At 39.6% G+C, this 288,358-nt stretch overlaps 3 protein-coding genes, 1 long non-coding RNA gene and 1 pseudogene across 19 annotated transcripts; 2 read left to right on the top strand and 3 right to left on the bottom strand.

The window, feature by feature from the left end:
- The first annotated feature begins 48 nt into the window (after nucleotides 1-48).
- RNF11 (ring finger protein 11) lies at nucleotides 49-39,367 on the top strand. The gene is made up of 3 exons (XM_058717414.1): nucleotides 49-484; nucleotides 35,422-35,591; nucleotides 37,099-39,367. Exons 1-3 carry the CDS (start codon nucleotides 362-364, stop codon nucleotides 37,268-37,270), a joined length of 465 nt encoding a protein of 154 aa, XP_058573397.1. The 5' UTR covers nucleotides 49-361; the 3' UTR covers nucleotides 37,271-39,367.
- A 6,343-nt stretch (nucleotides 39,368-45,710) lies between these two features.
- Nucleotides 45,711-99,910, bottom strand: TTC39A (tetratricopeptide repeat domain 39A). 13 transcript variants are annotated; one of them, XM_058696087.1, is made up of 18 exons: nucleotides 99,538-99,906; nucleotides 78,001-78,108; nucleotides 69,257-69,388; nucleotides 68,367-68,443; nucleotides 67,134-67,201; nucleotides 65,409-65,473; nucleotides 63,294-63,393; nucleotides 61,919-61,984; nucleotides 59,921-60,029; nucleotides 59,333-59,400; nucleotides 59,190-59,249; nucleotides 58,148-58,309; nucleotides 53,472-53,563; nucleotides 51,191-51,311; nucleotides 49,010-49,181; nucleotides 48,492-48,606; nucleotides 47,280-47,396; nucleotides 45,711-46,746 (listed from the first exon to the last, which is right to left on the bottom strand). In XM_058696087.1, exons 1-18 carry the CDS (start codon nucleotides 99,813-99,815, stop codon nucleotides 46,623-46,625), a joined length of 2,034 nt encoding a protein of 677 aa, XP_058552070.1. In that variant the 5' UTR covers nucleotides 99,816-99,906; the 3' UTR covers nucleotides 45,711-46,622. The 13 variants fall into 13 exon arrangements, with proteins under 13 accessions (XP_058552070.1, XP_058552078.1, XP_058552085.1 ...); XM_058696095.1 differs by having other exon boundaries at nucleotides 78,001-78,105; nucleotides 99,538-99,905; XM_058696102.1 differs by having other exon boundaries at nucleotides 49,010-49,121; nucleotides 99,538-99,901.
- A 9,599-nt stretch (nucleotides 99,911-109,509) lies between these two features.
- On the bottom strand, nucleotides 109,510-267,917 carry EPS15 (epidermal growth factor receptor pathway substrate 15). 3 transcript variants are annotated; one of them, XM_058696039.1, is made up of 25 exons: nucleotides 267,758-267,914; nucleotides 225,954-225,995; nucleotides 222,800-222,889; nucleotides 221,865-221,912; nucleotides 218,798-218,893; nucleotides 216,235-216,300; nucleotides 214,974-215,099; nucleotides 212,478-212,537; nucleotides 198,395-198,595; nucleotides 197,330-197,475; nucleotides 195,365-195,521; nucleotides 191,025-191,110; nucleotides 174,160-174,232; nucleotides 162,090-162,251; nucleotides 161,481-161,678; nucleotides 154,490-154,693; nucleotides 152,548-152,664; nucleotides 152,233-152,323; nucleotides 149,323-149,358; nucleotides 148,291-148,427; nucleotides 142,967-143,036; nucleotides 120,142-120,218; nucleotides 117,762-117,924; nucleotides 113,490-113,683; nucleotides 109,510-111,139 (listed from the first exon to the last, which is right to left on the bottom strand). In XM_058696039.1, exons 1-25 carry the CDS (start codon nucleotides 267,788-267,790, stop codon nucleotides 110,993-110,995), a joined length of 2,820 nt encoding a protein of 939 aa, XP_058552022.1. In that variant the 5' UTR covers nucleotides 267,791-267,914; the 3' UTR covers nucleotides 109,510-110,992. The 3 variants fall into 3 exon arrangements, with proteins under 3 accessions (XP_058552022.1, XP_058552023.1, XP_058552026.1); XM_058696040.1 differs by having other exon boundaries at nucleotides 198,506-198,595; nucleotides 267,758-267,913; XM_058696043.1 differs by lacking the exon at nucleotides 113,490-113,683 and having other exon boundaries at nucleotides 110,999-111,139; nucleotides 267,758-267,917.
- Nucleotides 178,131-189,909, bottom strand: LOC131492565 (calmodulin-like; annotated as a pseudogene).
- On the top strand, nucleotides 236,773-241,650 carry LOC131492569 (uncharacterized). Of its 2 annotated transcripts, none has more exons than XR_009252143.1 (2): nucleotides 236,773-237,225; nucleotides 240,758-241,650. It is a non-coding gene; the product is annotated as an uncharacterized LOC131492569 (long non-coding RNA). The 2 variants fall into 2 exon arrangements; XR_009252142.1 differs by having other exon boundaries at nucleotides 240,751-241,650.
- Nucleotides 267,918-288,358: the final 20,441 nt, after the last annotated feature.

The following is a 288,358-nucleotide window of genomic DNA, read 5'->3' as shown; positions in this document are numbered from 1 at the left end:
GCCGCGCCCCCCCCCTCCTGACCTGGATTAGGCCCAGCAGCTCCGTGGCCGCCGCCGCCCCGCGGGGGGGCGGGGTGGGGAAGTGCTTCGTCTCCCCGCCCCCCCCCCCCCCCCCATTGCCGCCTCGCAGGAGGCAACCGCCGCGACCCCAGCGGAGCCCGCGGCCCAGCCTTGAGCCCCCACTCCCGGGGGCTGGCATGAGCGGCCCTTCGGCGGCACCGGGGGGCGGGGGAGCCGCCGCCGCCTGAGCCCCGGCCTGCCGTCCGACCCCACCTCGCTGACCGAGGCTGACCGCGGAGCGTGCGAACGACCCCGCCACTGCTTTCTTCCTCCCCTAGATCACACATCTTAGCTCCGGAAGATGGGGAACTGCCTCAAATCCCCCACGTCGGATGACATCTCCCTGCTTCACGAGTCTCAGTCCGACCGGGCTAGTTTTGGCGAGGGAACGGAGCCGGATCAGGAGCCGCCGCCGCCATATCAGGTAGGGGAGGGTGTGTGTTGGGGAGGAGGGGGTGCGTGGAGTAGAGGCAGCTCCGGGCAGAGATTGAGGGGACTTCGGGTCTGTCACTGCTCCTGGTCTTGGCAACGCCTGGCTTGAGGGGCGTCGACCCTCTTAGGCCAGGATCTGAGGGTGACTACTCCCTACTCCCAGTTGGGGGGGATCCTTCACCTCCCCTCAGGTACGGTGTGGGGATGGTACTCTCTGTCCTTGAGTTCTGGGATCCGAGTATGTGATCCCCTTGGCCAGTGACTGGCGGTTCGCTTGTGAATTTGGGAATGCCATTCTCCTTTTATGTTTAAATCGTGGAGTCTGAGCTGTGAGGTTTGGGGATGATTTCCTCATCGCAGCGCCAGCTGGACTATGTGTTCTGGATAGGTGGTTGCCCCCCACCCCATTTATATTATGTTGTATGTTCATCCTCTCCTCCCTCCTCTTTCCCCTGTGTGTTTGTTAATTGGATCTGGTAGGTGTTCATTTCTCCTACAAGAGAAAAGATCTTAAAGTGGTTTTATTCCCAGCAACGTTAAGAGTTACTTGTTTATATATACGTATTTTTAATCCCTCCTCCTTTTGCTCCACCCCTATGACACACCTTGTAAACGCGCTGGTTCAATAAAACTTGATTATCTTGAACTTTGGAAACCTCTAAACTTGACTTAAATGCCTTCTGTTAATCCCTTTGTGTCCAAGTCTTGCTCCTGAATGGTTTCATTGCTTTTTGTAGAGCAATCAGCAGTCCCATCTGTTTACACAATTAATGAAAAGCTAAGACCTCTTGAACTCAAAATAGATATGTAGATGTTATAGTCCATAATATATATAAAAACCTTTCCTCTACTTTTCACTTTTAAATGAAATTGTTAAAAACTTTTTTTCCAGAGGGCCTTGGATAGTTAAGTGGCTTAATTTTTTTTCTTGAAGGAGATTTAGTTTTCTAACTGGGCAGTCTCCTTTGTTGTTTCATGTGGTGACATCATTATCTAGTGTTGTTCTTTTTTCATTCCTGTGTAAACCAGTGTCTCATCACACCAGAAAAACCTGATCACATATGCTGGTTTTCCAAATAAAACCCACAGGGGCCTTTCATATACACCAGTAAAGTCCAGTCTTAAAATTGTGACTTATCTGTCACTTTTCTGTATTCCAGGCCTACCAAATACACCATCCTGTTCACCTCTCTCTCTGCCTTTGCTCCTGTTGCTCCCTTTGCTAGGATCCCTTCCCCCAAGGTCGGCCAGGTGAACATCTAATCCTCTTTAAGGACTCAGCTCTCCTGTTACCTCTGTCCAGTCTCTGCATTCCCCTCCCTTCCTCTGTGAATCCATCACTCCCTTGTTTCCCTCTTTCAGACCCCCTATTCCATAAGCAGCACATACAACACTTGGGTGTTAATATCCTTGTTTAGTACATGAATGTTTCATCCTAAAGGCATTTCCCTCCTTACCTAGTGTAAATTGCATGCAGGTGGGGACCCTGCATCTGTTATTTCCCCAGCATCTGGTTCATAATACTCAGTAGTTTGAGGTAAGTGAAGACTATAAGCCCTTGAGAACAAGGACTGTGTCCTCGATGCTTTGTGAAATTACTGGCACTTAAGAAGCACTTATGTTGAATGAATTAACGAATTTGAATTCAGTACTGTGTGTTTTATAAGTTCATACACCTGTTTCTTCCAAACATTGTCACAGGGAAGTCTTAATCTTTGTGATTCTTTAAAGATTTCACTCCTCATTTCCCTCAAATACTATAGGACAGTATGCTTATTTCAGTCTCATGAGCAAATTTTTTTGAGGTATGATTTTTATTTCAAAATCTCTTTCCATGGTCCCTAATCCCTTTCCAGACAAATTTACTGTCTTGACTTAACTGCCCTTTTTCTCATCCTTATCATAATACAGTGTTATGGATAACTTCTGTGGAATTTATGGGAATTGTATTTGCCTTTTCCAGGAGGAATAGATGATAATGAGAAGTTTTTTGGTGTCATGAAGGAACATTTTTTGAAACATGTTATTTGTGACTGGGAATTTTTGTGGTTGCCCTTTCCTGAAGTGAATGACGCACATACTGATAAGCCAGTTTGGTATCAATTGAAAGAAAATAATTTCTTTAAAAGATGGGAGCATAAAAAAAACTTGTAGAAAAAACTTTTTCCCCCTCCCAAAGGAAATAAGATTTTTAGTAATGATTTATTTAGATGATCTAAGAAACACAAGTCCAAGGGCAATGATTTATATATTCAGTAGACAGAAGTAACATTTTTTTCTTCAAAAATAGTATATAATTAACAGAGCTACAGGAGTTATCAGCTTATTTCTTTAAAGAATAGTCTCAGGGACACCTGGGTGGCTCAGCTGGTTAAGTGTCCAGACTCTTAATTTCAGCTCAGGTCACCTCATGGTTTATGGGATCAAGCCCCACCTTGGACTCTGCACTGAAAGTGCAGAGCCTACTTGGGATTCTCTCTCTGCCCCTTGGGCGTGACCTCTCTCTCTCTCTCAAAATAAACATTAAAAAAAAGGTCTTAGCTGCAGTAGGATTTTTTAAAATTCAGAAAGGCAATAGCTGGTTGTAAGGGAACACACTTAGTATTTTTCTGTAGTTGGTAGTTTAAGAGATGTCCTTTGTGTTTGTAGTGCATGAGATTCATGTATGCCAAGAACTTTATATACTAAACTTCTCAGTTCCACTTATTTCCTATTAGCAGTATCTGATTTATTTTATTTATGTTTAAAAAGTAAATACTATACCATTATGATAAGTTTATAGGAAGTACCTGTTTCTTTCCTGGATTTGTTTAGTATCCTCCTAACTGGTCTCCCTGCATTCACCTTTGTCTTCCCTATAGTCTGTTCTTAACCCAGCAGCCAGAGTGATTCTGGTAAAACAGATCTTGTCACTCAGCTCAACCTTCTGTGGATCACCATTTCATTCACAGTAAAAGCCAAATTCCGTAGTGTCCCATAAACCCTACATAATCTTTATACCCCCACATATATCTCTTGACGCCTCTCTTACTATTCCTCCCCTGCTGGCTTCTCTTTTACCTTCTCTGGCCTGCTTGTTTCTAGGATACTCCAAGACGTGTGTATTCCTTGGTTGTTTTTATGCCTGGAGTACTCTTCCCCAGGTATTACTGTGGCTGACTCCCTCACTTCCTTCAAGTCTTTACTTAAATGACACCTTCATAAACCCTCTCTGAACACCTTAAGTTAAAATTACAACCTACCCCAACACCCTGGAATTCTCCCTTACCCTGTTCTATTTTTTTCCCCATAGTGTTTATCACTCTCTAACACACTGTCTTAACTATGTGTATTGCTCATTATCTGTCTTCTCCCACTAGGGCTAAGCTTCTTAAGGAAAGTAACAGTAACTGGCATACATTAGGCCCTCAATTATTGGTTGAATGAGTGGATTTTTTTTTTAATTTATTCATTTTTTGAGAGATAGAGCGTGAGTGGGGGAGGGGCAGAGAGAGAGGGAGACACAGAATCCAAAGCAAACTCCAGGTTGTGAACTGACAGCACAGAGCCCAACGCAAGGCTTGAACTCAATGAGATCAGTCGGCTTAACCTACTGAACCACCCAGGCGCCCAGAATGGATTTGTTTTAAATGAATTAATATATTTTGAGGCCAATGCAGTTTAATGTCTTGTAGGAATTATGCATATTCCTAGTGCCTTCATTCTTTTATTATGGATCATTTTCAAGCAATCCTAAAAATAAAATTTCAGTAATATTAAATATAGGAATTGGTTTAAAATAATTATAAAATTATTTAGGGGTTTTTTTCACTGTATTCTATAACAAAATGTTTTTTTATGAGAAACTATTTGAATTCTTGTCCTTAAAGAAATGGGAGGGAAGAAGTTAGAGCTTTTCTTGAATTATAAGGTAAAAACAAAGAAATTGGGCACACCCTATACCCTCTCCTTCCTGAATCTTTAAAAAGAATACAAAGGAAATCTGCCAATCAAAGACAGTCTTAGAACGGTTGTGAGAGGGAAGATAAATCATGAAAGGCTGGAGTATGAAGGTCCATAAGAGGAAAGGTCAGCTGGTAGCCCAATACTGAAAGGTATAGATGAACAGGTTTAAGACCTCCCTCCATTTATCATATGATAATTCAGGAGTAGTACTTTGTTAAAAAGCTTAATATTCATAGAGCAACAACAAAAGCTGCTTTACAGTATTTCTATCTTAATACTGTGTATGTATTTATATAAATATAAAGATTGGTACATCAGTTTTGCAGTGGTTAGTTTGGGATTTACTGATCTCATCATCCTGTTGTATACTTTAATTCATTTGGGATTTTAATATCAGAAGAAAATACATTATTGTTAATACAGCAGTGAGTGCAATTGTAGCTCTGAATTTGGAGTCAGATGGATCGGAGTTCCAAGCCTGATTGTCACTTACGTGTAAAATAAGTTAACAGATTATATTGTGTTTTAAGGAACTTCTTTCATGAATAACAACATTTTGGATATTTCATTTTTTTTTAATATTTATTTTTGAGAGAGAGAGAGTGAGCGAGTCTGAGTGGGGGAGGGGCAGACAGAGGGAGACACAGAATCCAAAGCAAGCTCCAGGCTCTGAACTGTCAGCACAGAGCCTGATATGGGGCTCCAACCCATGAACTATGAGATCATGACATGAGCTGAAATCGGACACTCAACCGACTGAGCCACCCAGGTGCCCCAACATTTTGGATATTTCAAATTGTGACTGAATAAAGCTTTCTTCAAGGTACTTAAAAAAAAAACAAAAGGCTTAGATTTGTTTGGAACTCATTAAAAGTAACCCATCTCCTTTAAAAATCTAGAATATAATAAAATACTGCATTTTTAAGTATTAAAATTAATACCTTGTAATAATACCTGTAATAAAATTAATACCTTGTTTTTCTGATAACAATATGAAGTTAAATTTAGGTATTTGAAGATTTTTTTGTGTATTACATTTTCTCTGACTCTGGTAGAAATTACCTCAATCTGTATTTCACACATCTTCATCTTATTATTTAAGTTAAAAAAAAATTACTTTGTGTGATATTTTATCCCTCCCCTCTTAAAGTTTTCTTTTCCTTAAAGTGCAGATCAGTTCCAATCTCTTTGACAAAGCCTTCCCTGACCATTTTTGTTTGTAGTATTTTTGTTCATAATATTTATCTGGAAATCATGTATTGCTTGATTAGTTCTTAGTGCTTTAACAATGATTATTTTTCCAAATTAGTTACTTTAAAAATGAGAATGATGTGTTAAGATTTTAAAAATTTCTCAGTGGAGTGGAATGGCATTCTACACATTGTAGATACCTAGTGCCTAACTTAGAACTGTGCCTTTTCCCTTTTATACTGTCAGCATCATGATTGAAGTCCTCTAATGGTCTCCTCTCTTCCCCATTCATTTCATTCTTCAATGCTTGATAAACCTATCTAGATCAGATCCCTTTCCTCTTAATCCATAATGATTCTTCATGACTTACTACTGAAGATCTCTGTATTAGCAATCAAAGTCATGATCTGGCTCCTAACATACTTTTCCAGCTTTTTGTGTTCTTGTATACAACTTCTACTTGAGTCAGCCTGAAAAGTTTGCTATATTCTGTGTATGCGTTCTGCTTTCTTGCTGTCGCTCTTCGGTTCCCATTGCCCAGAATTCTCTTCCTTAATTGTTCCTGGTATAAATTCTAGTTTTCAGGGTCCAGCTCAAATGCCATGAATCCTTTTCTGATTTCCCCAATTTGAATAACATCTTACTCTGAACTCTTTTAGTACTTTACCACTATTAGGACACTTTACCCTTCCTATTTGATTTTATTCATAACAGTGTCATACCTCTTCTGTGAGACTACAACTCTGATTCATCTTTGCATTCCTAGAGCTGTGCTTTTCACATAGCAGGCACTCAAATACTTGAATAAATGTGAAAATCAGTTACTGGATTTTTCTGTTAAGTGGGAAGTTTTATGGTTGTTTGCTTCTATATGAATTGTTCCAGAATCCTGTGCCTTTGGCCTTTGTACTTTAAAGGATTCTGCTGTTTGTGTCTACCACATTATCTGTTTGATCTGTATACATTTTTGTTCTGTCACTTCTAATTTATAGAGTATATGAACTTTTTCATTTGAGATTGGTTTGTGTTCTGGTGGTTTAGCTTGCCTTGGTTTGTTTTTTTTGTTTTGTTTTGTTTTTAAAGATACTGCTTATTTGTTACCATTGTTGCAAGCGTTTTATTTATTTGTTTATGCCTGAAACCCATTCTGGGTGTTCTTTAATTAAGGCTGATTCTTTGCCATTAAGAACGTACCTACCTTTAAGAGTAGGACAGTTTACATGTCACAGTTCAATTCTAGAGCTAATTATAGGGTAACTTGAGAAGATAGGGGTAATGAGTTACTTATCCATAAGATCTGAGAAGTTGACTTCCTTAAAATACTGAGTTAATACTTTCTAGAAACATCCATATTTTGTAAAATTTCAATTTATTAAAATCTTAGTATAATACTTTAGGTAGAATGAGAGTCTTCTTTTTAAAGATCTTAATTTTATTTGGCTTCTAAATAGAAAAAGTGTCACAGAATGACTAGTATAAGTTCTCCCTTCAACTTGTGCCACTTTTTCTCTTTTGTCTTCTGTCTTTACTATGTCTTAGCCAAGTTAAATTCTGTAAATGAGGAGAGGAATGAAAGGAAGATAATTGTAAATACAATTAGAATTAGATGTTATATTTGTCATCTTGCCTCCAGCCATTTCTGAATATAATTATCTTCTGTGTATAACCTTCCTTCAAGCAAAGAGTTAGGGATGATCTTTTTCTGTCCTGTATTCAAATAGGCTATTAAATAGGCTGTAACAAATTTTTAGAAGTTGATTCCTTTCCAGTAACTTTTAATACTGAATATAACAAATATTTATGATAGTTAACATGCTCAGAATTCAGGATCTTTGCAATTGGTATATAAATGAAGTGGTAGAGATAATAAAGACTAAGAGTGGAAATATGAGTGAAAGAGAAGGCAAAACTGGCTAATAGCTAAAGTGTGTGTTTTTAATGGCAAAAGAGATTGCTACATGCAATTGAAAAGTAAAGTGATAACGGAGAACTAAATATATTCTGCTCTTGGATAATCTGGCTGACCTTTTGATTCTGATATTCAACTTGGCTTTATGATATGTTCCTTTTGAGTCTTAGAGTTCCTTATTTTAACTGATCAGGAATACTTTGAGTTCAATTTAATATGAATGCATATATACGTATCTTTTAATTAAATAGCCAACATGGAGTGTGCTCCCAGAGGCCAGTTGAGTAATTATCTTGTTACTTAACCCAGAGAGCATATCTTAAAGTAACTAAGGGATATGAAATTGTGGGAACGAAGAAAGCAATCCTGCAGATATATTTGTTTCTAAATTTATTAAAACTTTTCTGAATTCTTACAAAACTGAATGGTTTTAAAAAGAGTGAAACTTGTATAACTGGCCCAGCTAGCTAAAATTACATGTAATGGGGGCCCATGGGTGTCTCAGTCGGTTAAGTGACTTTGGCTTAGGTCATGATCTCGTGGTTCGAGAGTTTGAGCTCTGTGTGGGGCTCTGTGCTAACAGCTCAGAGCCTGGAGCCTGCTTTGGATTCTGTCTCCCTCTCTACCCCTCCCCCACTGGTACTCTGTCTCTCTCTCTCTCTCTCTCTCTCTCTCTCTCTCTCTCTCTCTCAAAAATAAACATTAAAAACATTTCTTTTAATTCCATGTAATTTTGTATAAAAATTTCTTTAAAAATTTTTTTTTATTTTTGGAGTGGGAGCAGAGAGGGAGGCTCCATGCTGTAAGCACGGGGCTCAAACTCACAAACCATGACCTCATGACCTGAGCTGAAATCAAAAGTTGATGCTTAACCAATTGAACCACCCAGGCACCCCAACAATTTAATTCTTATATTTGTGGGGGGAAAACCATTTTATCATAAACTGAGTAAGTAAGGCTTTAAAGATAAAAACCAGGACACTCCATAACAGTCTTTTTTTTTTTTTTTTTTTATCAGTCAGCAAGTTTATGTTACGCCCAAGGGGAAAGGAAAATGAGCCCTTTACCCCTAAGGAGCTACCATTTTATTTTAGTTAAGGGGATGAGATTAATGGATGTACAGGAAGCATTTGTTAGTCTGATGAAACAGTATATACTGAATGAAGTATTAAATTGATGTAGACTTTGGAAGTTGGGGGATCAATTTTGTGATACAGCAGTGAATCACAAATTTACTTTTTAGCTTCTGAAGATTTCAGGTGAAGTCTTACATGAACATTGGTGTAAGAAATGGAATAAAAACAAAAGAGTTGCCCTGAATAAAATATGAGTGGGGGATCTTGGAGCCAAAAGAGTAATCAGTAGGTGGTGAACATGAATTTAGAGAGAGTTGTATAATTGTGTTACATTAAAGTAATAATATACGTGTGTAAATAAATTTTTTTATTTATTATGTACACTGAAGAGTATATCTTTAACAGTATATAACTAATAGTATCTTAAGCATATAGCCCGGTGAATTTTTGCATGTTATAACCACCGCCAAGATACATAGCCTGTTTCTAACCCGAGAAGTCTCCCTCATACCTCCTCCAACAGTCAATATCCCTTTGCCAAAGACAACCACTATTTTTTTAAGTTTATTTATTTTGAGAGAGTTATCTTTAACATAACTAATAGTATCTTAAACTGTATAGTCCAGTGAACTTCTACATGTTATAACCACCATCAAGATATATAGCCTGTTTCTAATCCCAAAAGATTATACTCATATTTCCTCCAACAGTCAGTACCCCTTTGCCAAAGATAACTGCTATTTTTTCTTTTAAAGCTTATTTATTTTGAGGCAGTGTATGAGCAGGGGAGAGGCAGAGAATGGGAATGAGAATCCCAAGCAAACCCTGCAGTGTCAGCACAGAGCCTGATGCGGGGCTCCAACTCATGAACTGTGAGATCATGACCTGAGCCAAAATTAAGAGTTAGATGCTTAACCAACTGAGCCACCCAGGCGCCTGATAGCTGCTGTTCTGACCTTATCACCATATTCGTTTTGCCTAGTTTTGAACTTAAATAAAATAATAGTTCATTCAACATTCAATATATGAATAACATAAAATTCATTTATGTTATTTATGTAGCAGTAGTTTATAATTTTCAATGCTGTATTCAGCTGTATAAATCTACATTTTTTCAATCCATTCTATTGATGTATATTTGGGTTCTGTTAGCTTTTGACTATATAAATCTGCTGTGAACATTCTTTTTATGTACATAATGTACATACTATTTTATTTTGGGTATATAGTCTTTCCCACAGCATTTCATTACAGAATTTTTAAAAAATAAAGAAGTTGACAGAATTGTTTGAACACGCATATTCCTATGACTTAGATTCTGTGCATTTTGCTATTTGTTTTAACGCATATCCATCTCACCTATCAATCCATCTTATTTGTCGATGCATTTCAAAATAAATCGATAAGTAGTTTTCCAAAGTGGCTTATCAATTTACACTCCTATCAGCTATGTATGAGAGTTCTGTTTGCTCTACATCCTTACCAGCACCTGGTAGTATCAGTCTGTTTTATTTTAGACATTTTGTTAAGTGTGTAGAAGTCTTTTCATTGTGGTTTTAACTTGCATTTCCCCAGTGAGAAATGCATACCAATATGCTTACTAGTATGTGGTCTTTTTCGCTGGCCTTTTTCACTTAGCATAGTTTTCAGGATTCATCTGTGTTGTAGCATGTATTAGGACTTCATTCCTTTTTATTGTGAAATATTCCATTGTATGAATCTACCACATTTTGTTTAGCCATTGTTCAATTAATGAACATTTGGGTTTCCACTTCTTGGCTGTTAGAACACTGCTATGGACATTTGTGTAAAAGTTTAAAAAAAATTTTTTAACATTTATTCGTTTTTGAAAGGCAGAGAGAGACAGAGTGCAGATGGGGGGAGGGGCAGACAGAGAGGGAGATACAGAAACAGAAGCAGGATCCAGGCTCCGAGCTATCAGCACAGAGCCTAATGCAGGGCTCAAACTCACGGACCGCGAGATCATGACCTGAGCCGAAGTCAGCCACTTACCCGACTGAGCCACCCAGGCGCCCCTGTGTAAAAGTTTTAAATAAATGTGTTTTCATTTCTCCTCTTTATACACCTGTTAGTGGAATTGCTGTGTCATGATTCCATGTTTAACCTTTTCAGGAACTACCAGACCATTTCCAAAGTACTTTTACCATTTTATATTCCCACCAGCCGTGCACAAGAGTTCCAATTTTTGCACATAGTTGCCAAAGCGTATTGTCTGCTTTTATTGTAGCCATCTTAGTGGCTATAAAGGGGTATCTCATTGTGGTTTTGATTGCATTTCCCTGAAGGCTAATAATGTTGAGCATGTTGGGGTACTTGGGTGGCCCAGTTGGTTGAGTGTCCAGCTTGATTTCTGCTCACATCGGTGAGATTGAGCCCTGCATTGGGCTTTGCACAGGGCATGAAGTCTGCTTAAGATTCTCTGTCTCCCTTTGCCCCTCTTCCCTGCTTGTACACTCACTCTCTCTAGAAAAAAAAAAAAAATGTTGAGCATCTTTTTATGTGCTTGTTGGCATTTGTATATCTTCTTTGGAGAAGTATTCAAATTCTTTGGCTATTTTCATTCTTTAATTTTATTATTTTTTTTGGAAAGAATGCAAGTGGGGGAGAGGGAGCAAGGAGGGGGAGAGAGAGAGAATATCTTAAGTGGGGCTTGATCCCACCACCCTGGGACCATGACCCAAGCTGAAATCAAGAGCCAGATGCTCCACCAACTGAGCCATCCAGGCACACCCCCTTTGCCTATTTTTAATCAGGTTGTCTTTATTATTGAGTTGCTTGCAAGAGTTTTTTATATATTCCAGTCCCTTGTAAGATATATGATTTGCAAAAAAGTTTTCTACCATTTTGTTGGTTTTTTCACTTTCTCAGTGGTGTTATTTGAAGCACAAAAGTTAATAATTTTTTTGAAGTCCAATTTATTTTTTCTTTTGCCATTTGAATTTTTGATGTTGTGTCTAAGAAGTTTGGCCGAACCAACAGTCAAAAAGATTTACTCTTTTGTTATATTTTCAGTTCTCACATTTTAGGTATAGATTCATTTTGAGTTAATTTTTCTGAATGGAAGGACCAAATTTATTCTTTTGCAAGTGACTGTCCTGTTACAGCACCATTTGTTGAAAAGAGTATTCATCCCCTGTTGTCTTGTCATTCCTGCCTCTAATCAATCGTCATAAATACAGGGGTTTATTTCTGGACTCTTCAGTTATGTTCCATTGATTTTTATATCTATCCTTAGTGCTAATACTACACTAACTGTAATATGTTTTGAATTCAGAAGTGTGAATTTTCCAACTTTATTCTTATCATTCAACATTGTTTTGGCTATTCTTAGTCCCTTTTAATTCCATATGAATTTTAGGATCAGCTGTCAATTTCTGTAAAGAAGCCAGCTGGGATTTTGATAGGGCCACTTGAACTTTTTTTTAAGTGAATGTACACTGAAACATAATTTTCATCCAAAGTCCATAGTTTATATTAAAGTTCACTCTTTGTGTACATTGAGTTTGAACAAGGGTATAATGACATAGATCCACCATTAGAGCATCATTCATAACAGTTTCCCTACCTAAAAAAATCCTCTAGACTTCACCTATTCATCCCTCCCTCCTTCTGATCCCTGACATCTACTGAGCCTTTTACTTTCACCATAGTTTTGCCTTTTCTAGGATGTCATATAGTTAGAATCATAGAGGATGGGGCCTTTCCAGATTGTCTTCTTTCATTTAGTAATATAAAATTAAAATTCCTCCATGTCTATCCATGGCTTAAGAACTCATTTCTTTTTAGCACTGAATGGTATTCTGTTTTCTTGATGTACCACAGTTTATCCTTTTACCTACTAAAGGACATCTTGATTACTTCCAAATAGTACTTATGAATGAATACAGCTGCTATGAACATCCACATGTACATTTTTGGGTGGACATAAGTTTTCAACTCCTTTAGGTAAATACCATGGAACACAGTTGCTAGATTGTATGTGGTTAAGAGTATGTTTGTTTTTGTAGGAAACTGCCAAACTGTCTTATAGTGGCTGTGCCACATTGTATTCCCACCAGCAGTGAGTGAGATTTTCTGTTGCTCCACATTTGATACTGTCAGTGTTTTGGATTTTACCATTCTAATAGGTTTTGTTTGTTTTAATTTGCAATTCTCAGTGCTTCTCAGTGTCATCCCCTTTACCCTTAGGTGGGACAGGATGGCAAGAGGAAGATGAGGTTGGATACTTCCCTTCCTCCATGTGGTAGGCTAGAACCAGTTGGATTTGAGTATTTCCATTTGATCAGATAGGTTAGGCTCTGATAAAACTTTCGCAGGTTGACTCTGGCAAAAGTTTCTCCAGAGTGCAGGCCGTGTTAAGAATAATGCTCTGGTGTATATCAGAAGATCTTTTCCCTCCCCCTATTAGATGCATGAGGGGATTTTTCTCTGATATTTACTGTGGACCTGGTAGAGCTCTTGAAGATAAAGAGGTGGGGGCACCCCTGGAGTTTCTAACTAAGACTTGGGCACGCTAAACCTCTAGCAGTCTGTCAGTTACAATTCAAGTTTTCCTACCCTAGCACTGGTCTGCTTATGGATTTCTGCTCTGGTAAGTTTTGATTTTCTGTATACACTTGTCTGTCTCTCTAATTTTTGGGTCAGCAGTTTTCCCTGTGACCTCACTTCTCTGACAGATACAAGAAGAGTTGTTGGTTTTTCAGTTTGTTCAGTTTCTTTTGTTAGGATGGAGTGGTAGTTTGTAAGCACCTTACATGCCAGACCAGAAACTAGAAATTCTTAATTTCCATGATAATTCTATAAAAGTGAATATTATCCCATCTTACAGATAAAGAAACAGCTTTAGCAGTAGAGCCAGGCATCTATGAGATAGGAATTTTATTTTTTTTTATTTTTTATTAAAAAATTTTTTTTAACGTGTATTCATTTTTGAGAGTGACACAGAGCTTGAGTGGGGAGGGGCAGAGCGAGAGGGAGACAAAGCATCTGAAACAGGCTCCAGGCTCCAAACTGTCAGCAGAGAGCCCAACGTGGGGCTCGAACCCATGAACCATGAGATCATTACCTGAGCTGACGTCAGGCGCTTAACCGATTGAGCCACCCAGGCACCCTGAGATGGGAATTTTAGACAGTAGAAGTAATTGTACATCATGACAAAGGAAAATAGATGTAATATGCCAGATTTGGCTCAAAGGCCATGGGAACATGGGAGTCCGTTTCCAGTAGAGTTAACCTGTCAGGAGAATGGGATATTGGAATGAAGTGGCTTTCACAAGGATAATTGAAGTAATAGGGTTCCTTTAAAATGGAGTGGGTCTTCTAAAAATATTTCATAAAGGTAGGTTTCATATAGCACAACAATGTTCTGCTAAATTGACAAAAATACCCCTGTGCTTAACATCTGTTTTGTCATTTGAGGATAAGCAGCCCTGCCAGCTCAGTGTAATATTGAAGGTAGCAGTGTGTGTTTTGGTGTTTCTGTGTCTTTTCTGTCAGTGATTCTCCTTTCTAACTTTTCTCAACCACATCAATATAAGAAATGGCATATTCATCACTGGTTGATATTAAGGCACCAGGTCCTGTCTATTAATTAATGCTAATTGCAGCATAGTGTGGATGTGTTTTATTTAGTGTTACCTTCTTGTCTCATGTGTCCTGGTTTCTTCTTTTTCATTGTGATATTTTTTAAATGTGGAAGTAGTAGAATTAAGGGAGCTAAGAGGGCTCTGAAGCCATAGGAACTAATAAGTAGTCAGTTCAGGGTAATAGTAATAGAGGAGCAAGGAGGTCCAGAAAACAAGTCTAAAAAAGAAATGAGTGGGGCGCCTGGGTGGCTCAGTCGGTTGAGCGTCCGGCTTTGGCTCAGGTCATGATCTCATGGTCTGTAGAGTTCGAGCCCCGCGTCGGGCTCTGTGCTGCCAGCTCAGAGCCTGGAGCCTGCTTCGGATTCTGTGTCCCCCTCTCTCTCTGCCCCTCCCCCGCTCATGCTCTGCCTCTCTCTGTCTCAGAAATAAACATTAAAAAAAAAAAAAAATGAGGTAGTAAAGTCACACAGAATGTAATGGATTCAGTTGTAGAAAGTACAATTGCAATTAGATTAAAGTGAGATTTACCAGTTTAAACAGGGATTTATTTTGGATAGATAAGTCTTGGGTAGAAAACTTCCTAGAATTACACATTTTAACAATTTTGTCAAGATTTTTTGTTCTAGTATAGTACCTTTGGTAACAATGTCTTACTCTCAACTGGGTCCTTTTTCAAACTTCACACCCCTCCCTTTTCATTGTTACTCCTTCCACATAAATCACCGAAATACTGACTTCTGAGCAGATTTCCATCTCATCTTACTGATTCAAAATTATTAAAAAGATTAGTTTATTATACTCAGGAAGTAGTAACAGTATCTTCAGAGTCTTGAATTAATTATGTAGGACTGTTTGCATTATTTGATGAAACCTATTCTACTTTTAATTCTTGTACCTGCTTTTTATCATTTTTTTCCCTCATTTTCTATTCCCACTATCAGATGGTTCTTCATCTCATGTTAATGCATCTGCCCTTGCTGTGCCTCTCATTCTGTGTATTGGAAAACCAGATAATCAGGCTTGTCATAGTATTTCCTAGCAGCTGCCAATAGAGATTCCAAAGGCAGTACTGATGACTAAAGCAGCATTTTTATTTGTTAATAAAGTATTTGGGGATTTGGATACATGGCACCTTTTTATTTTTTTATTTAGAAAATTTTTTTCAATGTTTATTTTTGAAGGATAGAGACACAGAGAGTGAGCAGGGGAGGGGCAGAGAGAGGAGATACAGAACTGGAAGCAAGCTCCAGGCTCTGAGCTGTCAGCACAGAGCCCAATGTAGGGCTCGAACTCATGGACTGTGAGATCATGACCTGACCCGAAGTTGGACACTTAACTGACTGAGCCACCCAGGCACCCCAATTTATATTTTAAATGTTTATTTAAACACTGCTTTTGTGAGTGGGGGAAGGACAGAGAGATAGGGAGAGAGAGAATCCCAAGCAGACATTATGTTGTCAGTGCAGAGCCCAATGTGCGACTCAATCCCAGGAACTATGAGATCATGACCTGAGCCAAAATCGAAAGTCGGACACTTAACTGACTGAGCCACCCAGGTGCCCCCATGGCACCTTTGTTTACAAAAAAAATTATTTTACAGTTTCCATGGCTCAAATTTATTTAAGTAAATAAACTCAATTTTAGCATGAATTCCACATACATATGAGACTAGAACAATTAAAAAAAAAAAGGAACCTTAAATACTGAGGTAAGCTTAAAAGTGTTTCATTTTTCACATATGCCTTCTTCTCTCCCCAGCTGTTTTTCATTATCTGGAATTTTCTCTCCCTGTATTTTATTTCTTGATGCTTTTTATTTATCCCTTAAAACATGTTTTAATTAGCTGGGACTTGTTACAACATCTAAATTATTAAGCTCAATGTAATCTTTAAGTTGATGAATACTTACCTTTGGTCCACAGATACCTATAAGGTCATGGATAGAACTGCAGTTTCCTTGGTAATACAGGTTCCAAGGTAAAACATAACTTTTTCTTGCTAATCTTACATATTCATTCAAAAAAACTGAGAAATGGTCCATAACTTTCCAGATTGCCAAAGGTTTCTGTGCCACAAAGACCGTTAAGAATCCCTGAGAGGCCGTCTCTAGTTGCAGGTCATGAGTTCATATCACTGCTGCCAGAAACCACAAAGCCTTTGGGGTTTGAGCCACAGAGTTCTGATAGGTGTGTGGTACAGGAATTCAGTTAAATTTTGTTGTTGCAACACTGTTAGGTAAATTTTCAGACCTCATTTATGAAATGAGGCCATTTAAATGGCTGAAATTCTGAAATTTGTTGAGAAAATTAACTTGAAGTATCAATTCTTAAGTCATAGATGAAAAATGTATCACAAGGAAAATGGCAGCATAATCTCAAAGTATAACAAGACTATGGGCTTTCAAACATTTTTTTTTTTGGCACCTCACAATAAAAAGTATATTTTATTCCATACTTTGGTTTATAAAAACAGAGACAGGTTTCATAAAACAATATTGATCCTTGCTATATATTCTGTGTATTCTATTTCATTTTCTTAAAAGTCCTCGGACCTCTAACACTGATTTTACAACTCACGGTAGATTAGGACCTGCTGTTCAGAAAACATTCCAAGATGTAGAGCCAAAAAGATAAGATTGTGAAATACATTAAAATATTTTGTATGTTTGGCATCTCAAACAAGATCTCTTAGGAAATCAAACTTGCCTGTTGTAAAACAGCATTTTAGAGAAGTGGGTACATGTTTATTATACCCTGGGAGTAGTCATTAAGCTGCTTATGCCATGCCATTTATATTTATTATCTTAAGGATATCTTAGGGACTTTAGAGTAATGGAAAGCTAGCCACTAAATAATTTTAAATGGAGTTATGGGTGAGGTGATTATGTAAATTAGATTTGCATTTGAAAGATGTCTGAGAATAGGAAGGGGGTAGTAGACAAGGGAAGACTAGGAAGCCACTGCATTAGCTAATATTGTTGCCTAGGGTGTTGGCAGTAGGGATGAAGAGTTATGAATGAATTGTGTTGATATTTAAGAAACAATTTAGTAACGGATTATATGAAAAGAATGTATCCAAGAGGTCAGCTATAGAAACATCAAGAACGGGTTACTTTGGGAGAAGACTGGTTGCAAAGGGGTGTGGGAATAGGACAATAATGGGATGTAAAATTGAAGGTGGAAGAGTTTGTTTTAATGAGAAACATTTGATCATGTTTAGGGGCACCTGGGTGGCTGGCTCAGTCGGTTAAGCATTGGGCTCTGTGTTGACAGCTGTGCCTGCAGCCTGCATCAGATTCTGTGTCTCTCCCTCTCTCTGCCCCTCCCATGCTCATGCTCTGTCTCTCTCTGTCTCTCAATAATAAATAAGCGTTTAAAAAAAAAAGACTTGATCATGTTTATAAGCTGATAGGAAGGATCCAGTGAAAAGAAGAGGCTGAATAGGAAAAGCAGCAAAAATCTACAGTATAAGTTTTCTCAAAGGTGGAAACAGAATCCACCTAAAGGTAACAGGATTGACCTGTTTTTATGATTAAAATTTATAATTATTGTTTTAATAGTTGATACATTCATGTAGTCATTCCATAAGCATATAGATGAAACATCTTATTTCTCTTTTGTAGCCACTCAGTTCCGTATCCCATAGGCAACTAATGTTAATGTTTTTGTGGATCCAAGAGATTTTATACACATACAAGCAAATACAGATAGTCCTTCATGACCCCTTTACACAAAAAGCCCACTATACACACAATTCTGCACCTTGCCTTTTTTCACCTGTCACCTGTCAGTATACGAAAAGCTTTATTCTTCCATAGGGCTGAATAGTATTAATTGTACGTAATGTTATTTAACCAGTTCCCTATTTGATGGACATTTAGGTTGTTATTGTACTTTTTTTATTTAAAAATTTTTTAATGTTTATTTTTGAGATTGAATGTGAATGGGGGAGGGGCAGAGAGAGAGAGAGAGGGAGACACAATCCAAAACAGGGTCCAGGCCCCAAGCTGTCAGCCTAGAGCTCAGCCCGGGGCTTGAACCCACCAACTGTGAGATCATGACTTGAGCTGAAGTTGGATGCTTAACTGACTGAGCCACCCAGGTACCTCTAGGTTGTTATTGTACTTTTGATAGTGCCTCTACTTTAACAAGATGGAAGACTTTTAACTGGAAATAGGTGCACACGTGTGCAGGGGTGTAGGTTTGACTCTGGGACATCTAAAGGGGCCTGAATGATCTGATTGTAAAGAGTGAGGTGGTCCATTTTGGGACCATTAGATAGAAATGGAATATTTAGGGTCAAGAGTTGATATGTGGAGATTTTTACTTGGTCAAATGAACAGGAATTCACTTAAGGAAATCTGATCTGGTCCATGAAGGTGAGGAGTCACTGGACCAGAGTTGGAAACAGCAGCCAGGAAAATTCCTGAAACTGCATAATTTGTCAATTGAAAGTCACTTTCAGAAGTCACCTTTTAATAGAGAAGTAGGACTACTTTTGGTAGCCTCAAATTGGAACTCTCTATTCAAAGTTAAATGGATCTAGCCCATCTGGAGAGCAAAAACTGTTTTGGGTTTAGAAGCTGTAAGAAGACATTACTGCCGAATCTGAAGTATTTCAGTTTTCATTTATAATTTATAATATATATAATATTTATACATCATCAGTTATATAACTTGTAATTTTATATATATATCAGTTATATAACTTGTAATGTTTATCTTAAATAGAAACATTGACTAAACCTAACTTAACAGTTTGTTTGCAGAGTGACTGAAGGCACCTTCAAAGTGGTTATAATTTTTTCATCAGCTTCAGTATGTGTGTGATACCACTTGCACTGGTAGATACCATGGACCAAGTGTAAGAAAAACATTTAACAGTACAAAGTCATAGCTGTGCTAGAGACAGAGAGCAAACAGGGGAGGGGCAGAGAGAGAGGGAGACACAGAATCCAAAACAGGCTCCAGGCTCTGAGCTGTCAGCACAGAGCCTGACATGGGGCTTGAACCCACGAACCACGAGATCATGACCTGAGCCAAAGTTGGACGCCCAACCTGCTGAGCCATCTAGGTGCCCCCCCCCCCACCATGTAAGTGTTTCTTAACCCTTTATTTGTTTAATAACTCTTGAGAAGTTGTAAACCACAAATCCTCTTTGTAGAAAGATGCACAGAATTTTGCATGCAATTTCAAGGAATTTAATAACCTCTGTTATGTTATATCAAATTTCTGTTCTACGTTCTTTCGTTGCCTTCTTCAATATATATTGTCTACCACTGCCAAAATAATAGCCTTTATGTTATACTCTTGCTTGATTCCTCAGTGCCTGCAGTTTAATATAAAGGCCAAATATTTAAGAATGTTTATCCTCTACTTTTGGAAATTTGAATAGATGTGACAAGGTCACACAGCTCTTTTAGAACACCAGACTGAGCCAGATTTTCTTGACTTATGGTACACAGCATGTTCTGTAATTGCATTTCATTACATAATTCTAAACCAAGAGTGGCTTATGTACTTTAAAAAGATATCTTGAAGTTTGTTAATCGTTTTTCTTTTGTAGTTTTATACTTTAAATGTAAAAAACAAAGTTAATTTCCACTGATTTGTAGTATACCTTTTGCATTCAAAATTGCATCGTTGAAACCAAATGCTGTTTAGCTAATAGTCATACCGTGCGTTCACGGAACTCTCAAAAGACATTGGAATTTACATATATATATATATCATATATATATATATATGATATATATGATATATATGTGATATATATATCATTCATATATATGATATATATGATATATTTGATATATATAACATATATAATATATGTGATATATAATATATATTTGATATGATATATAGTATATATCATATATATGTAAGTAAATCTATATGATTGATTTACTATTTATATCTTAAAAATGAAGTAAATACAGTCTACAACTGATGATGAACCTTGAATACATTATGCTAAGTGAAAGAAGCCAGACACAAAAAGTCACATTCTGTGATTCCATTTATATGAAATATCTGGAATTGGCAAGTCCACAGAAACAGATGGTGGCCAGAGGCTGGGGAGAAAGGGGAATGGATGGTAACCTACCTAATGGGTACAAAGTTTTTATTTGTGAGTGATTAAAGTATTTTTGAAGTAGATAGAAGTAGTGGTTGCACAACATTGTGAATGTACCAAAGACTACTGAATGTTCTCTTTAAGTTGGTTAATTTTATGTTCTGTGAATTCATCTCAATTTTTAAAAAGTAGATTTAGGCTCAAAAAAAAGAATTAGACTCATCGGTGTATACCATATTCTTAGCAGAATTAAATGTACCTTGTGAGTTGTCTCTATGTTGCCTTCATTGTCTTTTCAGCTTACAAATTAGAATTTCTAACTTTTAAAATTAGCTATTTACTTAGTGATACCAACTTTTTTTACTTTTTTACTTAGCTATTAGTGATACCAAGTTTTTTTTCTTCTTATAATTGCAAATTAAATAGAATTACGTAGAAATAAAAATTAACTCATATTTTCAATACTGTAATGCAACCATAGTTAACATTTCAATGGGCATGTCTTTATGATTTTTTTCAAATATAATTATTTTGAAATGTATACATAATAGCACTTAAATATTTTTGCATCCTTTTACTTTTTTACAAATTTTTAAAAAAATGTTTATTTTTTGGGAGACAGACAAAGTGGGAGAGGGGCAGAGAGAGAGGGAGACAGAATCCAAAGCAGGCTCCAAGCTCTGAGCTGTCAGCACAGAGCCCGACACAGGGCTCGAACCCACAAAGCGCGGCATCATGACCTGGGCTGAAGTCGGACACTCAACTGACTGAGCCACCCAGGCACCCCTGCATTCTTTTACTTTTAATGTCAGTTTATAAGCATTTTTCATGTTGCCACAGTCTTCAGAACTCTAATTTTTAAAATCCATTAATTATTCTGTTGTCTGTATTATTCACCTGCATATTTACGTTATTGATATTCCAGGGTGAATTTCTTGATTCCTGATGGTGGTAAATGTAGAGGAGATGGTGGGGTGTGTTTCTCATGTCAAAATTGTAAAAAAAAAAAAAAAAAAGTGTGCTGTCAGCTTCAGTTGGAAAATAATTTGTAAATAGCTGGTCATCTCTGTTTACATAGCTGGATAACCTTGCTGAGAACAACTTCACATTTGGTTTCTAAGATTAATCTAGTAATCCTAACCTCTGTTTATTTATATTTGTACTATTGAGGTCAGGTTAGGAATCTTTGTTTTTTTGTTTTTTTGAGGTGCATTACTAAGAGGACTTAAGCACCCTGTATTCTATGTTCTGCTAATCTCCCATTTCTCTTACTAGTTAACTTTCCTGATGACCTGATCCATGGAATTGAGCTTGAGGAAGAATCTAAAGATTAAACCTAATTTTTCATTTTCAGACTTGTAGGAGCTGACATTTGGGACAATCTCAGTAGTCTAATGGACAAATACCAGCATCTCACTATGTATTCCATATAGTCTCAGCATTGAGATACAGGACATTCTATCTGTGTCTAAAAAGGATCATTGTAAGAAAACTGTAAGTTTTCTTCTTTCTTATGTTAGGGTGTGTTACATGAAACAACATATGAACAATTAGAAAGCAGGCATTAGGGATACTTGTATATTAGGGATATATGCTATCGAATAATGGCATTAGAAAGTAGGAACTACGGGTGGGGGGCACAGAGGCAGGGGCGCCTGAGTGGTTCAGTTGGTTGAGTGTCCGACTTTGGCTCAGGTCATGATCTCATAGTTTGTGGGTTCGAGCCCCACGTCGGGCTCTGTGCTGACAGCTTGGAGCCTGGAGCCTGCTTTGGATTTTATGTCTCCCTCTCTCTCTACCCATCCCTCACTAGTACTCTCTCTCAAAAATAAAAACGTTAAAAAATAATTTAAGAAAGTAGGAACCACCTATGTAGAAGCTGCAGCAACTGACCTGACTAGAGGATGTAGAAAGTCTGTATTTGGTCAGACTAATTTTAGGCATCCTTGAAGCACCCTGGTTCTTTCATATAAAAAGTCCTGTACAATTTGTATACTCCTCTCACCTGTACCCCAGAGTATTTCACTAGGCTTCTAGGAAAAATCTCATGTAAAAATGTGAGCATTTTCAAAACAGTCTTCAGCAAATGGTGCTGGGTCACCTGCATTACCACACGGAATGTATTTGGACCCCTTTATCACACAGTATACAAATAATAACTCAGTTGTTCGTATACTTAAATATAGAGCTAAATCTACACAAGCTGTAGAAAATATAGGGACAAGTCCTCATGACCTTGGTTTAAGCAAAGCCTTCTTAGATATGATATCAAAAAGCACCAGTGACCCAAAAAATACGTAAGGGAACATCAGAATTTAAAACTTGCATGTCAAAGGACACCATCAGGAAAGTGAAAGACAACCCATGGAATGCAAGAAAGTATTTGCAAATCCTTTATCTGATAAGAGACTGATGACCATGATATGTAAAGAACTTGTACATCTCAGTAGAGACAACCCAGTTTCAAAAAAGGTAAAGGATATGCATAGACATTTCTACAAAGAAGGTAATGCAGATGGCCAGTCAGCATGTGAAAAGATGCTTAATAATCATTTGCTCTCAGGGAAATAAGAATCAAAACCACTAAGATGGCTATAAAAAAAACAAGGATTTGGTAATGGTGTGGGGTAAGATTGTAACTCTCATGCACTGCTGGTGGGAATTTGAAAATGGTACAAGTACTTTGTTGTTTTTAAGTTTTTAACTTTAATTCCAGTGTAAGTACAAGTACTTTGGGAAGGAGTGTAGCAGTTCCTTAAAAGATGGAACATAGTTATGTGGTCTAGCAGTTCTCCTAGGTGTATACCCAAGACACATGGAAACACATCCACACAGAAACTTGTTCACAAATGCTCATAGCAGTGTATTCATAGTAGCCAAACAGTGGAAACAACCCGGATGCCCATGAGTTGCTAAATACATTATATAACTGGTGATGTGTATATGCAATGAAATATTAGTCAGCAATTAAAAAGGAATGAGGTTCTGATACATGTACAACGTGGGTAAATTTTTAAAACATGCTAAATTTTAGGCCTCCAAAGACCACGTTAGTTTGATTTCATTTATATGAAATGCCCAGAACAGGCAAATCTCTAGAGATACAAAGCAGATTAGTGGTTGCCTAGGGCTGGGGAATTTGGGGGAAAAGGATAAATGACTGCTAAAAGGTATGAGGTTTCTTTGGGGGATGATGAAAATGTTCTGAAATTATGATGATGGTCACATAACTCTTTAAACATAATAAGACCAATGAATTGTATATTTTAAAATGGATTAATTTTATCTTATGAATTAGAGCTCACTAATTGTTATATTAAGTATAGGCTTTTTACTTTAGTGGTACTATATTTCCTCAGTGTGGGGAGGTACTTTTTAAAACTTTTCAATGCTTTTTGGGGGTGCTTTGGTGGCTCAAACAGAGTGTATGGCTCTTGATCTCAGGGTTGTGAGTTTGAACCTCATGTTCAGTGTAGAGATTTGTTAAATAAACTTTAAATACATTAAAAAAAAACCTTTTCAGTGCTTTCTGAAATCAAATGTATATTTTAATTGATGTGTGTACATTTAATGGACTGGTCTTCCATATAGCCTCAAACTGTTAGAATCCAAGAAATACACCTTTTAAACTATTTTGCAAAATTCTTACAACCGAAGTTTAGCAATCTTTGGAGGAAATTAATTTTTATTGGTGATATTAGCCCTGGTCCTTCAAAAAATAACTTTAAAAAAAGAAGGGTGAGGGTATCTGTTAGGGAACTTATTGCAGTAAATGTAATACCAGACTTCCTGAGCTCCAAGGCCAACTTTTGGCTGTTACAGACACATTCTTTTTGGAATTAGTACCTTTTTTTTAAAGCTTCCATCTTTTAACTCTTTAAAGGCTGTGCATATTCTGCCTCTAGTTGGTTTTGCAAAGAATTCTTGGGCTTATTACTCTTAGCTTTCAAGGATTCCAGTATTTTTTGGCTGCAGCAAAGACATGGTTCCAACACTAACTCATGCACTAAGTCAGAGGAATATCTCTTAGCCCACAACTACCCTGGAAATCTGTCCTACTGGTAAATAATTCTCTGTCAATAATTGGGTGCTACTTCCCCTCTGGAAACCATCTTGCTTGATGAGAGTCTAATTTAGGAAAGAAAATGGTGGTAAGTGCTTAAGAGACTCTTACTTTAGACAAAATTAACTTAGAGGATCATTTAAAAAAATTTTTTTTCAACGTTTTTAATTTATTTTTGGGACAGAGAGAGACAGAGCATGAACGGGGGAGGGGCAGAGAGAGAGGGAGACACAGAATCGGAAACAGGCTCCAGGCTCCGAGCCATCTGCCCAGAGCCTGACGCGGGGCTCGAACTCACGGACCGCGAGATCGTGACCTGGCTGAAGTCGGACGCTTAACCGACTGCGCCACCCAGGTGCCCCTAGAGGATCATTTTAATGATACACATGGATTGGAAGCAGAAAGCTGTCAAGGAACCAAGGCAGCCACTCTCCCATTTCTCTTACCCAGGGGTTTAAGGATTTTTTTATTTGTGGGCTCTCCTAATGTCTACTTCACTCGGCATCTCTAATCTGTTTTGAATACTGTCTGTTTCCTCATAACCCCAATTTATACATGCCTCTTAATTTGCTACTCGATGACCTTTTCAGGTCAGTTGATTCAGTTTTCCAATTCTAAGAGAAAAAAAGAATCTGATTGGTTCACGCTCTCTTCACCATTCAGGAGGTGCTGCAAGTCATCAAAACTGTTGGCTAGCCTATAGGCCTTTGGAATGTATGCCTGTCCCAGAAGCTGCCAGGTCATGGGCAGTTTAGAGATAGTAGGAGCTGTGGGTGAGGTAGCTGTATTACTCACTTGTTTACTATTTCCGGATCCCTCTACTATAGGGGATTTAGGTTTCAGAAGAGCAGAGACCTTACTTGGTCATAGCTGTATCTCCTTTACCTAAAGCAGCATCTGAAATGTGGTTGGGTGTTCAAGAAGTATTTTAATTGGTGCCTGGGCTCAAAATGTGACCTTGATTTCAGTTGTCTTGAGCTTTAGATGAATAAGCTTGTCTAATGACTTGCTAATGCAGGGTACCGGTAGTGATAATGCCTACCAGTACCCTAATTAGGATATTGTAATTAACCCTGTACAGTAAGTGCTCAGTGAATATTATACAGTGAATGAAAGAAGTCAATCTTTTCGTTTAAAAATAAGCAAACAAATGCCAAACCACCTCCATGGAAGCAGTGTTCTTCCTTGCAGATCATTAGTTTGTATACTTTCTCAGTAAATATAACTTCATCATTTGTCAGTATCATAGATGGGATGCTGGCTCTTTCCCCCTCTCTATAAAATTGTTACCCTTCTATGGTTCAGGAATTACATTAATGCTAATCTTTGGGGTTTTTGTTTGTTTGGCTGGTTGCTTGTTTGGTTTGGTCAAGATTAATTGAACATCAGAGTTAGAATATGCATTGAGACCATCAATTCCAAATCCTCCATTTTATGGCCTTAAATTTCAGCCTGGCAAAATTCAGAGAAAACATTCCCAGTAGGAGACTGCAGCTGGGGAGGGGGTGGTGCCAGCAGCAGCTTGTGAGGCTATAAGGAGAAAATCAGAAGAGCTGACTCTTACTTCCTACTGGAGCAAAGGATACAGCTTTTGGTGACAAGCTGCATTCTTTAGCAGTGACTTTATTTTTCCTTTACCACAAACCAGACTTGTACTATTTCCAGCCTCAGCACATTATTTAGGCACTTACCCACTGCATTGTTTTAGTTTCTGAAAACTCAATTCCCTAAATTGAGTCCAACTTTTAATGCACTGCATTTCAAATAGACATGTTTACACTTTGATATATTTCTTTCTTGGCTTGTACACTCCCTAAGATTAGTGCCCTTTATATTTTTCTGCCTTCATCATTTTATAGATGCTTCATTATATATTAACAAACAACTGGAATGCTTCAGAGATTTTTCTCATCAGAAGGTCAAACCTTGCTTTTTTATGTGACCAGCTCTGTGTTTTCTCTTTGCTCTGTCTCAGCATATTTTGTAATCCTTTGTTCTTTTTCTGTTCTACCCCCTTCTGTGATGCTGCATTTCTTTTCCTAACACACTTTAATTTTAAATTCTTTTTCTTTATGGCAAATGCTTTTTTTTGGCTCTCATTTTGTTTTTGTTTTGCATGAAGGCGTAGAGAATTAAAGTATTAAGGAGAAAAATAGTGTTTAAATTTATTTGAAATATATTTGCTTCTTATTGTGAATTCCCCCTTTATCAAATGTTAAGCTCACAGGGAAAGTACACATGTGTCTCCTAACAACATTGAGAGAATGGTAGTTATAGACATTTATGTAGATGATAGAGATAAAGGGAAGGGAAAGTCAGAGGAATTAGGAAGGGTAGTGATGTTGTTATAGGAAGGCCCAAATTTGAGTCCCTATGTTAGTAGGTACTTTATTTATATTTTCTTAAGTTATTCCTTGAAAAACTCTTTTAAGATAGGTATTCTATTCATTTTTTTCTGAGGAGGAATCTTAGGCTTGGAGGTATTGAATAACTTGCCTAGAGTTGCATACCTGATAAATGCCAGAGCCGAGATTAAATGAGATGTCTAATCTCTTTCCACTGTGCTTCTCTATCAATAACCTATAGTAGGCATATAAATACTGAGTATGAGAAGGATTGTGAAAGTAGAAAGAGATCATTAGTTTGGTTTCGAACGTATTCAAGTTCCCATGAGATAGGTAGGTAGAAATTTGAAAGGGGCAACAAACTGGGTATTGTTACTTGGAGAAGGAATGTTGGTTATAATTCGTATTGAGTTTTCTTTCTGGTTTTATTGTTGCTTAATCCAAATCATTAGACATTTTTTCGTAGCATGTTTACAAAATCCTGGTATGAATATATGACATGGATTACAGGAACATCAGTGCTTTGATATAAAATATTCAGTTTTCCAATAAAGTCTGTTGAATCCCTACTATGTGTCAGATGCTGTGCTGAGTAAATAGTATATATTGGTAAACAAAATAGACACATTCCCTGCCCTTATCAAGCTTATATTCTAGTGATGAGGAAATAAAAATAATACACAGATAATCACGTACATTTTTAATTTTTAGCCTAAGCACAAAATACCTCATTAAGGCACCAGCATTTATGTTAATTAGCAGTTTAGTGATTGAGATTTTAATAAACTGATTCATAGTAGTTATTTCTGTAGTAAGTGACTTTATACATTGGAAATGATTTTGTGAACATATTTCGGGAGGCATTCAAAATCATTGAGGGTTCACATTTCAGGAAGTGGTGAAGTAGGTACTATTATCAGTCATTCTTAGAGAATATACTTAGCAAAACAAAAACAACTCTAATCCCAATATTATGGCATATACACCAACTTTATTAAGTATTAAACACTTGGCTTTGGTGGTGGGGAGCACCTGGGTGGCTTGGTCGGGTAAGTGCCCAACTCTTGATTTCAGTTCAGGTCATGATCTCACAGTTCCTGATATCGAACCCTGTCAGGCTCCGCACAGATAGCATAGAGCCTGCTTGGGATTCTCTCTATCAAAATAAACTTAAAAGAAGCACAATTGGCTAGGGGTTCCAGGAAATGTAAAGAAGCACTAAAATGAAAAAAAAAAAAAAACACTAGAGTAAATTAATGGGTGACTTTAGCTATTAGTATGTAAGATTTTTTTAATAGACCTTTCATCTGCTGGTTCAGTGAGGAGCAAAAACAATTCCTGTTGTGGATCTTATAGTCTGGTGGGAAAGACAGATACTCAAATTATAACAAAATGTAAAATTACAACTTTGACAAATGCTGTGAAGAAATGTTACTTGGTGTATAAAAGCCTCTAATAGAGGAGAATGGTTAGTTAGGTTTCTGAGAAAGTAGTTGGATTGAGCTCTGAAGGAAGAAGAGGCATTATTTACGCAGTGTGGTGATGGAGGAGAGTATTTTTTTTTTTTTAATGTTTGTTTATTTTGAGGGAGAACATGCAAGGGAAGGGCAGAGGGAGAGAATCCTAGGCTGGCTCTGCTCTGTCAGTGCAGATCCTGACACGGGGCTTGAATTGTGAACCATGGGATCATGGCCTCAGCTGAAATCAAGAGTCAGATGCTTAACCAACTGAGTCACCCAGGTGCTCCGGAGGAGAATATTTCATGTAGAGTACAGCAGGTACTATGACGCTGTAGAGATGAGATCATGGCATTTCAGAGGAGCTGAAGGAAAACCAGTGGGGCTAGAAAGCAGTGAGTTGTTAGATGAGGATGGAGGGCCAGCTAGGTAACCAGAATATGTAGGGCTTTGGAAATCTTTTAAGGACTTTGGCCTCCATCCTAAAAGCTATTAAATGTGAAGGGGTTTTAGGTATGTGTGAGGAGGGCATAGGGTTAAATTGGATCTCTGTAACTTCTGGATAGAGAACAAATTCAAGTTTTGCTAGCTAATACTGTACACCAGGGACAAAATGGGAGCTTAGGGTATTGGCAATAGATATGAAAAGACATAAACAGATTCTATCAGTATTTCAGTAGACAACTCACTAGAACTTGGTGATGTACTGTATATGGAAGAGTAATGGAGAGGGAGGTACGAAGGATGCCTCTGTCTTACAGAACTAGAACGATGTCATTTACTGACATAGGGCAACCTAAAAAGAGGACCAGATTTTGGAGGGAGTTCGTTTTGGACATGTTGAATTTGAGGTACTTTGAGCACATTGAGTTGAACTGTTAAGTAGGGACTGGAATTTAAAAGGGAGATTTAGACTAGAATATAAATTTATGAATCATTTGTATCAAGGTGGTAATTTCCATTGTCAACATGGACTTAGTTATTAGGTGAAGACTATAGGACAGAAGAAGAGGCCAGGACAAAACCAGTCACATTTGTGATTCCAAATACAGTCACGTTCTAAGATGCTGGGGATTAGGACTTCATCATTAGAATTTTATAGGAGACACAGTTCAGCCCAAAACAACATCTCCATCTCCCATCCAAGTAGTAACCAGGCCCGGCCCTGCTTCGCTTCCGATATCAGACAAGATCGGATTCAGGGTGGTATGGCCGTAGACAACAACATCTCTATCTCAAAAGTGTTTATCTTTATGATAAATAATGTTCAAAATAATAGTTCCCTTGGTCTTTTTAAATTTGAGAAAAGGAATAAAATGCAAGTACTGTGTAACCACCATTGTCAAAATGCACCTTTTTTCCTAAAGGAGAATTTCTTTTTTTCTTTTCCCCACAAAGGAGAATTTCTAATGAACATGGCCAAATAAACTTTGAAAACAAGAGTCAATGTGGGGAACTCCCCATCACTCTAAAAGCATTTATCTAGATTATTCGTCAGTTGCATAGGAGGACTCACAGAATATAGTTGGAGGACAGAATATAGAGGAGGACTTAGAATATAGTTGTAATCATAGCTCTGATTTATTATGGCAAAAGAATACAAGTCAAAGTCATCAAAGGAAAAGAGGTGTGTAAGTCCATAGGAAACAGTCAGAAGCTTCCAAAAGAATCCTCTCGTAATACAGTCACACAATACACTTAATTTCCCCAGCACTGAATTTTGCTAGTATGTGTGAAGGGTTGTCTACCAGGAGAACCTGAAATTCTGAGTAGGCACCCACTGCCTACTACATACCAAGATTCCAGACTCCCAGGAGGGAAGCAGGTGTTCAGTGTAAATCATACTGTTTACGCAAGGAGTTTAGATACAGTGAGCCATCAATTAGGGAATGGTGAGAACTGCCCCAGAATACAAATCTTTTTAAGTTGCTGTTTTGGGGGCTCCTGGGTGGCTCAGTCGGTTGAGCATATGACCTCGCACTCTGGGAGCTCGAGCCCCACGTCGGGCTCTGTGCTGACAGCTGGGAGCCTGGAGCCTGCTTCAGATTCTGGGTCTCCCTCTCTCTGCCTCTCCCCCACTCATTCTCTGTCTGTCTCTCTCTGTCAAAAATAAGCATTAAAAAAAAAACAAAACATTTTGCCAACTAGAAAATACCATCGGATCCTAGTCAGTAAGCAGTAACTCATACATCAAGCCATTTTAACAACTATAATGGGATTAAAATTAGGTGTATGTGTTAAGAAGGGTGAGGCCATAGCATCTTTAAAATACCAGCAGTTCTTAGTCATTTCCTTTTCTCTGTAGCTTTCTGAAGAGTTGTATGTAAATTGAAATCAGAATGTTGAATCATTTTAAATATCTCAATGGTGCTTATTAGAGAGTTCCATTTGTTTAACAAAAAATAACAAAGAAAATACATTCATAATATGAATAATTAAAAGATAGGGTTTTAATTTAGTTTCTTCATAGAGCTTTCCTTTTCTGTTCTTTCTTTGTTCTCCGTACACATGTGAACCAGAAGACCAAGGAAATCTAGCCTCTTAAAAAGTACATGCTTAGAAATTACTAGTTCTAAAACAACTTAGAACAATTTAAAACAATTCTTTTTTGTTCGTAGTAGTAGGTACGTGCAAGGATTTTGGAGACCATTATTACCCATAGTCTTATACCAGTTGTCCTAGTGTGACTTCATATGTGTCATCTTGTGCCAAATTAGATGGATTGGGACTGAGAGTTAGGAGTGTAGCCTCACCTGGATGGAAATGGTAATCCAAGGGTAAAAAACTGAGCTGGCAGGGGTCACAACAGAGGTCAAAGAATTTCTTGTATTCAGGGACAGGCTGGAAAGCCAGGACCAAAGCCAGGGGCAATAACAGTTAGCTTAAAGTCTGCAAACCAGAGTCATTTGGTGATGGGGAGAAAACAAATGGTTAGAATAACTTAGAAATGTTGACATTTACAAAGCTCTTTGATGTTATCTTATGATTGCATCATCACCTTCTAACGTGGTGCTGTTACCTTGATTATTCAAAGGTTTTAAGGGACGATTAAAGATATTAACAGTCACCACAGTAAGTAAGAGTCCAGTCTTATGATTTAATTTTTCAGACTAAAAATTCCTTATTTTTAGATAGCAGCGTATGAAAAAATGTTCTGTTGATTTGTGTGATTCTGCAAACATGCCCCAGGTAGGGGGGTGGAATTGGGGATCCTCATCCTTCCCAGGTCACATTTCATCCCAGCCCCATTCCACCATAGTAGCTCAGTTTCAAATATTCTAATTATAAATAAGAGTACTCTGAACAAGATAGTTATATGGCTCATAAAACCCATTGGATTAGTATGCCATGTTACCTTTTTAGAACAGGTAGTTTAAGAAAGTGACACCAGAGAAAAGATATCCCAAAGTGAGAACAAGGAGAAACTGTCCACTAGGTAGCAGAATTTGACATCCCAGCCTTATGGGAAGAACTACCTGAAACAGCCCTCAGGAGTGTCAGACAAAGGACAGACAGGAAGGTATGATCAGACTTAGGAGTTTATTTTTCTATCAGTAATAGAACCTATACAGGCATAGTTTCAAAGATGGATTTGATATTGTTTGAAATTCTTAAAATTTAGAAGTTACAAAAATTATAAAACCTTTATCATAGATGAAAAACCTTTATAGAACCATTTATTAGATATGCCTTTTTTTTGTGGCTTTCTTAAAATGTCATTTCAGTGTACTGTTCTTCAAAGTAATGTGAATAGTAATGTAAATAGACACAAGCCAAATCATTTAACTTGCAGAATCTCCTTGCTGTCTGGCAACCAGGAATGGTACAGTGGAAATTAATGACTTAAAAAGGAGACCAAAAAAAAAAGGGAGACCTGAATTCTAATTCTGTTATTGTTAGTAATTATGTGACTGTATGCCAGTTTAGACCCATAAAATGAGAGTTGGTCTTAGTTGAATTTTTAGGTTCCTTTTTGAAAACTTTTACTTAGCTCTGCCATAATCCAATCCATTTCTTCTTTTTTAAAAAATTAAATTTTGGGGGTGCCTGGATGGCTCAGTCAGTTGAGCATCCGATTTCAGCTCAGGTCATGAACTCCCACTCATGGGTCTGAGCCCCAGCTCTGTGCTGACATCTCAGAGCCTGGAGCCTGCTTTGAATTCTGTGTCTCCCTCTCTCTCTCTCTGCCCCTCCCCTGCTCGTCCTTTGTCTCTCAAAAATAAAACATTAAAAAAAAAACCTTTTTTTTTTTTTAATGTTTACTTTTGAGAGAGAAAGAGCATGAGCGAGGGAAGAGGCAGAAAGAGAGAGAGAGAGACACAGAATCCAAAGCAGGCTCCAGGCTCTGAGCAGTCAGCACAGAGCCTGATGCAGGACTTGAACCCACTAACTGAAATCATGACCTGAGCCTAAGTCAGACGCTTGACCAACTAAGCCACCCAGGCGCCCCCACAACAACAACAAAAAAAAACAATTTTTTTAAAAATTAAATTTTACTTCAGCTTTGTTGAGGTATAATTGACATGTAAAATTGTAAATCCAATCCATTTCTTAAAATACTGGAATGTTGTTCCATAGTCATAATAGTAGAGCTACAGTGATAATAGCTAACATTCAGTTAGCTTTTTTATGTATCTTACTGTGCCAGGAATAATACTTGGAATTCCTATTGTATTCTTACAGTGATCCTAGTACTTTACACATGAAGACACTAAGGCTCAGAGAGGTTTAAAAAATATGGTCAAGCCTTTTCTTATAGCTAGTAAGTGGCAGAGCTTTTTCACATTGAACCATGAAACTTTTATGCTATTTTAAGTTTGCCTACGAGGTAAAAAACCTTGAAAGGGTGAGTATTTAAACCAAAGATGCAACAGTCATATTTATGAGCAGTAATAACCACAGGGTCTTAAGTTTTATATTCACCATAAAGCCTGATCAGTTATTTTTCTAGTGCATAAACTGTGAATTTAATATACATGTTGCATGTAACAGATTCTGAATTTGGGCTATAGACTGAAAATTTTTTGTGTATGTGCAAAGCTCATTTAAAAGGCAATACGCATTTAGGGGTGCCTGGGTGACTCAGTTGATTAAGTGTCTGACTCTTGATTTCAGCTCAGGTCATGATCTCATGGTTCATGGGATCGAGCCCTGCTCTCAATGCAGAGCCTGCTTGGGATTCCCTCTCTCCCTCTCTTTGCCCGTTCCTTCCTCCGCTCGTGCGTGTGCCCTCGCTCTCAAAATAAACATTAAAAAAAAAAAAAATATGCATTTAAAAAAATGTCTTTAAAGCAAAAATTGCCTGTGCTCGTAGTGCTGTAGATATACAGGGCTGAAAGAAAGCTTTCGAGCTGTGCTAGAGAAATGCAGTCAGCTTGGTACTTACTGGGAAAGCTGGAAGAATGGACAGTCTCTTTTTTTCACTTGATGACTGCACTGGTTAATTGACATTTTACTGTAATCTGTATAATCTTCCTATTTCTCTTATAGGTAGACAACACCTGTGTAATTAAGCTGGGCTAGAGACAGACTCTAGGTGGTAGGGAGGAGGATTGGGGAAGGCTTCATGTCAATAACCTTCTGGGCAAGGCATAATTTGGACCACTGGACTGCAGGGAAAGGTAAGGGGAATAGCAAGAGCAAAGGCAGTAAAGTGGAAATGCATGGAACTTACAGGAAACAGCTAGTTTGCCTGCAACAATAGATGATAGTTCTTTGAATGCACTATTAATAGTTATAATACCTACCATTTGAGTTCCTGCCATTTCAAGGCTGACCATTCCTCATTTTAAGCCTTATAGCAACCCTGTATTGTAGAATCTAATCCAGATGGGTTAAATAGCTTAAACGTGGTTACTCTGTTAAGTGGCATAGAGACAGAGTGTGAGAGGGGGGAGTGGCAGAGAGAGAAGTAAACACAGAATCCAAAGCAGGCTCCAAGTTCTGAGTTGTCAGCACAAAGCCCAACACGGTGCTCGAACTCACGGAACGTGAGATCATGAACTGAGCCGAAGTTGGACGCTTAACCAACTTAGCCACCCAGGCACCCCTGAGTTTTGAGATTCTTAATTAAACATTTGTTCTGAATCTCAGAGAAAAGAATATTTAAAGTCTAATGTTGAACTGCCTTTGATAAATTCTAACTACTCTCAGAAAAGGGGCCTTATACGAATAAGGCCAGTTTAAAAGGACAAAGTGGTATGTTAGGAGACACTGGAAAAGTCTTTTTCCTTGAATCAAATATTCAATATTGGAGCCTAATTTATATGTATCTGAGACTTTCCACTAAAATTTCTTTTTTATTTCCACTAAAGTTTCTGTTTGGAAAGGATATTTATACTTGAGCCCTTAGAAAGTTTCTCATTATGAGTGCTCTCAATTATTTTATTTTCAACCAGAAATGCCATTAGTTCAAAGCAGTCTCAATTGATGCTAGTTCTGGATAATTATGGAGATCATTTCACAGAATTTTTTTAAGCTTAACACAGATTAAGCAGTTATTCCTGGAGGCATAATCTCGCAGTTGCAAATATTGGTGACCTGGTAAACAAGTGCTTAAATTATAGAGATGAGGAGTGATCCTAAAGGATGAATGGAGGTAACATTTTCTAAAGTGAATTGGTAGTTGTGATTTGACGTAAAATTTCCCATGAAACCTCCATACATGGATTGGAAGTTGTCTGTCTATTCAGTAGAGATGTTCTCTGGAAAACCATTTTAGGTGGCTCAGAAATGGTGCCAGCCACAATGAAATCATTAAGTCACAGATGCACCATCTTCCTCATATTTCATTGAGGTCTCTTCTCAAATGTCGAATCAGAGAGGTTTGTTGTGAGCATCCTGTCTAAAGTAGCATCCCCTGGGGCACCTAGGTGGCTCAGTCGGTTGAGAGTCCAACTCTTGATTTCACCTCAGGTCATGCTCCTATGGTTTGTGAGTTCGAGCCCCACGTGGGGTTCTGCACTGACACCTCGGAGCCTGCCTGGGATTCTCTGTCTCCCTCTACCCCCTCCCACTTGTACTTTCTATAAAATAAAAGTAAAAAAATAAAATAATTAAAAATTAAATATAATAATTGGTCAGATATGCTATTAAGTAAAGGCAGGGTGAAATAATCTCATACGACTGCACACTAGCCCAGCATACCTCTCCCCAAGGTCCCCTCCCACCCACTAAGCCAAAAAAAAATAAGAAATGGAAAACATTACCCCAGAAAACAGTGTTTAAAAAATAATCATTTTCTCCTTTTTTTAAATTTAGGAACAAGTTCCAGTTCCGGTCTACCATCCAACACCTAGCCAGACTCGCCTAGCAACTCAGCTGACCGAAGAGGAACAAATTAGGATAGCTCAAAGAATAGGCCTTATACAACATCTGCCTAAAGGAGTTTATGACCCTGGAAGGGATGGATCAGAAAAAAAGATCCGGGAGTAAGTTTTAATTTATACATGTTTCAGAGTTCTAGCTCCAGAGATTTGCTTTTGAAAAATATTCTCCTACATTTTATTTTTTTTTCTCCTACATTTTAGAAGATGAATATTTAATTAGTTCATGCAAGAGACTATTAAGATACAGCAATTAAAGGGGCGCCTGGGTGGCTCAGTCAGTTCAGCATCCAGCTCTGGCTCAGGTCGTGATCTCACGGTCAGTGAGTTCGAGCCCCGCATCAGGCTTTGTGTTGACAGCTTAGAGCCTGGAGCCTGCTTCAGATTCTGTGTCTCCCTCTCTCTCTGCTCCTCCCCACACATGCCCTGTCTCTCTCTGTCTCAAAAGTAAACATTAAAAAATTAAAAAAAAGGATACAGCAATTAAGAAGAATTTTCATTAAAAAAAAAAAATAGCTGTGAAATGGTGTGAATTCTGACCATGTTATATGTTGTCCCTGTCCATGTATCACTTAAAAATGATTCACCTGTGTAAGTGTGCTGGTGGCCTTGTCTGCTGGGAAAGCAGTTTGGCAATATGTCAAAGACTTTCTCAGGTCTATACCCTTTGAGACAGTTAATTCTAAAGCTCTATCCTAAAATGTGTAACTCACTCCAACTCTTAGCACTTTATACACAAGATATTCACCATGGTTTTATTTAGAGTAGAAGTATAGCTAAGTAAATTGTTTTATAGGAATACATTGGTAGATTATGCAGCCACTAAGATGGTTAAGGAGTTTTAGTGATAATTTGGAAAATCTTACACCTATTCTTAATTCGTGGAATAATTTTATTATGCCTGATGAGTTGAATATAAAATTTTACTTCTGGGAAGTTTTTGTCCTCAGAGCTCAAGACATAATTTAATTTACTATGTTGATGCTTGGCTCTTTGAGCCATAGCACTGTTTAGTACTAGTACCTAAGATAATAAACTGTCTAGAATACAGACTTCTGAAATATTACAGTATTGGGTTGCTTCTTAAACCTGTAGAAAAATGCAGTGAACTTGAAACTAGGGTTAATGAAGAGATCTTTAACTATAACAGTCCAGTAAGTAGGCTGAATTTAGTGGTGGTTTTTACATATAGTTATTAAAATGAAAACTATCTTACTCTTGGGCTTACACTAAAAGCTGAGTTCAGGTACACAAATTTGATCTGATGGCTTCCTACCTTGAAGCATCACATTCTTCTTCGGGTGTCTTCTATAATATGTAGCTGCTTTATAAATGCAGTTCTAGGAATGGATTTGATCCCCATGTGGTCCATTCCTCTTTGCTCTGTTAGGTCTCAAACTCGGCACATTTCCAGGGGATCAAAGTAAGAGATTGTTGATGGAATAATGCTTATTAGGAAAAAATTCAGTTTGCATGCTCAGGTGGTAGGATTACAGGCAAGCCATTTTCATCTGTTCAGTTTAACACTGTCTTTGTAATGAGATTTTAAAGAGTATTTTAGATGACTTCTCTAAACATGCTTTTTCTGATTTCTCTCCCTGACCCCCAACAGGTGTGTGATCTGTATGATGGACTTTGTGTATGGGGACCCAATTCGATTTCTGCCGTGCATGCACATCTATCACCTGGACTGTATAGATGACTGGTTGATGAGATCCTTCACGTGCCCCTCTTGCATGGAGCCAGTTGATGCAGCACTGCTTTCATCCTATGAGACTAATTGAGCCAGGGTCTCTCGTCTGACTTTAAGTGAACCATCATTTTTGGTGGTTTTGATCTTTTGTCACTGAGCCCAAAGAGCCAGGGATTAGGAATTAAGATCATGCACAAAAGTTTCCTAAAAATTCCTGAATGGCTGCAGATGTTGGGGAAAAAATACGTGATATTTTAGAAACTTAGGGGGAAAAGTAGGATGGTATTTTTATGTAAAGCCTTGACCCAGTGTTTAAAAATATAATTGTACTTAGATCTTGTTATTGCTCCAGTACATAGGAATTGTGTAAAGTGTTACAGCAGCTGTATATGTTTAAATTGTGTGTGTTGAAGATTAGGAAAAAGATAGTGGTTGTTTTTCCTACATGAAATAATTTTCTTTTTCCCCCCACCAAAATTCTTTTCTGAAGTTGCTGGCATTTGGGTCAAGGTTTTATTAAAAGCTACATTTTATAACACTGGCACAAAAAAAAGTAGTTTTAAGCTTGTTTGCACAGTTCTTTTTTTCCATTGGAAATGGAATTCATTGCCTTAGGTCTTTTTAAATAGTGTATTATTATCGTTGGGGCTGGCTCTATGCTTGAAAACCAGTTTATTTATAACCTGTTATAAGTGCTATATCTGTTTGCAGTTAGGAAATGCAGAATTCAAAGTGATCTCCTAGCTTGTAAGCAAACTGAGATGCACTATCCCTTTTCTATAAAAAATGAGTTATGTCAAGAAACCAACTCTAGTAAAGTGGGGTTTACTATTACCCTTTCCTATGTGTTTTATCTAATTATTTTGGTTGTTAATATGGTAATAATTAAAAGTCAAGGTAAATTTTAAATATTAAGATTTCTGATTTATTGAGCTTGACTTATGCCACCACGCTTATGTAAAATGAAAGTGGCACCATGGTGAAACTGAAAAAAGTTGCTCAGTTGTAACCGTTTTGATTTATTCTTTCTTGTGACCTCTTTCCCTTATTGTCTTGAACCATAGCAAAAGGATACTGCATCTCTTAATAATTGTAGTGCTGAGGTTATTGAAGTTATATAAAACACATCTCAGTCTCTGTTTTTTGGAAAGGACAGTCCTGCTAGCTGACTGACAAGTCTAAGTCTAAGCAGGGAGAATTAAGATAAATGTATTTCATGTTTTGCACACAAATGCAAAATTTGTATAACCACGTGACTTCATAGTTGTGGTCTCAAAGAAGGAATTTTTCCTTTATCTTTTTCTTGCAGTTAATGTAAGAGCACTCTGAATCTCTAAGCTTCTGAAGTGTTAGAGGTAGAGATGGTCTAGTAAAGATGTAGTTTGTAATGTTTTATCCATTTAGCATGTGTTTATTTTTCCTTATGTACTCAAAGGTGACATTTGTTCAGCTCAGTGATATTATAGTTAAGAATCATTCATTAGCAAAAGGAGAAGCAATCTCAGTCTAACAAATCAGAAATGTTTATTTTATATTGAGTTGACTATTTGACTCTAACACTTTTCTACATACAAAACACAAGTATCTTGAGGGTTCTCCATTATTGCATTGTAGAGGAATTCAGTATGTCATAAAACCTTCTTAAAGATTTGACACTAGACTGTAGTATACATATGTTGGTTAATTTTCTTATGAGCCCCATGATGGAAAGACTTAAAGATGAGATTGAGAAAAACTGAGAGAAATTAGATTATCAGGTTCTTTTAAATTGTTACATGTATCTTGCTTAAGTTTTTGTTTATTAATTTATATCCACCCAATTACATAAAGCAAATTTGGAGGAAACACCTGAAGTTGTGCAATATTTTCAGTGATATATTACTTTTTTTATCCTGTGTTTTCTACTTAAACATGTCTGTGTCATCAAGTATTACAGTCAGACTTTCCTTTTTTTCTACATTGTTAAAAATGGTAAGTGAACTTTAAAAATATCATCTAATATGTTTCTGTTAGTTTTTATTACAAGGCTTCTTTCACAGAAGTTTGGCAGTAATATTGAAGGAACTAGTATTGAGCTGAAAATTTTAAGGTACTTTGTATTCTTTAATTTTGATCTCCATACATCATGTTAAGAACTATCAATTTTGGCTTTTACTAAAGTTAAATAAAGTTATAATACAGTTGTAAAGGGCTAGAGTTGATTACATTAGAATATTATTCAAATTATCTAATCTTTCTTTAAAACAGTGTATAAATTTAAAACAATGTACACATTCATAAATTTAATCTCTAGGTCTATATACTTTTTGGGAAGTATTTTTTATGGTGTGGCATTTAATACCATCTGATCATAACTTAAGCTTGATAGCTTCCAATTTTCTATAGCTAGAAATAATAGGTACAGCATTTAGATTTAGGCAAGATGTGTCCAGGGTTGGCTATAGGATTTGAAATATCTGAAAAGCCTGATCAGGAAAAAGTAAGATTCTTACCCTTTTAAGTGTAAACACAACAAGTTGTATTACTTTCAAATACTTGTGTAGTTGGGTAAACAAAAACTTTTTCAATTCTGAGTGTTCTTTATAGGAAATTTCTTAAACCAGGAGAAGATTCCCCTTACTGTTCGTGTCTCCTGTGTGATATAAACCAGTATGATTTTACAGAATACAGTGAGCATCGAGGTGACAAGTTCTTTGCGTACCACAAATCTCATAAGGAAGCATGCATTTTACAAAAGGAATAACAATAGTCAAGAGCAGACCTGTGTATACTCCCGAGACTGAAATGGTAAATAGTAAAGAAGGTAAGTTTCTTTGGCATAATTTAGAAATGTAGGCAGTTTGGTTACCTCTGCTTACAAAGGCATTATAGCAGTTTCCCATAGCCAATTGGTTACACTTGCATGTAAGGGCACAGTGGCCACTGTAGTAACCCCAGCTAATTTGGTGAGCCTTTAATTTTGAAATTAGTGGACATGAGAGAAGTTGGATTGGTTACTATCTTCAAATATTTTTAAAGTTACTCACTGAATATAAAGATCATCTGCTCCTTTTTCTGGGTGAGAGAAAGAAGATTATAACCCCCTCTTTCTGTACCCTCTGTGCAGCTCCCTTACTCTAATCTTACACTCTTCAAAAAGCCACAGACCTGGTTGAGGATGTCCCCCTCATGGGAAGCGTGGGTATAAGAGCCATTAGCACCCAGAGCTGTCTTCCTGACAGCATTTATATTAACCCTTTGAGGACTTAGCTAAATTCCTTCTAATTTCTTCCCTTTTGGTCTTAGTTCTAAATTTTTTGCCATTGAGGTCTCAATTCCATCAATTTCATACCTCTTTTATTCATGAAGGCTACTTGATGTTCCTGCTTCCTTCAGAAATGAATCAATAAACTATAGGCTAGCCTGCCTGTTAGGAGATTGGATCTACCCATTCATCTCTTTATTTATTTATTTATTTATTTTAAGGTTTTTTTTTTTTTTTTTTTTTTTTTAATTTTTTTTTTCAACGTTTTTTATTTTTATTTTTGGGACAGAGAGAGACAGAGCATGAACGGGGGAGGGGCAGAGAGAGAGGGAGACACAGAATCGGAAACAGGCTCCAGGCTCCGAGCCATCAGCCCAGAGCCTGACACGGGGCTCGAACTCACGGACCGCGAGATCGTGACCTGGCTGAAGTCGGACGCTTAACCGACTGCGCCACCCAGGCGCCCCTCCATTCATCTCTTTAAACACATTTTTTTCCTTGAAGACATACACAAATCTAGTTGCCTAATAAATGCTTGTTTAAAATATAGAGTAAAATGTCCAATTAGGAGATTTTCATTGTTGCTTTGAATATAGTGATTGACCTACTATTAGATGTGATTTTCCTGAGAGCCATTAAAAATGGTCTCTGAAATGATTTTTTCTTAGTTCTGTATATGTCAAAACACGTGGGGTGCCTGGGTGGCTTAGTTGGTTGAGTATCCAGCTCTTGATTTTGGCTCACATCATGACCTCACAATTGGTGAGATAGAGCCCATGTTGAACTCTGCTGGCAGAGGGGAGCCTGTTTGGGATTCTCTCTCTCCCTTTCTCCCTCTCCTCTGCTCTCTCAAGCATTTAAAAATTTAAAAAAAATGTATTTGCCTATGGTCAGGCATTGGTGTAATGCTCACAACTCAGATTTAGGGCTTTTGTTAGTAGTAATTCAAGCGAAACATAAGGAAAGGATTTAATGGAATAACTGTAAATGATTGTATAACAAACATCTCAAAATAGTACTTTTTCTAAGTGGTTTGAAAGCCTAGAGTAAGTTGATTTTATGTATTTAGGGGAAGTTAGTTGGACTGTTTATTAGCTCTGCACAAAGTATTTTTACTAGAGAAAAATGATTTTTTTTTAAAGATCCTACAACACATTAAGGCTTGTATTAAAATGATATATAGATGTTAGTAAATGAATGAGGCACATATATTTTGGCAATATTAATTTAAATATACTTCGTAAATTGTTAGAATTCTGAGAGCCTATGGATCTAATAAAAACATCCCACCAAAAAATTTAAAAAAAAATTAGCCCACTTAATTGTACCCAGTCCTTTTATAAATTATATAGTGGTAGTTTTAAAAATAACAGCACAACTGGGTACTCACTGATTATTCAGAAGTTGATTGTCCAGATAGTAACCATACTTTGCTTTTCTGTTTGTCCTTTGGCTATTTTCCTTGCTTTTTAGCAAGTAGATAATCCACGAATCCCTTCACACCCATTTCCTGATCCATAAAATTGTTGATAGGTGCTTCACCAAAATTGTACAAAAGGGATTTGGATTTATCTGCTTAATTGTCCACATTGTTTTTTGCTTTATCACTCTGAGCAATAGGCATTAGTTCAGGAGCCATCTGATTAATGTTGCTGATAGACTAAAACCATTTATTGTTTTCATAAAGTCTTTAAGGCAACTTTAAGAGAGATACTAACTTTCCTTTACATTTTTTTTTTCTTGAGAGAAGTTTTTGTCCACTGGAAGATTTAGTCATCTTTGGATGCTTCCACAAAGTTTGTTTTTCTCTGCATATGAACGAAACAGCATTATGAGTAAGGTATAGACTTTAAGCATCTGAAACTGATTGTGATCAAAGGAGGAACAGGACCTGTTTGGTTTGGACCCCTTCTGTAACATCAGGGCTTGTAGGCTCCAGATTTCTTGGCCTTGAGAAAAAGTTGAAAAGGTAACTGAGGGTTTGTCTTAAGAGTCTGGTCCTAGTGGTGAACCGTGAGATTTGGTTGATTTTGAAAAAGTAATGAACCCCATTTCTCAATCGGCCTCATAGTACTTAATCTAGGCCTTCCAAAAGCAAGTTTTAGGCATTGTGTAAATTCGGAAACCTGGATTATGCTATCAGAAAGACATAGGAAAAAGAAACCATTGAGATTGGCCTCTGGCACTGTCCATTCTAGAGGTGTAGTAATAGGCTACATTCTGCCAGTTCCAGAACCATGTCACATAGACAAAATGCTCCATGTGTTCAAGCCAAGGATTCTGGTGTTTGAGCTATTATCCAGTACTTTTTCCACCCTTAATAGTGGCCCAGGGGCCAATATAAGTCAGACCCAGCTTTAAACTGATAATTTTACAGTTTGACCAGCAGTTCAGCAAAGGATGGGCTTTAGAATTCAACTGCCTGGCTTTAGATCTTTCTATTGTATAATACCTGTGTGATTGTGGGCAAGCTATTTAATCTGTATCTCAATTTTCCCATCTGTAAAATGGCAGTAATAGCCCCTTATCATAGGGTGGTTATGAGGATCAGATACACGTAAAGTGCTTAGACTAGCAACTGGTAAATAGCGAGCACTTGATATTAGCTGTTATTCTTCCCAGAGCATATGGTATCTGGTGTTCTGACCAGTTTGCTAATGATGTGAGGAAAACAAAACCCAATCCAGTGAATTGTGAGGTATTGCCTGTGGTTTGTCTGATTAAACTTGAATGTCAACTTTTAGAAGTCCATAGCAACCTTCAATAACTGTCTTCCCAAAGGAAGGGCTCTACTGTATTTTGTCACTTAACAGTTGGCTTTATACAGTAGAAGCAATTCATAGATTGCTCATTTAGAAATGAATTCTCAAGGCCTAGATTTCAAAAGAGCTTTGCTAACCTAAACAGAAAGGCGTTTTCCAACCTTGGAAAGCTGCATCTGAGAGGTGTGTGTGTGAGAGAAGTTCCCTTTTTTGCCTGGTATCCAGGTACCTCTCATTTACAGTGAATTAGTATGATGGTGCTAAGGATATAGACAGTTGTTGAAAAGGCACACTATTAACGCTTTAAATTTAAAGCAAAGGAAAAGACTTGTCTACTTACCATGATCTAAGAAACTTAGGAGTAACTCCAGAGAACTCTCTGGATGTTTTTTTGATTCTAGCACTCAGCAGGCCGAGGCTTTCTGAAAACCTCCTGGGTGCTATTCTTCAGTTGCTGGGACTCTTCCACCTGGGCCTCAGCCAAGTCTTGGGTTGGCATTGGCCTTTTAAGGGTCCTGGCTTTGCTGTCAGGTTATGACTTTTTGCTGTGAATGACGAAAGCTGTCTTGGAAACATTCCCATTCGGACTTGAGAGATAAGGATTAAGGAATCCTGCCAACACATGGGAGAGCTGATAGGGACCAGCATACTGCTGGAAGCCACTTTGCCAGTCCAAGGGCCTATGACCAGTGAGAGGCAGAGGTAGACTTTCCATTCCCAGGGGCCTGTTTAGATCATATTAAACAGTTACTACTTCCTAACAATGGAGTTCCTTTGTGTAACAGGATTTAGGTTTTCCCAAAATAAAGATTATTTGCTCTCCAAGTGTGCTGGGCTATTACAGAGGTCTTTGATTGAGAAAGCCAGTCATTCCTGGTTAAGTTGCTTGGGGATACAAGGCTTTGGCAAAGGATGGGGAGGTATATATCTTGCCTCATTTTGGAGATGAAAAGCCAGAAATGTACTTGACCAGAGTACTGTTGACAGCAGGAAAGAGCCTTAATCTAGTGCAAATTACTAATTATTAGAGGATCCATGACTTCCCAAGGTCACTCTGAAAATTGGTAGCAATCCAGGGACTAGAATTGAGGTCTCCTTCTCGGCCAGAATTCTCCACCTGATGTCTGCCTCTCCAGGGCAGATGTGCTGGAAAGCTGCACTACTTAGAGAAACACCAACCAGAAATGGCTCAAGACAGAATGAGATGCCCAGGACAGAATTTTCACCTTCAAAGCCTCTGTACAAGGATATGGTATTAGACACCTGATGTTTTCACCCTACTTCCCAAACATGTTTTTAATAGACTATCTCAAGCCGCAGGGGGCATAAGGGAGACAAAACCCACTGATTTCACTTACTAGTCAGACTGCAGCCGTGGCAACAGAGATAAGGTGATGTAGGCTAATTAATGAAGCTCAGCAGGAAATCAGTAATAACATTGACAAGAAAAATATCCTGGCATAATTTTTAAAAAAAATAAAAGTGCCTAAAATGAAAAGTTTTTGTTTTGTTTTTAACTGCAGTTTTTGCCAACTGTGCTTGGTATTCTGTGACCAGTGCTGTTTACTTTTTATACAGTAGTGTTAGTGTTCTAATATGTGAGGGAACCACAAAAGGCCACCCTCATTCAGTAGCCTGGTTGTAGTCACCCCTCTCACACTACCCTAACAACCTAGAAATAGGCTGATCTCCCAGAATCCAGGCTGTGGAGGAGAGAGAACCTACAAAGGACTTGCTCTTGGTGTAGAGCATTCTTGTGTCTAGTTCTAACAAAAAGAGAGTTTTCTTTCATGACATTTCTGCTTTGACAGTACTAAGTGCTGCAAGATGATCTTGAATGAGGGTTTTCTGCTTTGTTTTTCTAATGACAATCTGCTTTGCTTAAAACCTAGGACTTCATTCGTATTAGTCACAGAAGACTGGTTGGCTGTATGTTAACCTGCCCCTGGCAAGTGTTAAGTGTTTACTAAAAATCCAGCAATGCTGGAAGATTGGAAAAGCTCTGTGGTTTCTCCCTTACAGAAATTGCATTCATCATGTATTTGAGGAGTCACGTTTCACAGATGAATATTTTTACTGTGTACATGATTTTTCCCTCCAGGGAAATGGTTAAGTTGAAGTATGCTGTCATTAGCTTGTGAATAGTAAAACTTGGTGTTGGTCACTAAACTTGAATTCTCCCTGTAACAGTCCCAGAGTTTGAAAATTCAGATGCTTTTAGGGGCCAGAAGGGTAATATAAGTGTTTAAAGCAGTCCCTACTCAGTTCCAACTGATTGTTGCCTTATTTTCTTATAGGGATGAGCCCAGTGTTGCTAGATTGGATTTTCTTTTTAAATAAGAGGCCAGAAACCAGATTTTTAGTGAAATCTCCCCATTCTTAAATGTTAATAACTTACTCTAAAACATTTTAGACATGTTGTCTAAATAAGACAGACCTGGGCCACATGGCTTCTGATCGGGACTTTCTGCCTTGCCCAAGAATTCAAGCAACATATTTTACTGAAATAGATGTTGCATGATCTCTTAAGTTGTGTAAGTTTTATTAAATATCTTTTTTTCTCTTACTAAAAAAATCTAAAACATATACAACAGGCCAAGAATAACCATTCTAAGAAAAATGCTGTCAGTAAATAAATGTACCTTGGAGTGAAATACAGAAGATTTTTGTTTCGTAAATTATTCCCAGTTGTTTCAGTTTGGCATACAGTGAGGATGCAGACTTGTGTCTGAGAACCTCCCCCCAACAGAAGGGCCACACAGCTCCCCTTCCATCCCCCCGGGAAACCCCTATTTCTTACTGGTGAATATTAATATATTTTTTTCCTACAGATGGACTCACATGTCTTTTTAGTGAGACAACTTTCATTTTTTTTAATTGGAGAGTTACTGAGGGAATGAAAATGAAGTGTAAGACGTAAGGTAGAGGGTGTCTGTATGCAACGTCTATGCCCACCCCTCAGAAGCCTTGAAGCTTTTGAGGTACAGACCCTCCGAAGGGTCCTTTCAGCCCTGGAAGCTGAGACCTTGCTGAATTTTGAAAAGCAATTTGGTCCTGGACATCATAGATTTACCTCCAGATTAGAATGGGTTAAAACAGATTTACAGGTGGTTGGTTACTTTTTTTTTAAGCCAACTGTGATATCATTACTGTATTTCTAACATGTAAACTCTTCATACATTCTCTTAAACATCACAGTGAAAAACAAGTACCCGTATGTGTGATAGGGCAGGCAGAGGGCTCCACCTGCTCTGTCCTTGGTAAAGGCTCTTGGCCACACTGGTGAAAATGCCGACTTCTCTTCTGCATGAATACAAATGTTGTGCCATCCCACTGGAGCACCGGTGGACCCCGAAGGCAGGGCAGGGGGAGGGGATCTTTTTGAAATGTTTCCAGCTCTGTCCAGCTGTCTTCCAGCCTGGGAATGCTGCATAAAACTATAAAGACACTGATGAGACCATGGATCTGTTGCCATTCTCTAGGGAAGACTTGGCTTGGAGTATGGCTGCCTGGATTCTAAAATGTGTCCTTGACTCCATGGAGTAATTCTTGTAGTTTTGCCTGGAAGAGACCAGAGAATCAAACATAAAGGGCTGCTCGAGGAAGTACTTTTCCTTCAATCTGAACTATAGGAACCTACTAGGCCAAGGAAGATTTTTAGAAGCTTAAATCCTGGTCTGTCTAAAAGAGTTGGGCCTTGCCCAGTAGGGATTAACAGAAAGGATGGGTAGTCCCTCACCCTCTGGAACCAGTCTTATTCCTGTTGAGTCCCCAAGCTTGAGGGAATGATTTGAAGAAGTAAATCCATGAGGCTGGAAGGCAGGAGACCTGGGTGTGACCAGGTAGTTGTGCTGTGACCCTGGGTAATTCACTCCCTACTTCTGGGATTCCAATTCTCACTGGCAGATAATGAGGGAATTGCCTTCTACACCAGGTGAGAGCTGGGTACCCAGGGACACAGGCCTGGCTTCTGGACTGCCATAATGCCCTTGCCAGCACCCTCTCTTCCTGTGTCCTGTGCTCCTCTGCCACCAACCAGGGTGAAGCTCCTGAGGGGGTAGGAAGACCAAAGCTATTCAAGCCTCCAGCCTTACTTGGCAGTTTCCAAGAGTTTGACAGCCTCTTCGTTTCTGCCTTGCTCCATGAATAGCAGGGCCAGCTCCAGCAGGGCATTTGGGATCAAGTAGTGGTCATACTTAATCTTCTTTTCACTGTGGGACAGAGGAGGACATGTCTTATAGGCTCTGCCCTTGAGACATCCTATAGGTTCTTGAGCCTTCCCCCAGAGGGAGGATCTAATCCATGCCCTCAAGTGGGGTTCCTGATAATGAATTCTGGTTGGAGAAGGTTTCCCTTCATAGCCACAGAAAGGCTTAAGATTCACTGCAGAGGCTTCCAGTCCTCTGCACCTAGAGCCCCCAATTCCCTAACAACTTCTGGCTCATGCCATGTATTGCCCATGCCTGCCTCTGTCCCCAATGCCCTTTGTCCAGGTTAAATGATTTACTAAATTGGGAAGTCTATGGTCTCCATTCCGGCCCTTCTGACTCACTCTCTTTGGTCTGCCAGAGATATCCTTTTGAAGCCCAAATCTGCCCTGCCCAGTCACCTTCCTGGATCTTTTCTGTCTACAGGATTAAGTTCAGCCATGTAAGCAAAACATCCAGGACTTTCTCAGTCTAGTCCCCCTTATTTCATCTGTACCTTTTCCCTCTATAACTTCACCGAGGCAGCAGAGGACCTAATCACTGTCACCCCAACCTCAGGTATTTTTCCTGTGTCCAGGCTTTTTTTGCAGAATGCTGTACCTACTCTACTTAAAACTCCTGCCTTTCTTTCTCTGCCTGATGGAACTTCCCAGTTAAAATGGCATCCCTGAAAAGCCTTTCTTGGTATCTTACTTTACGTATAGGTCCCTCCTCAGGGCACCTGCTGTCCTCTCTGCTTTCCTGTAATAGCCCTGGTCATACCAGATTGAGTTGCCTATAGCTGTCTATCTGTAACATTTGTGCTCCTCAAAGGTGGAATTGAATTACAAACTCCAGGAGGCACCATTCACCTGAAACTTTTGTGTGGATGCACCCCTGTAGTTGGGCAATCTGGTGGCCCTAGGGGATGAGGTCTGAATGATCTCTGCCCAGCAAGGATCCTGGCGTAGAAGAGACACTCGTAAAAGTGTAGTGAATGGGGGTAGGCTAGGGTCAAGCACTGGAATGCATGTGAGGAAGGAGAAACCCAATTCTACCCAGGAGATGTGGGCCCAGCAGTAGGCCATCTGGAGTGGGAGCAGCCTCAGAAGCACTTACTTGGAAGAAATGCTCCTGAAGTTCTCCTCAGCCTCCTGAACACGGCCGAGGTATTTCAGACAGAGGCCTTTCAGCAACTTCACCAAGCATTCATCATCCACTGAGTACTCATTCTCTGAGAACAGGGGAGTGAGGGAAGACAGGCTTGTTTATTTCTGCAACAGTTCCTGCATGGAGCCCCTACTCTGCTGGGCCTTGGGGACAGAGAGTTAACTCACACATGGTCCCTGTCCTCAGCAAGCTCACATCTGGGAAGTAAAGACAGATACTGAGACAATGACCGTACAGTGAGATTAGGATTGACTGAAGGAGGCCCAGGGGTTGTGGGAGCCCAGAGGAGGCCTTGACCCTACCTGGGGGACAAGGGACAGCTCAGAGAAACTGCCACTGAAGCTCAGTCTAGAAAGGCAAAGGTTCATTACCTGGGTAGAGGAGGAAGGACATTTTTGGTAGAGGGAAACTTTAAAGACCTGTGGTCTGACTCAGCCTAGCAAATTCAAGGGCTTGAGGGTAGTCACCTGGGCCCTTTTCCAGCGTCTCTTCAGCTTTGGTGATAATCTCAAGTATCCCATCTGTGAGTTCAGGCTGCTTCCCAATCACAGCGTAGCCATTCCAAATGTACATCATTTCCTGAGGGTAGGGGAGCAAGTCAGTCAGGTTTCCTCCCCAGTGGAGCCTTGGTTTCCCCAGCTGTAAAATGGGCAGCTCAGATTAAAAGCCCTTATAGTTTTAATCTTTTATGCCAAGTCTCAGCCCAGCCTATGTAGTTGTGGACTTGAAGGGATCATGGCAGGGAGCCTCATCACTTTTTGGGATCTCACCTTACACCAGTGTGGATTTAAGATGGGCCCATATCCTTGATGTTCTGCTCACAGCTGCACATAGGTTTCAATTACTCCTCTGTTCATGGCTTCCCTGGGTGTTCAGCTCTTCCCCAAACCTCTCTGTCAAAACTCTTTCCCCATACTTTGAGGACCAGGCCTTGACCCACACTCTCCAGGAAGTCCTCCCTGTTCCAGCTGGCAGGATAAATATTGGAGGAACCATATTTACTTAAGCACTTCAGGATTTCCAATAGCTCTTAAGACTGTGTCACCTTCTCTTTTCCCCCAAGGCACTGGGCTTGAGTTACCCTCATAAATACTATGAAACACATCTGGATTCCTTTCTTTGCCTCAACTCTCAGGAAGCTCAGAATACTAAATTAAATATTCATTTATAGTAAATGTGTTAGCATTTCCTAAACTATGAAACCAGGGAATAGATGTGGAAGTGATTTGTATACAAAAAGTTCTATAAAGATGTTATTATGTTTCTTGTTATACTCCAGGGATGGAATTTAAGTTTAGAACCAGTATTCCTCAAAAGGTTTATATGGTCCCAAGTTAGCAAATATTCCATTAAAAAAAGAGGCCTGTGGCCAGTTAGGGAAAAAATCATCTTCATGCTTATTCTTGAAGACTTACAACATATTATTACATAAAGGCTCCAAAAGGTATATACAGCAAATAAACTTTTTTAGACTGTCTTGAATACATTTAATACACAAAACTATTTTAGGCATAAATAAACATTTTGCAGATTACAGTTTGGGAAATTCTAAATTTTTGGTATAGTTGCTTCCCCATTCCTTTCCTTCCCATACCCCCCCATATGATAGTTTTATTATGCATTTCAAACTATAAGCAGTTTCAAAATTTGTTTAAAGATATCCAGGATATAGAAGTTCTGTATTAATATTCAGTTTTTTTTATTTATAAAGTACTTAACACATTTTATCAGCTAATTCTCTTAACTGCTCTATGAAATGGGCAAGGTATATATTTTACATTAAGGGAAAGGGAACCCTATCCAAGGTCACACTGTTAGTGAATAGTGGAGCCAGGACCAGAAAAAAGCAGTGCCCTTTCTACTTTTCGGGTTACCTTAGTATTTAAACAACACTCTTAACAAGCTGGAAACTTCTGATGCCAGCTCAGATCATGCATGGAATTAGCATCATACAACACTGGTTCAGAATATGGGCTCTGGAACCATTCTAGATTTAAATTCTAATTCCCAACTCACTAGCTGTGTGACCTGGACAAGTTATTTTTATATTTATATCTATTTATTAGACATCTTTCTATTTATCTATTAGGCATTATTATTCCCATTTCTAAAATGAGGATAACACCAGCACCTACTCTGAGTTGTTCTAAGGACCAAATGAGGCAAGGGGTGTAAAGAGCCTTGATCACACAGCAAGTGCCCAATAATACTGTCAGCTATTGTTATTTCAGAGGCGAACAGAACACGGTCCCAGGCCTCAAAAGCTTGGTCCAGTGAGGGGGACAGTGTAAACAATTATAATCATGTGACAAGACTGAAACAGACTGGGTGGGAACAGAAACAGCTGAGTGATGCCCCTGCCTGGGCACAGGGGTGTGAGCCTGCTCTTTCATCTTGAGGCATCTGAAGCCTGCTCACCTGTTTCCCTAGCCCCACCAGACCAGTACTTTCTCAGGCAGGGGATGGCTCAGACTCATTTGTATGCTTCCCTAACAGTCTCAGATAAACTGAAATCCTTTCCAGGCCCCTGAGGTATGAAGGTCTTGCTTCCTCATCCACTTCCCCCTTGTCATAGCTGTATCTCTGGCTCTCAGATAATCCCCACGATCCCAAACAAGTGCAGAGACAGTCAAGACCTTCCTACTTACCAGAGCAGGGATTGGCAACGAGATTGGTTTGGGAGAGAGGTAGCGTCTGGACTTCCGGATGGCAAACTTCTCTGTAGGTAGAGATTTCCCAGCAATCTTGAGCTTCAAGCCTGGCACTGCTCTGTGAAAGAGATGAGGAGGGTGAGAAAAAACTAAGGACCGAGATCCTCAACCTGCCCAGCCTCTGCTTCGCTCCTCTCTGGGCTTTGGTTCCCCAAGTTTATAGGATAGTGTTGGACTCAGCCTGTGGCTATGGCCTGCCCACTTCCTGAGGCTAGGCAAGGGGCCTCCTCCACATCAGCTGGCAGACATGAGAATGTCAGCAAACTCCCCAGGCCTGCTTTGCTAGTTGTCTCACCACTCCCAGGCCTCATTTCCAGAACGCCAGAGAAGCCTGACCCCAGTTTCACAGGGAAGACTAATACCCAGAGAACGGGAAGGACCTGCCCAAGACCACACAGCTCAAACCTTTAATTAAGTCCTGCCACGTGAGTTGTGGCCTCAGCTGTTTCCAAAGGCAGAATAAAATGTGTGCAGCTGGGCAAGCCTCCACATGGGGGGGCTGGGGGAAACCTCACCCATTCAGCTCCATCCCACACTCCTGATTTGTGCCACAGGCACTGGGCGTGGCTGTGACCCTCAGGCTTCAGCCATCCAGGCCCAGGAAACAGCTGGATCTAGTTGTGACTTCCCTGCCAAACACCTCCCCTGCTTATTCACTATGGAACCTCTCTGGGCCCCAGTTTTCTCGTCTCTAATTGGAGATAATGATATGAAGGGGAGTAGAATTTGTTACCCCAGAATATGCCTGTGTGACATAAGGATTATTTTAGGCTGATTAAGAGACAGCAGATATAGGAAAAGCTCTGAAAACCGAGTAGAAATTTCTCTTTTGTAAGAGACATTTTTTTTTTTTAATTTTAATGTTTATTTTTGAGAGAAAGCACATGCATGAGTGAGTGGGGGGAGGAGCAAAGAAGAGGGAGACACTATCTGAAGCAGGTTCTAGGATCTGAGCTGTCAGCACAGAGCCAGGCATGGGGCTGGGCTCAAACTCACAAACCGTAAGATCATGACCTGAGCTGAAGTCGGACACTTGGATGTTCAACCTAGTGAGCCATCCAGGGGCCCGAGACAATAACATTTATAAGGGAGACCTCCATTTGTAGGGGCATCTCCTCTGTACCTGGAAGAGGAGGAAAAGCCCTAGAAACTCTTAAAGGAGGCAGAGACTTAAATCTGCATAACAACCTTATCCCTCCTTTACTGTGCTTTGCCTGGAAACCTCCCATAACTGGCTCCCTGTCTCCAACATCTTTTATCTTTAGCTGGAGATGGTTTGGGTGATTTCAGTTACTGTTTTTCCAGAAAAACTGGGTCTCTCCATGTGTATAGGAGGTATACATGTTATTAAACTCTGGTTTATTTTTCTCTTGTTAATCTTTTATTAATGGGGGGCGGGGGGGGCGGTGGTCTCAGCCAGTCTCTAGCTAAGAACCTAAAAAAGTAGAGGGTAAAAAAATGATCCTTCCTCCCCACAGATACTTAACCTCACAGGCTTTCTGGAAGAGTTATGAGATTGAGAAGTGGAGGCACTGGATAAATGATAAACACCCTACGACTGTGACAACAGTAGCTGAAAGCTCAGGTTACCACAACTTCCAGGTCTGCAAATTAGGGTCAACCCTCACCCATGGCCAGAGGAAGGCCCTAGGCTCCATCCTCAGCCTGCTGAGGCTGAGCCCTGCTCTAGACACTTCGCAGAAGGCAAACAGCAATACAGACTAAGAAAAACAGCCAACATTTAGTGGCTCCAGACCTTACACCAAGGTCTTAAATATAGTCTCTATTTCATTCACAAAACAACTCTGCAAGGCAGAAGTTGTTATTCCCATTTTATAGCTGCTGAAATGGTTCACAGTGACAGCTAAGAAATGGCAGAGGGTGGATTTCATCCTGTTTGACCTCTTTGGACAGCAGTGTCCACATCTGTCCCATTGACCAGAAGAAAGAGACTCAGTGGAAAAGATGTTGACAAACCACTTTCATGAACTGGGGGGAAAGGCCTCCGAACAGATTCAAAGAGCTGGAACAAGCAGCAGCAGGAGATGGTGGTTATGGAAGGGAATGGGGCACATGGGGGAATCCTGAGTGAGGGTCAGGGAGCCCAGAGCCAGGGGAATTAAGAAGCCCACCACCACCCTCCCTAGTGCCTACAGCTCAGGGCAGCTGTGGGCAGATGTGGCTGAGGCGTAGGATAGAGTGCGTTGGTAGGACCCACCTAAACAACTCCACTTCATCATCCCCGAACGGCTTGTAATCCTCCTTCCCAAACATGCTGAGGTAGGCGGCCTTCATGTAGATGTAGGTGGCCTGTGCAAGGCAGAGCAACAGGTGTGAGCAGCCGGCCTTCCAGTCAGCCCCAGATTGGCACAGATACCTCATTCAGACCTCACTAGGCCAGCACAGTAGCCAAGCCCCAGGGGAGAAACTGAGGGTAAGGAAGCTGAAGTACCTTGAGGACTCGAGCTGGGAGCTAAGTCCAGGAAAGGCCCATGTCTACTTAAAGTAGCTGCCCTCCCTCTGAAGCAGTGGAGAGAAGGACTCAAGCAACTAGTGGATGTGCAGGGCAGGGCAGTGCTGAGGCAAGGATAGATATACAAAGAGGACAGTAAGAGCTTTGGGGAAGCAATTACTTTAGATTGGACCCCTGAGAACCATGGGAAGATTCACAGAGATCTGAAAAAGGACCTTTCAGGCAAGGGCAACAGCCTCAGCAAAGCCAGGGAGGGGCAGAGATGTGTAGTAAGAAGCATAAATCATAGCATAAATAGCATAAATCATAGAATGTGTAAAAGAGATGTGAGGCTGCAAGAGTGTGTCAGGGGTCGGCTCAGGGTCCCTGCCTTTCTGTGTGCCAGGCACTGTACATACACCACCCTACAGGATTCAAAAGACCATGTTAGAAAGGAATCCGCACCTTGCCTCTGCTTCCTGGGACTGCAGAACTTATGGGGGGGGGGGGGGGGGCGCAGCAGCAGAGCTGGAAATGACACTAAGTGTGTGTGGCTTTAAGGGCCTTGCCCACTGGATCCACAGCCAACCCAGACAGGGAAGATGCAGTTGTGCAGAGACCCCTATCCCCACCTCCAGATACATCCCTTCCCCAGAAGTCCAACACCAGAGGAACCTGGTTCTGTACTGCCCTCCAGTGGCCAAGCCTTGAACCTCAGCTCCTGCTAGCTGGGGCTGTTGAGGAAGTACCTGCGGGTGGTCTACAAAGAAGTGTAGGGGGTGGAGAAGGAAAGGGAGCAGAAGATCCTGGAGTCTAGTCTCAGGAGAAGGCAGAAAGCAGCCCCCACCAGGGGCACCTCCCAGGCTGAAGCCAGGGTTACTCCCAGTTGCACTCTGCCCTCCACACTTTCATCCACCCTTCAAAAAATGAGGAAAAGCTGGTCTTTGAGGGGGTATGGGAAGAATCTACCCCCTCTGAAACTGTTGCCCATCCTGTCTTTAACCTGGTGTCATCCCTACCTTCTCCCTCTCTGCCCTGGAACTGAGTCACCAAGTCATGATGATCTTACCTCCTATAGCTCTTGAATCCCACTTACTGCAACCAGCCTCCACCTTGGGTCCCTGCTCCAGGCCACCAGGGATGTCTTTCTACTGCCCTTGTCCATACGGTCTCCTAACCCATCTCCTTGCTCCCACCCCTGTCCCTGCAAGCCATGTCCACCCCATTGCCACTCTGATATTTTAAAGTCAGATCATGTCAGTCCCTCTTTGAAATCTTCATATCCCATCATGCTTAGGATAAAATCCAGACTCCCTGTCAATGGACTATGAGCCCTCACCCTGTCTTCCTCAGTTTCCTCTCCAACTTTATCTCCTGTTGTTTCCCCCTCACACACATCACTAGCCACAATGGCCCTGGGGCTGTTTCCAGAACATATCAAACACACTCAGCTTCCCACTCCCTCACGCTTGCATTTTCAGTGTCCTTGGCCTGGAATGCTCCTCATTAAGATACCCACATAGCTTTCTCCTGCACTTCATTCTGGTGTCTTCTCAGACAGGCCTTGCCTGATTTTTCTTTACTACACATACCAGCCTGACATATTACACTGCACATCTATTTGTATGTTTCTTGTCCCTCTTCCCACTAGAATATGAGCCTTGAGATGGAGGGGTCTTTGCTCTGTTCACTGCTGGATGTCTTCGACCTGGCACATGGGGTGCCAGCAACTGCAGGAGGGATTTCTTAGAGCACAGATCCAAGCCACACACATCAGGGGCTCCCCCACTGTTAGACTAAAGGCCTAACAGCCACTTAAGGCCCTCTGCTTGTCTGGCTCCTCTTGTGCCATTCCTTCCCCATCAGTCCTGTGCCATCTCTCTGCCTGGGAAGCCACTCTCTCTTCGCACCAGGCTCAGTCGCGGGCTTCCTCCAAGAGCCTTCTCCTACCCCTCAGCCACCCAAAACAGCTTACCCTCACTGAATCACCAGAAGTTACGATGGATAAAGTAACCTAGAGTTCTGAGACCCACAGACATCCAAGTTATCAAAGGATGCTATGCAGCCACACTGCCGCCTCGCCTCCTGGGAGTCCTGTCTCCCAGGCTTATCTGACTGCCCAGTGACTCCACACATTTATTTTGCTGCATTACTCTACCAGGGTCTGTGTAAACAGACAGTACTTGTCCTCAAGAAGCTTACAGCCAGTGGCCTGGGGGAGATTCCTCTGCAGCCCCCTGCACTCCCACCCACAAACCCCTTCACCTGGTGACACAGAACCTCTTGGCAGCACCCTAGCTCCTGAGCCTCTGTCCTTGCTGTTCTCTTGGCTCCACTTCCTCCACTCTGCCACCCTAATTCCTCCTCCTCTGTCCTCTTGGCTGGGCTACCCAGGGCTGCCTGTGAGTTCCCCTTGGATTCCCCCACTATAGCCCTAAGCACACCACTGTCGCAGAGCACAGGAGTGAAGCCTCCACAGGGATGACTTGGCACAGTTCAGGCAGAGGAATGCAGAGCAGAGGGGCTGGTGCATATGGCAGTGACCATTAGCTTAAGTACCTAAAGCTGGAAGTTGGTGGACTCTGATGGCCAAATGCTGCAGATTAGGAATGAATGAGGCCCCGAACTCGAGGCGCTACAACCCCCACTCCCAGAAAACACTTCTGAGGGAAGCACTGGAGAGGGAAGGGGACCAACCACCTCAAAGTCACACAGCAGGCTGGAGATGGAGCTGACTCATGTCCAGATTTCCTGACACCTGGGAGGCTGGCGCGCTCTCTGCTCCTCACAGCAGCTGTGAGGCTACCCCAGGCCTCTTCCCTGTGTAGGTGAACCCAGCTGCCTGCCTTCCACCATAGGAAGGCTTCTAGGTCACTTCAGTTCAACAAGGTTCCTTCCCTGATGTTGTTTTTCTCATTGGGAGTGGGAGGTGAAGAGGAATGAATGTCAGGCCCACAAAGGCTGGGTCTGAGAGTACACCTTCAACAGCAGGGTGGTCTCAAGGCAGGAGGGGCCTCCTCCGTGGGACTTAAGGAACAAGGGAAAAGCAAAGGCCTCTGAATCACACAGAACTATCTTCAAATCCAGTGTCTGTCACCAATAGCTGTGTGGGCCAGGAAAGTCACATACCCTCTCTTGGCCTCCAGGTCCCTTGTGCGTCCAATGCAGATAACTTCTACCTCAGTGGGTGTAGTGTGGAGGAAATGGCAAATGCTGGGCACACAGAGCTCAGTGAAAACCTGCTCCCTCCTCCAGCTCTGCCTGCCCCGGACCTAGAGAATTTCCTTTCAGCTTGGTCTCCAGGCAGGGGTACTGAAAAGGGACTTCCATGCAGAGGTGGGGAGGGATGAGAGACAGGGATTTAAGGTCACTGAGACACATATTCTATATATTTGCCAATACCAGATTGGACGCTCTCTGATGATCTCTATGATTCTGACTCTTGGTTCAGAATTCTGTGCTATCGTTACTATGATGGTAATATCTAGTACTTATTTTACCACTTACACTAATGTAAGTTTTCACCTATGGTAGACATCTATCTGCTTTGCTTTACTTTGCCTTCATGGTATCTTTTTAATGCTTCCCCCCAAACCAACACTTTTTATAGGGACGTCACCTCATTTTTTTCCGGAGAACCACCCTTCTACTCTTGATCCATGAGGAGTCTTCCCACCCCTGTTTCCAGGCACTGAAATGTGATCTATGCTAGACCCAAGAGCCTCTGTTGTGGGACTATGGTTGAAACTGAAGGGAAGATGTTGAGTTAGGAGCAGGCAGTCCTTGGCCACCCTGCCTATCACATGGAGAGAACCTGCCTGCATAGCAAAGATGTCACAGAGCAGAGGACAGCCACAGATGGAAAAATGCCAAGCTGAAAGGACATAATTTGAATTCCTGGATCCAGCTGTACCTGAAATCAGATGTGCCTAGAATGTTTAGTTCTATGAACCAAAGAACCTTTTGTGTTTTTTACCTGCATAGTCCAATACAGTGGCTACTAAACCCACGTGACATTTTAAATTTAAATTTGAACTAATTAAAATTAAATAAAATTGAAAACATCCAGTTTCCCAGTTGCACTAGCACACTGCAGGTGCTCAGTGTGCCCATGTGGCTGGTGGCTACCACAGTGGACAGAGCAGAAATAGAACATTTCCATCATAATAGAACGTTCTGTTGGACAGCACTCACCTAGACAGTGTGAGCCATGCTTCTGTCCCTTATGACTAAAACTGTTGACTGATGCTTTGTAATTCTAAACTTTATCTGGTCCTCATGGTCTTTAGTTCCTTCCAACCTATTAGAATTTATGGTTCTATTTAAAATTCCAGCTGATTTTCAGGTTTCAGTTAAGGGTGTGGCTCTTATGGTCTGGAGTCTTATGGCCAGGCTGTGTTGGCCCAGTCCCCCAATGACCCCAACACTTGGTGTCAGCCCACCTTAGACCAGGAGTTCTCCTTGCTGAGCAGGTCGGCATAGAAGTAGGCCATCTTCCACTGGCCCTTGTAGGTGAAGCACCACATCAGCTCCCAGTAGCACATGTGGTGGAACTGCTTCCAGTGCTGCTGGGCCTCACAGCACTCCTCGAACCGCTGGATGGCCTGTGGGCACCTGCTGGTCAGCCTCATGGCCCCACCACCCCACCACATCGCATAGAAGACCCAGCCTTTTCCACAGGTCTAGTCTAGCCCTGTGCCAGGCTTAGGGAGGGAGGGCAGGCCGCAGCACTGGGGAGATGGGACAATTCTGGGCTCCAGTCCTGGTTCTACCCACTAAGTCTCACTTCCTGCCCAACTCTGGGACTCTAGTCTTTCAGCACAAAATGAAAGGATGGGATAGAGCTATAATGGAAGGATAGGAGACAGTGGAAAGTTATTAATATTAAAGCAGCATAATAATGTCTACGCCTCAGAGCAGACTCCAAAGTTTCCAGTAGCTCTCATGAAAGGAACTGGACCTAGGGCATCTGTCCTTCTGCTTGAGGAATCAGATCCAGGGCCAGCTGGAGACCCCAGAACGCCACACTGTAACAGTCCATCCTGGGTATTCTGCCAGACCCATGACCCTCCCCCTCTAATCCCTTCATTGGCTCCATCCCACCTATGGAGTCCAGACTCCTTAGCCAGGCCACCAAGGTGCCAATCTCACACCCTGGCACCACTACTGTGCCATTCACAGTGCCCATCATCATGCCCTGAGTAGGCCTTCCCACCACTCTGCCTCACTCAAGGACCTCCCTCTGCAGGGAGCTGCAGTCTTACAGCTCCTTGCCAGATCCTACTCACCACAAATGCCACCTCCTCCCTCATCTTCCTAGACTGTCTGATTCAGAATTGCTTCTCCTACCCTGCTGTCTTGTTGGTTCTCCCTTGGAGCACTCCTCCCAGTCTGCCCTGTCTCTAGTGTGTCTGTGTCTGTCTGCTTACTGGTCTGGGAGACCCCAAGGAGTCACCAGCACTGGCCCAGACCCCCATTACTCACTGTGTCAACATTGCCTTTAATGGCTTCAATCCGCCCCGCAAAGAACAGGAAGATGGCGCCCTGCAATGACACGCACGTGGGTCTGTGTGGGTCCACAAGGCACACATTGGCTGGGGGTGTTGCAGCAGGAAGCAGGGGCTCACCTTAGGATATCGCTTCAGGTAGGGGTTCAGGAGCTTCTCTGCCTCCTCAATGTTCACATTCCCAGTACCTAAAGGAGGTGAAGGGACAACACACATCACCACCACCGGCTCTTGTAATCCCTCCAGCAACCCACTAGGAGCTTCTCAGGGCCTCTATTTCCCTCTCTGTGAAATGGGGATGATAATTCTTCTACCTCCAGGATGATGTGAGCATTAAATAAGATGATACAGATATCATCCTGGGACATCACAAGATTCAATAACAAAGAGCCATGCCTGCCAAGGTGGTGCCCAGAACCCCAAGGACCTAACTACAGTGCCCTCACACCCTGCACAAGGTGGGCATGGCCATCCCCATTTCACAGATGAGAAAAATGAAGTTGGAACCTGGTCACATTGTGAGGAAGTGAGTGGTCAGCAAGCCAGGCCCGAAGACAGCTGATGCGGCTCTGTTGATTCTGGTGTCAGCGCCCCATCCCCAGTCTTGTGGACCCAAGCAGGGTCTGCAATCCCTTGCCATCTCATCCCCTGCCCTTAGAGCCAACCAAATCCCAGAAGCCCCAGCTTTTGCCCAGGAGGCGCACCTACCGAGCACAAAGGTGAGGAAGGTGTGGTAGCAGAGCAGCAGCATGACACAGAGCACAGCACGGAAGCTGTGCCCGGATGCGCCCTCCTCCAGCTGCAGCAGCCCGTAGTCCTGAGGGAAGAGACCGACAGGCTGAGGCCAGCCCCAGCGTGGGCAGGGGCCTGGGAGGTGGCTGGACAGCCTTGAGAGCAGTGCTGCTGGAACGGGGGTGGGGGGGGGGGGTAGTGGGAGGGGACAGCGCTGGACTCCAGACACATCTGGAATCCTGATGGCCAGGCCTCCTCTAGGGGCCTCAGCAGCCTTCCTGGGGGGCAGGGGACACTGCTGCCAAGGCCAGGGCAGAGGCCTGGGTCTAGGTGTTCCCTATTTCTGCAACAGCCCCTTCCCCGTTCCTGCCTTTGTTCACCTGCTTGCCCCCATGGTGGGTACTGAGCCCCTGAGCAGCCCCTGGTGGGGGAGGAGGAGGAGGCCAGATTCCATTTAGGCAAATAATCCTAACCACAGTCTCAGGGCATAGATGGGGCCAAGATGACTGCAGTCTGGGAAGGCTTCCTGGACAAGAAGACTCTAGAGCCTGGCTGGGGAAGAGGAGAAGCCAGATTCCACTTGTATCCCTTCCTGTAGTCTCTGCCCATCCTGTCTGTTCTCCAGGGTGTTCTTGTTCTTTCTAATACACAAATCTGACTTACCTCACCCTTACCTCAAACCCTCCAAAGCTTCCTTGCCTTTAGGATAAGACAAAGCCAGAGCTGGTGCCTGAGGGCCCTCACACTCTGACACCACCTCCCTCTCCTCCTGGCCAGGCAGGCCACATTATCCCACCTCTTGGCCTTTCTCATCCTCTTCCCTCCTGTCATCATCCTGAAATCCTTCTCGTGACCCAATGGCCTTCTTAAGAAAAGAAAACTAAAAGGGACCTTCAGAGCCTCTGGCTGCTGTTTCCCCGGACCAGGGCCATGGACCACAGATGGCAACCAAGATTTTAAAGGTCTCCAGACAGACATGAGGCATGGAGTCCCAAGTAAGGGTCTTCCCCTCTCAATTCTCTGTCTTCATGGCATCAGGGAGAAAGCCTCAGTCCCGTGCTGGTGTGCGTTCAACATCCCTGTCGGTCTAAAAACCTCTTCTCACAGGAAAACAGCCTCTACAGATCATACAACCTGCTTTTGCAAGATTGCTTGGCCCTCACCATATCTATGATTATGTTCTTATCGTGCCAAATAATGTGGGTTTTCTATGTAGTAATGTTTCCTTTAGATAAACTTACATAAAAAATATGAACCATTTTTGGGAAGAATAATACATAAATAATAATACAGAGGTCTGCAGACATGGCAAAAATCAGGAAAGGTCAGAGGAAGTTCAAGTTGAGAGGCAGTGATCAGTCAAAAAAAAAAAAAAAGTCCCTTGTTACACCCAAAAAAGGCCCAGAGGAGGTTGGCTTTTGCTCTAAATCACAAGGAGAAGGAGATGAGGCTGGAATGACCCAAGGCTCCTAACTTCCAGGCCGTTGTTCCTTCTGCCACATGGGGCCTGCTCCACCAGGGAGCTCCCCCTGATCTGCTACCTAGTACTTAGACTCCTGCCCTTAGCAGAGCCTCTGGGTGCTTCAGTCCTCTGGTTTCTGCCCTCAAGGTCTGCAGGGCTTCCCTCAGGCATTTCCCACACAAGAAAATGGTCCCAAGGGAAAGAACCTGCTTAAGGTCTTCCAAAGGGAGGAGGACCAGGATCCTGACACCGGTCAGGCTGAGAACATGATTCCAGACCACTGCACGAAGCTGCCCTTCATACCCACCCTTACCCTAGAGCCTCTTCACCCTGTGTGAGGCCAGGCAGGTATCACTGGCCCCATCTGATTGGAAAGGAGACTGAAGCTCAGAAAGGCCTGGGCCTTGTCCAGGGCCACATACTGAGGGGTGCTGTGCACACAGATCCTGTAGCCCCTCAGCCTCACCCTGTTCAGCTGAGCCACTCAGAGGTCCCAGAAGTCAGGTGGTTACCTTGTTTCCTGAAAACCCCACAAACTCCAGCAGCCGCAGGATCCTGGTAGGAAGCATGGACAGCGTCTGCAGGAACAGAGGCAGGTGGGCCTGTGGAGGGGCTGGAGCTGTCCCTCCTACTCCCCAAGCCCCCAGAGTCCTGGGGGTAATCCTGGGGGAGTAGAACCTATCTCCAGAATGCCCACAAGAAAGCCCCAGGTTTCCCATAAAGCCAACTTCCCTAGATAGAGAAGCACTACAGTGTGACAATTAGAAGCAGACTGTGTCTAAATCCTAATCTCACCATGCCCACTGGGTCACCCTGGGCTAGCTACATATCCCCTCTATGACTCAGTTTCCTCATCTGGGAATAATAATGCCCCCTACCTCCTCGGGGTCCTGTGAAGATGGATCAAATTAATATATGTAAAGCATATAATGGAGCCTGCACATAATAGTTAGCCATTATTGTTGTTACAAAGAATCCCTGCTCTGCACCAGGGCTCCATCATTGCATTTGATCCTCAGAACAGTCCTGCAAAGAAAGATTACTGCCCCTTTTGACAGATGGAAAAATAGAGGCATGGATAAGTGACAGGACATGTCTAAGGCCCCACAGCTCATCAGAGGGGAAGCCAGTTCTTAAACCCAGGACAGTCCAGCTGTAACATGCTAAAGCATCCAATGAACTCTGCCGTTTGTACTTCTCAGCACTTGGGCCAAGATCCCCGTTCTCATTTTACATACAAGGAAACTGGAACCCAGAGTGGGGCAGGGACACCCCACCACCCAAGGCCTGCTCTTGGAACAGGCTTTGCCTAGAGGGGAGAGAGCCATCCCCTGCCACACACACTTCTGGACAGGTCTGTGGACACCCAGGGCCAAGAGTCTAAATTTTCAATGAGCAACTCCTCCTCCCAGGAGTAGGCTCAGAGCCTCTCTCACATTCCTTCTGCCTAGGATGCCCTTCCCCACCTATAGATCCTTCAAGACCCAGCTCAGATACTCCTTGCTCCTTGAAACCTTCCCCAGCTCCTCCAGGAAGGGGTCTTGGCTCTGTCCCTGCAGGTTGCCTGCTGCTTCCAGGCCTGTCTCCCTCCCCACTACTGGTCAATGTTTAACCACCAGCTCTCCAGGATGGAAAAGGCCCTGATTTATTGTGTTTGTCTTTTTCTGGTCCTATAAATACTGCCACCATGGTGCATTTCAAGCTTTCAACTTGACTTGGGAAGAAATGCACAGAGAGACTCTGAAGCACCTCCACCCCACCTCCATCCCAGCTCTGAGCTCCCCATGACATTGGCAATGCATCTGCTTTATCACTAGGTCCCAGGATCAGCTCAGCGCCCAGCACGGTAGGCCAGCAGAGACCACGTGAAGGTGAATTCCCACTCACCAGGTTGAAGGCTCCCACGCCAAGCTTCACCCCTCCTTCAAAATGCCTGTGGTTCTCTCCCTTACAGTATTGTGAGGACTGCACGAGGCTGTCCAGCTCCCTGTGGAGACAGGCAAAGTCCTTTTCAACCACATAACAGCGGCTAGGTCCCATTCCAGCTGGGACTAAGGTTGTCCCCCACTCCCAGCTGATCTCAGAACTCCCTGGTGGTAGACTGATAACAGTTCTGGCAATCAGAGAGCTGACATTCAAGGAATTTCTGACCCCATCTGCCTAATAACATAGTCCTTGCCCCTGAGCGTCAGCTTTATCAGCCCCAGCACACTTGCCTTGTCCAGCATCTAAGCATTTTCACATGCTCTTCATTCTGTCTAGAACAATTTCTCAACTTTGGCACTACTGACATTTTAGGCTGGATAAATTCTTTCTTCAGGTAAGGAGGGGGCTATCTGTATATCATAGGATGTTTGGCAGCATCCTTGGCCTCCACCCACTAGATGCCAGACACAACCTCCCCCCAGGTTGTCACAACCAAAACGTCTCTGAATATTGCCAAATGTCCCAGTGAAGAGCCACTGGGCTAACTATAACACCCCCTCCTTCAGGAAGTCTACCTGGGGTCTCTTGGTTGAAATCCACCCTTCTTTTTCCTGGTCATCAATTGCACAGAGTCCATATCCCAGCCCGTCTTGGGCGGGACAGAAGCTTTAAAGATGTGCCTGCCTCTTTCCCAGGCCATGAGCATCTTGAAGCCTTTCAATCATCACACACTGACTGAGGGCTCCCTGTGTCAGGCACTGGACGACAGCTAGAAGCAAAGCCACCAAGTGGCTGCCGTCACAACTCTCCCACTCTAGGGAACAGATCCTCCCCCACCCCCACCATCAAGTCACTGTGGGGATGCAGGGGGGCTTCAAAGGAGAAGACTCCTGGGGTTTTACCCAGTCTGGGGTTCAGGGAAGGTTTCCCTGAGAAGCCGACACTTGAGCTGAAACCCTAGGGATGGGATGGTTAGCCTGGCACAGAAAGAGTGTTCCTAGCAGAGATACAAGCATGTCCAAAATCCCTGAAGTAGGAATGAGCTCAGCATGTCTGAAAAACTGAGGGAAGGCACAAATGTTTGAGGCAGAGTGGGGTGGAAGCTATTGCTAGGAGGGCTAGAGGAGCTCCCGGAATGACTCGGGACTTTATCCTAAAAGCAAGAGGAGTGTCGGGAACTGGTAAGGGGGTGACCTGACAAGGTTTGTGCTTTGGAAACATCGCTTTGGTAGCTGAAGAGACTGGAGGGGGCAGAGCACAATTCCAGCACAGACCCACAAGGCCATGCAGTGTCCATATACTACATGGTGTGTTATATCCCAGTGGTACCTTGAAATCACACTCACAATCTCTCTCCAGGGAAACAGTCACATTAGATGGAGAAAATAAAGATGATAAGTAGTCTCAAGTCAATTCAACTTTTAATAGAAAGTGAGTTTTAATGCCAAACTTGGGGGAAGAAACTGGGCTTTCAAAGCTTTTTTTTTTTTTTTTTTTTTAATTTTAGAATTAGAGACAAGAATTGTGGTGCCATGTTGAGTAGAAGTGTTCTGGACTGAGTCTTATTTCTTTCATCCCTAGACAAAGCCTGTGCTTGGCCCAGTGCTGAGATGGCATGGAAATGATCTGGCCCTCAGGGAGCTCCCAGCTTGGGGAGGCTGTGTGTGTGGACACCATCCCTGTGTACTAGAGGGGTCCAAGGAAGGCTTCATGGGGAAGGTGGCATTTGGATTGGGCCTTAGTGGATACACAGGGGTTCTGCTGCTGTTCTCAAAATTACTGTTCCTGTGTCTGTCTCCTAGCCTCTACCTCATCAAGCTATTTGTGCAGAATCTGTCTTATTTTCCCCCAGGGTCAGGCATAGACTCAGGGGAACCAAATGAACAGATATACCCAGGAAACCACGTAAATAATATTCTGGAAAACTGAGGTCCCGAGGGTGAAGAAATCTGCCTGAGGTTACATGGCATTCTAGGCATCCAGCATCCAGCCAGTGCTACCTCCCACAAAGCAGCCTAAGAGGCACAGGGTAGTAGATGCTGTGGCCCCAGGCTCCCCCAGACCAGCCCCACTCACTTGTAGGTCTGGTAGCTGTTTCGAACTTTGATGCCGCCCTTGATGAAGCTCACCATGTTCTCATCCTGCAGGAGGGAGAGACGCTAAGAGTCAGGCTGGATGGGTAGCCACAGGCTTGAGAGGGATCATACAAGGCTCTGGGCCCGGCCTGCCCCACCTTGGGCCCAGCTCTATGAGGGGTTCTGGGCGGCACTCAGAGGTTAGCCAATCCAGTCCTCTGTAACCCCTGGGACTTGAGATGAGGATCTGCTTGCCAAACAAGACCTCTAAAATGTCCAGGGCCTGGAGGCGGCACTCCCGGTGGTTAACAGTGCCTCCTCCAGGTAGAGGAGTTGTGGGAGAGCAAGAAGGACACTCAGTTTTGGGCTATTTGTGTTTTCTACAACAAGCATCTATTTGTCACATTTGTAATTTAAAGCACTAATACCTACAGCCCACTTGTAGTTCCACTCCTGGGAGTACATGAGTATGCCCTAGAGAAACGAACAAACATGGGCTACAGGAGTTACCTTCAAGAATGTTCACTGCACTACTTCTTCACAGAGTACAGAACCAGAAACAACCCCAATGCCCTTCAGCAGGAGACTGGATGAACAAACTGCTATACCCATAGTAGGGAATATTATACAACTACGTAAGGTTGGGTAAAGAAAGCAAGTCCCACACAGCTTGAGGCCTTAAGAAGCTTGAAGCTAACTAAAATGTAACAGTATGCTCCTCACACATGAATAGGAAGCTGAGAAAACGGTTTTTTAAAAAATAGGTTGGGGGATAATAAAACTCTAGCCAATGGTTTCCCCATGAAGGAAGCAGGGGACAGGGTGGGTAGAAGACTCGCCAGCAGTATTCTGTTCTCTAATTGGGTGGGGGAATTCATGGGTGTTTATTATGTGTAATAATAGAATAAAAAAGGCCATACACAATGCAATTATTAACAGTGATCCTAATGAAGAATTAGGATTATCTAATTCTAATTATGTGAGGTACAAAAAGGGAGGACAGCTAACAAAAGTAAACAGTACCCCAATAAAATTCTTATGTGCCTGTATACCCCAACACACGTATTTACATGATGATTGTTATGTTATAACCCAGATTTTCTGGTGAAATCATGAAGTGATGGTTCTCATAATTACCACTGTGTGGTGAGGAGCACAGGCTCCAAGTCAACCAGACCTGTATTCAAATCCCAGCTCTGCCATTTGCTAATCACGTGACTCTGTGAAAGTGGCTACTCCCCTCTAATCCTCCCCTTTACAAGCCTATGGTGAAGATTTAACAATATATGTACATTTATGTAAAAACAACATGCAATGTGTGTAAGGTATGTAAAAACTACATACGTATAACATACACATAAAGCCCGGTATGTCGTAGAATCAAGTTTGATTCATTCAAGCTTGTTTGTTGAATGAATCAAGTACAAAGCAGGCTTTGTGCTAATGCTGGTCACCCCACGTGACCCTCAGCAGGAAAACAGCAGTCGTGAGGTGGAAGCACATCCTAGTAGTGGACGGAAACATGTGTGCTGAGTGTGGAGAGGGTAAAGCCCATCACCTCTGTCACTGAGCCTGGCTAGGGTTGGGAGTGTTGGGGTGATCGAGCCTCAGTCTTCTCCAGAACCATAAGGAGGCGGACTGTGGCTGCTTATAGACCCTCTGGCTTGGATTTGGTGACTGATCTTCTGAAATCCCCAGGCTGCTTGTACAAGAAGAGGGTTCCTACCTGTAGAAAGGTCAGAGCTGCTCTCTGCAGCAGGCACTCTGCATAGCAGACTTCAGCATGGATTTCCTCTGCGGGGAGAAAACCAGCCCTGAGGCCTCCTGGGACTCTCAGCAGGCAGCACAGGCCAAATCCTCCCCACTCTGGGAGGTGGTCTGGTTCCTTCACAGCTATCAGCACTGTCTAGAATTTTCTCACTCCTTGCACTTGCCTTCCACCTGGTTCCCCCATCCCACCATCCAGAATGTCAACATAGGGCCCTAGGCCTTGTTCTCTTGTTCTCCACGCATCACAGTGCCAGGCAAGGAGAAGGTGCTGGGTTGAACAGATAAACAAAGAAGATCCTAATCCAGGGAAGCCCACAGGCTGTAGGAGTAATGGAAGGAGAACTCACACAGCCCAGGGAGTCAGGAGAGACTTCCAGAAGAAAGGACATTTGAATTGAAAAGGAATGGAAAGGCGAGGCAAGAAGAGCTTTCTAGGCAGAGGCCTGGGAGAACCAAAAAACTCTGATGTTTGGGGACAGCCAAGCCACAGAAGGTCGAAATGGGGTTAAGGTAGGGAGAGACTTAGGGGACAGGTAAAGATGAGGGGCAGAGGTCTGACTGCAAAGGGCCTTATACATGGGAGGGGGCTACAGATTTGGCCCTGTGGGTATCAGGGAGCTATGGAAGGCAAGAAGGAGGAATGGTCTCGTCGGGTTCATTGTCTTGCGTTAAAAACTTCAAGGGCTCTTGAGGCTAGAGAACACCATTTGCTCCTGCACTGAAGAGCCCTACCTTGCTCCAGCTGGCTGCTGCTACTTCCGCGACTGCTGCATGGGGTCGCTGCACACAGGCTCTGGCAGCCTAGACCATCTCTCCCACTGCCTTCAGCTATCTGATCCCAGTGCAGGCTCCAAAACCATATTCCCCTCCAGGGCACTTGTGATCGCTATGATCATCAGGCCAGTAAACCTAACCAGACACACAATTCTAAGCCCACCCTAGCCTGAAAAGCAAAGCTAATGACCTCGTGATGGCATTTTCTCTCCCCAGCTTCCAGGTCCTCAGCAGGTAATGCCATCAGGTAAGTGAGCCTCCCCTGCTCCCCAGCTCACCTGAGAGCAACTTCTCAAAAGGGCCCAGCCCACTCTGTGAAACTGGGAGATTAACCGCCCCTTTCCCCACCCATTCCTGGGCTGGGGACAGGGCTGCCTGGGGTCAGCGGGGTTGAGAGGACATTGAGATGCCACACCTTCCGTGAATTGGTCCATAGTGGGGCGATGCACCAGGTTGCTAAAGGAATCTGTTACAGAGGACTTCTTCCGGTGCCTGAAGAGGAAAAAGGGGCCTCAAGTCATTCAGTGAGGGTGAGCCAGGGGCCCAGGTGGGCTCAGATGCATCTCCCACCCTTCCCATGGACTCCATACACACTGAACTGGCAACTCTCCCAAGTCCAGGCTTTCTCACACTCTTGTTTCTGTTGTTACCCCTTCTTGGAGCCCCCTCCCCTCCTTCCTCTGCCCTGGCCAGTTTCCAGTCAACCTTTCAGGAAGCAGCTTCGGCATAACCTCCTCCAGGAAGCCTTTCCTGCTCCTCTGACAAGAACCCTACAGCCCCTGACCAGGCAGTTCAGGTGTCAGAGGTGGCCAGTGCCCACCCAGCACAGGGCCTGGCCCAGGGGTGTGCCTAGTGAAAGACGATTCCAGCTGTGCATAAACACTGAGGGTCCATTTGTTCATTCATTCACTCAAGTGGTTTATGTGTACTGAATACCAATTATGCACCAGGCCCTGTGACCCGTGTCTTCATTCAGTCCCCACAACAGCCCTACCTTCATACCTATTTTACATATGAAGAAAGTTGAGTCCAGAGAGAGACTTGCCCAAGATCAAAGAGTTACCACTTGACATAGCCAGAATTCATCTCCTTAAAATCAGGCCTGGCCCCTGGAAGCTTAGAGACTGGCTCAGATCATAAGACTCCTGAGGCAGAGCTGACAGGGACAGCTCCTAGCGCTTGGGGACACATCCTCTTAGCCAAAAGGAGCAGCATTAATAGTGGCATTTAGGCACTGGGATAGGCCAAGAAGACAGAAGGACAGACCTCATGACCCCTCGTCCCTGCCCGCCCCATGGCCCGGACCTCTGACACAGCGTCTGCGCCTCCTTCATCATGTTGCCAGCAAGCAGGATGTCCTGAGGGTCAAAAGTCATCATGGCCTGCATCTCCAGGATGGTGGCATATGTCAGCGAGTGGTACATGCTCTCCTTGGTTCTGCCAGAGAGAAGGGACATGAGAGCGCCAACCCCCAGACCTCCAGAGGTAGCTGGCCTGTGCCGATCACCGCCATAAACTACCCACCCAGCATGGCAGGGAAACAGAGATTCAGAGAGCGGAAGAGACTGTCCCAAGGTCTGACCCTCCCATTGCTGCTCAAAAGGCCTCAGATCCCAGCTCCTCTCCTTCCTGCTAGTGGCACCAAATGACTTTCCAACTCTGAGCCTGTTTCTCATCCATTCTGTAGGAATGGCAGCAGCAAGAATGTTGTGTGGACTAAAGTAGGACTTCAGCAACCTGTTGGCCTGAGACCGTATGCCCAGTGCCCAGGGCCTGCCTCTCACCTTCTGCCACACCTCCTAGAGCAGAGCCCAAGTCCCTTCTATCCTCAAGCTCCCCTTCCCCACCCTGCCCCCTGAGCTTGCCCTATCCTTGTTCCCTGGGCCTTATTGGCCTCATCCCCTCCTGCCTTTCCCCATCCCATCATCTGACCATGTGGCTTTCTGCTTAAGTTCTCCCATGGCTTTCATGTCCCATGATATAATGCCTGGGCCCAAGGCTCCACACCACACAGGTTCTGCTGACCTCTCCAGCCCAGCCCTCTTGTCACTTCTGTTTCTGCCCCATGACCTGCCCTCCCTGACTCATCTATCAAGGCTCTCAACTGCCTCCAAGGCCACTGGGCATCCAAGGCTCCCTCCTTGGGGCGCATGTGTCTATAATGAAGCACAGGTCATACTGAATTTATATCAGCAGAGGCTTAGCTCTCTCCTCAGACTGAACTGTGGGCACCTCAAGGACAGAGCTTGTATGGAACTCATCTCTGTCCTCAGTACCAGCGCCACAGGCCCTTTGTGAGCAGCCTCAGGAAGCCTTCTCCTCCTGCCATCTTGCTTCTTCACAGCCCAGACCTCTCAACAGAAAAGCATATGGCAGGGGCTTTTAGTCTAACACATGGAAAGAAAAGCAGGAAGGGAGGGACAAGAAAAATGCCAGTTTCCCTCTGCACTTGGGGAAGTTACAAAGTGTCTCAGCCTTGATTTATACTTCTGCAAAATGGGGACAATAATTCTGGCCTGCCCAGGTCCCTATGGGATTGGCAGGGGATCACTCTTGCTCGTCACATGGTAGGAGCTACAGCAGTTTTCACTCCTTCCCTACACATCCCCTCATTAATTATTTACAAAACTCCTCAGTGCCAGGCTTATGCTGGGAACTTCAGGGGAAAGAGATGACTGTTCTATTGTAAAATCACATGACTTCACCCCTTTTCATACCTTTCTCATTCATAAAACTGTAAAATTAAAAACGCTTTGTAAATTAAGTGTAAATTCCGGGTGACCTCTCTGCCCAGGTAATATTATCCTGGGGAGCCAAAGGTTTTTAAAGGAAACCAAAGGCTGGCCCACCCCTCACCAGCCCTGGCAGCTGTCCCAGGTCTTTGCTAGAACTCCTTAATCTGAAGGCAGTGGCTTGTGGAAAAGAGGCCACAGCCTGAAGTGGAGACAGAACTCAGGCTTCAGCGTCCCTGAGACACAGGCTGGAATCTGGGCTTTGCCAGTTACCAGTTGTGTGATCCTGGTGAATCTTATAAACTCTCTGAGCCTCAAGTTTCTCCTCTGTAAAATGGATACAATAATCATTCGCTCCCAGGGCTCTGGGTTGCTTAAAAAGGACACCCAGGCCAGAGCCACATCATTGATGCTCAATAAACGTGAGTCTGCCAGGGTCAAGGGTCACTGCCCTAGAGAGAAACTCTCTCCTTCAGCAGACATTTCCCTGGCAGTACCCAGACCCACCCCTCCAGATAATCCCCTCCCACCCCAGGACTCTTGAGTTCTCAAGCCCCTGCCCCTCTCTTCCTCTTTCCACACCAGTGAGACCTGGGACTTAGCCCTAAGCACCCAGTCTGATACTGGGTCCAGAAGGAGGGGCAGCCCCACGTGGGCAGCTGGCAGGCAAAGTGGAATTTCTAGTCTGAGGCCAAGTGCCCAATATGCACCTGCAGCTAGGAATCCTGGCTCTTCCCCAGCCTACCACTGGAAGGCCCTCAACTGCGTTCTGGACTAGGACTTGTGGTACAGGCATACATGGAAGGTACTGAAGGTTTGGTTCCAGACCACTGCAATAAAGTGAAGTCAAATAAATTTTTTTGTTTCCCTGTGCACATAAAAGTTTAATTAAGTATGTAACAGCATTATGTCTAAAAAAAAATACAAAACTTAATTAAAAAATACTTTATTGCTGGGTTATTGGGTGGCTCAGTCAGTTTAGTGTCCAGCTTCAGCTCAGGTCATGATCTCACAGTTCATGAGTTCGAGCCCCATGTCGGGCCCTCTGCTGTCAGCACAAAGCCCGCTTTAGATCCTCTCTTCCCCTTCTATCTCTGCCCCTTCCCCGCTCTCTCAAAAATTAAAAAATAAATAAAAAATACTTTACTGCTAAAAAAATGTTAATCATTATTAACATTTCATTGAGCTGTAATAGTTTTGCTGGTGAAGGATCTTGCCCTGATGTTCATTGCTTCTGACTGATGAGGGTGGTGGTTGCAGAAGGATGGGTTGGCTGTGGCAATTTCTTTAAATAAGACACGGGGTGCCTGGGTGGCTCAGTCAGTTAAGCATCTGACTTCAGCTCAGGTCATGATCTCATGGTTCGTGGGTTTGATCTCCACACTGGGCTCTGTGCTGACAGCTCCAAGCCTGGAGCCTGCTTCAGATTCTATGTCTCCTTGTCTCTGTCCCTCCCCCACTCATACTCTGTCTCTCTCAAAAAAATAAATAAATAAAACATTAAAAAAAAAGACGACAATGAAGTTTTGCTGCACTGGTGGACGCTTGATTTCACAATTTCACAATTTCTCTGCACATGTGATGCTGTTTGATAGCATTTTACCCACAGCAGAACTTCTTTCAAAATTGGAGTCAATCTTCTCAAACCCTGCTGTTTTATCAACTAAGTTTATGCAATATTCTAAATCCTTTGTTGTAATTTCAACAATCTTTACCAGGAATAGATTCAATCTCAAGAAATCAAGATCTTTCTTTGCTCATCCACAAGATGCAACTCCTCATCCGTTCACGTTTTATCATGAGATTGCAGCACCTCAATCACATCTTCAGGCTCCACTTTTTTTTTTTTTAATTTTTTTTTTAATGTTTATTTATTTTTGAGACAGAGAGACAGAGCATGAATGGGGGAGGGGCAGACAGAGAGAGAGACACACAGAATCGGAAGCAGGCTCCAGGCTCTGAGCCATCAGCCCAGAGCCCGACGCGGGGCTCGAACTCACGAACCGCGAGATCGTGACCTGAGCTGAAGTCGGACGCTTAACCGACTGAGCCACCCAGGTGCCCCCAGGCTCCACTTTTAATTCAAGTTCTCTTGCTCTTTCTGCCACATGTGCAGTTAACTTCCTCCCCTCAAGTCTTAAACCCCCCAAAGTCATCCATGAGGGTTGGAATCAACTTCTTTCAAACTCCTGCTCATGTTGATATTTTGACCTCTTCTCATGAATCACAAAGTTCTTAATGGCATCTAGCATGGTGAATCCTTTCTAGAGGTTTGCAACTTACTTTGCCAAGATCCATCGGAGGAATCACTACCTATGGCAGCTCTAGCGTTATGAAATAGATTTCTTATGTGGTGAGACCTGAAAGTTGAAATGACTCCTTGAACCATGGGCCACAGAATGGATACTGAGTTAGCAGGCATGAAAACAACATTAATCTCATTGTACATCTCCATCAGAACTCTTGGGTGATGAGGTGCATTGTAAATGATCAGTAGTATTTTGAAAGAAATCTTTTTTTTCTGAGCAGGTCTCAACAATGGGGATAAAATATTCAGTAAACCATGTTGGAAACAGACATCTGTCATCTAGGCTTTGTTCTTCAATTTAAAGAGCACAGGAAAACTAGATTTAGCATAATTCCTAAAGGCCCTAGGATTCAGAATGGTGAAGGAGCACTAGCTTCAACTTAGAGTCACCAGCTGCATTAGCCCCTTACAAGAGCCAGCCTGTCCTTTGAAGCCAGGTCCTGACTTCTCCTCTCTAGCTATGAAAGTCCCAGATGGCATCTTCTTCCAGTATAAGGCTGTCCCATCTACACTGAAAATCTGTTGTTTAGTGTAGCCACCTTCATTAATGGTCTCAGGAGAGCTCCTGGGTGACCTGCTGCAGCTTCTACATCCTGTCACTTCACCTTGCACTATCATGTCATGGAGACAGCTTCTTTCCTTAAACCTCACAAACCCACCTCTGCTAGCTTCCAACTTTTCTTCTTCAGCTTCCTCACCTCTCTCAGCCTTCACAGAACTGAAGAGAGTTAGGGCCTTACTTTGGATTAGGTTTTGGCTTAAGGGAATGTTGTGGCTGATTTGATCTTCTATCCAGACCACTCAGACTTTCTCCATATCAGCAATGTGGTCAGCAATCACTTTGTTATCATTCTGTATATTCACTAAAGAGCACTTTTAATTTCATTCAAGAACTTTTCCTTTGCTTTCATAACGTGGCTGTTTGGTGCAAGAGGCCTCCCTTTTGATCTGTCCTGGCTTTCAACACATCTTCCTTACTAAGCCTAGTCATTTCTAGCTTTTGATTTAAAGAAGGGACATGCAACTCTTCCTCTTACTTGAATACTCAGAGGCCATTGTAGGATTATTAATTGGCATAATTTCAATGTGGTATGCCTTTACAGAGGTAGGACAACTCCCCAAACCTCAGACACCCCAAGTTTAGTTTATAATCCAAAGTTCTTGTTTGCTTACAAAATCCTGACCCCTGAAAATAAGAGTCCCTCACCTCTGAGCTAAACCCAAATCTGGGACATGATGCCCATTGGGGTCCCACTTTCTGGGCCCAGACCAGCTGTCAAACTGGAGAGGGAACTGGAAGAGCCATCAGAAGAGCACAGTGTTGGGACCTGGGGACTCCTTGGCCATGTGGAGATCAGCTAAGCCTTGGGGCCTCCAGCTCTTCCCTCCTCTACCAAAGACAAAGTAAAATAAAGCTACTCAAAGAAGTGACAAACACAGAAAACAAATGCCCAGGCTGGGGAGGAGTGGGTGGTGGGGCTGGAGCTTGATGAGCCCATTACTCTCTGAGGGCAAAGTATGAATAACAATTAAATGAGACACTGCATGCACAATGAGGAACAGTGAATGAAACTGGACCCCAACATTTTTTGACGCTTCAATGGCTACAAATGGAGAGGAAAGGTCATTTTTTAGCAAGAATTATTTCCCCTAGGGGCGCCTGGGTGGCTCAGTGTCGGTTGTGTCCAACTCTTGGTTTTGGCTCAGGTCATGATCTCACGTTTCATGAGTTTAAGCCCCTGTCGGGCTCTGTGCTGACAGTGTGGAGCCTACCTAGGATTCTCTCCCTCTCTCTCTTCCCCTCCCTGACTTGCTCTGTCTCTCAAAATAAATAAATAATTAAAAAAAATTATTTCCCCTAGACCAATGGTTCTTAATAAAAATGGGGAGATATTTTTCCTGTCCTCCTCACCCCAAGCCTCCATCCCAACCTCTAGCATCTGCCAAATTTCTCAAAACATGTTTTGGTTGTCACAAGGTGGGTGTGGGTGAGAAGTGTGTTAATAACATCTACTGTTTGGGAACAACACTCTTAAACTGAAAAAGAAAGAAAAGATTCTTTTCTGGAATGGGACAAGAGCTAAGATAAAGAGTAGCTTCACTACCTTAAGTGTGAAGTTAAAAGATACCCTCATGGAAAAACTGGTTTTCTCCATGGTGCCTCCTTCAGGGCAAGCATTTCCTCTCTGAGGCCTGAATTGTAGGGCCTGAGGTGTAGGACTCCTGAGGTGAGGGAGTGAATGCCCTACTGAGGTGAGAGAGGATGAGGCAGCCCCTCAACATGCAGTGGCTATGGGGAGGGGGTGTAGAACATGTGGGGGAAGGTCGGCAAGGAAGGTGGCAGGGAAGAGCCTGCTTAGGGACAGGTAATGACCAGAAGGGAAGTGGAGCTGGGAGTCTTCCAAAATACTGGGAGGGGAACCTAGATGTTCAGGGATAGAGCAAGACAGAGCTTGGCCTGCCTCAGACTGTGGCCACACTCTTGCTGCAGACCCAACCCCTACCCCACCTCAAGCCCAGATCCCCTCAGAGGGTGGGGATGAGGTGCGGGGACTGCTGCGGAGGGATCATTATAAGACTCATGATCATCACATGCTGGAATCCCCACTGCCCCCAGAAACTGGGCCATTAACTCCAAACAGGATAACAATGGGTCAGTCAAGTCTACAGAAATAGAACAGGTCAGGCTTGTGAACTCAGGGGAAGCAGTCCCTGAGTCAGCATTTGCCTTCCCTCAGAACTTGAGGGAACCAGATGTGGCAGAGGACAACCACAACCTAGAGCTGAAAAGAAGGCGTTAGGCAAGTAGGCAGCACACGTGATTAGCCCCCGGGCCCCTCACCCCTACCCCAATCCCAGAATTCAGGCAGCCAGGGGTACTCTGACCAGGTTTCGGAACAGCTTCTCTGGAGAAGCTGACATCTTGGGGCCAGGTCATCCAAAAGCCAATCCCAGCAATTACAAGGTCAAGGAGCCAGGTGCTTCCCTTCTGGTCATTACCTGTCCCTCCTCCCTGCCACCTTCCTTGCCCACCTCCCCCAGTATCCAAAAGCCAATCCCACCAATTACAAGGCTAATAACTGGCTCTTAAATATGACCAGACAGTCAGGGACCATCAGGCATTTGAGGAAAGCCCCCACCAGAAGATTCTCCCATTACATAGAAAAAGGGAACCTGGAAAAAATGGAGATTATACAGGAAAATAATAAAGCATTTAAAAGAGAAACATATTCTGTGATAAAAATAACAACAAATACTTACTAGAGTGCTCACTATATGCCAGACCCTGTCCTAAGGACTCTCATACTCCAAATATAGATATAAAGAACAGAATGCACCCAGAAACCAAGAATAAGATGTTGTAGGGAAAAAAAGAACATTCAGAAAACAATGAGTCTGAGGAAATTAATCATACGATCTCAGAAAAAAAGAAAATAGAAGGATCTCTTCTAACTCAATAGAAGGATTTAATGATAAGGTTGAGGAAATCACCCCCAAACTAAGAGAAAACAAAAAGAGAAAGAAATGCAAAACTGAGCAGAAGGTAGGAGGCTTAGAAGAGGACTAGCCCAGGAAGTCCAATATTTGACTTAAAGAAAGCCTGAGAAAGGGAGACAGAACATGGAGGGGTTGTGCTAGACAATGTCCTAGAACCAAAAGGCAGTCTCCAAATTATTTTTAAAAATACCTACATTTCAGCACATTATCATGAAATTTCAGATTTGCAAGGACAAAAGAGACAATTCTAAACATTTCTGGGGAAGGAAAAATGATCACGTGCAAAGTTAGAAAAAATTAGGGTTCCTGTGGCTATAGTAGATGCTAGAAAACAGGGATGCAATGCCTTCAAAATTCTGAGGGGGGAGAATTATATTCATGTAACTCCTTCCTAGGAAGTTTCTAAAGCATATGCTCTGATAAAATGAGGGAGGGTACCAGAGAAAAAGCCAGGTCAAAGAAACAAGAGAGAAGTAAAGAAGTAAATAAGAGAGAAGTTCCAGGAGATGGCTGGGAGATGCCCAGTAGACACAACTATCCTCCAGGGGACAGGTTTCCAGGAAAAACGTTATAAAGAGTTCAGGATAAATGTACAGTAAATTAGGCCAATGAAAAGACAAGGCAGGGGTACCTGAATGTCTCAGCCAGTGGAGCATATGACTCTTGATCTCAGGGTTGTGAGTTTGAGCCCCACATAGGGTGTAGAGATTATTTAAAAATAAAAATAAAAAATCTTAAAAAGAAAGACAATTAACTCCAAAAAAGAAATGTAATCTTACAATGTATGACTCATCTCTGTGATGAGCATTAGTTACCTAATTATAATAATGTAAATACTATAAATTTTTCCAGACACTGTAATATAAAGATAAGAGAAAGGATGAGGGAAGGGGAAGGGAGGTAGAGCAGGGGTGTAAGAAAGCTAAATTCTTGTCTACCAATAAATGTTTAAAAGTAAAAGGTAAAAAAATTAAAAACGAAAAGGAAAAAAAGAATTTTATGGAGTATAAATTCTTAATGTTTTTAAAAAGTAGAAAAAAGTGATAAAGAGCAATATAAGCATATTATTTAGAAATAAGGCAGCAAACACTAGAAGAAATGGCTAAAAGACTTGAGTAAAAGCAACTCAAATCTTGGGTATTCAGGGGAAAAATGAAGAAAAGCAGCTGTGTTACAGCTGATAGGGGAAAAACCCCGAGTGGATTCAGTGGGAACAAGAAATCAAACTGGGAAAGGCCATAAGAACCCAAAAGTAAGGAAGTCACAGTGACCTTGGGGAGGACTGGACTGCTCAGGGCTGTAGAATGGGGAGCCCGAGCCCCTATTTTTATGGGACTCCCAGGGGTCATGGTGACCCAGAGGGCTGAAGAGATTCAGTTACATGGGGTTCCTCTTACATAAGACCTCTGGTTCTCCATGACCAGACACTACACGTAGGCTCCCGTGTATGTGCACATGGGTGTGCACACACACACACCCGCCCCCACCCCCAATCTGGGCTTAAGCCTCACCTGGGCTTGAGGTAGCTGAGTGCTTCTGAGAACTGATTGGTGAGGAAGAGGTCCAGGGCAGTCATACACTGGTCCAGGGCCTCATGGAGGCTGCTCACAGGAGTCCTGCTGGGAGAGACACGGAAGTGACCAAGAGCCCTCAACCCCTGTCCAGGCTAGAACAAAGCCCCACAGGGCCCATGCAACCTCCCTGCCAGCCTTGGATGCCTGTCAAAAGCTCCTCCAGGGGAGGAGACACAAAGACACAAAGACAATTTGGACATACCTCTAAGTGTTCCTAAAGGTGGGAGAAAAGAAGAATGGGGGTGTCATCTGAGATCTGGTGGAGGGGTTTGGGGAGGAGCAGAGGATGGAGAGCAAGGAAGCCTCAGGAACAAATTTATCTTACCCCTCACAAGGTTAAAGGGAGTCTTTATGGCCCTTCTGACCCATCAGGCTTTTTTGCCCCGCCCCCCAGGGGGGCACAGCCCACCCTCTAAATCCCACTTCAGTCCTTTTCCTCTTCCTCCTTCTCCAGGACTTCTCCTGCCCATCTTGAGCCTGCACTCTAGAACTCCAGAGACACTGTCACAATGGGCTGTGGTGTGTAGGCCTCTCAAAGGCCACCTTCCCTGTACCTGACCTACTTCCAGCCCTTACATTTCTCTATAGCTTTTATCACTCTCTGACATACACATATATATTTCTTTCTTTCTTTCTTTTTTATTTTATTTTATTTTGTCTGTCTCCCTCCACTAAAAATAAGCTTCCTGAGGGCAGGATTCCTTCTTCTATTCAGTGCTGTATCCCCAGAATCTAGCATCTGGTACAAAGTGGGCTTTTGATAAGTATCTGTTAAGTGAATGAAAACTGATTGAATGAAGAGTCTCAGGCTGGAACAAATCCCTGAGCTGTCTGGGTCTCGGCTTCCCCAACTGAAAAATGAGAGATTAAACTATGAAATCCCCAGAGTCCTATCTTGAGGATGTCTCTTCTCAAGGAGTCTCTTCTGAGTGAGAGAAGGTTCCAAAAGGGACCTTGATGACCTCACTGAAAGGAGATCCTTTCCCCCCAAAGTTAGTTAAGAGAGTCCCTTTCCACCTGGCAAACATCTACACATAACTTTCCCAGTTCTAATGTCTCTTCCTCTCTGATGCAGATCTTCCTGGCAAGATGAAACAAATTGAAACATGTACCTTGTTCAAAATTGAACTCTTGTTCATTCTCTCAAGCCTGTTCTCCCCCAGTGTTTGCCATCTTAATAAATGACATCCCTCTACCCCGTTTCTCAGGCCAGAAATATGACAGTCAGCCTTGATACGTCTACCCCATCACTAAGCCCTATCAGCTCTGCCTCTGGAAAATCTCTTAGCCCAGCCTCTTCTGTGCCCAGTGAAGGCCACCAGCACCTTCACCCAGGGCTGATGGAAGACTGGCCCTTCCACTCTCACTCCTCCTGCCCCTGTTCTCTCTCCGTTAAATCGTTCTGCTCAGTATTTCAGGTCTCTCAACTCTCTTCTTTGCAATCTCTTTGAATCTGTTACAGTCTAAGTGATTTCTTCAGATCTTTCATTTCACTAATTCTCTATAAGGCATGTGTGATTTGCTATTTTTCCTGTCTACTGAGTTTCTAATTTCAATGATTATATTTTACATTTCCAGAAATTCCACTTGCTTCCTTTTCAAATCTGCTTGGTCGTTTTGGGCAGTATTTTGTTCCCTGCTTATTATTTCAAGTCCATCTTGACTCCTTTACTTGTTTTAAAAACATTTATATTCTAGATCTCATAATTCTAGCATCTTTAGACTCTCAGTGAAACAAATTCTGTTGTTTCTTGCTTTTGGTGTCTACTACTCACAATGACTTGTTTCCTTGTGTGTTTTGTAATTTAACCATGAGTTCCTATTTGGCTGATCCCAAAGGGATCTTAGGAGAAGGATCTATTCCTCCAGAGAGGATTTTCATTTACTTTGGCCAGATTCCCTGGGCTACTACCATCCTATGATACTTAAGTTACTTTTTTAGGTTAGTATTTCTAGGACCACAAAAGGAAAAGGTTTTCAAACCCAAAATTTGTGTGAGGGCAGATTAAAATTTATAAGTTTCTAGGGAGCCTTTTTTCTCCACTAGACCTGTCGTCCCTCTTTATGAAAGGGTGTCTACCTCTTTCTGGTCAATATTCCTATTTGCTGGGGGGACAGCTCTTTGGAGGTCCCAGATTCATGTGGTGGTATAAGGGGGACAAGTTTCAACTCCTCACACTATCACTGGGCTGGTCCATCCCTTGAATGGTCATTAAAACTCCAGGCTCTACCAACTTCAGCTCAGGTCATGATCTCGCAGTCCAGGAGTTCAAGCCCCACATCTGGCTCTGTGCTAACAGCTCAGAGCCTGGAGCCTGCTTTGTATTCTGTGTCTCCCTCTCTCTCTGCCCCTCCCCACTCGTGCCCTGTATCTTCCTCTCTCAAAAGAAATACACGTTAATTTTTCTTTTTAATTAAAAACAAAAACAAAAACGAAGTCCTTCAGGTTTTAGATTTCTGGAATTTATAAATACCTTCACATTGCTATGGCTTCATCTCATTTATCAGCATGATTTCAGCTTTTTATTCTTGGCTTGAGAAGATTTGTTACTTTGTGGAAACTCAGGAATGTATTTTAAAGCATGTTTGGAGTAACCCATCCAGCCTCTAGGTAGTTTTTATAAGGGAGAATATTGGAAGCATTATTGCCTCTAACCCATCCCTCTCATAACAGCCAAAGTTCTCTTTTTAAAACCTGAATATGACCATGTCACTTCTGAACTTGAAATCCTTCACTGGCTTCCCATTCTCTTAGGTAAAGACCAAGTTTCTTTCCATGGCCAAAAAGGCCCCATCAGAAACAGCCCCTGCCCCTCTCTTCATGAGAAGGGCACAGTGTCTTCCTTTGTGCCCAGGGCTTAGTCTAGCGACTGGTGTTCAGTCTGCCTATTCTGTGAGCACTTACTGCCCTGGGTGTTTAACTGGCATTCTCTCCTTGAGTCTTCACAAAGCCTGTGAAGTAGGATTATTATCCCCACGGTAGATGAGGCACTGAGGAGAGGTGACTAGGCCAAGATCACATGCCCAAGCATGGGTCCTAAACAATTTTCTGCCTGAGCCAGTGCCCTTCAGCTCAGCCCCAGGAAGACAAGTCTGTTGTCCTGGCTTATGACTATCTCTAAACAATTCCAGAGCCAAGAGCCTACCTCCCATTTCTGTATAAACACCACCACCACTACCACCACCGCATCCGCCTCCCATCAAGAAAGAGGTTCTGGGGGCACCTGGGTGGCTCAGTCCGTTAAGCATCCGACTTCAGCTCAGGTCATGATCTCGCAGTTCATGAGTTCAAGCCCCACGTCAGGCTCTGTGCTGACAGCTCGAAGCCTGGAGCCTGCTTTGGATTCTGTGTCTCCCTCTCTCTCTGCCCCTCCCACACTCATGCTCTGTCTCTGTCTCTCTCTCTCTCTCTCTCTCTCTCTCTCTCTCTCTCTCTGCTCTCAAAAATAAATAAACATTAAAAAATTTTTAAAAAAGAAAAAAAGAAAGAGGTTCTGCCTGCTTGGTCCACATGGAGAGAAAGATGCACAGACAGATGGACATAGAGCACAGAGGTGAATTCCCTCCCTTGGCAACCCTAGCACCTCTTCTGCTGAACTGTAGTGAGGTGATTCTGAGGTGACTCTCCAGACTGGGAGCTGCTTTGGGGTGGCCCTGGGGCTGATTTTCACCTTCCTTTTCTCCCACAAATACCCTCTAATCTCTGGTTCTGGCCCAGCCCTGGCCCTGCCCTTGAAGACTTCACGGTCTAGCAGAGAGACAGAGGCAGACAGAGGCATTGACAGCCAGAATCATCAAGGCTGCATCATGGGAATCACTGAAGGCTAAGGACGCCCAGAAGTGGAAGGGGAGCACTCAACAGAAGCTTTCTGGAAAAGATGGCACTAAACTGAGGACAAGATGGAGAAAGAAGTCCATGAAAGGGAAAAAGCCGAGCAAGGAGCTAGAGTCATGATACCACAGTGACAAGGAAGCACAAGCTATAGGGGCAAGGTGGCAAGACAGGCTCTAGAAAGCCTCCTCTGGAGGGGTGAGGCAGGGGTGTCCTGGCTGGCTGGGGAGCTCAGGAAGGCTGGGGACACTGACCCCATTTGACTTAATGACTGCATTAATTCACCACCACTCAGAATATCACTCCAAGTTCTCAATCCTCCCACCAGCCCAGAGGCAGGCAAGCTTATCTGCATTTGACAGATAAGGAGATAAAGACAGTGAGGGCAGGGGCCTAGTCTCCTCCACCCAGGAACCTAGGAGAAGGCAGAAATGCTTTCCATAAAAACAAACTGGCCAAAAACATTTTTCTTCCCCTGACTGTGACTGAGGTCCCCACCTCTCTGCAGGCTGTCCCCATGTCTTCAAGACCTCTATGCTCCAAGTCACCTTGCCAAGCCCAGATTAACACATTACTGAGCTTCTGAGGGGTTGATGGTGGCCTTTCCACTGTGCCTTGGAGAACCTGAGGCATGGAGGTGGGGAGGGGGGCACTGAGCTAGATGGAGCATAGAGCAGGGCTGGTAACCAATGCCAGGAGCTTTGGCATCACAGGGGAGGGATGTTTGAGGCCGGAGTGAGAAGGGAGGTGGAGTAGGGGAAGGGGTGTCAGACAGCCTGAAGTCACCCCATTCTCCCTTTTTTTAGCAGATTTAAAAAAAAAATTTTTTTTATTTTTTATTTATTTATTTTTGAGACAGAGAGAGACATAGCATGAGCAGGGGAGGGGCAGAGAGAGAGGGAGACACAGAATCTGAAGCAGGCTCCAGGCTCTGAGCTGTCAGCACAGAGCCCGACGCGGGGCTCAAACTCACAGACCGTGAGATCATGACCTGAGCCGAAGTCAGACGCTTAACCGACTGAGCCACCCAGGCACCCCACCCCATTCTCCCTTTGCCTCCCCCTCCCCACTTTAGTCTGCCTGGAAGCTGCTACCCTGACATCTGATGGGCAGAGCTGGATGGAGCAGAGGAACCTCTCATTCCCCACGGGGGCAGTAGAGGCAGTGCAAGGAAGTCACTTAGGGAGCAGAATGGAACCACAGCTGGCTTTTCCTCCCTGCTTCACCATTCAAGGGGAACTGTGGCTGAGGGGAGCAGGGGGATGATCTGTGCGCGGGGACCTATCGCTTCCAAAGTGACCTTTCTTCTTTTAAATTTTTTTAGAGAGCACCAGCTGGGTGGGGAGCCGGAGGAAAGGGGCAGAGAGAGAGAGAGAGAGAGAGAGAGAGAGAGAGAGAGAATGAATCTCAAGCAAGCTCCATGCTTAGCGCAAAGCCTGACACAGGGCCCAGGCCTCAATCCCACCACTGTGGGATCATGACCTGGGCTGAAATCAAGAGTCAGATGCTCAACCGACTGAGCCACCCAGGTGCCCCCCAAAGTGACCTTTCCAAATTGCATATATGATTGTGACTCTCCTTCCAGAGAGTCCCCTTATCTGTGAATAAAATTGAGCATGATGTGGCATGGAGGGATGTGATGTGGCCTAGTACAGTGTGGCCTTCAAGAGTATTGAAAGTGGATAACCCTGGTCTCAAACTATAGCTCAGCAGTTACTTGTTGGAAAAAGTTAGGAAGGTTCTTTAACCTCTATAAGCCTCAGTTTTTTCATCAATAAAGTGAGAGTGGCAGTACCCACCTCCTAGTGTTGTTGAGAAGAACAACTAAGACAATGTAAAGCACAATAAGAAGTATTCAGGAAATGTTAGATGTTGTTACTTTTTTTCTACGGTTATGTATTTCCATCATGTCTGGAGCAACATTACTTTTATTATTTTTTTTAATGTCCATTTATTTACTTTTGAGTGAGTGAGAGAGAGAGAGAGAGAGAGAGAGAGAGAGATAGTAAGCAGGGGAGAGGTAGAGAGAGAGGGAGAGAAAAATCCCAAGCAGGCTCCATGCTGTCAGCAAAAGCCCAACACAGGGCTCCATCTCACGAACTGGGAGATCATAACCCAAGCCGTAACCAAGAGTCGAGCACTTAACTGACTGAGCCACCCAGGCACCTCTGCAGCAGCACTACTTTTATAATGAAACCAAATAACTTCAAAATACTGAATGTCCATATCCTATAACCCAGCAATTCCACTCCTGTGGGACAACCGAAAAGATAACTCACGTGTGTACAAAGGACAACCCTATAAGAATATTAACTGTTTGAATAGCAAGATGCTGGGAACTACCTCAATGTCCATAAAGAAGGCCGATAAATAAATGGGGGACTCTACATCGGGTGGTATGCCATACATCAGGGAAAGTGGGGACGAGAGCTGCAAGGATCAAGAAGGCTACATCTCAGAAACCTGAAGCTGAGTGAGAAAAAGCAAGCTGTAGAATGATTCATGCTGTATTTATATAAAAATTTTAAAGTCAGAACAGGCTACATTTTTTTTAGATTTATACACACTCAGCAAAAGAATAAAAACATAGAATGACAAAACCAATAATACTGTAACAGTGTTGTAGGGTGACAAATGGTAGCTACACTTGTGGTGAGCACAACATAATATAGAGTTGAATCACTATGCTGTTCACCTGAAACTAACGTAACACAGTGTGTCAACTATACTCAAATATAAAACATTTTTTAAAAATAAAAAAATGGAAGTAACAAAACCAAAATTCAGGACGGTGGGAGAAGGAAGAGGGGATGGTCCACAGGGTCTTCAACAGTCTCTGGTATAATTTATTTCTTAACAAGAAGAATATTAAATAAATGGGCATGATGTTAACATTTAAAAAGTTGGATGACAAGGGCATGGAGTTCATTTTATTATTTGTTATATTTTTCTGAAGGCTTAAAAATATTTCATAACTTCTGAAGTGGTGGAGATTTAAAGTTCAGTTTGTTTACCACTGACCCTCATATACTGGGTTGGGCCCAGAGCAGGCCTCAGGAGTGTTTGTTGAGTGACTAAATGAGTGCCTATGGTGTAGGTGGAACTGCTTTGCCTCTGCTCTGCTCAGACCCCACCAAGATGGAACTGACCAGGGACAGGGGCAGACAGACCTGTGTGGCCTCAAAGAAGATTGGGACCTGGAGAGCATGCAGTGGAGGCAGGTATGGTTCAGTATGAGGAAGATCCACTAGTGCTAGGAGACTGAGCTTGCTGCCCTGGAGGCCCACGGAGGGGCCAGAGGAGCCTGGAGTTGTAGAGTGGACTCAGGCAGGGATATAAGTGTGCAAGGAAGAGGATGAATGTGGCTTCTAGCCTGGGAGTTCAGGATTCTTTGATAGGTACCCTGTTCCATGCCCGCCTTCTCTCCTGGAAGCTTCTTTTCGGGGCCCAGTAGGATGGTGCTTAGTCAGGGCTGGGCAGAAGGGACCTAACCAGACTCCAGATTTACAGACTTCAACTCAGAGCAGGAAGAGAGCAGCCAGGCCTGGACTCCCTGTATTTTCCAAAGGAGGGACCAGAAGTCTAGGGAGGATACAGAACGTGGCCAAAATCATACAATAAACATGGTCAAACATGGCAAAACTCACCAGGCAACCGTCCCCCAGGCTGGGAGGGGGGTGTCCCCCAGTGACCCAACTTCTAAGCCTTCACCCAGGATGCACACACAGGCCCTATGGAGGCCTGCAGCTGCAGCTGGCACCAGCCTCACCTTCCTGTTCATGTGTTAGTCCTGAGGCCCTTGGCAAATATTGTCCCTGGTGGTGAGGCTCCAGGTAGGGCAGGCACCTCCCAGCTCACCTGAGCCAGATCTCCACCCAGCAACCTCCTAGCAGTCAGGGCTTCCCGCAGACGCCCCCTACCCATCCAGGCCCAGGAAGGGGAGAGCTGCTCCACATCTCCCAGCACCTAACATCTATCACTGCTAACAGGGGCAGTGCAGGGATTCTACACAGTTCCTCAGTGGGGTGGGGATGAGCAGGAGAGCCATATTGAAAGTGACAACACCCACCTTTACCACCCCAGTTCCTGCTGCACCCAGTGGGCACAGCTGATTCATATCTTAGCTTTTCAATTCCTTCAAATACCCCAGAAGATGAAACAGTATGGCATGCAGGTGGGGGCTCTGGAATCAGAGAGAGCTGGGTTCAAATCCCAGGTACACCCTTCACCTCCCGGGTGAAGGGATGCAGGTCACCCAAGAGTTATGCCTCAGTTTCTTCATCTGTAACGGAGATGATAATAACAGAGCCCACCCGCAGGTGTAAACGCCACGAGGGGAGGGAGACGGCTCTGACGTGGCCGTTACTACAGCCAGCTTCGTGCGAAAGTTGGGACCCAGAGCTGAGTGATCGCCCCTGGGTCCCCGGCGTTTCCACTCTCCTCGCGCGAGCGTCCGCAGCCCTCTCCCACTCCCCGGCTCCCGGACGCCGGGCGCGACGCCTGGCAGGGGTGAGGGGCTGGAAGCCGCAGTGCGGGCGGTGGGCCGGTGGCAGGGGGAATGCCCGGCCCGCGCCCGTCCCCCAACCACCCACCCCACCCCGGGGCCGCTCCCACCGCGCACTTACCCCGCCGGCAGGGCGTCCGCGGCGCCGGCCGAGCTCATGGCGGAAGGGGGCAGGCAGCGTGCCCCCGCCGGACGCCAGCCGCGCGGCCCAGGTGCTGCCGCCGGAACCCCAGGGCGGGCGCTGTGCGGCCCAGCCGCAGACGCGGCGGCCGGGGAGGGGCGCGCCGGGGGCGGAGAAGGCGGCGGGGCCGGGCCGGGACTCGGTCTGCCCGCCCGCGCAGTGGGGCCACGGCAGCCGCCCGTCTGTGGCCGACTGGACGGTGGGGCTGGGCGGGGGGCGGCCTCGGAATGCGACCCCCGCCCTCAGCTCTCACAGGTGAGAGGCCCGGGCACCCCAGGTCCGCCGGGCCCATGCCGTGTGCCCTCAGTGCGCAGCCCCAGGGGCCGAAGCTCGCTCCTGCCTCACACAGCCCCACCTATCTGTGGCCAGAAAGTTCGTAGGCCCGAGGTCCACCTCCCGGCCGCTCTCCCCTCCCCCACAGCTCCCGCCTCGCTGCGGCCCCCACCTGAGCCCTTCGTCATCCTACTGCATTGGTGGGGGGCATTCACGCCAGGAAACACGCGGCCTCCGGAGTCAGGCTTAGGTTTTAGCACTCCCTTTTGCCCGCTGCATGACTGTGCGTGCGGCAGCGGACAAGAAGATGGAAAATAGCGTGGTTTAACACTCACTAGTCAGTAGTTCACACTCGCCTTCTCAAATAGTCCCTATAGCTGCCATTTTACAGACAGAAGTTGAGGCACAGAGTTTATGTGACTTGCTCAAGTCAATTCACCTAATAAGTGGCTAGTTGTGATTGGAGCCTGGCCCTCCTGACTCCAAGGTGGACACACTCTTGCCTTTTTTCCCCCTTGGTGCCCTCCCCTCTGGGTCCCCAACCCGTATATGGGATCATCCATAACACTCCTCAAATTCTGTGTGCTTAGCCCTGAGGCATATGTCTAGGGCCAAGGTTGAAGCCCACCTGGCCTTCTGACAGAAAGAGCCACTGGCCCATGAAGAGTTAACCAGCCACCACTTCCAGGCCCCAGATGCTCTTAACCATGACTCATCAGAGCACGTGGCTGCCATTAGAACTGTCCCTTCACAAAGGCAGGGGACAGGAGGAGGAGGGACTCCAGGCCCCTGGATCAACCCTTAGCTCCAGGATGTCAGAAGAGGAAGCAGGAGGAGCCTGTAGAAGCAGCCATAGTAGGAAGATGGCTCAGACTAGGTTCAGGGAGAGCCAGGCAGATTGGGCCTTGCGGCAGAGGGAAGAGATTAAGGAGATTACTGTTAAATCTAGACGGGCTTCCTGGAAAGGTGGTGAATTCTTATCCTGCCCATATGTGAGCAGAGGCTAGATGTTCACTTTCAAGGATCATTCTACCTCTCTGATTCTCAGGCACAGGCACAGAAAAGGTAATTAAATACAAGAAACAGACTATAATGACATCCATAGACTGGAGGGGTGGGGTGAGGGTTTCTTGGAGAAGGTGGGCACAGAGTTGAGCCTTCAAGTTTATATTGTTTATACACAATAAAGTCGTGGAAAGGGTGTACCAGATGGAAGAACAGCATGGGTGAAAGCAGGGAGGTGGGCAAAGGCACACAGATGTCAGCTGGAGTTTGTGAAGCTTGTGAGAAGACCAGCAATGTGCATGAAGAGGAGACTCAGTAAAGAGGCTGGGGCACCCTATCACACATCATGTCCTTTCAAGTCTCTGGGCACGTGTACACGCTCTTCCCTCTGCCTGGGACACACCTTCCTCCCTTGTTACTTATTATTCATTCATTTAATCAGGGTTAGATCCAGAAACTTACAATTGGAAGCCTTCTTTAAAAAAAAAAAAAAAAAAGAATACAAATTTACCAACATACAACTTCCAGGGTCCTGTGAGAGCCCTGGAAAGGGCCGAGTGAGGGGTTCTGAAGCTTTGTGCTATATTAGCTACAGGTATATCTTTGTTGTATTTGACCAACATTTATTAAGGGCCTGACATATGCCAAAACTTCTGGCCCTGCAGGTTTCAGTTCAGGCACTACATCTAGCTGGGTCAGGGGCTTCCTAGGCACACACTGCCCCAACCCCCTCTGACCCGCCCTCATCACCCTGGGCTGACACCATCTGTGTGTGAGAGTGGTAGAGTGAGGTTTGTATGTGACTGTCTCTGCCATCAGACTGGGAGCTTTTGGAGGGTCGAATCTGGTCGGACATCTCTGTATCAGTGTCTGATTAATCACCAAATACCAACACTAGGCCTAGCACTTTACCATTTCCCTCTGAGGTAATTATAATAATGACTGATGTTCACCAAAAGCTTATTACATGACACACATGTTAAGTGTATAACATGGATTATCTCATTTAATCCTTTTAACCATCTCTCTGAGCCTCAGTTTCCTCATCAGTAAAATGGAAATACTGCCTGCGTCAAAGGGTGGTTGTGAGGATTAAGAATTCATGTATCTAAAATCCCCAGCACGGTGCCTGATGTGTAACAGTTACATACAGTGCTCTGATGGTGGTGATGGTGAGGTGGATGCCATTATTCTTAACCTTTTACAGATGAAAACTGAAGCTCAGCAAGATAAGCAGCAATGCTGCCTTTGGAGCTGGAGCTGTCCCCACACAACAGCGGCAGTGATGCTAGAGCCACTCACCTCATGAGTCAGAGCAGCAAAGTGGACCACCCCTCAGGAGGGCTCCACCCAGGCAGCTCCCAGCCCCCAGGAGCTCTGGGCCCAGCCGGAAGCCTGAGCAGCCTAGGAGTCATCATTATTTCTGCCTCCCAACCCAGGTGACTTGCCCATCCCCACCTGGAGCTGACAGCCAAGCTGTGGGGACCAGGAGAGTAACCTGAGTCCCTTCCTTCCTTGCTGGGAGAGTTTCCTAGTGCTTTGTGCATGCAAGCCGCCAGGCCTGCTTCCTCTCTTATTTTCTCCCTAACGTGCAAGAAAAATCACTGGGCTCACCACACCTGATGGCCCTGAGAACCATCTCTCAGCTTAAGAAGGGCCCCAATAAATATCTGTTTCATGAGACCTCCTCAGGATGCTCCAAAAAGCTCCACAGGAGCTTTATCTCCCATCCCACAGATGAGAAAACTGAGGCTTGGACCAAGTGTGATTTGGAATCAGGTCTTGACTCTTTATCCTGTAGGAAAAGTATGTGGAAATGGGAGGGGGTATCATAGAAATAAGGCTGTTAGCATGTGAACAGTGATGCCATTGTTGTAGAAACAGCTTAGTTGTGAAATCTGCTCTGCCTCTCTCTCTCTCTCTGACCCTCAGTCTCCCCATCTGTAAACCTGAGATAACAGTGCCAGCCTTTCAGGGATGCTGTGAGGCTTACTGAACATTCCTTGGGTTGACCCTTGGCACCTTCCCCTTCATCCCCCCTTCTCAATCCCTTCCTCCAGGCCTTTCCCTGGCATGAAGCACCTGTCCACTAGCTGTCTCTACCAATCCAGAACTAGCCAGTGAGACTTCAGAGCTACACCCCCCCCAACCCGGCGGGCTAGTGACTGTAAATCGGGTTTTCTTAAAGTGAATGGGCCCCACCCAACAGATTACAGGCTTGGGCAGGTTAATAATTCACAATCAACAGGCCCATCAAGAAAGGGCCCTTGAACAGGGCTGTGACAGTCACAGTTCTGAAATATTCCTTGGCAGGGACTCTTAGGGAGGACCTAGGCCTACATGTTGGGCCAGCCTCCTCCCTCTCCATGAACTCTGACTCCCGCTAGCTTGGGAGTAACCTCGGGCAAGTTACTACCCCACTCTAGCCCTTAGGTTCCTTTTCTCCCCATATAAAGGGGAGAGAAGGATGGACCAGGAGCTCAAAGCCCTTCCTTGCTCTGATGATCTTGGTTCTGGGATCTGAGCTCTTCTACCAAAATCTGGTCTCCAGGAGCTGCTGAAAGTGGATCTAAGGAAGGAGTCACTCATGAGGGACCAAGAACTGTTTTGATTAAAAAAAAAAAAGAGGCAGAACTCTAATGAGGTGTTTCAGGCATTGACTGGCATCCTGTCGGGGGTTAGAAGTTAGACTGCAGAGCCAGGAAGATCTGGCTGGATTCCTGGCCCCACCATGTCCTAGCTGTCCAGCCCCAAGAAAATGACTGTATGAGCTTGAGGCAGGGCAGGGAGTGATTCAGAGAGCAGGTGAGCACCCCAGCTCTGACACCCTGGATCAGTGACTTCAGCCCTGAAAGGGGGATGATGACAGCACCAACCTCATGGGCTGCTGCAAGGACTGAATGACGTAACACACATAAAACACTTGGAACAGGGCCTTATTATTGATCTTTGAGTTTTAGTTTCCTAACCTATAAAGCAGGGATAACAGGATTGCTGTGAACATGAAATGAGCAAATGGACCCAAAAGAGCTTTGGAACCATATAAGGCTGTCCAGAGAAGAGGGATTTCTTCTAAGATGTGTACACAGGCCTGGCCAGGACCACAAGGACATCCAATTGGACACGTACTACATACCTTCACGGCAAATGTGCTACCTCACACACTGCCAAAGGGAGCAGAAACTGGCAACATCTTTCAGAAGGGCAACTGGAATTTTGAATGAAAACCTTAGAAAGATGATACAGTAACACCTAGGTAACAAATGTGTCTTTTTTGTTTGTTTGTTTGAATTTTATTTATTTAAGGGCGCCTGGGTGGCTCAGTTGGTTAAGCGTCTGACTTAGGCTCAAGTCATGATCTCACGGCTCGTGAGTTTGAGCCCCACATCGGGCTCTATGCTGACAGCTCTGAGCCTGGAGCCTGCTTCAGATTCTGTGTCTCCCTCTCTGTCTGCCCATCCCCCGCTTGTGCTGTCTCTGTCTCTCTCAAAAATAAATAAACATTAAAAAAAATTTTTAAGTTTGTTTATTTTGAGAGAGAGAGAGAAAGTGTGTGAGCATGCAAAAGCTGGGGAGGGGCAAAGTGAGGGAGAGAATCCCAAGCAGGCTCCCCACCCTGGGCCCAGAGCCTGACATGGGGCTAGATCCTAAGAACAATGAGATCATGACCTGAGCCAAAATCAAGAGTCAAGTGTTCAACTGACTGAGCCACCCAGGTGTCCCAGACAACAAACGTGTCTTAAGAAATAGTCATGGATATAAAGATTTCTGGTACAAAGATGTTCATCATAGTGTTTTCTATAATAAGGACACAACTGGAAATAACCTAAATGCCCATCAATAAGGAATTAATTCAGTGAATTATAGTGAATTTGTAAGGTGAAATATTCTGCAGATATTTAAATTATGTTTATAGAGAATTTCCTTTTTTTTAAGTTAATTTACTTTTGAGAGCAAGAGAGAGAAAGAGAGAGGGAGAGAGAGGAAAGAGCACGCACACATGGGGGAGGGGCAGAGAGAGAATCCCAAGCTGGCTCCACCCTGTGGGGCTCAAACCCACGAACCAGGAGATCATGACCTGAGCTGAAATCAAGAGTCATATGCCCAACTGGCTGAGCCACCCAGGTGCCCCATTTATAGAGAATTTCTTTGTCTGGATTACTACATTGTCTCCCAGGTAGTTTCTCTGCTCCTTCCCTGGTCTGCATATTATCTTTTCCACATAGCATCAGACCCATTTGATCTGATCATGTCACTTGTTTGTTCAAAACCCTGCAGTGGCTCCCCATGGTGTTCAGTGCAAAAGCTAAAGTCTTCACATGGCCCGAAGCCCTGAATGACCTGCACCCCCATATCTCTCTCTGACATCATCTCCCTTTACTCTCTCTTCATATTCAGCCACTCTGGCCTCCTTGCTTTTTTCTAAATATGCCAGGCATGCTCTCACCTCAGGCCCTTTGCACTTGCTATTCATTCTGCTCTTCCTGCAGATATTCATATAATTACTCCCCCACCTGCTTCAGATCTCAGTTCAAATGTCACCTTCTCCATGAGGCCTTCCCTGACCATTCTATTTAATGTAACCTTTGCCCTCATGGTCCCTATTCCTTTACCCTGCATGATTTTTTCCATAGCACTTGTTATCTGACATCCTGAATATTTTGCTTATTCATTTATTTTCTGTCTCTCCCCATTAAATTCTATACTCCACAAGGGCAGGGCTGGTATTTTTCTTTTTTTCATTTTGGTTCTCTAATATATTTCCAGTGCCCAAAACAGTGCCTGGCACACAGATGCTCAGTAATTATTGCCTGAATATGTTTTCTGGAAGGTGGGAAAATATTTAAAAAGCAGAATACAAAATTAGTACTAAAGAAAAAAAAACCCGGTGTGTATGCATTTGAGAAAGCACACAGAGGCTCTATTTCCTCATCTATTAAAATTGCAGACAACAAGACCTCCCTGGTCAGAGTTGAGGTGAATGGAAGGTGATGATGCATGTCAAATCAGGGCACAGCCAAGCACAGATCTCACTGTTATTAGATCACTGAGGCAGCAGGGTGGCAGGGGATGGGGATGTTGTAGAGGTAGGGGCCTAGTTCAGAGGGTGCAGGGGAGAGAAGCTGGGGTTGGAGGGAGCAGTAGTAAGTGAGGGAGAAAGGAGAGGGTAGTGCTGGGCACTGAGCCTGTGGAAAGATCATCCCTTTTTTTTTTTTTAAGTTTATTTATTTATTTTGAGAGAGCATGTGTGAGCAGAGAGGGGCAGAGAGACAGGGAGGGAGAGAATCCCAAGCAGGCTCTGCACTAACAGTGCAGGGCTCAATCTCACAACTGTGAGATCAAGTTCTGAGCCAAAATCAAGGAACGCTTGGAATGCTTACCTAACTGAGTCCCCCCCCCACCCCCCAGGTGCCCTGAGAGGTCATCTTTCTTTGGCCTGTCTTGTGCTCAGGGACAGTGCTTTTTTGTGCCCTTCAGTCACCTACGTATAAAGGAAGTATCCGACCATCCATCTACTTGGAAAGGCAGCAGAGTTACCTTCAATCTGAGACTTAGATACTCTATCTGGGGGAGGGTGTTTATTAGTTGGAGATGGATTCTTGCAGTGATGGGTCTTGCCAGGGCAGACTCTGCGAGGGAGTAGAGGGACACCTGAGGCTGTGGGAGGGAATAAGCAGGGACAAACTTCATTCCATGAGGAAAAAAGGGAGTCAAAAGGTATGGAGCATCTGGCACAGGGCTACCTGGATGGGGTACCTGATGTCCCACTCACTGTCATAAGTCCTAATATAATTGTCCTACTGGGGGACATGGGACAAATCCAGCCACTTAGTAGGGTGGGGGAAAGATTTTACCTAAAAGCAATAGATTTCTTCTTTGCTGTTCATCTGAAGAGGGCTGATATTGGGAAAGGAAAAGAAGGCCTGGGAATCTTGGCTTAAGAGAGAAATTTCCTCCTCTCTCCTGGGAAGGAAGATGTGGGAAAACATATACTGCACCATCACAGAAGTAGAAGTTCTATAGTCAGGATCCTATCAGGATGGTTGAGGGACTTGATGAGGGGCCACAGAATCATAAAAGTCCTCTGTTACTGATTCTCTGAAGTGTTTTTTTTTTTTTTTGAGAGAGACAGAGAGAGAGCGTGCGCGCATGCATGAGTCAGAGAGGAGCACAGGGATAGAGATAGAATCTTAAGCAGGTTGTATACCCAGTGCAGAGCCTGATGCAGGGCTTGATCTCACGAACCATGAAATCATGACCTGGGTCAAAATCAAGAGTTGGTCGCTTAACCGAATGAGCCACCCAGGTGCCCACCCCCCTCCCCCCCCGCCCCACCATAAGGTGCTTTAAAAAGTTGCAGCCTTATATATACAATGGAATACTACTTGGCAATGAGAAAGAATGAAATCCTGCCATTTGTAGCAACGTGGATGGAACTGGAGGGTATTATGCTAAGTGAAATAAGTCAGAGAAAGACAGATATCATGTTTTCACTCATATGTGGAACTTGAGAAATTTAACAGAAGACCATGGAGGAAGGGAAGGGGAAAAAATAGTTACAAACAGAAAGGGAGGGAGGCAAACCATAAGAGACTCTTAAAAAGAGAGAATAAACTGAGGGTTAATGGGGGGACAGTGGGGGAGAGGGGAAAATGGGATGGGTGATGGGCATTGAGAAGGGCACTTGTTGGGATGAGCACTGGGTGTTGTATGTAAGTGATAAATCATGGGAATCTACCCCCAGAACCAAGAGCACACTGTACACACTGTGTGTTAGCCAACTTGACAATAAATTATATATATATTTTAAATTAAAAAAAAAGTTACAGCCTGGTTTTAGGTCAAGCTGGAGAGGAATCGGGAAGGGTGTGTCCCACCCTTGGGATGGGGTGATACAGTGAAGAGCCTCAGGGACCATTGCTCTATAAGTCCCCCCACCCCTCCTGGGCCAGTGTGGTGGTAGTAGTCAGGCTGAGAATGGGGCTGGGGTTGGCAAAGTCACAACTGCAGGAGAGTGGTGGGTGGCACAGGCCCCCAGAGGGTGCTACAAGGGACTAGTTCCCAGCTCTTAGGCTGTCTTAGGCTGAGCTGGAAGACTCTCAGAGCGATGGGCAGGGGTGCTCTAGGGAAATCATATTTTGGATACTTCATGAAACTATGACTTTATTTTAAAGGCCTGCTCACTGGCCACATTTACCTTACAACACTGAGCCCCCCTAACTTGTTTTTAGGGAACTACTTCTCCTTCCCTCCTTTCTAGCCCCATTGGCCGAATGGTAGAGCCTCTTATTTGATTCCACCTCTCAGGGCACAGTGATTAGCTGAAGGAATGGCCAACTGGAATATTTCCCTGAGCTTTTTCAAACTAGACTGGTGGAGAAGCCCCTTCTAGCTGAGGGACTAATGACAACAATCAGTAACACTCCTTGGTTACACTGTCTATGTGTTAGGCACTGTTCTCAGTGCTTTACATAAGTTAATTCACACAATCCTCATAACCACCCTGTGATGCAAGTCCTAACATCACCCTCGTTTTACAGATGAGGAAGGTGAAATACAGAGAAGTTAAATAACCTGCCCAAAGTTACACTGTCAGAAAGTCCCAGAGTCAGGATCCAAAATCAGCCTGTGTGGCTCCAGGGTGCTTTTCACTGCTTTGTCTTACTGTCCCAAGCCTTAAGCTTGGAAGCTGCTGGTAGCCATGCCTTGCACAGAATGGAGAAGTACAAGAGAATGACTTACAAGAGAATGGAGCTGACCGCAGAGAGAAACTGAATTGAGAAGCAGAAATTTTCAGAAGGACAAGCAACTCAAATCACAGATTTGGAGATAAATCAGGAATTGGCACGCTGGCAGAGCTAACACTGCAACCTACATAATCTATTTCCAATTGACCTCAAGACAGGACCAAAAATGTCCCAAGTCAGAATCCTTGATAAAAAGGGACAAAGGTTACCTGGAGTTTCCCATGGTATCCTCACCAGAGATTGAGGATTTGAGGGCTGCAAACCCTCTCACACCCTGTGCAGCTGTCCTTGACAACAGAAGGTAGGTGGGAACCTTGGGACCAGAAACTTCAATAGTGTAGAACCCTGGAGTTTTAAATCTTGAGTCTCACAGTTCACCTGTGAATTATCACCCGAGCCTTAACTCACAGAATCTGAGAATCGTAGAGGTGGACACTCAGCACTGGTCTCCAGTCCAGATCCTGTCCTGAGGAAGGGCCCCCAAAGCTGCTCCAAGAATCCAGTCACCAAATTCGAAACTGCCTGCCTGGAGGCATCTGACAGCTCCTGGAGCTCAGGGCTCAAACTGACAGCAGGAATTCTGTTGATGGCAGTCCCAGGAAGCTCCAGCCTCTTTGGCTGGGCCCCTCCATTCTCAGAGGGGCCCCTCCCTCCCACAGCATTGCTGCAATGCTGCTACTTAATCACTCTCTCAAAAGCAATCTGCCTGCTACACTTTCCCCTTTGCTCCCAGTGCTGCCTCCTACAGGAGCAGTCTTGAGTGTGGCAGGTTACTGGTATGGCTAAGAAAGGGCCCTGTTTGTAGTGCCAGCAGTTGGCGGTCCCCACTGTAAGATGTATGGGCACCATTTCTCTTTCCTAACACTTCCTGGCTACCCAATTCTAGTGCCTGGAATCCTACCATTGGCTACCAAACCTTTCAGAATCTCCTCTGTTCCCTAGTTCCCTCATACGAAGGCTAAGAAGGAAGTGAACTCACATTTACCGAACACCAAATATGCCCCAGTGGCTGTCTGTTAGGTCTTTAACCAATGGGACTTCATTAGGTCTTCCCACCACTCAGTGAGTAGCTATGATTTTATAGGTGAGTAAACTTAAGTAGGCACAGACCAAGTAATTGAATCAAGGCCATAGAGCTAGTAAGTGGCAGCCTAGGGGCTGGGCACCCTCCAACCTCTTCACCCTTTGGCCAGGCTGTGGGAGACCAGACAGCGTGGTGGATGAGGAGTGAGGGTAGGGAAGTCACAGCTGGGAGAATGGAAACCTGGTCTTGTGCCTCAGGAATGAGACTTTGTGGGGACAGCTAGGAGTATTCTCTGGATATCTGTGTCCAGCAAGTTCCACCTGAAGTATAAAGGCACATGTGTTCAGGCCCTCCTATATACTCCCTCACCCAGGCCCAAGGAGGGATGCAGAGGCCTCTACTTGGCCAGTCTCCCTTCCCCCTCCCATCATTAGTGATTCTGAGTGTTACCTCCCAGTCTGTCTATTCACCACTTAGCAGTTCTTCCTCCTTAGCTTCTTTCCCCTCACCACCCTGCATTCTCCTAATCCGCACCCCAGAATCCACCCTGGATCATCATGCCAGCCTCCCCTCTGGTCTCCCTACCTCCCTCCACACTGTGACATCAGCAGCATGCACACATTTGAAACTCAGAAGGTTCCTGGTGCCTACAGGACAGAGCAGAACCCGATTCTCACAGGCAGGGCAAGCTTTGGGCAAGAAATTCATCTGGACATAGCCATTGTTCCCTATCCCAACCAGGAGATCTCACCGTCCTTGGAAATTATTCCCTCATGTCCTCATCAAAACTGAAGCACACTCTAAGACCCTGTCCTCTGTACCGGGGAGACAGAAAAGGGTGACACGGACTCAGTGTTGAAATGGTCTGTCCCTCAACAAATCCTTTCTCCCTGGAGTAGCAGGGTTACCTTTTTTTTTCCTTTCTTTTATTTATTTTGAGAGAGAGAGAGAGAGCGCGAGCGCACGAGCAAACGAGGGAGGGGCAGAAAGAGAGGAAGAGAGAGAGAATCCCAACCCAGTTCTGCACTGTCAGCATGGAGCAGGGTCATCTTTAAATATATAAATCCTCTCCCTGATGCCCTCTAGTGGCTTCCCAACACACAATGAAATCCAAACTCCTTGCCTTGTTCTGGAGCAGCCTGCCTCCTGGATCCCATCAGACACTGATCCTCAAGGACTCCCTTTCTGCTCCCCAGACACAAATCACACTTTGACATGAGCTACCCTCACTGCTGGGAATGCTCTGGAAATGATATATTTTATTGTCCATCACATGGCCCTATTTTAAGCTTTATACAACATTGTTTATTTGGTTACTTGTCTTTTCCACTAGAACATGGTCTCCTGAGATCAGGGAGTTGTGTCTCTGTAGTAATGCCATATCCACAGCACCTAGTACAATGCCCAGAGCATGGTACATGCCCAAAGTTGTTTGTTAAATGAGAATGAGAGAACTGAATGAGAACCATGAGAAGGAAGCATAGAAGCTGAAAGCCTCTGAGTCTGACTCAAGATTGGGGTCAGAAAGGCTCTCTAAAAGAGGTCACCCTAAGTTGAGTCCTAATGGGCTGAATGTCAGGAGCAGAGGATGGCATTCCAGGCAGAGGCAACCTGGAGAAGCCTAGAAGAGTGCAGTCAGTGTTGCTGGACCAGAGTGAGCACTGGGGAGTTACGGGCCTAGGCAGGTCACCACCTCTCTTAAGAGCCTTGAACTTTAACCTCTAAGTGATAGAGAGCCATGGAAGTTTAGAAAAATGACATGGTCTGTCTGTGCTTTAGAAAAGTTCAGTCTGAAGGGTGCATGGAAAGAAGACTGGAGGAACTGGGAAAGTTAGGGGATGTTGCAATAGTCCAAAGGGGAATGAATAGCTTTGAGAGACAACAGAGAGAAAATCAACAGGACTTGGAGACGGGTGGAGATGAGGGAGGGAGTTGAAAGGGATGACTTCCAGGTTCCGGGCTTGGGCAACTGGGTGGATGACTATGCCATTCACTGAGATGGGAAGAGGAACAGGTTTAGGGGTGAAGATGTGAAGTGTGATTTGGGGCTTGCAGAGTTTGAGGTTCTCATAGGACAGTCAGATGGAGGCACTGGGAGAGCAGCTGGATTGCTCTTCTCCAGGGAGTAGGAGGGTGAATTTTAAGTATGCAAAGGGAAGAAATTGGGGGGAGGGGGTGTCAAAGCTCAGAAAAGAGAGGACTGTCCCCTCTCCTCTTTCTTAAGGGAACACATCTGGAGACACCAACTCATCCAGGAGGTGGGGACAGCTAGGTAAGTGGAGGTGACACACAGGAAACAATGACACATCCCCGAAGGGCTGACCTTGGAGGAGCTGTGGGGGCACCTAATTCCACCATTGACCAGCACTGGCACCCAAGATTTCCCCCGACACTGCTGCCCCCAGATAGGAACAACTCAGGGTGGGGGTAGATGCTGTGCCTGCTCTCACCTGTCGGGACACACAGGGTGCCCATGGCTCCCCTCTCGCAACGCTCTGGAGGACCAGGTGCGTGAGCCGTACCGCTGAGGGGAGACTCGGCAGCCCAAACCTGACTCCCAGCCCTCCCGAGGGCCAGCCCACCTGAGCACCCTCGCAGGTGGCGCGCAGACTGCGGCACCGGAAGCGGGGCTCGGGTGCGGCCGGAGTGGGGGGTGGGGGCGCATCACTAGTCCCCCGGTTCAGCTCCAGCCCGGCTGGGGGCCACGACACGCGAGCAGCGGGCACGTGAGGGTGTGAGAGGCGCTGGGCTGCCCCTCCCTGGCCCTCCGGCCGTTACCCCGCGCCCAGCAGCCAGCGCGTTGCGGTCTCCAGTTGTACCCCCACAGCCGTCCCTCCCGTCGGCTGCCGCCCGCCGCCCCTCTGTCCCAGGCGCGCCTCCCGCCGAGTCCCCGCCCCTGCCTACTACCTGCGGTCGTTCTTCCCAGAGGCCGCCCCCTTCCAGGCGGTCAGAAAGGCCATGGACGCGGGCCGGATTCGGACCGCGGCGCGGGCGGCCCCTCGTGGCGGCGTGGGCCGTAGCGGCAGCTCCAGCGGCGGCACCTGGACCCGGCGGGCGGGGCCGGACCGGCGGCTCCTCCCCGCCGCGGCCCAGCGCCTCCCAGTCCCGCAAGGACGTCGGTGCTCCCTGAGCGGACCTGGGGTCCCAGGGCAAGCCCACTCTCGTCCAGAGCCGTCGAGACCCATCGTTAGTCACAAGGAGAAACTGAGGCCCAGGGCCACATAGAGGGCCAGTGACAGCACTAGAACATAATATACACCAGACCTCTCCAATCCCAGTCTAAAGCCAGTCCACTGAACCGAGGGGCGATGATGTCACCAACGCCTTTCCCTTCTGCTTAAGTACAGAAGTCTGCATTGCCAGGGCTCTACGTGAATGGGGTGGGCGGGTTGGGACTGTAGGAGTGGCAGGTAGGGGAGCAGGGAGGTAGGTAGGAGCTGCCTGGCCTGGGAGTGGAGGCTGCTGGCAAGCAAGGCACTGGGACAGGAGGCTGTGCACAGACTTCTGCTTCCCAGAGCCCCCGTGGGAGGTGTGGGAAAGACAAGGAGCCACAGCCTGTCTCCAGTACAAACTTTCTTTGAAACCGCGTATTTTGTCTTTGGTTATGCGCATTTAAAATTTTCACTTTTAAAGTAAGCTCTACACCCAAAGTGGGGCTTGAACTCATCACTCTGGGATCAAAAGTGGCATGCTGTACTGCGCCAGCGAGGGGCCTGCAAAATTTTCCCTTTATCCAGTAGATGAATCTGCTCTGGAGCAAGGTGAGCCCCTGACCGTGCAGTCCAGCAGGCTTCCACAGGAGACTCAGCTAAGGACTAGGAGCAGGGTGTCTTGAGGAGGATCACTATAAGTCCAGCATGAAGGATGGATTCAAAGGTCCCTGGAGACTTTCCTGTGGAGAGGATGGAGGTTGAAAACAGGATGGGGCAGGGTGGCTGAGGGACCATTTCTGTCTCCCTTTGGCCTGGGTTTGTATTGCAGGCACTTGTGCAACACAAATCATGTATCTACTAAATGGTGACTGATTCTGACAAGTCTGAGCCCTTCTCTAATGTGCCAAGCCCTAAGCCAGGTGTTTTTACACAAGTTCTCATTTAATTTCATCTTATTAAATACTTACTCCCATTTTACAGTTGATTAAACTGGGGTTCAGAGGGGAAAATGGACTTCCCTGAAACTAAGCTGTGGAGCTAGGTCTTACATCCAGGTCTGTCTGCTTTATCTGCTGCTGGCCCCCCAACCCCACCTGTGGTTGCACGTGGGCTGGGCAATGGAGTGGGAGACCTGGGCAGAGGGCAGAAGCCTCAAGGATTATCAGGGCAGTTTCTCTCAATCTTCCTTGGTAGAAGAGGAAACATGACCTTTCCCCCTTTCTCTGAGAATTCATGTCATGGTCTTGGCAGATCAACAAGGGCCAGAGAATGCTGCCTATCTGACCACAAAGCTAGAGCTTCCGGATCTTGAAATTCCAGTTACATCCACCTAGAGGCCCAAATCCCTCAGCCCACAGGGCCTTGCCCAGTTTGGCAGCATTGGGAATTACAGATGGCCAACTTCCTTCTGGGCTCACAAGGATGAATATCACAAGGCCTCAAAAGCCTGGCCTCCTATAATAGGCCCAGAGCCCAGTCAAATTCCATTTGGAATTAAAGTCCCACCCAGCCTCTGTGCCCACAGGCAATATTACTTCCTCCAGGAAGCCCACCTGTATCTCCTCAGTGGAGGAACCTCTCCTTTTTGGAGGTTACATTTGTACCTGTCTCTTTCACAGCATTTAGCACTACGTATTTTTTAATCCTTATGTTAGTTATCAATGACCAGTTTTACTCTTCAGATTTCTAGCTGAAAATACAGACAATATCTCACCTCTGTGTGTTCCATGGATGCTGGCACCACTGCTACACTAGTAGGTGCTCAGAGCAGAGTAAATGAAGAAGGAACTAATATTTATAGTTTCTACCCTGTGGAAGGCACTATGCTGAGGGCCTTTACATACCCTACCTCCAACTCAGACAACTCTGTTTTGACAATATTTGAGTCTGAAGTTAAGAAATGTTCCTGAGATCAAGTCAAGGAGCTAGGATTCAATCCCAGTGGACTCAAACTTCAAGGCTTGTTTCCTGTTCTTCCTCTTCACCTTTTCCTTCCTCTTCCTCTTTGCCACCACCATCATCATCTTCTTCATCGTCGTCATCATCACCATCAGTTGTCTAGAACTATCTGAGGCATTATTCTAAACTTTTCAGATGTACCAGCTCATTTTATCCTTAGAACAACCCTATCAAGTATTTCCTTATACAATCCCAATTTTTACAGTTGAGAAAATGAGGCAGAGTAATAAGTAATCTGCTCAAAGTCAAAAAGGCTAATCAGGTGGCAGAGTGAGGATTTAACCCAAGCAGTCACCCTTGAGTCTATATCTTAACCCCCAGCCCCAGTCGGCCTGCCATACAAGCTCTTAGAATGCACTCGGCATTTGTGAATCACTTTCCCAAAGCTTATCTGATTTTGAATCTCATAACAACCCCAAGGTAGAGCAGGTTTTATTCCTTCTCTTGCTCTGGAGCCAGAATGCCTGAGTTAGAATTTTGGCTTCACCACTTGACAGCTGAGTATCGCTTCAGGAAAGTTACTTAACCTCTCTCTCTGCTTCAGTTTTCTCATCTGAAATGGGGACTGTGTAAAATGGGGATAGGAAAAGCACCTAGCACAAGGCTTGTTGTGAGGACTAAATGAGTTAATGCAAACAAAACAGAGTAGTGCCAAACACGTAGTGTGTGTTATGTTCACCTCCTACTATGTAACAGTTTTATTCACAATCCATGAAGAATGAAGTGTTCTGTGTCAATAAACTGTTCAGTTATACTGAAGTTTATTCCCTTTAATTTAACCATGGTTACACATTTTTCCTAAAGTGTATCATTACCTTTTCTGTCTTCCTAAACACAGACATGACAGCTCTTAGTGAATATCTGCCATGTCAAAGGAATAAAGACTTCATATCCATCATCTTTAATCCTCACAGAAACTCACAGAAACCGTTATCTGAGAGGTTAAGAAGTATACCCACAGTCACACAGAAAATGATAAGGCCAGAATTTAGACTCATGTTCATAAGACTCAGAGATCTGGATTCTTTCTACAAGGCCAGGAACCTTCTCAGAAAGCTGTGATGAATCAGGGTTTTCTTTGAGAACATCAGTTCTGTTTAGGGCCCAGGTTTACTGTGTTTGATCTTTGTTACCACTTAGGTCCAAAGGGCTGCCTTTAAGGCCAGGCATACAAAAGGCAGCCTGGTAGTGGAAAAGCAGGTCTCAGAACCAAGGCACCTGGGCTGGAACCTGGCATGGTCTCTACTAGACTGGGTTGGGCTGGGGCAGGGAGGGTGGTCATTGCTAAGTTATTTCCATCTTTCTATAAACTCAAGTTTTCTTTCTGTTAGAAGTGTTTTGAGGATTAAATAGGGTTATATATGTTAAGAGCCTTAGTGCTAGACTCAGAGAAGCTCCTCAATAGCTATCAGCTACTTTTCCTTATTCCTTTTCCTTTCCACAAAATAACTCAGTTCTCTCAAGTTGGGACTCCAGAGCAAACAGGAGAGGCTGAAACTAAGCCCTTACGTCTTGGGCAGCTGAATACAGTCTATATATACTTACTGGGGTGGGGAAGAAAAACAGGTGGGGTCTTTCTGCAAAGACACACCTTCCCCTCCATGAGATAATCTGTATTATTAACCTGAATACATAACATTAGTACCTACTTACCTTTCTTATTTGAAGAGAGATGTTAAAAAATCAGTGATAAACATTTTATCTTGTGACCCAGTGCATATTCAATAACAAATTCTATTTCACCATTTTAAAAATGATGCTCTTTAACATGCTGAAAAATTTACAAATGAAGTAGAAGATTTGCTTCAAAATAACATGAGAGGAAAAAAATAACTTGAGAGGCAAGTGGACAGGAATATAGATAAAATTAGATCGGATATGAATTGGTAACTATTGAAAGTGATTATTGGTACTATACTATTCTTTACATTTTTTTTCCATGCTGCTTGATTCACTAAACTGATTTCACAACCCAACTAATGTATCACCTGTTGCTTGCAAAACACCAAGTTTGAGAGTATAAAATTAAGCACATTTCAAAAGGATCCCATTACTCCATAATCTGATTGCAGGTACCTTTATTTCCTTCAAGCAGCACTTTCTCAAGATTTGTTTAAGGGGGAAAAAACAGCTTACATGTTCAAGCCATTAGTGATCAAATACCAATCAGAAATTAAGGTTATGAAGAAAAAGCCTCCTAAGGAGTTAGGATTTTAACCTGAGCATGATGAGAATCAGCATCATGCTTTATTGTAGGAGTGGTAGGGGCAGATTTTGGATTTTGATTCTACAGGAATCTGACTGCAGCATAGAGGATGGTTTGGAAACAGAAAAGAGAACAACAGAGATTAGTGGCAAGGAGATTAGGTTTTGGCAAAGTCTACAAGAAAGATGATGAAGGTCTGAACTGGGGCAGTGGAGATCCAACTGCGGATGGAGAGGATAGATTTGAGAAATATTTAAAAGGCAGAATGGTTAGGGCATGTTGATGGCTTGGAGGAGGATGGGTCAGGGAGAAGGCCTGGCATATATACACACAATAAATAATATAATCAATGAAAATGTGTAATCAAAGCCTGAGGGAGATGCTTCACTAAGAACTCAAATTGGGGAAAGTCAGCCTCAGGAGGAGTTAAGCTATAGAGTCCACATACAATGGATGAAAGCAAAGATATGCAAAGTCAACTCAAAGAGAGACTAGCTATAGCTACTCAACCAGCCAAACCAGACTGTAACCTGATTAAACATATTAATCTAAAAAATGTGTTCATCAGATGGCCCAGGCAGCCCTGGGTGCAGAGAGAGAGGAGCTTCAGAGGCAGGAGGCATCTTGGCACCACCAGCAAGAGGGGAGTCTTGTTCAACCAATTGTGGGTGTTCTAAACCCTATGGCAACTTTTGCTGAAAACTGACATTCTGGTCTCTACAGTAGTCCCTGTGAACTTGCTTAATGGGAGCTCTGTTTTACTGATGAAAATCAAGTTTCTAAACTTGAAGGGCAGACCTTGGGCCACGCTGAATTCACTAATTAATAAATGCTGCTTAAGAGGTCTCCTGGGAGACTGCCAGGATTTCTCAGTCAACAGAGCCCTAACGTCAATAAGTACGGCCTTGTGAGAGCTATACTTTTTAAAAGTTTCTAGTCACCATTTGTTTTTACCAATGCTAGAAGTAGAATACTTCCTCTGGGAAGACTTCCCCGATCATCTGGGCTAGAACTATTCTCTCCTTCTTCTGGGTGTCCCAGCATTCCTATTATAATCCTCAGTGTGTAATGTTGTGGAATTAATCAAGAGAAGATGTTTATCCCTCCTATTGTATCACCACTGATGGCAAGGCCCTCATAAGACTCTTCTATGTCCCTAGCCCAGCACAGCACTTGGAACACAATACACCTTAGCAAAAGGTGAATGGAATGACTGATTTTCTCACTGTACGTTTCCAACACTCAGACATTTAGGGATTTCTGCCAGTAAGAGGTACACTATAGATCTATGCATCGGAAATGTCTTAATATAAGGTTTTTTCAGCAGAACAGAGTGATTGAGGATGGATTCTGGAGTCAGACTGCCTGGATTAGAATCCTAGCTTGGGCACTTTTTAGTTCTGGATCTTAGGCAAGTTATTTAACCTTTTTGTACCTCATCTTTAAACTAGAAATAACAGTACCGAACTTAAAGGACTGTTATGGAGAATAAAAGGAATCATTATATATAAAGTGCTTCAAATAGTACTGGCAAATAGTTAAGTGTTGTTAGCTTCCAATAATTTTTTTAAATAACTCTATCCACAAAAAAGAATGGAAGTGCTTTACACTATGAAACAGAATCCATAAGTATAGAATGACAAGGTGCAACAGCATGGCAAACTAAATTAGTAGATTTAATAAAACTTGCAGAATAGAGGCTTGGAAGTTAGCCTCTACTCCAGTGGTTCTCAGAGTTAGGTTCCCTGGGCCAGCAACTTTAACATCATCTGGGAACTTGTTAGAAATTCAAATTCTTGGGTCCAACTCTAGACCTATTGAAATCAGAAAAACTCAGATAGGGTTGCAATCTGTATTTTAATAAGCCCTCCAGGTGATCCTGGTGCTTGCAAAGTTTGTGAACCACTCCTTTCACTCAACATATACATCTAATCAGCCTTGAAGGCCTGCTAATTCTCCTAAATTAATTGGTCCCCATCTCTCAGGCCTCAGCCATAGCCACATTTTAGCTCCTTACCATCTCACCTGAATGATGCCAGCAACCTTGACCTGCTCTTCTTGCCTTGCCTGATTTCCCCGTAAAGCAATCCTCCAAGTCACCACCAATAAGATCTTTCTTACATACAAACACAAATACTTCACTCTTTGCCCACAGACGTAAACTCTAGCCACAGCGAATTACTTTGATACCTGCTACTTGCTAGCACACTATACCATGTCCTACCCCTTTGTCTTTTTCTTTCTTTCTTGAGAGCGAGAGAGAGCGAAAGGGCAAGAGAGGTAAAGAGCATGTGCATGCAAGCAGGGGAGCAAGGCAGAGGGAGACAGGGAGAGAATGTTAAGCAGGCTCCATGCTCAGCGCAGAGCCTGACACTGGGCTCAATCCCACAACCCTGGGATCATGACCTGAGCCAAAATCAAGAGTTGGATTGAGCCACGCAGGTGCCCTCATTTTGTCTTTTATATGTAGTCATCGCCTCTGCCCAGAATGCTTCATCCCTTTGTGCAGCAAATTCTTCAAAAACTACTCTTTGCCTACCATTTTATGCATTTTTCAGAGCTTTGCAAGTACTGATAAATTACTTTTCATTGTTGCTACCTTTGCGATTTTAAAATTTGTATTTCTTTAATAAAAGCAACATTGACCATCTCCCCTATGTACTTATTTATCACTTATGGTAATATTAACAACTAACAATGGTTGAGTGCCTTCATGGGTCAGAAACTATTCTAAATCTTTGTAAGGATTAAGTATGAGAATGAATTGGAAAATGTCTTTGAGATGCCATGTGCTATGTAGTAGGTCTATTTCATTAATCAAGAGCAGATATTACATGGATTATTCTATTTATGATATTTCTCCTCTGGCTTCTCACCTTTAAAAGAAATAGCAAGTAGTGGTTAAAACTCTGGTGCCAGATTCCTGAGTTCAAAGTGGCCAACTCTGCCACTTACTAGGTACACAACCATGGCTTAGTGGGGCATCTCTTCTATACAATGGGGACAATAATAATTATTATTATGTTTACATTACAGAGTTACTGTTATTGTGAGGATTAAATGAACTAATATATGTAAAACACTAAGGATTCAGCCTGGAGATTAATATGTTATTTGTTGTTATTATTTTATCATGTCCTGTTCTTGGTATTTCCTAGAAGCAAACTTTTTCACACAAAGACAAAGCATGGTAAAGCGGAAAGAGTATCATGTTTTAGAATTAGAGAGACCAGAGTTCAAATCCTGGCAAATCTACTTGTTTTAATTTTTTTGAGCCTCAGTTTACCCATTTCAAATAGAGGATGATAATAGTATTACTTAGGGCTGTTGTAAAATTAAACAAGAAAACACAGATAAAATGCTTAGTATAGTGCTTCACACTCAACATGTATTCAATAACCAATGGCTTTTTCTTTCCTTTTTTTTTTTTTTTTATAATCAGTTTATTATAAAAGAGACATGGAAATTATTTATATGATGAAAGATTCCAGAACTTCAGTGGAATGGGCAGCTTCACCTGAAAATCATTTCAATAATGACATATTTCAGTCTACATACTTTCCGAGAATGTCACCATCTTTAAATAAGAAGTAATCCTTATCATCTAGAACTGCTCTGGTGCCTCCATTATTCTGGAAGAACTTTCTCTCCAACTTTTACAACTGTTGAAATCTCTCCACCTTTAGAGCACGATCCAATAGTTACTACTGTTGCCTGCAATACTTTTCTTTTAGATTTTTCTGGAAGCATGATGCCTCCCCTTTGGTTACAGTTTCGGCTACACACCTTTCAACTAAAACTTGGTCAAAGAAGGGCACCTGGATGGCTCAGTAGGTTAAGTGTCCAATTCTTGATTTTGGTTCCGGTCACGATCTTATGGTCATGAGGGTTGTGAGATCGAACCCCACGTCAGGCTCTGTGCTGGGTGTGGAGACTACTTAAGATTCTTTTTCCCTCTCCCTCTGTCCTCCCCCCACATGCGTGCTCTCGCGTGCTCTCTCTCTCTCTCTTAAAAACAAAACAAAAAAAACAAACAAAAAAAAACCCCCAAAAACCTTGGTCAAAGAGGGAAAGAAACTTTCTAAATGCCTGTCCTGCCATACTCCACTCTCACACTGCCATCACAAGGAGACCAATAGCTACTTTCACTACCAATAATAACATGGCTGACTTTAATTAAAGTAAGTAACATTAAAAATCTGCCAAAGTGAAATCCTTCAGAAAAATCCTATGAGTCAAGTATTACAATATTCATTTAGATAACGAAAATGAGGCTCAGGGAGGCTAAGTAAGTTTCTCAAAGATATCTTTCTCCAAACTGGCAGACTAGGGATTCAATCCCAGGACTGCATGAATTTTTTATGTCATGGTGCCCTCCTAGGGTCCAGGTCACAAATCCTCATTCAACAAATATACACAAAGCCATGTATGTTTCAGGCACTGTCCCTATGCATACACATTTCCTATCTTTCTTTCACAAAAACAGGACATGATAACTAAAAATAGTAGTTGATATTTATTGAGTATTTACTCTATACCAGGTACCGCGTCAAGCACTTTACACATATTAATCAGTGCTGACTGTATACCTACCCCTCCTTGGACACAGCATGGACATAACAGAGAACTGCAAAACTCCATTTCAAATAGGATATATGGATAGTATGCTTTATTATTACTTAAAGTTTATTGTTCTCATAATTACAGGCTACAGTTTGGAAGTTTGAAACATAAGAGAAAAGTCTATAGAGAGCCCAAATAAATTTGAACAAGTATGTGGAAGATGGTTAAAACTTTGTAAGTAGTGCCACTTAGCTCTCAGGAATACTTATCTGTCCTTTTAAAGCACAGGCTCTGCAGCCAGAGTCAACGACATAAAATGTAATCACAAATGACTCTAAGACATTCATTTCCTACGAGTGAGCATGGAGCAAGATATATATATATATATATATATATATATATATATATATATATATGTATATATATATATATATACACACACACACATACATATGTATATAATATATATACATACTTTAATATTATATTGGCCCACTGAGTATACATATTTTAACAAAAGATAAGAATCTATGTAATCCAGTTAAACAAACATAAGGTTAGGGTACATTTATTACATCAAAAGTTGGTATTTATAAGTTACAGATATTTAATATTTTCCAGAGTGGCTTTTTAATTAAAAAAAATATTTTAAAAGCATTTCAAACATCTGTTCATTTTCCCAGTGCAAAAGAAGGTTATTCAAGTCAACTTACCTTTTTCCTGAAGTTTAAGGGGAAGGAAAAAAACCCCCAAAACCACTACCTAACAACTCCCAACACTACCCTCTCAATCAACTTTTGTAGTATATCCTTAGGTCACTGGATTAGTTTATCAAAATTAAAGACTTACGATTATGAGTCAGCCCTTGCTTCATATGTATAACTTCTATGCTGAAATGTTTCAATTTATAAAAGTATAAAAAAGCAGTGCAAGAATGTGGTTTAAGTTTGTTTTAAATTGTGTGTGGAGAGGAAAAAAAAGCACCATTTCAAGATAAAATGAATTGGATATTTTGGAATTTATTCATAGGCTAGGCAATAAGTTACTCTGATTAACACAGATCAATACCACCTTGACTTGGTGACCACAGAGATTTTTAGTTTGTAGGTGCATTTTTCATCTTGGTATTCAATACATTATCTAAGTCAATTACTGATGTTAAAAGAAAACTAAGGTTATTCTACAATTTACAGCCTACACCACAGTCTATTTCAAATTCAGCTTGTCTGCTAGGTCAGTTTTACAGGAGACAGGCTTTTAACACATGAAGAGCTTTGACAATTTGGTAGGTCTCTTCTCTCCCAATTAAAAAAAAAAAGATTTTTTTTGCTAGCCTGCCAACTTTATAGGTTAAAAAACAAACAAACAAACAAACAAACAAACAAACAAACAAACAAACCCAGGAAGAGAATTAACTATTTTAAACCACAAAGATGGACAAAAAACAATAATATGATTTAATACATGTCACTTGTCATTTGTATTCAGTGGAAGTTTTTACAGTTCAAGTAAGTGAGCCTTCATTAAAGGAAACAAAAATATATGTATACAAAAATTTAAAGTACCTTCCAGTTCTAGCTTGCTAAAGATTCTTCTGCAAAGTACAAAAATAAACCTACCATGAACTAAGGAGGACAGTGCCATACCAATGGCAGAATGGCTGCCATGTTAAGATTTTTGCTTACCTTATACTGATGAGGATACTTTAAGTGATATGGTTTTCTCCACTATCTAGTACTTAAAATTATGGAGAGGTAATCTGTTCATCTAAAATTCTTTAAGTCCAGAGAAATTTTTTTAAAAGTATATTTCACACATGAGGCTTTAACATTTTTATTTAGGACAAGATTGAATCTGAAGCTGTAATGGTTCAATCTAAAGCATTCCTTTTTCAATAGTGGAGTCAATTTATGCAAAATATTTTTCCTTGTCTATAAAAAACAAAGTGAACGGTATTAATTATAAGGAAATACAAACATATACTTTAAACTAGCCAATTTTCACTATCATAAAAGAAATAGGATGTTCTTTCCCTTCCCCTCCCTCAACCATTCAAATCAGAGAAGAGTACTGCAAACTTTAAGAACCCCACTGGCTATCATCAGAGTAACTACAGAACAAGGGTAGCACAGGGATGAAACTATTTCTGTATATTCCAGAAGGCAGAAGCTTGGGTACTCTAGCTTTACAAGTAAAAGCACAGGCAGGCAAAAGCTCACAGTAAATGCACACCAGAATAGGGGTGTAGGTGAAGTTTTCTGACTGGGTTACTGCTTTTATAGGTGGAAAGAAAAAAAAAAAGACAAATCTGAAATGGAGTAAGAAACAAAAACAAAAAACCAAAACAAACTTTTGTCACATTTACAGGAATCGCAAACCTTTTGTATTCCCATGCTCATAGGTAGTTTTCATACACACTGTAAAGAGCTTCAGTATTCAGGAAGAAGAATACTGTATGGTTGACAAAGGACAGGAGAATTCTTCATGCTTCTGATATCTCAGATTTGCTGAGTGCAATAGCCAGTTCTAAGTCTTCCTGCTCTTGCTGATTCAATCGGGCAAGCCTCTGCTCTTCCTCTCTCTCACTTTCCCTCTTGGCCCATTCGATCATATCTTCTTCAGAGGGATACTGCCATTTAAAAGATGGATAAACAAGTTAATGAGTAAAACAAACAAAAAGAAGGAAAACAGTTGTTACAAAGGACATTAAATACTTGTTTCACCTGCAAGGACTCTGGGAATAGTCTTATTTGCTACCTGTTAATTTTTTTTTCCCTGAAAACACACTTAGTTTTACCAGTTATTAAATGTGGTTTAATTTTAAAAATTATTACAGTCTACTGATAGAAAGTCTATAAAACTAAATATTAAAACACTTTTAAAAAGTAGAAATGCTTAAGGTGAATTAGGACATTTACAAACAGGCAGGCTAGCCTTTTAATGTAATGCAAAACACTAACTACTTCAACCTCAGGGAGCATCCTCACATGATCAATCATTTCAACTTAATCCCACTGATGATTTCCTACCTTACCCTCGCTCTCATGTACAGAAAAACTATGTAGCAAGAATATGCTGATTTTGCTATACATAAAAAAAGAATACTGGGTATACTAAACAAGAAGTGGACCAAATTATTTTTTTAATGCATTGTAAAGATTTTTGCAGGCACTGAGAACTTTTTGACTCAGTCTAAATAAAACTATACACTTAAAATTAATAAACCTTAAACCTTAACATCAGTCAGGGAAATATTTTTATCTACCCAAAACAGCAACACTGACAGATACAAAATAAAAAAGTTTTCCTTGGTTTGAAGTCTTGTCATACAAAGGAATACCATAACATGATGAAATTAAAGAAATTGTCAGGCTTTTTGAAGATGGTAGCTTTTTCCCTAGTGAGTTAGAGGGAGTTTGAAACTTAACAATACTTAACAAATCTTTCATAATGAAAAAAGGCAGGCATTTTTATTATGAGTTGCATTATATTATACTATATTGAAATTCTGAAGTATAAAATAAGCATAATGCCTCTACTATTGTTCAAGACTTATTCCAATAAGATTCTGACTTGCTGAAATCATATTTAAGATATTAAATACCACAGCCAGAAGGTATTTTATAATAAGCAGATTACAATTTCCTAAAGAGAGCAATTTCTGGATTCTCTGCTTGAAACAACTCAAATTCTATGTAACAAAGTTAAGTCAGTATAATTCTGACACTCCATTTTCTAGTATTCAAAATATTGATTCTTATTCTGCTCCTTCACATTCAGAAGAAGCCACTGGACTTCTTCTATGACTATGGAGTACATAGTCAAAAGCTGGAAAAAAAAGAAAGAAAGAATGAAAGGTGGCTTAGTCTAATTTTGTCTGCATGCAGATTCCTGGCTACCTCCTTTCCAACTAGAAAGAGCTACAAGGATACATTGCCTGGTTGAATGACCCAATGCTATACTGAGGGAGACATGAGACAGACTGTGGCCAGGGTTACCCAGATCTTCTATTTCCAAATACATCTCAAGGGGCTAAGGTGGTAAGTAGAGGAAAATTCCTTTATTATAGAAGAGGCACTATGAAAGTCATTGTCTAAAAAAAATCTAGGGAAATGAAGCTTCTGTTACCTACACGAAGAGTCTTATTTAAAAAAAGCTTTGTTTTTATGTAAATAATGATGGAATATATATCACTGCTTTGTCCCTCCAGAGTGACACCTCCATAGTTGGTTACTCCATTTCTGTGATCTTATAGCCCTTATCTATGGGTTATCACAGCATCTTTCCATTGTTTTTAATGGTCTGCCTATTTCAGTCAGCTCTGGGAGAATGCAGAGTAAATATGGAATATATGGAATTTCTAATGGTGAATTAGAGCCCTCCAAGTAATTAAAGATTGTTTAGCTTGACAATTGTATTTATTTCATAAAACCAACATGTACATTTTAAAAATACTATCTTATAAAAAACAGAGTTTCGCCTTCTATTCAAAGAATCCTTGGCCTTATCCTCTCATATAGTAGTTGCTGACAGGTCTCCAGAAATCATGAAAACTTTATACACAAACACACATACACAGTTACAAATACATAAGCTCATTATTGCCATTATTCATCCAGCGGGCAGACAGCAAATGACTCTCTAATGGCCCATCATCCATTACAATTTGCAAAATAATAACTGTCAAGATTTCATTTATATGTTTACTAAGACTAATAAGAGAAGGGTTTGCAAAACAACTGGTATATATCACCAGAACTAAGACTACTAAAATCATTTGTGCAATGGAACAATGTTAGAACCATCAAAACAGAATCAAACAGAAATTTTGGTTGGGAGAGGAATATAGATCATTTTTTGTATGTTGGTAAATTTAGTTGAAATGATGCAAATTTGGCAGACTCCAAAGTAATCTTTGAAAACCTTTTAAACTGTAAATGGAAATATTTTCCCCCAACCAGCCCATTCACAGTACTTACAGCACTGAAGTTAGCAAAATTGCTTGGGTCAGCCTCTTTATTGGTAGTGGTAGCAGTGGTAGTAGTAGAAGTGAATGAATCACAAAACATATCAGGATCTTTTTCTTTAGGGCTATCATTGTCTGGGAAAGGCTGAAATGGATCATTCAGTTTAAAAGGATCAGAAGAATCCAATTTGTTGATGGGTCTTTTCCCTGGATCAAAATCATTACAATTAACTCAACATGCAAAAATGGCAAACAAACACAGAAGAACATGAACATAGAGAGCATTAAAGAACTGGGGGTGGGGGAAGGGAGGTGAGTGCCTAAAGCACATTTTTTAGTATGGTCTTTAATGACCACACCAAAGGTCAGTCCTCAACTCTTTAACACACAACCTCTCAAATACATTCCAGCTCTATGTTGCTAAATGAAGAAACAGCAAAGGGGAAAGGAATGGGCCAGGAATCATTTCTGCCCAGAGAGTAAACCCTGTCTTCCCCAAAGTAGCATGTTCCCAAGAAGAGAGAGGAAAGGATGAAACAGGAAGAGATGACAAAAAATAAAGACAGAAATGGTCTTTGCCGTTATAACCTCAGCCTGATAGAGCAGGAGTAAGGGCAAATGACCTCTGAAAAATGACTATAACCCAGCAATTGCACTACTAGGTATTTATCCAAAGGATACAGGTGTGCTGTTTTGAAGGGATTCATGGACCCCAATGTTTATAGCAGCACTATCAACAATAGCCAAACTATGGAAAGAGCCCAAATGTCCATCAATGGATGAATGGATAAAGATGCGGTATATATATAATGGAGTACAACTTGGCAATCAAAAAGAATGAAATCTTGCCATTTGCAACTACATGGATGGAATTGGAGGGTATTATGCTAAGCAAAATTAGTCAGAGGAAGACAAATATCATATGACTTCATTCATATGAGGAATTTAAGAGACAAAACAGGTGATCATAAGGGAAGGGGAACAAAAATAATATAAAAACAGGGAGGGGGACAAAGCATAAGAGACTCATAAATACGGAGAACAAACAGAGGGTTACTGGAGGGGGTGTGGGAGGGGGGAAGAGGGGCATTAAGGAATCTACTCCTGAAATCATTGTTGCACTATACACTAACTATTTTGGATGTAAATTAAAAAAATAAAAGTAAAAGTAAAAATGAAATAAAATAAAATAGAAGACTATATTCTTCTGATTTTTCTCTCGATCAATCTATCTATCTAATACCTGGGAACATGATTAAAACTTACCTTGGAGTACCCCACCTCCTTTTTGCCACCTACGATATTTCAAATTGAAGAATGAAGAGAATGTTTTGAAGCCCAGGGCCTAAACTTTTGTGGTTGCTGATAAACTAATTTTTGATCAAACCACAGTGTTCTGCTGTCGCTCAACTCATCACCATTTTCAAACAAGTTCTCTAATTTTAAAGTCTTAACTTAGTACTTCTTGAAGGAAAATGACACATACAGGTGTTAAATATTTTCAAATACATATTTTTCCTAAAATTTGTTAAGCTGCTAATAGCAATCATAACAGAGTCTTTTCATCACTGTAGCAGCTTACAAAAGATGTTCATATCCATCCTTCTAACAATCCTGTGAAGGTAAGCAAAATTGGAGTTTTTGCCACCATCTAACAGCTCAGACAGCTGAGGCTCAGACATATGAAATTACACACTCAAGGGGCACCTAGGTGGCTCAGTCGGTTAAGCGTCCAACTTTGGTTCAGGTCATGATCTCGCGGTTTGTGAGTTCCAGCCCCGCGTTGGGCTCTGTGCTGACAGCTCAGAGCCTGGAACCTGCTTCAGATTCTGTGTCTCCCTCTCTCTGCCCCTCCCCCACTCACACTCTGTCTCTCTCTCTCTCCTTCAAAAATAAATAAACATTTAAAAAAATTTTTTTAAAAGAAATTACACACTCAAGATCACAGAGCTAGTCTGAGGACACTCAGATTTAGCACCCAGATCTTTAAGCTCCCAGTCTCTTTAAGCTCTCTCCAACAAACCATCCTTTTTTCCTTGACACTTCTATAGTGATGTATACTCATTTTGCTGAAAATCCTTAGATTATATATTATTTTACTTAGGATTTAAAAAAATAACTTCTCTATTGGCATCATACAGGTATAAAACTTAAATAAGGGGCGACTGGGTGGCTCAGTTGGTTGAGCATCCGACTTTGGCTCAGGTCATGATCTCACAGTTTGTGAGTTCCAGCCCCACGTCAGGCTCTGCGCTGACCGCTCAGAGCCTGGAGCCTGCTTCGAATTCTGTGTGTCTCTCTCTCTGCTCCTCCCCTGCTCATACTCTGTCTCTCTAAAATAAATAAATGTTAAAAATTTAAAAAACCCAAAAAACAAAAAAACTTAAGCTAATTGACTCATTTTTTTTTCTTAATTTTAAGTCCATTATAGTTAACATAAAGTATCATATTAGTTTCAGGTGTACAGTGTAGTGATTCAACAATTCTAATATATTACTCAGTGCTCATCACTGTAACTCTTAATCTCCTGCACCTATTTCACACATCCCCCACCCACCTGCCCTCTGGTAATGATCTGTTTATTCTCTACAGTTAAGAGTCTCTTTCTTGGTTTGTCTCTTTTTTTTTTCTTTATTCATCTGTTTTGTTTCTTAAATTCCACATATGAGTGAAATCATATGGTATTTGTCTTTCTCTGATTTACTTCACTTAGCATTATACTCTCTAGATCCATCCATGTTGTTGCAAATGGCAAGATTTCATTCTTTTTTATGGCTGAGTAATATCCCACTATATATATATATACTGCATCTTCTTTATCCAATCATCAGTTGATGGACATCTGGGCTCTTCCATATCCTGGCTATTGTAAATGATGCTGCTATAAAGTAGGGATGGATAAATCTTTTCAAATTAGTGTTTTCATATTCTTTGGGTAAATACCCAGTAGTGGAAATACTGGATCACATGGTATTTCTATATTTAATTTTTTGAGTAACGTCCATGCTATTTTTGACAATGGCCACACCAGCTTGCATTCCCACCAACAGTACACAAAGGTTCCTTTTTCTCCACAACCTCATCAAGACTTGTTTCTCCACAACCTCATCAACACTTGTTTCTAGTGTTTTTGATTTTAGTAATTCTGACAAGTGTGAGGTGACATCATGTAGTTTTGACTTGCACTTCCCTGACAAAGAGTGATGCTGAGCATCTTGTCATATGTCTGTTGGCCATGTGAATGTCTTCTTTGGAGAAATGTCTGTCCATGTCTTCTGCCCATTTTTCAATGGGATTATTTGTTGACTTATTTGTTTTTTAATATACTCTTGACAATCTTACCTTCTAGAAATATATAATATAGGCTCTTTTTCCTTAAAAGATAGAAATCATTTAATTTGTTTACCTGATTTTTCAACAGATAATTGAGTATTAACAATTGTACATGCAATTTTTTAAGTCAAAAAAGAAAAAAATAATCTGCCCAAGAAATACCACAGGGAGGTTATTATGAAAGGCAAGCATAAAAATCTGTAACTACTGTGGCTAAAAATTTGCCAAGGAGTGATACGTGATTAAAATAACCACGTACCAGATAGGTCTTCTCACATAACAGCCTAGCAGCACTATGTCTACTCAGGGATTGCCTTTTTAGCCACTTCTTGTGAACTATCTTCGTTAAAAACAAAACAAAACTAAAAACTAAAAACATTAAGAATTTATTCCTGGACCAAAAAAATTACTTTCAGAAAACAAAGGAATCTCTTATTAAGTGAGGTAAGATAATACTTTGCTTCAAGAAAAATACATTCTTTTAAATTGCTATGTTGCTGAATTCTGGATACCAAAAGGCAATATATTGTCACATCAAAGGATTTACGGAAACTTTTGCATTGGGCAGGAAAAGAAGGGGCCTTCAACTTAATCTTCTCTTACAGAAATTAATTTAATTAAAGTACCAAAGTGAAAAAACTGTTGGGTAAATGGTAATCAATGAGTTTCCAAAAAGCAAGCCATTTCACTGATAACTGTCCTTTCCATTTACTGCCACTCTAAAATGATTTAAAAAGAAATGAGCTCTTGCCAGAAAAGTGGTTCATGTTACCCATGCTAGCCTCTTAGGCACATGTCTGTAATTCTGTACGGAGGTCAGAACAGTTTCTGTCATGTTTTTTGACTTGTTTTGTTTAAAGCCCTTTATCTAAGTCTATGAGGCCCACACCAATATTTTTCAGAAGGAGAAAAAGCATCTCAGTTGACTTAAGAAAGATACCAACTCTCATACCAGGTGGTGGTGGGCAGGGTCTTGTTGGAGTTCCAGTCTTTGGTGGCAGTGCTGGGGGTACATCTTCACTTTTGACTGATGTTTCCTCAAGCACATTTTTTTTAATGACCGCATTATTGACAGAGCTTGATGTGGCTGAACCAAAAGGATCTTCATTGTTGACCTTTGTTTGAAAAGAAATGTTATACATGGTTATATAAATTATACCAACCAAATTATATACGGTCATGTAACATTTAGAAGAATGATCTTCATTATTATGCAGCTTTATTTATTTCAATTCGGAGAGCACTGACATGTTAACCTTTGCATTCAGGGCCAAAAGGGAAAAACTTTTAAAAAACTGTTTTATATGAGTAGTGATTATAACATCACTACTTATTAAAAGCAACATATCATACCAAAACAAGCCAACTCTGGATTAAAAGTCTTTCAAGCTTGGGGAACCTGGGTAGCTCAGTCGGTTAAGCGCTGGACTTCAGCTCAGGTCATGATCTCTTGGCTCATGAGTTCAAGACCCCACATTAGGCTCTGTGCTGATGGCTTGGAGCCTGGAGCCTGCTTCGGATCCTGTGTCTCCCTCTCTCTCTGCCCCTCCCCTGCTCACACTCTGTCTCTCTCTCTCTCTCTCTTAAAAATAAACATTAAAAGAATTTTTTTAAGTTTTTCAAGCTTCAGGAAATACAATACCACCTGAGGTCCATTTTAAAGGGACTATATGTTTTTCCTCAAGTGAATATTTGATCCAAATGATAAAGAAAAAAAATACTGATTCCACACTTCCCAATGTAATTAAATATAGGAAAGATTTAATACTAATGCCAAAGAAAATAGCATCTTGAAAAACATTAAAAACAACTTGAAAGTTAATTTTTAAAAGCAAACTGATCCCATGGAATGACAAGTCTTAACGTGCCTTTCTAATACTGGGAGTAATGAAAGATTCACTTTTCTATAATGAATCAAACATGATGGGTTTAGATCATATTTAGGCCAGTATTTTTCTACAGTACTACTTAAAATGTGGGCTGTACGTAATTCTGTGTTGTGGGGACCCACTGTGCTGTAGAATGTTTAACAGCACCCCTAGTCTCTATCCACTAGATATGACTAGTCCCCCTCCCCAGTTGTGACAACCAGTAATGTCTCTAGACAATGCCAAATAACTGAGGGTTGGGGGGGGTGGGGGAATAACATCCAGCTGAGAACCGATGATCTAGACAATTTTACATATACTCTAATTTTACTCTTTTGGTCTGAATCAATCCTAGAGCTACACTGGAAAATAGGTAGTGGACATACAGAGCTGGACTATGTGTATTAAATGTCTTAATACTAACCCTAACAGCCTCAGAACATAAAATGAAGTAACCAATGCAGAGAGGATAGAATGATGCCCAGATTTTACAGCTATTGACCCAGATAGTCAACAGGGGGGAAATGTAGTTCAACTGGAAGAAATATGTTTAATTTTCTTTAATGCTTACTTATTTTTGAGAGAGACAGAGAGAGAGAGAGAGAGACAGAGCGTGAGCAGGGGAGGGTCAGAAAGAGAGAGGGAGACACAGAATCCAAAGCAGCCTCCAGGCTCTGAGCTGTCAGCACAGAGCCCAACACGGGGCTTGAACTCATGAACTGTGATATCATGACCTGAACCGAAGTCGGACGCTTAACTGACTGAGCCACCCAGGTGCCTCTTCAACTGGAAGAAATATGTTTAAAAAGGCAGAAGACTTGGGGTGCCTGGGTGGCTCAGTAGGTTAAACAGCCCTAATTTGGGCTCTGCATTGGCAATGTGGAGGCTGCTTGGGATCCTCTCTCTCTCTCTCTCTGCCCCACCAGCCTCACTCTCTCTCAAAAATAAATTACTTTTAAAAAAAAGACAGAAAACTCTTAAAATGAAGCTGTTGAGCTAAACTGTCAGTAGAAAATTATAATTACCTGTACCATCACCACCATCTTTCTGTATTGAAATATGTCTACTTTAATTATATCTTATCATTTTTTTTTTTTTCAAAAAATTTTTCATGTTTATTTTTAACAGTCAGAGAGACAGAGCATGAGTGGGGTAGGGGCAGAGAGAGACAGAGATACAGAATCTGAAGCAGGCTTCAGGCTCTGAGCTGTCAGCACAGAGCCTGATGCAGGGCTCGAACCCATGAATCATGACATCATGACCTGAGCCAAAGTCAGATGCTCAACCAACTGAGCCACCCAGGCGCCCCATCTTATCTATCATTTCTATCTGAAAACAACATTTACAGTAACTTGCTGAAATCAAGTTGCAATGTCTGTGAGGGCTACATAACTGAAAGGAAGGATTGTTCCACTGGTAGAAACACAGTATATTTTACTTTCCCACTTAATCATTGCAGATTACCTTTGATAATGTGCTGAAGTCAGCAAATCCATCTTCAAATGATTCATTTCCAAAAACAGAAGCAAAGGGATCTGTGGCTAAAATGAATAAAGAAAATCAATCCAATAGGACAGAAATACATCAGAATTTCATGCCCTCTTTTGGTTGGTACAAACATTCAGACAGATGAAAAATACCTAATCCTAAATATCAGTTCCTGAATTTGTGACTTAAGTTCACAAAGATAGTGAACAAATTGATACCTCCCCTGACACACATACATTATTACATTCTTTTGTATAAATCAAGCCATGAATTATTTCAGATCAAAAGCAAGAAAACTAATTCTAGGTTTAAGGCTTTGGAATATGTCAAATCATATAGTTCCCATGCACTTAAACTATTTCTAATAAAGCCATCAAGAAATTAAAAAAAGCCAGGTCCCATTAATTTCACATTTCACACTCATCCTTCATGGCACATTTTAAATGCTGCCTCATCCACAAAGCCTGGGATAACCTAGGTGTCTCTAATTCCCACAGCAAGAAGTGATTTCTTCCTTCTTTGTGGCAGTGACTGCATTCTAGTTTGTATTATGGTTATCTGTGATTGATATGTCACCATTATTAGATTGTAAAGTCTTTAAAAAAAGTGAATACAGCTTATCCAATGAAAAATGAATGGTCAAAAACATTTCTTGAATATCAAGTCCAAGAAAATACAGTTCTTACCCCCCAAAATCTTGCAGTCTAACAAGGAGTCTAACAAGAACATGTTGTAGGCTTCTTCTAGGAGAAGAAGCCATTACATTTGAGATAGGTCTTTTAAACAAGGAATATATGGAGGTGGGAAAGAGAAAGACATTCCAGGCAGAAGGAACATGAATTGCAAACATAATTATTTAACCTGCTCCCAGGCATGAGAAGTTTTCTGTTCGATCACAGTGCACTGTTAAATGGATTAACATTTCAGCAGGAATAAACTGATCTACTCTGAACTATGTTTCATCTATTCAGGCATAATGACTACCAATAAAGTCAAAGAATGTTTATAGGAATTGTTACTTGATATAGGAAAACAGAAACAAAGGAAGGCAAAGAGAAGTACAAGAGACAGGGTAAGACAGAGCAAACAGGCACTGAAAAACTTCCCTTATTCTTCCTTAAATCTTCATCTTTACATCAAATTGGTTTTAAAACAAAAGTGTGTGATGAATCACTGGATTCTACACCTGAAACCACTATTGCACTGTATGTTAACTATAATTTAAATATAAAATTGAAAAGAAAAAAAAATAAAAGTATGCCCACATAGCCATTTAAATGTGTAAAGTGTGCCTTTACCTCTAAAAATCAGTATACCATGGACATAAACTGAAGAGGGACAGAAAGGCATATATTACTTTTGGTTGCTTTGTTACCAAGACAGTCATGAGGTGGAGGAAGCAGGTAAAGGGGGTGGGAAGAAGCATAAATAAAATCAGTCCTTTAGAAATATAACAACAACTCTGATCTTAAAGAAGAAAAAAATCCAGAGTTACAGGAAATTCTACACGTTAGCCATAAAAGATATTTTTTTATAACTACACAGCCTGGGGACCAGCCTAGTCATGGCTGTTGTTTTAGGCTTTCCCTTCTTTTTCCTTCTCCGCCTGTTATTGCTGATACCACAGCAACTGAGGCACAACCAGGGTACAGATGTTCTCCTGACTGGTAGAATGGTAATGAGGGAGAAGGAGTTGGCTCATTTCCTTGGAGGGACTAGAAAACCTGCTTCATGCTTGTTTTCTGCCACAGCTCTTACAAGAAGTCATGACACACATGGCAACAGTGTTGAGTTAGGTCAAGTTTGACTGAAATACTGTGAAGTGCACATTGTGAAAGACATTAATAAAACACATGACATTTGTGTATAAAGAATATGCTAAATATAGTTTACTGGAGTTTTTCTACACTTTCTTCATCAGAATAAACGACCTATTCAGCATTGGTCCAAACACTGGGGAATGTATCCTGGATGAATGACAAAGCACTTTTGCCCAAAGTTGGGGATTAAGACTTTGGCAAGAATTTTCTAAGATACTGATCATGGCTGATGTGAAGTAGAGGCCTGTCTAGAAACTGGAAGGACTCACTGAGTATGAACTTATCCAGACCATGTAACAAGACACAGTCCCACAAACTGAAATCATGACCTGAGCTGAAATCAAGAGTCAGATGCTTAAACAACTGAGCCACCCAGGTGCCCTAAGGGAAACTAGGTTTTTAAAAAATGTTTATTTATTTATTAAATAATAAATTATTAATAAATAACAAAGAAGGAGCACACGTGTGGGGGAAGGGCAGTGAGAGAGTAAAAGAACTTGTAAAAAACTTGTAAAAGAACTTTTGCAAGCCAAAATAAAGTATATGTAGAAACTGAGTAACCTGCATTTGCTTTAGTATTCTTTCAGTCTGCAATGTGTCTATTCACAAGGATAAATGATAAAAAGACCCCAGTGTGAGGCAAAATATTCAAAATATCTGATGTCCTTCTATCTCTATTGTAATCACTAAATTTAAAAAAATATTTTTAATGTTTTCTTTTGAGAGACAGAGAGAGACAGAGCGTGAGCTGGCAAGGGGCAGAGAGAGAGGGAGACACAGACTCCAAAGCAGACTCCAGGTTCTGAGATGTCAGCACAGAGCCCAAGGTGGGGCTTGAACCCATGAACACAAGATCATGATGTGAGCTGAACTCAGACGCTCAAGCTACTGAGCCACCCAGGTGCCCCTGCAATCACCAAATTTTAGAAGTAGGAGTAATTTATCATTTAATTTTTAAGAACAAAAGTTTATCTTTAGGTTTATAATTATTTTGAAAGCTTACATTTTTCCTGTTCTATGGGATTAATCTTTTTTTCCTGGCTAACCTCTAAACTTCTTGGTGAAAAATAGCAGGGATATAGGGGTGAGAATAAAGAAGGCAAACATTGTGACCTTGAGTGTATAATGCCACCTCTAAGAGTCTCAGTGGTTTCCAGATGTTAGGATTTTGTGAATAAGTAAACTAAGTAAATACATTAAAAACAAACATACATACATAAAGTCGGGGGAGGGGACAGATATCTGCTCAACAAAAATAACTAAAAGAGTACATTTTTCATTTCACAAACAAAAGGGTTTTAAAAACCAAAAAGAAGAGAAAACAATCTTGGACTAAAAGATTCCTTTCCAGGAAAAGACAGCTGGCAACAATTCTTATTCTCTCTCTCTCTCTCTCTCTCTCGTCCCTATTTCACTTGGAACTATCAAAGAGTATATTACAAGTAACATTAATCAGTAACATTAGCCAGGATTTGGAAATCATTAAACGAAAAAGTAGTAGTAGCAATAGCAGTAGCAGCAGTAGTAGTAGTAACGGTAGCTACCATTTACTATGATAGGTACCACAATAAATACCTTAACATACATCATCTCATTTAATCTACCCAACAAACCCATTAAGTAGAACTATTAACCTCATTTTATTGTTTAGGAAATGGAGACTAAGAAAACCTAAAGAATTAGCAACTTTTTAAAATTTTATTTATTTATTCTGAGAGAGAGAGAGAGAGAACAAGTGAGAGAGAGCACATGGGAGGGGCAGAGAGAGAGAATGAGAGAGAGAATCCCAAGCAGGCTCTGCACTATCAGCACAGAGCCCGATGCGGGGCTCAAACCCATGAACTGGGAGATCATGACCTGAGCTGAAACCAACAGTTGGACACTTAACCAACTGAGCCACCCAGGCGCCCCAGCAATTTTATCTGAATAAGTCCAGGCAGTTGGACTCAGGCACTCATGTCCTAATCATGACAACCCCTCTCTAAACTGTTTACACTTCCATTCAATTCAAAATCTTATGCCAGTGTAGCAGATTTGAGACAAATCATTTATTTATTGCTTCTGCAGTTAATTGATAAGACTCTGCTATGTCCCAGAAGCTCTGGGATGGGAGTGTAGGGATACAACATAGGATGACTCCCAGGTCTCTGCTTGGGCAACTGAGTAGATGGTAATGCTATTAACAGAGATGTGATATCCAGAAGATGTTTTTTTTTTTTTTTTTTTTTTTTTTAAATTTTTTTTTTTTTTCAACGTTTTTTATTTTTATTTTTGGGACAGAGAGAGACAGAGCATGAACGGGGGAGGGGCAGAGAGAGAGGGAGACACAGAATCGGAAACAGGCTCCAGGCTCCGAGCCATCAGCCCAGAGCCTGACGCGGGGCTCGAACTCACGGACCGCGAGATCGTGACCTGGCTGAAGTCGGACGCTTAACCGACTGCGCCACCCAGGCGCCCCTCCAGAAGATGTTTAGTACTGTTTTATATTTCATAGGGTGAACAACTTTACTTTCAGACATACACCTGTGACACATTAAGTAAAAGACCATTAAATATATATACATATAATAAAAATATAATATAGGTAATATAGTAAACATCATTTTAAAGAATATAAGTAATAAATAAATTTTAAAAAATTACATACACATGTATGTGTGGAGAACAGGGCTAGCAACTTAGGTTTGTGGTTAGTAACATGATCAAATGTTAAGAAAGATCTCTCTCTCAAGTTAAAAACATACAAGTGCCTGGGTGGCTCAGTTAGTTGAGCATCTGACTCTTGGTTTTGGCTCAGGTCATGATCCCAGAGTCGTGGGATTGAGCCTGTGTCAGGCTCCCCACTGAGCATGCAGCCTGCTTAAAATTCTCTCTCTCCCCAATACAAATAAAAACCATAATGAGATACTACCTCACACCTGTCAAAATGGCTAAAATTAACAACTCAGGCAACAACAGATGTTGGCGAGGATGCAGAGAAAGAGGAACCCTTTTGCACTGCTAGTGGAAATGCAAACTGGTGTGACCACTCTGGAAAACGGTATGGAGGTTCCTCAAAAAATTAAAAATAGAACTACAGCAATTGGACTACTAGGTATTTATCCAAAGGATACAGCAGTACTGTTTTGAAGGGGCACATGCACCTCAATGTTTATAGCAGTGCTATTGACCATAGCCAACGTATGGAAGGAGCCCAAATGTCCATCAATTGATGAATGGATAAAGAAGATGCGGTACGTATGTGTATACACACACACACACACACACACACGCAAACACACACACACACACGCAAACACACACACACACACGCAAACACACACACAAACAACAGAGTACTACTTGGTAATCACAAAGAATGAAATCTTGCCATTTGTAACACTGAATGGAACTAGAGTGTATTGTGCTAAGCAAAATCAGTCAGAGAAAGACAAATATCAGATGACTTCACTCATATGTGGAATTTAAGATACAAAACAGGTGAACATAAGGGAATGGAAGCAAAAATAATAGAAAAACAGGGAGGGGGACAAAACATAAGAGACTCTTAAATACAGAGAACAAACTGAGAGTTGCCGGAGGGGTTGTGGGTGGGGGGATGGGCTAAATGGGCAAGGGACACTTAAGAGGATACTTGTTGGGATGAGCACTGGGTGTTATATGTAGGGGATGAATCACTGAGTCTACTCCTGAAATCATCATTGCACTATATGCTAACTAACTTGGCTGTAAATTAAAAAAAAAAAAAAAGATTCTCTCTCCCCGCCTACCCCTCTCCCCCACTCATACTCTCTCTTAAAAACAAACAAGCAAACAAAAACAGGTTAAAGACTATACTAGCAGTGACACAGATGACAGATTATCAAGTAAAAAAAGAACAGAAGCAATTTAAGATCACACTCCAACTGAAACAAAGTAAGAATATCAAGCAAAGCTGAGCATAAGAGGAACAATCAGGGTCCATTTGGGGGTAAAATAACAGGATTTGGCAATTTATTGAAGGTGAGGAATGACAGAGAAGTCTAAGATGATTGGCTAACTGTATCATTAGCACAGAAAGTAAAAATACTAATACTTTGAAGGAGAGAGTATTTAGAAAAGATGATCATTTCAACTTTTAAGCTTGACACCTAAGGGGAAATATCCAGCAGGTAACTTGAAGGCACTGAAGGCTCAGGAGAGAGTTCAACACTAGAAGGCTAAATAGGTCATCAGGAAACAGGCTGTAGCTGAAGGCACAGAATTGGACATCCCCACCACAAGAAGTGTGTATTTTGAGAAGAACAAAAGCACCAGGCTAATACAGAACTAAAAAGATAACCTCTACTCTTAAGCTTTTTCTCCAGAACACTGAGATTATTCTCTTGCTCCTGTTTTGAACAAAAGGAGACATCTGTCCCAGATACCTCCTGGGAACAAGTTGTCTTGAGGGAACAGAGACCAGAGCAACAGGAAATCTCTCAGTTCATATTAGATCAGAAGTTCTCAAAGTGTGGACCCCAGAGGTCCCTAAGACCTGTTTAGGAAGAGCTATAAAGTGAAAACTATTTTCAGAATATTAAGATGTTATTTATATTTCTTAATGTGCTGATATTTACAACAATGTTGCAAAACCAATGGTAGATAGAACTGCTGATGCCTTACTGGGAATCAAGGCAGCAGCACCAAACTGTACTATTTGATAACCATTGTATTTTTCTCCATCACAAACTTGCAGGGAGGAGAAAAATAAAGGGCAGTTGCACTTACTGTCCTGGATAACCAATACAAATTATTAGTTTTAATAAATTGTGATCCCAAGGCACACATCTTCTTGTAATTCTGAGTAACAAAATGGGAAATACACACAAAGCACCTCTGCTGAGTAGCAAGTATGATGGCTATCTGGAGGAAAAGCACTTGCATGATGGTGTGAGAAACAGGTTGAACTAGCTGCTTTTTCATGGAATGTCCTTTTTACTTGAAAGAAATAACAGATAAACAATGATTATTCAGATTTGGGTATTTGGCAACATTTCTTCCAAAATAAACAGTGAATCTGTCACTTTAAGGAAAGCAACTGATAGTATTTGTTGCAGATGATAAAAATTCAAGTAAAAATCAGTATCTTGGAAAGTTGTATTTGCCCCAAATCTTAGTATTATACCAATACTTAAAGACTCTGATAAGATGGATGGTAATACTAATAAATTTAACTTTAATTAAAAAAAATTTTAAGGTTATTTATTTTAAGAGAGAGAGAGAAAGAGAGTGTGAGCAAGGGAGAGGCAGAGAGAGACAGACAGAGAGAGAGACAGAGACAGAGACAGAGAGAGAGAATCCCAAGTAGGCTTCACGTCGCCAGTGCGGAGCCCAACATGGGCTTGATCCCATGAACCGTGAGATCATGACATGAGCTGAAGTCCAGAGTAAGACACTTAACTGACTAAACCATCTAGGTGCCCCAATAAATGTAATTTAAAAATATTTATACTGAAATGTGTCAGCATTTGTAAGATATGCATAACTCAGTGAACCAAGATTTCCCAAATGATCAATGCAAGTTACAAAATCATATATAGGTAAAAGATTCATTCAAAGTACAAGACAGACCAATGGATTTTAATGTAACAGAGTATAAAAGGTACTCAATACAACCCTCTTCCCGGGGCTCGGCCGGAAAGGGGGCCGCCCCCTCACCCATCACACAAGGCACATTCGTGGGGAACCTGGTGCTAAACTATTCCTCGACGACCTGCTTGCTTCTGGGTCGGGGTTTCATACGTAGCGGAGCAGCTCCCTCGCTGCAATCTACTGAATGTCAATCCTCGACACAAGGGTTTGTAAAAAAAAGGAAAAAAAAAAAAAAGAAAAAAAAAAGAAAGGTCCTCAATACAGTTTCATGTACAATACTACAACTAACTTTGAAGAAACTAAAATATGTTGAAATGTAGTATAATAACAAAAAAGAATATCCACAATTATCATTAAAAAGGTTGTTGAAATATTCCTCCTTTTTCCAACTACGTATCTGTGTGAGGCCGGATCTTTTTCATTTCACATACTTGAAGCAAAACAATACAGTGCAGCAGACTGCAGAAGTAGATATGAGAATCCAGCTGTCTTCTGTTAAGGCAGACATTTAAAGAGTTTCACAAAAATGTATGAACAATGCTACTCTTATAATTTTTTTTTTGGTTTGAAGTTATTTTTCATTTTTAAAAAATTTTTTAACATTTTATTTATTTTTGAGAGACACATACAGAGAGAGAACGGGAGTGGGGGAGAGGCAGAAAGCGCGGGAGACACAGAATCTGAAGCAGGCTCCAAACTGAGCTGTTAGCACAGAGCCTGATATGGGGCTCGAACGCACAAACTGTGAGATCATGATCTGAGCCACCTTGGCGCCCCTGAAGTTATTTTTCTTAAATATTTTATTTATGTTAATATGTAATGGGTTTATTATCATGTTTTTAAAAGAAATTAAAAACTTTTTAAATTCTCAGTTTTAATTTCTAATATGGTTAGTACTTCAGTCTCTAATATGGTTAGTACTGATAGATATAACCAATATAAACAAAAGCTCTTTAAGGGCCTTCATTTATTTTTTAAAAAGCTACTTGGGGAGGTTGGAAGATGGCCGCATAGGAGGACGCTGGGCTCACTGCGCGTCCTGCTGATCACTTAGATTCCACCTACACCTGCCTAAATAACCCAGAAAACCGCCAGAGGAGTAGCAGAACGGAGTCTCCGGAGCCAAGCGCAGACGAGAGGCCCACGGAAGAAGGTAGGAAGGGCGGCGAGGCGGTGCGCGCTCCACGGACTGGCGGGAGGGAGCCGGGGTGGAGGGGCGGCTCGCCAGCCAAGCAGAGCCCCCGAGTCTGGCTGGCAAAAGCGGAGGGGCCTGACGGACTGTGTTCCGACAGCCAGCGCGACTTAGCTTTCGGGAGGTCATAAGTTAACAGCTCTGCTCAGAAAGTGGGAAGGCTGGAGGACAAAGGGAGGGAGAGCTGCTGAGCCCCCGGATGACAGAGCTCAGTTTGGTGGGGAAAAAAGGCGCTCGCGAGCGCCATCTCCCTTGCCCATCCCCCAGCCAAAATCCCAAAGAGAACCAGTTCCTGCCAGGGAACTTGCTCGCTCCGTGCAAACACCCAACTCTGTGCTTCTGTGGAGCCAAACCTCCGGCAGCGGATCTGACTCCCTCCCGCTGCCACAGGGCCCCTCCTGAAGTGGATCACCTAAGGAGAAGCGAGCTAAGCCTGCCCCTCCCGCCCCTGTGCACCTTGCCTACCCACCCCAGCTAATACGCCAGCTCCCCAGCACCACAAGCCTGGCAGTGTCCAAGTAGCCCAGATAGCCACGCCATCCCAGAGTGAATCCTGCCCCTAGGGGAGGGGAAGAGAAGGCACACACCAAGTCTGACTGTGGCCCCAGTGGTAGGCTGGGGGCAGACATCAGGTCTGACTGCGGCCCCGCCCACCAACTCCAGTTATACACCACAGCACAGGGGAAGTGCCCTGCAGGTCCTCACCACTCCAGGGACTATCCAAAATGACCAAACGGAAGAATTCCCCTCAGAAGAATCTCCAGGAAATAACAACAGCTAATGAACTGATCAAAAAGGATTTAAATAATATAACAGAAAGTGAATTTAGAATAACAGTCATAAAATTAACCGCTGGGCTTGAAAACAGTATAGAGGACAGCAGAGAATCTCTTGCTACAGAGATCAAGGGACTAAGGAACAGTCACGAGGAGCTGAAAAGCGCTTTAAACGAAATGCAAAACAAAATGGAAACGACGACAGCTCGGATTGAAGAGGCAGAGGAGAGAATAGGTGAACTAGAAGATAAAGTTATGGAAAAAGAGGAAGCTGAGAGAAAGAGAGATTAAAAAATCCAGGAGTATGAGGGGAAAATTAGAGAACTAAGTGATACACTAAAAAGAAATAATATACGCATAATTGGTATCCCAGAGGAGGAAGAGAGAGGGAAAGGTGCTGAAGGGGTACTTGAAGAAATTATAGCTGAGAACTTCCCTGAACTGGGGAAGGAAAAAGGCATTGAAATCCAAGAGGCACAGAGAACTCCCTTCAGACGTAACTTGAATCGATCTTCTGCACGACATATCATAGTGAAACTGGCAAAATACAAGGATAAAGAGAAAATTCTGAAAGCAGCAAGGGATAAACGTGCCCTCACATATAAAGGGAGACCTATAAGACTCGTGACTGATCTCTCTTTTGAAACTTGGCAGGCCAGAAAGGCTTGGCATGATATCTTCAGTGTGCTAAAAAGAAAAAATATGCAGCTGAGAATCCTTTATCCAGCAAGTCTGTCATTTAGAATAGAAGGAGAGATAAAGGTCTTCCCAAACAAACAAAAACTGAAGGAATCTGTCACCACTAAACCAGCCCTACAAGAGATCCTAAGGGGGATCCTGTGAGACAAAGTACCAGAGACATCACTGCAAGCATAAAACATACAGACATCACAATGACTCTAAACCCGTATCTTTCCATAATAACACTGAATGTAAATGGATTAAATGCGCCAACCAAAAGACATAGGGTATCAGAGTGGATAAAAAAACAAGACGCATCTATTTGCTGTCTACAAGAGACTCATTTTAGATCTGAGGACACCTTCAGATTGAGAGTGAGGGGATGGAGAACTATTTATCATGCTACTGGAAGCCAAAAGAAAGCTGGAGTAGCCATACTTATATCAGACAAACTAGACTTTAAATTAAAGGCTGTAACAAGAGATGAAGAAGGGCATTATATAATGATTACAGGGTCTATCCATCAGGAAGAGCTAACAATTATAAATGTCTATGCGCCGAATACCGGAGCCCCCAAATATATAAAACAATTACTCATAAACATAAGCAACCTTATTGATAAGAATGTGGTCATTGCAGGGGACTTTAACACCCCACTTACAGAAATGGATAGATCATCTAGACACACGGTCAATAAAGAAACAAGGGCCCTGAATGATACATTGGATCAGATGGACTTGACAGATATATTTAGAACTCTGCATCCCAAAGCAACAGAATATACTTTCTTCTCGAGTGCACATGGAACATTCTCCAAGATAGATCATATACTGGGTCACAAAACAGCCCTTCATAAGTTTACAAGAATTGAAATTATACCATGCATACTTTCAGACCACAATGCTATGAAGCTTGAAATCAACCACAGGAAAAAGTCTGGAAAACCTCCAAAAGCATGGAGGTTAAAGAACACCCTACTAACGAATGAGTGGGTCAACCAGGCAATTAGAGAAGAAATTAAAAAATATATGGAAACAGGGGCGCCTGGGTGGCGCAGTCGGTTAAGCGTCCGACTTCAGCCAGGTCACGATCTCGTGGTCCGTGAGTTCGAGCCCCGCGTCAGGCTCTGGGCTGATGGCTCGGAGCCTGGAGCCTGTTTCCGATTCTGTGTCTCCCTCTCTCTCTGCCCCTCCCCCGTTCATGCTCTGTCTCTCTCTGTCCCAAAAATAAATAAAAAACACTGAAAAAAAAAATTAAAAAAAAATATATGGAAACAAACGAAAATGAAAATACAACAATCCAAACGCTTTGGGACGCAGCGAAGGCAGTCCTGAGAGGAAAATACATTGCAATCCAGGCCTATCTCAAGAAACAAGAAAAATCCCAAATACAAAATCTAACAGCACACCTAAAGGAAATAGAAGCAGAACAGCAAAGGCAGCCTAAACCCAGCAGAAGAAGAGAAATAATAAAGATCAGAGCAGAAATAAACAATATAGAATCTAAAAAAAATGTAGAGCAGATCAACGAAACCAAGAGTTGGTTTTTTGAAAAAATAAACAAAATTGACAAACCTCTAGCCAGGCTTCTCAAAAAGAAAAGGGAGATGACCCAAATAGATAAAATCATGAATGAAAATGGAATTATTACAACCAATCCCTCAGAGATACAAACAATTATCAGGGAATACTATGAAAAATTATATGCCAACAAATTGGACAACCTGGAAGAAATGGACAAATTCCTAAACACCCACACTCTTCCAAAACTCAATCAGGAGGAAACAGAAAGCTTGAACAGACACATAACCAGGGAAGAAATTGAATCAGTCATCAAAAATCTCCCAACAAATAAGAGTCCAGGACCAGATGGCTTCCCAGGGGAGTTCTACCAGACGTTTAAAGCAGAGATAATACCTATCCTTCTCAAGCTATTCCAAAAAATAGAAAGGGAAGGAACACTTCCAGACTCATTCTATGAAGCCAGTATTACTTTGATTCCTAAACCAGACAGAGACCCAGTAAAAAAACAGAACTACAGGCCAATATCCCTGATGAATATGGATGCAAAAATTCTCAACAAGATACTAGCAAATCGAATTCAACGGCATATAAAAAGAATTATTTACCATGATCAAGTGGGATTCATTCCTGGGATGCAGGGCTGGTCCAACATTCGCAAATCAATCAACATGATACATCACATTAACAAAAAAAAAGAGAAGAACCATATGATCCTGTCAATCGATGCAGAAAAGGCCTTTGACAAAATCCAGCACACTTTCTTAATAAAAACCCTTGAGAAAGTCGGGATAGGAGGAACATACTTAAAGATCATAAAAGCCATTTATGAAAAGCCCACAGCTAACATCATCCTCAACGGGGAAAAACTGAGAGCTTTTTCCCTGAGATCAGGAACACGACAGGGATGCCCACTCTCACCGCTGTTGTTTAACATAGTGCTGGAAGTTCTAGCATCAGCAATCAGACAACAAAAGGAAATCAAAGGCATCAAAATTGGCAAAGATGAAGTCAAGCTTTCGCTTTTTGCAGATGACATGATATTATACATGGAAAATCCAATAGACTCCACCAAAAGTCTGCTAGAACTGATACATGAATTCAGCAAAGTTGCAGGATACAAAATCAATGTACAGAAATCAGTTGCATTCTTATACACTAACAATGAAGCAACAGAAAGACAAATAAAGAAACTGATCCCATTCACAATTGCACCAAGAAGCATAAAATACCTAGGAATAAATCTAACCAAAGATGTAAAAGATCTGTATGCTGAAAACTATAGAAAGCTTATGAAGGTAATTGAAGAAGATATAAAGAAATGGAAAGACACTCCCTGCTCATGGATTGGAAGAATAAATATTGTCAAAATGTCAATATTACCCAAAGCTATCTACACATTCAATGCAATCCCAATCAAAACTGCACCAGCATTCTTCTCGAAACTAGAACAAGCAATCCTAAAATTCATATGGAACCACAAAAGGCCCCGAATAGCCAAAGTAATTTTGAAGAAGAAGACCAAAGCAGGAGGCATCACAATCCCAGACTTTAGCCTCTACTACAAAGCTGTAATCATCAAGACAGCATGGTATTGGCACAAACACAGACACATAGACCAATGGAATAGAATAGAAACCCCAGAACTAGACCCACTAACGTATGGCCAACTCATCTTTGACAAAGCAGGAAAGAACATCCAATGGAAAAAAGACAGTCTCTTTAACAAATGGTGCTGGGAGAACTGGACAGCAACATGCAGAAGGTTGAAACTAGACCACTTTCTCACACCATTCACAAAAATAAACTCAAAATGGATAAAGGACCTGAATGTGAGACAGGAAACCATCAAAACCTTAGAGGAGAAAGCAGGAAAAGACCTCTCTGACCTCAGCCGCATCAATCTCTTACTCGACACATCCCCAAAGGCAAGGGAATTAAAAGCAAAAGTGAATTATTGGGACCTTATGAAGATAAAAAGCTTCTGCACAGCAAAGGAAACAACCAACAAAACTAAAAGGCAACCAACGGAATGGGAAAAGATATTTGCAAGTGACATATCGGACAAAGGGCTAGTATCCAAAATCTATAAAGAGCTCACCAAACTCCACACCCAAAAAACAAATAACCCAGTGAAGAAATGGGCAGAAAACATGAATAGACACTTCTCTAAAGAAGACATCCAGATGGCCAACAGGCACATGAAAAGATGCTCAACGTCGCTCCTTACCAGGGAAATACAAATCAAAACCACACTCAGATATCACCTCACGCCAGTCAGAGTGGCCAAAATGAAGAAATCAGGAGACTATAGATGCTGGAGAGGATGTGGAGAAACGGGAACCCTCTTGCACTGTTGGTGGGATTGCAAATTGGTGCAGCCGCTCTGGAAAGCAGTGTGGACGTTCCTCAGAAAATTAAAAATAGATCTACCCTATGACCCAGCAATAGCACTGCTAGGAATTAACCCAAGGGATACAGGAGTGCTGATGCATAGGGGCACTTGTACCCCAATGTTTATAGCAGCACTCTCAACAATAGCCAAATGATGGAAAGAGCCTAAATGTCCATCAACTGATGAATGGATAAAGAAATTGTGGCTTATATACACAATGGAATACTACGTGGCAATGAGAAAGAATGAAATATGGCCTTTTGTAGCAACGTGGATGGAACTGAGTGTGATGCTAAGTGAAATAAGCCATACAGAGAAAGACAGATACCATATTGTTTCACTCTTATGTGGATCCTGAGAAACTTAACAGAAACCCATGGGGGAGGGGAAGGAAAAAAAAAAAAAAAGAGGTTAGAGTGGGAGAGAGCCAAAGCATAAGAGACTGTTAAAAACTGAGAACAGGGGCGCCTGGGTGGCGCAGTCGGTTAAGCGTCCGACTTCAGCCAGGTCACGATCTCGCGGTCCGTGAGTTCGAGCCCCGCGTCAGGCTCTGGGCTGATGGCTCGGAGCCTGGAGCCTGTTTCCGATTCTGTGTCTCCCTCTCTCTCTGCCCCTCCCCCGTTCATGCTCTGTCTCTCTCTGTCCCAAAAATAAATAAAAAATGTTGAAAAAAAAAAAAAAAAAAAATTTAAAAAAAAAAAAAAAAAAAAAAAACTGAGAACAAACTGAGGGTTGATGGGGGGTGGGAGGGAGGGGAGGGTGGGTGATGGGTATTGAGGAGGGCACCTTTTGGGATGGGCACTGGGTGTTGTATGGAAACCAATTGGACAATAAATTTCATATATTGAAAAAAAATAAAAAATAAAAACTGAGAACAAACTGAGGGTTGATGGGGGGTAGGAGGGAGGGGAGGGTGGGTGATGGGTATTGAGGAGGGCACCTTTTGGGATGAGCACTGGGTGTTGTATGGAAACCAATTTGACAATAAATTTCATATACTGAAAAAAAAAAGCTGCTATACTTGATAAATTCCAAAGTTACTGCTTGTGATTAAATAACCCACTTCTTTCCTAATTTTTGTTGTTGTTGAAATAGGAGTTGAAGTCTGGAATTTCCTCCACCAAGAGTCTTTCATGGATCTTCTACAAATTTCTTACTAATATGTATTAATTTCTTAACATTTTTCATTTGATTGTTTCCCCTATGCTCTCAGTACCCTTTATCAAATTTTGGGTTCCAAGGATTTATTTTTTTCACTTACATTGTAGATAAAGAGGCAGGTTAACACAGAGGAAAATCAGCGGAAATGGACTGAGAAACAAACTGATATGTAGCCCTGGGGCTCAGTTTTTCCTTCCATTTTTAGGAAATGAGGCTAGATAACAGTGTTCAAATCTTAGATGTAATGCCAATATATGGAACAAGTAAATAGGATTTTAAAAATTAACTCTGGGTGGCTTAGTCAGTTAAGCATCTGACTCTTGATTTTGGCTAAGGTCATGATCTCACGGTTTGTGAGTTCGAGCCCCACGTGGAGCTCTGTGCTGACAGTAGGGAGCCTGCTTGGGATTCTCTCTCTCCCTTTCTCTCTGCTCCTTCCCCATTCATGAGGACTCAGGAGTGCTCCCTCTCTCAAAATAAATAAATAAACTTAAAAAAAAAACTCTAAAATCATTTTATGTACAAATTTATAATATTTACTTATGATGACAGTGAAAACATGAAGCAATTTTGATCAACAGAAATGTTTAAAGTCAGGAGTTGAACTTATTTCTGTAGTTGGTTTTGGTTGCTCTATCTGAAAAACAATTCATCCAAAGAAGTAGTTATATACATTTTAAAACAAAAGCCTTGCAATCTCAGAGTAGTTGAAAATAATTTATATCCAGAGGTTTGCATAAAAACCAGTTAACCTGATAGTACTTTAAAACACCAATGTACTACAGTATGTCAATGTGGTTTGTAACATATATGAATGCATATATATTTTTACAAATTCAAAGACATTTAAAAAATATGAAACAAGAATCTGCCAACTCTCTGAAGACCTACCTGGAAACTAGTTTTGTGAAAAATAATATGAAAACTCTGGCCTATAGCAGGTCTATGATTCCTTCCAGTTCTAACAAAGTCAGCAATGTTAAGTTTGAGAGAGAGAAAAAAATCTGTGAATAACCTTACTGCCATTTTTATATTGTGAGAATTGGATGAGAAGATAAGGCAGAAGCACCATAACAAAGTGGCTAATAGCATGAGCTGTGATATAAGACATGGATTGGACACTGCAACAAGTAATGCAGCCTTCGGCAAACCGCCTAACCTATGTTTCATTTTCCTCATCCTTAACATGAGAAAGAATAGTACCTGTCTCTATAACCACGGAAAAGATTAAATGAGGAAGATGCAAAAACGAACTTTGGATGACCTTGTGTATAGCTGTTAAGAAAAAAAGTAAAAGAAAGTTCAAACCTCTGATACTTTTGGGTCTGTGTAAGGTCTCAGCCCCAGATACCACTAATAGGTAGCCTACTCAACTCAAAAGAGTTTTTGGTTCTAAGATCCTTATTCAAATCAACACATAAGCAGCATGCTAACAGCATGCTAACAGCAGGCTAACAGGAAACAGGTTCTCATTTGTATGTAAGGATGGTTCAACATGAAAATCAATCAATAAAATACACTCCATTAACAGAATGAAGGAAAAGACTCCACATGATCCTCTTAATTGATGCAGAAACAGCATCTGACAAAATTCAACATCCTCTCATGATAAAAATAACACTTGGCAAACTAGGAAAAGAAGAAAACTATTTCAACATCGTAAAGGCCATATATGAAAAGCAAACAGTGAACATCATATTCAATGATGAAAGACTGAGATTTTTTTTCTCTAAAATCAGTAACAAGACAAGGATGCCCACTTTTCACCACTCCAATTCATCATAGAAGTCCTAGTCAGAGCAATTAGGCAAGGAAAAGAAAAAGGCATCCAAATTGGAAAGGAAGAAGTAAAATTATCTCTGTTGCAGACAATATGACCTCACATGTAGAAAACCCATACACACACACACAAAAAAAACCTGTTTGCAATAAATGAATTCAGCAAAGCAGGATACTAAATCAACGCACAAGATCAGTAGCATTTCTATGTACTAACAATGAACAATCTGAAAAAGAAATTAAGAAAACAATTTCATTTATAATAGCATAAAAAAGAATTAAATACTCAGAAATTAACTAAGGAAGGCATGTATGCTGACAACTATGAAACATTCTGAAAGAAATGAAGCATACAAATAAATAGAAAGACAGGCTACTTTATGGGTTGGAAAACTTCATGGGTTGGAAAACTTCATATTGTTAACATGTTAATACTATCCAAAGCAATCTACAGATTCAAAGCGATCCCTATCAAAACCCCAATGATATTTTTCTCATAAATAGAGAATTCATTCTAAAATTCACATGGAATCTCAAGGGAACCCATACAGCCAAAACAATCTTGAAAAAGAATAACAAAGTTACAGGTATCAAACTTCCTGATTTCAAAACTTACTACAAAGTTACAGTAATCAAGCAGTGTGGTACTGGCATTAAGACAGACATTTAGACCAATGATATAGAAGAGAGAACCCAGAAGTACACTCTTGCACATATATTCAAAAGATTTTCTACAAAGATGCCAAGACCACTCAATGGGGAAAGGCCAAGTCCTTTCAACAAATGGCACTGGGAAAGTTGAGTATTCATGCCAAAAGAATGAAGTCGGACTCTTACCTTACCTTACTACAACAAATACAAAAAATTTACTCAAAATGTATCAAAGACCTAATGTAAGACCTAAAACTATAAAACTCTTAGAAGAAAACATAGGGAAAATCTTCATGACACTGGATTTAGCTATACTTTCTTGAAATGTTTATGTGCACATATTATGTGTTCAGGCATGGTTTAAAGTTCTTAGGACACACCACTAAAAGCATGGGCAAAAAAATTAAAAGTGGATAAACTGGACTATACTAAATAAAATTAGTTTTATGCACCAACAAACAGTATCAAAAGAATGAAAAGGCAACACATGGAATGAGAGAAAATATTTGTAAATCATATGTTTCAGAAGGGGTTAATATCCAGAGTAAATAAATCCTACCACTCAACAACAAAAAAGCAAACAACTGATTGAGAAAATGGCAAAGTACTTGAATAGACATTTCTCCAAAGAAGATAAACAAATGGCCAATAAGTATATGAATAGATGCTCAATATCATAATCATTAGGGAAGTACAAATTAAATCAATGAGATGCCACTTCATACCCATTTGGTGGCTATTATCAAAAACCAGAAAGCAGTAAGTGTTGACAAGGATATAAAGAAATTGGAACTCTTGTACACTGCTGGTGTGAATGTAAAATGGTATGGCTGACATGGAAAACAACCCAAGTATCTACTGATGGATAAATAGATAAACTAAATGTGGTACATATATATAAAAGAATATTATTCGGTCTTAAAAAGGGAAGAAATTCTGATACACGCTATAATATGGATGAATCTTGAGGATATAATGATACGTGAAATAAGCCAGTCACAAAATAACAGACACTGTATGATTCCATATATGAGGTATGCAGAGGAGTCAAATTCATAAACACAGAAAGTAAATGGTGGTTGCCAGGGGCTAATGGGAGAGGCTAATGAAGAGTTCTTATTCAACAGATACAGAGTTTCAGTTCTGAAAGATGAACAAGTTCTGGAAATGGATGGCTGTAATACTTGCACCAATGAACTATATACTTAAAAATGGTTAAAACAGTAAATGTTATGTATATCTTAACACAATGTTAAAAAACCCACTATCAGGACAAAATTGTTAAACAACCCCCACCACCCCCTATTCCCATCCTATATGTTCTGTAGGAAGAGTAATTGATTCATCCATTCATTCAGTCATATTATGTGCTCAGGTATGGTTTAAAGTTCTTAGGACACACCAGTGAATACAAAGATCCAAATTCCCTGGGACTTAAAATCTAGCGGCAGGAGGAGGAGAAAGATAGAGAAAAACAAAGTAACTTATTTAGTATGCTAGAAAGTAGTAAGCCATAATGAAAAAATAAAGAGTAGAGAATAGTAAGGGAGGAATGTTAGGCTAGGTGTGCAACTCATAAATGTTAAATAGGGCCAGAATATGCCCCACTGACAAGGGGACATTTTGGCAAAGATTTGTTAAGGTAATGTAGCAAATCAAGTGGATATATGGACAAAGATCATCCCAGAAATAGGGAACAGCTAAGGGCCTAAGAAACTGGCCTGTTGTTTCAGCAACAGCAAGAGAGCCAGTGTGGTTGGAGCAGAGTGAGTAAAGGGAATAATGGTAAGAGATACTGTTAGAAAGGTATAGGCCATTGTAAATCTTTTGCTGGATATAATCTGGAGGTAGAGCCAGTAAGATCTCTTGGCAGATTATGGATAACATAAGAGAAGAAGAACCAAGGATGATGCTAAGGTTTTAGGTCTTAGCAACATTAAAGATGAAATTACCATGAACTGAGATGGAACAAGTTACAAGAGAAGCAGGTTGGGAGAGGAAGACTAGGTGTTCAGTGGCAGACATATGTGTTAGCTATACCTATCAGATATTCAAATACAGATATCAGAAGGTAGTTGGATATATGAGTTTAGAGTTCAGGAAAAAAGATGTGGCTAGAGATCTAAATGAGCATATATATGGTATGTGAAGCCAAGAAATCAGATAAGGTCCCCAAGGGAATACAGATAGAGAAGAAAGAGGTCCAGAGTCTAAGACCTAGAGTAATAAAACATGAAGAAATTGGAGAAGAGAGGAAGAATCATCAGCAAAGGAGACAGAAGGAATGACCCAAGAGGTCAATGGGAAACCAGAGACCTCATTTGAACGTGGGTCCATTCATTACTCTTCTTTAACCTTGTGAAACAGTTTCATCTCTCCATGTTTTGATTTTCCTTGTCTGCACAATAAACATAATACCAATTACCTTATGTAGTTGCTGTGAGATTTAAATGAGACCAGGTATTGGAAAACAGCTAGCCCATGTAGTACTGAGACTGTGCAAGAGCGCAATAAATGGTATGTTATTAAAATGATTAACAACAATGAATGGTAGTTCCCTCTCAGGCTATTATAGTCATTTATTCTAACACTTTACATAAAATTAGTTAGGAACTAGAAACAAAGGCAATAGACACCCACAGTAAGCCTGCAATCTACTACACCAGCCTTAACCTGATGGTTCTTCTATCTATAAATAAGCTTTATCAAAACACCTGGTTTTCCTTGAACATGCCCTGTAAGTCCTGCCTCCCTTCCTTGCTCATGTTGCTCTCTTTGCTTCATTTACTCTATTTCCATATATACTTAACTAAAATTCTAACCCATTCTTTCAAGGCATACCACAAAAGCCACCTTCTGCTTTGAAATCATTCATGATTTACCCTGCTTGGAGGTGATCTCCCTTTCCTTTAAATTTTTACAGTTTTGATGAACTTCCATGGCACTTACCATTTCAATCAAGAATTAATTACAGTTGACCCTTGAAGTGTGTTATATGCAGATTTTTCTCAATAAATGCAATATAGTACTGTCAATGTATTTTCTTTATGATTTTCTCAATAACACTCTTTTCTCTAGCTTACTTTATTGTAAGGATACATATAACATACAAAATTTTTTTTTTTTTTTTAATTTTTTTTTTTTCAACTTTTTTTTAATTTACTTTTGGGACAGAGAGAGACAGAGCATGAACGGGGGAGGGGCAGAGAGAGAGGGAGACACAGAATCGGAAACAGGCTCCAGGCTCCGAGCCATCAGCCCAGAGCCTGACGCGGGGCTCGAACTCACAGACCGCGAGATCGTGACCTGGCTGAAGTCGGACGCTTAACCGACTGCGCCACCCAGGCGCCCCCAAAATATTTGTTAATTGACTGCTTATGTCATTGGTAAGGCTGCTAGTCAACAGTAGGCTATTAGTAAAGGTTTTGGGGAATCAAAAGTTATATGAGGATTTGCACCTGCATGGGAGGGAGGTCAATGTCCCCAACCCCCATATCGCTCAAAGGTCACCTGTATAAATATATTAACCTTTCATTTTATTTTCTTAGGTCTTCCTTTCTAATCATACAATATCCTTAACAATATATTAATTCATCAGTTTAATAATGAGAGTCTAAAAAATGCACATGTATTTTTAAAAGATATTAATTTAACCACTGTTACTTCAATAAGCCTTTTAGAAATCTTATTTGCTGCTATTCTAAGCTTTGGCTTAAATCAATACCCAGCACTACATTAAATCTTGTTTTCTACATATCTGCCTACTATATTCCTTTTTGTTACTCGTGTTGGAAGTTAATTTCCAACCTGAAAACAACACACACTGCTAAATTTCATATTGTTATAATTTGTACAAGAAATCCAAATTGTGAAGGCATTTCTACTAATTTTTCTCTATGCTCATAATCCTCAACTTGTCACATCAGCAAATTTGTGTACTGAATAATTCACCCTATATTCATCTGGAAAAATAAGGAAATCTATTTTAGCATGGTAACTTGAGGAATTTACATGTTTGCGTCCACTTCCCTCTAATTTCCTGCTCTCCTACACAATAGATGGTCTGTTTTATTTTTTAATGAATAGTGAGAAAGAAGCAGTGTTACTTAGTTGCAGATGCTTTTAGACAAACCGGACTTTGGTTTGAATCTTGGCTTCACCTGGTTCAAATCTAGTAAACTATACAATTTTGATCAAGTTACTTAAAGTTCTGGTCCTCAGTTTCCTGGTCTTCAAAATGGAAATATTACTTAAAAGGATAAATTGAAAATTAGATACCATAAATAAAGCATAAAGACCGGATGCTAGAATAACATTTAGCTTTTCTCTGTATTATTAAAAGAATCTATCCATTATTTGTAAAGCTAATACCATTACCTACTGGAAGCAACTAGTTTTTAAATTTAGGCCAAGATCCATTAGAGTCATTTACTGACTTAGAAAATGCCAAACAACACTGCCTTTCATAAAGCAAAAAAAATTTTTATTGGTTTTACTGGCTAGAGTACATTTTCTAGCAAGATTTTTTTTTTCAATAAAGTATAGCTGACATACAATGTTACATTAGTTTCAGGTGTACCACACAGTGATTTGACAAATTTATATGTCATGCTATGCTCACCGTGAGTGTAGCTACCATCTGTCACTGCACAACACTATTATAATAGCATTGACTATATTCCCCATGCTGTACACCTTTTATTCCTATGACTTATTCATTCCATAACTGGAAGCCTGTATCTCCCAATCCCTTCCAGTAAGATCTTTAACATGAATAATAAATGAGATAAATGAATAAGAAAAGTAGAAAGTGATACGCCAACATTTGCCATTATTATTAGTAAATTACAATTGGCTCTATGCAGTAATTTAAAAAAAAATTTTTTTTAATGTTTATTCAGTTTTGAGAGACAGAGAGCAAGCAGGGGTAGGGCAGAGAGAGAGAGGGAGACACAGAATCCGAAGCAGGCTCCAGGCTCTGAGCTGTCAGCAGAGAGCCCAACGTGGGGCTCGAACTCACGAACTGTGAGATCATGACCCAAGCCGAAGTTGGACACCCAACTGACTGAGCCACCCAGGCGCCCCAACTATGCAGTAATTTTAAAGCCTTAAGTAAGTAAATAGGACAAATATATTTGGAAACAAATAAAAAAGAAGCTTAAAGAAAAGGGTAATATTTACTGTTCAAAGAAACTGATCAATTATTTCCTTACCTGAATCACTTGCTGCAACAACAACTGTTCCACCAGGAGCAAAAGGATCATTGTGCTTCAATGTTTCTACCTAAAAAAATTACACAAAATCATGACTATGAGAAGCAATGTTTCACAGCTGAAACCTCATTGCCACACCAAGGAAAATATTCTTCACAAACTCTAAATTAGTTAAGAAATACAAGGCATTAGGAATAAATGTTTCCCCTTATTGATTTGCAATCTAATTAAATTGGAATGATAAACATCATTTTCTAATCTTCTTTTATTGTATAATATAATATCCATTCAAAATGGTATATGAAACATGCATGTCTTGACAAACAAGTATCAAATGAACACTTATGTAATCACCTTCTAAGAAACTGCCAACACCTCAGAAGTCTTATGTGCCCCTCTCCAATCACAATACCATCCTTCCTCGGTAGAGGTTATTATCATCCTGACTTTGGCGGCATTCATCTCTTTTCTTCATAGTTTTGCTACTGGTACAAATACACACTATTACAACTTTTCATTCTGAGGTAATTTTAGATTTCTAGAACAAGTGTAAAGATAATACAGAGAGTTCCCATATATCCTTCACTCAGCTTCCTCTAATATTAATATCACATGTAATCATAGTACATTATTAAAACTAAGGAATTAACACTGATAACAAAACTATAAGCTATAGATTTTATTTAGATTTTTCCAGTTTTTCCACTAACATCCTTCTATTCCAGGATGACATGTTGCATTTAGGGTGCATACTTTTCTAACTCTTAAATATCCTAGTACTTAATATCAGTAAATACTAGATTTCTACTTTCTAATTGTTATCTAAAAATAATTCTAGCATTTGTCCCATCAGAGGAACGTACACACGTGCTCCAGAGGAAGGGGGAGAAGAAAGGAGGGAGAAACAGAGGAAGGGAAGGAAGGAGCACTCCTAAAAAGATCCTTCTACTTTCAATAGCCAGGTAAGAATCTGGACCAAGTGACAAGGGTGAGTGGCTACAGAGTGAGGACTTTACCAGAAGCCAGAGATTTCTGCTATAGAACTGTTTTCCTAACTTATTTTAGTTTTTAATCATAAACAAAGTATGTACTTAGGAAGAATTAATTGAACTTCCTCTTTCTGGCATCAGGCTCTTGTTAAGAAGCCAACAAAAGCCTTAGCAGACTGTTAGATGAAAGGGGCATGAAAAGGGTTTGGGAACATTTATCTCCTCTGACTCATGGCTATCCATGTCATGTGTATTACAGGCTCTATTTCTAATCATCAAGAAATTGGTTATTACAATTGAATGTCAAAGAATATTGCAGAGCTCAATTGATACATTTCCAAATAAAACAAATGTATTTGAAAAGAGAAAAGTATTGCTAACCAGGACTTGTAGTACAGTCTCTCTTTATAAAAGAGAACCCATTTAAACTACTATTAGAAAGTGGTAGGGGCGCCTGGGTGGCGCAGTCGGTTAAGCGTCCGACTTCAGCCAGGTCACGATCTCGCGGTCTGTGAGTTCGAGCCCCGCATCAGGCTCTGGGCCGATGGCTCGGAGCCTGGAGCCTGTTTCCGATTCTGTGTCTCCCTCTCTCTCTGCCCCTCCCCCGTTCATGCTCTGTCTCTCTCTGTCCCAAAAATAAATGAAAAATGTTGAAAAAAAAAAAAAATTTAGAAAGTGGTATATATATACACACAATGGAGTATTACTCAGCAATCAAAAAGAATGAAATCTTGCCATTTGCAACTACATGGATGGAACTGGAGGGTATTATGCTAAGTGAAATAGTCAGAGAAAGACAAAAATAATATGACTTCACTCATATGAGGACTTTAAGAGACAAAACATATGAACATAAGAGAATAATATAAAAAATATAATATAAAATAATATAAAAACAGGGAGGGGGACAAAACAGAAGAGACTCATAAATATGGAGAACAAACCAAGGGTTACGGGAGGGGTTGTGGGAGGGGGGATGGGCTAAATGGGTAAGGGGCACTAAGGAATCTACTCCTGAAACCATTGTTGCACTATATGCTAACTAATTTGGATGTAAATTTTTAAAAATAAAAAATAAAATAAAAAAAGAAGTAGTTAATATGAATGAAGCTTTTAGAACTAAAGATGACTACTTATTTTAACTGATGCCAATAATATTATTATAAAACTATCACACTAGCTTATATTCTGATTATATTTGCTGAATGAATAAAGAGCATTCAAAGGGGAGCCTGGGTTACTCAGTCGGTTCAAGTGTCCAACTCTTGATTTCAGCTCAGGTCATGATCTCACGGTGCATAGATTGAGCTCTGCATCAGGCTCTGTGCTGACCACACAGAACGGGCTTGGGATTCTCTCTCTCTCTCTCTCAAAATAAATAAACATTAAAAAAAAAGAGCAATCAAAGAAAAATACTAAGCTGGTCTATATAGCCAGATAACTTTGCATGGTTCCTAATTTAATAGTCAAAATACCAGTGTGAGAAATAGTCACTGATGTAACCTAAGTCACCAACTATTATTGCTTCTTCTCTTTACTTTCAGGGAAGGAAATGCTAACAGGCCTGATTTTTAACAAAAGCTTACAGATTTATTTGCCATCACAGAGAGAATTAGAAAAAGCAGGCCTACATGAGTGTTGGGTTTAATTTCTATTACTTCATCACACTGTGCCCCACATAAAAGACCATTAAGACAGTAAGAGGAACAGGAGGGACTGTGCAGCCCATGAAGGAATAAGAGGCCACTAAATGTTAGGTTCAGTGTGATAATTAGGCAATTTAGTACACAAAAGTAATTTCATAACTAAAATTCAGATGGCATGATTTTATAGAATTAATGTTTCAAAATTATCATTGAAATTCTCTCTCTTAAGCATCACTCATCTACCCCTCCACTCTGACTATATCATTTAGTACCTACACAATGCTACCATACACTAGCTAGGACAGTAAGGAATGGCAACTGTTTGGTTTGGGTTGGTTTTTTAAATTCTGTCCCTCTGAGAACAGAGACTAGCCTTGAGGGAATAGAAAAGACTTTTGGGGACAGACTCAGACCTGAAAACATAATAGAGGCCTATTTAAAAAAGAAGGAAGATCACAAAACACAAGGGCACTGTAGCTGGGAAGAATAAAGTTTAAATCTTAGACTACCGTGGTGAAGACCTTAGATTTTGGTCAGATAGACCAAGGTCTGAATTCAGTCCTATCACTTACTAACTTACTATCACTTAACCTCTTTAAGCCTCACTTACTTTATCTAGAAATGAGTCTGCCGGTGCCTAGGTGGCTCAGTTGGTTGCATCCGACTTCAGCTCAGGTCATGATCTCACAGTTCATGAGTGTAAGCCCCTCATCGGGCTCTGTGCTGACAGCTTCCAGAGCTTGGAGCCTGCTTCAGATTCTGTGTTTCCCTCTCTCTCTGCCCCTCCCCTGCTCATGCTCTGTCTCTCTCTCTCCATCTCAAAAATAAACATTAAAAAAAATTTTTTTAATTAAAAAAAAAATGAGTCTGGTAACCTGAGCTTCATGTGATTATTGTGAAGCTGAAATGAAATAACACAAGAAAAGAGCTTAGCACCACACCTGGCACAGAGAAGAGATGAGACAAACAGAGCTATTAGTATATTGCCAGTTTGGTTTTTTGTTTTGTTTTTAATGGAGAAATCAAGAGCAGTCAGCAAGGGCAATGTCAGTTTCAAAAACTGGGGAGGAAGGAGAACAAGTAAATAGAACAAATAGTGGAAAAATTTTACCAGGCAGGAGGAACAGGAGAAACTTGTTTTATTTTTAAGTTAGGAAGAGCTGCTTTGGCTTTCTTGTTCTTTAATGATAAGAGTGGAGAATAAGAGGGGCACCTGGGTGGCCCAGTTGGTTAAGCATCTGACTCTTGCTCTTGGCTCAGGTCATGATCTCACAGTTCATGAGTTCAAGCCCCACATCGGGCTCTGTACTGATTGATGGTGCAGAGCCTACTTGGGATTCTGTCTCTTCCTCTCTCTGCCCCTCTCCTGCTTGTGCTCTGTCTCTCAAAATAAAATAAATAAACTTAAAAAAATAAAAAAAGAGTGAATAAGAGACTAGAATAAGGTAAAAGGAAAAAAATTCAGGTTGCAGCCAATTTTAGAAGAATTTGGCAAATGGGTCCACATTGCAAAATAAGTGTTATAGGAAAACACAGTATCCAGTAGCCTGTGGAAACCACAAATATTCAGTTACGGAGGCACTTGCTCAGTTTTACATCAATGGAAAATACCAGTTATTGGCCAAATAGCTCTTTACTCAGTACAGAAAGAAAACAATTAAAGAATATCAAAATCTATTACTTTAAAAGAATCAATTACTCTTTTAAGGGAGTATTGTTAATCTAAGAGAATTAAAGAGACACAATTTTTTTTTTCAAATGCCTGTCAATCAACTGTTCCTTTTTGGGTCTGTTTTACTTTTGGATAAGAAATATCATCCTTAAAAAAATAAGCCTCCAAATAAAAACTAAAAATAAAACCAAAAAAAAATTCCAAAACCATTCATAATTATTGAATCTGGGTGATGGATACATGGAGGCTTATTAAAATATTTCATTATATTACTCTATCTTGGGTATGTTTAAATAACCATAATATAAAGATTTTGTTTTTAAAGGCTCCAGATGATAAAGCACTTAGCTGTATGACCTTGGTTACTTCTGAGTTCCAGTGTCCTTATTGTTAAAATAGGGCTACCAACACCTACTTTGCAAGGCTGATGATTAGAAAAAATGAATGTATAGCACACAGAAGAACTGGGATCACAGTATGTGGTTATTAAATAGTGACTGTTACTTGTATATATGTTCTCAAGAGAGTCTGACATTTAGTGGGAATTTGTATTTCTTTACAAGATTAATGTGTTATAAAATATATATAAAATATGTCTATAAAGTAATATAAATAATTTTAGTTTTCTAAAAGATCAATGCTGTTGTTTTTAGGTTGATTTTCATTATTTCAATAATGCATACCACACATTTCTGAAAAGCTTTATTGAAGACTGGTTTATGGCTTTCCAATCATTTATTTTAAATATCCCTAGTGGGATATTTAAATGGGGATATTTGAGCCTTATGAAGGATTGACTTGATTTTTCAATGAAATAAGTTACTCCAGACAATTCCACTATGTGATAAAACTGTGAATTGCCAGTCTGAACCCAAAACTAGATGGATTGGATGAGACTGATTTTTTACATAGCCCATCAGAAGTAATCTAAAAGAGGATCCTTTCATCACTGTGTATTTCAAAAACTCACTTAGGGCACTTGTTATCCATTTAACAATTTTTAACCCACCCACTTACCGAAGTATTACTGCCATTGTTGGCTGCGCTGAAAGGGTCGGTACTTGAAGTGGCAAAAGGATCAGTAGAGGACTGCTTGAAGAAACAGTCAGATGCAAATGGATCTGAACCTTTGAAAGGATCACCTCCAAATGGATCTAAGAAAACACAGCACATACATGAAAGACTAAAAACTACTACACTAAATTTCCTATCACTTGAAGGTATGATAATTGACTTAATAAAAAGATATTTTTAACTTCTGCAGAATCTAAAATAGGTACTTTGGATACAATTATTGATTATAAAAAAATATAGACAGTTGCACCTAGTTAAATAGCTTGAATTAATATTCTTTTTCCTATTTGTTCATCATTCACCCAAAGCAAATCAACAATGCCAACACTTACTACACAAAGTTTACCTGTATGCTAGGTTTAAGTAATTCCTCTAAGCAGGTGATTCTAATTTTAGGGGAGTGGGAATCACAAATTCCTTTGTGATTTGGTTAAAAAATACAGTCTTTCAACTAATAAACTTATTTGGAACAGGTTTGGGAAGCATAACCAAATGGTACACAAGATTTGCTTTAATTCTAATGTAAAATCCCAGGGAAAGAATATATTATAAAGCCTGATATTTAGTAATTCTTTAAGATGTTTTCTTTCCCCCCATTCATACACTGTAATCTTAGGAAAACAAAATGTTCTAAACCTGTAGTAGCGCAGATCACTATACTCATCTAATCCTTGGTGAACAAGGAAAAATCAGTCTAAGTATTATTAAAAGCATCAAAATATAAACATTAATGTTATTTTTTAAAAAGTAATGCTAACAGTTCATTAAGCAAATTCACAAGCATCTACCACTTTCTTTCTAAAAATGCCAGGCACCTACAATATCTTAGTGGGGCCTTATAACCGTTTAAAAATTGAATAAAAAAGAAGTCCACTTACTATAACTACCTTTGATCTCTCATTTCTAAATACAACATAAGTTTATAATCAAGCAGAATCAAATTATAGCTAAGTTGGACCTCAATAATATACTCACCAATTTTCCCAAAAGGATCATCCTTAAAAGGATCACCTGTGATAAAATAAATAAGTAGGAATCACAATAACAATATTTACTGTGTGATATCATTACTTAAAAGTAACTTTAAACAAAAGCAAATTTTGTTAAAGCAAAGTCTCTTTCATTAACCACCTCAAAGTAGATAAAACACTAAATGCCATTCACCTTTAGGAAACACTCAAAACAATAAAGAGTAAAGGCAGAACATTAACATACCTCATAAAAGAGGCTAATTTTAACTGGAGTCAATTATACTTAACTCTTGATCACAAGTTGAAGTTACAGACAGAAGGGAAAAGACAGGCACAACAGCAATAATTTTACTAACAAAATTCTCTACTCTTCACAAGAGTACTGGATGGGTATTACCATCACCAGTTCAGAAACAAAGACACTGAGCTTCACTGAAGTAAAAAATAATTCTTCTAGAACTAAAGAGTCCAGAAACAAACCCTTACATTTATGGTCATTTGTTATTTGACAAGAGTGCCAAGAAAATTCCATGGAGAAAACAGTCTTTTCAACAAATGATGCTGGGACAACTGGACAGCCACATGCAAAAGAATAAAGTTGGACCCCTATCTCATACCATATACCAAAATTAGCTAAAAATAGATCAAAGACTGAATGTAACAGCTAAAACTATAAAACTCTTAGAAGAAAACTTAAGAGTAAATCTTAATGACTTTGGATCTTAGATATGACATCAAAAGCACAAGTGATGAAAGAAAATACAGATAAGTAGGACTTGATCAAAATTAAGACAATGCAAAATACAAGAAAGTATTTGCAAATTATATATTTGATAAGGGACTTGTATTCAGAATATGTGAAGAACACTTAGAAGTCAACAATAAAAAGAAACAATAAAAAATGGGCAAATTATTTGAATAAAATTTCTCCAAAGAAGGTAGACAAATGGCCAATAAGGACATAGAAATATGCTCCACAAAAGATACTTGTAAATGACATATCCGATGAAGGGTTGTATCCACAATCTATAAAGAACTTATAAAACTCAACACCCCCCAAAAATAATCCAATTAAAGAGTGGGAAGAACACGTGAATAGACATTTTTCCAAAGAAGACATACACCTGGCTAAGAGACACATGGAAGATGCTCAACATCACTCATGTTCAGGGAAATATAAATCAAAACTACAAGGCGTTATCACCTCACACCTGTCAGAATGGCTACAAGTAAAAACACAAGAAACAGGTGTTGGCGAGGATGTGGAGAAAGGGGAAGCCTCTTGCAGTGATGGTGGGAATGCAAACTGATGAAGCCACTCTGGAAAGCAGTATGGAGGTTCCTCAAAAAATTAAAAAAAAAGAAGTTTACCCAAAGAATACAAAAATAGTAATTCAAACGGGTACATGTACCCTGATGTTTACAGCAGCAATATCTACAATAGCCAAACTAGAGAAACAGCCCAAATGTCCATCGACTGATGGATGCATAAAGATGTGGTATGTATGTATATGTATCATGGATATTATTCAGCCATCAAAAAGAATGAAATCTTGCCATTTGCAACAATGTGGATGGAACAAGGGAGTGCAAAATAAGTCAAAGAAAGACCAATACCATATGATTTCACTCATATGTGGAATTTAAGAAACAAAACAATTATAGGGGAAAACAATGAGAGGCCAACCAAGAAACAGACTCTTAACTATAGAGGACAAACTGATGGTTACCAGAGGGGAGGTAGTCAGGGGGATAGGTTAAATAGGTGATGGGGACTAAGGAGGGTACTTGTGATGAGCACCAGGTGTTGTACATAAGTGATGAATCACTAAATTCTACACCTGAAACTAATATTACACTGTATATTAACTAATTGGATTTGAAATAAAAACTTAGGGGGCCTGGGTGGCTCAGTCGGTTGGGCGTCCAACTTGATTTTGGCTCAGGCCATGATCTCATGGTTTGTGGGACTGGACCCCATGTTGGGCTCTGCACTTACAGTGGGGAGCCTGCTTGGGATCCTTTCTCCCCCTCTCTGTCCCTCCCTGCCCCTCTCTCTCTAAATAAATAAATAAACTTAAAAAGTAATAATAAATAAAAATAAAAGTGTTGTAAACTGACCTATCAGTTTCACAAACTGATTTGGAAATAAATTGCAAAAAGAGCTTTGACACAGTGGTATATAACACAGTTTACATTAATATAAGATATTTTAAATTATTAAACTTATATTTATTTCTTCAATAACACATTAGGCACCTTAAGAGCAGGGATCAGTCTTCTAATTGCTATAGATTCCACTGTTTTATTTATTTATTTATTTTTTTATTTTATTTATTTATTTTTTTTTTTTTGGGACAGAGAGAGACAGAGCATGAACGGGGGAGGGGCAGAGAGAGAGGGAGACACAGAATCGGAAACAGGCTCCAGGCTCCGAGCCATCAGCCCAGAGCCTGACGCGGGGCTCGAACTCACGGACCGCGAGATCGTGACCTGGCTGAAGTCGGACGCTTAACCGACTGCGCCACCCAGGCGCCCCAAGATTCCACTGTTTTAAAAGCATGGTGTGGGCACTTTAGTAGTAAAAATTGCTGGTTGACTTAAGAGTACCTAATCTCTTCTCCTGGTCCATAATATCTCTTTCTTTTGATTCTTATTCTGAAGAAGAAAAATGCTCTTAATCAGAGGCTCGTAAGACATAATCAGTGGCTTAGTCCCACAAGTTAGTTGCCTGAAGAGGACAAATACAGCAAGTACAAACATATCATATCTCTACTCCCCTCTATTTTTGTTGTAATAAGTAGGCTCTCAAAACTAATTCTTATATAATTTATATATGGAATTCTTATACAGTTTATATATTAAAAAGCCTTTTTTTCTGGTAAACCCATAATATAAAAATAAGAGTACTTACTGCCAATAAAAGGATCAGACTGGAAAAAATCCAAGTTTGTATCTGCAACTGGATCAGGCAGTGAACTTGATTCTACATTAAATGGATCTCCCTAAAAATAATTTTAAATTAAAAAATATTGTTTTAGGAACAAGTTTTAAGATGTAACATTTTAAAATATAACATGCTATGAAAAATCAATGAAAGGTAATATAACAAATATTTCTATAGTCATAAAGTTCACTTAACACATTTTTCTTTCCTTAGCCTAAAACAGTATATAACCCATCCAGAAAAACCAGTAAAAGAACACTTACATATAAAATTATTTTTTACCTCTTTTGAATGTCTGTCACTATTAAATTCAGAACAAACTTTCTCACTAACAGCTGTAGTCACCGCTTCGTTGTCATCAGTCACATCAGAAGGCAGTATTTCAGGACTACTTCTTGCCTACAAAATATTAATGTTACATGGACTAACAATGTATTTTCTACTTGTCATAGGGAACTAACAAAGGATAACCAAAACATACTAAAAAATACAAAAGACAAACAGAACATATTCATTAAATGAGTTCTTCTCTTAAAAGCTTTCTTAGGAAAATGGTATCATCAAGTATCGAAGTCAATCAGGCCAGAAAACTTCAGGTCATCCTTAACTACTTCCCTTTGGTCATCCCCCAGCTAGCTTCCAAGTCTTGCTGAGTCAACCTCCTACCTTCTTCTCAAATCCATTCCTTTTCATCCTCACTGTCACTATCATCCATTTATAGTATCATCATTCTGGTCTCTAGCTCACTGTAAAAACCTTCCAAATGACTTCCTGCTTCCAATATGTGCCCTTCCAATCAATCCTTCTTATAGTAGCCAAAATAATAGATCTAAAATGTGAGTCTGATCATTACCCTTCTGGTTAAACTTTCTTCAGTGGTTTCCCATTGCTTTCTGGATTTTGACCAGTAGGTAAAAGGGCTTAAGAAGTGGCAGAAATCTCCATTTCATATCACCCTATGTTTTTGAAGGATAACCGAGTAATCTGCCTTTTGTACTTAAAAGAATATTATATAATGAATCCAAGATTGCAATGCCTAAATAAAAATCAGTTCGTTAATTTTATATCTTTTATATTTCTCAAGCTTGTATTCTTCTCATCATCATTCCTCCAATTACTGCTTAAGTTTAGGCTAAAACAGTATCACACAGACCATTCCGATAGTTTCTTAACAAATCTATGTGTCCAGTCCCACTCCTGAATCCATTTTCTACATTTTCTAAAAGGTAAATACAATCATGTCACTTCTTGCTTATAATTCTTCAGTGGCTACTCAGTGCAATAAAATAAATCACCCAATGCTTCAAGATGAATCTGAATATCTTACTCTCTAGCCCTTTGTAACCTAAAAGTGGTCATTTTTATCCAGGTACACATCATAATCACTTGTGGAATTTTTTTGTAAAAATATATGTACCTGGCACCATTCCAGAAACTCTAGTTCAGCAAGTTTGGAATGGGGTGCAGACATCTCTATTTTAAGAAAGAGGTAATGCAGGTAGCCACTATAAGAAAGCCTCATCTCCTATCAATACTCTCCCCACCATCACAAGATGGCCTTCAAGAACTTCTTGTGACCCTATGAGGCATGTTTTCTCCCATCTCATACCTATGCAAATGCTGTTTTCTCTGCCATGAACATAGCACCTTCTTCTTTACTTAACCCTTCTTACTCTGAAGCTCACCTGTATACCTTTCTCTACAAAATCTTGAGCCCCCTCCAAGCTGTCCTTCCTAAATATCCTGTGCTTCCTTTATCACAGCCCTTTAACACAGTGTAACACTACTAGACTGTATGCTACTTAAAGGCAGGGCTAAAGTCTTTTGTGTCTGCAACTCTCACACATAATACAGCAGCACTGCTACACATAGCTGGTGCTCTCTAAACAGCTGGTAAATAAATGTCCTCAACATTATGAAATAAAGAATTACTTTCAGCGTCGGGTGAGAGTACTTAAAAAATGTTTTATAAAGTTACTATCTATAGAGCTGTTTTGAAAACACACTTTATAATTAATTGATTGAAATTATATTTTACACTAATTAAAACTGTTAGAACTGCTGAATCAATACCTACTATCTGCCTCTTAGAGGGAAAAAAAAAAAACAAAATTCAACCGTCCTTAGATGAGGCAAGGCCACATATTTATATTAAGTATGATGTCAACAAAAACTTTTCTTCTTCTGAAGTTGATTATGGAGGTTATGTAACTATTAGACTCACTGGAGATTCCTGGTGTATGGGCTCAGACTCCAGGTTGCCTTGGCCTTCAGCATGCTCATTAAGGTTAGCTGTTTCACTGCTGCTGGTACTGAGGCTGCAATAATCTGTAGCACCATTTACAAGAATGCTGTGTGGGCTACTGCACCAATTTAACTGATTATTATGGTTTTCCAGCTCTTTCATCTCCATCAGTTTCATTTGCATCTGTCAACACAAAGTAGAAATACAAAACAGAATTTATTACTAGAAAGACTCACAACAGAGAAATAGCTATACCCTTAGACTGAGTCAAAGATAAATTTGCTTCCATTAAGGAGAATCCTCTGGGGATGCAGTATGACTTAGAGATTTCAGTAATCCATCCCAGAAAGTTCTCCTGAAATTCCAGTAAAAATGGATTTGCTTTTGTACATCTTTTGAAAGTTTCAAGAATTTTGATTCAAATATCTGCATTTTGGTGTCCTTTAGGTATAATTGGGTAAAATGTCAGGGTATTGGGAAAAAGATAGCAAAGTAAGAGAGCAAGAGAAGATTTTGTGATGAAGCGTGGGAGAAATAAAGGAAGTTGAGGGAGAGCACACAAGGGTTTGGAGCCATCTACACTCCTATTGGGAAGGAAAGGAGTGAAGACGAAGGTAAAATGAACTACTGTCCTATGCTCTGGCATTATTTATTAATGGGCTAGAGTCCTAGGAATGGTCTCTAAAACTAAGCTATTCTAAACATGTTAAATAAAGGACAAAGTATTTTGGATTTCAGTATCCAAGTGACTTTATATTTCTGGGACAATAGGGGGACACAGAGGCAGAATTCAATAAGCTGTAATATTCAGTATTGAAAGAAAAAGATTGGGACCAGAAGCAGGAAAAAAATGCTTATTGATACCAACAACTATAATAAAGAAAAATAAATTAACAAACATCTCAAAGAAACTGAAGAGAGGTCAGAATCAAAATATGTTTCTAGTTGGGGTGCCTGGATGGTTCAGACAGTTGTGTGTCCAACTTTGGCTCAGGTCATGCTCTCATGGTTTGTGAGTTCAAGCCCCGCATCGGGCTCTGTGCTGACAGCTTGGAGCCTGGAGCCTGCTTCAGATTCTGTGTCTCCCTCTCTCTCTGCCCCTCCCCACTCATGCGCTGTATCTCTCTCTTTCAGATATAAATAAACATTAAAAACATTAAAAAAATGTTTCTAGTGAAAAGGAGTAATGAGGGGCGCCTGGGTGGCGCAGTCGGTTAAGCGTCCGACTTCAGCCAGGTCACGATCTCGCGGTCCGTGAGTTCGAGCCCCGCGTCAGGCTCTGGGCTGATGGCTCGGAGCCTGGAGCCTGTTTCCGATTCTGTCTCTCTCTCTCTCTGCCCCTCCCCCGTTCATGCTCTGTCTCTCTCTGTCCCAAAAAAAATAAATAAAAAACGTTGAAAAAAAAAAATTTAAAAAAAAAAAAAAAAAAAAAAGAAAAGGAGTAATGAATGGAATTTTACTGAATAGTGCCCATTTTTCATAAAATATATTTTTCATGCTACATTGGAATTCCCTTTATTTATTAGCATGTTGTGTGGTTGTTTTGTTTTGTTTTAGGAATCATAAAAATTACCTATTAGCATTTCATAAATCAAGTCTCAATTCCCCTAACCTTATTTTCTGCATAAGGTTTTTAAGTTGCTCATTTTGGAATCTGTAATTTACCAAAGGTCTTTTCAGGGTCATCAGCTGAGAAAGGAACACTATTTTGGACTGGGAGACAGATGTCAATCAAGCTCTATCACCTTCAACTCTCTTAGTCAAAGTTTAGTCTCCAAGCTTCTACTTCTCAACCCATGAAGTAAGAACTATCTCCACAGATGATTAAATGAAGCAGAAATTTTTGAAAAAACTCTGTAAAATGTAAAGGTCTGTGTAAACAGTGGACATTGAGTATAAAAGTGCCTAGCACACTGCATTTCTCACTATTATACCAATTAAATTTTCCTATTTCTTTTCCACTAATTCATTCCATATTTAAAAAGTTAAAGACCTTGATCTCTTTGTGGGCAGGGACCACAACTTTTGCCATCAACTTTGTATGTCCAACATCTAGCACAATGATGTACACCGTAAGTGCTTTTATGTTCATTGAATGGACACAAGTATTGTGTTTATAAATTTAAACAGTGGGTTATCAGTAAGCATATGTATCTACCAAACTGTACTGTATTGAGAATTTAAACTAACAATCCAAAATACTACACATTTGTAACACATAGCATATGCCTTGTGTATTCCTAGTGCTATTGAGTTGTGGCTTATAAATATTTTTTTACTTTAATCCATAGAAAGAAATAGATTTTACACCCTAACCCAGTAAATATATATGTACTTATTTGAATATGCATGTACATAAACACATATATAGATACACTGATCCATATAATTTACACACATGCACACACACATATATACACATACAATCGTGAAAAAATTTCATGATAGTACTTATCCTTATGCCATGTAATGCACCCTGATGTTTCCTATTCTGTCTTATTTCATTTTTATTTGTATTCATTTTTTCAAATACAAAGTATGTCTTTATTTTTTCTAAACAAAAACAACCGGTATAAGTATATATATGAATGCACAGGCACACAAAGACAGGTGCATCCATGTGCAGACAGAATTCTAAAAAGATACCATACTGCAAACATTGTTTTTCTCCAGGAGGTAGAATTATCAGACTTCTCACTTGCTATTTTTACAAATGTACATAGTGCAGTGCTCCATTATTAACAACAGTTAATTTGATCTTTTATACATTAAATACTTGCAATGTATATGAAGAGAACAAATGTGCATGTATAAAACAATTTTATGCTATTTGGATAAAACAATTTTATGTTTATGGGTAAGGCAGTGTTTCTCACTGAGTTGGGCACAATCACTGACTATACAGGCCAGGGAGATGTTTTCCGTGGGGACCAGAGGCACAGCTCTCCCCTTGTCCATCTGCTTCAGAGCTGCCCAATATCTCCTCTATATTTTCCCATTTCTGACTTTTTTCTTGTTCCTGACTGAACCTCCTAAAGCTCACAAAATTATTTTAACACACCAGGCTGCAAGCATTTGAGGAGCGATAAGATGACATTTATTCGCTTCCAGTTATCAGTGGATGTCAAGTTGGGTCGGCTTCATGGAGTCTGAAATAATGAACACCTCAGTGATTAGCAGCACCAAAGACTCAAAAGCTTTGAACACTTCAGGACACTCTTGCTTTATTTCATTTTTTAAAAGAATTTTATCATGACCATTAAATAAATTTCAATACCCACTACACCTTTACAGTCTAAAATTTAAAACCTTGGGGTACTTAACTAGCTCAGTTGGAAAAGCATGTGACTCTTGATCTCAGGATTGTGAGTTCGAGCCCCATGTTGGGTGTAGAAGTGACTTAAATAAAAAACTTAAAAATAAATGAATGAATGAATAAATAAATAAAAGAATTTTCAAACCTTAAATACCCATCATATAGATGAAGCAGTATGTGGAAATACTTGCCAATCAAAGAGTTCTATGTAGGACAATTTATTCCTTATAATTACTTCTGAGACAATAAAATCTTGAACAAAACTAGGCTTTCCCGTGTCTCGCTCTCTCACGCAACTCTCTTCTTCCTTAGTCTCTGCATAAACTTAGAGGATATAGAGAAAAAAAATCACACAACTAACACAAGCTCTATCAGAATGCCAGAAACACATAGATTAAAATAGTATGTATCATGTAAGTAAGATACATAGACTTAAAGCCAGAGGTTCTTTGCTTTTTCTTACCATAAATACAAGGTAAGAAGATGAAAATTCAGCAAATCAGAAAATTTTTCTTCAATTATTCCTTTTACCAGAAAAGCTGTCTGGCTTTAAAGGGCAATTAAAACCGCAGGAAAATTTACAACTGGATTTTCATTTTTATAGACCCATGGGAAAATACTGCCCTTTGTGGGAAAGACACAAGTCACTCAGTCAAATGTAAGAAATTGCTATGTTTGTTCTTTCCTTATTTTTTATTTATTTTTATTTTTTAAGTAAACTCTACACCCAACATGGGGCTTGAACTTATGACCCCAAGATCAAGAGTCCCATGCTCTACTGACTGCGCCAGACAGGTGCCCCTGGTATGTTTGTTTTTAAGGTTTGGAGATCAGATGCAAGGATATAATTCCTTCCACAGATCCCAAATATCTTCTGGCACACTTGGTAGAATATTTTGCTGAGATTATTTTCCTTGCTCATAAATACTGTTTTTATTTTCTCGGTAATAGTTTATAATATCCAGAGTCCTTTCTACTTTTCTCATTTATGTTCCTTCCTTTGAAAAAAGTCTCCTTTCAAAAACCTCAAAGAAAATGAAAAGATAAGCATGATATGGGGAGAAATTATTTGCTAATCAAATATCTGATAAAGAACCTATATCCAAAATATATTTTTTTAAATGCTTGTAATTTCATAATAATTAGACAATCCAATTTTTTAAAATGGTCAAAAGACTTACACAGACATTTCATCCAAGAGGATTTACGAATGGCTAATAAGCACATGAAAAGATGCTTAACATCACTAGTCATTAGAAAAATGCAAATTAGAAACTATGGGACACCACTTCACACACACTAGAACAATTATAATCAGTTAGGTAGGCAATAAAGTGTTGTTAACATTGTGGAGAAACTGGAACCCTCATATATTGCTAGTGGGAATGTGAAATGGTACAGTGACTTTGGAAAACAGTTTGGCAATTTAAAGTTTAAAAAAAATTTTTTTAATGTTTATTTGTTTTTGAGAGAGACAGAGCACAAGTGGGGAGGGACAGAGAGAGAAGGAGTCACAGAATCTGAAGCAGGCTCCAGGCTCTGAGCCATCAGCACAAAGCCCAATGTGGGGCTCGAACTTATGATCTGCGAGATCATGACCTGAGCCAAAGTCGGACACTTAACCAACTGAGCCACCCAGGTGCTCCTAAAGTTAAAAAAGAAAAAAAAAAATTAAAAAAAAATTTAATCAGAACTTCACAATATAACCAACTATTCCATATCCAGGAGAAAGGAAAACACATGTCCATATGAAGAATTGTATGCAAATGTTCATAGCAGCATTATTCATAATAGCCAACAAGCAGAAAGAATCCAAATGCCCAATAATCAGTGAATAGATAAAATACTTTATAAATACACAGTGAAATAAATGTTGATACATGCTACAACACAGATGAGCCTCAAAAACATTATGCGTGTGAAGGAAACCACATGAAAAAGGCTGCACAGTGTTTGATTTCATCTACATGAAGTGCTCAAAAAGGCAAATCTATAGAAATAGAAAGCAGATTAGTAATTACTTAGGGGTAGAAGTGGGGACTCACACAGATGGGCACAAGGGATCTTTTAGGAGTGATAGAGATGTTCTAAAACTGGATTGTGATGTTTGAACAATTCTAAATTTACTGAAAATCACTGAATTGTATGTACCCTTAAAAGCTGTGAATTTTATGGTATGTAAATTATACCTCAAAAAACCAATTTTAAAAAAAAACTCAAAGAATAAAATTGTTTTAAAGAATATTCATTCAGTTGGTAGCAGTCTCACTAGGATAGCATTCTTTTTTTTTTTTTTTTTTTTTTAAATTTTTTTTTCAACGTTTTTAATTTATTTTTTTTGGGACAGAGAGAGACAGAGCATGAACGGGGGAGGGGCAGAGAGAGAGGGAGACACAGAATTGGAAACAGGCTCCAGGCTCCGAGCCATCAGTCCAGAGCCTGACGCGGGGCTCGAACTCACGGACCGCGAGATCGTGACCTGGCTGAAGTCGGACGCTTAACCGACTGCGCCACCCAGGCGCCCCTAGGATAGCATTCTTTTGGGTTACCTGTATATTGAGTACCTATACTGGGATAAGAACTACGCTAAATGATGACAGAAAAAAATGTGTAAGTTTCTAGACCAAAAAGCTCAGTCTGCTTGGGGAGACAGACACAGAAACAAATATTTAGGGGAAAATGTTACAAATGCCGTAACAGAAGTCGAGTCCAATAAAGGCAGGGTTCAGACAATGCTATAAAGAAATAAGAAGTTAAGCTATGTCTTGCAAGATGAGTGAGTAGGTATTCACCTACAAGAGAGGGGAAGGAAATATATTAAGGGTAGGGCTTCATTATACATAATAATTAACTGAGAACACTGGACTACATGTTAGAAGATCTGCATTCTAGGCTGTGGCTCCTTTTTAAAGGCTATGTAACCATAGGTGAGTTGCTTAATGTTCCTTGGCTTTAGCTGGTTCAAATTCAAAATGAAAGGAATGAGCTACATGATCTCTCTGCTCCTAACTAACCATCTTACTATCATTCTACAAAATACTATTCTCCACATAGGGAAGCCCAGAAAAAAACAAAGCAAAAGGTCTATACTCTGGACTCACACAACATGGCACGTTTATCTATACAAAGAACAATTTTCTAATAAAAAAAATAAAGGTCTCCAAATGAGGAAAACTGGTTTTAAGATCAGAATCCCAATTTTGTAAATTTTGTTATTTACAAAAATAAGCAACAGTTAGCAAGCATTTATGTACCAAACACTACGCTAAAATGTCTCACAGTTATTTAAGCCTTTACATTGCATTTAATCCTTACAACAGACCTAAAAGGTAGAAGTACTGTTAATTTTCTAATTGCAAAGATAAGGAATCTGATACTAAGGTAATTCACACAGTTAAGTGGCAGAGACAGCACTTAAACCTAAACCATGTAACCACAAAACCCATACTCTTAACCAGGACTCCAATGATAATAATCAGATACACGATGTATAACAGTCTTAATTTATGACAGGCAACAAGAAACCTATTTGTACAAAATTAATGAAAAATGAATAATAAACTAGGCAGAGGGTAAAGGAACACAAGTATTATTCACTAAGAGGATATGGTGAGGCCCCGTTTGAGCATGTTTCTCGCTGTCACAAAGACTTACTGAACTGATTTCCTGTTGTGAATCTTGGAGGTGCTGCTGAAGAGGTCCGAGCTGAGCCTTCCCTGACTCCACACTCTCCTCCAATTCTGCCGTTTCTTGCTGTAAGCGACTCAGCTCCTCCCTAGCTTTGGCCAGCTCTTCCTCGTAAGTGGAGATCTGTGATTCTTGACTAGTCAATTCAGCTTTCAGGGATGAGATCTATCACATGGAAGTGAATGAGAAGAAAGAGAGATAAAAAAGAGATGTCATTAAAATGTTCCATAATGCAAATATGTTTATTTGTTTAGTTTACTATTGTGGTGTTTTTTGAAGTTTATATTTTTGGTAGAAAAGGGCAATTAGGGGATGAATAGAGGGAACTTGAAGGTATAGGTACCATACTTTCAGCTAAAATTTAGAAAAGTAGTACATTAAGGGCCCTCTTTCCCCTAAAGAGGGCCTGTAATTTCCGGATGAACAGTGCTCCAACTCCTTCATGTGCCCCAACTGTTGATTAGATTGCCACCTAACAACAACAGCAACAACAATAATAAGCAAAGCATGTTCCCATCTTACACCAGGAAAAGCAACCAAGGTATGGATACAGACAGCAGCAAATGGCCACTTTACCAGCTGGGCCTCCTCAGCGCATTTCTTTCTAACTTCCTTCAGTTGCTCCTCCAGCTGGGATTTCTGCTCATCTAGTCCATCAAGGAGTTCCTGTACTTGCTGTTTCTGGGCCTGTAATTTTTGCAGATTAGTATTCTCCCTTTGAACTTCATCTTGAAGATCCTGAAATACAAGAAAATTAACATATTTATTATCTTTGGAGAGAGGGGAAGGTTAACAATTTTTAAAAGATTACCTTAAGGGAAAATAAAGTCTCATCTTATTCAGCATATTATGTTGGTGGATTGGAGGAATCCTAGCTTTAAATACGGTCTTTACTTGAGGATTTCTTCCCTAGACTCCAGGTTTTAAAATCCAATTTGCTTACTCAAATCTGTCCTTCGATGTCCGATGAACTTCTTGAACATGTCAAAAACAGAACTCCTGGCATTTCCACCCCCCAAATCTGCTTTATCTTCAGTCTTCCCCCTCAGTTTCTCTGGCCAAAAAGAGCAGCATCTTCTTTGACTCTTCTCTTTCTCTCACATCTCATCTCCATCTGTCAGCAAATCTTACTGCTTCTTCCTTCAGAATATATTCAAACTGACCATTTTTTTCCCTCTACCTTGGTCCAGGTCACTATTATCTCCTCCTGGATTGCTGCCTTCTAACTGGTTTCCCTGCTTCCACCCAGGCTACCTACAGTTTATTTTCAGCACATCAGCCACTGTTAAAAACCTGTGTCAGATGAGTCACTCCTCTACTCAAAACTCTGCATTGACTCCCCATCTCCCTTTCTATAAAAAGTCCTCACGGTGCCCTATATCTCTCAACTTGGTTTCCTACTGCACTCTCCCTTGCTCAGCCACTCTAGGCCTCACTGCTGCTCCTCCAACAGGTTCCTCTCAAGATCTTCCACTGATTACCCCTTCTTCCTAGAAAGTTCTCCCCCCAGGTATCCATATGGCTCAGTCCCTCATCTCTTTCAAGTCTTTGCTCAACCATAACCTTCTCAGTGAGCCTTCCTCATCAAGCATCGCCAGTACCATTACAACCACCTCCCTTCCCTAAGTCTCCTTCATATATAGCAATAATTTTATTCATTTTCTAGAACAGCTTTACTAAGATAAATATACTGAACAACTCACCCATTTAAAGTGTACAATTCAATGGTTTTTAGTACCTTTACAGAGCTGTGCAACCATCACAATTTCTTTTAGAACATTTTCATTGCCCCAAAAAGAAACCCCATACCCACTAGCAAGTCACTCTCTATTTCCTTCCCAATATCCCCAGCCCTAGGCAACCACCAATCTACTTTCCATCTCTAAAAGCTTTGTCTATTCTGGATATGGAGAACCATTCATGCACCCCTAAAAATAATGATATCTTTTTACTAACATACCGTTCAAAGACCCCAACAATCATTCATCAGAGTAAGAATCTAAGAACAACAAAAGAAAAACTTAGAAGGTTCTGAATTACACACGATTTATACAAAACAAGGATGTCTACAATAGCCCTTATAATGTGCTAGGTATTGGTCCAGCCTCCTTACATACATGAATTCATTTATAATCCATATGACTGACCTATGAAGTAGGTACTATTGTTAATCACATTTTACAAATGAGAAAACTGAGGCACAGATGGGCAAGTACTTGTCCAAAGTTACAGTTAACAGGTGATGGATTCAAACTAGGTTCTGATTCTAGAGTCTGAGCTCTTAATCACTAAGCTATACACAGTGTCTACAGATTAAACTTTCACAAGTACACCACTATTTCTTAAATACATGTAGATGCTTGGGTGATTAAATAAAACATTGAACAATGCTTTTAATAACTGATTTTTACTTATATTTTCTCAACCAACTGATTAATCTAAAAGTGCAACTACTATCATGCTGCTTTCTTTAAAAAGTTCCTTTAAAAGGGCCAACACAATAGATGATCATGAAACCCTTCTTGTGCGTAAATTCCATGAGTCTATGTGATCATAGATTTGTAATGGTAAGCTCCACTAGTATTTTATCATTAATTTCCAAGAATGCCTAATATTTTTTCATGCCTAAATTTTTAACCTGCCTATACTATTAACTGAACCATACTCAAAATGAAGATGTTGTTTTAGATATGCACCTGGCATTGGCCCTCAATAAATACATGCTAGTTTTCATTGTCCTTTCCTTGACTCATGCTTTATTTTTCTGCCTTTGTTTCTTCCTATTACACATGTCCAACTTTCTTAAGAAAACAATTCATTGTAAAGAAGAGTTCTTTAGTCACTCTGCTATAAAATACATAATGGCTCCCTCTTATCTGTGGGATAAAGTAAAACTGCCTGCAAGGTACATTAGAACCTTTAATTCTGGGCCCCACGTTATCCTTTCTCTTCTACTACCCTCTTTTCCTTACATTCACCAGTGCCCCAGCCTCAATACACCATCTTCTTTCTCCAAGACACAATATACTTCAATGTCCCTGTGCCTTTTGCCTAAGCCATTTCTTCTTCCTTGAGTGCCCTTCCATACCATGATTATCTGGAAACACTATTCATTCTTCAAAGCCCAGTCAAATTTAATCTCCTCGGACTCACCTTGAGCTTCCTTTACTTATGTTCTTACAGCAGTTTGTACCTAACCTCTATTACCACACTTACTACACTGTATTATAGTTACCTCTAAATAATAAGCTGCTGAAGGACAAAACCAATGTCTCACCTTTCTTTGAGGTTCCACAATCTAGTATAATGCTAGCACATTCCAGATGATTAATTAAACAATGATTTGTAACTATCACAAAGTTTCTAGTACCTGGGAGAAACTATTGGAAAATGTGCCTGAGGTTGATAGAAAGAAAGGATTTTATGTTCTTTTAACATGCTGTGAAAAGCTTCACCCTGTATTTAAACTATAAGTAAATATTAATAGTAGCCTCAAACTGACCTAATAAATGGTTTTTGTTAAAATACCACTTAAGTTTCTGTACTGGTTCAATATTTTTATAGTCTATAGACCAAGACTGATCTGACATTTAAAATCTCCATTACTGTATATGGAAATAATCTTTACTGCTTTAGCATTTTACTATAACATATACCTTTCTTACATTTTTAAGCGTTTATATTTGTGCTTTTTTACATAATATTATGTACTATTATTTTTTTTAAGAGAGAGAGAGTACGCAAGTTCGGGAGAGGGGCAGAGAGAGAGAATGGGAGAATCTCAAACAGGTTCCATGATCATCCTGGAGCCAAAATGGGGCTCAATCCCACAAACTGTCAGATCATGACCTGAGTCAAAAGTAAGAGTGGGATGCTCAACCACCTGAGCCACCGAGGTGCCCCTATATGCTTACTCTTCAGGAAGGCAGGTTCACTTTAACACAGTAACTTGAAAAACTACAGTGGATTGAAAATTTCTTATAAGTCAATTATAAAATATTTTTTAAATGCCACCTGCAGCTCTAAAGTAATTTTACTGATTTGAGAATATAATCCATCATAAATACCTTACTTTGGTTATAAAGTTATTATTATATAGTTTATATATAATGATATGCTGGCCTAAAAAGCATTTTTTAAGAATCCTGTGGAAAAAATCTTTTTTCTTTTTCCCCTTAATTAAAAATGTTCAGGGGTGGGAAAAGGAAAAAATATCTGTTACCTACTCCCATCCCCAAACACTCTAAGTTCCCAACCTCTCTCAACCTCCTGCCTCCCCCCTCACCCCCCACCCACACCAAATCTTGGACTTCATCTCTAATAATACCTGGATGTTATAAATAGATATAATTTTGATGTCTCTACTTTTATTATGAATCTAATTAAAAACAAAATTTACCTTAAAAGGGTCATGTAATGTAAGAAAATGTCTAGGACCTAATGTTAATTTTTAAAAGCTAAATACAAAGGCATGTACAGTATAATCACAAATAAATATAAAACCATTTATGTATATTCATTAAAAATACAGCAAAATGTTAACAATGGCTCTCGCTGAAATTGTAGAGCTTTTTCTTTTTATATTTTTCAATATTTTATAAATTATGGACCAATATTACTTTCATAATCCAAAAATGTCAAGTTTGCAGTTTAAGTATCATATACCTCTGGTGGTTTCACACCAGTATAAAAATATTCAGATGTAGGGGCGCCTGGGTGGCTCAGTCGGTTGAGCGAACGACTTCGGCTCAGGTCACGATCTCGCGGTCCGTGAGTTTGAGCCCCGCGTTGGGCTCTGTGCTGACAGCTCAGAGCCTGGAGCCTGTTTCAGATTCTGTGTCTCCCTGTCTCTGACCCTCCCCCGTTCATGCTCTGTCCCTCTCTGTCTCAAAAATAAACGTTAAAAAAAATATATTCAGATGTGACTGAATTTTTATGTAAAAGCTACCAATAGTAGGATTAATACTGGTTTCCTTTAATAAACTGAACTATTTTTCAAAACTAGCATTTTTAGTGAGCCACTTTGAATACACCCTTAGAAGACAAATTTATGCAAGAGGAAAGGGAATAAACAAGCCAATATAATATTTATTCATTCTTGACCTTTCTCTTCCATGGAGCAAACAAAGTCACTTAAATTTCCCAGCCTCACTTCTTAGCTGCAGTAAAAAGCCACTTAGTAACATAAAAGTAAAGACCTCCAAGGGAAAGGTTACTGAGAAAATACCTCATATTAGTATCTAAGCTGGATAGATGTCCACATCAAAACTAATTATAATTAATGTTTCTCCATGTCTATTTCTAAGTATGATAAAAGATCTCTTAAAAAATTCCAACACTAGCTCATACACAAAAGCATCTACTTTTTCAGTAAGCAGATTTAAAATGATTAATTTGCACAAAAGCAAAATGAACAGATGCAAACATACACACTACAAGAATAAGAATCAAATTTCACTGCAAAATTACTTTTAAGGCTACCACCACTGCAATACAATTTCCACATCAACATCAGTATCCAGATAACCTTGGCTATCTTATTTTGGTATAGATTTGCTTACCCTGAGACTAAGTGAAGGTAACAGATACACATCTCCCAAGGATCCTTACCCACCCCTCACCCCTCCAAACCCCCACTTCACCCTCAACCAGGGCAGTGGCAGGCTCTCCTAACAAACAGTATCTTCCACTAAACTAGGATAACTGACTCTTAACTTTAAGGTAGCCCTTTGGGAAAATCCTCCTCTGTGCACAACCTCAGCACTATCAAATGCCATCCCATGAAGTAAGTGACTAAAGACATTTGCAGAAGCCTTCCTAGTTATGCTCTACTTTCCGTGATCATGATCTACTTGCCTATCTGTTCCATCAACAGAAGAAAGGAGAATAGCAGCAATTAGAGAATGGCAAGAATGGAGTGAACAAAACTACAGTAACACAGTGCCAAGGTTTGTTTTAGAAAAATACCAAAGCAGTCACATCAAAGGTTCCTCATCAGGGAAGGTATCTTGGCTTTATTTAAAAAGAACTTTCAAGGAAAATGTCCTGTTTTCTAGAAATCACACAAGGTACTGAAAATGATAAACTCATTCCCATCCTTCTATATCCCATGAAGTGCTACAAAGGTAGTGAAAAGAGCATTTAAACAAATAAATAAAAACTCTTTGCTATATTAGAAGACTAAAACAATTCATTTTAGCAACTCAAGTCAGTTGCACAACTGAAGAAGTAACTTCAGTATTAACCTAAGAAGTATTGGGGCACCTGGGTGGCTCAGTCAGTTAAGTGTCTGTCTTCAGCTCAGGTCATGATCTCAGGGTTTGTGAGTTAGAGCCCCACATCAGGCTCCCTGCTGGCAGTGTGGAACCTGTTTGGGATTCTTGCTCTCTCCTCTCTCTCTCCCCCTCCCTGCTGGTGCTTTCTTTCTCAAAATAAAAAAAACCTTAAAAATAAATAAATAAATAAACAAACAAACAAACAAACAAACAAACCTACAAAGTGTTAACAACATGAATACTTTTGCATCTGTTTCATATAAAATAGAGCAAAATATAAACAAAGATGGCACTAACTTATGAATAAAACACTTACTTAAAAACCCCAAAGCATATATACAGACATGTATTTATACTAGAATATCTATACCTGAAGAAGAATTATTAAAGAGAACAGGGGGAATTTTACATATTTTGGAAATCTTATAAAAATGCTATTGAATTGCTTTTAAAAATTCTATAGACTAATCCAAAACTAGAAATAATCAGGTACATTCATTATGTTGGCCTAATTTTCAAAATGGAAGTTATAGGAGTATTCTTTTTTAAGTTTATTTATTTATTTTGAGAGAGAGAGGGAGAGAGAGGGAAATAGACAGGGAGACAGAGGATCCCAAGCAGGCTGCATGCTGTCCTTACGGAGCCTTACACAGGGCTCGATCCCACAAATTGTGAGATCATGACCTGAGCCAAAATCAAGAGTTGGATTCTTAACCAACTGAGCCACCCAGGCACCCCAGGAATATTCTTTTGTATTTTATTTTATTTTATTTTATTCTATTTTATTTTATTTTATTTTTTATTTTGAGAGAGAGACAAAGAGAGAGAGAGAGTGTGGACGCACACACACCCACACACACACCCCCACACACATATAAGCGGGGAGGGACAGAGAGAGAGAATCCCAACCAGGCGCGGCACTGTCAGTGCAGAGCCAATGTGGGACTTGAACTCACAGACTGTGAGATCATGACCTGAGCTGAAATCAAGAGTAGGACACTTAACCGACTGAGCCACCGAGAGAGAGAGAGAGAGAGCACGCACACGCAAGCAGGGGAGGGACAGAAAGCAAGGGAGAGAGAGAAAATCCCAAACAGGCTCTGTGCTTATAGCACTGTGGGGCTCAAACTCATGAACCGTGCATGAGATCATGACCTGAGCCAAAATCAAGAGTTGGACGCTGAACTAACTGAGCCATTCAGGTGCCCCAGGAGTATTCTTAATATAAAAAAGTTATCAACTGTAGAGCAAGACGTTTAGGTCAAAGAACAGAAAGGCAGTCTATTAAAGTAGGTGGGTGTTAGAAACCTCATCAACAGCCTGCCTTTATTTCCCAATCATATGCTTCCCAGCATGTTCTAAGAGCATTATCGCTAGGAAAAGAATGTTGAGCTCATGTATCTAATTTTACTTCCACCCAAAATAAGTCCTTCCTCTTCATCTAAGAAAAAAAAAAAAACTAAGTGATTAAAATGAAGAAAAATGGACAATTACTATCAATTACTGAACCTTTATTGATAAAGTATAACTAAGTGGAAGCTTCTTTTGCATGAGAATAGCATAAACAAGTATGAACTCTATGGAAAAATCTGACTGTTTGATACCTACCATGCTCCCAATCCTTTCTATGATTTCTGGGTGTGTCTTGTCCTATTTTTAAATTTTATGCATAAAACTGAAGTTTATTCATTTCTTTTGTCAACAGCTTTCTTAAATTTATCTCTATCTAATAATACCAACTATACTGAAAGATTTGTTCCAAGGTACAATTTCTTAGCTTAAGGAGTTTACAAGAAAGGCTGGAAGATACTGAATCATACACACTACACTAGCATAATAAGGTAACATACCGGACATACCATAAAAACTGAATACACACTCCTCTGGGAGTTCCGACAAGGAAATACTGATGTAGACTAAGGGACAGAGAAGGAAAAGTTTTATTTAAACAAGTGGTGGGATTTGAGCTGGGCTTTAAGGCACAGGCAGGGAGATAATTCACATAAGCAGGGAAATAGGGAACATTCTAGATCACCACAACAAAAGATGTAAGTGTGGAAATAAGAGAATATGTAGGGCACATAGTTTAGAGGCAGACAATAAAAAAACAAAAACAAAAAACAAAAAACCAAGTAGTGCAGGAGGAGGATTTGTATCTCATCTTTTTTTTTCTACTTCCAATATACCCATGAGATACGACATCCTCCGATCATTAACCACGGCAGTGGGCAGCAGTAAAGATTTTCACATCTGAGAGTCATGATACTAAAATTGGTTTAGGAAGAAAAGCAAGAAGAAGATGGGCAAGAAGAGCACTTATGATCTGACTTCAAAATTTCAGATGTTAGGTAATAAGGGTGGCAATAATGAGAAAGAAAACACTGATAGAAATAGGAGAGTCTAAAATTGAAGCCAATTTTTTTTTTCAACAAAATGAGACTCATTTCAGACACACTGACTTCAAAATGATAAACACCAAAATGTCTAACTGGAGATGTGAAGCTGGAGAGCAGAGAGCTTGATAAATATTTGGGAGTCACCAGCATATGGATGATAGGTGGCATGGAAAAGGAAGGAAACAAGGTGGGAGCATATGTATCAGTCAATCTCTGCAAAGGCAACAGAAAGGAAGGGGTCAGTGAGGCAGGAGAATATCTCAGAGAGCACAATTCAAGAAAGCAGGAACCAATGAAGGAAAGGCCAATAGATTGGGTCATATGATTATTCTCAGTTCTGGGAAGAAAAATTAAAGCACACTGGTACAGGTAAACAGCATACTAAACAGGATTACTGAAAGGCTAGAAAGAGGGAAAAAATGGCCACACAAAGAAAAGGAAGGAAGGAAGGAAGGAAGGAAGGAAGGAAGGAAGGAAGGAAGGAAGGAAGGAAGGAAGGAAGGAAGGAAGGAAAGAAGGAAGGAAGGAAGGAAGGAAAGGAAAGGAATGAAACCAGGTTGGTAGCTAAAGTGGCAGCAATTGCAGAAAAAAACAAAAACAAGGTATTTTCAAATTGGTGAGTCCTGTGTGCAGATAGCCCTAAATAAACATAGGAGTCAGAGGAGGAAGAGCTTGACAATAAAGGAGGGATAGATAATAAGGAGATGACAGTAGGGTATAGAATACTACTACTAATCAGAACATTTACTGAAATTTTACCTGGTACCAATCACTCTGTGAGGCCCCGTAACTGCATCATTTCATTTTATTCCTACAGCAACTTTAAGTGTTTGGTATTTTTATTATCCCATGTTACAGAATAGAAAACTAATATGTAGTGATTAAATTACTTACTTACAAACCTACGAAAAGCCAGAATCAAAAACTGAATTCAAGTTTGTCTGATACCAGGTTATTTCTACAAACTTCTATGCAACACTGAAGAAAGCACACATAACAGGGCATTCCTAATTACTCAGAAGAGAAATTTTAATAAAATTGTATGTAGGCAGTTTAAGGTAGGAAAGAATGTGGGTCTGCTTTCTCCCCTTAACAAACAAACAAAAGCCCAAACCATATACATTTAAGATAGAATGGCCTTTTATAACTTTTTCCTGTTGGGTTACTTTGGGTCTAATTTCTCCCTAGAACTTGATAAACTAGAAAGACTGCTGGTTTATCATATGTGTTAACAGTGATCATTTCAGGAAATAAAATTTGAAGTTAATTGCTGCTTTGGTTTTCAAGAAAAAAGTCTTGAGCTGAAAGTTTTCAAGATGGTAGTTCATAGGACTATAGACAGGAAACAAAAATTTATAAATTAATTACATAGCAGATTTTATAATTTACCTGTATTAGGAAGACTACAGAGCTGCAAAACAAAAAAGAACTAGTCTTTTGCACTTTGGTCACATGTAAATTTGGTTTCTGTGCTTGAGATATGAGCTCATATAATTACTATCTATGACTTTATAAATATGGAGAAAAGCAATCAAGTTTGGATTGGGCAGACATTCACTGATAGGTCAAAATTCCCTTACTTTCCTCCTGATATCTTCATTTTGACATTTCTCATTAGTGCCTACATTAGAAAGTGGGATCAGAAAGCAGTGAAGTTCAGGGGCACCTGGGGGGCTCAGTTGGTTAAGTGTCCGACTAAGACTCAGGTCACGAACTCACAGTTTACGAGGCTCTGTGCTGACAGCTCAGAGCCTGGAGCCTGCTTCAGATTCTGTGTCTCCCTCTCTCTCTGCCCCTCCCCCACTCACGCTGTTTCTCTCTCTCTAAAATAAATAAACATTAAAAAATTAAAAAAAAAAGAAAGCAGTGAAGTTCTTTAATTTTGCTATTAATTAATAACTCTAGCTAATTCCCTTTTGCCAGAGAAATTAGAAAATAAAGCATTAGGACTTGGGATTACTTACAGATTTTAATTATCCATCTTATTCCTTAGTCTGTGCTTCATTAATGTATAAATCAGAGTTAACCAACAGACAATGAAATCTACTTATTATCAGTTCTTTTAAGCTGTCTTGTGCTTCAGAAAATTGAAAATAATCACTAAAATGAAAAGTTTTAATTACATGTAGATGTCATTTATCCATGTCATTCTTAATTTAGTGTTTCATTACCATGTATAATACAGAGATACCTGTTTAGGGGTAGAATGAATAATAAATCTAATATAAAGCTTTAATCCAATGTTCTTTTTTCAATGAACTTATTTCAAACATTACAACTTCATCTGTACTAAGCATGCTCCAAGATGCCTTTTATTTACAGCACCTGATCAGAAAAATCAAATAATTTAGACTCCTGCCAATAAGACATTTTGGATTTAGCAAAGCTTACGATTTAACATATACCTTACCATAATTTCTAAGTGAAAAAGAACAAAGAAATCATGAAGAAATTTTGACTGATAACAAAACTTCTCAAATGGTAAGAAATCAAATATTCAAGGATAGCCCACTTAGCCTAAAAGGAACAATATAAATTCTAGTGTTGCTCCAAACCAGCCTTTTAAAAACTCACCTCTTCAAAAGACGCAGTAGGGAAAAACCAACAAGTAGATGTACACTAATAACAAGATATTGCCTACTGCAAAAACCTTTGTACTTTGAAATACCATCTGGCTAAATTTAGAAGCTGTCCAGTATTATATCAGTAACTATATCTATCTCTTCAGATTGAGGAAACATAGATTATTTTATCTTCTATTCTTAAGTTATTTTCAGCAAGAACTGCTTAAAGTCTGTGACTCTTTTGCATTTCCTAAGAAGCTCAAAAACTGCACAAAAATAACGTAATTGAAGTAACCACCCCTCATTTCAGTACCACAAAGGGAAATATATTAGTAATAACCTCTTGACTTTTCCATCACCTTTAGGAAAATTTCCATATATATAGTAAACGTAGTAATCTAATAAAATAACAAACTTGTAACAAGAAGTCTCTTTGGCTTCTTCCTCAATACCTCAGTAAATCATTCTTCCCACCCAGGCATAGTCCATCTGATAGACAATCTCTGGTGTATGTCCTACATCAAAACAAAACAATGGATCTACTAATTTAGAGCTTTCATCCATTGTAAACTATCAGCACAAGCAGGGAAATCCAACATATAAGTAACATGTTTTAAAAGGCCCATCCATGAGCTCTCTTACTGGCAACTGATAACAGTGCTTCTATGTCTGACCTCCTGTATGCACTGGTATAGCATTCAAGAAACAGTGGTCACATGCATTGTTTACTGCTCTAAATGCAACACTGCCAAATTTTCTACATTTTTAATGTTTGAAATACCCCTTTTTGTACCATTTCTTAATCAAAAATTGAGGTTTTATTATCTTTTCTATTTGTAAAATGAAGCTACTTAACACAGCACTTAGTGAAAATGAATTAAATCTCTTTATGCTAAAGTTTAAGATACCCTGGCTAATTAACTTACAAAATGCTATTTTAAATTGTTTCAGTTCCCATCCTACCAGTATTATGAGAAACAGCCCTTTAAAAATACTAGGTCTCCTAGCTAACAAAATTTCACATTCATAAAAACCAATTTGCGTTTTGATGATGATGGTGGTGATAATGACAATCTCATTTAATTTTATTAGTGTAATAATATTTACATCGTAAGTCATTCAAACTTACCTTTAATAATATAATATGTAGGCAAATATTATCTTAAAAATACTTTCAAAACTAGAAATTTATGCTGAAAAATACTGCTTTCTCATCACAGTGTAATCTTTGTAGGCCAGAATTCAGAGAAAAAGAATCATTTTGCAAAAGGCAAATATTTATATTACATAAATAACAGGTTTTCCCTAGACCTACTCATCAATACCACAACCATCACATAGTAAATGACCCTATACATTTAAAATGAATCCTAAATCAGAAATAGAATACTCAATTTTACAGATCATTTACCTGAACCTCGCTTGTCCTCTGTTTAATAGTATCTTCTTTCTCCTTAAGGTCCTGTTCCACATTATTCTTTTCCCTAGAAGACCAGCAAACAATGCAAGAATATTTGAGAACATCAGCTACAGCCGGTATGGTTATCCATCCTCCTAATCCTGAATCGCTTTTTAAATACATAGTGAAACATTCAATTTCTAAGCGAAGGGCAGATTTTTCCACCCTCTTTTAATTATTTATGGAATAGAAATCAATATAAGCTCTGTTTGTAAAAAAAAAAAAAATGCTTTCTCACTAAAATGTGGTGAAAAGAGAATAGATTAAAAAAGGAAGAGGAGAAAAATAATCAATGAAACACTCAGGTTTCACTGATCTCACTGTTGCTATGGAAATAATGTCCAATGAAAACTGCTGGTGAAAAAAAGGAGGGGTTGCATCAGCTCTGTAAGCTTAACCCTTAAGTACCACCGTCAAATCAAATGAAAATGGCTAACAGAAATAGCCAACAATATTAAGGAAAAGGACATTTATTGAAGTGTTAATTTCCCCTTAAATCACTGGTGTGTACCAATTTTAGAATGAAACAACATAGAGAAAATGGAAAAGACTGTCAATACACAAGCCATTTGCTCTATGAAATACCGCTCTGCTTAAAAAAGCTATTTTAGGACCACTTATCAATTCCAATTGATCAAATACATAAAACAACGTATATGAAATAAAAAAAGAATCATATGAGCATTTATCTCTTTCTATATTCTTCAGATCAAACATACCAGGATCCACTTCTACTTTGAAATACCATTATCTAAATTCTCATATGCTTCCATCAGAGCTAGATTTCTAATGAATCAGTCTTAAACAACCTTCGATTCAGAATTACTATAAATCTATTTCTTTTGATGTAATAAGTTTAACTGCCTGTTGGTACTGAAATCACACACACACAAGGACTTGCTCCCTTCATTTTTTCTTTTCTTTTCTACAAAGTGAGAGAGAAATCCATAGAATTCTGAAGCAATACATTTTTGGGGTGGGTACAAAGGTAAAAGAAGGCCACATGAAGAAGGGAGGAGGCATTCACTAAGTCCTCCAGACTAGTACTACAGAGTTTCTCCTTAGAGCTTCAGGACTGTATTTCAGTTTCATCCCAGACATCACCCAAATGTAGGCTCAGGCTCCATTAAGCTGTAGCATAAAGAAGAGTGGGAAATTTATACCAGAGGGGATACCTAAGGGTCAATATTAATGCTACATTTATATTTCTGACCTATTTGAGGTGATATTTTAAACGCAGAAAAAATCAACTCTTTTGGAATTACAGGCACAATGTTCCTAAGATTTGTGAGGGAGAAAAAAAAGCACAAGAATAAAAGCTGTTTGTATACTGTTACTTTTAAACACTTGAGATGGCTCACTAACCGCTTGTCAGATGGTTCACTATGTGGGTCACGATGTTGTGGAGATTTTAAACAGTCCCTTACCATGCGAATCATTGTGGCAGCCTGTTCCTCCCATACCTCAATCTACTTATTATGCAAAGGTCATCCCCCACTTCTAACCCTTATAAATTTAGGTAACATTAAAAAATAGAAATCACAGGAAGAAAAAATCTAAGTATATATACCACACATATTCTGCAAGCTCAATTTTGGAAATTTTTTCTTTCCTCCTTATGTGAACAGAAGAGTGTTTTCATTCCTGCTGCAGCATGTCAGAGGTAAGTCACATGAAAAACTAGCCCCCTCCCCCAATCCCAAATTCTCAGAGGCATTCCACACAAGGTCAGTATCAATTCTGCCCCTTGTTTCTGACAGTAGCTAGTAACAAAAATAGAAAACATCACACAGTATCATAGACCAGCAATGTACCCACTAACGTGTGTGTTTGTATTCAATCCATTCTGCTTCTCTGTTAACTCCTATTACTGACAGTGTCTGCTCAGAGATCAAGTGTGCAGGCAGGAAAACAGGGCTGCAAGAAAGCAGTGAGCTGACAAAATGTAGCCAAGACAGAAGAAAAAGAGAGCAAAAAACAAAAAAAAAAGAAGCTCACTTGGTGCAAAATGGAAAACAGATTAGAAAGGACTGTCAGCTCTAACCAGCAAATATAGTCTATGTTTGGGTAAAATGGAAGAAGTTTAGAAGGTACAAATTTTTCTTCATAATTTTGGGTGTGGGAATGAGGATAGCAGTGGTGATATCTCCAAACATATCATGAAGATCATTTCAAACTATATAATAAATACGGAATCTTAAGGCATTAATTCTCATAGTACTGAGATCAGTAAAATTTTTTAATCCACTTTTATCTAGTAAAATTCTGGCCTCATGGTAACTTCTTTATTATCAAAATCAAGTAGTATAATATACATTACTAAACAGAAAATTCAAAAAAAAATAAAATCAGTTATACTACCTTCTATAAAACCATCACAGTTGAAAATCTATCCTATAAATTAGACTAAAGATCAAATAATTTTCTTATTAACTTAGATTATAATTTCAGGGATGCCAAATTGCTATTCTGTGATATTCCACAGACTCAACTTCTATAGCTATCCTTCCCATTTCAGGCAAGTAAAAATGCCTAAATATATTCAGGTGCACAAAGGTGCTTAGGTACTTGGTCATATATTTTACATTCTCCTTTCTTTCAAATAACATCACCTGTTTTTCTACAGGTGATGAATGCACAACTATACAAAGCATTCTGTTTAACAGTAGTAATTCAATAACCTAATTCTTTTCAAGATTCAGTGTCACAATAAAAAAATATTTATATACAGTTTCCTAAGGAGCCCACCAATATATGTGGATAAGACAGATGTAAGATATATTTCAAAAATAGGTGTGTGAGCATTTTTCCCAAAGCACTACTCATCTTGGATGACAGGAAAAGCTATAGCCTTCAGCTTAGTAACTTCCAGAAGGGAAAAGAAGTGATTCTACATACCTTCTATCTTAGACTATCTCTTTGACCCAATTCAGTCCCAAGATCCTGGCACATCCTAAAGAATCCACAAATACCAAAGCCAATATCTCCCTGGTTTCTAAAAGCTGCCGGTTCTGATTTGATGGAAACTAGTATGTGAACCAGCAAGAAAAACAAAGCCCAAGATAAGCTTTCAGAAGCCTGGATAACTGTATAAACCTACATAAAGTAGTCAAAACCTATTCCCAAGAACAAGCAAATTCGGGGAACCTGAGTCCATGCAATTCACTTTCATTTTCCCAGGCTCTGTTTAATGGCAAGAAGGGAGTGAGCCATCTGTCTTAATTTTGATATAATACCAATACTGTCAGAGAAACAGGATTAAGTCACCTTCAAAGCCCTTCCCAGAAACAGTTTTATGTCTTTTTTCTGAACATAAATACCCATTCTCTTCCAACCAGAAAGCAATAAAGAACAGAAACTAGTTGGAAACCAAAAATCAGTTAGTTAGAACTCATGAAGGTAACTTTTTCAATCCTGAAACTTACTTATAAAAATCTTTTTGTGGGGCGCCTGGGTGGCTCAGTTGGTTGAGCGTCTGACTCTTGATTTCAGCTCAGATCATGATCCCAGGGTCGTGGGACTGAACTGTGTGTCAGGCTTGGTGTTGAATGTGGAACCTGCTCAGTATTCTTTCCAACTCTCTCTCTGCCCCTCTCCCTGACTTGCACAATGGAATAATGAAATGAAATGAAATGAAATGAAATGAAATGAAATGAAATGAAATGAAATAAAATGAAATAAAATAAAATAAGAAAATAAAATAAAATATTTTGGGGCACATTTTGGGCTCTTATTATTAAGTAGCTTAACTGCCAATAAATCTATCAAGAAAACACAGAAAAGCAAGCTATTCTCATTACTCTTGTTACTATTCTCATTACTACACTATTATTCAGTAAGGCATTTAAGGTCTTATGGAGGACAAGAAAATAGATCTAAAAACCAGAGACTAAGATTCTAACCTGGCTCTGCAATGAAACTGCTTTTGTTTTTTGTTTTTCTTTTTTTTTTTGACTCTGATTATCACATAACCTTTCAGAGCCTCAGCCTTAATTTTCATTATGCAGATGTTAATATCTCTACCATCTTAAGATTTGCAAGGTAAATTGTACAAGATATCATGTAATTAGGAAAAAAGCAGGCTTTGAGCCTATGCTGTGCTCACTTTTTTACTGATAACATTAACATTACTTAGAATTTTAAATAACATTGGCGGAGTAATTTTTAAATTTCTTAAAAGGAATTATGGGTTGCAAAAGATTTCAGAAAACACTGATCTAGGGGCGCCTGGGTGGCTCAGTCGGTTAAGCGGCCAACTTCGGCTCAGGTCATGATCTCGCGGTCCGTGAGTTCGAGCCCCGCGTCGGGCTCTGTGCTGACCGCTCAGAGCCTGGAGCCTGTTTCGGATTCTGTGTCTCCCTCTCTCTGACCCTCCCCCGTTCATGCTTTGTCTCTTTCTGTCTCAAAAATAAAAACGTTAAAAAAAAAAAAAAAAGAAAAGAAAACACTGATCTAATGTATAGAATATGTAATGTAATCACAGAAATTTCTGCCCCCTAAATCTTGCCTAATATTCAAATAACTATCTCTACTTTTAGAAACTCATTAGATGGTTTTCAAAGCAAAAGATTTGGCATTAAGTAGTCCAGAATTCAAATACTGGCTCTATCACACGGCAGCGTACTTAAATCACTGTAGTAACAACTATTTGTTCTGGCTGACCTTCCCTTCTCCTAGGACCCAGCAATCTTTCTTTTAGGAGACTGTTCCTCTCTTTCTCCCTCAACTATCACCTTTCTGCCCATACAGTTCAAGTAGACAAGGCCACCTCTTTACAGATTCAACCTCTCTGAGCAATGATTGGCCAGGGATTGTGGCCAGGGATTGGCTCCTGACCAAAGCTTAACCAGTCACAGTACACCAGCTCACCATCACAGGGATTATTCAAGAACAGGCCCATGACCAAAGACAAGGCAGTCAGGATCTTTATTTAGGATGCCTTCATTTGGAACTAATAGAAAACTATGGTAGGGGTGCCAGGGTGGCTCAGTTGGTTAAGTGTTGGACTCCTGATTTCAGCTCAGGTCATACTCATGGTTTGGGAGTTTGAGCCCTGAGCATTGGGCTCTGTACTGACAGCATGGAGCCTGCTTGGGATTCTCTCTCTTTCCCTCTATCTCTGCCCCCCCCCCCCCGCCACATATGCTCTTTTTCAAAATAAACTTTAAAAATAAATAAATAAAATAAAAATTCATTAGAAAATTATTATTGCCACTACTGTATCTACGAGTACTACCTTTACAACAACAATAACTACTGCTATACTACTACTACTACATTACTAATTATGAAAACTACCATTTATTAAGCCTTTACTACATGATAGATGTTATGTGATAAGCACTTTACATGGATTATCTCATTCATTCTTAGGAAAAATGATGTGAAATGATGAAGGTGGGCAAATGTGAGTCCAGGAGCTGGGGACTTTTGTTGTCCCTGCCTAATGAGTAATAAAATTTTTACATAAAAAAGCTGAGGTGAAAGGCAGGTAGAGATTTCCTGGTAGGGTTCAGGCTCTGGGTCCTTTTACCCCTTGTGATGGTTAATTTTATGCATTAACTTGGCTAGGCCATGGTACCCAGGTATTTGGTTAAATACCAGTCTGGCAGTTACTATAGAGATTTTTTTTTTTTAGGTGAAATTAATATTTAAGAAGGTAGACTTTGAGTAAATTACTCACCACAGTATGGGTGGGCCTCACCCAATCAGTTTAAGTCCTTAAAAGAAAAAAAACTGAGGTTCCCCAAAGGAAGAGAGAATTCTATCTCCAAATTGTTTTTGGGCTTGGGCTGCAACATTAACTCTTCCCACAGTCTCTAACCTACCAGATTGTCCTGTCAGATTTGCCAGCTTCCACAACTGTGTAAGCCAATTCCTCAAAATAAATTGAATATAATATCTACCTTATATAACGCATGTAGGAGTTGTTGCAAGGAGTGAAAAAGAATATACATAACAAAACTCCCTATGCAACTTTAAGACCTATCTACTGATTCAACAAACACTGAACCCTACTTACTACATACTGTCACCGTGCTAAACTTTAATGATACAAAAAACAATGAGATAGGTACTTGCCATTAGCAGTGTATGTGAGGGATTTGGCAGAAAAATATAAAAAGAAAGTCACAATGCAGTGTACTCGGTGCTAGAACAGGCAAGCACAAGGTGCTGTGGGAACACAGAAGGTAGGCACATGACTGTCCTTGGAGAGGGTCAGAAATGGCTTGCTTAATCAATCAGTGAAGGCAGATCATTAACTGCAAAATAAGCTGTGCAGATACTAAGTGCTATGTATATCAACAGAAATTACACCAGCCTGGGAATGCTTTGTGAAGGAGGTGAGACTTCAGCTAAGCTTTGAAGGAAACAATGAGTATTAGATAGAAAAATGGTATTTCAAAAGGAAAGAGAGCTTATGCGAGAAAACACATGGGATATCAGCAAAATGGCAGACTAAGAGCAAAGAAGACTAAGAAGAAATCTTCCTAAATTTGATTAAATACACCAATCTACAATCCAAGAAGTTCAACAAACTCCAAGCAGGAAAACCCAGAAACCCACACTGAGATACATTATAATAAAACTGCTTAAAGACAGAATCTTGAAAGCAGTAAGAAAGACCTGTCACATACAAAGGATCCTCAATAAGATTATCAGTAGATTTCTCAGCAGAAACCTTGAAGGCCAAAAGGCCATGGAACGACATACACAAATGCTAAAAGAAAAACAAAGAAACAAACTGTTAACTAAAAACACTATCTGGTAAAACTGGCCTTCCAAAATGAAAGCAAAGTTCAGATATTTCCAGATAAACAATGGCTGAGGACTTCCTCACCATTGGTACAAGGAATGCTAAAGTGAGTACTTCAGGTTGAAAGGAAAGGATGCTACTAAACGTAACTGGAAGCCATATGAAAATACAAAAATCTCCAGTGAAGGTAAATACATGGACCAGAACAAAACCCATTATTACTTTAATTTTGGTTTGCAACACCCTTTATATTTTCTACAGAATTTAAAAGACAATGTGTAAAAAATAATAAATCTGAGAGCATATACATAATGTATAAAGATGTGATTTATGACATCAATAACATAAAATGGAGAGAATAGAGCTTATAGGAATAGAATTTTATATGTCATTAAAGTTAAGTTGCCATCAAGTCCAATTAAATCATTCAGTTTGGGATGATGAAAAAGTTCTGCAGATGAATAGTGGTGATAGTTGTACAAGAACATGAATGCACCTAATGCCACTGTATTATATGCTTAAAAATGGCTAAAATGGGTGTGAGACCTGCAATGATTGGTCTCTGCACTGACAGCGCTGAGCCTGCTTGGGATTCTCTCTTTCCCCTCTCTCTCCAGACCTCCTTCTCTCCTGCTCATGCTCGCTCTCTCTCTCTCTCTCTCTCTCTCTCTCAAAATAAATAAATAAACTTAAAAAAATGGCTAAAATAGTAAACTTTGTGCCATGTATATTTTATCACAATAAAAAAATAAAGAAAAAAAAAGAAAGCGCAGAGGTGAGAAAATTCTAGATAGTAGACTAACTTATCTAGGATGAAGGGTTCAGGGTGGTAAATAAATAAACCTGGAATGGAAGATCAAGGTAAGATTATAAAAGAACTTCAGTACTACGTAAGACAGACTTTTAATATAGAGGCAAGGGGAGTCCTTAAAGGTTTCTGAGCTGAGCTTTTTTGAACTCCAAATGGCATTTACCACATAGCTCTTCCTTCTCTGCTGGCCTCTGTTCTGAAGAAGAGGAGAGGAAATAGAGACTCTTATTGCTCAGAAAACTGATGACAATTGCTACAAAGGTAATAGAACACTCTGACGCTGCTTATCTTGAGAATTGCCAGAAATCTTGAGTTAGAGTAGAGTAACAATTATAGACAGTTGAGGAGAAAGTCTTGACTTCTAATTCAAACCAGTCTGAAAGTCAGACAGCATTTCACTCCAAGAACTCACAGTGAGTTGATAAAAACTTGAGTTAAAGTTTTGGAGTAAAGACATTAATTTGTACCTTAAGTATTTAATTTCTCTACAAGTTGCCTTAAACATACAATCTCTATATGACTATATATTATTTCATTCATTCAACAGTTATTGAATATCTACTACATGCTAAACAAGGATTAAAGTTAGGCCCCTACCTATAGCTTGCTGGGGAAACAAACATAACCATTAATTATAAAACTGCAAGACAAATGCTATAGGTATTATGGGAATAACTAAATTAATTCTGAGAGGCTGTTTTAATGAGTTTTACTTTTGAAAAATAAATTAGAGAAGATATTCACAAAGATAAATTACTGAAAAGAAAGCCTAGCTAGAACCAGGAAAAACACAAACTTTGGAGTGTGGCTCACATGACCACTGCCTCGTCAGTGGCAGAATCCAACATGTGATGGTTCAATTTTTTTTTTTTAAGGAGAAATAAAAGCTTATTTTGCAAACCCCAAATAATTAATTTATTCTACTTATCTGACAAGACAAAAGGAGACGGAAACAGTAAAAGAAAAAAATGTAAAACAAGGCCTTAGTTTTCCTAATTATAAAATAAGGAGGGGTGCCTGGGTGGCTCAGTCAGTTAAGCATCTGACTTTGGCTCAGGTCATGATCTCACAGTCTGTGAGATCAAGCCCCGTGTTGGGCTGTGTGCTGACAGCTTGGAGCCTGGAGCCTGCTTCAGATTCTGTGTCTCCTCTTTCTCTGCTCCTCCCCACCTCATGCTCTCTCTCTCTGTCTCAAAAATAAATAAACATTAAAAAATGTTTAATAAGCAAAATATTGAAGTTGATAAGGACTAATTTATATTACATCTAGAAAGACTTCAGCACAACGCCAGCACACAATAAGTGCTTAATAAATGTCAGCTGCCTTTATTTATTTATTATTATTACCATTATATGATTTACTAGTATAAAGGTACATTTACTGGCTTTTTGAAAGTTTCAATCAAGCATCCAGAGTATGCCAGTTAGAACTTAAATATATGGGTAGAGACTCATTTCTAAATCCTTCAGGAACTGAAACTTCTTAGTAGATACTTTTGTTTCCCAAAGACAGACTGTTAACACATCTTAAAAATTATTGCTCTCTTGAGGCACCTGGGTGGCTCAGTTAGTTAAGCGTCCAACTCTTGATTTCAGCTCAGGTCATGATCTCGGTAGTTCATGAGATCAAGCCCTGCATTGTGCTCTGCGCTGACAGTGCAGAGCCTGCTTGGGATTCTGTCTGTCCCTCTCTCTCTGTCCCTCCCCTGTTCACATACATACACTCTCTCTCTTTCTCTCTCAAAATTAATAAGCTTTCTCTAAAATGTTTATTTATCTTGAAAGAGAGAGAAAAGAGTGGGAACAGAGAAGGGACAGAGAGAGAAGACACAGAATCCAAAGGAGGCTTCAGGCTCTGAGCTGTCAGCATGGAGCTTGACATGGGGCTCAAACCCACAAACCATGAGATCATGACCTGAACCAAAGTCAGATGCTTAACAGATGGAGCCACCCAGCGCCCCTCAAAATAAATAAACTAAAAAAAAATTACTGCTTTCTTAAACCAGGGAAGAACCCCTTAATAAGCTACCAGTGCCACAAAATAACACAAGCAAATGTAATTTCTACAGACTACAACTGATTGAGACCAGATCCAAAAGAAATACAATGAAAGTCACATATGTAATTTTAAATGCTCTATATTTTAAGAAGTAAAAAGAAACAAGTAAAATTTATTATAATACATTTTATTTAAGCCAGTATAGCCAAAATATTTACATTCCTTTTTGAAATCCAGTACATTTCACACTAATAGCACATCTTAATTTGGATTAGCTATATTTCAAGTGCTCAGTAGCCACATGTGGCTGTATTAGATAGTACAGACTCAAACTTTATCAGGGAGGGTTTCAAATAAGGGAAGTCTCCCTAAATAAAGGTTTTAAATACTGAGCCATGCACTTTGTGTGAAAATTAATTAGACTGACTCCTTATTACCAAACAAAAGCACACTATAACCTAAAGCTTCAGTCATTCTATCAGTAACACCATTGCTGAGGTAATCACAATTGAGATCAAGGAGTACCACAAATCTTTACAGGGTCAGAAACAGGCCAGGTTGGATCATATAAGCAAAAGAGCTCCAGATACAATAGTATAAGCAATGCTCTCTTCAGAGCTAATGGTTCCTAATGGTATTTGAACTTAACTAAACCAAAAGCATAATTTTTTTTAAAAAAATTCAAACTGGGGACACCTGGGTGGCTCAGTTGGTTAAGTGTCTGACTTTGGCTCAGGTCATGATCTCACAGTTGGTGAGTTCAAGCCCTGCATCGGGCTCTGTGCTGAAAGCTCAGAGCCTGGAGCCTGCTTTGGATTTTGTGTCTCCCTCTCTCTGCCCCTCCCCCACTCACACTCTGTCTGGCTCTCAAAAATAAATATTTAAATAAATAAATAATTCAAACTGTATGCTAACACTGCCTTAAATAGGTTTTTTTAATATTTTATTTATTCTTGAGACAGAAACAGAGCATGAGTGGGAGAGGGACAGAGAGACAGGGAGACACAGAATCCAAAACAGGCTCCAGGCTCTGAGCTGTCAGCAGAGAACCCGATGCGGGGCTCAAACCCACGAGCCGCAAAATCATGACCTGAGCCGAAGTCGGACGCCCAACTGACCGAGCCACCCAGGTGCCCCTGCCTTAAATAGATTTTTAAAAAATCAATTCTTTAATATGACTGAGTTAGAGATCTATATATTTAGGAACATGGATTCTGGCTACCTGACTACAAAGTTCCAGTCTCTCTTCAACCAGGGAATGAGAATGTTCATTCAGCTACTCCAACCAATGTTTGCTGAGCACCTATTCAGTAAATGTTGTGCTTTAAGTGCTGAGCTGGGAATTGGGGATGATGATGATGATGATGACAACTATGAACATGTACTGAGAATTTATCACATTTCAAGAAAGATATTAAGCATTTTACATGGTATTGGTCACATTTCCATTTCACAGATGAAGAAACTGAGGCACAGACAACTAAGTTACTCGGCTAAGCCATGTCACATGTCAAACTACACAATCTAGTTAGAAAGCCATGCTCTGAAGTAATATACTATGTTGCCTCATTAGAAATAAGAGACAGTCTCTGCTATCACACATAGTTCACAATCTACTGGAGAAAGAAATATAATTCAGTATTATAAGTGTTCTGAGAAAAGGAAATTGAATGCTCTCCAAGCTGAGGTAGATATCAAGGAAACCTTCCTAGAAAAGAAGACTCATGTATTCTTCATCTGAAAAATCAGGATAAAACTACTTACCCGCTAGTGATATTGCAAGAACTGAATTAGAGAAATTACATAAAGCAAGCATAACACAATACATAATGACTATCATCGTAATTACCTATCTTGCTTAAGGGTCCAAAACCAGGATAACAAACTGGCCTGACAGGATGTAGCTTTTATTTCCTGATGTTCTTGCTAAAAGGACAGAGACAGGAAGGAAGTAGAAGCTGACAGAAGGCAAATAAATATTAACTCCTGCCTCAGCACAATTCACCACCACCACGCTATCTTAGTGACTGAAGCAAGTTTTGATTTTTCACTGTCAAGAACTTCTCTATTTGAGACACTTTACTTTCAGAGCAAGGGTTCTTAAAAATGGATTCATGGATAGTTTTCAAGTGTCTGGGAACTCCTGAAATAAATGCAAAATGGTATACATGGATACACATGTTCTTTGGGGGGGCAGGGGATAGAATCTAAAAACCTTCATCGGACTCTCAAAGGAAATCCCTGACACAAAAACAGGTTGTCAAAATATGAAACAACAGCCCAATAACCTAATGCCCCTGTGAGGATTAAAGATCCTTTTATCTGTAAAATCCTCTTCTACAGTCTTCAAAATAAGCTATTATTCATATCTTTTGCCCTTTCATCCTTTAATATATGGCTCCTAGTCTGTCATAAACTTGGCAGGAATTAAGTCTGGGAAATATTCTAATATTTATAACATACTTTGATTTATTCATTCAACCTGCTAACCTATAATGAGATTTTGTTGTAGCAGATACTGTGCGCCTTAACTTCTAGACCTATCCAAGTAAATAGGACATAGCCCCTGCCCTGAAGGAGTTCAAATTAAGGAGGGGGAACAAAAGGACCACAATAAAATATGGTGAGTATTATTACAAAGGAATAAAGTTTCTAGAAGTAGAAAGGGAAACAAAGCAATTAGCAATCAAGATTTTGTGGTTTGACAAAGCAGATGATATTTAAGCTGGGTCTTGAAGCATAAGTTAAAGTTTACAAGGTAAAAGCTGTGCTCAGGCAAAGGGGAACAACTGGATGAGAGGCACAGAAGAATAAAAATGTGTGGCATGTTGACATGAGAGGTCCACCCACCACATGACTGGAGAAGAGGAATGAAACCAAAATGTAGAGCACTATGCTCAACATTGACAGTACACGAGCAAACACATAGTGTCTGCTCTCAACGAGGTTGATGGTGTCAAAGAAAAGGATTCTACTTTACTCTGGGAGGTGGCTAAGACAAAAGAATGGTCAGGATACCAAAGGAAAAAATGAAAAAGGAGCTTTTTAATTTTTTATTAACGTTTATTCACCTTTGAGAGACAGAGAGAGACAGAGCATGAGCAGGGAAGGGGCAGAGAGAGGGAGACACAGAATCCGAAGCAGGCTCCAGGCTCTGAGCTGTCAGCACAGAGCTGGAGGCGGGGCTCGAACTCACAAACTGCGAGACCATGACCTGAGCCGAAGTTTGACACTCAACTGACTGAGCCACCCAGGCGCCCCAGGAGCTTTTTATTTTTTAATGTTTATTTATTTGGCGGGGGGGTGGGGCAGAGAGAGAGGGAGACAGAGGATCCGAAGTGGGCTCTCTGCTGACAGTCAGATGTTTAACCAAATGAGCCACCGAGGTGCACCTGAAATAAGAGCTTTTATACCATATTCAGAAAAGTGAGCTGAATCCAGCTGGGGATAAGAAGTCACTCAGAGATCTGAGTTGTATTTTGTACATCAGTTGGAGGTGCAAAGGAAGGAAGGAGAGACTCAAAGCACAGAATCAATTAAGAGGTTACAATAGTAATCCAGAGAAGAGATTAAGGGTTAGGAAAACTAAGACAGAAGCAATAGTACAGCCAGGACAGATTTCAACAATACTGAAAATTATTTTCTCATCTGTTATATAAGCTAAGCATTAGGGATAGAACAGTGAACAAGCAAATAGTCTTTATGTTTATAAGTACAAAGGCTAGGGCGCCTGGGTGGCTCAGGTGTTAAGCATCTGACTTTGGCTCAAGTCATGATCTCACTGTTCATGAGTTCAAGTCCCACATCGGGTGAGCTGAAGCCCTGGTTCAGGTGAGCTTGTGCCCCACTTCTCTCTCTTTGCCCCTCACTCACTTGCGCCCTCTCTCTCTCTCTCTCTCTCTCTCTCTCAAAAAAGAGTACATAGGCTATTGAGAGATCCAAATAAAACAGACAATTATAATAAAGTATGGTAAATGCTATGACTACTATAAATATTAAAACTATGTAAGATTTGGTAAGTATGAGGGTTGGAAGGTAAACAAGTCAGAGAAGGCCCCCTCTTCCAGAAGAAGTGATGTCTAAGATGGGATTTGAAAGATCAGGAGGAGGTGACCAGGCAAAGGAGACAGAAAGGTAGGAGTGATTTCAAGAAACATTTCAAAGACAGAAGAAAAAAGAGGAAGAAAAATCTCAGATTTCTAGCCTGAGTGACTAGATAAATGGTGATGTCACTGAGAAAGGCAAATAAACAAGACAAGGATAGTGGTCAGGGGAAGATTAGGAAGTCATGTGCTACTGGACATTCTCTAGTAGGCAAATGAAAATATAGGTCTTGGGCTCAGGTGGGAGATACAGATACTTGAAAAGATTATGGTATTACAACTATTTCTTTTTACGTTAATGGTCTTTTTATTGGAAAAAAAAAAGACTAACATTTACAACTTGAAACAGACATGAAGTTTAATTACTTGAACAGCTGTTGATGCTTGTGCTGAAGTCTGCAGTTACAGCCTATTCTGCTGACTCCAAGTCATGGTTCAGAAGGTTTTAAAAACAGTTCAAAGATGCTCCCTCAGTAAAGGTTTCTTTTTAAAAATTTGTGTGAACGGTGACACCTCTAGTACAATGTGGATAACACTAAATCAATATGCATAGCATGCCATCAGGATGTGTATCATCGTCACCATGGGTCAGGGCACATGGAAGTACAAGAGGACCATCCTGCTAAGTGAAGCTACAACTAAACAGTTTATCCTTCACCCATTTTTCTGCACAGCATGCTGACATAAACCAATTTTAACTGTTAGTTTTGAATAAACCAGTTATGACAATTTATACTCACAAACTGAACTTGAATCCATCTGAACAGGTTTTTAAATTTGTTTTTTCATTTTTCATTTTCAATACAAATGCCTGACTGTGCTCCACTGTCAAGTCGTACGCATGAAAAACTGGCCAGCCCAAACAGCACATTAATCATTAGCAATGGAGCTGCAAGGAGTCCACTAAGTGCTTCCTTATCATTAATGTAGTACAAGTATTTATATTATAAAACTACTGTGTAGCTTGATCTTTAGGGGACAGGACCACCAGGCAATACATGAAGATTCTGTGTGTGTGGACATGAGGTACTTTTGAAGGTTTTGTTATATAGAAAACAGAAGGAGTAAATAAGCTTGTTTTTTTGTTTTTTGTTTTCCCAAGAGGTAAGTAAAAGATTCTATTTCATTCTTCTGGGGAAGGGTGGGGAGAAGGAATTGAAAGTAGGTCTTCATCTTGCGGTCATTATCTGTACGAATTTTTCATAGTTTACTTGTCCATCTCCAACAATATCTGCTTCTCTGATCATCTCATCCACTTCTTCATCCGTTAGTTTTTCTCCCAAGTTTGTAACAACATGACACAGTTCTGCCACATGGATATAACCAATGCTATCCTTGTCAAAGACTTGTAATGCCTCACCAGTTTCTTCTTCACTGTCTGTATCTTTCATTTCTCTAGCCATCATAGTAAAAAATGGTGCCATTACCGTCAGCCTCCACCTTTTTGATCATGTTCTGCAATGTGGCTTCTGTTGGGTTCTGGCCCAGTGACCTTCTGACAGTTCCAAGTTCCTCTGTTGTGATGGTGCCAATCACCATCTTTGTCAAACAGGGAGAAAGCTTCCTTGGACTCAGCAATCTGTTCTTCAGTCCGTTGATCAGCCATGATATAAACGAAGGGAGGAAGAACAGAGGGAGCAAGGGTGGCAGCACCAGCACAGGGGCTGGAAGGGTTGGTGGGGACTTCTCTGCTTCTGCTGCTGCTGCTTAGGTTCAGTGCACAGTTAGCACTATGTCACTGCCTCCACAGACTCCAAGTAATGGCACTGTGCCCGCGAGGTTCCAAGCACCACTGCCCTGACATTACAACTATTGCTTTTCCTTCTTGAAGTTAAAAATATCATGCTAATTTAATCTGATTGACACAATTAAATACCTATATAGAAAATGTTGAAGGAATTATATTAAAAAAATTTTTTTAATGACAAAAGACATCCTGCCTCAAGCTCTCAATGTCTTATATTTTCAACTAGAAACAACTTTGTGAACCAGACATGGAAATGTCTCATTTTCTGACTAATAACAAAGAACATTCTTTTTTTTTTTTTTTTTTTTTTTTTTTTTTTTAAATTTTTTTTTTCAACGTTTTTTATTTATTTTTGGACAGAGAGAGACACAGCATGAACGGGGGAGGGGCAGAGAGAGAGGGAGACACAGAATCGGAAACAGGCTCCAGGCTCCGAGCCATCAGCCCAGAGCCTGACGCGGGGCTCGAACTCACGGACCGCGAGATCGTGACCTGGCTGAAGTCAGACGCTTAACCGACTGCGCCACCCAGGCGCCCCCAAAGAACATTCTTTACCCAACTAACTCTTTGGGTTATATACAGCTTTTCTTATCTACTTTGATTTTCAATGCTCAAAACAAAATATTATTCTAAGGAACATACAGTCTTTTCATTATCCTTTTCTGTATTTTCCAAATGTTTACAAGTATGCATTATAACTATCATTGAGAGGGGAAAAATAAATTTGTAAAGCACCATATTCATTATATACTCATTACAATTCCATATTATGTATTGTTTATTTGCAGGTTTGGGCCCTGCACTAAAATTAAATATCTTCATCTAAAAACCAACAAATAAGAAGGGGCTAATCTTTTGTCAAATAGCAATTTAGTAAAAGCCATAAACAAAATTTGTTTAAAATTTTTCCTGTTTTATAGTTATACTCATCACATCCTGATATATTAATAAACAATTTAAAGGCTGAAGAGCAGTACTATGGCACAGAAAAAAATGTTACAATAACAAAAACCAAGATTTATAATGCACTATCTTGAAGAGTGGTGATATAGTGACCTAATACAACCATTAACAAAAGTGAGTTTTAGCAACCATAATTTTAGTATGGGTTGATGAGTCTCATTATGACATTACTGGAGTTGACAGATGATGGAAGTTTGCCTACACTGCAGATCTTACCTAAAATAAAAGCCTAGGAAAAATATGTTCACAAATGCCAAATCATGTATAAGTGTTTGACACATTTATACAATGTGACTACAACCTAAAACCCAACAAATTTGACAGATTCCCAATTCAAGAACGATTAAATAAAGTAGCATTTACCAAGATACACATTAGAAACAGAAAAGTGTGTGTGTGTATGTTTATACAGTCAACTTGAATTTTACTTTACATACCTCTGTAGGTCAACTATTTCATTGTTAAGGGTATCTAGCTCCTTAATAGCAGAGAAATCTGCAACAGGACTTGATCCTATGATGTTCTAAAAACAAAAAGTTCACAATTATAATGTTATTACTATGAAATTATATATGGTGAAGCATTAAAAATTTTTAAAAGCACTACATGGATGCAGACTACTCCATATTTTACAGTACTACTAATACTTTTATTTACGAAAATCATATCTAGTGCAATTTTATACACACACACACACAAACACACAGTTATATATTGAGACATTTTCCCTTAAATTCTCTAAAAGCTGTTGCTCTACAATAGGTGCCAACACTTCAGATCCCAAAGTCTTTGTCACTTGATCCTAGTGCCTGTTTAAAACATTGAAGTAAAGCAGGTATCAGATTTATAAACTACTTCCTCCACTGCAGAATACATTTCTTGGGGAGATGTAGGGTGGCTTTATTTGTACTTGTGTCATCTGGCACAAAGTAAGTAAACAAATTTTGGTGAATCTCAGAACCATAATGGTAGTTGATTATATTCAATTCAACATTTACTTTTGTTAAACAATTTTAGTGCCTACCCTATTTAAAGTAAAACCATTTGCTCAGCATGTTCCATAGTAAATATTAATATCACCATATATGAAACGATCTTCATATATGACATCCTTTACATATGGTTTTCTTTCAGTAATGAAAGTGTCAAACTTGGTCTCTGAAAGGCACCTGTATTTAGAAAATCTAGCTGGGTTTATTCTGGGATCTGCCATCCTACTAGCTGCATGATTTTACTGTAAAATAGGGAAATAATCTCTTCCCTGCCCACTTTAAAAATTAAATGAAATAAATATTGTATGTAAAATCACTCCAAAACTTTATGACATTTTATAAATGTAAGGTATTATTATAATTAATTTCCTCCAACAGAATATGCTCTTAAGATGGATGACCTCCCAATGAGTTGTTTCCACCCTGGCTCAATCCTCCTTTGTGAACCATTTCTGATGCCTTTTATAGCTGCTTGAAGTCAGGGCAAGAAGGTAACTGCTTCTTCAGACACCTGACCTATCCCCAGTGCTACAATCAGACTGACAAATAACAAAATAATCACCATTAAAAATTGTTAAAATTGAGGCCTGAACATGTAAAACTAAAGTATACTAAGGACCTTATTAGCAGAACATAAAACTTAGTATTATGAACTTAATGTATGTCACCAACTTGGACAACAGAAAAAGAAACCTAAAAGTTCATAATATCCCATCTCCTCACATTCATATGACAATTTACAATTTACCAAGCACTTTCAAATCCATTAATCAATTTTCAAAACTAACCTGAAAACTGGGTTGTAGCAGTTATTATTATTACTAACTCAATTTTAGAGCTAGGGAACCAGATTAAATGACTTGCTTAAAGTTGAACCCAGCTAAAAAGGACCCATTGATTAGGAGACCTCTGGTTAAATTCAAGTCTATTTCACACAATGCCCCTTGGCACTTGCATATCAAGATCATTTAAGGTAAATGAAACCATTACCCTAAAAGCCAACGTGATAAACAGGTATGTCAATAAAATGTGGCAAATAATTCCTTCCAATTTTTCAGCACACTGCATTATTAGTCCTCAGATGTTTTGTTTTGTCTATCACTACCAAAATTCAATACCAGAATTCATCTATTAGGATTCAATTAATGCTAGTCTCAATTTCATATTAACCATAGTAAGTAAATGCACCTCTTACTGTTTTACTGTGTTTCACTAATATACAGACCCTTATCATCCTAAATTAAATCAGAAATTTTAAAGTGGATTTCTGAACATGACAAGTATTCACTAGGATTTTAAATCTGTCTAAATTTGACTTATGAGCTAGGTTACCTGGCCAGACAGTTTGACAGTTGAGTAAAATGAAAAATTAGCACATGATCTCACTTTTACCACCAAAAGCAACTTACATCACCTAAATGCTACTGAGAAATCTGCTATGAAAGGTGCAAGTATACCAAGAAACTCATGACTTCCACACCTCTTCTGTCACTCTAACTCAAAAAATGTGATTCACAGCTGACAGTCTTTCACTATCAAAAATATCATCAAATAAGAAGGAGACAAATAAATTTAACCTCAAACAAGTTAGAAGGGGATACCACAGATGACTCTAGAAGGAAGATTAGTGTACTGTAGTTGGTATAGCTTGTGTCACTCCTCAATTATTAACAAAGAAATTAAACTCCCATTCTAAAGTAATAAAATGGCATGCAACAAGGAACATGGAAAAACTTTAGCTAATAGCATCTGAAGTATAAGAAGGGCATATGGAGAAAAATGTAGCCTGTTCCCTTCTTTCAAAATATTTTCTCTCACCCTATTTTGTGCATTACACAAAAATTCCACTTTGGTGATTTTAAGTGGATTAAAGAGCCTAAGGAAGGCAAGCTAAAATGCATACAAGGACCAAGTGACAGACATGTGACAAAATCATGCTGTTTAAGTATTTTCTCTGCATCAACTTTGCCGCTTAAAAAGCCTCTAATTTCAAAATTGTAAACCAAAAACTGTAATGCTAAAAAAGGCATAAAGTAAAGCTCTAACCTTGAGAGAGTAGAGTTAAGAAACTGACAGTACAAGAAAGGCGAAAAGCAGAGTGCTGCAGAATGGAAAAAATAGTCCAAACTAGAAAAAACACAGAAAGCAATATTCAAAAAAAGATTAGTCAAAGCTGCAAAAAAAATGCAGTTCTAAAAAATTTAGATTATAAAGAGAAAAGAGATTATTCAAGAGACAAAACAAATGCAAATTTTTAATATATAAGGTTAAAAATTGTGATTAATAGATAATAGTGATAAAATCCCATTTTAATGTGTAATACTGATATCTAATATAAATAGACAAAGTTATCTATGTTCTAGTGAATGGACTTCAGACAAATCTATTAAAAACTCTGCACAGCAGATGCAACCTGGAGTGTCTACTAATGTTATAGACTTAACTGAACAAACATAATTTCAGAGAGTTTTGTCATTATCTGTAATTTGTATTGCTGAGAGACTTAGTGGGTATAAGATAAAGGTGGCAAGGGGAAAAAAGTCTGCATAGGTGAAAAAAGGGAAGAAACAACTGAAATACAGGTATTGTAGAGAGCACACATATAAATTTGTAACCTTTATCTTTCTGGGTGGCATCACTTTTAGCTTTCTCCACAACTTGGGGAATCCATGTCCTACATCACAAAAAATCTCAAAACCTTCACAAAATGTGCCCCCCCGACACACCAAACTCACAAAATAGATAATCAAATGTTTATTTTATTAGAAAATAAGAACAAAACTCTTAGAAGTAACTTCTGTACCTGGTGGCTATAAATTTCCATTTAGTTGACTTTGGGGAAAAATCCAATTTTGACTTTTACTAGGTTAAAATGGGATTTTTTAAAACCTATGTGACAAAACTAATGCAAACTAAAATATTCTCCTGACATTTCCAAGACAGCTCTCCTTACATCACACATTTGACAACTCTTACTATATCTAACTCTGAGGAATCACCACAGCAATAATTGCTTTATAGGTCACAAGAGATTTAAAGATACAAAGCATGTATTCTTAAAGGCAAACAGCCATTACACAGTGTGAGTCCTTTTAAAGCTCTATTAAGGGCAAGACACTGTAAATATACTATGCTAGGAAGGATTTCTAGAGGAAAAGAGAAAAATCAAGGCACAGCAAGGGTAATATAAAACAATGTAGTTTTGAAAATTCCCACTGCTGGCCAGAAACCTGGCTGAAACCTGCTGGTCACTGTTTAGATGTGAGATTTTGGCCATATCCTCAGGAAATGAAGATCATCTGTGTGGCAAAAACCACACAGATTTCTTCTCAACATGATGTTTTTCTTGTTTATTATACAAAATTGACACCAAGAAATAATAATCTTCCAGATTTTGTTTTCAAATTCCTATTTTCTGTAAGAGTGAATCATCAAATGAAACACAATAATTCCTATAGATTTCATTTAAATTTTATACCTTATTCATAAAAATTAATTCACAAATCCAAGAGGAGTAAAAAAGACCACATTTTTCCACTTTTTAGGTTGGAAAATATGGTTGCCATATATGTAATGAATGTTGGGGTAAATGAGCTGCAGCCCAAGGATGTCATACAAGGCATTTGAACATATTTATAGACACAAACTAAACCACAAACAGTATACTGCTCTGCTCCTAGCCAGATACATTTTCTTCACTATTTCCTGCAAATCAAGTCTGTCATCTAACACAGCACTTGTTCCTTTCTGTTAATACATTCAGGTTTTCTTTTAAGTTGTCTTACCTTCTGTAAACTGGCCCTGTCTGATGGTGGAACCATCTCAGGAGTAAGAATGTGAGGAGGATCAATGCCCTTTATTAACTTTTGATTGATTAAGTGAAAAGCCAAGGCAAACTGATCCTTTGAAAGCTTCCCACAGTCCTTTGTGTCACATAATGTCCTGTACAAATAAACAAAATGAACAGAATATAAATGCTACAACTACCATTCTAAAAATCCAGGAAAAATGTAATAGGACTAGGTAGCTTCTTAAAAATGATCAGTTGAATTAAAAAGAAAGTCATAATTTTTTTGTGTATGGCTTGCCCAAAACTCACTCAAATGTTAGAAGAGAGAGATCAGCTAAAAGTTTTAAGAGAAAGAGAATGTTCACCCTGGTGCTGAGCAGAGGTCTCTTATATGAGTTTGCTTTGTGCTTTCTCACCAATTTCCAGAACCATTACAGGTTAAGAGTTGTAGTGGGCCAAAGAATCCCAACATTCTAAATATTAAAAGATGTTAAAAATGAAACCGAAGTCTCAACAAATTTGGTTCATTAGTGGCAATAGAATGATTCTAAACCAAGCAAACATTTCCATGTTGGCTTGCCTCCTGCAACTCTTGGGAATAGGCGGATATAAGGATCACCAAGTCAAAGTAGAAACAACAGCTGCAAATGGAGTTCATATGTGAAGAGAAGGAAGCAATCTGGAAAGCTTTACAAAATCACTTAAAGAGAAACAGCAAATGTTTTATCCTATTTTTCTTTTTCTTTCTTCCTTTCTTTTTTCTTTTGTTAAGCTCAGCTTTCTGAAGTCCTGATCCATTTCATTCATTTAAAGGCAATGTGGCCTGATGAACAGATTGTGGGCTAAGGTGTCAAAGAAACCCTGAATTCCAGCTTCTCTACTTATTTCTTCTTGTGATCTAGGACAAATTTTTTTAACCTCTTCAAGCCTTAGTTTCTTCATCTATAAAGTAGAGAAAAGACATATCCTGCAAGGTTACAGTGAGAAGTAAGGCAAAGTACATAAAAAGTCTGGGCATAATGCCAACAAACAAGCCCATGACAGCTGCCATTTATTAAGTACACTGCCTAGCCTAGGCACTTGAAAGTGGCAGCTATTATTAGTTATACATATTTAATCTTTCCTAGTCTTGAGTTCTTGTTCCTCTTAAGGCAGATCTACTGTCCTCCTTTGTTCTTTTCTAAGTTTCTCTATGCAGCTATGTGGTTCCACACCTGATATTTGCTGCCTCTTGAAAACCTCAAGATAACCTCTGGTATAGTCAGGTGGATTGGCAGCAGGCACACTATAAATGTTCATATGCATTGTCTCATTTAGTGTGAAATTCACTAGCGACACTAAACTTCATGTTTTTAAGGACCAGGTGTGTAATTCCTATGAAAACGTATAAAAGTATACATATACCCTACAGAATTATGTGAGCACACACTGAAGACACTTTTTTATATTGCTTACATTTCAGATTTTTGGATTCTCCCTTAAAAATTTAAGTTTAGGGGTGCCTGGGTGGCTCAGTCAGTTAAGTTTCTGACTTCGGCTCAGGTCATGATCTCCCAGTTCATGGGTTCAAGCGCCGCATCGGGCTCCGTACTGACAGCTCAGAGCCTGGAGCCTGCTTCAGATTCTGTGTCTCCCTCTCTCTCTGTCCCTCCCCCACTCACGCTCTGTATATCTCTCAAAAATAAATAATAAACATTAAAAAAAATTTAAGTTTAATTGATATAAACAGATGCTGCATTTTAACATTTTAATAATCATTAACTGACACTGTCAATCTTATAACAGGTAATCCATTCTCAAACTTTTGTCCATTATCCAAAAGAAATCTCCAGATTTAAATTTTCTCCATAAAGAATTTTGAAACAAAACTGCCCAATTTATAAATGCCTAAAAATAAGAATGCACAAAACTAGAGTTATACAAAACCATATTTTTTAAATCAACTTAAATAAAATCTTACCAAATATGGGCTAGTAAAGGAGAAGGTAAACCTGTCTTCAGGAAAATTTCACGGACTTCCAATCCAGACACAAATCCATCCATATCTTTATCAGTTTTCAAGAAGATCTCATCATATTTAGCCTTTTCTGCAGGGGCTACAACCCACTACAGGAAAACAAAACAAAACAAAACATGTATGCATACACACACACACATATACACACATACACACATATATGTAAAATTTTTGTCAGAATGAGAAAAAAATTGAGGTGTCATTCTTTCAACCCATGACAGTATCTGTAAAAATTCTAAGCAACTCTACCCCACTAACTATAACAACAGTGTACCATTTCCATCACACCCTAATCAAAATGCTGTGGTGAAAAGAAAATTACAGAAGGAAAGTATAGGTCAGCTGGGACTACATTTACAGATGCCCTTTTTACTTTTTCCTTAAAAGTAATTTACTTAAAAAGTAATTTACTTAAAAGTAATGAGTAAATTCAAGCATAGTTAACTCTTGACTTATGAATAACCACATTAATATGGGTAACTGGGAAAGTCTATATAAACAAAATATTCAGTTAATTCTCAATCTTCATTTTTTTATAATTTCATTCAGCATTCTTAAATGTAGCTGAACTGGCTGATTTGCATATTCTGTCATTATTTTCCTTTACTCAGCCTGACAAGCAGCAGGCTGGAGGAAAAAAAGGCCTTAGACAACCCAAAATTGGATAATCTGATCCCAAATAATCAAGAGTTAACTGGGGATTAAAAAAACAAAACATCTATTAACTATACCCAGGCAAGCATGCCAGATTAGCATGGAGTATCTTCTGTCTCCAACTTTAATTCCAGGTAGATCAAGGCAAAGCCAATAAAACATCCATATACCTAAGTAAGGCCAAATGCAGAAGAAGATTTATCTGTCTTCTCCAGGACATCACATTATGCAGGTTTAACCAGAGGGTGCTCTAAATCTTTGATCCCTTTGATTGCTCCTTCTATCTTCATCAAGCAATCAATTGTTAAATGCCATGCACTTAAAAAAAGTCCTTTAACACTGATAGACCTATACCTGTCTTAATGGTGCTTTGGTAGGTAAAATGCCTACAGGTGGTAAGGAGTGGTAAGGTTCCTCGGCTGATGCTGAAGAGGGGATCAACCGCACAGAGCCTGATATACTGACCGTTTTTCTCTTAGAAGGTGGCACCAAGGCAGGAGGCAAGGACATTGGCACAGGTTCTTTCTCCAATGCGCAGTATACCAAAAACATGGCCTTCAAAAGAGATGAACCAGGGTCATATATATTAAAATCATTTAACAACATACACCCACTAAATAGATTACTGTTTAATAACAAAGCATCTTCAAGCTGTCACACATTCTTATTTTTAGAAATTAGAGTGGGAAAAAAAAGAAGGAGGAAAAGAGAGAGAGATGAAAGGAAGAAAGGAGAAAAGGAAATAAATCAAAGTCAAGCAACTGTTAGAAAGATATCCAGAGCAGCAAAAACTCAGACACATACCCTTCAACTGAAGTTCTTGCAATGTTAATAGCATACAATCAGGGGAAAAGGTATTTGTAAAGAAAGAGCTAATCTCCTAAAATGAGTCCCTAGAAATTAACAGAAGAAAAAAAAAAAAATCCAATAGGAAAATGGGCAGAAGAGTATAAACAGATATTTTACAGAAAAGTATTATGAATGGCCTATCCTTTAACATACAAAAATATGCTCCCTTTCACTCAAAAGAAAACTTCAAGTTAAAACTATATTAAAATACCATTTTCCACTTAATGGCAAAAATCCCAAGTTTCATAATGTACTTTGTTAACTAGACTGTGCAAATAGGCCCCCTCAGACATTGCTCATGGGAGCTCAAACTGTACCAAGCCTATGAAGGGCAAATTGGCAACAACTACCAAATTTATTTACTTCTCCTTTGGCTCAGCAATCCCCCATCTGGGAATCTACCTTCAGACTTACCTGCCTACATAAAAAACACTATGTGAAAAAGATTATTAAGAGTAGAATTATATGAATCAGCACCCAAGTCCTCAAAACAAAAGACTGGTTTAAAAAATTATGGTACATCTATACAATAAAATACTATGAAACAAAAACAGAAACAAAACCAACAAACAAAAAACCATGGGAAACATTCTCTATCCTAACTGGGATACCTTCACAAATACATAAAACTATCAAAACTCATCAAATTATATACTTAAATTGAATGCAATTCACTATATGTGGTCCTCAATAAAGCTGACCCAGAAGAAAAAAAGAATTATGTAGACTTCTCTATGTGAAAAGATATCCAAGTACAGTGTTAATGTATAAAACAGTGTATACAGTGTGTTATCTTTTGTCGTAAGGAGGTGGTAATTATTAATATGTACTTATATTTACATTTCAAAATTCTACTGGTATGAACAAGAAACTAAGAAAAGTGGTTGGTTATAGAGTAGGTATAAATGGAGAACTGAGGGCAAGGATGGAACTGACATTTTTTCCCACGGAGTATCTTATAGTGCACTGATTTCTGAACCATGAGAATATATTAGCTATTAAAATTATTTTTAATTACTAAATACATAAAGATTTGCATAAAGCATTCTACATATAGAATGCCCCAGGATACTCCCTTCATTTTAAAGAATTCAAGACACCTTCAAGACTTTCAAAAGATAAAGTTTCCGTGACAATCTTCAAGCATATGAAATTAATCAAAGCAACTTGGAACCTCCAAAAAAATTCCAACAGCAACTGGAAGGAAGCTTAACTACTTAATTATTTTGTTCCCACTGAAAATGACATTTTTCCCTGAAAAGAAATTTGCTTCCAATTCTAAGTTTTATGAGCCTTTCAAATTAGTATTGATTGAACACCTAATACAATAACACTCATCCATGATTTATGATTACTAATATTTTATATATGAGGAAACTGAAGCTCAGAAATGCTGACTTGCCTGATATTTTTAAAGAAGTCATAGTATAGGGTTCAAAGCAAGGTCTGGCTACAAAGCTCTTATTTTCCCCAGATTTGATCAGCTGCATTAGGAGAATCTATGTAATTTTACAATACCATGCTGTCCTCTACAGGGGCTAAAACTAACCTTTCACCCTTTGGGACCCAAATTGTAGAAGGTATCAGAATTACCTGGACAACTTTATAAAGCACAGATTTCTGGGCTCCATTCCCAGAATTCTACAATCATTAAGTCTGGGTTGGGCCAAATATTTTACATTTCTAAGAAGTTTCCAAAGATGCTGATGCTCTTTGTCCTGGGACCACATTTAACCATTTGACCCAAACCAAGAACTCTCCTCTCCCCATTCATTAGTCAACTTGAAGAATTCAATTTAGTTTTAGAAAAACACAAACTTTAATTCTGCAAAAGCTTGAAACTCCAGAGTGAAAACAATCTGGCTAGCACATACTTTCAACCAAATTCACGAAATGTGTAATATTATTAAATTGGCACTGAGCTAAAAGAAGTGACTAACATGCACATTAAAGGTCAGCATTTCTCTTGCTGCAGATGGGAGTCATTTCCTGGAAAAAGTAGACACTAGAAGCAAAAAAGCTATGTCAGCTATCTGCTGCCAATAGACAACACATTTTTTGGAAGTTAAAAAAAAGTATCATTAATTTGATGTTGCCTTGAAAATAGTTTCCCTCACAAAACTGAAGCCAAAAATTTGTCTACCAAATAAAACAGAAAAAGTGAACAGTATACTGCTGGGTTGCAATTTTTTTTATTATTTTGTACTTTATCCTAATCAAAGACTGCCATTGAAACAAATACAGCAACTAAATCAAATGATGCACCATATTCACAAAAAGAAAGGAAGGAAGGAAGGAAGGAAGGACCTAGCAAAAACAAGCCTAAGCTTTCTCAGTGATAACAGGGAAAGAGGGGATTTAGTTTTACTGTTGCAGTCAATTACCAGTAGCTGCTCACTTTCTTTGCCTTTTTTTTCCCTCTGTGCCTTTAGGGAATATTTCTCAAATTTTAGTGGCCATCAGGATTCCTGGGAGGGTTTCTTCGACCCTACCCCAGAGATTATGACTCAGTTGGTCTGGGGTAAGGCCTGAGAATCTACAATTCTAATATGTTCTCTGGTAATGTTGATTTTGCTGATGGGAGACCATACATTGAAAACCAGTATTTTAGGAGTATCTTAAAGAGTTTTATTTGCTCATTTGTCTCCTCAATCACTTGACCTGCCAAGTTTTAATTTCTTAAAATAGCATTCTGGGATGAAAATAACAGCCATTTATTATGTGTTACAAATAATACAAGTTTTCTTCATCACTGTAATTCAACAAAATATTTACTGAGAATTTCTAGCCACCAGGCACTGTGCTAAGCACTAGAAATACAAAAATAAAAAGATTTTTCACATTTACCGCCCAATAGAAGCAGCAAACATGTAACAAGTTAATTTCAGTCCAATGTGAACGTGTTAAGACAAACAAGAAAAAAAAACTAATAAACCCCAAAGTGCCAAAAACTCTTCACGTAATGAGGACCCAACAAATGCTACTGACAAAAATTTAGACCACTTACTTGACAGAAAAAGGTAAGGCCTTGTAAGAATGTAAAAATCAATATGAAGGATCCGGAAGGAAGATGGCAGCATAGGAGGACGCTGGGCTCACCATGTCCTGCTGACCACTTAGATTCCACCCACATCTGCCTAAATAACCCAGAAAACCGCCAGAAGACTAGCAGAATGGACTCTCCGGACCCAAGCGTAGACAAGAGGCCCATGGAAGAGGGTAGGAAGGGCAGAGAGGCGGTTCATGCCACACAGACTGGCAGGAGAGAGCCGGAGAGGCGGAGGGGCAGCCAGCCCACCCGGCAAGGCAGAGCACCCGAGTGTGGCATGCAAAAGTGGAAGGGCCGGACGGAGTGTGTTCTGACAGCCAGTGGGACTTAACATCTGGAATGTTATAAGTCAACAGCTCTGCTCTGAGAGGGGGAGGGCTAGAGAACAACGGGAGGGAAAGTTGTTGAGCCCCGAAGGACAGAGCTCAGCTTGGCAGGAAACAAAGGCGCTGGCCAGCACCATCTCCTTCGCCCATCCCCCAGATGAAATCCCAAAGGGAACCAGTTCCCCTCACGAACTTGCTTGCACCGCGCAAACACCCAATGCTGTGCTTCTGTGGATCCATCGCTCCAATGGGTCTGCCTCCCTCCCAATGCCACAGGGCCCCTCCCAAAGCAGACCACTGAAGGCAAAGCAATCTGAGTCTGCCCTCCCGCCCCTGTGCACCTTGCGGATCCACCCCGGCTACTACGCCAGATCCCATTGAAGCAGCACCACAAGCCTGGCAGTGTGCAAGTAGCCCAGACAGGGGCCACACCACTGCACAGTGAGTCCTGCCCCTGGGAGAGGGAAAGATAAGGACCACACCAGTCTGACTGTGGCCCCAGCAGTGGGCTGGGGACAAACATCAGGTCTGACTGCGGCCCTGCACACCAACGCAAGTTACTCCAGACAGCACAGAGGAAGAGCCCTATAGTTCTGCGCCACTCTAGGGACTATCCAAAATGACGAAACGGAAGAATTCTCCTCAAAAGAAACTCCAGGTGGGGCACCTGGATGGCTCAGTTGGTTAAACGGCCGACTTCAGCTCAGGTCATGATCTTGTGGTCCATGAGTTCGAGCCCCGCATCAGGCTCTGTGCTGACAGCTCAGAGCCTGGAGCCTGTTTCAGATTCTGTGTCTCCCTCTCTCTGACCCTCCCCCGTTCATGCTCTGTCTCTCTCTGTCTCAAAAATAAATAAAAGTTAAAAAAAAAATTAAAATAAAAAAAAAAACTCCAGGAAGTAGCGACAGCGACAGCTAACGAACTGATCACAAACAATTTAAGCAATGTAATAGAAAATGAATTTAAAATAATAGTCATAAAATTAATCACTGCACTTGAAAAAAGTACAGAGGACAGTAGAGAATCTATTACTACAGAGATCAAGGAGGAGTCAGAGGAGCTAAAAAAATGTTATAAATGAGCTGCAAAATAAAATGGAGGCGACCACAGCTCGATTGAAGAGGCAGAGGAAAGAATAGGTGAATTAGAAGATAAAATTATGGAAAAAGAGGAAGCTGAGAAAAAGAGAGATAAAAAAATCCAGGAGTATGAGGGAAAAATTAGAGAACTAAGTGACACAATTAAATGCAACAATATACGCATAAGTGGGATTCCAGAGGAGGCAGAGAGAGGGAAAGGTGCTGAAGGTGTACTTGAAGAAATCATAGCTGAGAAATTCCCTGATCTGGGGAAGGAAAAAGGCATTGAAATCCAAGAGGCACAGAGAACTCCCTTCAAACGTAACTTGAATCGATCTTCTGCACGACATATCATAGTGAAACTGGCAAAATACAAGGATAAAGAGAAAATTCTGAAAGCAGCTAGGGATAAACATGCTCTAACATATAAAGGGAGACCGATAAGACTAGTGATGGATCTATCTACTGAAACTTGGCAGGCCAGAAAGGAATGGCAGGAAATCTTCAATGTGATGAACAGAAAAAAAATATGCAGCCGAGAATCCATTATCCAGCAAGTCTGTCATTTAGAATAGAAGGAGAGATAAAGGTCTTCCCAAACAAACAAAAACTGAAGGAATTCGTCACCACTAAACCAGCCCTACAAGAGATCCTAAGGGGGATCCTGTGAGACAAAGTACCAGAGACATCACTACAAGCATGAAACCTACAGACATCACCATGACTGTAAACCCCTATCTTTCTATGATAACACTGAATGTAAATGGACTAAATGCTCCAACCAAAAGACACAGGGTATCAGAATGGATAAAAAAACAAGACCCATCTATTTTCTGCCTATAAGAAACTCATTTTAGACCTGAGGACACCTTCAGATTGAAAGTGAGGGGATGGAGAACTTTCTATCATGCTACTGGAAGTCAAAAGAGAGCTGGAGTAGCCATACTTATATCAGACAAACTAGACTTCAAATTAAAGGCTGTAACAAGAGACGAAGAAGGGCATTATATAATCATTACAGGGTCTATCCATCAGGAAGAGCTAACAATTATAAATGTCTATGCGCCGAATACCGGAGCCCCCAAATATATAAAACAATTACTCATAAACATAAGCAACCTTATTGATAAGAATGTGGTCATTGCAGGGGACTTTAACACTCCACTTACCGCAATGGATAGATCACGTAGGCACAGGATCAATAAAGAAACAAGGGCCCTGAATGATACATTGGATCAGATGGACTTGACAGATATATTTAGAACTCTGCATCCCAAAGCAACAGAATATACTTTCTTCTCGAGTCCACATGGAATATTCTCCAAGATAGATCACATACTGGGTCACAAAACAGCCCTTCATAAGTATAAAAAAACTGAGATCACACTTTCAGACCACAATGCTATGAAGCTTGAAATCAACCACAGGAAAAAGTCTGAAAAACCTCCAAAAGCATGGAGGTTAAAGAACACCCTACTAAAGAATGAATGGGTCAACCAGGCAATTAGAGAAGAAATTAAAAAATAGATGGAAATAAATGAAAATGAAAATACAACAATCCAAACACTCTGGGATGTAGCAAAGGCAGTTCTGAGAGGAAAATACATTGCAATCCAGGCCTATCTCAAGAAACAAGAAAAATCCCAAATACAAAATCTATCAGCACACCCAAAGGAAACAGAAGCAGAACAGCAAAGACACCCCAAACCCAGCAGAAGAGAAATAAAAAAGATCAGAGCAGAAATAAACAATATAGAATCTAAAAAAACTATACAGCAGATCAATGAAACCCAGAGTTGGTTTTTTGAAAAAATAAACAAAATTGATAAACTTCTAGCCAGGCTTCTCAAAAAGAAAAGGGAGATGACCCAAATAGATAAAATCATGAATGAAAATGGAATTATTACAACCAAACCCTCAGAGATACAAACAATTATCAGGGAATACTATGAAAAATTAATGCCAACAAACTGGACAACCTGGAAGAAATGGACAAATTCCTAAACACCCACACTCTTCCAAAACTCAACAGGAAGAAATAGAAAACTTGAACAGACCCATAACCAGCGAAGAAATTGAATCAGTTATCAAAAAACTCCCAACAAATAAGAGTCCAGGACGAGATGGCTTCCCAGGGGAATTCTACCAGACATTTAAAGCAGAGATAATACCTATCCTTCTCAAGCTATTCCAAAAAATAGAAAGGGAAGGAAAACTTCCAGACTCATTCTATGAAGCCAGCATTACTGTGATTCCTAAACCAGACAGAGACCCAGTAAAAAAAAGAGAACTACAGGCCAATATCCCTGATGAATATGGATGCAAAAATTCTCAATAAGATACTAGCAAATCGAATTCAACAGCATATAAAAAGAATTATTCACCATGATCAAGTGGGATTCATTCCTGGGCTGCAGGGCTGGTTCAACATTTGCAAATCAACCACTGTGATACATTACATTAATAAAGGAAAAGAAAAGAACCATATGATCCTGTCAATCGATGCAGAAAAAGCATTTGACAAAATTCAGCATCCTTTCTTAATAAAAACCCTTGAGAAAGTCGGGATAGGAGGAACATACTTAAACATCATAAAAGCCATTTATGAAAAGCCCACAGCTAACATCATCCTCAATGGGGAAAAACTGACAGCTTTCCCCCTGAGGTCAGGAACACGACAGGGATGTTGTTTAACATAGTGTTGTAAGTGCTAGCATCAGCAATCAGACAACAAAAGGAAATCAAAGGCATCAAAATTGGCAAAGATGAAGTCAAGCTTTCGCTTTTTGCAGATGACATGATATTATACATGGAAAACCCGATAGACTCCACCAAAAGTCTGCTAGAACTGATACATGAATTCAGCAAAGTTGCAGGATACAAAATCAATGTACAGAAATCAGTTGCATTCTTATACACTAACAATGAAGCAACAGAAAGACAAATAAAGAAACTGATCCCATTCACAATTGCACCAAGAAGCATAAAATACCTAGGAATAAACCTGACCAAAGATGTAAAAGATCTGTATGCTGAAAACTATAGAAAGCTTATGAAGGTAATTGAAGAAGATATAAAGAAATGGAAAGACATTCCATGCTCATGGATTGGAAGAATAAACATTGTTAAAATGTCAATACTACCCAAAGCTATCTACACATTCAATGCAATCCCAATCAAAATTGTACCAGCATTCTTCTCGAAACTAGAACAAGCAATCCTAAAATTCGTATGGAACCACAAAAGACCCTGAATAGCCAAAGAAATTTTGAAGAAGACCAAAGCAGGAGGCATCACAATCCCAGACTTTAGCCTCTACTACAAAGCTGTAATTATCAAGACAGCATGGTATTGGCACAAAAACAGACACATAGACCAATGGAATAGAATAGAAACCCCAGAACTAGACCCACAAACGTTTGGCCAACTCATCTTTGACAAAGCAGGAAAGAATATCCAATGGAAAAAAGACCGTCTCTTTAACAAATGGCGCTGGGAGAACTGGACAGCAACATGAAGAAGGATGAAACTAGACCACTTTCTCACACCATTCACAAAAATAAACTCAAAATGGATAAAGGACCTGAATGTGAGACAGGAAACCATCAAAACCCTAGAGAAGAAAGCAGGAAAAGACCTCTCTGACCTCAGCCACAGCAATTTCTTACTTGACACATCCCCAAAGGCAAGGGAATTAAAAGCAAAAATGAACTATTGGGACCTCGTGAAGATAAAAAGCTTCTACACAGCAAAGGAAACAATCAACAGAACTAAAAGGCAACCAACGCAATGGGAAAAGATATTTGCAAATGACATATCAGACAAAGGGCTAGTATCCAAAATCTATAAAGAGCTCACCAAACTCCACACCCGAAAAACAAATAACCCAGTGAAGAAATGGGCAGAAAACATGAATAGACACTTCTCTAAAGAAGACATCCGGATGGCCAACAGGCACATGAAAAGATGCTCAACGTCGCTCCTCATCAGGAAAATACAAATCAAAACCACACTCAGATATCACCTCACGCCAGTCAGAGTGGCTAAAATGAACAAATGAAGAGACTATAGATGCTGGAGAGGATGTGGAGAAACGGGAACCCTCTTACACTGTTGGTGGGAATGCAAACTGGTGCAGCTGCTCTGGAAAACAGTGTGGAGGTTCCTCAAAAAATTAAAAATAGACTTACCCTATGACCCAGCAATTGCACTGCTTGGAATTTACCCAAAGGATACAGGAGTGCTGATGCATAGGGGCACTTGTACCCCAATGTTTATAGCAGCACTCTCAACAATAGCCAAATTATGGAAAGAGCCTAAATGTCCATCAACTGACGAATGGATAAAGAAATTGTGGTTTATATACACAATGGACTACTACGTGGCAATGAGAAAGAACGAAACATGGCCTTTTGTAGCAACGTGGATGGAACTGGAGAGTGTTATGTTAAGTGAAATAAGTCATACAGAGAAAGACAGATACCATATGTTTTCACTCTTATGGGGATCCTGAGAAACTTAACAGAAGACCATGGGGGAGGGGAAGAGGAAAGAAAAAGAAGAGGTTGAAGAGGGAGAGAGCCAAAGCATAAGAGATTCTTAAAAACTGAGAACAAACTGAGGGTTGATGGGGGGTGGGAGTGGGGGGGAGGGTGGGTGATGGGTATTGAGGAGGGCACCTTTTGGGATGAGCACTGGGTGTTGTATGGAAACCAATTTAACAATAAATTTCATATTAATAATAATAATAATAATAATAATTTTTAAAAATCAACATGAAGATACCAAGTCAGAATACAAAATAAAAAGCATGAGTCTGCCTCTCCAAAATAGAGTAGGAAAAGGGGAAAAGAGTAACTTTATAGTGAAGAAACCTGGGAAACACCAACTTTACCAAGTGATGAAGGTTAACATCACCTGTAATGGCATGTGGACACCAAGTACCCCCTGATAAATGTTATGAGAAAGGCATTTCACATCTGTGGTATTCTTTCCAAAAACCCATACCCTAGAATGGTAGACATTCTACAGGATATCTAGCTAGAGCTCTTTTTTTTTTTTTTTTTTTAATGCTTACTTATTTTCAGAGAGACTGAGAAAGGGCATGGCAGAGCAGGGGTAAATAGAGTTGGGAGTGGGGAGGAAAATCCCAAGCAGGCTCCACACTGCCAGCACAGAGCCCAGTGTGGGGCTGGATCCCATGAACCATGAGATCATGACCTGAGCTGAAATCAAGAGAAGGACACTTAACCAAGTGAGCCACCCAGACGCCCCTATAGCCAAAGTCATAGAAAAACAAGGCAAGAAAGAGAAACTATCACATACTAAAGGAGACATCAGGGAAATGCACATCAAAACCACAATGACCTATCACCTTACACCTGTCAAACCAGTCAAAACCAGGAAGTCAAGAAATAACAAGTGTTGGTGAGGATGTGGAGAAAAAGGAATCCTTTTCACTACTGGTGGGAATATAAATTAGTACAACCACTGTGGAAAACAGTATGGAGGTTCGTCAAAAAATTAAAAATAGAAATACCATTTGATCCAGTAATTTCACTACTGGGTATTTACTCAGAGAAAACAAAATCTCTAATTCAAAAAGATGTATGCACCCCCCAAGTTTATTGCAGTATTATCTACAATGGCAAAGATATGAAAGGAACTCAAGTGTCCATCGATAGATGAATAAAGAGATGTGGTGTACACACACACACACACACACTGGAATATTGATTACTCAGCCATAAAAAACAGTGAGATATTGCCATCTGCAACAATATGAATGGACCTAGAGAATATAATGCTAAGTGAAATAAGTCAGACAGAGAAAGACAAATACCATATGATCTCACTCATTTCTGGAATCTAAGAAACAAATGAACAAACAAACAAAGACAAACAAACAAGAAAACAGATTCTTAAATACAGAAAACTGGTGGTTGCCAGAAGGGTGGTGGGGGTGGAGAATGAGATAGAATCCCATTATAAATAGATAAAGGAGATTAAGAAGTACAAACTTCCAGTTGTAAAATAAATTAAGTCATGAAGATGAAAAGCATAGCATAGGGAATATAGTCAATAAGATTGTAATAATGTTGTTTGGTAACAGATGGTAACTATACTCATTGTGGTGAGCAGTGAGTAATGTACAGAATTGTTGAATCATTATTGTACACCTGAAACCAATACAACCCTGTATGGTACTCATATTATTTCAATTTTTTTTTTTAAAGTTACAGATTCTGAGAAGTAAAAAAAAAATAAAAAATGTATGGACTATGTTGCCCCACTCATAAAGTAAAAAGGTGGAAAAAGACTTATCAGGCAAAGTCTACCAAAAGAATGCAGTGAGACTATTAATATTGACAAAATTACAAGGAAAATCTTAGAACCAAAAGACCTAAATAACTGAGTAAAATCTAGAATTTTTAAAAATGTTCTAAAATCTTCTTGGGTTATGAGGTAAAGAAGAAAGAAGAGAAAATATAATCTAAAGAATTTGTTTTACTAGAGTGAAGGTTACTTTATTTTCAACAACTAGAGAAACAAGTATTATAAGTACAGGGATAGGTGTTATTAACCATTAATGCCACAGACATTATAACAGAATTTCCAATTTAATAAGAAGGGAAACTGAATGAATCACTACTTGATAACCAACAATAAGAACAGAAAAAAAAGAGAAAATAATTATGTAAAATAAATAAGATGGGGGAATAAAATCAGTATCTGCATCATTATCTTAAAAGACAAAAACTGTCAAATTAGGTAAAAAATTGAAACAAAGCACCATGCTGTTTTCAAGAGATACATTTTAAATATAAGAAATATCAGGTAATCCAGACAAAAAGAGAACAGAGGCTGTATAAATATCACATGAGCTGGAATTCAAAGTTAAAGGCACTAAGCATGATAAAGTTGGAAAGAATTTCTCAGGAATGCACATAGAAAGAAATCAAAGGTGCAAAATGGTTAAAATTAGTGAATCTAGGAGAAGACAGATAGGTATTTATTATTTTTTTTAAGTAGTAACTTCCTATAAATGCATCATTCATTCTTAAATTAGTCTTTTTGTTTTTTTAAGTTTATTCATTTTGCGAGCGCGTGCATGAGTAGGGGAGGGGCAGAGAGAGGGAGAGAGAGAGAGAATCCCAAGCAGGCTCTGCGCTGTCAGTGCAGAGCCCAATGCGGTCAAACTCACAAACCATGAGATCATACCCTGAGCCAAAGTCAGATGATTAAATGACTGAGCTACCCAGGTGTCCCTTAAATTATTCTTTCAATAAAAGTTTACTTTAAGAAAAGAGTAGGTTGTCTAGTAAAAGCCTTCAAGGAATTTAAGATAAACTGTGTTTAATCACTTACCTTAGCACATACTACCATTTAATCAAATGAGAATAATACTATTCTCCATCTTAACTATGCTTATACAAATGCTTCTTTAAAATTTTTAATATTTGTCTTTATAAGAAAAAAAATCCCTCTACACATCTTACTAATGCAAAGATTTTGTGTCAACATTCTTAACACAAAAACTATGAAAAGTTAATATATAGTTTAACAGTCTTTCAAAATACATCATCAGCCAAATCTCTTCAATATACCACCTTGTATCCCCAAAATATAACACAAACACTGATTCAACCCTTAACATATAGCTGGGATAACTTCTGTCATCATTGCAAGGGAGTATTCCCTGCCACTTCCCAATTATCACCCAAATTAAAATAAAAAGGACTAGGAACCTATTACCATCAATTCAAGTCACTTTAAGTTTCCATTTCTGTATATTTTTTCAAATGTAAAAATAATTATTCTGCCTATTTTAATAGGTTCTTGAGATAGAATAAAATTTATTAAAGTGCAAAAAAAAGTAATGCTGAAGAGAAAGTGAAACATAATCAATAAAATTGATATAATCAATTTATGGAGGTCTAACATCTTCTGAGCAGAAATGTTGACATATCCAGGGAACATATGTAAAAATGGGTCATGAACTTGGCAACAAAGAAAACCTTAAGAATTTTTTTTAAGTAGAGATTTTAAAGAGCACATTCTCTAGGCATAATCAAATCAAGCTAAAAGTATATACAAAGGGAACTAAAAACCAAAAAAAATTAACTACTTTGAAATTAGGAAACATTTTCCTAAACATAATAAAAAAAAAACCCTAAAAGTTATCTAAAAAGTAGTAAAAAGGAGAATACTTTGTATCAGTATCTATGGAAGCCAGTTAAACCTGTACTCAAGAGAAAATACATGATTTAAAATTTTTAATAGTAAAGATGATAAAAGAAACTACTAGGAAGAAGGAATTAAGATAAAAGCTAAAAAGAATGGCAAAGTCAAAACATAATAGAAATGATAAATAAATCTAAAAGATGGTTCTGTTTAAAAGATTGATAAACTAAATAAAATTCAATTAAACAAAAGATGGAGGGAGCAAAAATATATAAGATTTGGAATGACAAAGTAGCACAAACCCCAGAAGAGATTAAAAGAATAACTTCACAATGAGTTTGAAAAGTCAAAGAAATAGACAATTTCTTAGTAAAATAAGGAGAGAAAATCTGAACAGACTAATTTCCAAATAATAGATTAAAGGGGGGGTTAGAGATTTACTATTCATGAGCTCACAGCAGAGTTCGATCTAACCTTTAAGGAAGAAGTGAATACAACTTTATTTGGATTCAACTTCCAATTTCCAGGGATAACATGTCTTCAGATAAGATGTCAAAACTTTCTCTGCCTTTATAAATGAAGTGAAACTACAGTGTTATCCATGTTTTCCTTTAATAAAATAAATGTGAAAATCTGGGGGTATATTTGAAGTAAAATTATTCCATAGCAGAGAGGTACCAAGATACCTGGTTAAGATGGGATATAAAAGATTAATACCACTCAGCATCTTTACAGTACATTATCCAAGGCAGATAATCCTATGTACCTTACAGTCAAATAAAATGAAGATGATAAGAACATACATTTTCTATTATCCATCTGTTTCAAAATATTTATTAACTACCTATAAACTGTAAGTAAAAATACTCATACTAACAATTTTAGGGAAATAACAGGGAAATTTTCACTTGAGAAAACCATTAAGATTTTAAGAACATTAGGTTACTTACAACTGCAAACTCATCTCTGTCAAGCATTCCATCATGGTCAATGTCACTCAACTCCCAAACCTTAAAAAGAATTGACAAAGATTAATGCTCTTTCATGTGCTACCTGTAAACACCAAACACATAATTACAGGGAAAAGTTTTATCTAAACATTAAAATATCTATATTTTGGAGATATTATGTCGATCATTTTATTATATCACTATTGTATGCTATATTAACAAATTGATTGTAATAAGAATAATTTTTTTAATGTTCATTTATTTTGAGAGAGAGAGAGCACATGTGCACGGGGAAGGGGCAGAGAGAGCAGGAGAGACAGAATCCCAAGCAGGCTCCACACTGTCAGTGCAGAACCCAATGCAGGGCTCCCTGCCAGGAACCATGAGGACATGACCTGAGCCAACATCAAGAGTCAGATGTTTAACTGACTGAGCCACCCAAGTGCCCAAAGTAATAATTCTTAATACAAGTATTTTTTAAATAAAAATTCCTTAAAAAACTTTAAAGAAAATATTTTGGGGGTGCCTGGATGGCTCAGTTGGTTAAGTGTCCGACTCTTGGTTTCGGTTCAGGTCATGATCTCACAGTTTCGTGAGTTTAAGCCCTGCGTTGGGCTCTACGCTGGTAGTGCAGAGGCTGCTTGGGATCTTCTCTCTCCCTCTCTCTGCCCCTCCCCCACTCACACTGTGTCTCTCTCTAAATAAATAAATAAACTAACAAAAAAAAAGAAAGAAAATAGTTTGTTCTTCTCAAGAAAACAATTATGGACAAAAGCACTTTAAACAGCTACAGTGCTTTTTCACAAACATCATCTCAGTTAATTCATGCAACAACTCTTTCAACTCTATCAACCCTTTTTTAGACATGAAGTGATATGACTTAGCTAGGATCACACAACTATTATTAAGTTACAGAATCAATTTTCAACATAAAGATTCCCAACTAAGACCATTATTGTTTTCCATACACTACAGAACCTCTGATCAACTAAAATAAATACCCAGTGAATATTATTAATTATTAACCAGCTAATGTCCAGGGCTTACAAAAGAAAAATAAAATCTAAAAGGCCCTAGTAGATTTGGTTTAAATCTAGAGTAGGTTCCATACCTTTAGACTAGGTATAAAACTATGTTAAATCCTTGAAAAGAAGATGTTGTCATTCAACAAAATTGTACTCAGGGCAAGACGAGAGAGTATACTGGTAAGAGACAGGAGTGGAGATGAGCAAGTGTCTGGTCATTAAGTGCCTTAAAAGGAATCTGGACTTTATTCTAAATGCAATGGGAAGCTACTGAGAGGGTTAGTTTTAAGTCAAAAAATAACAGGATTATATTTATAGTTTAGAAATCTCACACCAACCACACAGTGGAGAAATGATTAGTGAGAAACAATAGTAATAAATGGCTTTTAAACTAATATTTATTGAGCACCTAACCTATACAATACACAACAGTGATCCACTAATACTCCTACTGGTGGTGTGGTGGTAAGTCATTATCACCATCAGCATCACAGAATATGTACCAAGCACTGGGCTTAATAGATACATTCTCACATTTAATCCTTACAACCCATAAACTGGGAATCATGCTCATTTTAAAGATTAAAAAACTGGTACACAGTTTTCTTATGATTTGCCCAAGGTCACACACCTAATAAATGGTGTAGCCAGGATCTGACCCTATGTATCCTGACTGAGCAAGGGACTAAAGAAATGGCTAGAGGTTTAATGAGAATAGGTGAGGTCTGAAATACAAAGAGGCATAGACAGAAATCACCATGGAAACAGTACAAGAGTAGGGAAGGCCCAGATGAAGTTGGTGATCATGAAATTATGATGACACCAACCTTATTAGATTTTCAGTAGTCCATTTGCAACCACAGAGAGCTTAACACAAAGCTGGATTTTTACCAGGTCAGGAGAAAGGTTAGAAAACATGGCAAAGGGAGCTTAAGATACCAACATGATACTATGGATCAAGTTGGATGAGGAAAAAAGTAAATTCGAAAAATGAAGACAGTAAAGGACTCTGAGATTTAAAGGTCTTGTGAAATCAAAGAATTAGTCTTGCAAGTATTTATGAAAAATATCTAGAAAGATGCAAAGTTCTATTGAGACAGAAGAATTAATCATCAGAGATGAAACTATTCCTTATGACAAAGTCCCATGATACAGCCATGAAGTAGGTGACAGATATAAAATACTGATGGTCTCCAGAAATTAAATCAAGGAACTGGGAAGTCAGTGCATATAGTACAAAGGAAAAAGGACCTATTCAAAGGGCTTACATATATAACTGATTTCAAGCACTCATAGTTTAGAGAGAATAACCAAATTATTATACAAAATTAACTGGCAATAATTTTATATATGACTTCAGAATACAAAAAAATTCTGTAGTAACATAACTTCAAAATAAGATCTATATATTTTTAACAATGAGCTCTTGGTAGATACATAAAAATACATTTAGAATTTAATAATATCTTACTCTTCCAAGGATATCCACAGGTAACTTAGAGTTGAGCAACACTGGTTTCACCTTATCACCAGAAAGAAATCCATTCACTGGGCTTAAACTATCAAAAATTGCATCATATTTGGCCTTATCTTCAGACTATAATATAAAAAAGATCACAAGTTAAATACTGGTGAAAAGGATTTAAGTGCAGTTAAAAAAATCAAATCCTCAAAGAATACACAACATATTCCTAAAAATTGTTTTAAAAACACTTTTTACTTTCATCAAAATATATTATTATAAATAACAATTTAAAAGTTACTCAAGAGTCCAGTATCCCTTCCATTCCTTTTGCAGCTGAAACACTATTTGCTTTTCTACTGTTGGCTTAATCAAAAGATTTTAGTGACAGGAAGAGCTTTGAGAAGAGCATCTAGTCCTCTCATTTAAACCCATAACAAAGAAGTAACTTTTATGAGAACACAAAAGGTAGTTAGTGACATTCTATGACTTTCTCAAAATGGCATTAGTCACATTTCAAACTCAGATTTTAAAAACAAAATAAACCGGCACAGGAATAAACATCAAGTTTCCCCCTTTTTTCCCAAAGCTATTTCCTTTTATCAATTAACAAGATATTCCCTAAAATCCAGGGAAGTTATTTGTATACATAAAAAAACTATTGTTTGTGATTTGTCCTGTCAAAGCCAGATCCCTATACTTTTTAAAATTAGTTAATAACACACAAGCATACATAGACATACAAACCAAATGGCTTTCTGACAAAACTGTACATATTTATTAAGGGCCATGTGATGTGCTATATTCTAATATTATTTAAAAATTGTAATTTAAAAAATCTGATAAGATAGCTATAACTAGTGTGGTGTCTCCAAAGAGCTATAATGAAAAATACCCATTTCAGAAAACGATTTCATAAAGAATTGTTTTAGAGCCATAAAGAGAGCATCTAGTTAACCAGAATTTTCAAACAGGAAATAATATCAGTGGGGTAAACAATCTATTCCTAAAATGTTTTAGTTAATGCAGGATTATGACATCACCATTTTTAGTTTACATTATAACAGAAATGAGATTAAGCCATACTAATTGTCATAAAATGATTGACAGAGCAGTAAGGTCCCTCAAAAGATTTCTAGTACTAGTATTTCCCCTACAGTAAATAGTGAAAGCCAAATGCAGACTACATTGTATTTTGGAAGTAGAAGAAGATTATGTGGGTAGGAAGCAAAGCAGTGATAAGGAAAGGGTAGTTACAAAGTTTACTTACTTTTACAGCCCATGGGAGCTCGGCTACAGAGGTTCCACTGACTAGCAAAGGACTACTGGTATCATGCTAAAAAGAAAATACAGCACACGAAGGATTGAAAACCTCACATCAATAAACAACAAAGAGGGGTGCCTGGATGGCTCAGTCAATTGAGCTCCCAACTTCAGCTCAGGTCACAATCTCACAGTTCATGGGTTCGAGCCCCACATCAGGCTCTGTACTGACAACTCAGAGCCTGGAGCCTGCTTCAGATTCTGTGTCTCCCTCTCTCTCTGCCCCTTCCCCACTCATGCTCTGTGTCTCTCTCTTTCTCAAAAATAAATAAACATTTTAAAGAATTTTTTTAAAAAAACTATTAAAAAACAAACAATGAAGAAAAAGTGGTCTTTGGATTTAAAGACATTCATACAAAATTTGGAACTCAATGCACACAGAACACTATTTTCACTATTTTACATTGACTCTATTAGACCTTTTTCTAAGCACAAATGAAACAAAAACTGAGTTATCTGAATTAGCTACATAAATGTTAGAACATTAACTAAAACATTTAAGTGTTCTAGAAAAAATCCTATTACAACTGAAATCAAGATACCGATATCTGAATGTAACAAAACTATTTGTGGCCCTGTTAACTGATGACTTTTTCCCAACACTATTTAAGGAAAGCAGACCGGGACAAGAACCCAACTTAAGATTTCTTAAGTTACAAGTACATGAACCTATGAACAGCACACCCAAGTTGTTATATTTATCTGCTTGTAGAGACAGATGGATATATTAGAAACATTTTTATAACATAGACAACAAATCCTTAAATTAACCCCCTGAGTCCATGCCTAAACTTGTAAGTGCAGAAATTCTCAAAACTGAAGTTAGATTCATAATACTCAGACCAAATACTTTTTAAAATATTAAATTTAAAAACAAGTAAGAACCATGAAACTTCTGAAAAAGGGGGTAGGGTGGGGAGAACTAGCCCTATCAGATATAAAACAAATCACAAAATATGAGAATTAAAATGTGAGATAAGTACATGGATAAATAGATAAATGGGTAAGAGCAAAAAAATCCAGAAAGAAACCAAACTACATATGAGAATTTAGCACATGACTGAGGTTGCATTTCCTTTTTTTAAGTTTTTTTATTTTGAGAGAGAGAAAGCATGAGCAGGGGGAGGGGCAGAGAGAGAGGGAGAGAGAAAGAATCCCAAGGAAGCTCCACACTCTACCAGCGCAGAACCCAATGTGGGGCTCAAACCCTTGAACCGTGAGATCATGACCTGAGCTAAAATCAAGAGCCGGACACTTAACTAAGCCACCCAAGCGCCCCATGAGGTGGCATTTCAAATCAGTAAGGAAAAGATTGGTTATTCAATAAACTGTATTAGGTCTATAAGCTATCGTAAAAAAACATAAATTTGAATCCATATTCATACTTTATATCAACACTAACATAAAAGTGAAAAAGAAACCATAAAAAAATCAAAGCCTAATAACTCATTTACATAAAAAACAATGGCTTCTTTATGGAAAAAGATAAGCACAATGTCAAAAGACAAATGACAAACTGGAAAAGAAAAAAATATATATGTACTTTATATATTTATATATAAATAACATATATGTGTGTATACACACACACACACACACACACACACACACATCCTACAGAATTCAATTAATAAAAAAGACCAAGAACCCAAGAAAAATGGGCAAAAGATTTAAACAGATATTTCACATAATAGTAATGTAAATGGCTCAGAAGCATGAGGAAAACTACTCAAACTCACTCCATAAACCAACACTTAACATTCCATTTGTCACCTTTCAACCAATTGATGGTATGAGTGTGAACAAGTACAACCACTATGGAAGACAAGTTTATATTATATGTGAAAATTGCACAAACGCAAGAACTTCTGAAACACTTCCAAGAATATGCATATATATATTTCTGCACATGTAAAATTACATATATCCAAGGTTACTATTCATTGTAGCATTTTTTTTATAATAAAAGATTAGAAACAAGCTAAAAGCCTATCAATAGGAAGTTAAATTATGGTAGAGGGGAAGTGTGTGGGGAATGGGTTAAATAGGTGATGGGGACTAATAATGAGCTGTGATGAGCACCAGGTGTTGTATAGAAGTGTTGAATCACTATATTGTACACCTGAAACTAATGTTACACTGCATGTTAATTATGGTAAATAGAAGCAAGGAAATACTATACAGCTCTAAAAAACAATGAAGATGCTTTTATGTAAAGATCCCTAAAATATATTATTTAAAAAGGTATAGAATCATGTTTATTAATTGTGAGCTACAATCAATGTAAAATGAGGAAGTGAGTATTTATATTTTCTTATATATACATATAATAACTCTGGAAGGAAATACAAGAATCTAATAACAGCCGAAGCCATTAAGAAAGAAAACCAAGTAGCTGAGTGATAGGGAGGGGCTGGGGGAATTTTTTTTGATATAGCAATTTTAATTTTTAAGTCATGTGACATCATTTTTTTAATTAAATACAATTTAGATTTAAAATCATTTCTTACAAATCTTGGTGGAGGAACAGCCAGGTTCAAGCTACTCAGTGAAACCTCCAATCCATTCTGGGCACATGCCACAAGACGCAAAGCAACAAAGAATTCCTGAGAAAGAAAAGTATGAAGTTAAATGCATTATTTACCCATCCATCTATCTACACACTTACAATATGAAAATATAAAACAATTCACAATTACTCCAAGAGTGTTATGTAATGACAAATATAATAGCACGTTTGCCTGAAAACACTTGCTTTAAAATTAAGAAGAGATCTTTGTACAAAGATGTTCCTGACACAATAAATAGCAAAAAGTGTTCATATAAATGGGAAAATACTTAAGTAAACCGTGATATACAGAGCTGAAATTATACAAAATTAATAAACATGCTTCAAAGAATATTTAATGATGTTAAAAACGATTTTTATCATTTAAGTCAGAAAAAAAAACAGTCTGAAAAAAAGCCTAGAAGAAAATAACAATTGTATGTTATCAAAAGTCACCTCTGGATTTAAGATGATAAATTGTGAAACTAGACCAATTGTTCAAGTAACTCAACCAATGCTATTCCAGGAAAGCTACAGAGAATAAAGCACTACCATGCAGCAACTAAGACAATTATATTAACTGCTTGACTTCAAAATATTTATAAATATCTCCCAACAGTCCTTGGATTTTTGGCATTTGAAGCCTCAGTCCAAAATTTAATAAGTAAATGCAGAGATGCTGAAGCAACTGGTTTTCAGCTGTTCTGAGTTAAAGTCAGGTCTGGGACTAGACATAACAAAAGCCTTTACTCCAGTTATAATTACTTGCAACTTTGTACAGATGCTGATACAATCAACCCTTCACCACTTCTCTCAAACCTCCTATTCTCACCTATACATTTCTTACCCAATTCCTAACTTATTCTTAGAAACTTGCAGGTTGTCTGCTTTATATAATACCTTGCCTTTACTCACAAATTTCTTGAAAAGATCTCCCCTTCCTTTTGCATTCACTCCATAAGCTTTTATGCAATCTGACTTCAACTCCCACCATTAGCTAGAGAAACTACTGCCTATGTCACAAATAACCTAGGTACCAAATACAATAGCCTCAAAACAAAACAAAACAAAACAAAACACAAAACCCCCCACCTCATCCTGCTTGTCCTTTTGGCAGTCTGGACAGTAAGAATAACTCCCAGAAATTTCCCTCCATCAACACAGCTTCATAAAGCTCTCCTAGTTTTCCCCTGACCTTTCAAGCCTCTTCTCTTAGAGTCAATGCCTCCTCCAACTTTTAAATGCTGGTATTCTAAGTATTCTAGTATCAATTCTCTCTCCTTCTCATTCTATGAGAGATTCAATTACTCTTAGGTAATCAGGTCCATCCCATAGTATGGATGGGCTCTAAAGTGAACTAGTCCTGCATTAAATTCTAGTTCTGATACTTCAAGTTGTGAGGCCATGGGCAAGTTAAATAAAATTTTTCTGTAAAAGGAGGGACTAATACCTATCTTGCAATGTCTTATAAGGAACAAAATAAAAGCCATACTATAGGAAGAAAGCACCTACTGTCATTTTGAGCACACAGAAACTCAATAAATATTGGTTTCTTTCCTTTTTTTCATGTTAATTCGAAAATCTATTTTGGGGTGCCTGGGTGGCTCGGTTACGCAACCAACTTCAGCTCAGGTCGTGATCTCACGGTTTGTGAGTTTGAGCCCTGTAGCAGGCTCTGGGCTGACAGTCTGGAGCCTTCTACGGATTCTGTCTCCCTCTCTCTCTGCCCCTACCCCACTCACACTCTGTCTCTGTCTTTCAAAAACTAAATGTTAAAAAAAAGAAATTTTTTTTAAATCAATTTCTCCAATGCAAATATCAAAGTTTAACTGAAGACCCACAAATCCAGCCAACTAGATATAACAAATTCAACTCATACTCAAATTCCAAAGTCCAGGAATATCAGTGAAGAATTTATTATACTGTAAACTCATGAAGACAGGGACCAGATATGTCATGTTCACCTCTGTATTTCCAAAGCCTGGCTCAAAACAGGTACTCAGCAAATATTTGCCTACTGAGTATACATCACCCTAGGTGCCCCTATATGAAGTTAGTTTTCCTATGTCTCCAATGTACCAACTGGCCCTTCTGCCCAGGGGCTCCATTGGAGACTACAATCTAGTTCTGGAATCTTAATGAAGAGACTGGATATTCTGACCCTCTCATCTAAATTCCTCATCTCTTTTCTGAGTTTGATGCTGCTTCAACTATCCCATAGAGGTAATTAACTTTGAGTAACAGTGCTCAGCCAATGTTTCAGCATGCAGCAAACTTTGTATTCAATCCTGTAGAACTCTGAAATCCATTCACAACAAGCTAAATTTCAAAATACACTGATGGTGTCCAATACCCATTAATCAATTTCATGTATTTCTTGTCTAGGGTTTACTTAAGGCCTGTAAACCACTTTTTGGGTTACATGCCAGAAGTAAGACCTAGACCAGAATAGTCACAAGTAAGTATACACTTTACAAGTAAGAAATTAAATATGTTGAAATCCTAACCTCCAAAGATAATGGTATTAGGAAGTAGGGCCTTTGAGAAGTGCTTAAGGCATCAGGGTGGGGCCCTCATGAATGGGATTAGTGCTATATAAAAGAGGGTCCAGAGAGATCCCTAGCCCCTTCTGTCACATAAGGATACAACAAGAAGTCTGCAACCAGGAAGACAGACCTTACCCAAACATGGTGGCAGCCTGATCTTGTACTTCCAGCCTCCAGAACTCTGAGCAGCAAATTTCTGCTGTTTATAAGCCATCCAGTCTGTGGTATCATGTTAAAGAAGTCCAAACAGACTAAGACATTCCAGAAGAAGAATGTCACCAAATTAACACTAACGTTTGGGAATTAGTTACTTTAATGTCTACTGAATTGGAAATATTTTCATTGTTATAACACTTGCCCTTGTAAAACCCTAATGTTGGTTTAAAAAAAAAAAAAATCCTAGTTTAAAATTAGAAAAAAATCCTGTTTAGTTTTTATTTTGAAGCACTCAAAAATTTTTTCATATGAATCTCTGAATCTTACTTGTTTGTTCAGAATTCCTTTGCCATTTGTGTCAGCTAAATCCCAAATCTGAAATTCAGAAAAAAAAAAAAAAATCAATCTATTTTAAACAAAAATCATCTTAAAGATAAATTTACAACTTCATGCTGTTTGGTCATCAGATTTAAGAATCACAGAAATAAAAGTGGAAAGAAACCTTAAAGGTCATTTAGCTCAACTCTACACAAAGATACGAAGGCCCAGTGAGATACTTACTGAAGAACATTCAGGGGATCAGGGAAAGAACTGAAATCCAGGTTCTAACCTCCAAATCCAATGACTTTTTCATTAACCCAGGTTCTAACTCCAAATCTGATGCTCCTTCTACTAGAACATACTACCTTTATTTTAGATCCATATTAAGATGATATTCTTCCTTATGGGCAAGTTGAAATAGTTCATGTTTATTTGTGAATAATTAAATTATTAAAAACAGTTATTTTTTAGGGCTTTGAATACTTAACAATATCATGTATAAGGATACACCAGGAGATCTAGCCAGGAGAGGACTTTTCATCTCTTTGTGCTCTTTTCTAAGCCTCTCATCACCAACTCTATTTACCACATATTAAACACAGTTAGAAACAGTTATAATAGAGGAAGTAGGGATAGAGCCAACTCTCTGAGTGGGTGGCAAGGTTCCCAGTCTGTACTGTTTCTCCCCACAATACCCAAATGTACTATTACTTCCTCATTTCATCCTACTAAAAAGTAATTGGTTTTCTAAATATCTGAAAAACACCTTACTTTTCAAAAGGGTAAATCACTGCACCACAAATTCCCTGCATTGCATTACTGTAACTGCTTCAATGATTCAATTCTAACTTCTAAGCTTCTCAATGGTATCTAAATTTGCATCCAATTTATTTATACTACTAAATAGTCATTATAATTTAGTTAAAATGAACAAATACTACCTTTCCAAGTATCAAATCTGGAAGCCCTGATCTTTTCAGGAAAACAGCAGCATCAGAAGCCAATACCCTTCCAGTATTGCCTGTATCAACCTGAAAAGATACAAACCATAAGCTGATGACAACCACAAAGACAAAATTATCATTATTTACCTGCCTTTGTCCCTGGGACTTGGGAACTGTTTTTTTCAAAAAGGGAACAGGAATCCTTTGACTAACAAAAGCCAAGAAATACATGGAGAGCCACATGAGTAGAATCGACACATCTCGATAGCACTGGCAATTTACAGAAAGGTTTTTATTGTTCCTGTTATACAAATGAGAAAACTGAAGCTCAGAGGAAGCACAGCAAAATTAGTGGAGTCATAACATTAACATATAACTTCTGACTACAAGTCTTCTATAGTTACCGTTTAAATTCTAATAAATAGGGAGGAAAGGGCAGCATTTCCTTGAGAGGTCTTTTGACAAATGGGAATAGCTGTATATGTTATCTATTTTTTCAAACATCTTTAAATCACTAACTTCTGCTTTCATACTTACTCTTAGAAACTGCAACACTTAAAAAAAATCAAAGCAGTATCAGCTCTAAGACCAGCAGTGATTCCATAACAAACTTAAAGAAATATTTTAAAAATTATTAAGTTCCTAAAGCACATTAAGGAAAACACGTCATTTTAATTGATGGGGACTTTCCTTTTAAACAGAATAACGTCAAGAACAGAAAAAAAGTTCAAAAAAATGACTCTCATTTCTGTTAAGATTTCCTAAAGTAAAATTCTGTTTGTAAAAACAAAAAGTAAATGTTTAAAAAGTCATGGGAAAGGTAACATGATACAAGGATATTTGTGAGCTGTTTTTCCAGTTTAGTTAAAAGATTAAGTTTGTTGTAAACACATACAAAACATTCCAGACAGGCCAATCCTAGCAAAAGGCAAAAAAGAAATCCTTTCTTTCAAGTGCTGGAACACGGGATAAACAAGGCACTCAGCAAAAAAGAAAGAATTGCCCAATCCAAATTTGGGTTAACAAGGAAGTATAAAAAGGGTTGAGAAACCTGCTTCTAAAATTCTCCAGAACTCCTTCTTCTTTGCCTACTCCCTAACCAGGGTTGGGGGTGGTGGAAGGAAACATCTATCCCCAGCATGGCCTAAATAGAGAGGCTGTCAGAGGAAACACTGACCAAACTCTTATGAAATATTTATGTATCATATTCCAATTTTACTATCTTCCATTCATTTGGTTACTATAATAAATTAAACACAGCCATTTAGTCTCTGTCATCTACAGAAGTTTATGTTGTATTCTGATGCTTACCCAAAGGCTCTGCCATAAGCTACAGGCTAGAATCTTTGTCTTCACCAAAGACAAAGACAGTCTCAGGGCCTCATAGAAAAAAACTATCCCACATACTCTGAATTATTAACACTTCAAAATATAGACTTTGGGATAAAGACTTCTGAGCTGACATCATTTAGACTAATTCTCAGAATGTACTGCTGGATGGACTAAGTCATAATTTTGCAGGACCATGCAGTCCAGAAGTAGATATATTTCATGAAAACAGACTCCTGACCTAAGATGCAGGGAAAGAAGAATTAATTACACATGACTGAATAAACTGTTGACAAATATTTAATTATGGTTATTAATTTGGGAAACTTGGTATTATTTTTAATATTCTATTTTCTAATGATATGTGGAAATCAATCAGTAAATCAATTGCACAAAATAAGGCCTATTTGAGAATAATTCTCTTTTATTCAGAAAGAATAAGCCACTATCATGGAATAAGGACAGACTTTATGTAGAGCCAAAGTCTAGAAAGCCCTCCCAAGAAAACTGGCCTGCAACCTGGTTTATAAGGCCCCAGTCTCAGAGGTAAAGCAAGGTCACTTAGCAGGCTAGGAGCCTTAGCAGATAGGGGAAACCTTAAGATGAGATAAATTCAGGGGTGCCTGGGTGGCTCAGTCAGTTAAGCATCTGACTCTTGGTTTCGGCTCAAGTCATGATCTCACGGTTTGTGAGTTTGAGCCTCGCATTGGGCTCTACTCTGATAGCATGGAGTCTGGTTGGGATTCTCTTTCTCCTGCTCTGTCTGTCCCTCCCCTACTTGCTCTCTCTCTCTCAAAATAAATAAATAAACTTAAAAAAAAAAAGATGAGATAAATTCATTCAAATTCATATTTACTATAGATGAAATATGAGGGAAAGAATTTCTAGGGTTTGGATCCTACTCTCAAGATAGAGGAGAAATAGCAAAGGCTTTAAAAACTACAATCCAAAATTTCAAGCAGAAATTAATTCTCCAGGCTCAGAAGATGTTCAATAGTGAATGTATGGCTGCATATTTGCAAGTCACACCCAAGGAGACTTATAATGAATGGTTAATCAACTTGTTGTAATTATGTAAATAGGTCAAATTGTAGCCTCTTCTGATCATAATCAGGTGAGGAGATTGTTAGGAAAAGTGATCTAATATTGGAAATGGGCAAATGAGATTGTCTATACCCTCAAGAGGTTATCCAGTGTACTACCCCTGATTTACTTTCTATTTACTAGCCTCTTTTACACTATGCAGGAATAGAAGTTAAATTATAGAAAACCGATAGCAATGCAATGATTCCTTTCCATAACAATAAATGAATTTTGTATTGTGGAGAATATAAATCTCTACAGTTCATATTCTCGTTTTTATATCTTACTGGTTCTCCCAGTAATTGAGGTAAATAAAATCCTTGACATATGTTCGTTTTATATTTGTATGAGAGTCATAGTTTTAACTTTGTGAAAATTAAAGTTCAGTGAATCTTAAAAACAACATAAAAGTCATTTCTATTTGGCTTATAATTAATTTGTATATTTATATCTGGATGAATATGTCTAATGTTTTATGGATTTTATAATATATAGCTAACGTTATATGTTATATGGATAGAATGATATTTGAGATAGGTAAGTTAATTATCTCTTTTGTTCATTTTTCTGATAGCTTCTCAAAATCATTAAGCACTCAAAGCAGAAGGCTAAAGCACAAGAAATTGAAAACAAGACATGTCAAATGTGTTCTGTTGGCTGGTAATCTGCAAACATACAATCAATAACTGAACTTACCTTTTATGTTCAATCTAGAAAAACAAAGAAACAGAAATCTTACCTGTCTGTAGTACTTTTCATACACAGGATTCCCACTTGATAACTAAAATAAATAAATAAATAATAAATAAATAAATGTTATTCAATAATTTATACTATTATATTTGCATTCATTTAACAGATATTTGAGACATAAAATGAATAAGATTAAAATATCCTTCATTTCAAAAAGTTTGTTTTAGTTTCTCTTGGCGGGGAGGGAAAATGAATAAAGGCAGCCCTATAGATTACTAAGAATCAAGTAGAGTCAAGTAGAAAGGTGCCTGGGTGGTTCAGTCAGTTAAGCATCTGAGTTTGGCTCTGGCCATGATCTCACAGTTTGTGGGCTCTATGCTTACAGTGAGAAGCCTGCTTGGGAATCTCTCTCTCTCCCTCTCTCTACCCCCTCCCAAAACAAATAAACTTCAAAAAGAAAAAAAAAAAAAGGAATCAAGTAGACAAAAAAATAAAACAATTTTAAAATTATTTTTGACATAAAAACTCCTTTTTCTCATGCAAAATTTTACCCAGAAACCCAAAATATAACAAATTAGAGGTGAAATACTTTGGTTAAAGACAGTTGAAAGGCTCAAACCTTTGGCATTCGCCCTCCACTCAAGTGTCCAAGGTCCCTATGAATACAACTCAAGTACCACTTCAATAAAACAATCAAATGAATACAGAAACAGATATACAAAAAATGATGTTTACATCATCAGACCTGAAATGCTTGTAGGCAAGGAGTGCTGTTCGATTCATACCACAGTTCAAAGGGTTCCCTGGTCTGCTGATGAACAGATTTCCTATTCTCATTTCAAAGGCAGCTTAGGAGTATCAGTGTCTGAAGGCTCAAGTTCACCTGTACATGATTGGGTAAGAGTGTTCTGGAACCAGGAAGGGAATCCAAGAAGGCTTCATGGAAGTGACATCAGTGCAGGAATTTGAAGAATGGGGGGGAAGGTGAGAAGGTGATTCTACACAGAGGTAAGGGCATACAATCAACAGAAAGCTCAGTTACATTTGAAAAGAACAGTAAGGAGTTCTGAATGGTGACAGGAATTGGAAGTAAGATTTTGAAGTTTTGTAGAAGATAACTTAAGAAAGGATTCATATGCCATGGTAAAAGTAAAGAAAATGAGAATGGGAAAAGGGAACAGATTCAAGAGTTATTAACATAGCATTAGGTCCAGGTGATAATTTGTGAAGAGGGGAAAATAGGATGGAAAGTAGAAGGCTACTTGGGAAATAATTTTAATGAGCCCAGCAGAGGACCTGAACACTAGAAATGGCAGAAAAGAAGAATATGGTCTGAATAAACATTTGTAAGATAGATTTTCAGGACTTATTAAGTAGATGAGGGGGCAAGAGAAGTCTAGCTAGAAATACGAAAATAAACACACAAAAAAATCTTCAAGCATCAAGGTTGGGGCTATAGCCTTAATGGGTATGAAAATTGGATTAAGAAATCAACATTCACTGAATGCCTACTTTGAGAACACATTATGCTAATAATCCTTGTGAGCCACATAGTATCATTCCAGTTTGCAAATAAGGAAATCTAGTGTGAGCCACATAGTATCATTCAAGTTTGCACGTGAGGAAACCTAGTATGAAGGTTAATTGTATGTGTCAATTTGGCTAGGCTAGTCCAGTTGTTTGGTCAAACACTCTTCTAGATGTTACTGTAAAGGTATTTTTTTTTTTAATTTTTTTTCAACGTTTTTTATTTATTTTTGGGACAGAGAGAGACAGAGCATGAACGGGGGAGGGGCAGAGAGAGAGGGAGACACAGAATCGGAAACAGGCTCCAGGCTCCGAGCCATCAGCCTAGAGCCTGACGCGGGGCTCGAACTCACGGACCGCGAGATCGTGACCTGGCTGAAGTCGGACGCTTAACCGACTGCGCCACCCAGGCGCCCCCGTAAAGGTATTTTTTAATGTGATTAATATTTATATCAGTACACTTTGAGTATAGTAATGTGGGTGGGCCTCATCCAATCAGTTGAAGGTCTTAAGAAAAAAGACCGAAGCCTCCTGAAGAAGAAGGTATTGTCTCCAGAAAGCCATTAGATTCAGCAGCAACATCAGCTCTCCCCTGCTGGCCTGCCCTACAGATTTAGGACTTGCAGCATCCACAATTGCATAAGCCAATTCCATAAAATTAGTCAATCATTCAGTGTATGTGAATGTGTGTGTGTCTATCCTGTTGGTCCTGTTTCTCTGGAGAACCCTAATATACCTAGTCTCAGAAAGATTATTTGTCCAAGCTTTTATTTACTTTTTTTAAGTAGGCCTCACATGCCCAATGTGGAGTCCAAGGTGGGGCTTGAACTCACCACCCTGAGATCAAGACCTGAGCTGAGATCAAGAGTGGGATACTGGGGTGCCTGGGTGGCTTAGTTTGTTAAGCGTCCACTTCAGCTTAGGTCATGATCTCACAACTCATGAGTTCGAGCCCTGTGTAGGGCTCTGTGCTGACAGCTTGGAGCCTGGAGCCTAATTCAGATTCTGTGTCTCCCTCTCTCTGTGCCCCTCCCCTGCTCGTGCTCTGTCTCTCTCTCTCTCAAAAATAAACATTAAAAAAAAAAAAAAAGAAAGAGAGAGAGTTGGACGCTTAACCAACTGAGCAATCCAGGCGCCCCAACTTGTCCAAGGTTTTAAACGGCAGAGCCCAGACTTAAACACAGGTCTATCTCACTCGAAGCTCCATGCTCTTTCACAGTATCATGCTCCTTTCCATATGTCCTGGTTTGTTTGCTCAGGACAGTCTTGATTTACAATCTGTTGTCCCAGCATCCCATCCAGTTTACCATTTGTCTCAGATTTTGCATTTTCTTAAATGAACTATTATTATTAGTGGCAGTATTAAAATAAAACAAGATGAGGGGCACCTGGGTGGCTCAGTCAGTTAAGCCTCCAACTTCAGCTCAGGTTATGATCTTGCAGTTTGTGAGTTTGAGCCCCGCATCAGGCTCCATGCTCACAGTGCAAAGACTGGTTGGGATTCTCTCTCTCTCCCTCTCTGTCCCTCCCCGACTCGTGCTATCTCTGTTTCTGTCAAAATAAATAAACTTAAAAAAAATAAAAACAAACAAAAAAATAAACCAAGATGGATTTAGTACACCTCTACTGTATACATCTAACTTCTGGCCAAGCTATCAACTAACTAGTAGAGGGTAAGTGCTTTATCCACTTCTTCAAATGATGAAATCTGTAAGAGGACTAGTGATAATTCCATCTTTCTTTTCCCAATTCTTCACAGATACAGTATCACTACCATCTTCTTTTCAAGAAACAGCATGCAGAAGACTCACTGAAAAGTATCCTCAGACACAAGCAACCTTAGAGGTTGCTAACTCCTTATACCCTTGTGGGATAGTGGTAGTATTTGACACTGGTACTCCTGATGGCTATTTGGTATGCCAGTCACTGCAGTGACACGTACAAAGAACTGCAACATGCCCCAGGCCACCCACCAGCTGGCTAAGTCAGTGGGAAAGTACAGGCTATGGACAAATGAAGTATATGCAAGGAGTCAACAATAGTCTGAATTTTATTATTTACTGTATGGTATATAACTCTAGAACTACTTATTTTGTTGTTTGGCAATTGTTTTTTATTATCCAAGAAGCCCTTTCAGAAACAATGAACTAAAAAGAAGAAATTCTATGTTTTTTTTTTTTAATTTTTTTTTCAACGTTTTTAATTTATTTTTGGGACAGAGAGAGACAGAGCATGAACGGGGGAGGGGCAGAGAGAGAGGGAGACACAGAATCGGAAACAGGCTCCAGGCTCCGAGCCATCAGCCCAGAGCCTGACGCGGGGCTCGAACTCACGGACCACGAGATCGTGACCTGGCTGAAGTTGGACGCTTAACCGACTGCGCCACCCAGGCGCCCCAGAAATTCTATGTTTAATACAAAATTAAATACTCAGTTTTCATTTCTCTGAAAAATGGATAGATAGGTAATTTGCATAAAATTTTTGAAGCTACTGCTATTTATCATGGAGCTCTAGTGACATCACTGTTAATGAGTTAGCTACAACTGTCCAAATTTACAAATGTTTTCATGTATCCACAGTTAAAATTTTAAGGATAAAAATGGTATTAGACACAAAAAAAACAAAAAAAACTTATGTATACTCTCCTTGCAACCTGTCATCTGATTTTAAAGACTGGAATCATTGGAAAACTGACTTCATAAATGCAACCTAAGCGTCTCAGTATTGAATCTTTTTGAAAACAAGTCCTCTAGAAATTGGTTGTACATTGCTCAAAATCAATTGAGAATCTTTAATCAAAAGTTGAAGTTCAATGAATAAAGTTCCAAAAACACTTCAGCTTTTGAAGCTTTTAGCAAATATCAATTATTATAAACCAAATCTGCCAAGACACTGAAACATACTCCTCAAAAACAAGGCAAGAACTAAACAAATTAAATGATGAGGGTTCAAAGAGTATGTAAGATTTAATTCTGAAATTCTATAATTATACTTTGTAATGAATTATAGGAGTTCCATCAAAAGATTCCTGCTATTTTTAACTGGATACATTTATAGCCTGTACTGGAATAAAATGAAATTATAGAAAGCCTACAATTTTGCACTAAATTTAGTGAAACATAAAATAATCATAAAGAGGGACAACTTCTATGACAAGATTTGTCTTATAAAAATATTTGTCAAAGAGAGTACCTTACTAGAGGCCTGTAACACCTCCTGTAAAAATATTGGGGCTAACAAATTCATAATTTTCAATAAGAAAAAAATGAGAATTAAAAATATACTTCATTTAGTAATTTTTTTCCCTGAACTAACCAGGTACATCACAACAAATAGAGTACATTAGCAATTAATATTACTGGTTACAGAGAATAAACTGTGAAGATTAACTACAGCAGACAATTTTATGAATAAATTTAAACTAGTTAAACTGCACTGGAAAATAATTACATTCTTCAGAAAGTATTAGTGACACAATATTAGAGACACTTACGGCTAAGAAATGATTTAAAAAATACCAAAAAAAATGGGGCGCCTGGGTGGCGCAGTCGGTTAAGCGTCCGACTTCAGCCAGGTCACGATCTCGCGGTCCGTGAGTTCGAGCCCCGCGTCAGGCTCTGGGCTGATGGCTCGGAGCCTGGAGCCTGTTTCCGATTCTGTGTCTCCCTCTCTCTCTGCCCCTCCCCCGTTCATGCTCTCTCTCTGTCCCAAAAATAAATAAAAAATGTTGAAAAAAAAAAAATTAAAAAAAAAAAAAAATACCAAAAAAAAATTCTATTTGTGTTTTTTAATATTCTGACAATGTAAAACCTTAATTTTGTTATAACAAAGAACAAATGTACTTTAGTACATTTTGTTTTTGAAAATTGTCTCTGACTAGAACTCCTTTACTAATCTACCAATGTAATGAAATCATTTTGATGGCCAAAAAAAAATTAAGTATTTCAAAAAACTTACAGAATTCTTTTTTTTTTTTTTAATTTTTTTTCAACGTTTTTTTATTTATTTTTGGGACAGAGAGAGACAGAGCATGAACGGGGGAGGGGCAGAGAGAGAGGGAGACACAGAATCCGAAACAGGCTCCAGGCTCCGAGCCATCAGCCCAGAGCCTGACGCAGGGCTCGAACTCACGGACCGCGAGATCGTGACCTGGCTGAAGTCGGACGCTTAACCGACTGCGCCACCCAGGCTCCCCTCTAAATATTTATAAATGTCCCTTTCATTCTCAAAAATGTCCAGGTTGAATGAAAAATGGTATACTCACCCTACTTACAAGAGTAAAAAGTAAAAAGACAAGAGTAAAAATACTTTTCCAGAGGAAGCAAATGAAATACATTCCATCAATAATGAAGAGTTAATTTTTAAAGATAGTTCAGTTGAATTTTTAGTACCCAGAAAAAAAAATCTCATATACAGAAATTCTGAGCTCCAAACTATACCTTATTAATCATCATGTTACAGACATCACATTGGTTACTACATAAACACATCTGAGAAGGCATTAGCTCACTAAAGTGTTCTAAAGTACACCCTGTGCTGATTAGTATACTAATACGATACAGCTAAATGAGAATGGAAAAAGCCATCCAAATTGCCAATTCATTCATCAAGCAAGAAGACCAATGAACATTTTTGTTATGTCTCAGTAAAAAAAAAATTTTTTTTGTTTAAATATGATCATCTTAGATCAAAAAGAATTCACACATACACAACACACACAATGAATGCAGACAGAAAAAAATTTGAAAGGCAGAGCTAAAATGGTAATAGTGATGGGACGCCTGGGTGGCTCAGTCTCCAACTTCAGCTCAGGCCAATGTTCTCATGGTCCGTGAGTTCGAGCCCCGCGTCGGGCTCTGTGCTGATGGCTCAGAGCCTGGAGCCTGCTTCAATTTCTGTGTCTCCCTCCCTCTCTGACCCTCCCCCGTTCATGCTCTGTCTCTGTCTCAAAAATAAATAAACATTAAAAAATAAATTAAAAAATTAAAAAAATGGTAATAGTCATTATCTCTGAAAAATGGGATCATAAATTATTTTTACATTCATCTTTGTACTACTATGTATTCTCTGAAAACATTTTTTATAATAAGCACATCCTACTTTTATAAGTAAAACAAAAAAGCCATTTTCAATTTGAGGAAAAACATAAAACTCCAAAATTCTGAAATCAGTATTCAAAATTGCATATGGGGGGTGCCTGGGTGGCTCAGGTGGTTTGAGCATCTGACTCTTGATTTGGGCTGAGGTCATGATCCCAGGGTCATGGGACTGAACCCCACACATGGGACTGAACCGTGCTGAGCATGGAGCCTATTTGAGATTCTCTCCCTGTATCCCCCTCCCCCACTCATGCTTTCTCTCTCTAAAATTAAAAAAAAAATGCATATGAATTTTTAGCATCTAAATTAATTTCTAAAGGAAAACTTTTAAACTACAGTTGTCAAGACAAAAATCTGATCTTTTAAAATGCTAACATTATTTAAAAGCAATTATTTATTAATTAGCTATATAATAAACTCTTATCAGTTGCCACAAAGTAAAATATTCATAAATGTAAGAATTCCTTCTCAAGAGTCAGTAGCTATTTATTACTACTCTGAAAAAATGTTAAGTGCTTATAATAGATGTTAGAAAGTAAATACAGTTTTGTAAAAAAATACTCAAGTTTTGGTATCAGATGGGCCTAGATTCAAAGTCCATTCCATTACTTTTTAGATGATCTTGAACAATTTACTTCACCTTTTTAAAAAGCCTGTCTCCTTATCTATAAAGTGCTAATAATGTCTATTTTTCATCGGTCTTATATGAATTAAATTAATTGAAATAAAAAGAGATGATTACTTGTTTCCTAATATCCTTTCTTCTCTTCTTTCTTTAGTAACAGCATCCCTAAGCTTTTTTTTTTTCAATATATGAAATTTATTATCAAATTGGTTTCCATACAACACCCAGTGCTCATCCCAAAAGGTGCCCTCCTCAATACCCATCACCCACCCACCCCTCCCTCCCACCCCCCATCAACCCTCAGTTTGTTCTCAGTTTTTAAGAGTCTCTTATGCTTTGGCTCTCTCTCCCACTCTAACCTCTTTTGTTTTTTTTTTTCTCCTTCCCCTCCCCCATGGGTTTCTGTTAAGTTTCTCAGGATCCACATAAGAGTGAACACATATGGTATCTGTCTTTCTCTGTATGGCTTATTTCACTTAGCATCACACTCTCCAGTTCCATCCACGTTGCTACAAAGGGCCATATTTCATTCTTTCTCATTGCCACGTAGTACTCCATTGTGTATATAAACCACAATTTCTTTATCCATTCATCAGTTGATGGACATTTAGGCTCTTTCCATAATTTGGCTATTGTTCAGAGTGTTGCTATACACATTGGGGTACAAGTGCCCCTATGCATCAGCACTCCTGTATCCCTTGGGTAAATACCTAGCAGTGCTATTGCAGGGTCATAGGGTAGGTCTATTTTTAATTTTTTGAGGAACCTCCACTCTGTTTTCCAGAGTGGCTGCACCAATTTGCATTCCCACCAACAGTGCAAGCGGGTTCCCGTTTCACCACATCCTCTCCAGCATCTAGTCTCACAGCATCCCTAAGCTTTACCTGGACATATGGACACCTAGCGAAAGCTACATTTCCCAGCCTCTCTTACAATCCCAATTCTCCCAATGGAATGAGGATGTAAATAATGTGTCCAACTCCAGGTTATATACCTACAGGGGAGGAGAATGCTTTCTACCTCCTAGTCCTTCTTCTAGCTGGCCAGAATGAAGATATGGTAGCAGAACATGGAACAGCGGTCCAGACTGAGATGGAAAACATGGCTGAGAATAAAAGAATGATAAGAGAAAAAGGGCGTAGATCCCTGACACTATCATGAAGATGCCGTATCAGCCCTATACCATTTACTCTACCTGGACAGTTACTTGAGGAAGATAAACTCTCTTGTTTAAGCACTATGATTTTGGCTTGAACCAACACCCTTAACTAATGCAACAAAGAAAAAAAAAAGATCTGTTTTTATTAAGAAAAAAATCATTTAAAGTATAGTAAACTTTAGTAAGAAAAAAATTATTACAAAAGTATAGCATACTATACTATCCTAAGGCAGGTTGCATTATAATTCTCAATCATTTATTCTCCTCTTATAAAAGTATTAACATCCCTGCCTGCTGCCGTGTGACTTGTAGTGCCTCTCTATGGCAAGAACAGCCCTACTGCTGGCTTGGCCATTTGACTTACTTTGGCCAGTGAAATAGGAGAAACTTCCAGTTCCAAGTTAGAAGCCTTAAGAACTATTGTGTGTTTTCACTAACTCTTGCTCTTTTCTCTCTACCAAGAGAACCGTATGTCACAAATAGGGGGTGCTCTTTCACTCTGGATCCTAAAATGAAAAAGAATCGTAGTATAGAACCATAGATGATTACTAGGAGAACCTATAACATGAGCAATAATTAAACTTTTGCCATTGTAAGCTACTGATGTTTTTGGTTATTTCTTACTCAAAATAATTTTGCAAAACTTAACATATAGATAATCTAACACCAAAGTATACCAGGTAGTAAAAGAAGAAGGAAGAAGGAAGAAGGAGGAGGAGGAGGAGGAGGAGGAGGAGGAGGAGGAAGAGGAGGAGGAGGAGGACCTGATTACTAGGGAAATCCATAGGTTAGTAAATAAATGTCAAGAATTGCTTCATATGGAATTTTTAGTTTCATCTCTGGGGGGTTATATGGGAGGTAGATGCTACATCATAGGACTGATTCTATAATACACAAAATGAACTGAAACTTTAAATAGTGTTAGGCTTATTATAAATGGTTATAGTACAATGTGGGGAAAAAAGGTAAAAAAAGAGAAAGGATCTCTAAAACATAATTTTTATCTTTTTTCCATTAATCACAAGGTCATACAATAAAGAATAACCAGTGAATAAATTAATAAAATGAAGAGGGGAATGGGTATGAACATAAAGGAGTAACATAAAAACCTTTGTGATGGAACAGTTCTTTATCTTAATTACTTACTGTTAGCTACATGAATCCACACATGATAAAACTGCATATGCATAGTCCATCAACTGATGAATGGATAAAGAAATCGTGGTTTATATACACAATGGAATAGTACGTGGCAATGAGAAAGAATGAAATATGGCCCTTTGTAGCAACGTGGATGGAACTGGAGAGTGTTATGCTAAGTGAAAGACAGATGCCATATGTTTTCACTCTTATGTGGATCCTGAGAAACTTAACAGAAGACCATGGGGGAAAGGAAGGAAAAAAAAAAAAAAAAAACGGTTAGAGAGGGAGGGAGCCAAAACATAAGAGACTCTTACAAACTGAGAACAAACTGAGCGTTGATGGGGAGTGGGAGGGAGGGGTGGGTGGGTGATGGGTATTGAGGAGGGCACCTGTTGGAATGAGCACTGGGTGTTGTATGGAAACCAATTTGACAATAAATTTCATATTAAAAAAAACTGCATATACATAGAACTACATACATACAAACATGCACAAAAATATCTATAAAACCAGGGCACCTGGGTGGCTCAGTCAGTAAAGCGTCCAACTTGGGCTCAGGTCATGATCTCGTGGTTTATGGGTTCAAGCCGCACATCAGGCTCTGTGCTGACAGCTCAAAGCCTGGAACCTGCTTCAGATTCTGTATCTCCCCCTCTCTCACCCCCTCCCATGCTCATGTTCTGTCTCTGTCTCTCAATAATAAACGTTAATTTTTTTTTAAATAATAAAAAAAAAACTATATAACCAATGACATTTAATAAGGCCTGTGAATTGTGCCACGGTCAATTTCCTAGTTTTGCTATTGTACCATAGTTATATGAAGGATGACAATTAGGGACAACTGGGTAAAGGGTATATGGGACCTCTCTGTAGTACTTTTTTACAACTTCCCATGATAAGGTGGTGTTGAAGACCACTGTGAAATAGAGAGGTGAAAATCCAGACAGAGAGCCTGTCTGTAAAGGCAAACAGATACAAAAATCTGGATAACAAAAAGGAGACAATGGAATAGTTTTTATTTTTCCAGAAAAACCACCCAAAATCTTTTTTGTTTTGCTCTCTCTAAAAATTTAAGAAAATGAGTAACAACTCATTACTAGTAGACATAAAAAGTAAGTGTTATATAATGCCACAATTTTCTGGGTAATTTGCCATACAAGTATTTTTAACATATTAACACACAAAAATTCAGCTACTTACAATATAGCCATCTAATACTTCATTTTCAAGAGAACGGAGGAACCAGAAGGGGGAACTAGCCCTAACATTCTTTTAACTATTCCATCACAATCACAACAACCAACTTCTTTAATGTTGGAACAGCAACTCCAAAGGCCAAAGTAACAAATGAATACAACCAGAAGAGCCTATGCATTTATACACATTTATTTACTCAGTATGAATGGCTTTCAAGTTTGGAGACTAAAACCTTCTGACAGACTTGTAATGTCTAAAACAGACTTGTATATTTCACAATACAAAGGAAAACAGGATAAAGACAAGAATGAAAAAATAAAAGGTGTGATCAACAGCAATCCAAACTGACAAAGGAAACAGTAATCTGAAGCTGTCTGAAGAGTCCAGAGAACGTCAATAAAAATGAAACTTTAGAAAGGAAAACAACCCTGAAACTGAGTAGAGGTGGAGAAAAGCAAGTCATGTGAGCAGTCCTCACCTTTAAAGCCAGTGAGAAGGTGCTCAAAGAGACACAAGCAGCCATCTGAGCAGTTCCCTTAGAGAATCCACAGTATCAACCCTCTGCTCTGTGAGTCACAACTCATTTAATAATTTAACAAACATGTACTGGATGCCTTCTAGGGATACAGCAATAGGTTTATATGTCTGGGGTTACAAAAATCATACATGGCTCCTGCCCTCAAAACAGCTTACACTATAATAAAAGTTTCAGTGTTCCATTCTGCAAATGTGCTAACATCTCATGTTAGTCCCATAACAAACCATTATAAATTGGTAACATAACAGTAGTACTATAAGACTAGTATTGCAAAGAAAACTTTGAAAATCTAGACCTAAGAATATATTTGCTTTGGAGATGATCAGAACCAAAAGGTACTTTAAGTAGAGAAAAGGATTTCAAAAGATGACATACCTGTATGCTACTGAAAAACAATGGGTGTAAACAGACCGTAGCAGCAACTCAGACCAATAATGAACTAGTTTTATTAAATCCAGTTCAATCTGACCAAAAATCTAAGTGGCAGAGTGACAATGAATAGAAAGAGTAGCTTTGGTCTCTCACCAGAAGATAGTTAAGTCCTACACATGCCAGTATAGTTACCCCAAAATAAAGAGAAGTCACTGGGAGAAGCATTATCTTTAAGCAGGAATAATATATGAATTTATAAACATTCAAATAAGGAAGAAATGAAACAAAATAACTATCTCCTGCATTTGTATACACTTTACCTTTTTTTTTTTTTTTTTTTTTTTTTTTTACCAGGAACATTCACAACCTCACCTCAGGCCCTTTTTCTACACTAACCCAGATGATCACATCAAGTCCCACGATATCAATACCACACTTATATTGATGACTATCAAATGGGTATCTTTAGTTCAAACCCCTTCTCTGAACTCCAAATTTACATAAACCATCTACTTTACATCACCACTTGGGTATCTCCCAAACATCTGAAAGACTTGTATTTTTTTTTTCTCCAAAAACCCATTCCTATCCCCGGCACAAACCATCTAGATGCACAAGCCAAATACCTGAGTCTACCTGTCTCTCACTGTCTGTTTTCAATCCATCAGCAAGTCCTATCAACTCTAATTCCAAGATATACATTGAACTCATCCAACTCTCTCACATCTCAGTCCATATCTTGTCTTTACTACTACTACTACAAACTTTTTTTTAAAGTTTATTTATTTTTGAGAGAGAGAGCGGGGGAGCATCAGAGAGAGAGGGGGACAGAGGATCCGAAGCAGGCTCCACAATGACAGCAGAGAGCCCAATGCGGGGCTCAATCACGAACAGTGAGATCATGACCTGACCCAAAGTTGGACACTCAACCGACTGAGCCACCCAGGCACCCCTGTAACAAACTTTTATCCACCCTCTCAGCCTTTATTCTTGCCTCTCCATACAGAGTATACAGTGGTCATATAAAAATATAAATCAGGACATAATGTTACCCTGTTTAAACCCCCCAATGGCTTCTTATTTGACAAAAAAATAAAATCCAAACTTTTTGCCATGGCTTGGAATTGCTGCCAGTCTCTGCTCACCTCTCCAGCCTAATTTAGGGCCACTAACTTCACTCTGATATTTCAATTCTTCTAAAAGTACAAATTCTGTCTTAATTCACAGCTTTTGCATGCATCATTCTCTCTTCCTGAAAAGCATAGTTGGTATCTTCATTTACTTAGCTTAAATGTTACCCACTCTAAGATATTTTTGGATCATCATAAAGTAGGTCCTCTTCTCTTTTATTTTCTTCCTTAGCTTTGCTTGTTTCCTTCAGAGACCTTAGTACAACTTGTTTTAATTTTGTCTGTGGTTTTTTTTGTGTGTGTGGGTGGCCCTCACTATAAGATGAGCTCCATGAGAGCAGAAGCCCATGCCTATCTTGTTCATCATATCCCCAATACCTAGCATGGTACCTACTTACAGAAGCACTCAATAAATATTAGTTGAATGAATGATTATTAATGAAATTCCTTCTTGCAGTAAATTCCCAAATACTGCTGGGAGTATAAATTCATTTATTCAAAACTTATTGACAACCCACTACTTACCAAAGACTGAGCTAGGCACAGTGATACACAGTCCCTTCTCTCAGAGAGTTTACTGTCTACAGTAGAGAAAGAAAAGGGTAAACAAGACATTTTTTCCTCAACCTCTTCTGAGAATGTTCCCTTCACCACCTGACATGAAATAATACTTGGTCCTTTCCTAAAGAAAAAGCTAGACACATCTTTTCTCCGAATGTTACTTTCAACCCCCTCTTTTAAATGAAACTCAACCTCTCACCTCCCTCTCAAATGGTCCATTTTTTATAACTGTCCTACCTCAGGGTCCAGAAATGGGATTAAAATGCTCTTTGATCATTTCTGCAGCTTGTCCACATTATACTACTCAACTTTTTGTTTCAAAAACAAAACAAAATAGAGGCACCTGGGTGGCTCAGTTAAGCATATGACTTCAACTCTGCTCATGATATCACAGTCCGTGCGTGGGTTTGAGCCTCATGTCGAGCTCTGTGCTGACAGCTCAGAGCCTGGAGCCTGGTTTGGATTCTGTGTCTCCCTCTCTCTGCCCCCCCACCCCCACTGGTGCGCTCTCGCTCTCTCTCTCTCTCTCTCTCTCTCAAAAATCAATAAAACATTTAAAAAATACATTAAAAACAGGAGCACCTGGGTGGCTCAGTAAGTTAAAAACCCACTTCGGCTCAGGTCATGATCTTGCGATTTGTGGGTTCGAGCCCTGTGTCAGGCTCTGTGCTGACAGCTCAGAACCTGGAGCCTGGAGCCTGCTTCGGATTCTGTGTCTCCCTCTCTCTCTCTGCCCCTCCACCTCTCACACTGTCTCTCTCTCTCTCTCTCAAAAATAAAAATGTACATTAAAAAACTTAAAAAAATAACTTAAAAACAAAATAAAGCTCTACTTTTTTTTCTATTTTATGTTTTTAAGTTTTTACTTAAATTCTAGTTAGTTAAAAAGCTCTACTCTTTTGAACCTCTTACCTTTCAACAAAATTACTCTCTCCTCTTCCTTAACACTGGTATCTTTTAACCTGGTCTCTCTACCCCACGTAAGGCTTTGGTACCTGACTCATTGTCTTCCTCTTTACTCTAAACCTCATCAATGGATTATTTCACCATTGACTTAACCCATCCAACAACCTGGCTTCTTACTTCCCAGACCTCTTAACTCCAATGGTCTCTCCAAAACACAGTTATACATATATGTTATGGCCCAGTCAGTCTCTTACTCCCATGGTAATAGCCTTCCCAGCCTTTCTACCTTTACCTGCACACACTTTTCCTCCTAAATCATTACTTTGAGTACCTTGTTCTCCAAACATAACCTCTTCTTTCAAGTTATCATCTTTTGCCTCTATAACACGGACCCTTTCACTTGGACTCTAAACCATCAGACCCCTTCTTTGTTGTACTTTCCTCCTCATTCAGTTTAGATACGGTGTATCATTTTGATAATATTCTTGCTAATATCTTGAATTCTCTTGCTCCTCTTGTCTTTTGGTCACACCAACATAGCAAAATCCCAAACCTTGATGAATTCAACTACCCCCTTTTCTTTGAGGTTGCAGCTGAGAAAGTCACTCAACAGGACAGACTGGAATTCACGATAACTACATTGGTTTTCTAGAGCTGCCATATAAAAGTACCACAAACTGAGTGGCTAAGGACAACATTAATTTACTGACCATCTGGAAGCCAGAAGTCCAAAATCAAGGTGTTGGCAGTGTCAATCTCCCTCTGAAGGCACTAGGAAAGGACCTGTTCCAGGTCCCTAATTTTGGTAGTTTTGTGGCTTATGGCAACATAACTCCAATCTTCTTATGGCATTCTTCCTGTGTGTATGCCTGTGCCCAAATTTCTGCTTTTGATGAAGACATCAGTTATATTGGATTAGTTGCCCACCCTACTCCAGTATGACCTCATCTCAACTAATTACATCTATAATGACTCTAATTCCAGGTAAAGTCACATTCTAGGACTTCAACCTATGAATTTGAGTGAGGAGAGACACAATTCAACACATAACAACCAGTAATCTCAATTCTTTCTGACAAACCTACTCTTCAACCCATTCTCTACAGCAACTATTTTGGGAACAAATGTGAACTTTAGTCAATCCAATCAGACAAAATCTCAGTTCTTTCATGGGAACTATCATAGAAGAGATTCTCTCTTCCACTGCACTAGGAGTTACAAAGACCACATGCCTGCAGGTTTACAAACATCTTAGTGCTACCATGGGAAAACCTGTCTGAGACTGGAGCCAAGATATGAAGGAAAAACTGAAGAGTGACATCACTGAGACCCTAACACATCTGAAGACAGCTCTACTCCCAGGCCTATCAACTACATAAACTAACATATTCCCTTTCCATTTAAGAACTGGCGTTTCCTATCACTTGTGTAAAAGGGTTCTGATGTAAGAACAGATAAAACTGGCTAATAAAGTAAACTTTATATACTTCTTGACTGGTTTTCAGAATAACACAGATCGAAGAATAAAACTTTATTCTTTACTATTTCAATTATTTTCATACTATAGACCTAACATTTTTAAAAAATCCACACAGGGGTGCTTGGGTGGCTCAGTCAGTTAAGTGTCAGACTCCTGATTGCAGCTCAGGTCATGATCTTACAGGTTTGTGAGTTAAGCCCCCACTTCACACTGACAGTGCAGAGTCCACTTGGGATTCTCCCTCTCTCCCTCTCTCTCTGCCCCTCCCCCACTCGGGTTCCCTCTTTCAAAAATGATAAAATAAACTTTAAAAAATCCACATAATCTTACTTCATTTGTCTCAAGTATAATTTGGAATAAACACCAAATTTCTTAAATAAGCTTCTTAAAGTAAATAAGAAAACATGCATGCTCACATGTTTATTAGTTGTTTATTTCAAAAACAGCAAAGAACTTGTTAAAAAGAATTTTCAGCTTGGAGGGAAGATGGCGGCGTAGGAGGACGCTGGGCTCAACACGCGTCCTGCTGATCACTTAGATTCCACCTACACCTGCCTAAATAACCCAGAAAACCGCCAGAGGATTAGCAGAACGGAGTCTCCGGAGCCAAGTCCAGACGAGAGGCCCACGGAAGAGGGTAGGAAGGGCGGCGAGGCGGTGCGCGCTCCACGGACTGGTGGGAGGGAGCCGGGGCGGAGGGGCGGCTCGCCAGCCAAGCAGAGCCCCCGAGTCGGGCTGGCAAAAGCGGAGGGGCCTGACGGACTGTGTTCTGACAGCAAGCGCGACTTAGCTTCCGGGAGGTCATAAGTTAACAGCTCTGCTCAGAAAGTGGGAAGGCTGGAGGACAAAGGGAGGGAGAGCTGCTGAGTCCCCGGACGACAGAGCTCAGTTTGGTGGGGAACAAAGGCGCTCGCCAGCGCCATCTCCCCCGCCCATCCCCCAGCCAAAATCCCAAAGAGAACCAGTTCCTGCCAGGGAACTTGCTCGCTCCGCGCAAACACCCAACTCTGTGCTTCTGCGGAGCCAAACCTCCGGCAGCCGATCTGACTCCCTCCCGCTGCCACAGGGCCCCTCCTGAAGTGGATCACCTAAGGAGAAGCACCACAAGCCTGGCACTGTGCAAGTAGCCCAGACGGGCCACGCCACCCCACAGTGAATCCCGCCCCTAGGAGAGGGGAAGAGAAGGCACACACCAAGTCTGACTGTGGCCCCAGGGGTGGGCTGGGGGCAGACATCAGGTCGGACTGCGGCCCCGCCCACCAACTCCAGTTATACACCACAGCACAGGGGAAGTGCCCTGCGGGTCCTCACCACTCCAGGGACTATCCAAAATGACCAAACGGAAGAATTCCCCTCAGAAGAATCTCCAGGAAATAACAACAGCTAATGAACTGATCAAAAAGGATTTAAATAATATAACAGAAAGTGAATTTAGAATAACAGTCATAAAATTAACCGCTGGGCTTGAAAACAGTATAGAGGACAGCAGAGAATCTCTTGCTACAGAGATCAAGGGACTAAGGAACAGTCACGAGGAGCTGAAAAGCGCTTTAAACGAAATGCAAAACAAAATGGAAACGACGACAGCTCGGATTGAAGAGGCAGAGGAGAGAATAGGTGAACTAGAAGATAAAGTTATGGAAAAAGAGGAAGCTGAGAGAAAGAGAGATTAAAAAATCCAGGAGTATGAGGGAAAAATTAGAGAACTAAGTGATACACTAAAAAGAAATAATATACGCATAATTGGTATCCCAGAGGAGGAAGAGAGAGGGAAAGGTGCTGAAGGTGTACTTGAAGAAATTATAGCTGAGAACTTCCCTGAACTGGGGAAGGAAAAAGGCATTGAAATCCAAGAGGCACAGAGAACTCCCTTCAGACGTAACTTGAATCGATCTTCTGCACGACATATCATAGTGAAACTGGCAAAATACAAGGATAAAGAGAAAATTCTGAAAGCAGCAAGGGATAAACGTGCCCTCACATATAAAGGGAGACCTATAAGACTCGTGACTGATCTCTCTTTTGAAACTTGGCAGGCCAGAAAGGATTGGCACGATATCTTCAGTGTGCTAAACAGAAAAAATATGCAGCCGAGAATCTTTTATCCAGCAAGTCTGTCATTTAGAATAGGAGAGATAAAGGTCTTCCCAAACAAACAAAAACTGAAGGAATTTGTCACCACTAAACCAGCCCTACAAGAGATTCTAAGGGGGATCCTGTGAGACAAAGTACCAGAGACATCACTGCAAGCATAAAACATACAGACATCACAATGACTCTAAACCCGTATCTTTCTATAATAACACTGAATGTAAATGGATTAAATGCGCCAACCAAAAGACATAGGGTATCAGAGTGGATAAAAAAACAAGACGCATCTATTTGCTGTCTACAAGAGACTCATTTTAGATCTGAGGACACCTTCAGATTGAGAGTGAGGGGATGGAGAACTATTTATCATGCTACTGGAAGCCAAAAGAAAGCTGGAGTAGCCATACTTATATCAGACAAACTAGACTTTAAATTAAAGGCTGTAACAAGAGATGAAGAAGGGCATTATATAATGATTACAGGGTCTATCCATCAGGAAGAGCTAACAATTATAAATGTCTATGCGCCGAATACCGGAGCCCCCAAATATATAAAACAATTACTCATAAACATAAGCAACCTTATTGATAAGAATGTGGTCATTGCAGGGGACTTTAACACCCCACTTACAGAAATGGATAGATCATCTAGACACACGGTCAATAAAGAAACAAGGGCCCTGAATGATACATTGGATCAGATGGACTTGACAGATATATTTAGAACTCTGCATCCCAAAGCAACAGAATATACTTTCTTCTCGAGTGCACATGGAACATTCTCCAAGATAGATCATATATACTGGGTCACAAAACAGCCCTTCATAAGTTTACAAGAATTGAAATTATACCATGCATACTTTCAGACCACAATGCTATGAAGCTTGAAATCAACCACAGGAAAAAGTCTGAAAAACCTCCAAAAGCATGGAGGTTAAAGAACACCCTACTAACGAATGAGTGGGTCAACCAGGCAATTAGAGAAGAAATTTAAAAATATATGGAAACAAACGAAAATGAAAATACAACAATCCAAACGCTTTGGGACGCAGCGAAGGCAGTCCTGAGAGGAAAATACATTGCAATCCAGGCCTATCTCAAGAAACAAGAAAAATTCCAAATACAAAATCTAACAGCACACCTAAAGGAAATAGAAGCAGAACAGCAAAGGCAGCCTAAGCCCAGCAGAAGAAGAGAAATAATAAAGATCAGAGCAGAAATAAACAATATAGAATCTAAAAAAAATGTAGAGCAGATCAACGAAACCAAGAGTTGGTTTTTTGAAAAAATAAACAAAATTGACAAACCTCTAGCCAGGCTTCTCAAAAAGAAAAGGGAGATGACCCAAATAGATAAAATCATGAATGAAAATGGAATTATTACAACCAATCCCTCAGAGATACAAACAATTATCAGGGAATACTATGAAAAATTATATGCCAACAAATTGGACAACCTGGAAGAAATGGACAAATTCCTAAACACCCACACTCTTCCAAAACTCAATCAGGAGGAAATAAAAAGCTTGAACAGACCCATAACCAGGGAAGAAATTGAATCAGTCATCAAAAATCTCCCAACAAATAAGAGTCCAGGACCAGATGGCTTCCCAGGGGAGTTCTACCAGACGTGTAAAGCAGAGATAATACCTATCCTTCTCAAGCTATTCCAAAAAATAGAAAGGGAAGGAAAACTTCCAGACTCATTCTATGAAGCCAGTATTACTTTGATTCCTAAACCAGAGACCCAGTAAAAAAACAGAACTACAGGCCAATATCCCTGATGAATATGGATGCAAAAATTCTCAATAAGATACTAGCAAATCGAATTCAATGGCATATAAAAAGAATTATTCACCATGATCAAGTGGGATTCATTCCTGGGATGCAGGGCTGGTCCAACATTTGCAAATCAATCAACATGATACATCACATTAACAAAAAAAAAAAGAGAAGAACCATATGATCCTGTCAATCGATGCAGAAAAGGCCTTTGACAAAATCCAGCACCCTTTCTTAATAAAAACCCTTGAGAAAGTCGGGATAGGAGGAACATACTTAAAGATCATAAAAGCCATTTATGAAAAGCCCACAGCTAACATCATCCTCAATGGGGAAAAACTGAGAGCTTTTTCCCTGAGATCAGGAACACAACAGGGATGCCCACTCTCACCGCTGTTGTTTAACATAGTGCTGGAAGTTCTAGCATCAGCAATCAGACAACAAAAGGAAATCAAAGGCATCAAAATTGGCAAAGATGAAGTCAAGCTTTCGCTTTTTGCAGATGACATGATATTATACATGGAAAATCCAATAGACTCCACCAAAAGTCTGCTAGAACTGATACATGAATTCAGCAAAGTTGCAGGATACAAAATCAATGTACAGAAATCAGTTGCATTCTTATACACTAACAATGAAGCAACAGAAAGACAAATAAAGAAACTGATCCCATTCACAATTGCACCAAGAAGCATAAAATACCTAGGAATAAATCTAACCAAAGATGTAAAAGATCTGTATGCTGAAAACTATAGAAAGCTTATGAAGGTAATTGAAGAAGATATAAAGAAATGGAAAGACATTCCCTGCTCATAGATTGGAAGAATAAATATTGTCAAAATGTCAATACTACCCAAAGCTACCCACACATTCAATGCAATCCCAATCAAAACTGCACCAGCATTCTTCTCGAAACTAGAACAAGCAATCCTAAAATTCATATGGAACCACAAAAGGCCCCGAATAGCCAAAGTAATTTTGAAGAAGAAGACCAAAGCAGGAGGCATCACAATCCCAGACTTTAGCCTCTACTACAAAGCTGTAATCATCAAGACAGCATGGTATTGGCACAAAAACAGACACGTAGACCAATGGAATAGAATAGAAACCCCAGAACTAGACCCACTAACGTATGGCCAACTCATCTTTGACAAAGCAGGAAAGAACATCCAATGGAAAAAAGACAGTCTCTTTAACAAATGGTGCTGGGAGAACTGGACAGCAACATGCAGAAGGTTGAAACTAGACCACTTTCTCACACCATTCACAAAAACAAACTCAAAATGGATAAAGGACCTGAATGTGAGACAGGAAACCATCAAAACCTTAGAGGAGAAAGCAGGAAAAGACCTCTCTGACCTCAGCCGCAGCAATCTCTTACTCGACACATCCCCAAAGGCAAGGGAATTAAAAGCAAAAGTGAATTACTGGGACCTTATGAAGATAAAAAGCTTCTGCACAGCAAAGGAAACAACCAACAAAACTAAAAGGCAACCAACGGAATGGGAAAAGATATTTGCAAATGACGTATCGGACAAAGGGCTAGTATCCAAAATCTATAAAGAGCTCACCAAACTCCACACCCAAAAAACAAATAACCCAGTGAAGAAATGGGCAGAAAACATGAATAGACACTTCTCTAAAGAAGACATCCGGATGGCCAACAGGCACGTGAAAAGATGTTCAACCTCGCTCCTTATCAGGGAAATACAAACCAAAACCACACTCAGATATCACCTCACGCCAGTCAGAGTGGCCAAAATGAACAGATCAGGAGACTGTAGATACTGGAGAGGATGTGGAGAAACGGGAACCCTCTTGCACTGTTGGTGGGAATGTAAATTGGTGCAGCCGCTCTGGAAAGCAATGTGGAGGTTCCTCAGAAAATTAAAAATAGACCTACCCTATGACCAGCAATAGCACTGCTAGGAATTAACCCAAGGGATACAGGAGTACTGATGCATAGGGGCACTTGTACCCCAATGTTTATAGCAGCACTCTCAACAATAGCCAAATGATGGAAAGAGCCTAAATGTCCATCAACTGATGAATGGATAAAGAAATTGTGGTTTATATACACAATGGAGTACTACGTGGCAATGAGAAAGAATGAAATATGGCCTTTTGTAGCAACGTGGATGGAACTGGAGAGTGTGATGCTAAGTGAAATAAGCCATACAGAGAAAGACAGATACCATATGGTTTCACTCTTATGTGGATCCTGAGAAACATAACAGAAACCCATGGGAGAGGGGAAGGAAAAAAAAAAAAAAAAAGGTTAGAGTGGGAGAGAGCCAAAGCATAAGAGACTGTTAAAAACTGAGAAGAAACTGAGGGTTGATGGGGGGTGGGAGGGAGGGGAGGGTGGGTGATGGGTATTGAGGAGGGCACCTTTTGGGATGAGCACTGGGTGTTGTATGGAAACCAATTTGACAGTAAATTTCATATATTAAAATAAATAAATAAATAAATAAATAAATAAATAAATAAATAAGAATTTTCATTATTATGACAACTTACAAAATGGGAGAGAGGGTAAACCCTCACACTCTACCACTGACACCCAACTCTGTAGGATGATTAATAGCCTGAACTAATAGGTTTGATTGGTAAAAGTTGGCCTGTACTAATAGTAGGCAAACATGCTTAAATTTAATACAGATAAATGAAGATTAGCTTATTCAATAGCTTTGCACAAATAAAATTAAAAATTCACAATTAATGGGGTACCAGAGACCCAAAAGAATCAGCAATGAAATGTTGTTTTTCTTTTTTTAATTTTTTTTAATGTTTTTACTTATTTTTGAGAGAGAGAGACACACACACACACACAGAGCATGAGCGGGGGAAGGATAGAGAGGGAGACACAAAATCCGAAGCAGGCTCCAGGCTCTGAGCTGTCAGCACAGAAGCCGACACAGGGCTCGAACTCATGAGCTGTGAGATCATGACCTGAGCTGAAGTCGGACGCTTAAACGACTGAGCCACCCAGGTGCCCCCATCAGAATAAATTTTTTTTAAGTCATGTCATCTACAGAGATAATTTTATTTTTTTCCTTTCTAATTTGGATGACTTTTATTTCTTTTTCTTGCCTAATTGCTCTACCTATAATTTCCAGTACTATGCTGAATGGAAGTGGTAAAAGCAGTCATGCTCATCTTGTTCCTCATCTTAAAAAAACTTTCAGTCTTTCAACACTTAGTATAATGCTAGCTGTGGGTATTTATATATTGCTTTTATCATGTTGAGGAAGTTCTCTTCTATTGCTAGTTCACTGAGTATTTTCATCATGAAAGGGTGCTGATTTTTGTCAAACGCTTTTTTCTGCATTAATTGAGATGATCATGTGGGGTTTTTTCCCCCTTCATTCTATTAATGTGGTATATTACATTGATTGATTTTCATATGATGAACCATCCTTGTAAGTGTTTCATTGTCTTTTCCTGGAAATATATCCACAAACCAGGAAATAAAAAGCATCCTTTTAGAGCCAAATGACTAAACTTTGACCAGAAAAATACTGTCAACTCATCTGTATTGTAATGTGAAAAGATCTGTTGCTTTTCAATCCCTAGTTTAGTAAAATACTAGCAGGATGATACCGTCAGTCACACACAGTCCACCAATTTGTCATCTGGCCTACTTAGCATACTCCTCTCTTCAAATGCAAGTTTTGCTCTGGGGGTTGTCTACTGCTCACTCATACAGACTCTGCAGAGAATTACCTACACCAGAAACTGTAATTGCTTAACCTCTATCTGGAAAGTAGTAGGAGTAAGAATTTCTACTGGAATTGGAGTAGGAGATAATTTTGGTGAATGGGTACAGAGACAATATTCAACTAGTCTCAATTTCAAGTATTCTGTAATAATTAGTGGACCATTTGTTTTTCATTTCTAGTTAAGGAAATACAATAACTCTGGCTGGAGCACTTACATGAACAGTAAATTTGACAAGGGATTATTGAGGGAAAGCAGCTAGGAAGATTAAAGATAACTAAAATGACCTATTTTGCTTAAAGCTCACAGTTCAGGGTCAATTGGAATATTATACAAATATGCTTTACACTAGATAGTTTATGTGAATCAGTAGAAGACTCAATGCATTAACATGCTAACACATCAGTCATTTCCTATTTATACAAACTGCTGATCCATTCATTATGTGTCATTGCACTAGGCACTCTTGACAGAGAGATGAACAAATAGGACTTCTTTCCTCTCCCGTAACTTAGTCTTAAGAGAAAAAAAAAAGAAAAAGAAAGAAATTATAACACAATGGCTAAATACAAAAACGTATTTAATGCACTAAGCTGTCAGACAAATAAGAAAGTATTAATATATTGTAGTTACTATCATTATTACCAGGCAGAAACAAAGTACAGAGAGAAATATACTAAGGAAATACAAAGTTTAAAAACTTGTTTGTTCATTCATTATTCATTCATTTAGACATTTGTTGTACATCTATATGCATTGATATTGGGAATACTAAAATAAATGAGAAACCATAGTCCCTGACATTGAACACTCAAGTCTAGAGGGAAAAACAGACAATAATAATCTACTGTGATAAGTGCAACAAGAGGAAGTAAATATAGTTGCTATGGAATCAGAGATACCTAAAGGAGACAAAAAAGGAAAAATCAATAAAAGTCAGGTCTGAATTATTTTATAACAAATAGAAAAAGCTGAGGAAGTCACTTACAAGTGACATCTAAATTAAATCTTAAAGGAACCAGTCAAGCAACTATAAAGAGTACTCCCATCTCAAGGCCCCTATACTTGCTGTTCCATCTACCTGGAACGTGTCCATAGATACTCATATGGCTTACTTCTTATTTCATCAAACTCTGATCAAATTAAACTTCCTCAGAGGGGCCTTTCTGACCATCCTATCTAAAGCTGCTCCCGATAGCACCCTCTTCTCTTACCCCACTCTTACTGTTTTTCCTAGCTCTCATCACAATTGGACACACTTATTATCTATTTGTTTCTGTTGGTCTCCCTCACTAGAAATATTAACCCATGGGGCCAACGACTGTCTTGCTTACTATGTGTCACAGTACAGACACCAATGCTTGATCGACAGGAGGTACTCAGTATCTATCAAATGAATAAAGCAAAGAAGAGCCAGAAAAATTCAGGCAGAGCAAGAAAAATGTACAGAAGAAAGTTATGAAAAATGGGCCATGGCTGGGTACTCTTGACTAATAATAATTGTAATAGCAATTATTTTTATTAAGGATTCACTTATGGACCAAGCACTATTCTCAGCAATTTATTTGTATTATCTCATCTAATCTTCACAATCTATAAAATAGACACTCTTATTCACATTTTACATATGAAGAATCTGAAACACAAGGAGATTAAATGAGGTACCCAAATTCACATAGCTAGCAAATGGCAAAACTAGAATTCCAAGACAAGCAGTACAATGCCAGGGCTCATTTAACCACTTTTTTAACCACTGCCCCAAAGCATAGAGAAATGATAACCTCTCTGGGTTGTTTCTACATATGTTTAAAAAAAGAAAGAAAAATATCTACTATAAGCAGTCTTCGTGAATATTATATGTTTCATATACTTAAAATACTTATATATTACACATCAGTAGTTTTTTCAGAATATGAACTACATTTACCATGCAAAAGGCTAAGTAAATCCCCCACCCCCAAGTTTCTGATTCTGATTCATAATAGGACTGAATGAGGTCTAAGAATTTGCATTTCTAAGAAGTTCTCAGATGATGCTGATATATACAAGTTCACTCTCAAGAACCCCTGAGCTACATAACCAAAATGTGAATTAATAATACTTTCAAATAACATAGGTTTCTTTTTTTTTTTTTTCAACGTTTTTTATTTATTTTTGGGACAGAGAGAGACAGAGCATGAACGGGGGAGGGGCAGAGAGAGAGGGAGACACAGAATCGGAAACAGGCTCCAGGCTCTGAGCCATCAGCCCAGAGCCCGACGCGGGGCTCGAACTCACGGACCGCGAGATCGTGACCTGGCTGAAGTCGGACGCTTAACCGACTGCGCCACCCAGGCGCCCCAACATAGGTTTCTTGAACAATCAAACGCTGAACTAGGCACCTTCAAGGTACTGTATATACATGTGCATGCTTTCCTCTAAAGATCAGGGACAGAACAAGAATGTCCACTCTCGACACTTCTATTCAACCTTGTATTAGAGGTCTTAGCCAGCGAAATTAGGCAAGAACATTGCATAAAAGGCATTCAGATTGGAAAGGAAGAGGTAAAACTCTCTCTATTCATAGATGACATGATCTTATACAGTACATAAAACTTCCTAAGGAATCCACTAAAAACCTATTAGAACTAACAAATGAGTTCTGTAAGGTTGCACGATACAAGGTCAATATACAAAAATTAACTGAATTTTTATACACTTGCAATGAACAATATGAAAATGAAATTAAGAAATCAATTCCATTCAAATAACAAGAATAAAGAAGAATAAGATACTTAAGAATAAATTTAACAAAAAAGTACAGAACTTACACTCTAAAAACTATTAGACATTGTTGAACAAAATTAAAGATATATAAGATGGGGAAAAAAATCACATGTTCATGGATTGGAAGACTTAACATTAAGATAGGTATATTCTCCATACTAATTTACAGACTCAAAGCAATCTCTATGAGAATTCCAAATGCTTCTTTGTAGAAAAGGATAAGCCAATTCTAAAATTCATATGGGATTGCAAGGAACCCAGAGTAGCCAAAAACAATCCTGAAAAGAAAAACAAAGTTACAGGACTAACACTTCTCAATTTCAAAACTTACCACTAACACCCCTGTAATAAATATTCCCAATACAGCTTTATTAGATGTTCAAGCTTCAGGATAAGGTTCAGTAGCCATAGCTGTAGTATAACCAAACACTACAAGCATGTCCCCTAAATAAATTTAAAAAACTATTAAACCTAAAAAAGATCCCCCGAAATTTAATACAATACCACAACCGATACCACCAGCCACAATCAAACCAAACCCACCATAAATTGGAGAAGGCTTTGAAGAAAAACTTACAAAGCTTACTACGAAAATTGTACTTAAATACAATGTATGTTATCATTATTCTCACATGGAATCTAATCATGACCAATGATATGAAAAACCATCGTTGTATTTCAACTATAAGAATTTAATGACCAACATTCGAAAATCACACCCCCTCATTAAAATCATTAACCACTCATTTATCGACCTACCTGCCCCGTCCAATATCTCAGCATGATGAAACTTCAGCTCCCTATTAGGAGTCTGCCTAATCCTACAAATTCTTACAGGCCTTTTCCCAGCTATACACTACACATGAGACACAATAACCGCCTTCTCATCAGTCACCCATATCTTCCATGATGTTAACTATGACTGAATTGTAATCAAGACAGTGTTGTACTACACAAGGACAGACATATAGATCAACACGATAGAATTAAAAGTCCAGAAATAATCTCATGCATCTATGGTCAAATGATTTTTGACAAAATCATTTGGTGTGGAAAGAACAGTCTTTTCAACAAATGGTGCTGTGACAACTGGAGATCCGTGCGAAAGTATGAAGTTGGACCATTATCTCACACCATGTACAAAAAACTAACTCAAAACAAATTAAAGACCTAAATGTAAAAGCTAAAATTATAAAACCCTTAGAAGAAAACATAGGGATAAATCTTTATGACCTGATATTTGCCAAAAAATTCTTGTATATAACACCAAAAGCACAAGTAACAAAAGAAAAAAAAAAAACAGATAAACTGGACTTCATCAAAACTTAAAAGTTGTATGTATCAAAAGACACTGTCAAGAGAGTAGAAAGACAACCCACAGAATGGGAGAAAATATTTGCAAATCATATATCTCAAAAGGGATTTATATCTACAATATATAACGAATACTTACAACTCAATAACAAGAAGACAAATAACCCAATTGAAAAACTGGCAAAGGACATCAATGAACATTACTCCAAAGAAGATATACAAATGGCTAAAAAGCACATGAAAAAATGGTAGGCATCATCTGTCAACAAAGAAATGAAATCAAAACCACAATGAGATACTATTTCACAGCCACTAGGATTCTGGGCACAGCTGGAATCGAAAAGTCAAATAACAATTATTAAAGAGGATGTGGAACCTCATACACAGCTGGTGGGAATGTAAACTGGTGCCGCTGCTTTGGAAAACAGTCTGGCAATTCCTCAAGCAATAAATCATAAAGTTACTATGTGACCTGATAAATATCCAGCAGATATAAAAACATATATCCACACAAAAACCTGAACATGAATGTTCATAGCAGATTATTTATAATAGCCAAAGGAGAAAACAACCCAAATGTCCATCAACAGATGAATGGATAAAGAAAATGTAGTATAACTGTACCATGAAATATTATTTGGCCACAAAAAGTAATGAATACTGATACTTACTACAACTTGGATAAACCTCAGAAACATTATGTTAAGAGAAAGAAACCTGGGAATGCAAGCTGGTACAGCCACTCTGGAAAACAATATGGAGGTTCTTCAAAAAACTCAAAAAAGAAGTACCCTACGACCCAGCAATAGCACTACTAGTCATTTATCCAGGAGATACAAGTGTGCTGTTTCAAAGGGACACATGCACCCCCATGTTTATAGCAGCACTATTAACAATAGCCAAAGTATGGAAAGAACCCAAATGTCCATCAATGGATGAATAGATAAAGAAAATGTAGTATATATATACAATGGAGTATTACTCGGCAATCAAAAAGAATGAAATCTTGCCATTTGCAACTACATGGATAGAACTGGAGGGTATTATGCTAAGTGAAATTAGTCAGAGAAAGACAAAAATCATATGACTTCACTCATATGAGGACTTTAAGAGACAAAACAGATGAACATAAGGGAAGGGAAACAAAAATAATATAAAAACAGGGAGGGGGACAAAACAGAAGAGACTCATAAATATGGAGAACAAATTGAGGGTTACTGATAGGGTTGTGGGAGGGGTGATGGGCTAAATGGGTAAGGGGCACTAAGGAATCTACTCCTGCAATCATTGTTGCACTGTATGCTAACTAATTTGGATGTAAATTTAAAAAAATAAAAAATAGGGGCGCCTGGGTGGCGCAGTCGGTTAAGCGTCCGACTTCAACCAGGTCACGATCTCGCGGTCCGTGAGTTCGAGCCCCGCGTCAGGCTCTGGGCTGATGGCTCGGAGCCTGGAGCCTGTTTCCGATTCTGTGTCTCCCTCTCTCTCTGCCCCTCCCCCATTCATGCTCTGTCTCTCTCTGTCCCAAAAATAAATAAAAAACGTTGGAAAAAAAAATAATAATAAATAAATAAATAAAATAAAATAAATAATAAATAAAACAAGTTAAAAAAAAAAAAAACAAGAGAGAGAGAGAGAGAAAGAAACCAGTCACAAGAGTCCACATAGTACATGATTCCATTCACACAAAGTCCAGAATAAGAAAATCTAATTGAGACAGAAAATAGATTAGTGGTTGTTTAGGACTGGGAAAAGCATGGAAGAGAAGAGGATGATACCTAAAGGGTACAAGGTTTCTTTCTGAGGTGATAAAAATGTTCTCAAATTGCCTGTGGTGATGATGATTGCACACATCTATGAATAGACTAAAAGTCACTTAAGTGCATTTTTTAAATGGGTAAATTGTATGATATATAGATTATATATATGTCAATAAGTTTCTTTAAAAAGTAAAAATTTATTTAAAATGCTAAAACAATACAGCGGGAAGCTCAAAGAAAGCTTGTTAACAATTAAACAATTTTCAGTAAATTTACAATTCCAGAGTATGCTTTTCTTTCCACCTAGCCTCATGATGAAAAGCTATAATTACTACTTAAAAAATAATTTTAAAATATTTTTAATAGTTATTAAACATGTATAAGTATATAAGTCATGCCAATCATACACTTATTTTAAAAAATAAAATGTTTTGGGAAGTTTTCTTTATAAGTGTTGTGTGTGTGTGTGTGTGTGTGTGTGTGTGGTTATAGGAAAATAAATCTTGTCCATCTTAATCTACAAATACTGATACTGGTAAAATTCCTATACTAAAATAAGGAAGAAAATAGTCATAAAAAGCTGTCAGGATATAAAAGAAAAAAAAACTGTCAAGCACAGAGACAAGCCAGGACATTTTAAACAAGTCTGGCTCAAAGTACAGTCAATAAAGTTAAGTTTTTGAACTGTTCTCAAGTGCCAGATGGTTCAGAATCCACCCCCAGGTCTTACAAGGCCCTGCATAAAAGTGTGCCAGAATAAAAAAAAAAAAGCAAAAAAACAAAAACATGGAACAGAATGTAGAGAACAAGACTAAGAATGAAAGCAACCCAGCCTACAAAAAAGGATGAAAACTGTAAGCAAACTGAAATCATCCAATCTTCTTCAAGCTACAATTTTTAATGCCAATTTCCTATGCTAAGTGAACTTCACAAACTATAAATGTAGTTTGCAGCCAAATTAAATATATTCAACTTAATTCCTTCACAATAGTATTTTTGAGATTATTGTTCCTATCTGAGTAAAATACTGCTTTCCGCTTTGCCATTCAAGATCTTATAAACATACACTAAACAAAAATTACTCAAGTTTAACTTCAAAACCCAAAGGTATAAAAAAAAAAACCCCAAAGGTATATATAGAAAAATAATTTAATTATGTGGTAAATACCATCTATAACTCTACAAAAAAGAATTCAGCAAATGGTATATGAAAGGTTATTTGCAACAGCATTAATTATGATTTATACATCAATTGCTATTATTCGTGAGGGCTTAAGTAAACTATAAAACATCCAATTAATGAATACAGTCTAAAGACATTAAAAAGATGCTATGACGATCACATAGAAAAACACCTATAATGTTAAGGAAAACATTACAAAATTGTGTGCGTGCGTGTGTGTGTGTGTGTGTGTGTGTGGAGAGAGTCAGGTTATAACTACATTTTAAAAAACATGTAAAGATGGGGCGCCTGGGTGGCTCAGTCAGTTGAGCGGCCTACTTAAGCTCAGGTCATGATCTCACAGCTCATGAGTTTGAGCCCTACATCGGGCTCTGTGCTGACAGCTCAGAACCTGGAGCCTGTTTCAGATTCTGTGTCTCCCTCTCTCTCTGTCCCTAACCCACTTGCATTCTGTCTCTGTCTCTCTCAAAACAAACAAACAAACAAACAAACAAACAAACAAACATTAAAAAACATGTAAAGAGGGGTGCCTGACTTCGACTCAGGTCATGATGTCACAGCTTGTGAGTTCGAGCTCACACCGGGCTCGCTGTGGTCAGCACAGAGCCTACTTTGGATCCTCTGTCCACCTCCCTCTGCCCCTCCCACCCACTTGCTCTCATTCTCTCTCTCTAAGATAAATAAACATTTTTTTAAAAAATGTAAAGAGTCGCCTGGGTGGCTCAGTCAGTTGAGCGACCAACTCTTGATTTCAACTCATGTCATGAACACAAGGTCATGGGATCAAGCCCTGCATCAGGCTCTGTGCTGAGCATGGAGCCTGCTTAAAATTCTCTTTCTCTCTCTCTCTCTCTCTCTCTCTCTCTCTCTCTCTCTCTCTCCCCTTCTGCTCCTCTCCCTTGCTCACTCTCTCTCTAAAATTAAAAAAAAAGGAAAAAAAAGGAAAAAAACTAAAACTTTTAAAGAATGGGGTAGATGGTGATCCATGCTTTTCCTAACTATTATTCTGCATGTCCCAGTTTTCTTCAATGAGTGAAGAATTTTGGACATGAAAATATCTAAAACAATATTTACACGAGTTCTGCAAATAAGAACAACAACACTTCTATTTTTTTTTAAGTTTTAAGTTATTTTTGAGAAACAGAGAGAAAGCACAAGCAAGGCAAGCGCAGAGAGAGAGGGAGGGATTCCCAAGCAGGCTCCACAATGTCAGCGCAGAGTCCGATGTGCAGCCTGATCTCACGAACCATGAGATCATGAGTTCATGAGATCATGACCTGAGCCAAATCAAGAGCCGGATGCTTACCCAACTGAGCCACCCAGGTGCCCCAACAACAGCACTTCTGTTTACTGAATGTCTCCTATATTTTAACAATGTATATACATCATCCATAAGGAAGTTCTGAGAGTTTAGGTAACTTGCCATGGGCACCCACAGAGAGTACAGTGGCAGAGGGAGAATTCAAATCCATATTTGTCTTGTACTAAGTCCAGTGTTCTTCCCACTGTATAAAACTTCTGTCAGTATCCCTGGGATAGAAATCTTGATACTCTGAATATTCTATATACTATTTTACAGTAGGTCACATATTCTTTGAAGCCTATTCCTTGAAATCCCTCCCTAATGTCCTATGCTCGAAGTTAAAAAATCTGGCTTTATTACAAAGAAAAAAAAAGCAGAGAATAAATCATAAGAAAATGGATGTTACATCCCCCAATGTGGACCCTATGCACCAAAATAAAATTTGACTTAAGTCAAATGTTCCAATGGTTTTATGTTGTCCTTTAAGTACAACCTGAAATGTCATCTATAGTATCAATCAATTTAAAAACTAAATTACCACAAAAAGTTCCATCATAATCACAGGAGACTCCACAGCACCCCAGGACCTTAGTTCTATCATCCTTTTTCAAGGTACTTAACATCCCAGAAAGTCAGTGTTTATCTCCCTAAAAGACTAAAAGGTTCTTTAGTATATGCATGAGTCTAGGCCTTATTTTCTTTGTATGTCTAAGGCCTAACACAGTGATGACATAGAGGAGGCATTCAGTAAATGTTTTCTGAAATAAGAGACCAACCAGCAATAACAGAAGCATCTTTGGTGCACAGAAGTTTCACATTTTTCATATATGCCTAATGATAAATACCTATGCTGTCTGTACCTACAGAATACAAGATAAAATGAAGTTACCAATAATCCTTGGTATCAATGATCTATGAAAATTCTAAGTACAACATTTCATAAAAATTAACAGCCCTATAAATAACTAAAACCCACTGATTATAAATATTTGGCTAGTGCTGGTAGTAGTTATTATTATAATTATTATTATTATTAGCTGCTACCATTTAAACTGATCGTGGACATTTATATCCATTATTGCACATAATCTTCACAACAAATCCTGCAAGTTGTTTATCCCCCATTTTATAGGCTTAAAAAAACAAACAAAAAAACAGAAGCTAAGAAACTTGCTACACAATCAAATAAAGGATGTAAACCTCAGACATTCTCACTGTAAAGCCCAATACCTCCCATTATTTCACCCTAGCTCTCAACAATGTTCATATTTGGAGTGCCAGATACCCTTAAGTCTAGTGGTTCTAGGTTTTATTTAATAAAATAGTTTCTTAGGGAATTTTTTTCTGATAACATGGAGTCATCTTTAGCGATAAAATACTGAAGGAACTCCAAGTCCAAACTAACATGTCCAAGAGAATACTAGCTTAAAAATAAATATTGGCATAATGTACACAAACCCAGACAGGCTTAGGTTTTCGTGAGTAATAAATTCCTAGGTTGCAAAATGTAACACTTCTATCAAGTCTACAAAAACCCTCTACTATCTGGTACAATAATCACTTTCTAGAGGTGTGGGCTATGCAATGATAAGTTGATTTTCACATAAAAAGATGTTGCAGCCTAGAACGTATGTTCAGTTAACCAAGCATTAGTACCATAATTACATCTGTTAGAGCTATTATTCTGTCCTCAAAATTACAACACACTTGCTCAATTTATATGAATTGTTTACACTACTTGGGTTACAATTCTTGCTCCACTACTTAGCATCAGCTTGACCTTGAACAAATTACTTCACCTCTGTGCTTGAATTTCCTTTTTGTGAAACAAAGATAACAAGGATGATCCAGTTATCAGGTGGTAAGGATTACTGAAAAGTTCATCAGGTTGTAAAGATTATTAAAAACAGTGCCTGACACATAAGTGCTCAGTATTAATTATTATTATTATCATCCCAATATTGACCTCTTCTCTCTCTCCCTCTTTCTGTCACACACACGTACACATACCACACTCTGAATAATTTGTTCCTTTTATATAACAATAGAGGAATATAGTATCATGTGAATGTTCATTTTCATAAAGTTGTCTGACTTATTGTCAATGAGTGTTTACAGGAAACAGTATAGCAAATATGTTTGAGAACAGATATGCCCGGGCTTAAATCTCATATCCACCACTTACAACACAACCCTAAGTAATACAGAAGATTAATTCCTATTTTATAAAGACTATGAAGATCAAGTGAAATGTAGAAATCACCTAAAAGTACATAATGCTTATTAGGAGTTTAAGAACAATTAGTCCTCTTCCTTCTCAATACTATTATAAGATTATTTTCCTTTCAGTATCTTTGCATTACTATTTAGCCCACTAGATAGAATTGTTCCACAACTAAAGATCACACTAAGGAAGGCAGAGAAATCGCACATAAAATTAAATTCACAATTTCCAATTTCTTACCATGTAAATTTTTTAAGTTCAAAATCTATGCACAATTAGCCATTCATGGCTCATGGCAGGCTAGGGAATAAAAACATGAAGATAAACTACTCCCCCATTCCTATCCCAAGAAGGCATATATCTCTATATCTCCTTTATGCCTTACTGGATCACTAAGGTTAAAAAGTATATATTTAAACTAGTGATGCTCCAATGGAATACTACGTGGCAATGAGAAAGAATGAAATATGGCCTTTTGTAGCAACGTGGATGGAACTGGAGAGTGTGATGCTAAGTGAAATAAGCCATACAGAGAAAGACAGATACCATATGGTTTCACTCTTATATGGATCCTGAGAAACTTAACAGAAACCCATGGGGGAGGGGAAGGAAAAAAAAAAAAGAGGTTAGAGTGGGAGAGAGCCAAAGCATAAGAGACTGTTAAAAACTGAGAACTGAGGGTTGATGGGGGGTGGGAGGGAAGGGAGGGTGGGTGATGGGTATTGAGGAGGGCACCTTTTGGGATGAGCACTGGGTGTTGTATGGAAACCAATTTGACAATAAATTTCATATATTAAAAATAAATAAATAAATAAATAAATAAATAAACAAACAAACAAACTAGTGATGCTCAACTAGGGGCAATTTTGTTCCCCAAAAGACATCTGGCAATATCTGGAGATATTTTTGATTGTCCCAAATGGAAAGAGTACTATTAGCATCTCATGGGTATGGATGCTGCAAAACATCCCACAATGCAAAGAACAGCTCCCCACACCAAAGAATTACCTGGCCCAAAATGTCAACAGTGCCAAGGTTGAAAAACCATGATCTAAAAAATCCAAAATATTGTAATATAGAAGCTTTCCCCCAAAAAAGTATGGTCTTGCCCCACTGTTCTTGGCCAAATTTTTATTTTTACTGAAACATAATCAGACATAAGCGTCTTGATTATTCCAGATGAGAGACTCCTGGTACCATTAACTTCCCCTTACAAAATCCTCAATCTAACAGGGGAGGAAGTAAGGCTTACTTTTCTTTGTATACCTGTACCATATAAAAAACAAGTTTTTAAATGAGCTCCAACCTTCAATTTTTAAATGCACTTTCAATTTATGAAAGCATTACTTATATCACAAAGTTAAGTTTCTTATATCTTACTTCTACCTTACTCTTGTACAAAGTATTTAAAAGTTCACATTTATGTAAAAGGAAAGTACAACATATAAGGTTAATTTTAACATCATTTTTCTATATCAGGTTGACAATGAATAAAAGTTTGCTAAAATACTATACTTATGAAGCTATAGAGGAAAAGGCACATTCAGATTGCTGCTGGTACAACCTTTCTGAATGCAAATTAGTAATATCTATCCAAATATCCTTTGGCCCAACAATTATACCCACCAAAAACTAATGTACATATACCTGTTCACTAAGGTGTGCAAAAGAATATTCATTCCAGTACTTCAATAATATAGAAAACAATTGGAAACAACATATATATCCACCATTAGGTGGCTAATTACAGTATATTCATATAAGGCAAGATCCTAAAGTTTTATTTATTTATTTATTTATTTATTTTTAATGTTTGTTTATTTTTGAGAGAGAGAGAGAGACAGTGCAAGCAGGGGAGGGGCAGAAAGACAGGGAGACACAGAATCCGAAGCAAGCTCCAGGCTCTGAGCTGTCAGCACAGAGCCAGACGCGGAGCTCGAACCCACAAACCGCAAGATCATGACATTAGCCAAAGTTGGACGCTTAACCGACTGAGCCACCCAGGTGCCCCGATCCTAAAGTTTTTAAAATAATGAGGGAGAACTATATGTGCTAGTATAGAACAATCTCCTAGACTAAGCTAAAATAATAATAAATAAATAAATAATAAGCCATGAAACAATATGCAGCTTACTAAATAGAAAAATTATGCATACTTACACATACATCACAGATTATTGCTGGAAATACACAAAACAAAGTGGCAAGAATGACTGCCTCAGGGAAGGAGACTGAGGGCCCAGAACAGGAAGGAGACTTTTATGGGTATTGTTTGAATTTTTTTTTAACGTGGGCTTATGCTTTTATTTACTGACTGTAAAACTTAAGTCACAAATTCTGAGCCTTAGTATTCTCCAACTTGAAATGACAGTAATAGCCCAGCTTATTGGTTATTGGGAAAATCAAATAAGAGAGCATAAAATTCTTTGTAAATAATAAAGCAGCACACAAAATTATAAATTAGTCCTCTGACAATTCTCCAAGCCAATTATAACAATAGTTTCTATTATTCATTCTTCTGACCAATCTCTCTAAATGTAAAGATGGGAATGTTTAAGATGAAATGTGAGTGTAATCTTAGAACACAGATTTTCACTTTATATACATTCATTTCAATTTAACAGTAAATAGTCAAAAAAAGTTATCATACAGAAACGCTAAATCAGTAGACTCCAGAAGAAATACATACTGTTGAAAAGAAGGTAAATAAAAAAACTATAACCATGCTCTTATAAAATCTTGGTCCTTTCTTTTTCTTCCAGTCTTTTTTCTATGCATGCTTAACTGGGTTAGATCATTTTTCTAAATAAAATGTCTCCACTTTGTAACACAGCATTCAAATGACAACATTCTTCAAATTATTACAAGCTCCTAATAAAAATAATTTTTAATGAAGACATAATATTTTATCTTGTTGATAAGACTTTAACCACTTTAAGATGCGATTCCAGTGTATGGGTTTGCCTAATGAACTCTGCTTGGATTAACTTTTCATTTATTTCTACCAACTCTCCAGGTAACCAGATATTTCTCTTTCTCTCATTCTGCGTCTCACTCAACTCATTTTCCTGCTTCTGGTTTCCAAAGTTCCAATATTAAGTGCAAAACTCACAAAACAAAGAAGTGTGTAACTGTGTTTAATTCCTTGAAAGCAAGTATAACACCTTAGATTAAGTCCTTAAATCAGACTACTAGTGAGAAAGGAGATTAGAACTATGATTTGTTACTAAATAAAGATGCTCAATCTTTTTCTACTATTTTAGCCCATTATTGTTCTGTCTGCAAATAGAGTGAAAACAAAGAAATAACACTCTTAGGTTACTCCTGGGAGACTCTGTATTGGGCCAACCCAACTGTTCCTAATTAATTTTAACTATGACAACTCCTCCCAAATGCTGGACATTCCAAGCCATTTTTGAGAACGGCTGAATATCACTCAAGGAAGTATGGATTTCCTGAGTATACTGGACTATAATTTCAGGAACAGAAGAAAAATATCATTATTGTGCCCTTCCCATAGTAGGAACTCAAATAATATGTCATGTTAAATAAATACTCTTTCTGCTTCTGAGAACATGTTGTAATTTTTATGCTCTGTCTTGATATTTACTGTCATAACTGTTAAACCACTAAGATGGCACATTAATATACATCATGTATTTTTTTCTTTAATGAAATTGAAAACAAACACCACAAACTGAAATTCTGAGAGATTTTCTCCTCCAACTACCAGTTTCTATAAAGCAGTTATTATCACTCTGGCAATTAAAAAAAAAAGCATTAAAAAGAAAAGTATTCTTAGAGCATTTATTGTTTTAGACCATTTACTAAGATTTTTTCAATTAAGTCCCATTCTAAGGGCCTCTTAACATTTTTTAAAATGTTTATTTATTTATTTGAGAGAGAGAGAGAGCACACAGGGGAGGGGCAGAGAGAGAGGAAGAGAAAAAATCCCAAGCATAGCAGGAGCCCAACACAGGGATTGATCTCATAAATCGTGAGATCATGACCTGAGCCAAAATCAAGAGTCTGATGCTTACCTTACTGAGCCACCCAGGTGCCCCAATATAATTCATTACATCCAAAAATGTTTTTAAAGATTCTTTTTTTTTTTTTTTAAGTAACCTCCACTCCCAACATGGGTCTCGAACTCACAACCCCAAGATTAAGAGTCACATGCTCTACTAACGTAGCCAGGTAGGAGCCACTTAAGGGTTTTTTTATTATTAAAAAAGAATTCTTGCTAAATTAAACAAGAAAACTTCAGCATAAAGCTGAACTGCAGGAAGATCATTTAAAATACTCATATCATGTCATATTTCAATAAAATAAAACTTTTATCATCATCAAGAACACCACTTGTGTACCCACAATTGTACTGTCAACATACCAAGACATTGGCGATTCAGAGGCAAAAGACATGGCTTCCAGCCTCAAGAAGTTTACTATCTAATTAGGACAATGGGACATTTACTGAAAAAAAGCATCAAAAATACAAGGGAGCATTGGATATGCCAAGCATTTAGTACGCAGAGAAGTAGAATAAAATAGCTTCTGAAATCTTTGGTTCAAATCTCAGATCCACCACATACTAGGCTCATGTAAATTACTTCCCTCATTTGTAAAACTGAGTGTTAAATGAAGTAAAACCCCTTGCATATAGTAACACCCTTGTATATATAGTAGGTATTCCTTACATATAGTAAGAAAGACTGAGAGTATTATTAAGGATACAGGCTTGAGGAAGAAATGGGCAATTGGAAAAGCTTAAGGAGAGAAAGTATTAATATCTTTTTTGTAATCTATCACCACAAAGCAAAAAAATCACAAGATCTCTCTCACTCAAGTTTCACTTCTTACTGATTAGAATAAAATAGAATGCCTAGTGAAGACAACTGAAATTAGAAAACACTAAGGCTATATAACACTAAAGTACCCTGGGAAAGTCCCACTAGAGCTATAAATCATGGAATATTATCTATAAAAAAGAATGTTAGTGGGAAAGGTCCTTAAATCAGCTAATTCAAACTCCCCTACTAGAATGTAAGTTCCATGTTTTGTCTCCAGGAATTGTTATGTATTTTGTTCCTTAGTATAGCCGCAGTACCTAGAATAATTCCTAGCACATAGTGAATGTTCAACAACTTTTTGTTGAATGACTATTAAAATTAAGAAAATCAAGGCCCTGGAGACCTAACTCAATGCCATAGAGTTAGCTTTTGGCATATCCGAGACTGGAACTAACATTTCACTACTCTAGTATTCTATCCTCTCTAGGAGCTAGAATATGATAATTTAGATGATTTATTTTGGTGGCTGGGGAGTTGGCAAGTTGGTCGTCAGGCAGGGAAAGAGGAAGGAAGGAATAAATTAAAATATTTTTCACATTTCCCCCCCCAAACTGCCAGTTTTGCTTAACTGATAAAGGCAAAATATTATAAACAAGACAATCCCAGCATAGTGCCTAGCACATAATAGGTACTTAACAAATATTTGTTGAATGAAAGAACCTACTCCAAAACCATTATTATCTCACGACCAGGGGCAGAAACCAACCCAAGCATCTGTCTAATCTTTTAACTGTCACAGAGCCCTTTAAAATTTGCAGTCATTCATAAGACAGTTTTTAATCACTTTCTTCCAGATGGGCACTGAGGAAGAGAGATGAATTAAAAGATGTCCCTGCCCTGGAGGATTTCTCTCTTGAGTATGCCTATGTCTAAGTGTGTGTGTTGGGGGGGGTGGGGGGTGGGGAGTGAGGGGGGAGGCAGTGAGTATAACACAAATAGATCAATAATGAATGTGAAACCAGGCTGATTATCTTAGTTTATTTGCTTCAAGTAGTTAAAAAATTAAATTGAAAATATACAAATTAGAAAAGTTTTAAAATAACAAGGAGGCACATTAGGGTATATTAACACTTAGGTTCTTTTTCATGTCCCTTTACATGTATCTTATTGCTTCTTAATGTCTTAAAATCAAAATATTCTAAATTGATTTAATTTGAATTATCAGTATAAAGGAACCATCAACGTACATTCTCTCATATGTGAGACACTGAAGGATAATACTGATTCAGTATTTACCATGTGTACATGTTAATATTTAAATACATAACCACAAGAACATATTTAAATTATTTAACTGTCTATAAAACTGACAGAGCCTGAAGAAAATTTCCAAAGATGAATGATAGTAAACAGAAACTAAAAACACAGTATTACCCAGGGAGAGAATAAAGTATGCACACAACTAAGAAACAAATCTATAGAAGACTTCAAGAGAACAAAAACTTCAAGAAGGGAAAACTGCCTGAATTGGCCAACACAACCAGAGAGCAGGAGCCTGCCAACAGGATCTTATATAATGCAAGTCACTAACTAGACTCATAAGAAGTGAACACCCAAAAGTCAATGTTGCCACTACTCTTATTTGAGTTTCAGGATGACCCTTCCAAAGGGATTCACCGCCAAAACTAAACTGCCACATTCCAAGGATTCTCCTCTGTCATCTGCTTGTCAAAATACGATAAGCAACACCAAGAAAACTGGGAAACAAAAAGACTTCACTTAGGAAACTGAGAAATCCTGCAAACTGAAGTTAGTTATTTTACCTGAGGTACATGTTTATAGGTGACTCCAGAGAAAGAAAACATTTTTTCACTCAGTTTCTCTATCCCAGAATGCTAAATGAAACACTCCAAAGCCTTCCGCTCCAACACAGAAAACTCCAAGGCCCAAATGTATAAGCACTCACAAATCTAGGCCAAGGAGACTACAAGGTGGCAGGGAGATATAAGGCAGGAAGAAAGGCTGTGGTGGGCCTCTATGGGGAGTACATGGTCACTCCCCAGCTTTGGGGAGAACAAACTGAGAATTTGAGGTTGAGGGTGAGTTTTAGTCAGAGGAGCAGGAAGAGACTGACAGGTGCATGTCACCTCCTCATCATCCTGAACATCATGAAAAGATTACAATTGGCTTTCTTTACAGACAAGGAGGAACAAGGCTTCCCAGAGTGAATGATGTTGAAGCACAAGGTTTTCTGGGAAGCACAAGGACTGGACTCTACAACAGAAAGACAAGAGGAAAGACCCCGAGAACAAGTTCGCCCATAATGAGTGATCTCTATAGTCGTTCCCAGCACCAAGACTGGTGGAACCATCACACCTGTAAAAGGATGTTTCCCTGTTATCCGTGTGGGCAGCGATTAAGTGAAGCCCACCAGGTAAGAGTAGAAGCAGGAAGAGACGGAACTGGGGGGGTCTGACCCAGAAGGAAACCTGATCAGGAGAGGAAGAGGCTGAACTCAGGAAGAGGCTAGCAGGGTAAGCAGTTGAGAATAAGACAGACTTGGAAGAGAGGCTGACTATCAGAAACTGCTGGGGAAGGGAGGGCTTTCACTGGACTCCAGTGGGAAAAGGCCAGTTTCGAGAAGAAAGACTGGCTTAGAGAGGGCCCTGGGCGTCTAGGTCTGGAAGGTGAGTATTAACTACGGGAAGCGCTCTGCACGGCCCAGAGACCAGCCTCGTGCGGGGCAAGGGCTGACCAGGGGGTGAGGCTGATCCGCGCGAGCTCAACAGGAGCTCACCTGGAGTGCGTCTGGCCTGGAAGAAGGAAACTTCCTGGCTGGGTGAAAGCTGCGTGGAGTGAGAGGGGCCAGACGTCAGCTGAGCAGGGTAGGGGGCACGGTCCACCCAGCTGTGGGACGTAGGGGCGGCGGGACCCGGCGCTGGGGTGGGGGGGTAGTGTGGGGCGGGGTCAAGGCTGCAGCCGCGGAGCTGCGGGCTCGGGATGGCGCCCTCCCTCAGTCACAGTGTCTCACACTCGCACATATACACACGCTCTCGCTCTCACCATCGGCCACCCCGCCCGGGGCGAGAGAAACTGCCCGGGTCGGTGAACCACAGGACGGTGGGGGAGGGGGCCGGGTTGGGGACACCGGCCGACCGAGCCGGACGGGCGGGCGGCGTTACCTGTGTCAAGGAGAACTGGGCCGCCGCAGCCATGGTGTTTCCATCATGCACAGGAGGGGAAGGAAGGACGGGCAGACTGGGGCTCGGGGCGGGGAGGAGGCGGAGGGAGCGGTCAGAGGCGAGGCCCGGGCAGGCGGGCGGGCGTCTCCCCTAACTTCGACAACTTCCCTCCTCTTGCCCGCCCCGCCCCGCCTGGCCCCGCCCGCCCGGCGCCGGCGTGGCAGCGCCCAAATCCTGGCGCCGGAGTTTGAGCTGCCGGACCGGAGCCTTACACAACCCCACCTCACCCCACCCCCACCCACCGGGGCCGCCTGAGAAAACCCGGTGCGGATATAAAAGTAAGGCGGACGGGCTGTGTAGGCTTTAGGCAGGCCACCTACCTACCCTAAGCTTCTGCTTCTGAGAAATAGAGGAAATTATACCCAAAGTCCAGGTTGCTTGTGAAAACTAAATGAGATCATGATAGAAATAACAGTACTTTATATATGCTAGACTCTGTGCTAGACACTTTATCTTTCAAGGTTATGAATAGAAGGAACTGAGACACAAATAAGTATTTTACCTAAGGTCATACAGGTGATTAGAGAGCCAGATTAGAATCAAGGTCTGACTCCAAAACCTTTCATTTAACCAGCTGGTATTAGGATGTTATACTGAAAAAGAAGACTTTTGGGGCACCTGGATGACTCAGTAGGTTAAGCATCTGACTCTTGATTTCGGTTCAGATCATGATCTCACGGGTTCATGAGTTCAAACCCCGCATCAGTCTCCTTGCGCTGGCAGTGGGGAGACTGCTTGGGATTCTCTCTCTCTCTCTCTCTCTCTCTCTCTCTCTCTCTCTCTCTTTCTCTCTCTCCTCTCTCTCTCTGCCCCTCCCATACACTCACTCTCTTTCTTGCTCTCTCGAAAAATAAACGTAAAAAAATTTTTTTTTAAATAGAAAGAAAAAGAAGACTTTTAAGTCATTCCATCCAGGAGCCAAAAACCAAGTGGGAAGGGTGGAGAAATAATTTTCTTGCCTGCTTGCTGCCTGACACACTTATATTGTTCAATAAAAGAGCGCCGGGACTTGCTCAGGTACCTGCAGCATACCTAACTCCTCCCATAGTCCACCCAGCAAACTTCTACTTTCTGAACACTTGCTCAAATATCTTCCCCTCTGCAAAGCATCTCCTGACCTCTGCAAGTCAGAGTTACACACTCTTCTTTAAGATTTCTTCTCTACCTTATGAAGTCATTATCACTCTAATGACTCTTTACATCTGCCTACCCCTCTAGACTGAGAGCTCCTCAATGGCAAGGACTATTTCTGATATATCTCTATATCATCAGACCCTAGCATAAAGCATGTACTCAATAAAGACCTTTGTTCTCACCTGTGTTAAACATAACATATTCTACACTATCTCATACTGCCATCTTCAGTTGGAATTACCAACCAGTTCCTAGAAACCCTGATTTTTAAAGACCTGGCTTATATGCCACCTACTTTAAGAAGACTTCTGGGAACTCCCACTTCACCTCCTAGTTGCTCTGATATGATCCTTATTATACTCTGCCTTGTTTTTAAGAAGTAAGGGCTTTTCTGTACCCCCACTACACTATAAAATCCTTGAGGACAGGGGGCTGACTCATTACTACATCCCACTCTCAGTTTGACCTACCACAGAGTAGGCCTCAACAAATGTTTTTGCCCAGAATTGGTCTTCCTTTCTCAGTCATGGTGGCTTCCCACATCAACAAACCACAACTCTATCAGGCCCATGCTCTTGTCACCATTATCATAGCGGTCCTCATTTGACCTACCAGGAGAGCCAACTGAACAAGACCCATGTGATGGAGTAAGCCTCACCTAAATTTTTAGACCTTTGCCACCATAGGCAAACCATCCCAGAAATGCCCCCAGAAACTCCTTACTCCACCCCCTTTTTACAAGGTGCAGCCATACAGAGCCAGCCATGCATGTATGGTGAACAACCACTTATTAAAGAGTCTCCTTTGGCTTTTTTGCTGTTATCCTTTTTAACTCAAGGGGGAAAGGGAGATACTGTTTTAAACTATTCTACCTTGATACATTTATCAGCTATAACCACAACTGATGTTTCTATTTGACTCTCCTATTTTACATGATCACATTTGAGCTTCACAACAACCTTAAAAGGCATAAACCCACTTTACATATGCAGTAAATGAAGGTTACAGGGGTTAAATGACTTGTCCAAAGTTATACAGCTAATAACCAAAGCAGTATAGCATAGCAGAATAAACAGGGCTTGGACATCAGAAACAACCAGGTTACAATTCTAGCTCCACCATTTACTAGCTGTACAATCTTAGAGTTACTGTGAGGATGAATGAAGTAACATATGTGAAAATGCCTAAAGATGTAGGTAGTTGTAGATGTAGATGTGGGTTAAGAAGTTTGAAAGCCATGGAGTAAGTTACCATGAGAAATACAAATTCACTTGCTATTCAAAGAAGTTCCTCCAAATGATATGAAATATGAGATAATACTCCTGGTTGGATAGAGTGAAGTTCCTCATGTATAGAGTCTTCTAGAAGGCAGTTGGGGTAGTAAAAAGCATTTTGGAATCATTTCGTGTGAGACCTCAAACAAACTATTTAACCTTTTTTAATGATTTTATGTTTTAATTAAAATGCAATGCTAAGCCATGAACACAAGCTGATCTGCATCAGTTTCATTTCTTACTGTCCCTAAAGTTTCCAGGGCCACGTGTTCTTTCTTTTTTTTTTTTAACTTAAAAACATTTTTTAATTTTTTTTACATTTACATCCAAGTTAGTTAGCATAGAGTGCAACAATGATTTCAGGTGTAGATTCCTTAATGCCCCTTACCCATTTAGCCCATCCCCCCTCCCACAACCCCTCCAGTAACCCTCTGTGTATTCTCCATATTTAATAGTCTCTTATGTTTTTGTCCCCCTCCCTGTTTTTATATTATTTTTGCCTCCCTTCCCTTATGTTCATCTGTTTTGTATCTTAAAGTCCTCGTATGAGTATATGATATTTGTCTTTCTCTGACTGACTAATTTCACTTAGCAGAATATCCTCTAGTTCCATCCATGTAGTTGCGAATGGCAAGATTTCATTCTTTTTGATTGCCAAGTAATACTCTGTTGTATGTATATACCACATCTTCTTTATCCATTCATCAATCGATGGACATCTGGGCTCGTTCCATACTTTGGCTATTGTTGATAGTGCTGCTATAAACATTGGGGTGCATGTGCCCCTTCGAAACAGCATACCTGTATCCCTTGGATAAATACCTAGTAGTACAATTGCTGGGTCGTAGGGTAGTTCTACTTTTAATTTCTTGAGAAAACTCCATACTGTTTTCCAGAGTAGCTGCACCAGTTTGCATTCCCACCAGCAGTGCAAAAGAGATTCTTTTTCTCCACATCCTCGCCAACATCTGTTGTTGCCTGAGTTGTTAATGTTAGCCATTCTGACAGGTGTGAGGTGGTATCTCATTGTGGTTTTGATTTGTATTTCCCTGATGATGAGTGATGTTGAGCATTTTTTCATGTGTCGGTTGGCCATCTGGATGTCTTCTTTGAAGAAGTGTCTATTCATGTCTTTTGCCCATTTCTTCACTGGATTATTTGTTTTTTGGTGTTGTTTGATAAGCTCTTTATAGATTTTGGATACTAACCCTTTATCTGATATGTCATTTGCAAATATCTTCTCCCATTCCATTGATTGCCTTTTAGTTTCGCTGATTGTTTCCTTCGCTGTGCAGAGCTTTTTATTTTGATGAAAACCATTTAAACTTTTTAAGCCTTAGCTTCTCATAAATAAAAAGGAGCATATCAGGGGCACCTGAGGTGGCTTGGATCATAATCTCATGGTTTGTGGGTTCAAGCCCCACATCCAGCTCCTCAATGACAGTGCAGAGCCTGCTTGGGATTCTCTCTCTCTCTCTCTCTCCCTCTCTCTCTGCTCTTCCTCCACTCTTGTGCTTTCTTTCTGTCTCTCAATAAATAAACTTAAAAAAAAAAAAAGAAAAATGAGCAGATCAATGTGGAAAATGTGGAGGAAATATAAGGAATTATTACTGTTATAATCACTGTGATTCATAGTAAATCAAAAACAACACATTGTATTTTTTTAGTATTGCTTTTCAGTTTATAAATATTTTCACATATAGTATTTAGCACAAGTCTTAGAGATGAATACATAATAAAAGTTTGTTGAAATGGACTAAATGCATAGTCTCATGTGTAGCTATTATTTGCATCTTCATTTTATCCCCGTTTGACAGATATGAAAACCAAGGAACAAATATTTTATAAACAACTTGTTTAAGCAAAGGCAACTTAAAGCAGGTTTGGGCCTTGGTTAAAATAATGATAATGATAATCAGAGCCCTCAGCAAGGGAAGACAAGCTCAAAATCATTACATGGGAGTTTCCCCAGACCCCTTTCCAGACCACCAATAATTTTTACTGGCTTCCTTTTCCACTTATTGGTTCTGGTTTAAATTTAAAACTTGACATGTAATAGAGGATGGGAATGATGGTCCAAACCCCCATAAAGGCCTAGAACTTCTGGGACTGGATATTTTTTTAAATGACACACCAATGACAGTTTGCAAATGCCTGTCCCAGATCTCATCAAAGCACTGGGTCATATTCTAAATCTATTTTAAGAGAGTAAAATGTAGCTACTGGAAGATATGTTGTGATCTAATTCATTGTAACAGGAATGAGCTTCATGGAGCAGACAAAAAGGGCTTACCTGTTTTTCCTAGGGCAACTTAACGTCTTTGGCTCTAAGCCTCATATTCCTCATGTGTACATTGGAGATATTAATATCTACCTTGTAGGGATGATAAAAGGGCTACAAATCATGCATAAATGTTTTATCAAAGAGCCTTGTTTGGAATAGATGCCCAGTAAGTGGTAGCTATAAGGATACCTTTCTTCAAGATCACCATTTAACTCTACCCATCAGACAACTCTCCAATTACTAAGTAAGTTTTGCAGATACATTGGCCATAAGAAAGGAGTGCCTCAAACAGCTGAAGCGTGTATCCCTGTTACAGGCAAGGTAGATGGTCCCTAGGTAATAAAGTTGTGTCTGGTGACTTAAATCCGGATACTGACAACCAAAAAATGCTGTTTTCATGTACCTTATTTCATTTAATCCTCACAACAACCCAGGGGTTATTATTAATTTTATTTTATAGAAGAGGAATTTGTCCAAATCCATAGTGATAAAGGTAGAAATTATACATAGGTCTTCCAACTCAAATGTGCTTTTTACTAGGGCAAGTTGCTGGTGTCCTGTAGATATTGATCACGTCCAAGAAACCTTGATAAAATGGTGCTTTGACCACGGAAAGCTGAAGATGAGGTTCTGGGTTATAACAACCATAAACTCAAGACAATCCTGAAGAGGAGCACTTAGACCATGAACAGCTTTGTCATTGGCCTTTCTGTCTTTCTATCCTACTCTAACTCCCACTCCTTCTCCCAACCCACCCTTCAGGGACACCACAACTACTTTTATTTCTTTATATTCCAACTTTAGAGGTGACTGTCCTATCAGCTCTTCGTGAACAAGGCACATTTGTGATGTCAGCATTTAGAAATACAGGATGCTTGATTGAAACTATGGAAAAAAAGCTGAGGAGCTCTCTGAATATACAAAGAACCAGTTTATTTGCATGAGACTTTGAGAAAGGCCTTCCATATAAATGGTGCTAAGTTACAAAAACAAAAAAATTAAACTACAATTGTAGTGATAATCTGGAGCTCATGCTTGCAAGCTGTTGGTTGCATAAATATAGCCCATTATTGTTCATGTTTGCCTAGGGCAGAAAGAATATGTGAGGCTGCACAATAATAACAATTGTGCTACACAAATAACTTTCCCTGTGCCAGGAACTGAAAAGAACAAGCAGTAAGATTTTTAAATGCCACGCACACCCAGGGTGTGATAGAACATTTCAAAATTGTCTTCATCACTAATTTTTCAGGGCAACAGGGTGTCCTGGGAAGAATCTGAATTTAGAACTGGGAAGGCCCAGTCTGGTCCAGTCTCAGTTCTGCTACTTCCTAATTTTGTGAATTTGGACATGTCTGTGAACTCTACCAAGCCATTGTTTCCTGCTAAACTGAAGGTAATAATAGGTAATAATAGCACCTACCTGGTTGTGCTATTATAATGATTAAATGAGGTTTCATGTGAAAGCAGTTAGCCTGTAACCTGGCATGCAATGGACACTAGATGAACAGTAGCTTCTTTTTCTTCTTATTAGAGATTATTTAGGATTTGAGAAATCAGAAACAAAATAGAAATCATTTTTAAAGATCTTCCCTGGTTTACCAAAACTTACCTTAGTGGGTTTTTTAAATAAAATCCATTTATCTATTAATAATATTTATTGAGTACTACAGAGTAAGGAAGATTGTTACATTCATGTCCCAGAAGTTCCATTGGCTTCTAGTGAGCAAGCAAATGCTGTTTTATACTTGCCCTGTTTCCTTCTTTTTTCTTTCCTTGCTTGCCTTTCTTTCCTTTTTCTTTCTTTCTTTCTTTCTTTCTTTCTTTCTTTCTTTCTTTCCTTCTTTCTTTCTTTCCTTCTTTCCTTCTTTCCTTCTTCCTTTCTTTTTTTCTGTATGAAACTATAAGAAACCAAAAGAACATCATGGGAAACAAAATATTTGCACTCAAGACTGCAGGTCCTTTCATCTGTGGATTTCAAAGCATTGTCTCCAACACTAATTACTAGCCCTGCTTAACATGTGGGAATGCTGAGACACCATCAAATTAAGAAGCTTGCCCTAAATCACAAGGCAAGTCAGTGGATGGGCTACAGACAGAACAAAGCTGTCCTGTTTGCCAGCTTTGGGCTCTAAAGTAGGACACATGAGAGTCAATAGAGGCTTCTCCTCATTACGAGGAGAAAAGTTTGGGGAATTCTGATTTTGTACCTTTGAATCATTTCAGTGACAAGAGCATGGGCTTTAGAGTCAACTTGGACTTCAAATCTCAGTTCAGCTTCTTAAGAACTGTGCAAAGTCAAATCATAAGTTAAGTCTTAGTTTCCTTCTCTTATAAAATGGGGATATTCATTCTTACATCTAAGGATTTAGGGAGAGTTAAATGATGCAACTTTTGTGAAACTACCTGGCGCCATGTCCTGCACTTAGCAGGTTCACATAGTTGGAGAAAACTAAGACCTGTCACATACACACATAATGACAAATAACTCTTTCAGTCAAAGATTTTCTAAGGCATAATCACAGTTGTGTCTCAGTTAAAAATGATGACTGTGTACTGAACATCTTATAACACAAATAGAGGATGCCTTGTTTAGTCCATCGCTTTTCTTAATTTATTCTGTGCTTTTTTCCATAAAAAGTCCAAGCTATCAGCAAGTTTTGTTGGCTCAACCTCCAATATATATCTGAAATTCCATTTCTGTTTTCAAAATATATTCCAGATCTGACCATTTCTCTGTCTTCACTGCCACCATGACCTGTCTCCTGGGCCACTCCTAAAGCTCCTTAACTAAGCTCCCCAATTCCATGTTTGCACTTACACCTATTACCCTTATCACAGACAGAGTGGTCTTTTAAAACAAACAAACAAAAAGATCTTGTAATTTCTGTTTAAAACCCTCTGGGACTTCTCAGACCCCTGACCATCACTTACAAAGGGGCCAGGTCTTTCCAGGTAAAGTAGGAGTCAGCAAAGAAGAACAAGTATGTTTTGAGCATTCTGAGATGTTTGGTGGAATGGAACATGGTGGGGATAGAAGAGGGAGGAGCTAGCAGAAAAAGATAGAGGAGATGTTAGGACATACTCGGAAGGAATCATGTCCGGGTCAGAAGAGGCTGAGGGAAATTTGTTTGTCTTGAGGTTCTCAGACAAGCAAAATCATTAGTGGCCACAAAAGGGATCACTATTGTTTTGTGTTGATAACATTTTCAAATCTAGTTACCTTGATTTTTATAAAGGACAATATGTAATCTATTTTACCCTTTCAAAAGGAAGTCAGGAACCCTGACATCAGGACAGTGGTTAAGAGGATGGGCTTTGGAATCAGACAAATTTGAGATTAGATCAAGGTCCTCTACTTATAAACTATAACAGCATGGACAATTTACTAAAAGTCTTTGAGCCTCAGTTTTATGGAAACTACATCAGAGTGATAAAGGAAATTAAATGGACAATGCTTATAAAGCACATTACACGGTGTCTGGCACATGGAAATAAGTGCTCAACAAATGGGGACTATCACATTATGGTTATGACAATGATAATTAATGATTTGCTTATCCTTATAATTGTCCCATGTTGTCTAACTTTACTAATAAACACTGTCAATGTCTTCACCCCTAACAGAGATCTGAAGTAAATCTGTCAAATTTTGAAAATCTCAGGAGACTGTCCTCATTCATAGAAACATTTGGCCCTGAGAGATTAAAAAAAAAAAAAAAAATGTACCTATTTCACTGAAGGCACTATCCACTCTATCCTACAGTCCAGAAAATCAAAGTATGTAAAGAGAGGAGTAGCATGATGTTTGCATTTAACTGTATATGAATGTAATTATATGTCTTCAGTGCTCAGTGTTTAAAGAAAAGGGGTTTTGTTGTTACTTTCAATATTATCTCTATATGCAAGCCAAGGATTTCAGCTGATGCTCAACCAGAGAAGCAAGGATTTGATTTAAGCCTGAAGAAAATAATTGGCTGTGTTGAGCTTATGCAGACACAATGTGTCTGTATATTATACTGAATAATTTCTAGAATTTTTCTGGGATAATTCTGACAATACACAAGTTTTGCCTTACTAAGTGTCAAGCTTAACCTCAAGTAAGATACAGCTGTTCTTTTTGCAAAATTATATTCTACAAGTAGGTAAGATGAAGGAAGTAAATGATTAAGAGCACGGGTTTTGTGTCGCAGACTTGGTTTCAAATTCTGGGAACTTAGGCAAGTTACTTAACTACTCTGCCCCTCATGTGTGAAATGGGAATGATAATCCCTACCTCACTACATATTTTGGGTAGTTTTGTTACATCAAAATGCAGTGGGGTCTAGAAAATCATCAACTTTGAAGAATTGGATTCAAGAAAACCAATAGTTTTTGAAAGGCTATAAATTTTAATTTCTATATAAAACAAATTATCTCTATAATTAAATGTCTACCCAAAGGACACTGAGAAAAAAATTTTTTTTACTACTTAACAGAGAAGATTCTGATTGGAACTTCAAGGGAACAGTAATTATTTCAGGCCTATAAGGGAACATTGAACAACATCCTGCAAACTCCTAGCCTAGTAGGCTCATTTTCAGACCACTGATTAGAACTACCAAGGACAGATTTACTGAAGTATGGGACTTATAAAGAGCAGATAAATAGGCTTCTACCCATTTATTAATTTATTCAACAAGTTAAGTTTTAAGTATATGCTATGCCCCAAGCATTTTGCAAGGTAGGGGAGTTACAAAAGTGTATAAGGCATAGTCTCCACCCTCAAGTAGCACTTGGCCTAGAAAGGAAGACAGACAAGCAAAATGGCAATTATAAATGCAATGTAATAAAGTTAAAAGAATAAGATCCCAGTGATGTGGAAATACACTGGAGGAATGTAACATCTGCACTATGGGACAAGGGAGGGGAGGCTTCCTAGTAGAAGTTGTGTATAAGCTGAGATCTGGAGCGTGAGCAGAAATTACCTTGAAGCAAGGGATAGATGGAGAGTGGAGTGTATCAGGCACAGGGAATAATGTGCACAATGGCCCAGAAGCAAAAAAGAGCAAGGAGGTGGGAAAAATACTGTGATTCAGTTGGGTCAGATTTTAAGGATGCAAAGCTAACATGAGATGCAAGTAAGTAAATGAGAAGTGAAATCTTTATTCTTTTTTTTAAAAAAAAAATTTAACGTTTATTTATTATTGAAAGACAGAAAGAGACAGAGCGTGAGCAGGGGAGAGGCAGAGAGAGAGAGGGAGACACAGAATCTGAAGCAGGCTCTAGGCCCTGAGCTGTCAGCACAGAGCCCGACAGAGGGCTCAAACTCACAAACAGTGAGATCATGACCTGAGCTGAAGTTGGACACTTAACCGACTGAGCCACCCAGGTGCCCCTGTGAAATCTTTATTCAAAGGGCAATGTGGAGTCATTGAAAGGTTCCAAGGTTGGGAAATAAAAACCCAAATTGTGTTTTAGAAAGGTCACTCTCAGGGCGCCTGGGTGGCTCAGTCAATTAAGCATCCGACTTCGACTCAGGTCATGAGTTCAAGCCCCGCATCGGGCTCTGTGCTGACAGCTCAGGGCTGGGAGTCTGCTTTGGATTCTGTGTCGCCCTTTCTCTCTCTGTGCCTCCCCATCTCACACTCCGTCTCTTTCTGCTCTCAAAAATGAATAAATGTTAAAAATATATATTAAAAAAAAAAGAAAGGTCGTTCTCTTCAACATTGTACTGGAGGTTCTAACCAGGGCAATTATGCAAGAAAAAGATATGAAAGGCATCCAAATTGGAAAGATGTAAACTATCTTTATTCACAAGTGAGATGATCTTGTATGTATGGAAATTCCAAAGGAACAACAAAAAATTTATTAGAATAAACAAATTCAGCAAGATTGCAAAATTTAAGATCAATAGCAGTTGTATTTCTATATACTAGCAATGAATAATAGGAAAATGGAATTAAGATGATAATTTTATTACCAATAGCATCAAAAATAAAACGTACCTGAGAATAAATTTAAAAGAAGACATTTGAGACTTACAACTGATAACTCTAAAACATCACTGAAAAAAAATTAAAAAGACCTAATAAATGCAGACTTTTCCTGTTCATGGATTAGAAAACTCAAGGCTTTTGAGATGTCAATCTTGCGAAAGATTCAAAATAGCCAATCTTGAAAATGAAGAACAAAGTTGAAAGATTCACACTCCCCGATTTCAAAGTTACTACTAAAGTAGAGTAACCAAGGCAGCTATTGGTTATTGCCATAAGGAGATATTGGCATAAGGAAAGACATATAAATCAATGAAACAGAATTGAAACTTCAAAAATAAACCCATACATTTATGGTCAATTGGTTTTCCTTTTTTTTTAAGTAATCTCTACACCCAACATGGAGCTCAAACTCACAATCCCACAAGATCAAGAGTCTCATGCTCTACAAAAGAGCCAGCCAGGTACCCCTATGGTCACTTGATTTTCTTTCTTTTTTTTTTTTTTTTAATGTTTACTTATTTTTGAGAGAGACAGAGACAGAATCTGAGTGCGTTGGGGCAGAGAGAGAGGGAGGCACAGAATCCGAAGCAGGCCCCAGGCACCAAGCTATCAGCACAGAGCCTGACGCAAGGCTCGAACTCATGAGCTATGAGATCATGCCCTAAGCCAAAGTCGGATGCTCAACCGACTGAGCCAGCCAGGTGCCCTGGTCACTTGATTTTGAACAAGAGTGCCAAGACAATTCAATGGGGGAAAGAATAGTTTTTTTCAACAAATGGTATTTGGACAGCTGGATATCCACATGCAAAAGAATGAAGTTGGGTCCCAACCTCATTCCATATATCAAAATAGTTCATTGATATAAAATGTAAGTCTATAAAGCTCTTAGAAGAAAGTAAGTTCCCTAACTCTAAAACATTAAGAGGAAAACATAGTTGTAAATCTTCATGACTTTGGATTAAGCAATGCTTTCTTAGCTATAACACCAAAAGCATAAGCAACAAAAGGAAAAATAGATCAATTGAACATCAAAACTTAAAACTTTTGTGCTTCAAAGGGCACCATGAAGAAAATGAAGACAATCCAAGGAATGGGAGAGTATTTTTGCAAATTATATGTCTGATAAATAAATTGTTCAGAATATATTTAAAAAGCCTTACAGCTCAACAATAAGAAGATACATAACCCAATTTTAAAAATTGGGTAGGGGCTCCTGGGTGGCTCAGTCACTTAGGTGTCCTACTCTTGGTTTTGGCTCTGGTCATGATCTCACAGTTAAGAGAATAGCCTGCTTGGAATTCTCTCTCTCCCTCTCTATCTGCCCCTTCCCCCCTCAAAATAAATAAACATTAAAAATTTTTTTTTTATTTTAATTTTTTTTTAGATTTATTTTTGAGAGAGAGAGAGCCAGAGTATGAGTGGAGGAGGGGCAGAGAGAGAGGGAGACACAGAATCCAAAGCAAGCTCCAGGCTCTGAGCTGTCAGCACAGGCCCGACATGCGGTTCAAAATTCGTGAACCACGAGATCATGACCTGAGTGGAAGTTGGGTGCTTAACCGAATGAGCCACTCAGGAGCCCCAACATTTTTTTAAATGGGTAAATTATATGAATAGGCATTTCTCCAAAGAATATGTACATGTGACCAAAAAAATGCACAAAATATGCTCAACAGCTCACATCATTAATCGTTACGGAAATGCTAATCACAAACACAGTGAAATAGCACTTTACACCTACTAAAATGGTTACAATTTTTAAATGGATAATAACAACTGCATATCTACATGCAAAAGAACATTGTTGAGATTGTTATAATAATCTAGTATTGGGGCGTCTGGGTGGCTCAGTCGGTTAAGTGTTCAACTCTCTATCTCAGCTCAGGTCATAATCTCACAAACTGCAAGATCGAGCCCCTCATCTGCCCTGTTAGCATAGAGGCTGCTTGGGATTCTCTCTCTACCTCTCTCTCTGTTCCTCCCCTGCTCGTGCTTGCTCTCTCTCAAAATAAATAAATAACCTTAAAAATAATAATAATCCAGTATTGGCAAGGATGTGGAGAAATTGGACTCTCCATACATTTCTGGTGGAAATATACAATGATACAGCCACTCTGGAAGACAATTGGGCAGTTCCTCAAAGAGTTAAACATAGAGTTATCATATGCCCCAACAATTCTACTCTTAAGTATATAGCCAAGGGAATTAAAAACATATGTCTGCATAAAAAACATGCACATGAATATTCATAATAATGTTATTTATAATAACAAAAAAGTGTAAAAAAACAAATGTCTATCATTGATGAATAGATAAATACACATGGTATATCTACACAATGGAGTACTATTCAGCAATAAAAAGGAATGAAGTACTGATAAATGCTACAACATGGATGAACCTTGAGAACATTATGCCACATGAAAAAAGCCAGATATAAAAGGCTTTCATGCCCCACATTGTATGATTCTATGTATATGAAATGTCCAGAATAGGCAAATCCATGAAGACAGAAGTAGATTAACAGTTGTCAGAAGCTGAGAAATGAAGAGTAATTGCTAATAGATATAGGGTTTCTTTTTGGAGTGATAAAAATGATCTGCAATTAGATAATGACAATGGTTGTGACTCTGTGAATGTACTAAAAATCACTTAATTGTGCATTTGAAAACAAAATAAAAAGAAAGAGATGTCACTCTGGCTCTGCGTATAGGATGGAGCAGTGATCAAGGATGTTTTAAAGAGATACAGTTAAGAGTTGTTGGGGCCACAACTATAGCAGAGGCAGTGGTGATATACTTAAGAGGACTGATTATAGAGATATAAAGTATCTCTAAAGTGGTTAAAGTTGTGGGCTGTAAATAAAAGCACATCCTGATTCCAACTTCAGCTCTACTACTTGCTAGTTGTATGATTTAAGTTTCTTAGCCTTTCTGAGCCGCAGTTCCCTCATCTATAAAATAGAGATGATAAAAAATAGAATCTACCTCACAGAGCTATCATGAGGATTTGTTCATTAATTCAAGAAACAGTTATTCAGTACCTACTATGTGCTAAGCTCTGTCCTAGGTACTGAGGATATGGCAGTAAACAAAACAGACAAATTTCTGTCTTCATGTAGCTTATATAAATTATTTATGAAAGTACAAATATATGTAATATATATAATCATAAGTTGATAAGGAGAAAAATATATCAGGGAAGAAAGAAAGATGGATCGGAAAGAATATGAGAAGGAAGAAGGTTTGGGATTTTAAGGGTGGTCAGAAAGGTCCCATGGATAAGGGAACATTAGAGAAAAGACTTTAAGTAAGAGAGTGACAAAGAGTATATCTAGGGTGGGGAGCAATCAAGGCAAAAGGAACAGCAGTGCAAGGCAGGAGTATGCCTAGTGGATTTGAGAAATATGAAGGACACCAATATGGCTGGGGTAGAGTGAGGGAAAGGGTGAATGATTAAGAAAGGAAGTCAGAGAGGTTATAGTATCCTACATCAAGTGAGGCCTTATGGACCATTTTAAAGACTTTGCCTTTTACACTGAATGAAATGGAAAGTTACGGGAGTTTTGAACAGAGGAAGAACATAGTATAGCTTAGGTTTAAAAAAGATTATTTGGACTACTGTGGGAAAATATAGTGTAGATAACAAGAGCAGAAAGCAGTAAAATAAATATGATATTGTTACAACAATCCAGATATGATGATGACTTGGGTCAGAGAGTTAGCAATTGGAGGTGGGGGAGAATGGGAGTTGGGGAAAGAAGTGGTAGGAAGTGGTCAGATCTGTATATATTTTGAAGGTAGAGCCTACTTGGTTTGCTAAAGATCTGAGGTATGAGAGAAGAAAAGAGCCAAGGATGATGCTTGGTTTTTGCCAGGTTTTTGCCTAATGGGGTAAGATGGGGGAAGACTGTGGAAAAAACCAACTTGGGGAGAACATCAGGAATTTTGTCTTGCTCTAGGTTTGCTTTTTAGCAAAACTTTTAAAAGCAAAGCTTTTTAGGTGCTTTTAAAATTTTGTTTTTTATTTTAGAGAGAGAGAGAGAGCAGGGGAGAGGCAGAGGGAGAGAGAATTTTAAGTAGGCTCCATGTTCAGCATGGAGCCTGATGCAGGACTTGATCCCAAGACCCTGGGATTATGACCTGAGCCGAAATCAAGAATTGGACACTCAACTGACTGAACACCCAGGTGCCCCATAAGTTTGAGATACTTTTTAAACATCTAAGTTGAAATGTCAAGAATGCAATTGGAATAAAATGTGGAGTTCAGAGGGCCAATAGCATTAAAACCATGAGACTGGGTAAGACTATCTGTACAAAGAGTGTCTGTAGATCCAACAAGTCCAACTGCAGCCACTCCAACGTTAGAGATCAAGGAAATGAAGTAGAACTAGCAAAAGAGAGGGAACTGAGAAGGAGCAACCACCAGTGAGTTTAGAGCAAAACCAGGAGAGCATGGTGTCTGCCCTGGAACCAAATAAAGACAAATGTTTCAAGAAGAAATGAGGAAGGAAGGAGGAAGTTAGCAAATGTGCCCGATCTGATCATAGAGCTACTTAGATAAGAACTGAGAATTGACCTCCAGATTTATCCACGTGGAGTTCTTTGGTGACCTTGGTAAAAAGAGCTTTAGTTAAGGGAGGGGATAAAATCTGATTAAAGTGGACTCTAGAAAGAATGAAAAGGTAGGACTTGAAATCAAGGAATAATATATAATTCTTTACAGATATTTGACTGAAATGAAGAGCAGAGAAATAATGTGTTAGCTAGAAGGGAATATGGAGTCAAGAGAATTTTCTTTTTTTAATATTAGATATACTATAGTGCTTTTTTAAGCTGATGGGATGATCCTTTGGAAAGGGAAATATGATGAGATAGATAAGAGAGAGAATTGCTGGAGCATAAGGGAAAGGATTGGCTTTCAGAGTACCATTGAGAGGACAGGAATATGCAGGCATGGATAAAGGTGGGTGGGTTATCTGCTGAGAGGGAACAGAAAGAAGAAGGTACTGGAAGTTTGAAGGGAAAAAAGGTATGAAATAATCATTTAGGGAAAGTAGATGGACTATTAAATAAAATGATTACCAGATAGCAGTATAGTATCACTTGAGATTAGTGGTAATGAATTTGTAGAGTCCAGTTGACATCATTGTGGGTTTTCTTCAACAACTTTACAAAAGGTAGAGAGTAGGTGGAGAGTTAGATTGTCCTGGGTAGGAGTTTTGTGAGGCAAAATAACAAAGCAACAAGAGCAAAAGAGAAGAAGACATATCAAGGGAATTATTATAACATTGGACATTGGAATTTAAGTGGGTAAGAAAAGAAGTAAGGATATAAGATGGGTAAGGAATGGTCAAGAGGTGTTGGGATCACTGGTCCAGGGGTTATCAGAGCACTGTTAGAGTTGGGATATTGGAAGGAATGAGCTGGAAAGACAGGAGTGGTAGAAAGATAAGAAAGAACATTGGTAAGGGTGCCTGGGTGGCTCAGTCGGTTAAGCATCCGACTCTTGATTTCAGCTCAGGTCATGATCTCACAGTTGTGAGATTGAGCCCTGCATGGGGCTCTGTGCTGAGAGAAAAGCCTGCTTAGATTCTTACCCACCCTCTCCCTCTGCTCCTCCCCAACTTGCATGCCCCCTTTCTCTTCCTCTCTCTCTCTCTCCCTCAGAAGCAAAATGTTTAAAAAGAAATATTAGTAGATTACTAATAAATGGAAACACTCCCTAAGAAATAATAGTAGTATTAAGACCCAGTCTATGCCCTCCAAGTGCTCATTATGTAGTGCAGAAGAAAAGGCAGAAATGAATGCTCAAGATAAGTACATGCAATGCCTGTGGGGGCCAAAAGGAATCTTCAAGTAAATGTGAGGGTCAGATCAAGGAAAAACATCCAAAGAAGGTTGCATTTGAGGTGAACCTCAAAATGGAGCACGTGCAGAGCACAGCCTGATATACCACAGCACTTAAACTATTGCAGCAAGTGTTCAGAAAGCAGTGGTTGGAGGGGCGTGTGGGTGGCTCAGTCAGTTAAGCGCCAACTTTGGCTCAGGCCATGATCTTGCGGTCCGTGGGTTCCATGCCTGCATCAGGCTCTGCGCTGACAGCTTAGAGCCTGGAGCCTGCTTCAGATTCTATGTCTCCCTCTCTCTCTGCCTCTCCCCTGGTCACACTCTGTCTTTCTCTCTCTGTCTCAAAAATAAATAAACAGAAAAGTTTTGCAGGGGAAGGAAAAAAAAAAGAAAGGTTAGAGAGGAAGTGAGCCAAATCATAAGAGACTCTTAAAAACTGAGAACAAACTGAGGGTTGATGGGGGGGTGGGAGGGAGGGGAGGGTGGGGGATGGGTATTGAGGAGGGCACCTGTTGGGATGAACACTGGGTGTTGTATGCAAACCAATTTGACAATACATTTCATATTTAAAAAAGAAAGAAAGAAAGAGAGAGAGAGAGAGAGAGAGAGAGAGAGAGAAAGAAAGAAAGAAAGAAAGAAAGAAAGAAAGAAAGAAAGAAAGAAAGAAAGAAAGAAAGAAAGAGAGAAAGAGAAAGAGAAAGAAAGAAGGAGAAAGAAAGAAAGAAAGAAAACCGTGGTTGGTGCATGGGATGGGAACTATGGCAGGACACGAGACTAAAGCATGGGCTGGGGCCAGGGTAGGCTGGTAATAGTGTGAGCACTTGAAACATCAGGCTGATGTATGAGCATTTTTCTACAGGTAATAGTGAGGTTAGGAGCCCTTCTGCATAATTGAGCCCACTTGTTAGCATGATAAGAAGTCATATTGGTTTCTGTAATTTAATCAATCTAAAAGTGCTTTCTTCTCCATTATATATTATGTCATATTTATAGTTTTGTACTTCTCTTGGATTTTCTGATTGTCCTTGTAAGATCATCTCTAGTCTACTGCATTGATACTGTTATTTCTCTGCAAATAATGTATTGCCACATGCCCATTCCCTTTTTTTCCAACTTCATCTTCCAACTTCAACTTCATCCCCCAGTGTTGGTAGGAAAGTCTAATTATGTGACCCCTTTAGGCCCTACCAGAAAGGGGTAGGAAATAGGTTGGTTGTGATCAGAACTATGCTGTCCAGAGCATTAGGACTAGTCAAAGTGGACAAGATTTGGGGCACCTGAGTGGCTCAGTCGGTTAATCGTCTGACTTCAGCTCAGGTCATGATCTCATGGTCCGTGAGTTTGAGCCCCGCGTCGGGCTCTGTGCTGCCAGCTCAGAGCCTGGAGCCTGCTTCGGATTCTGTGTCTCCCTCTCTCTCTGCCCCTCCCCTGCTCATGCTCTGTCTCTCTCTGTCTCAAAATAAATAAAAACATTTTTTAAAAAATTAACAAAACAAAACGAAACAAAACAAAGTGGACAAGATTTGAAGGTGAAAAGTCAAATCCTCCCAGGGTAGAGGAAGACATAAGGGGCACAGTCTCACAACAGAGGTCACAATTTTTTCAGGAACTCAGTATCAGTACCAATGATGGAGTCAGTCTCTTTGCAAGCTCTATTTACGATGTCATTTGAAAGTATCAGAACCTCTGTCTTTACAGACTAACCAGGGTAAATGTTAAAACCATTATCTTTTCAGGGTGCCTGGGTGGCTCAGTCGGTTAAGCATCCGACTTCAGTTCAGGTCATGATCTCACAGTCCGTGAGGTTGACCTCTGCATTGAGCTCTGTGCTGACAGCTCAGAGCCTGGAGCCTGCTTCAGATTCTGTGTCTCCCTCTCTCTCTGCCCCTCCCCTGCTCATGCTCTGTCTCTCTCTGTCTCAAAAATAAATAAAAACATTAAAAAAATTTTTAAATCAAGCAAGAACTGCCTTAAAAAATTATCTTTTCTACCACATTATTGTGGTATGGTCCAGTCCCTTCCCTCCTCTGGACCCAAGGCCCTGTCTATAAAATGTGGGGGCTGGATTCATCCTTTTCTAGAGCTGCTTCCAACTGACACGCTCTAATTTTTCTGTTACCTTCTATTCTGTATTAAATTCATGACATGTGACAGGCATTTTTCTAAGGATGAGACCCTTTTTCTCACTTCCTTCTCTCCTCACCCTTGTTATGAATTATGTTGGTCTTTTCTTGTTTAAAAGCTTTGGAAAAAGTGATGTGTTAGGAGGTTTATTTCACATGGCATATTTGAGAGAAAATCACATAAAGGGCTTTGTTTTGTTCCAGCAGCTGAAACAGTAAAACCACCAGAATGACATACAGCGTCATTTTGTACTGCCCTCAAGTGGTGACCCAAATGTCTTCTTGGTTGTAGTTTAAGGAATAAAGTGTTTTCAGAGGAGCCTAACGCAACTGGCTTTGATCGAATCTCTCATAAAGGATGGGCTGAGGCTCATCGTTGTTTTCATCAGCATACAAATCTGTTCTAGTTTCTCCTATCTTTTTTTTTTTTTCCCAACGTTTTTTATTTATTTTTGGGACAGAGAGAGACAGACAGAACATGAACGGGGGAGGGGCAGAGAGAGGGAGACACAGAATCGGAAACAGGCTCCAGGCTCCGAGCCATCAGCCCAGAGCCCGACGCGGGGCTCAAACTCACGGACCGCGAGATCGTGACCTGGCTGAAGTCGGACGCTTAACCGACTGCGCCACCCAGGCGCCCCTAGTTTCTCCTATCTTTAAAGAGCTATTTTATAACCCTGACTCCCTCTCCAGTCCTATTTCTCTGCTTCCCTTCAGAGCCAAATTTTTCAAGAGTTATCAGTATACTCTTTCTAGTTCCTCATTTCCAGTTTATTTTTAAGCTTTTTACTTCAAAATAATTGCAAACTTTCAGAAGAGGTGCACTAATATTATGAAGAATTCCTATACACTCTTCACCCCAATGCACCAGAATTTAATATTTTGCCACAGTCTTTTTGTCTGTGTGTGTTTGCATATGTGTATGAATGCATGCATATATACAAATGTTTCCGGAACCATTCGAATTGTAGTATTTACCCCTAATATCCTAAATATTTGAGTGTGTATTTGCTAAGAACAATGAAATTCTCTCTCTTTTTTAATTTTTTTAAATGTTTGACTATTTTTGAGAGAAAGAGAGAGAGAGAAACAGTGTGAGTGGGAAAGGGGCAGAGAGAGGGAGACACAGAATCCGAGGCAGGCTTCAGGCTCTGAGCTGTCAGTACAGAGCCTGATGTGGGGCTAGAACTCAAGAAATGTGAGATCATGACCTGAGCCAAAGTCATGGTTGACTGGGCCAACCTGGCGCCCCAGGACATTCTCTTATGTACCTGCATTCCTCCCCCCACCCCAAGTATGATGATCAAATTCAAGAAATTTAACATTGATAGAAGTCCTTATATTTAGTACATATTCAAAGTTCACTTATTGGCCTGATTCTGTCCTATCTAGCAATTTTCCCTCTGATCCAGTGCCTGATCCCTAATCATGCATTACATTTAACTGTCATGACTCTTTAGTCTCCTTTAATCTAGAGCAGTTCCCCAGTCTTACATTGTTATTCAAGATATTGACATTTTTGGAAAGTACATACCAATGTTTTGTAGAATTTCCTTCTATTTGGTTTTGTTTCATGTTTAGTTATAATTCTATTTCTTTTTCTTTTTTTTTAGAGGGAGCAGGAATACTACCCAGGGGATGTTATGTCCTCAGTGCATAAGGTGAGGAAAAACATTATGTCACCTGGTCCCATTATTGTTCACCTTTGATCAGTTGGTTAAGATGGCATCTGCCAGGTATTTTCACTATAAAGTTAGCATTTTTTCCCATATAAATAAGTAATTTGGAGAGGTACTTTGAAACTGTGTAAATATCTTGTTCCTCTTCAAATTTATGCTCAAAGTTTTCAACATTCATTGCCAATTGATAGTCTCTACTCCTTCTATGTCTTCAAATGCTGAT

Source organism: Neofelis nebulosa, chromosome 2 (genome assembly GCF_028018385.1).
Source record: "Neofelis nebulosa isolate mNeoNeb1 chromosome 2, mNeoNeb1.pri, whole genome shotgun sequence".
NCBI classification, from domain to species: Eukaryota; Metazoa; Chordata; class Mammalia; order Carnivora; family Felidae; genus Neofelis; species Neofelis nebulosa.
This window is presented reverse-complemented; position numbering and strand designations above follow the sequence as displayed.

What these genes read in the sequence shown, in the direction of transcription:
- EPS15 (XM_058696039.1), bottom strand. Translation starts at nt 267,790, where the DNA reads ATGGCTGCGGCGGCCCAGTTCTCCTTGACACAG. An exon ending in ATGAAAAGTACTACAGACAG is followed by an intron (nt 222,890 to 225,953) that starts GTAAGATTTCTG and finishes GTATCTTTTCAG; the next exon opens with GTTGATACAGGCAATACTGG. An exon ending in AGCTCCCATGGGCTGTAAAA is followed by an intron (nt 215,100 to 216,234) that starts GTAAGTAAACTT and finishes TTTATATTATAG; the next exon opens with TCTGAAGATAAGGCCAAATA.
- RNF11 (XM_058717414.1), top strand. Translation starts at nt 362, where the DNA reads ATGGGGAACTGCCTCAAATCCCCCACGTCGGATGACATCTCCCTGCTT. An exon ending in AGCCGCCGCCGCCATATCAG is followed by an intron (nt 485 to 35,421) that starts GTAGGGGAGGGT and finishes TTTTAAATTTAG; the next exon opens with GAACAAGTTCCAGTTCCGGT. An exon ending in TCAGAAAAAAAGATCCGGGA is followed by an intron (nt 35,592 to 37,098) that starts GTAAGTTTTAAT and finishes GACCCCCAACAG; the next exon opens with GTGTGTGATCTGTATGATGG.
- TTC39A (XM_058696087.1), bottom strand. Translation starts at nt 99,815, where the DNA reads ATGGGTCTCGACGGCTCTGGACGAGAGTGGGCTTGCCCTGGGACCCCA. An exon ending in TCTGGGAAGAACGACCGCAG is followed by an intron (nt 78,109 to 99,537) that starts GTAGTAGGCAGG and finishes TGTCTCTCCCAG; the next exon opens with CAGGACTCCTGTGAGCAGCC. An exon ending in AACAGCTACCAGACCTACAA is followed by an intron (nt 63,394 to 65,408) that starts GTGAGTGGGGCT and finishes CTGTCTCCACAG; the next exon opens with GGAGCTGGACAGCCTCGTGC.